The sequence below is a fragment of the Cricetulus griseus genome, assembly GCF_003668045.3.
Source record: "Cricetulus griseus strain 17A/GY chromosome 1 unlocalized genomic scaffold, alternate assembly CriGri-PICRH-1.0 chr1_0, whole genome shotgun sequence".
Taxonomy (NCBI): Eukaryota; Metazoa; Chordata; class Mammalia; order Rodentia; family Cricetidae; genus Cricetulus; species Cricetulus griseus.
In genome coordinates, this window is record NW_023276806.1 from 130,212,651 (window position 1) to 130,482,712 (window position 270,062).

Consider the following 270,062-nt stretch of genomic DNA (forward strand, 5'->3'; position numbering starts at 1 on the left):
AAGGCCAGCAAGATGCTTCCATGGATAGAGTTATGCAGGCCTGGTGACTTGAGTTTGATCTTGGAACCCATGGAAGAGTGAGCAAGAACCAGCTCCATAAAATTGTTCTCTGAGCCAGGCGGTGGTGGCACACACCTTTAATCCCAGCACTCGGGAGGCAGAGGCAGGTGGATCTCTGTGAGTTCGGGACCAGCCTGGTCTACAAGAGCTAATTCCAGGACAGCCTCCAAAGCCACAGGGAAACCCTGTCTCAAAGAACCAAAAAAAAATTTTTTTTTCTCTGACCTCCACATGTACACTTTGGCACACACAGTCAGGGGAGAGGGGCTAGAGTGAAGGAGGGTCAAGAAGCCAGTTTGCCAGACCCACCAGCCTCCAACAAACACTGCAGACATTCCTGGAGTTGACCAAGAAAAGACTTGTGCCTTCTAAGTTATTCCAGGTCTCCTTTGACCTCTCTCCTTTGAACCTCTTGCAGAAGGGTAGGTGGCTTTACATTGTCCAGGACTGGGGGAGGGTTGGAACCCTGTGCTCCCAACAATAGCAAACACAATGCCTCCCAAAGGAGCAGCCCCTCTTTTCATCACTGACCCTCACTGCCCAGGCCCCCCTGTCCCCCCCCCCCCCCCAGTGCACTGGGCATTTATCTCTAGCTGCCTCCCTTGGGAAAGTTTATGGATAGACACACATCCAGGAACATTTCTTTGCCTTTATCCTCAAGACTTCATCTCCAACTTTATCCCCAAAGCCTGAGATCTTCGTAGCTTCCTCAGACTCCCTAGGGTCCTGGGATGAGCAACCCTGCTGGGGAAGAAAAGGAGGAGGGGTGTCCTTGTTGATCCTCAAGTGATAGGCTTGTGGCAACTTCTGGCCACCAGATGGCATCTACACCGCTGTAGCACGGTTTATCCTAAAGCTCAACACGCTAATTATGCACCTGCTGAGGACCCTAGCCCAGCCTCTCACTTCCTTCCCTGAGGCTATTTTGTGCTGACCCTTCCACCCTCTGACAGCCATCTTCCTTCCCTCCTCCGGAGCTTGCTCATTGCGTCTGCCGCCCACCCCTACAGCAGTCCCACCCTCCCAGCCCCCTCCTTCTGCCAGCCTGCATCTGTAGCCCCCTGGGAGCCACTGATTCTCTGCCTGTCACCTCAAGATCCTGGGTAGAGCAAGATGGCCCCCAGCTGTGGCTTAGAAAGCATTCCCCTTGGGCTAGCACCCTCTCTCTCCTGGCCAGGGCCGGAAGGGTCCACCTGGAGCAATCTCCCAGCCAAATGGGAGGAGGGTATCTCAAGAACCAAAAGATAATGATCAGAAATATATAGACTGATGCAGATCAAATGAAAGACGGGAATTCACAGAGAGGTTTTCAGGAACAGAGGCCTAGACCCGGGGATGAGTAGCATGCTCATGTGTGTATATGGACATGCATTGTCATCTCCGAGAGAATCCATGTCCTGAGATTAGCCAAAATGGTGATAGGGTGGGTCTGGTCTCCTAAAGATGGAGACATTGGCCATGGGTTTCTGTCCTGGGCAACTAAGGCATGGGACTACCCTTTGCCTTCATCTAGTACTAAAGCAGGTCCCCTACTTGGGCTCAGCCCTGAATTCTGGTTGGGGTCATTTGGCCTTGTTCCTGACACTCTCTGTCCTGTCTTTCTTCTTTCAGCCCTGACTGCAGCGAAATCGCTGCTTCCTGGTTTTTGTCTCCTTGGGTGTCACTAAGTCAGTCTCATCCCCTCAGCATTCCTGTCCTTTACCTGACCCTCTCTTTTTGGTGTCTGTCACATCCAATATGTGTCTGTCCATTCTTTTCATATTCTCAGGCTTGTCTTTAGGAGTGCGTGCGTGTGTGTGTGTGTGTGTGTGTGTGTGTGTGTGTGTGTGTGTGTGTGTGTGTCCAGCTCCATGGATGCTTGCCTCTGTCAAGGCAAGAGTGTTTTGTGTGCCTACCCGTTTATGCATATCATTTTATGCTCCTGTGTATAAATCATGTGTATCCCTCCCGAGTGTGCTGTGTGCCTCTGTGTATGCTTTGCTTGGTCTGCGCTCACTGCTACAGTGTAGCAGGCTATGAATGTGGTATGTACTTGGAGACATATCTTGGGGTGTGGGCCTGTCTCTTCATTTCTTTGCTTGTTCCTATCTCTTGCTGTCTAGGTGTTGGTCATACCACCACCTCAGACTCAGCCACGGTGCATAGCAACAGCTGACAGTTGAAGACTCCCTGGGCAGGGAAGAGAGAGAGACCAGTGGGAGGAGGGAACAGATGAAGAAACAGCCCAGCGCCCAGCGGATGATGACAGAGACAGTGCTGGAGCTGGGGACAGAGACAAGGACAGAGATAGACAGTGAAGGGGACAGGATGAGAAGAGCCGGGAGTGGAAGATGGGACTGTGGGAGGGAAAGCACAGGGATTGTACCAAGAGGCTGGACAGACAGACGGAACTGAGGACTTCCTGACCAGCCCCCACATAAGGTGGCTCAGGGCTGGGCAAGGGTCAGCAATGCAGGTGGAGGGACAAACTTAAAAAGAGCCGGTCTAGCCAAGGGGTCCGAAGACCGCAGAGGTGCCGTGGGGCCGGGCGGGGCGGGGCAGGGTGGCGGGCACCGTTTGTCAGCCCTATTGACAGACGTGATGGGGTTTCCGTCCGTGATCAATGATTCTCATCTCCGGGCCGAATGAGCCGCGGGGCGCCCATCCATCCCCGTCAGCTCCGTGTGCCATGGTAGTCGCCTGAGGCCCCGCCAGCCCTCACACCTCAGCCCCTGTCCCGCTTTCTGCACGGGACCCGCCTCGGCCTGGGGCATAGAAGGGACCCCTCCGCGCCCCGATCGATTTTGCGGGATCCTGGTGCTGCCGCGCGCGCCGCCGAGGCTGGCGGGGCTCCTGTCCACGACGCCCCCTTCGTGCGCACAGTCCAGAGCCTAGAGCCCCACGCCCAGTCCTAGAGCTCATCCGCGCCCAGACCTGGCATCTTTGGGGTGCCGCCCCCCAAGCCCCTCGACCCTCTCTGGCTTCACACCTGAGCCAGGGGCGTGTCCGGGGCGTGTCGCGGTGAAAGTCACCTTCCGTGCCCCCAGCTGGGCGGGAGGGGGCGCGCGGGGCGCGGCCGGGATTGGAGCACCGCGGAGCCCCGCCCCTCCCGCCCGCTCGACTCAGACCCAACTTTCTCCCCCGCCGCGCCCCGCCCCCAGCGCCGCGCTCTCCGCTCCGCTCCGCTCCGCGCTCAGTCCGCGGGCCGAGCTGCCCGCTCCCGCCGCTCCCACCGCCGCCCTCAGCCCGGCTCCCCGCGCCCTGCCAGCGCCCAGTCCGGCCCACCCCGGGGACCCGCCCTGCCCGGCCGCTCGGCCGCCCGGGAAGATGCGGCTGCTCCCGGAATGGCTCCTCTTGCTCTTTGGGCCGTGGCTCCTTAGGAAGGTAAGGGTGACGGAACCAAGGCTCGGGGTCCCGGACGCGAAGAACCCTGAGTGCCAAGGGGCTCCGTGCGTCCGCCCCGCCCCCAGCACTAAGCATCCCAACTTTGTGCGTCGTGGGGGACGCGGACAGACAGACTGCCCGCTTTAGGACTGGCATGCGCCCAGCGCAAGTTGGCTAAGGGTTAGAAGGTGCGGGGTGGAGGCCAGGCTCCGATCCGCTTCAGGCGTGACGGGGGAGGGGACGAAGCGCGACCCGCGAGTGCGCCAGACAGGGAAGGAGTGCGAGACAGACAGACAAGCCAGAGGGTGTTAGCCTAGCCTTCTTTCCGCGCCTACTTTGCTTGCCTTCTTCTCTGTCTGGCCTTCCACCCCTCACCCTCTACCTTCCCATTTCTCTTCTCCTTACTTGTCACAATGCCAGGTAGGCTCTGAGATCCAAGCATACATGGCCCAGGCACACGCGCTTACACGGACCCACACCAGCAGGGCCGAACTTGGCTACAGTCTCCCATCACATTTCCCGCGGAGACACCATCTCCCCTGCACAACCTCACAGACACACCCCCCTTTCGCGCCGGGTGGGTAGGGGTTGTCTGGAAGGGGACCCTCTCCACCCACCTCCTCCCTACCCCCACCCTTCTTCACTGCCTCTCTTCCTGGGTTTTCGGGTGAAGACCCAAAGGCTAAAGAGGGCCCAGACCTCATCCGACCAGACTCCTTACTTGAAATCATCGTCAGCTCATATCCATACATGGTGTGCTCATCCATTCCCTTGTGGAGTGTGTGGTTTAACACCAGCCCCTGTATGCTAGCCTGTGTCCAGGGAACCCAGGCTTGGTGTTTGGCACTGGGGCCCACAGTGAATGTCTATGCTGGTGTGCCATGGAGACGCCAGCCCTCTTCGCATGGATGGCTGTGCCTGCTTCACAGTACAGCCATCTATCTGTGCCCTGGTATGTGATCCACGGGGTGATCTAGACCCTGACCCCCAACTTCTTCCATTCCCAACTATGACCTACCTAGTTTAAGGACGAGCAGGTGGCTTCATAGCCTTCACTCGTGGAACTCAGTCCCCAGCCCCTCAGAGAGTTTAGAAGTGGGAAATTATTCTGTGAAACCCCTGGACCCCCCAGTGTCCTCAAAAATTACAGTAGAGTAGAGACTGCCCCGGTGAGGTAGGAGAGTCCTCTGACTCCCCCAAGGCCACCTGCCTGGTGACCTTGATCGGGTGGAAGCTGGGGGGAGGAGTTCCACTGTGTGAACATTGCTACCTCTGGTGGGAGCTTCTTTTGAACCCCAGGCCAGGTTTTACCCCAGGAAGACTGCAGGAGAGGGTCAGGTTCAACACCACAGTGTGTGAAGGCCTGGGGTCAAAGAGGGAAGGATTCCATTGCCCTGACCGCCGCCCCCCTCCGCCTTCTCCACTCTCTCCCCCATCAAATTAACTCCCCCATGGACAGATCTGGTTTAATTTCCTTTGCCCCCTGGAGGGGAATGAAGCATCTGGTGGAGACTTGAGGGAGAATAAGCGGGAGGATATGAAAGATGGGATCTATCTGTCTGTGAGAAAGCTGCAAGCTGTGGGGTGTCTGTGTCAGAATCAGCAGGGAACTGCCTCCCTGCCATTTGGTCCAGCCTGTGGACATGTGAGAATCTATGTCTGTTGTGTGTGGCGTGTGAACGTGTGGAACTTTTGCACAGGGAATTGTGTGAAGAGATGTGTTCTCCTATGGACTGGTGAGTAGGATGTGTGCACATGTGTAGACGAATCCCCCCCCCCCAGGGTCTCTGATGTATTTGCATGCTGGGGCACATCTGTTTGCCTGCGAGTCTGGGTTTGTGAGTGTATATCTGTGTGCTCATGACGGGCTTTGAGTCCTGTTGAGTGTGAGCATGGATTGTGAGCCCTCAGAGATGTTCACACACCCGAATGTAAACATGTACATTCCTGAGTGCACAGGCCTTCAGGGATCCCTTGATGCCAGTGTTGGGAGTGGGCAAAAGGTGAGATTGATGACCCTGACCTGGTGAGCACAGTTTTCAAGACAACCCTTTGGGAAATCTTGACCATCAATACTACTAGCCCTACCTTCCCTGGGGAGTTCTCTGGTTTCTCCCTTTACTTCTGGGCTCATCAGACTCCTCTCAGGCTTGGCTTCCATTGCCCTGGGGGCTCTGGCTTCTTGGCGGGCCTGGCTTCTTTGGGGTCTTCCCAGTACAGTCTTCAACTCCTTTCTATCCATACCTCTGCCCCTAGCCAGAGCAGCTGCCTAGTGGGAGAAACAGCAGGCAATCAATAGTCACTAATCACTAATCACTAATTACTAATTAGCCGGGGGAGGGCAGGGGTGGGGATGCCTGTGGGACCCTTCAGCTCTATCCTGCCTCAGGGAAGGATTAGACCTATGCAAGGCTCTCAGTCTAGGCTAACCACAACCCTTGTGCCAACCACTGCCTCACAGCCTCCCACCTCCTTACCCTCCTCAGGCCCCCTAGCTAATCTCTGGCTGGGCCACTTAGGCACGTACGGCCTGGGCTTGGGCCCAGAGCTGCTGGCTGGGATTTGGGGGGGGGGGATCAGGGGCCGCAGCTGGGCCAGGGACACTGGAGGAGGGGGTCTACAGTGACAGTTCCCTTGGGCCAGAGCTTGCAGCCAAGCCTCACATCCTGGATGGGAGGGGCACTGTTGGAAAGGAGAATTTACAGAGGGTCACCGTTGGGCTGGGTGAGGAGCTAGATAAGAGATCCAGGAGGAGGTAACCACAGTGAAGAGATTTGGTCATGAAGCAGAGAGAAGGCAAAGTAGAGTCATTGGGGTCAGGGACCCACACTTGGATTGTGGCAAGATAACCCTTGAAAGACAGCAGGTAAGGGGGTGGGGGTCAGTGATGAAATAATTGCCAAGGAGCTAGAGAACTTTGGATAGAGAGCTCCCCTATAACTCAGTTTAAGCTCGGGCAAGGGGACAATATTAACGTGGGGGGGGGTCAGGTCGCAATGGAGAGGTCTTCTGACTTAAGCTCAAAGGGGATCCCAGGATATTCAGTAGGAGGAAGAGCACACCGGGATAGGGAGCCAGAGTGCGGCCTTGAGCACTGGAAATTGGCGAGTCTCCCCTTCTCCCCACGCCTGCCCCTCCTCCACCTCTACCCCGCCCACTCCCCCTCCGGCTCAGGCTTCGGGAAATTACATCCCCGCTCCGCGGCTCCCCCCACCCCCACCGCGCCCTGGAGCCGGCGCCTTTATAGGCACATTTATTGCAATAATAAAGTGAGGCGCGGGGCGGGGGGCCAGGGGGGGCGGCTGTTCCCGGGGGGACCGCGCCGGCTCTAGGAAGCAGGGAAATAAAATAAAATAAAATCAAAATTCAGATAACGGTGAGCCTTGCGCAGCAGGCCGCGGGCAGGCGAACGGGTGGGGCTGTGGGGGAGAGGACGATTGGCCCAAGGACAGAGCCCACCTCACCAGCAGGTCCTCACCCCTGCTCTGTTGTAGTGTCTGAAGAGATCCCTTTGCCTCCACTGGCCTGGCCCCCTCCCAAACTTGGCCGGCCTTCTGCCTTTTTCCTCATCTGAATACCTGTCCTCAGGCTCTTGTCTCTGTCCATATTGCCCATCACTTCCCCTTTCCCCTGTTTCCCATTTCAGTCCCCAATGGCTGCCCCCACCCCATCTCCTAGGTCTCTCTCCTTCAGCAACCTTGTCTCTACCTAACAACCGTCCTCTTCCTCCCTTTCTGTTCTGCCCCAGCCTGTCCCCATCACTGTCACCCTGTCCCATCCGCTTGCCAGCCAGTGTCCAGTGCCCATTTGTCATTGCCCATGCCTGTCCCCGTTTAGCTGTTGTCCTCTCCCACACCCTATCCTCATTCTTCTGGTCCCTCGACCATCAGCATCTAAGTCTCCACATCTCCAATCTCGTCACTCTTGCCCCCATGTCTACCCTTGTACCCCACGCTTCCACCCAGTACCCAATTCTACTCCCAGTCCATCTCCGCCCTAGTACTCACCTCAGCCTGTCCTGTCCACTCCCTCTCCCCTCACGCACTGTCTTTATCCCAGCTCCCAGACAGCCTTCACCTCTTCACCCTTCCCTGACCTGAGCAGTGATGGCTCTTTGCTTCCAAGGACTCAGTGTGCTATTTGCTTGCTTCCCCAACCCAGGCCTAAACTGTTCCTTCCCCAAACACAGGGTGCCGTCGCCTCCCCTGATGTATCTCAAGCTCATTCTGACCCAAAGGGAAGAGAGAAGCAGTGGACTAGTCTGGAGGCCCAAGGGAGGTGCACCCTGCAATGCGGCTGAGGGGGCCCCCGACAGCCTTATTATCCTCCCTCCCAATTCCCAGCAGTCCTGTCCCCAAAGAGCCCCTGCCTTCCGCCTTGGTGGAGTTTGTTTAGCATCAGGAGGTGGCCTCAACTCCCCCTCAGGTGCGTGGGCCTGCTGCCTTGGGGCAAAGTGTTCCTGGCTGAGTTCCTCCCGAACAGGCCTGAAGGAGTCAACCACCACACACCTCCACCTCCCACCCCAGCTGACAGCCAGCCGGCTAGCCTCTCCCCTCTGCAAATGTCACCGAGCCCAATTAGTTTAATTAAACTAGCTTTCAAGTTAGAGGGGGTTCCATCCTTGGACAGCACCCCCACTCAGGCCCTTAGTCATTAGGGGGATGGACTCAGGCAAGGGGCTCCCTTACCACACCTTGTCTCCCTCCCCCCCATCCTGTGCTCCCAATCCACCGCAGGAGACTGAGTGGGCCACAGAAAAGTCACAGGGTGGGGGCACTCCCCAAACTGGAAATTAGAGACAGAGATTGAGAAAAGAGTGGGGGGAGAGAGAGAGAGATGGAAAAACAGCGAAAGAGGGAGAGCAGGAGAGGGAGAGAGAGCCTGAGCGATCAAGGAAGCCAGAGGGAGGATTTTATTTTATTTTATTCCATGTTCCCATTTCTCGGCTCGTTTCCTCTCAGACTCTCGCCCCTCCCGGTCGGCCCAAGCTCCCCACCCCCAAGGTCGCTTCAGCTGCCTCCCCCCGCAGCTCTTCTCTCTTATCCTAGCAGTCTCCAGCAGTGGGGTGGGGGCTGTGTTACCAAAGCCCAGGGATTTGCCAGGATCACAGAAGCAGACAGCAATTTGTCTGGGATCAGAGGTGGGGGGGACATCCTGGCACCTTTCTCTGCCCTGCCAAACCTCATTTCCACCCCATCCCTTCCTCTTAGGAGACTGAACCTACCAGCCCTGAGCAATCCCAGGCTAGGTGCAGGACACAGAGTGCTAGGATGTCCTGGGAAGTATAGCTGGAGGCATTTGGCATCCTAGCATTGAGCCAGCCGCTTTGGGGGGAGAAGGCTGGGAGAGCTGGAAATAAGACTTAACTGGAAATAGGAGAGGTTTGGTCCAGAGGGGGAGAAATTGGGGTTAAGACTTCAACAACAAACACACCCTTTGCTTCCCTTGAAGCCTCACCCACTCCTACCTCCAACCCCAGCTCTACCTGGGGTTCAATCCTACCTCCTGGGGCTTCTTCCCTGCCCCCACCCCTATGCTAAGCCTCTTTCCCCAGCCCTACTCAGGTGTACCCTCCGGGTGTCAGATGCCAGCTCAAGCTTGTCTGTCTGAGTCAATCACTGTTGCCACCTCCACCCGCCTCACCTGGGCTGGGAGGAGGGCTGGATGGGAGACGGAATAAGGGGGGCGATAAATATGTATGACGTGCGGGTGGCGGCAGCATTAATAACCTGGGATAGCAGTGCTGCGGGGACGGAGACCAGGCAGTAGAGTGTAGCCCAGCTCTGCCATTCTGTCTCCTGCGGACACAGGGGTGTATGCAAACAGGGGGTCACCCATGCTTCTCCTCAGTCTCTTTACCCCTCTATTCTCAGTATGCGTGCCCTAGCATTCATATGCAATGTGTGCATGCTTGTTGGAACACACACTCATCTCTGTGGTATGAACACAGACCACTGTCGCTGTGGAGATACCCCCTTAGAAAGACCCTGACACATGAACAAGTAACAGGGATTTACAGGAAAAATGACCCCTTTAGACAATCACACAGCCACCCTGCACACAGGCACACAACTACCACAGCTATACACACACAACCACAAATTGACACACAGCTTCACACACACAGATTGGGGCATATGCATACCCCACCCCCAAGCCCCAGGTAATCCAAGCACAAATACACAATGGATGGGCAGCCACAAGTAGATGGGAAAACACACACACACACCCCCCACACACACCGCCTCCTCTTGCTGGCATACAGACAGACACATACACACAGGGAATCAACGCAGCCACACGCACAGCCTTCACAGACCGAAACTACCCCAGACAGAACACATGGACACATATACACAACCATTTCAGGATAACAACCACCCCAGGCACACACAGAACTGCCTTTCCCAAGGGATTTGCTTGCAGAGCCCCACTACTGGTGGTGTCTAGCACTGGCTGACTGACACTCTGACATGCTCTACTCCTCTCCCTCCCCTTCTCGTGCCTGCCTGCCTGCCTGCCTGAGCAGCCTCTCCATATTTCTTCTTCTCACTCTCCCATCGCTCTCCTCCAGCTCCTTCACTCCCGGCCACCCCCTCCACACACACCCCAAGATAATTGATGGCCCGGGCCTGGCCCTGTCGCTCCCGCCTCTCGATCCATCTTGTACTTGCATCAGTGCTGTCTCCTACATCCCTGCCACCAGAGACAGGCCAGCACGGTGGGCTGGCAGGGTGACTCCTCCACACTAAGGAGTAGGGACATGAGGAGTGCCCTTTTTATTTCCCAGCTTCAACCTGTGGTCTGGGATTCTTTCTAGTCTGTTCATTTGGTCCTTAGAGGCCCCTCCCTGTAGGAAGGCGCTGGTCTTTGCAAAAGCCAACCCTTTCCTGATGCTGGGTGTTGAGGGTGCCACAGTCAGGCCCATCACAGGCCGGACTACCCAGAAAGGGTCTCCCCTATTTCTCACCCACACCAAAACTGTCTTTGTCTTTGTGCCCACACTGGAGCTCTATGACAACCCAGGGATCGTCAGGTCATTTTCACAGGTGCAGAAGTTAGGGTCCAGACACATGGAGTGACTTGGCCAAGATCACAGAGCTCGAAAGGGCTACAGATCTAACCCAAAACACTCCTGAGCCACCGACCGCTGTGGTCTGCCTAGTCCAGCGTCTCTCTCCTTTCTTCCCACACAGGCGGTCAGTGGCCAGATCGCAGAGTCGGGAAGGCCGCAGTATCATCTGGAACTGCGACCCGCCATGGCCGGAGGGGGCGCCCGCAGCCAACACCTCCCGGCGCCCGGGTCTTCCGAGGGCCTGGGCACTGCGCGCTCCTGGAGCTGGGCCTGGCCCTCTAACCACACCGGGGCGCTGGCCAAGCCCGGGGCCGCCGGCGGCCTGCCCGCGCCGCGCACCAAGAGGAAGCCATCCATTAAAGCGGCCCGCGCCAAGAAGATCTTCGGCTGGGGGGACTTTTACTTTCGCGTGCATACCCTCAAGTTCTCGCTGCTGGTGACCGGCAAGATCGTGGACCATGTGAACGGCACCTTTAGTGTGTACTTCCGCCACAATTCGTCCAGCTTGGGTAACCTGAGTGTGAGCATCGTGCCGCCCTCCAAGCGCGTGGAGTTCGGGGGCGTCTGGCTGCCTGGGCCTGCCCCCCATCCTCTGCAGTCTACGCTGGCGCTGGAAGGGGTGCTTCCTGGACTGGGGCCCCCTCTGGGGATGACGGGGCAGGGGCTGGGGGGCAACCTTGGGAGCGCACTGGCCGGCCCACTCGGAGGCGCGCTGGGAGTGCCGGGGGCCAAGGAGTCACGCGCTTTCAATTGCCACGTGGAATACGAGAAGACAAACCGCGCTCGCAAGCACCGCCCGTGCCTGTACGACCCGTCGCAGGTGTGCTTCACCGAGCACACGCAAAGCCAGGCCGCCTGGCTCTGTGCCAAGCCCTTCAAAGTCATCTGCATCTTCGTCTCCTTCCTCAGTTTTGACTACAAACTGGTGCAGAAGGTGTGCCCAGACTATAACTTCCAGAGTGAGCACCCCTACTTTGGGTAGCGCCCCTGTCCCGGGCCTTGAGCTTCCCACTAGATCGCAGCCACGCTAGGTGGGACCCTTCCCTCTACCCCATGCTCCTGTGACTGCCCCCCCCACTTCTTCCACTGTGGGTCGGGTGGAGGAAAACAACCTTCCCCCGGGACTATCAGCCAGCGTGGTTCTCCATTTCCTTTTGGCCCTGAGTGTCCCCGAGGCTGGCTGGGGTAGTCTCAAACGGTAAATTGGAGGGGCAAGAGCACAGCCCCAGAGTGGGCGGGCTTGGAGGCTTTCCTTAGGGTTCCCCACGAAAACGTATTGGTTCCCCTTTTGCCCATCCCGCAGCTTTAATGACGCCTGGCCTGGCCCTCTTTCTTACCCCAAGCGCTGGTCCTGCCCACCCCGCAAGACTGTAAAAGTCTACAAGCCCCAGCCCACCTCGCCCCTTCCCTTTTGGCGTGCCCTGCGTCAGTCCTCTGTCCTGCCAACCTTACTGAAGCAAAAGTCCTGAGCAGGGGGCTCTGGCCGCCCCCTGTGTTCTGCCCCTTCCCCCCCTTCCCTCGCCCGCCCGCCTGCAGTCCGGCTCCACCTGCCCTCTCTGGCTGCTCGGTGACTTTTCTTTTCTACGCCAAAACAGACGGGAAAGGGAACAAAATAAAGCGAAATCCAATACTAGCCTGTGTGAGACCTTTGTAGAAAAGGGGGCCCGGGCAGGTGTGGGTTTTTGTCTGGCAGAGGCTGAGCCCAGGCCTCCTTCCTTGGCTGCTGTTGGGAAAACCGAGGCAAAGACTGACAGACTTAGCACTTTGTGACTATTTGAGACCTCATCAAGGAGTGATCGATCGACCAACGGGTAAAAGTCAGCCCAGGTGGGGCTTATCATTCACTCTAAGGAGAGTGAGTGGTAGTGGAGGCAGATAGAGTGGGGATTAAACCAAAGTGGGACTTCCGGCGGTGTATTTGGGAGACCCAGGGGGAAGGAGAAGCAGGGACAGTGTAGGCCGAGCGCGGAAAACCGACTAAGCTCCAGTGGCTGGAGGGAAGCGGCAGGTTGGGAGGGAAGGGGGACGGTGTTTGCGGCATCTGGAGTCATCGATCTTCCTTTTCCTTCCTAATTTCGTGGGCGCTGAGTGTGCAGACGGATGAGGGAGGGAGGAGAGCTTTGGGATGAGGTGATGGGGGAAGGGACGAGTGCAGGTTTGCAGGGCGGGGCAGAGCCGCTGCTGGTAGCCGCTAGCAAACAGCCCCCTTCAGCCAGCTGCCCACCTCTCCACCTCCGCCTTCGGCTCCCTCCTGCAGCCTTGGCTGCTAATTTTATCCGCCCCCAACCCTGGCCCGGGCGTTAATTGGCTGCAGCTTCATTAGCAGTTCTCAGCTTAGCAGCCCCCCTCCCCTGGGGACCCCTGACTCGGGCTTGGGGTGGGGGTGCAGACAAGCTGAGGCATAGTCTCTCTTCCTCTTCAGCCAGACTTCACTGGAGTCCCCGGTAAAGGTGCCCACAGAGAAGAGAGCAGTGCCCTCCACAGGATGACCCACAGCTCAGTCAGATACTGAATATAGAGGCGGTTCTGACCCCGACATGCCTGAGAGTGAAAAAAATCATGGGCAGAAAATAAATACAGGGAGCTGGGGATGTAGCTCTTACCCAGCATGCACAAGGCCCTGGGTTCACTACACAAGCAAATGAAGGAAGGATAAGTGGTTGGGGTGGGAGGAGAAGGAAGATGGGAGTGGTTTTACCTATTCAGGGCCTGCGGCGGGAATCACCTGAGAGAATTGAAGCTATGGAGAGACAGCAGTCAGCTCTGAAAGATACTGAGCCCTCCTGTGAGACCCAGGTGGGAACGAACGCCTAGGGTGTCGATGGCCGGGAACCAGCAGGCTTGGGCCTCAGACTCCTCGCCTGCAACTCCACAATAAAATAGCATATGTTAGTATGTGAGACTCTAGATTCTGTCTGTCTCACTAAGAGGAAAACAAAACAAAACCAAGCTCACAGTGGTGATTGTGAGTCCTTCCTTTCATGGTCCTCTTTCTGTCACTCACAAACATTCCTCCTCCAAGGCTCTGTCCTCCCACACTCTGTACATGTGAGAACAAAGTGAGGTGTTGGAAGTTGTCACTGTTTACCTCTTCCCATCAATCGGTGAGCCCTGTCTCTCCGGGGCTGAGGCATGCCTCGCATGGCTCAGTGTCTATAAAATGGCAGTGTAGGGCAGTGAGTCCCCAAGAACTGTTTGGCTGTGCATCTTTGATTACTGTCTTTAAGAGCCATTGAACTAGAGGTTTTTTTTTTTTTTTAAGATTTATTTATTGTGTGTACAGTGTTTGGCACCAAATCTCATTACAGATAGTTGTGAACCACCATGTGGTTGCTGGGAATTGAACTCAGGACCTTTGGAACAGCAAGCAGTGCTCTTAACCACTGAGCCATCTCTCCAGCCGGAACTAAGTAACTAAGATGTCCCCAACTCACGTAGACTCTTCCCCTGAAGAGTATGACAAGAGGAGGAATGGCTCACGCTGCTCTCAGCTGATGGTGGACCATGGCTGTGAAGGGTTGTGAGTTAGGAGGACAATCCACAGGGGAGCTTGTTCTGAAAAATTGCATTTAATCCTCACCATAAACTCTTTTATTATGTTTGGGGGGGCGGGGTTGACAGGCTCACATGTGGTTCACTGGCCTCCAGCTTCATGTGTAGCTAGTTGAGGCTAGCCTTGAACTCCTAATCATCCTGCCTCCACTTCCCCTTTGTGCTGGAATGACAAGCATGGGCCATCACGACTATTTTACCACGGTGAAACCGAGGACCAGCGAGGCTATTTTGCTGTAATCCTAAAGCAGGGATTTGGGTCTTTTACCTTTCAAAGTGTATTGGCTTCCACTGTGTCAAAGTTCTTTACCGTGTGTGTGTGTGTGTGTGTGTGTGTGTGTGTGTGTGTGTGTGTGTGTGTGTGTACCTCCCTTATAGTGCTGGCTACTTGGTAGGCTCAAACCAAACAAACAAACAAAAAACCCGAACAAGGGCCGGGCGTTGGTGGCGCACGCCTTTAATCCCAGCACTCAGGAGGCAGAGGCAGGTGGATCTCTGTGAGTTCGAGCCAGCCTGGTCTCCAGAGCGAGTGCCAGGATAGGCTGCAAAGCTACACAGAGAAACCCTGTCTAGAAGAACACAGAGAAACCCTGTCTAGAAGAACAAACAAACAAAAAATAACAACCCTGAGGTTCAAGACCTTTTCAGGCAACCTGACGGTACAGATGAGGCGTAAGGATGAAGAAAAACTACATTTCCCAGAAGGCCATTTTCTAGAGACGGCAATGCGCCTGCGCCGGCCCCTCCCCTTTAGCTCCGGCTTCGTGGGGGTATTTTTCTCGCGCCTGCGCCCTGAGACCAGTCGGCTTCCGACCCCTCTGTTACTACTCCGGACCAGAGTTGGTGACTGGTCCTGCTGTGACCTCTGGTAGCGATGGTACCCTTCTCTTTGCTTTGGACCACTCGGGTAAGGACAGCGGTATGGATGTTGGATGGCCAATGGAAAGGCCCACCCCACTTTAGTTCCTTTTCACAAAGTGGGGTTCCCCTGGCTCCTTCACCGCACGTGTTCCGGGGCCTCGGGGAGCGGATGCTTAAGCAGGAAATCCCTGAGCCTCCTGGGTGCACGTGCGGTGCCTGGGCCCAGTCCTGGTTCCTAGTCCTGGCGATCGATGATCGCCCCTTTCCCATGCTTCAGGTAAAGTTCCGCAGACCCTGTGTTAGCAATGTCCCAGCGAACAAGTGGGGTTCCCGGCTCCGATGTGCTAGTTTTAATTTTTCCCGCCAGCTCTGAGCTGTGGAGATGATGCAACCGGGCCTCCGTGCTTTCATCAGGCAGGGGTCCCGCTGCAGCGTGGGCGGAAGGAAGTAGGGAGGTGCTCAGTGTGTGTGTGTGTGAGAGAGAGATAAAATTTAAGATTTTGGCTTCTCTCTGGACAAACACCTTCCCTCTACCCCCACTCCCGCCAGTACACAACTCTTCCCAAGAACTGCTTAAAAGTCTATTCTACTTTGGTTGCTTTGGAAACTACCCTACAGCCTGTGGCATTAAGCCCTGTTAATTTACTGTCTTCTCTCTGAAGTAGTCTCTTATGGAGGCCCTGCTCGAGGTCCCCCCCCTTTATGTTCATGAACATTTTGCCTGCCTGTATGTATGTGCATCTCATGCGTGTCCAGGTACCCACAGAGTTCAGAAGAGGGCATCATTTTCCCCTGGAAGAGTTACAGATGGTTGTGAGCTGCCATATGGGTGCTGGGAGCTGAACCTCTGTCCTTTGTCCTGTACAAGAGCAACAAGTGTCCTTAACCACTGAACCATCTCTCCAGGCTCAGGAAGGCCCTTCTGGGTAGACCCTGGAATCTAGTCTCTCTAGTGAATTTGGGGGACATGGGTTTGGGGGGGCACAAGCTTTGTTGTGTGACCTTGCAGGGTAACTCACATGGTGAGCTGGAGATCTGGATGGGGGGTTGAGTAGAGCTGATCAAAACTGCCCTTTGGATACTGATCTGAACCTTGACTCTAGAACTTGCTTTTCAAGGTGAAGGTGGGGGTGGTGAGAACTGAATTGGCTAGCTGGACCAGGCTGCCTGCTTAGCCAGAGGGCTGTCTGTACCCATAGTGAAGGGTGATTGGGAGAGGTCTGGACAATTTTTAATCAAATCCTGGCTCTTCTGCTCTAAGCCTCTGCAGAGATGTGGTCAGCTGGTCTGGATGGCTGCTCGGGCTCAGCACAGTAAGGTGGCCCGGACACAGGCTGGGGAAGCAGCTGGAGGCTGGACAGGCCAGGAGACTTTGGCAGATAGTGACCCTGAGATGTGGGAGCTACTGCAGAGAGAGAAGGACAGGCAGTGTCGTGGCCTGGAGCTCATCGCCTCAGAGGTAGGGAATGAGGATATGGGCCAAGAAGTAAAATACCAGGAAATAACACATCATCTTACTGACATTTCTCCTGGGCCTTCTCCCTCTTTGTACTATCCCCTGAAACATTAAGCAGGGCCAATCCAGTGTATGGGGCTGGGGCGTTAGGGAGCTTCTGGAGCCCCTACAGTTTCATCTCTTCCTTACCTCCTCTTGTCAGAAGAAAGAGGAAACATGGGTTGAGTGGACAGGTGGCTTTCCTGGGGCCACCCATCATGGCTGTTGAGTTTTTGAGAATGCTGCTTCTGGTCCTGCCTCATGCCTGGCAAAGAACCCAGAGTGTACAGAGCTTTTTATGCATCCTGTCTCCACCCCATCCAGCCTGTGGGCTCTGGCAGGGATGGGACTGTGGGAGTCCAGGGCAAGGGGCTCATTGTCTTCTGACATTAACCCCCACCACTCCAGAACTTCTGCAGCCGAGCTGCGCTGGAGGCCCTGGGGTCCTGTCTGAACAACAAGTACTCGGAAGGTTACCCTGGCAAGAGGTGAGGGCTAGATCAAAGGGCTGGAGGGCAGCATCAGGGATGGCGCTCCTAGTGGTGGAACCCGCTTAAACCCCATTGATTCTTATGGAGCAGTGGCTTTCCCAGCCCTTGGCTTTTTCTCTGTGCCCTTATGTACCCTCTCCATGGTAGATATTATGGAGGAGCAGAAGTTGTGGATGAAATCGAGTTGCTCTGCCAGCGCCGGGCCTTGGAAGCCTTTGACCTGGACCCTGCACAATGGGGAGTCAATGTGCAGCCATACTCTGGGTCTCCAGCCAATCTGGCTGCTTACACAGCTCTTCTTCAGCCCCATGATCGAATCATGGGGTTGGACCTACCTGATGGGGGCCAGTGAGTATGAATAAATGATGGGTTTGATGGGCAGTAATGACATGGGCCAAGTGTTATTTTTTTTTTTAAGTAAAACCTTTTTATTTAAACTAGAAACAAGATTGTTTTACATGTCAGTCCCAGTTCCCTCCCCAACCCCCCAACCCCCATAACATTCCCTTTCTGCTCTCCAAGGAGGGTGAGGCCTTCCATGGGGGGGAATCTTCAAAGTCTGTTATATCATTTGGAGCAGGGTAGACCCTTTCCCGTGTGTCTAGGCTGAGACAGCATCTCTCTTTGGGAGTGGGCTCCCAAAGTCCATTCGTGTGCTAGGGATAAATACTGATCCACTACCAGAGGCCCCATAGATTTCCCAGGCCTCCTCACTGACATCCACATTCATGGGGTCTGGATCAGTCCCGTGCTGGTTTCCCAGCTAATGGGGTCCATGAGCTCCCCCTTGCTCAGGTCAGCTGTTTCTGTGGGTCTCTCCATCCTAGTCTTAACTCCTTTGCTCATCACTCCTCCCTTGAGCCAAGAGTTATTAATACCTATCAGGTCCTGGTCCTGTGAAGATGGACCGCGCCTGTCCCGTGTTGCAGCCCAGGAGGCAGGACCCTAGTACCCAGCACGGGGTGGACAGAGCTGGAACAGTGTTCCGGGGATAGACGGGCCTGTGGACGTGGGAGGGAAGTGGCTGGGTCAGTCGGTTGTTTCACTTGGAGATCCCTTTTCCTTCTAGCCTCACTCATGGCTACATGTCTGATGTCAGACGGATCTCTGCCACATCCATCTTCTTTGAATCTATGCCCTATAAACTCAACGTAAGTGTCCTAGGGTCTGGGCACTTGGCCCTTAAGGTTTGTTCTTGGCCAGTGGGAGGTCCTGGAGGTCTGGGCAGCCTTCAGCGTGAGCTCCACCTGCTGCCACCTCCCGAGTTTTAGCTGGTTGTCTGTCTATCCAGCCCCAAACTGGCCTCATTGACTACGACCAGCTGGCGTTGACTGCTCGGCTTTTCCGACCACGGCTCATCATAGCTGGTACTAGTGCCTACGCCCGTCTCATTGACTATGCCCGCATGAGAGAGGTTGGTGAGGGGCTGGAGATCAGGGTTGGTGGGACTGGGAAGGACAGCTCTCCTGTGTACACCTGTTGGGTCTTCCCCGGGCTGAGGCATGCCTCTCTACCTGCCCAGGTGTGTGATGAGGTCAAGGCACACCTCCTGGCAGACATGGCCCATATCAGTGGCCTTGTGGCTGCCAAGGTGATCCCGTCACCTTTCAAGTATGCGGACATTGTCACCACCACCACTCACAAGACTCTTCGAGGAGCCAGGTCAGAATTCCCCCAGGTTAAGACCTTGCTAGTAAACTTGGATGGAGTGAGGTTGACCACTTTAACCACTGGGACCCAGTGCACCAAGCACAGTTGAGGGGATTCGGAGCCTCTGAGTGTCTAAATCGGCTGTCTCCCCTCTCCCCATCACTTGTCCTTTATTGGCTTAGATCCTGACCACTTGTCTTCCACGTAGGTCAGGACTCATCTTTTATCGGAAGGGAGTGCGGACCATAGACCCCAAGACTGGCCAAGAGATCCCTTACACATTTGAGGACCGAATCAACTTTGCTGTGTTCCCATCCTTACAGGGGGGCCCCCACAACCATGCCATTGCTGCAGTAGCTGTGGCCCTCAAGCAGGTTGGGGGGCCTTCCCTTGTGTTGGGGTGCATTGTTCCCGAGGCTTTGCCTCCTTACCTTTTGTGACTGAGACTGATGGAAAGGGAAGTAGCTAAGGCGGGAGGCAGCAAGGCTTGCTGAGTACAAGTCCTAGGCAGGGCACCTACTCAGCCCTGGGGTGACAGAGACTACTGTCTTACCTGTAGGCCTGCACCCCCATGTTCCGGGAGTATGCCCTACAGGTGCTGAGGAATGCTCAGGCCATGGCTGATGCCCTGCTAAAGAGAGGCTACTCACTGGTGTCTGGTAAGCCAGTGCAGTGGGTGGGTGAAGGCCAAGGCCCCAGGCTCCCCAACACCTGATAACTGTCTCCCTCAGGTGGCACTGACACCCACCTGGTGCTGGTGGACCTGCGACCCAAGGGCCTGGATGGAGCCCGAGCTGAGCGGGTGTTGGAGCTTGTGTCCATCACGGCCAACAAGAACACCTGTCCTGGAGACCGGAGTGCCATTACTCCCGGAGGCCTGAGGCTTGGTGAGATCTGGGGTCTGAGTAGGGAAAGGTTTTCACACTGGGTAGTTTCCTCATGGTGATCCTGATTGTGCTAATGATGTCTCTGCTCTCTCTCCCAGGTGCCCCAGCACTGACTTCTCGGCAGTTCCGTGAGGATGACTTCCGTAGGGTTGTTGATTTTATCGATGAAGGAGTCAACATTGGCTTGGAGGTGAAGCGCAAGACTGGTGAGAGACCACAAAGGCCCCCAGCCAAGCAGTTTTCACCCACTGTCTGTCCGCCCTAGCCCACGGCCCTGCCTAGAGCTCTGACCATCTTTTCACACCTGTTTCTGTTTTCAGCCAAGCTCCAGGATTTCAAATCCTTCCTGCTCAAAGATGCAGAAACAAGTCAACGTTTGGCCAACCTCAGGCAACAAGTGGAGCAGTTTGCCAGGGCCTTCCCCATGCCTGGGTTTGATGAACGCTGAGGGCCCCCTGGAACCAAGGCCCACAGACTGGAAGTTAACTCTTTTTTCTGCCTTCCTGGACCACAAAAATGACATCACTGATCTTTCTAGGTTTCAGTGGAGGGAGGTAGGGAGGGAGAGAGGCCTTCCGTTTAGGGCAAGAGCCAGGCATAAGCTCCTTTCTAGAATTTGTAGCTGAGATTCTGTTTTGTAGCCGTTTCTAGAAGCACCCAGCACTCACCCAGCTTGTTTGTGAGACAGGGTCTCACTTAGCTGAGGCTGGCCTTGAACTGACCTCCATTTCCCAAGTGCTGGGGTTGTAGGTATGCACCATCACAGCCAACTTCACCCTCCCGCCCCAACCCTCTGCCATATCTCAGTGTTACAAGACTCTTGCTCTTTCTTGGGGAGGGGGAGCTGCGTGCTGAGCCGGGGGAAGGGGTGGGTAGGTGCCCTCCTTCCTGTTTTTATCTAATAAAATGCTAACCTGCCCAGAGTTCCTATTACTGTGGGAGGGGGTCCCCTGGGCAAACATGTATTTCTCCTTCCCTCCCGCCACCACAAGGACCCCCGGGGCTGTAGCCTCCTCTCTCTGTCTCTGATCAGAGCCGACACCAGACGTGATTAGCAGGCGCAGCAAATTCAATTTGTTAAATGAAATTGTATTTTGCCCACGGCTGCTTCTGTTTGATCCCCAGGGACTGAGGAGCAAGGGAAGGGAGGGGTGGGGAAAAGCAGGGAAAGGCCCAGGTGCAAGGTGGGAGGGGGTGTAGTTGATGGTAGGCACAGGCTTGGGCAGGAGAGCATCACACCTCATGGTAGAGGCTCCCCATCCTAGGCAGGCTTGGGAACACAGGACGAGCCCAGTCGAGCCTGGGCGGCCTCTTCCCCTTAAACCTTGCTCAAAACTTGCACTAACGTGGGGCCTGCCACGTCGCTTGGCACTCAGGCTCCTGCCTGCTGTTGGCACACGTCGGACACGCTCAGCACGTAGCCTGTGCCACACCCAGTTAGCCGGAGGGGGGTAGGAGGAGAGGGGCTGCCTCGGCCTTTTGGGTCATCCCAGCTTCTGCCTTGAAGTCTTGGCTCCCCCCTCCCCCCCCCCGTGGGACTCAAGCTGAGGGTCAGAGGTTCTTCCTCTACTGGGAGCAAGGGCGGGGTGTGGGGGTGGAGCCACCTCCCCTCTGCGTGGGAATCCAGCCCAAGGAAGGAAAGGCTGGACATTGTTGCTAAACTGACGCCCTTAGGGTCTGGGGCAAGGAACGGAAGAAAAGCCTGTGATGCATGGGCCTCTTGCTCTGCCTTAGAAGTCTGGCCGATCCTTCTTCAGCTTCTTATAGTCAGTGGAAACAGCAAGGAACTATGGAGAGGGAAGGAGAGTTGGAGTCTCTTGCCTCCCCCCCATTTTTTTTGTTGTGTGGGATACAGATCTAGGGCCTAGGAAGGAGGTGGGGAGGGGAGCACTCTAGATCCAGTTACCTTGTACTGGTCGTTGGGACTCATGCGGTTCCAGGGCTCCGGGTTGTTCTTTCTGTCCCAGCTGTAAAGGGGACAGAAAGGTTAAGGTCTCTCCTGGGACCTGGACACTGGCATTAAACAAACCCTCACCATCATCACCCCTGGTTTCCTACCCCGGGGAGGGCAGTGACAGAAAAGGGGGCACGCTAGCAGGTGCTGGCAAGAAGCATGGTGGCTGGTGACAGAAAGACAGTCTAGCTCATAGATTCCCCAGGGTTCCTGCCTCCCCTGGGTTAACCGCTCAGAGCAGAGGCCTGGGAACCAGGAGAAACCCTGAAGAGCAGGCAGGGCTTAAGTTATGTGCCTCAGACTCCAGGGTCAGAGTGGGTAGGTGTTTTGGCCATTTGCTTCTCAAAGGACGGCTTGATGGCCCTGGCAGGACACGAACTCTCAGTGCTACCAAAGACCCTCGGTAGCCCCACACTGCCAGACCTCCAGCACTTCTGGGCAGGCATAGAGGTACCTAAAAGCCAGACGTGGCCAGTAGAGCCGTGTCGCCATAGCAACACTGTGGCGAGCAGGGCTGGGAATTCCAGATGCCCCACGTGGCTAGCCACTGACAAGTGAGCCACCAGGTGATCCAGACGGGGTGGGGGTGCGGGTGTCTTTCCTGTCAGGCATTCCAACTCTCCAAAACGCTGGGTAGTACGGCCGAGATATAAGGACATAGTCCAAGCACCGCATCCCCTCCTTCTGGGGTCACCCATTACCATTATTCCTAAGCAGTCCCGTTTGGCTCCGCCCAGTACCCTTGCTTTCCTCCCAAACCCCGTAGTTACCAGACATCCGGGCTACGCAGTGCGAGTCGCAGCAAATAGAGCCCAGCACTGCCCATGCCCAAGCAGATGAAGCCAATCATTGGGATGAGCTGCAGGAAGAACCAAATGCCCTGAGAGTCTGAACTCTGCCCAGTTCCCACTCACCCCGTGCCAGCGTCTCCATCCCTTTTATCTTCACGAAGGGTCTGGTGCCACCCTCGTTTTTTGGGAGCGAGACCTGAAACCTACAGCCACATTTTCACCATACTCTCCCTTGCCCTGAGGTGATCCTGCCCAAGGACATGGGATATATTGCAGAGATAGAATGTGGGATGTCCCTGGGAGGATTTCGGAGCATTAAGGAAACTAGACAGGAGTCAGGGTTTGGGGGTTCTTGAGAGGCGGGGTGGCAAGAGGGAAGTTAAGAGTCTGGGGACTGAACTCACCCCGGGGTGTCTTTTTATCTGCCGGTAGAAGCGGGCCCCTGCACTGGTTCCTGCCATCTTTCTCCAGTGTCTGGGCTCCGGTGAATCTGGTCTATTCCTCCCCCTGGGGTCCCGCCCCCCATCAGGGAGGGGTCAGCCAGCCCCACCCAGCTTGTTTCTTCCCAGCAGTTCCAGGTCCAAACAAGGCTGGAGGTAGTTGGAGGAGTCTTGAAGTTTCTCCTTCCCAACTCTCTCCTACTGATGGGGGAAACCCCGGCCCACCGGTCACCGTTATACTTGGGTCTTTGGGTATCTGAAGGAGGAGCCTCTCTGGCATCCAGAGACTGAAGGGAGATCCACATGGGGGACTGGCAAGCAGACAGCCCTCTAACGAAATGGGGACGTGGCGTGTCCACTGGAGGGACCAAGGAACAGTGACGGCATCTACAGCACTTTTTCTGCACTCAGACCCAGAGCTAGCAGGCCTTGAGAACAAAGTTCTACCTCAGCATCATGCTTCGGAGAAGGGGGGCAAGTGAACATTGCTAGTGCTTGCCAGCCCCTCTTGTTCTGGGTAGGGAGCAGTTAGGGGTGCAGGATGTAGGTCTGTGAATCTCTGAACTGCTCCAAATGTAAGACAGTGGTTGGGGCAGTTTAGGGACTTGAGACACTGAAGCTGGAGCTCTCTCCAAGGAGGCCACCACACTCATCTCTGGCTTTGGGATTAGCGCTCTGAATGAAGGAAGCAGACTTAGAAAGAAATAGAGAACAGCCAACTCGGGTATATGCTCTATTGCCAGGGCAGGAAGTTTCCCCCACCCTCCATCTTCGGAGGACTGGTTTTGGGGACTCAGGAGGTGAGTCTCATCTCCTTCTCACTCCCATGTTAATTCCCATCGCCCCCTCCTGCTAGATCCTGCGAAGCTCCCCCATCCCTCCCCTAAAGAACTTGTCCTATGGTGGGCACCCACTGGGATGAGCTGTGTGCCCACCACTGCCTCCCTACGACCCTTCCTGAGGGGCCCCTCCCTTTCTTACACACCGATACCTCGCCCGCCCCTTGAGCTGACAAGCTCAGCTGTAATTAGGCTGCGGGGTCCGGGCTCTCCGCCTCCCTCCGGCGGATAATGAGATAAAGTGTCAGAGACATGGCGAGAACAAAGAGACAGAGACTCGCTGAGGTAGGGGTGGGGGTGGGGTGGAGGAGGGGGGCTGATGGGATGTCAGAGCCTGTAGCAGAGCCGGGCCCATCAGCACCTCTAGGGCTGAGCCAGGGAAGATGTGACCTGTCATCAGTACCCCCACCCCCAGCCTGGGCCGCTGGGGGGTTGGGGTGGGGTGGCGCTAAATACCAATCTTGAAGCTCTAACTCCAGCAGCTGCCCAGCTGGGCTGCACATCTGGTACTCCGTGGTACAGTTGGGGAGCTAGGGCTCCGGGAGGAACGTCTGGCCTTTGCTTTACGCCCCTTTGCTCTTGGGCCCTCGCTTGTTTAGTTCTGGTGACCTAGGTCTGGGGACTCCCAGAGCCTGTCCTGGTACCTCCACTATTCCTCCTCCCTTGGGTCTCCAGGCCGCTCTTGAGCTCAGTTATTATTACATTGTCACTTCTGCTCTGGCCTCTCCGCGATTTCTCGACGCTTCATCTGCTCCTGATCCGGGTCTCTGTGGGCCTATCTCTGAGCCCCCTCCCCTCCTGTGTTCCCATATCTGGATCGTGGTCCTTGGGGTTTCAGATCTGTCCCCATCTCCTTCCCTTCACTGTCCCTTCCCTACAATAACTCAGGCCGTGCTGGCCCAGCAGGTGAGGGACAGCAGGAGTCGTTAGCCGAGGATTAGGCACAACCCGCGGTCCCAAGGGGACCAGACTCTTCAACTCTAAACCGCTCCAGGATACTAATCCGTATGGCTGGCGGCGCAGCAAGTCAAATGCAGCTGGGCTCTCCAGAAAGAGCAGATTGCAGGGGTCCGTGGGTGCGGGCGCCCTCTGGAGGCCGAGCGGCTCTCAAGCTCAGGGAAGAAGTCTCGGGCTCCCCCTGTCGGGCAGCGCCTGCTCTGCACTCCCAGGGTTTGCTCGTTAAGTCTGCGCCTGCAGTGTGCATACACAGGTCTGTGCCTGGGGGCTTACTCGTTCGTGCAACCAAGGTAGTGGGGCTTCTCAGCCTCCGCTCTTGTGGCGTAGTCAGAGGACACAGATGGGACGAGGACTCTGTCTCGCCAGGTGTGGACAGCAGGATTCAGGCTGGATTCTCTCTCCAGGCTGGCCTCACACACTCGGGGCTTCATCTGACTTCGCCTTCCCTAGGCCCCAGGTCGACCTTTTTTCTGCTTCCTTCTTCAGACTGTCTCTAGCTCTATGTTTTAGGGTATGTCTGCTCTCGACCTAGCTTTGTCCTTCCGTGTCTGTTTCTCTGTGTCTCTCTGTCCCTTTACACCTTGCGGTGGTCTCTTGGTCTCTCTCTCTCTCGGTCTCTCTCTCTCTCGGTCTCTCTCTCTCTCTCTCTCTCTCTCTCTCTCTCTCTCTCTCTCTCTCCCCTCTCTCCACCCATCCATTCTTTAGCTCTATTTCTATTCTGTGGTTTAGTACCCGTCCCTGGGGAGTTGCAGCAACCCAATGGAACAGCTCTCGGACACCTTGGGGACACTGTTCAGGGTCCCCTCCCCATCACTTCCACGTTCCTGTCACCTCGCAGCGGCCTCTGTCTTCCCGCTGCAGTTGAGGTACTGGAGAGGGCGCCCGAGAGGGAAGCCACAATGCCCTGCTTATGCTCAGGAGTCCCGGGGGCCCTTGACCCCCGCTGCCACTATTAAGGGCGCTGGGTCCTGAGGCTCTGAGATGATCATGATTGCGGCAGCCAGACAGAAGTGGAGCCAGGAGCCTGGCGGCAAGCAGGCTAGCAAGCGAGACAAAGACGCCTGTGCCATCTGTTTATGCAAAGCGCTCACCGCTAGGGACCCTGGTGTCCCAGTGCCTTGCTTAGACCCGGGGCACAGGGTCATGAACCCACTTCTGCCCAGGGCTCCCTCTATGCCTGTGCATCCCCTCCTCCCTGACAGCCAGAGGGGCCACGGGGAGAGCAGATCGGGGAGGGGGCGGGGTGTTGATGTGATTGGAGAGGACGCGGCTGTTTCTTCAATAATGGATGGAGATGATGCGGACGGCGAGCCGGCCGGGAAAGGAGAGAGGAATAGAAATGGGAAGAGAAAGAAGCGGGGGTGGGAGACTCAATCAGAGGCTCTCATGCACGGGGACGCGCGCACACGCGGGCGCGGGCGTCACACTGTCATTCGGGTACATGCTGCCGCGCAGCTCACACCCAGGCACACGCCCACGCACTGTCACCGAGACACACACCTGCAAGCAGAGACGCCAGAGCAGCGCGCGCGCGCGCGCACACACACACACACACACACACACACACACACACACACACACACACACGGCAGTGACTCTTGAATTTCACACATACAATCCTGGAGGCACTTGCACACCGGGATACATCCAGACTTAAACAGCTCACAGACACAGACACGCCGACATGTCAAAGCACGTTTGAAAGAATGCTCAACACACCTAGCCATCCTGGGACTTATAGACAGAAACACAGAAATGAGGGTAGACAAACCAAACCGGGCAGTATAGACACACAGGCACTGACAAAATCGGAACATATACAGGAACACACGCATTTGGGGATAGGATATAGACACACATTACATCCCCAGACACGCATACATACGCCGTGCACCAGGGGCACAGAGAGAAAGAGACCCTTCCACATGCATTCAAGGGGCTGCACCTAGGCAAAAGCAGACGCTGCCATTTGTGCCCTGAGGGGTTGAGTATGTGAGAGAGGTCGCTGGGGCCGGCCTTGTTAGCCCCAATTAGCCTAGCAATGTAATGAGGAAGTGGTGACAGGAGGTGCCTGGGGCTGTTGACTCAGAGGCCTAGCACCCCCACCCCCTCCCCACCCCTCCCCACCCCCTTGTGGCCCACATCTTCCTTCTCAGGCCCTCAGGTATAGAGACCTCCAGCTGTCCCTGTTGCAGCAATTCCAGCAGACCCTGCCATCCCCAACTTAGAGGGAGAGCAATGGTTGGTGAGACACAAACACCAACCCTAGAGGATCCCCCAGGACCTCCAGCTGGGGTGAGGTGAGGGTTGGAGACAGGGTCAGTCCTATCTCACCTCCAGGCATCATGCTGCCTGATAAATCTAAGAAAACTCTCTCTCTCTCTCTCTCTCTCTCTCTCTCTCTCTCTCTCTCTCTCTCTCTCTCTCTCTCTCTCTCTCAGTAATTAGAATCTGGAGAGGGGTGGATGGATGTACCTTGTGTCCTGGACCCCCTATATACCCTGGTCCTTCCTCTGCTTTATTTTCAATTCAGTCTGCTCCTTGGCCCAGACTTATGACCTTTGCATTGTGTGGCAGCGCCATCCATCACCCAGGCAGCTGGCTTGTGGGAGTGGGAGGCACTGGGGGCCAAACAGTGTCCCTGTCATACTTCCTGCCCTCTCCTGGGATTGGCCAGGGCTCAACTCAGCCCCTCAGTACCGAGAAGGGTATGATCACCGGGTTCAATCAAGACACTATTCTCCACCCCTGGGGCCCCGGTACCCCTCCTTCCAGTTGAGCGCAGCCTGTCTCCCGGCTCCTCCCGCCCCCCTTCTCTCGGGCCCTTTGCTTAATTTCCTATTAACTGCTGATAAATCCAATTAAACCGCCGCTCTAATTAGGGACAGCTGCCGGCTCGGTAAGGCGAGGGAGAAGGGGGGGCACCCTGCGAGTATAGGGAGAGAACAGCCGCTCTCCCTGCTCTTCGACACCCCTACACCAACACTGCCGCCCAATGAGCCAGTAAATTGGTTTTGCTTCAGCATTTTTGGGGGGCTCTTGACAGTCCCGGGAGGGCTCAGTTTTTGAGTACCTCAGACCGTTTGATGAATACCCTCGTCCTTCTAGTTACTTGTGTAAGGGGACTGTCCGGGTGTCCCTCTAAGGCCCTGGCCTTTACACCGCCGGGCTTTCAGAAGTGACAGCCAAGGGCAAAGGGAGCAAGAAACTGAACCCGGTTTTGCAAACGAGTTTTGTGTGCTTCCCTACCCCCCCCCCACAACTCATCTTTCTGTACGGAAGGGGAGGGGGTGCCTGTCCCGGGCCCTCCTCTTCCCAGCCCAGCTGAGCCTCTGCCCTCCCCCTCCTCCAGCAGCAGATGGTGCCCGGGCTCCTGCTGCCAACCTTGCTAGGCAGTGCCAACCTCAGTCCTGGCAGACAACCCATAGACTACAAGAGGAGCTTCTGCTGGCCAGGCCGACCCTCCCCCACCCGCTAGCAAACCCAAGACCCTCCGCCTGCCCGACTCCAGCGACCACCCCAAGCTGCTCCTCCACAGTCAGCTCCTAGGTCCCCAAACTCCTCATCTCCTTCTGCTCCCTTCTGCACACCTTCCCGCTCCTCGCCACCTGCCGCCCTGACCAGGGCCGGCACATTTACATATTTGCATATGCAAATAATAACATTTGCATACGGCGCGCCGCAGGGGGGGTCTCCGCTAGAACCGGTTAGCTGTCTGCCAGGCGTCCTCTCACTCGTACCTGTCGGGAGAGGGCTGGGGGGCCGCGCGGGAGGGGTGAGGCCCCCCGGCCTCGCCAGCTCCATTCCCGGAGGACTGGAGGAAGTGTTGCCATGGAGACGGCACGCACCCCACCCCCTCCCAGGCCTAGGGTCTCTGGCTCTGTGTTTCTGGTTCTCTCCCCTTAGCCACCCCCGGCCCTCCCCATCCCTCTCTCCAACTGAGATCTTACATCGCCCCCTGGCGGCCACAACGGACTCTGAGCCAGGTTCTGAACCTCAAAGATCTGAAGGAGGAACCTAGCCTTGCGCGCTCTTTTCCCAGGCTTTTCAGTCCTCCACTCCCCTCCACCAGCAGAAGCCTAAGCGAGTGAGTGCAAGTCTGCCCACTCCCACCAGCCGTGGGTTTCCACATCCCGACGGCATGAGGTGGAGCATTCTTCCCCCCTCATCCATAGGCCAAAAAGACCAACTTCTCTAACTTCTGTCAAAACTTTAATAAATTCGCAGCATGTGAAGTTCGGCCCTCGGCGCCTCTTTATGGATACGCACCCCACCCCCATCCCTTGAAGGTGGGATGGGCCTGGAGTGTGGGTCAGCGCCCCGGGTATCTGAAGCCCTAGGCAGGGGGAGAGGTGGGAGGGAGCCAGAGCCTCCCGAGACTCATCCTCACGCCCCATCCCAGTAGCCTCTCCAACCCTCCCCATTCAGGAGTCCAGTCGACCCTTCCCTCCCCAGCCCGCACTGGGCCCGCCCAGGACCAGGCGTAGGTGTCTCCCGCCAGCAGGTGCCAACACCTAAATCTCCTCCAGGAAGTCGGCGGGAAACAGCCCCACCTTGCGGCCGGTATAGACCTTGACGTAGCCGCCAGCTTCGTCTCCTTTCTGCACCACGATCTAAGGAGTTAGAGAATTGGGGAGCAGGGGCTGGATTAAGGACGGAGGGGCCGATTGCACGAAGGGTTACTTACATCTCCCACGAGTGTGGATGGCGTTAGGTTAGGGTACCCAAGCTACCTGATCTTTCTTCAGTGTGATCTGCCCGATCTCGCGGTTCCCCACAAAGGATCTGGTTACACGGTGCACACGTTCTCCAGCCCGGACCCGGATGATAAAGTTTGGAGGGAAGAATCCCACCTTCTCTCCGATTTTCCCCTAGAGAAGGGAGCAGGCAGGCTGACATCTCAGGTTCTAGACCCTCCCCATAGCCCTAGCCCACCTTGGCTCTAGCCGTTTGTCTCACCCGCCACCACTCCTCATTGGAGTCGTCAATGACTGTGATCTTCTCCCCCGGCCTGGGTCAGGAAGGAGAGCGCTCTGTGATTTACATTCGCATAGCAGTTTCTGGTTGTGCTGCAGGCACGGCTCCAAAACAGCAGCCGAGGGCACCCGCCCTTCTCCATTCCCATAGAGAGCTCATCTCTTTCTCCTCCGTGCCCCCCTTCCCCCCCCAAGGCTTCTCACGGGAAATCCAGATCATCCTTCTCCAAGGCTTTGAACCGATAGAGAGCCACGAAGTAATGAGACTGCTGGAAGCCGGGCTGCTTGTGCTGGGGGGTGGGAAGGGAGTAGGGTGGGAAGTAAGTTTCCCGACCCTTAACCAATTCTTCGGGAGAGGAGTTTACTGGTTTTTGTGTGTCGGTCTCAGTGTGGAGAGCGGGTGGAGGGTGATGTGAGCAGCTGAGGAAGCCATAAACGATGCCAAACCTTGACTCGGAAGAGGACCAGGGTTCTACAGGTAGACAAGACTCTTACTTTGTCATCCGGTGTTTTCTTCTCAGCCTTCTTGTCCCTTTCTGCATTGTTTCCTTGGATGGGAAATATGGACAACTTGCTTCTGCCTCCAGGAGGGCATCCATCATCCCTTCCTCTTGTGTTGGAGGACTTTTTCACCCTGGCCCAAACTTTCCCTCTCAACCTGCTATACAGCAGACAGGCCCTTGACTACACTGACCCCAATGCTGTCTCTGTGGATGGAGATGGGTGGCACTCACCATCCTGGGGCTTCCCTTCTTCTGGCCTGGCTGACTCTGGCTCCTCCTCCATCATGGCTGCTAGAGGCTGGAGGGGACACCAGAGTTAGAATCTGTCCCAGGAACCCATGTTTTCCCTGCCTCTCCAGGCAGGCCAGAGAGTTGTAGAACAATAATAGCATCTAAGCATTGGAAAGACACTTGGAGAAAATATTAGTCCAACCACCTGCCCGATGTGGGTATTTCTTCTAAAATATGCTGGCAGGCAGACTACCTGCATTGGGTCTAAATACAGTAACGACAGGGAGTTCACTACCTTACAATATAATATAACCCCAATGTGATTTTCTTTTTCAAATTTCTTTTGTTAAGCCTATTTCAGCTTCCCTGTTATCTGTAGTTATTTGTCTTGATTTGCCTTCTTGGGCAAGACGTGTAACAAACACAGTCTCTAAATTTCTTTTCTTTTTTTTCCAGTCTCTAAATTTCTAAGGACAGCAGACATATCTTTTCTGGCTTCTCTTCCCCATTAATTTTTAGTCCCTGCAAATCACCCTATAATTGAGATTTCAGGTTCTTCTTTGTCCTGTCTGCTTAAAAATTCTCTGGTGTGTAAGACAGGGTTGTGTGGCGGGGCACAGAAGTCCCCCCCCCTGTTTTTGGTTATTCTGAGGCAGAGTCTCATGCAGCCCAGCTGTCCTCAAATGCCTTATGTGGCCAGAATGACCTTGCATTCCTGATCCTCTGGCCTCCAGCTTCGCCATGCTAGGACTTCCAGCGTGCATCACTTTACCTATCTGGCATAGTTTCCACGGTTCCCTCTTAAGAACTAAACTGAAAAGCATGAATGTTTTTCCTGAACCAGCCTTGTCACTCTTAGTTCAACTGACTGAAATGTGTCATCTGTGCCCAAGCTGTGGATCAACTACTTGGAGATTAGATCTCCAGGAAGTTTCTGTTGCTTTTACCACATGAGATGTAAATTTCTCTTATGAACTTTCAAATTATTATTATTATTTTCAAAACAGAGTTTTTCTGTGTAACAGCCCTGGCTGTCATGGAACTCATTCTGTAGACCAGGCGGGTCTCAAGTTCACAGAGATCTGCCTGCCTCTGCCTCCCGAGTGCTGGGATTTTTTTTTTTTTAAGATTTATTTATTTATTTATCATGTATACAGTGCGTGCCAGAAGGGGGCACCAGATCACATTACAGATGGTTGTGAGCCACCATGTGGTTGCTGGGAATTGAACTCAGAACTTCTGGAAGAACAGTCAGTGCTCTTAACCCCTGAGCCATCTCTCCAGCCCACCCCCCCCCCCCAGTACTGGGATTTAAGGTGTGCACCACCACCACCATCCAGATCAACTTTCAAGTTATTAAAGCCAGGCAAGGCTGTGCATGCCTCTAGTTCCAGCACCAGGTTGCAGAGGTAGGATTGTGAATTCAAGGGCAGACTGGGCTATAAAGCCAGGGCTACATAGCAAGACCCTTAGGGGCTGGGCGGTGGTGGTGCACACCTTTGATGCTAGCATTTGGGAGGCAGAGGCAGGCAGATCTCTGTGAGTTCGAGACCAGCCTGGTCTACAGAGTGAGTTCCAGGACAGGTTCCAAAGCTACAGAGAAACCCTGTCTTGGAAAACAAAAATAAAAACAACAACAACAAAAAGACCCTTAGAACAGAATACGTGTTAGAGATATAGTTTAGTTAGTGGATTGCTTGCCTAGCAAGCAAGAAGCCCTGGTTTTAATCCCTCCCATCACATACAGCAGGTGTGATGGCACCTATCTGTAACCCCAGTACCTGGGAATCGATGGCAGGAGGATCCAGATTGTCTTTAGCTAAAGGAGACTCTGATGCTGATTTAGGGGGTGGGCTTGCTGGAGAGTAGTAGTAGTAAAGAATGCTTGCTGCTTTCTTTCTTTCTCTCTCTCTCTCTCTCTCTCTCTCTCTCTCTCTCTCCTCTCTCTCTCAGGTTTTTATGTACTGTTATTTATTGTATGAGTTATTTTATGCATTGTTATTTACTGTATGAGTGCTTTGATTGTACATGTGCCTGGTGCTCACAGAGACCCCAGAACTGGAATTGCTTTAACTAACACCATTTATATTGGTTCATAAGGTTGTCCAGGGAGAAATTAATCATTTGCCCAGGCAAACACATTTCTGGCATTACCAAGTTTGTAACTCTATTGTAAAAGGCAAGAAGACTGCCCTTGACTAGTAGTAGCTTTGTGCCTGTTTCATCTACAATATGACAGGTCACACCATATGATCTTCATGGACACCTGCTAGCTTTAGAATTCTTTAGTTACTTGGAATGACAAATTCTCTTCCCTAAATGCAAAACACAGATCTTGCCTGTTACCTGAAGTGCCCAGGTCAGGGACTTAGCCTTCTATGGTACCTAGTCATCAATTTTAGAAGGACTTGAGGTTGGAGTGAGTTTGTTCTTCAATGTTGGGCATTAAACCAGGCTGCCTTACACATACACACTAAGCAAACATTCCACCACAGAACTATATTCTCAGCCCTGTGGCAGGAATTCTTTTTCTTTTTCTTTCTGGTGAGGTACATAAAGTACCGAAAAAAAAAAAATCTAAAATTTCCCACAGGAATGTTTCTGCTTGGTAATGCTGCACCGTTTGGGGGCAGCAGATCCACTGCTTCTATCATCTTTCCCAAGGGGGAAATGACCTGTCCCATGGAGCTTCTGCAACGGGCCTCTGTGGGGACATATGGCGCTCACATTTTTCTTATCTGCCTGTCCTTTCTTCCGTTCCTTGTTTGCCATGATCACCCCTACGCGCAGGGTCTCAAACACAGGGTCATTGCGATTGGCAGCAGCTAGTAGGATGGGAGAAGAAAGAATACGTTACTGGGAAGGCAGAGGAGGCCTGGAGGAGAGACCTCTCAAAGGGACATCAACAAGTCAGTGGACACTCACAGGGACTTATTGGGGATTGGAGATGAAGAGAACAGGGCAGGGCCAGCTGCGCTAATACCTAGGTCACCAATCTATAAAGGGCTCTAAAACACCATGGGGAAATGCCTTGTGATGGGGCTGCTTCCAGGAGAACATCACACTGTGGGCTTTTGTTCTGCTGAGTGGCACGTGTACAAGCCAGGGTGCTGCCACCAGCATAGGCTTTTGAACCCATGCTATTCATGCTCTTCTCTGCCAAATGCATTTGAGTAATTTTCAGTGAATACATGTACTTTCTTTTCCGAGACAGTCTCACTATGTAGCCCTGGCTACATGTGGGAATCGGGAAGATCCACCTGCCTCTGCCTCATGAATACTGGAATTAAAGGCATGTACCATCACTGCAACCTCAATGAATCTACTTGTAAGGGTGCCAAATTAGGAACTTGTCCAGGGGGATATCCATAGCTCATGGGCTAGCCCTGAGTGTGGTATCACCCTGTAACAGGATGAAAACAGGCTAGAATCCTTGTTCTTGCGTAGCATTGGTTTGAAAGGAACAGACTATGGTTTCATTCTTATCTCTACCTCTGGCTATTTGTAGTCCTTGCTCACTCATGTGTCTCTCTCAGCTGTAAGTCAGTGCATCCAAAAACAGCTGTGAAAATGCTAGACTAACGGAGACTCCATTGTAGAATTTACTTTCCAGAGAGGTGGTGTGAAACCATCTCTGAGACTTGCCCACTCCCTCAGGTCCTATATGGGCACTTACAGAGATCTTTGACACAAGCATACTGTTGGTTGCTGTAGAGTGGGGAGCTATAGGCGCGACGGAAACCAGGTGGCTGTAGGATGGGATGGGGAAATCCATTAGAGGTAGCGAGGTAGGGCCCAGAATCCCCTCCCCCATGAGTGCTCAGCCCTTCTCAGAGGAAGAGATGGGCTGAGAGAGAGAAAGCAGGGAAATGTATGGGATGGCTTCAGGGGCCAGCAAACAGGCGATGGCCTGGGCCTCCTCTTCCACGGTCCTGCTCCCCAGAGCCTAGTTACTCACGATCTTGCCGAAGCACCTCTGCATCTCCACATAGGATTGGCAATGTTCATGGATGTTGGTTTTGCAGTTCTTACAGCGGAGCCCAAACTTGTTATTGACTTGCGGGGGGCGGGGGGGGGAGAATATTTGAGTAAAGTCTGGATCCCCTTTCCCTTGGTGACACTCTAGCTATTTCAGCTTTGACTGGCCTGCCCTCTTCTGGTACCTACACTACCAATGTCAGTATTTCCCTAGGGTGATTCCCACCACAGTGTGTCCGTTACAGACGCCTACATGGCTTTACTAAGTCCTCTCCCACCCCATAAGCCTTCCATCTTACTGTTTCTACTCCCCTTCAAGACTCACGCACAATCATCCGGGCACAGACATCACAAAACTTGGGCTTCTTGAAGAAGTGATCTTTGAATTTGTGGGGCTTGTCGTTGACAAGCTGAGGGGGTTCTGGGGGTGGTTCCTCCTCCTCCTCCTCTTCCTCTTCTTCCTCATAGATATAGTAGATGGGCCCACCCCCAGCCCCCACTGCCTCTCCATTGGCCTGGGGCTCTGGGGGAGGCTCCATCTCAGTTGTCTCTGGAGAGCCCTTCTTGAATATCTGCTTCAGTCGTTGCAGCTGAGGGAGGGGGTGAAGGAAACTCAATGTTAAATGATGGTCACTTTCTTATTTTTCTGTCACAGGAAGGCAATGTCCCTGGCTAGTGGATTGTGGCTGCCAGTGTTGGCTAGCCCAACAACAAATAAGCCGTACACAAGTGGGGTCTAGTCAAGCAGTTTTCATCACATGATGTCAAGGCTGCCCAGCCCCTCCAACACCTCTGCCCAGTGACCAAAAGTGCAGACTCACCCCACTTTGCGGAGTCTCTGCTGGGAAGGGGGGCTTAGGGGACTCCAGTACCTCCTTTTCTGTCATCCTGCAAGAGGTTGGAGCCCCGCTATGAGATCTAATCCCTGACTGCCTGTTCTACTCCTGTATTCCTGCAGCACACAGTGGGGTGGCCCTCCAAGGGGAGGCTTTGGAAGAAACCTGGTTAAACAGCTTTTGGTAGAACTTATGAACAGACTCTATGGAGGCTCAGAAAAAAGCATCCAACAGACAGAAGACTTCCCAACCAGTCCTTAAACTCATACCTGTCTTTCCATGTCAAGGGGCAGCCCCAGTCTACAAACCTAGTATGCTGTTCAAGGCTGTCACTTCTGGGTTCTCCTAAACCAGCGGTTCTCACCCTTCCTACTACTGCGACCCTTGAACACAGTTCCTCAGGTTGTGATGACCCCCAACCGTAAAACGATTTTGTTGCTACTTTATAACTGTAATTTTGCTGTTTTGAATTATAATGTGAATGTCTGATCTGAAGAAGACCTGACATGCGACCACTCACACATTCGACAGCCACTGTCCTACACATCCTTGTGATTGATGCAATACGCACATCTCATGGCTTCAGGCTTAATCCGTGTCCTTGGCTACATGTATGAAGGTGTGTCCTGAGAGCTGCCCTCCCCTGCCTCTCTCCTGAGCCTTGGGGGCCTTGTGCCTAGTTCTATCCTGGCCTGCCTCAGGCCTCTGCTATTTTGGTTTTCGGAGTAATATGAGCCTTTCCTTCCCTTACTGCTCCATTCTCTGGACCCCACCACAGCTTACCCCACCTCCAATCTTTACTCCTCAAGTACAACAATTACACTTGGAAAATTCAAACTACTCACAGATAAGGACAGAAACGAAGAAACCGAACACTCAGGAAATGAAAAGATGAAGAGACAACTTACTTTTGAGACTTCCTAAGTCAGTTCAGTGTGGGAAGAGGGAGTCCCTAAGACCTTGATGGTATTGCTGGGGGAGGGCTAGTCCTCTTCCTCTGGGGCTAAGCCCCCAGTACCTTTTGGGCTCACACCAGCTACTCAGACAGTGCTGGTAGGCCTCCTAGCCTCTCACCATGGTGGCAGAGCTGAAATGACAGGGCTGGAGGACAGTGGACAGCTGGGAGCACAGCTGACAGGCAGAAATTGGAACCAGGAGGTCCGGGGCAGGGCTGGACCCTGACTCCTCCCATTCCTCCCATCCCCCCAGAGCTGTTCTTCCCAGTGAGCAGGTCAGCTCTGGCTCTTCAGGAAGGGGCATTTTCTACTCAACACTACAGCACCCTAACATACTCCAAGCACCAGGGACTGAAGCCAGGGTTTGCCATACTGACTATGTGTTTGATTACCAAGCTATGATCCCGGCAGGAAAGGGGCTTCTGTCCCTATACCTGCTCACGTGATTTAGATGAAGTCAGGGCTGCTGCTCTGTATTTTCCCCTTAACCTTCAAATAACCTTTCCAATTCTACCCTCCCTGGGCTCACTTCAGTCACTTTCTTGGGTTGTTTCCTTTATTTTTTATTTTTTTGAGACAGTGTTTTCTCTTTCTAGCCTTGACTGTCCCAGAACTTGCTCTTGTAGACCAGGCTGGCCGAGAACTCTGAAATCTACCTGCCTCTGCCTCCCAAGTGCTGGGATTAAAGGTGTGCGCCACCATACCTGGCTAACCCCAAAACTTTAAGCCAGGAAAGGGCTGAGAGCTGAGGATGGTATGTTAGTCAGAAGTCAGTCAACCATGCAAGACTACCTTCCTCTACAGCTGAGCAGGTGTGTGGTACTACCTGACTCATCCTCAAGTGCACAGAGCATCTTTCTCCTTTCTCCACTAAAATTTGTCCTCAAGAAGAGAATATAGGAGTTACCCAAAAAGATGGTGGCAAAACCCAAAAGCTATGGGGCTGGAGAGATGGCACAGCTTCTCTCCCAGAGGATTCGAGTTGGTTCCCAGCACCCACACATTGGCTGCAACTCTAGTTCCAGAGGCTCTACACCCTCTTCTGGCCTCTGTAGGCATCAGGCACACACTCAGTGCACATATACACATGTAGGCAAACCACCTGTATACATAAAATAAATACAAATCTTAGCTGGGGATCTCTGAGTTTGAGGCCAGCCTGGTCTACAGAGGAAACCCTGTCTCAAAAAACAAAACCACAAAAACAAATAAACAAAAAGCAAGCTGACACCAGAGGTCTAAGGGGTAGATGAAAGTTTAGTGACCTTGGAAAGGTTACAGTTGCCTGTGGTCTTTTTTCTTTCTGAATGTATGCATTAGAGCAGGTGTGTACAATCTGAGAACAACTCTTACAGACAGTGCTTTCCTTTGGATATGTGGGATCAAGGGATTGATGTCTACTAGGCTCGCAAACAAGCCCCTCTACTGCTATTAACCAACCTCACCAGCTCACAACTACCTTCTATAGTGAGATTTATTTATTTAATTTTATTATTTAGTATGTATACAGTACTCTGCCTGCATGTGTCTCTTCATGCCAGAAGAGGGCACCAGATCTCATTACAGATAGTTGTGAGCCACCATGTAGTTGCTGGGAATTGAATGCAGGACCTTTGGAACAACAGCCAGTGCTCTTAACCTCTGAGCCATCTCTCTAGCCCGAGATTTATTTTTAAAAATACATTTAAACACATTAACTTCATGCATGTCCCCTAATGTGAGTAGTGACCAAAGGACAACTTACCAGCCAGCTTTCCCCTTGTTGTGGGATCAAACTCTGGTTGCCAGGCTCAGCAGCCAGCATTTACCCACTGAGCCACTCTGAGGGCCATAGAGTGAGAGTTTTTATCATTTGTAAATAATGTTCCCTTCCCTCATGAGACCTGTATCCTCTAGAAGTTAAAGCCAGACAAGCCTTACAGCCTTAACCTCATTTATTTGTTTGTTTGTTTTTTCGAGACAGGGTTTCCTCAGTGTAGCCTAGGCTGCCCTAGAACCCACTCTGTAGACCAGGCTAGCCTCAAACTCACAGAGATCCACCTCCTCTGCCTCTAGAGTGCTGGGGTTAAAGGCGTGCGCCATCACAGCCACTACCACCTAGCAGCTTTTATCATTTTAATTGCAATTTTACCTCTCAACCCTGATAGCCCAGTACAGGCCGATGGGATGGCTGCATTCTCAGGGGTGCAGCTTTTTCTATCTGTGGGTTATCACACGAAGGACAGCCAAGGCAAGGTTGTAACTGGGTGTGGATTTTGTTTGTTTTTAAGAAAGTCTCACTATGTAGTCCTGGGTGTTCTGGAACCTGCTATGTTCATGCTGGTCTAGAGTTCTGCTTGTCTGCTTCCTAAGTACTGTGATTAAAGAAAGGCACCATGCTCACATCCAGAGACCTGTCTCAAAACAACACAGACACAGACACAGACACACACACCACACACACACACCACACACACACACACACACACACACACACACACACACCACACACACACACACACACACACCACACACACACACACACACACACACACACCACACACACACACACACACACACACACATCCACCCACCCACCCCCAGAAGAGGGAGTGCAGGATGGCTGAGGGCTCTTTACTGTCCCTGCTGTGTCAGGCTGTAGCATTGAAATGGCCTGAAGACTCTCCAGTCCACTCCACCTTGCAAGTGGGAAAAGGACAGGTAAGTGTGCTACACTGACACAGCTGGGCACCAGTTGGTTTTATGGAAGCAACATCCACATGTGTTTGTGCCAAGAACCTGACACTCTGCTTTTAGGGTTTTATAAAGGTGCAATTTCCACACCCTGAAGGGTGTGTCAGAAGACTAGAGGGACAGAGAGGAGGCCAGCATCTTGACTCAATTCTGGACTTGTACTTGTCTAGCTCAATAGCAAGGCTATATTGAGTAGCAGAATTAATGGGCAAGAGGGAACCGCTGATACAGACACAAAGGATCACAGCTGAGGAGCAATGTGCTTGATGAAGAGCAGTTTGCAGTTTGAGAACCACAGACCATAGCTTCAGAGACCCAGCCAACCATGGAATTGTGTACAGGAAAGAGGAGTGGCCAGAAGGAAGACGTAGGAAAATCTATGTGCACACGCTAGGGAGATAACCCTAATCTACAGAAACCTCCCAGCAATTGTGGAAGTGGACCTGCTCAGAGCCTCTGACCCATCCACACCCACACCAATCGTCAACAGAGACAGTGATTGATGCCCAGTGACAGGGTTTTGCTTTTTTTATATTTATAAACAAAACCAACCTCCCCCCAGTAACTCCCGAACAAACAAAAAAACAGATTAAATAAAATGTACAGTGAATACACCCAGCAAACATCTGTGTGTGCAATTGAATACTGTGTCTGTTACTGTGGCACAAACCCCAAACAAACAATACACAGTGTTCTGGGGATGGGGGTCCCAAGTTTTAACTCTGTGGGGCTTGGGGAGACAAGATGGGGAAGTGAGAGAATGGGGAAATCAATTTACTTTTCTTAATTCTGTCCATATAAATATATTCATGAAGACCAGAGAGGAGGGAGACTGGATGGTGAGGAAATGGGAGAAGAGGAGAGTGTGGGACCCTTTCAATTCTACTTGACCAAAAAATATGACAGAAATTAATTCCATGGTGGGAGAAGATAAAAAATGGCAGAAGAGGGTGGGAAGGAGGGAAACAGAGGGGGACCAACAGGGAAAAAAGGGACCCATGGCAAGGGAGTGGAAAGGAGTTCCGTGCCGGTGTGAGAATTTGTTTCTCTCTTCAGCCATAAGGTGGTAGACTCCGGCCCAGCTCTGCCTCGGCCCCCACTCCTACTGTGCCAGCCCCCCTCCCCCATTTATTGGGAGCTGGCTCGCTCCAGGATCCTCAGGTCGTAGTTCTTTTTGGCCACTCGAAGTTTGAAGCGACTCACAGAGTTGTTGAGGCGAAGGGAGGCATTCTGGGCAGCCAAGGGGCTGGGGAACACGGCCACTATAGTGTACAAGGCAGCGAGGTCCGAGTGTCGGCCATTCTCAGCAGTCCCACTGTTGTCCCCGCCACCTGCACCAGGCAGCCCCTGAGCATCCTTGAGCCACTGGATCTTGGCACCAGACATGGCGAGCTGGGTGAAGAGTTTGTCTGCCTCTGTGCGAGTGATTCCTTCAGGGAGGTCTGTCACCTCCAGCACCCTCCCCAGCACTGGAAGGGGAGGAGAGATGAAGGGTGTGAGACACCAGGCACTATATGGTGGCCTGGCAGAGTCACTGACCAAGCCTGACAACAAAAGCCCTACCTCTCCCATTTAACCTCCCCAAATCAACCCAACTTATCCCCATAGAGACTGGGCGAGGGGGAGTGGGGGGGGGGGCAATCCAGAAAGATTTATATCTCTAGCCCAGAGATATAAATAAGAGGGACTGAGGATTAAAATTTTGAGTTTCTGATCTGGGTGTCTACAACTCCACTCCTTCACAGGATGTCAACAGCTGTATAAGGTGGAGTCCGGAAGACCTTGTATGCCTAGCATGGAAGGCCTGAGGGAGAAAGCTTCTCTCCCATGCTCTCCACCAACCCCCAAATCAGGTCTAGACCAAAAGGAGATGTCCTAGATTAGGAGACTGCTTACCAAGAGATGTAGCCACTCCCATCATGGTGCTATAACAAATGTCTATGATGGTCTACCTCAGGACCCTGGATGGCTTGCTCAGGGACAGATACGTCACTTCTCTACCTTCTGCTTGTTTATAAGCAAAGACAACTCCATTTCCCCCACTCCACCCCAGCTTCCCCACTACATTGGGATGGCAATGAAGGGCATTTCCTCCTGGGGTCGAGAGTCCAGCTACTCACCGACATCTGCTGTCCCCAGGTCAGTGGAGGCAGATTTGAGTGCCTGTCTCTTGGCTCGGTTTCCGTGCTTCAATCCACTCTGTCCCTTTAACATCCCAAGTGAATAACATTTACTGCCTTGTGTCCCAGTGTCTACCCTAGAAGCTGAGGTAGCTGCACTCCCCACTGAGAAACAGCACTCTACCCTGAGGGCCCTGCCTCACCACATAGTTAGATTTCCCTGGGAGTGGTAACTGAGACATAAAATCTCTCCAACTCCCACTGAGGTGGGAGTCATGAGCATAGGAATGGGGTAAAACTCTTTTTTTGCTGTGCCCATTCGGTGTTTTTTCCTGTGTCTACCCTGCTGGTTGAAGCAGATGGCTCATAGACAGGGGACCATATGAGAAGGGGAGTCTGGTGGCCCCAAGACTGATGGTGACATACTCACCTGGTGCACCGTGTAAGTCGACTGGCCATGGAGCAAGGGAGGGCAGATGGACAGATTGTACTGTAATGGCTGACCCAACAGGGAGTATCGCCCATCACCTAGGGGGAAGAACGGGTGTTTTAGGAGCTTGAGCTTCACAGTATGTCCATTATGAGACTTCCAGAGGCTTTGGAGAAAGCAACAATACACACTGCTCCTACCTTTTCTATGATGGGAGTATCTATACAACTAATTTAAGAGTTGTACTACTGCCAGGCAGTGGTGGTGGTGGCGGCGGCACATGTCTTTAATCCCAGTACTTGGGAGGCAGTGGCAGGTGGGTCTCTGTGAGTTCAAGGCCAGCCTAGTCTCAGAGCAAGTTACAGGATAGCCAGAGCTGTTACCCAGAGAAACCCTATCTTGAAAAACCAAAAGCTGTACTCCTATGTGTTGGCATACACCTTTAATCCCACCACTTGGTAGAGGCAGGCAGATCTCTGTGGGTTCATGGTCAGCCTGGTCTACATTGACAGTTCCAGGACAGTCATAGCTACATAGTAAGATCCTGCCTCAGAACAACAAAATAAAACAAAACATACAAAGAGCTGTGTCTCTTCCTAAACTCTTAGCAGGACTATTAGATCCCTCCACCTTGAGTTCTGCCCATTACAGACCCTATGTAAATGGCCAGGGAAGAGTTGTGTGTAATGGTAAATGCCTATTATTCCACCACTTGGGAGACGGGGGCCAGCCTGGCCTGAGAGTTGGTCTCAAGAAGAGGGAAATGACTGAGGAAGAACCCTGAGCTTTACAAGTGTCTTTCATCTCCTCTGTGGGTTTCTGACTCATGAGAGATGCAATGCAGAGTGGTGGACAATTGGATACACACTTAGAGCTTGATGCCAGGCTCTGTATACACTGACTCTATGACAAGAAATGCAATGCTGGGGAATTCCTCTCTTTGGCAATGTTGGACAGCTCACTGAACATGGTATGTAAAGCACTGTTGCAATGCCTGGGACATACTAAGTATTGTGTAGCTTACTATTCACAAAATGATTTATTTTAGAGCACTTTAAAAATTTTAAACATCTATCTCATTTTTAGATTACTTGTGATAGCCAAACCAAAAGCAACAAGACTATTTCCATCTTATACATGTTTACTCCATTTTACAGATGAGAAAATTAAGATCTATGTCTAAGTTTCAGAACTTGTTCAACATCACAAAGCTAGTTTGTACTGAAACTCGAACCAAATTGAAATTCAGTGTTCACATTCTTCTTGGAGCTGGAGAGACGGCTCACAGTTAGGAGCACTTACTGTTCCTGCAGGGGACCTGCGCTGATTCTCAGCACGTACATCATTTAAAGATTTCCCCTCTCCCAAGAGTTTCTCTGTGTAACAGCTCTGGCTGTCCTGGAACTCACTTTTCAGATCAGGCTGGCCTTGAGCTCACAGCTCTGCCTCCTGAGGCAAGCCCAGCTAAAAAAAATCTTAACTAGACAAACCCCACACTGTTCTGACACAGCCTCACACTCGTGGCTCTCTGGTCCAGTACTGATGCTGGTCTGAGCTCTGTTCAGTGGAAAGTTGAATGAGCTTCTTTCCTCTCTTTTTAGGGAACTTGATAGTAAACACCAAGTGTGTACAAGAGGCTGGAGCAAGCCACTCGGGTGTCAGAGGCAGTGCCAGAAGGAGGAGTCTGGGTGTCCTCTGCCTTAGCGGGTGTCAGAGGCAGTACCAACTCTACTCTCCCGCCCCTGCTACTATTGTCTAATCTCCCTCCTTGGAATGGAATGTGAATGCTGAGCTCCACAGCAGCCCACCTTGATCTAAGTCCCTACCCTGTGCAGGACCCCCAGGCCGGGGGAATGGCGTGAGGACAGGCAGGGGACCGAGTCCAGTGCAGACGTTGCTGAGGCTGGTGACAGGAGAGGGTGCTGGAGACTGGGTAGGAGATGTGACGGGGCTGCTGCCCATTTGTGCATTGGCCTGTGAAAGAGAAGAGCACGTGTCACCCTTGGTGTGTCCCATGACATCCAGTTCACCACTCTCAAGCAACAAGGAGTCTTGTGAGAACTGCCCTTGTCAGAGTGCTGCTCCAAACTGCCCTCTTGTTCCCTGATTTATGTTACTGTTTACTGTTCCTAACTCCAGCACTCTTGATCAAATGTAGGTCTTCACCTGTGCTAGGCAAGCACCTGCCTGACAGCCCACGTTTGTATTCTCTCTCTCTCTCTCTCTCTCTCTCTCTCTCTCTCTCTCTCTCTCTCTCTCTCTCTCTCTCTCTCTCTCTCTCTCTCCCTCTCTCCCTCTCTCTGTTTCCTGAGACAGGGTTTCTCTGTGGCTTTGGAGCCTATCCTGGAACTAACTCTTGTAGACCAGGCTGGTCTTGAACTCACAGAGAGCCTCTTGCCTCTGCCTCCCGAGTGCTGGGATTAAAAGCGTGTGCCACCAACGCCTGGCCCACGTTTATATTCTTAGTACCCCATTTTTGATAAACTATTTCCTTGTTTTGTCTGTGCAGGAGGCACTTGGAGAAACAAGACTTATTAAACATGAGCATGTTTCTTCAAAGGAAGAAAATGTCTGACGTTTGGTCACCTGAAAGGCTGGAGTGGATGCTGTCTGACGTCTTGGTGCCCCTTTGTATTCTATGGAGCCAGCTTCCTGGATGCCCCAGTATCTATCTTAGCACTGTTTAGGCCCTTATCCTGCACTCTGTCTCTCAGTGACAAGAACCCGTCCTCACACTCATTACAAATCTTTCCTCAAGTCCTTGCCCTGAGCAGCTCATCATCAGCCAACAGACCTCATTCTTACTGTAAAGGTCACAGGTACTTCGCTACTTTGCCAGGTAGTTTCTATGTAGCTATGCCTAAAGCTCTGTTGTGATAACTGTCATTCAGAAATCTTATCCCTAAGTTTTACTGTGGTTAAATGTGTAAAAAAAAATAAACCCTGTGGTCAAACTCTGGAACTTTTGACCTAGCGCTTGAAAAAGAGGTTCTGACTTGAGTTTCTTCACCTCGCTTAGACTGTTTCCTTGCAAGCTGTGAGGTGTCCCTGACATGTATGTACATGTTTGTATATGAACATGTATATATGGACATTTGTGAAGGCTAGAGGTCAATTTTGAGTATTCTTTTTTTTTTTTTTTTTTTTCTATGACAGGGTTTCTTTCTGTAGCCTTGGCTGTCCTGGAATTAACAGGGATCCACCTGCCTCTGTGCCCTGAGTGCTGTGATGGGATCAAAGGCCTGCACTACCATTGCCCAGCTTGGGTACTGTCCTTTAGATATTACCTACCCTAGCACAGAACTTTTTATGCACTAGGCACTGATCTACTACTGAGCAATGTTCACCCTTGGATCCTCCATTTTAAATATGCTCTAAGCATGGTCTGGTGTGTTCTATCTCCTCTCTTAGATAATTAGGCTCCTGGAAAGAGGATACACTTTGTTATTCTCATTCAGAGGCACCGTAAAGGTGGCTTCCTCCTGAGGGGAATCTGGGCCTTCCTTACAAGGGTTAGAGGACTTACCTGGGGGCCACCATCAGGATTGTACAGGTCTCCAGGCTTCTGACCTCGTTGGTCCACATTGTAGTATTTGCAGTGACTCCACTGGACCATGGATGGATTCTGAGGGGCCTGGGGCCCATTAGGGACATTCAGTTGCATGACCACCACACCTGGTCCAGAAGGTGACACTCCTGAGTGCATAAAGAAAACAGTTGTTGGGAATTCAAACTATTTAGAAGTAAAATTATCTTTGAATAGAAAAGCCAGCAACAAACCCACCCACTTGTTTCAGGGCCATTCTAACTGTGTCCTGCCAGGGAGCTGAGACAGCTGCTGATCTGGCCTTGAACTCTCTCTCCCCAACCAGTGAAATTTGAGTGGAAGAAAGACTAGTCCAGATGCCAATATTCTCCTCCCTTCATCTATCTGGTGGGGCATTTTGTTATGAGTGGCAGAAAAAAATACTCCATTCTGTCAAACTTGAGTATTACCGAATACCCAGGTCAGATTGCTAAAATGTCTGGGGCATGGGCCAGGGCTGCAGATATGTGCAGGTTTTCGGGTAAGGACTGGGGGTGAACCAGCAAAGTCTAACTGACTTGGAGAAGATGAAAGTTCATAGCTTCACCAAGCCAACTTACAAAGTACTTTTGGTCACCAGCTGGTGACGTAAGGGAACAGATCCAAGCATAGTTTGGAGGCATGAGGTGCTGCAGGAAAAAAAAACTACTAAGAAGCTTAGTCAACAAGCATTTATTGAACATTTGCTATATGTTAGTCCTTACACTGGACACTGAGCACACAAGGAACAAGTCTGGTCCCTGTCCTCCTAGAAAGAACAGTCTAATAGCAACTCAGACATTAAGCAAAGAGTGGAGAGCTGAGTCTGACATGCACTCTGGAAGGATACCTGGACTCTACCCTGGAGATGCTGGGAGAGGACCAATGAGTGCTTTGTAGAGCTCACCTCATACCTGCACTGGATAGGAGTGATGAAGGGTCTAGGATAGGAAAACTGAAACGGGAGGTTCTGAGTGAGAGCAGCCAGAAGGATGATGGCAGGGTCAGAACCTTATGAAGGCTACACTAGCAGACTCCAGGGCTCTAATGACAAGGTGGAGGAGGGAAAGGTCCAGTCTTCTTTGTGGTAAAAAGAAGGTAAAGAGTCAGGGGGAAGCAGCTTGATGGACAGTTCCCACTGGGAGGAATAGGTAGGGCTCTGGTTCTACACAGGGGATTATACAGTGTGACAGATTATTTTTGACCTTCCAGCTGTATTCTTGCTGGGGCTGAGCTGGCATGTATGATGGTAGAGAAATGGGATTACTGGGATTACTAGCTCAGAAGCTACAATGCTGATCTTTTCATGGTTTGGTACTTCAAGGCTGCTATTGCTACTATGATGGGAAATGCTATGGCCTCTGGGTACCAGCCATGCTGGGAGTACTTACTCAGGTAGTATTGGTCATAGGAAAGTAAAAGGAAAGACAGGAGGCCTCAGAGAGCAGTTCAGGAGACACAGAGGCTACTTGGTCCGATTCTCTGGCCCATGTGTGTACCCCACCCTCTAGGGTTTATTAAATCAGATAGCACAAACTTAGTTCAATAGGCTTGTATCTTCCTATTGTCTACACCAAAGGGGGCAGGGTATTCACGAATGTGGCTTGCAGAGGGCCATGTGAAAACCACACAGTTGTGGTGTGTTATGCATTCATAACCGCTCTCCCCTTACTACAGTTGCTCTGGGCACCTTGTTTCCCCATCCTATCAGCCCTATGCACTCCAACACCCTTCAGCAACAACACTGCAACTGACCTCATTCAAACTCCTCATGGCTTCTCGAGGGGCCAACACACACACACACACACACACACACACACACACACACACACACACACACACACACACAGAGCTTTTCTAGAAGGCAGCTCATAATCAGAGCCTAGCCCTGGGCTAGGAGAAGTGGGGCATAGGAAGGACAGAGGAAGCACCTCCTAATACCAACACACAGATATAAGGAGCTACTGGACTCAAGGTGAGGAAGAAAAAGAACAAAGTCCTTGTATTATTGTCTCTGGTTCCAGCAACAACAATGAAATAAACCCAGGAGTCTTAGTTTGCAGCCTGTGCTCTGAACTCTCCACACTCAATCCTCCCCCGCTGGCCTGGAGCACTGTTCCTTCACTCAACCGAGGACACCGAGCACTACTCAAGTGATGAGCTGGTTTTTATGCTTTTCTTCCTCGAGCCAAAAGCAGGTGGCATCTGTTAACTGCTGAACTGTCCCCACTTCTTAATGGACATGGCAAATAAAAAAAAAAAAAAAAAAATCACTGCTCAGTGATAGTACCTCCTTATCACCAGGCTAAGGAAGGAGCTGGGCTGAGAGCGGCTGGAGAGGGAAAAGGGGACTGAATAAGGAAATCAATTTCAGCTTGAGAGCTAAGGAAGGAGAGGGGACGTGTGAATGGCTTTTTAAGTGGCATCATTAAACCTGGGCAGAAAGGTCGATTGGGCAGAGCAAACCACATAAATACAAGCAAATGACATTTATGTCTGGCAGAATTGGTTTTCACTTTTTGTTTAGTTTTTTTTTTTTTTTTTTTTTTTTTGGATTACTGAGAGAAAACTGAAAACTGACAGGGCTTCTTCCGAATCTATGAAAAAGAAATGAAGCCAAAATTACTGGACAGAAATCAGTATTTTGGCTCCCCCACACCAACCCCCATTTTGGCAAGCAAGAGGGAGATCCTTCTGAAATGAGCACACTCTCAGCTTTGCAAACCCTTAGAAATGAGCCAGTGGGTATGGGAAGCTATTTCTGTGTGCACTCCAGTGTCCACGCTGTGGTGTCACTGGGAGTCGAGAGCCGTTTATCGGTATCACTGCTATTTCATGTTTGTGTGCATCTTCCCCAAACAAATCCCCATATAAACCTCAGGGGGGTCTGAGAGCCATCGTTTCAGTGGGAGACAAAGTGTTTCCTGGAGTTACAATCATATCTAGCATCACAGTGGCAGAATTAACGTTCAGGCCTGGAGGTGAACTGGGCAATTACAAAAAGGTATTAATAAACCTCAACAGTTGTTCCAGGAACAGCCAATCCTAATCCCTGCCTTTATTTTTGGAAAAGTGACCATGTTGCTACATGAGAGGAGGGCGGGTTGACAGTTGACTATCCTCTGAAGGTGAAAGGGTGGTTTTTGTAGACTATTCCTGTCCACTTAACAGTAACTGGAAAAGAAAGCATAAGAAACACTTGTTTCTTTTTAAAATTTCCATAATTCCCATGAGAAGGTATTAACAATTTTAAGTATTAATTGTTGAGTGAACATCGTCTCTTAGCAATAGCAGGACAGAGGGCTTCACCATCTGGGAAGGGTATAAGTATTGTCAGAAGTTTAGAATCAGTCTAGAGAAGAAATGAGCTACAACTAGGGAAATTCCAAAGCAGCCAGGAAAACAGGTGATGGAGACGGTTTCCTTTTTTCCCTAACTTGGAGAGTCCAGACTCCTTCCTTCTCCACCTGAGCCTAGATCTCCAATGTTGCTGGTCTCCAGAACAAGAGATGCTTTAGTTGGTTTGGCACTAGGTCAAGTGAGTAACACAAAATTATTTTCTATTTATTTTTTTATCCAAAGATACTTTATATTTGAACAACAGATACCAGAGACCAAAGAGATATACTGACATACCGTGAATGATGTCAACAACACACACACAAGCGTATTCTCACACACATACACACACTGGTCCTACTAATCATGAAGGAGAGAAAATTCCCTGTGGTACCCAGCACCAATATAGTAAACAGTACACGATAATTTTTGGAGCTAGTTTCTACAATTCCCACTGAGAATTTCAGACAGTAAGAAGCAGCTGGAGAACCCCGCTCAGGTAATTAAAGGGGATGAATTTAAAACCTTAGCTTTCAAGCCAGGCGTTGGTGGCACACGCCTTTAATCCCAGCACTCGGGAGGCAGAGGCAGGTGGATCTCTGTGAGTTCCAGGCCAGCCTGGTCTCCAGAGAGAATGCCAGGATAGGCTCCAAAGCTACACAGAGAAACCCTGTCTCGAAAAACAAAAAACAAAAAAACAAAACAACAACAACAACAAAAAAAACCCAAAAACAAAACAAAAAAAATTAGCTTTCAGGAGATCCATGTTTGGTCTGGATGATACCAGAGGTCATATCACTTTGAAGGTGACAAAGATCATGTCTTATGAGCAACAGTAATTCTGTAATTCTCCAAAACATCTAGCTGTGAGAATGCAAAAAACCTTAGGTGTGAGTACTTCATTTTAAGGGAAAATCAGCCAAATGGCTCACCCTCACCAGAAGAGGGTGCGCAGATGTCCCCAAGCTAAGTGGAATGGTGATGGCTGGAGGGTAAATCACAATTCAGAAATCCAGTATCAGAAACAGGGAGGAAAGAAAAAGATTCCTTCTCCAAAGCCCTGAAGTTTCTGTAGCTGTACTGTATAGAGGTGTTAGGAAAGGCTGAGAGGGAAGCAAACAAGGGCAATCATCACCCTTGGGATGCTGGAGGGCAGAAGGCAGACCTACAGCTGTTTAGCATAAAGCCCATTTAGTTCCTGGATAGAAAAGGATAGAGCACAAAGCCTCCTGGGAATCTGTTACTGAAGATGACGCTTATAGGGCACCACGTCAAAATGACCTATGTCCCAGTCCCAGGACTATGATGGCCTCTGGTAAGACATTCACCAGAGCCTTACATTTTCTTATAGATTGTGGTCAGAATAAGAACATCACAGTGGCCTGGCAGTGGTGGCCCATGCCTTTAAGCCCAGCTCTGGTTCTACAGAGAGATTTCCAGGACAGCCAGGGCTAAGCCTGCCTCAAAACACTAAACCAAACCAAACCAAGACAAACAAACAAAATCATATGTATGTGGATACACACCAAATCTGCTAAACACATCTATGATGTTTTAAAAAGCATTTCTCAATTTTTTTCACTTTCCCAAGAGAAAAAGCTATCTAAAGCTAAATGAGTGCAGGACAGGGAGGAGTTTACACAGCGATTGCATGGTGAAAGCTGCCACACATGTACATGTGCACTCAGACAACCGGAGAACAAAGGACCAGCATGTAGTCAGACCCATCATTTTTCTGTATTACCTTCTGAGTGTCAGGGTCGAGGCATGCATTCCACACTCACATCAAGACTTAGCTTTGTGATGAGGTCACAGCTCACCTCTGAATCCACTGCTGTACAATGTAAGCCTTCAGTAGTGTGTGAACCTGCCAGTGCCCAAGCCCTCCCCGGATGCCTTACCCTCTTACCTGAGTACTGCTGTGGTACCTGTGGTGGGCTGCAGGGAGACGGAGACTGAGGCATCTGGTACTGCTCAGAGCCAGGAGGCTGCAGAAACCCCACAGAAGGGCTGGGACATGAGAAGAAAGGAGGGTGAAGGGACGGAGGGAGAAACATGGCTGCTGGCAGACAGCTGCTGCTTCCTGGGCCTCCCCTGTGGGAAGCAGCAGCAGCTACAAGCCATTTCCCAGACCAATTTGCCATGCAATTTCTAAAATCACTCATCAGTTCAAACTTAATTATATATATTTGTACTTGATCATCTTTCAATTAGGAAGCTGCTAATCAATGTTAAATATAGGATGCTAGCAGCTCATGCTCTTCTCAACAGTATGGACCACCAAACACATACATGTGTGTACACACACAGAGGTCTTACAAATAAGTATGGAACATGAAACACATGTATGTGTGTACACACACAGAGGTTTTACAAACAAGCATGGAACATGAAACATACATGTGTGTACCCACACAGATGTTTTACAAACAAGTATGGAACATGAAACACATACATGTGTTTACACACGTCTTACAAACATGAGGTACTAAACAAGCCGGGGTCAGAACCACGTGTTGGGAAGAAAGGGGTAAAACAAGTCAGGGAGAATGACTGAGAGTGTACACACAGTGGTGAACACTGGGAGTCACCTGAAGACAAACAGGAGAAAGACAACATGGAGATAAACACATAAAAAGACAGATAAACACAGACTGGAGATAGACACACAGAAATACATGCAATTCTACTTCAGCTGCATATCTATCCAGCTGTGTGGCTTTGGGTAGGTTTGTTAAGATTCCTACTTGACTCTCATCTAGTTAATTAATTAATTAACTAATTTATTTTTGTTTTGTTGAGGCAGGGTTTCTCTGTGTAACAGTCCTGACTGTCCTGGGACTTTCTCTGTAGACGAGCCTGGCCTGGAACTCACTGAGATCCATTTGTGATCAACTAGAGATGGGAGGCAAAGGCAGGGGATCTCTGAGTTGGAGGCCAGCCTAGTCTACAGCATGAGACCTTGTCAGGAAAAACCAAAAGAACAAACAAAAAAGGAAACACAGAAAGAAAACAAATAAAGGTAGCAGACTAGATTATTTCTAAGATGTCCCTTCTAACTGCTCTGATCTGTCCTCTCAATACAATTATAAACAACTGTAAGTATGCTGTAACAGTGGCTCTTTTAACGATGACCAGTCCCTATCTCACAGCTCTGAGTCCGGCTGATCGAATAACAAGACAGGGGACATTCTAATCTGTGTCTGGGAAGCAGGCAGTCTCTGCTGCTGCTCTCTATAAATACCAAACCCATGAGGAGGAAAGGAGAGCCACCCTCCCACACATACTTCTGACACTGGATTCACCAGGTAGTCTAGGTTGGCTTTCAAGCTGTGACCCTAATGCTTCAGCCTCCCAAGGGCTGGACTGCATGTGTGCCATGTGCTAGGATACTGACAGCTGCTGAAGGTGAGCGGGAAAGGTGTCCCAGCTGTTCGGCAGTCCTCACCTCGTGCCATTCTGCTGAGCTGGTGTGATCATGCTGTAGTACACGGGTACACCTCCTGCTGGGAGGCCCCCTTGCACAGACTGGCTGGCAGGGACCAGCATGGGCTGCTGGAAAGGCGGCTGGACCACACTCTGTGAGTCACTGCCCACTGGGACCTGGGTGAACAAGAGCACGACTAGGGGTCAACTTACCGAGCTCACCCACAGGCTGCTCTTCACCAGCCCAACACAAGTCCCTTCTCATTTTCAGGAGTCTCTTTCAGTACTCCTCCTCTAACCAAAGCAAATGCTCATAGAGCCACTTCACACACCACCTCAGACATCAGACATGAGGAGAGAGCGCAGATCTCCTCTGGACTACTTCTTGCACACGCTCCTTATGTGACTATGAAAAGCACAGTTTAAAGACTATTCTCAACTCTTTGGGTTTGCTTTGAAAAGAAAACATCCCTAGAAGTTCTAGGGGAAAAGGTGTTATCTCAGTGTTGGAATCTTAAGTCTGATGACCCCGAGAGGCTGTCCTTTTCAGTTCACAAGGACTGGGTGACCTTTCCTAACACAGAGTACACCCACTTGGTATGAAGGCAGTGGAGTGTACTGAACCACGAGGCCTTGCATCTGGCCTCCCATGCTGCTCCTCTGGTTGCTGAGTAGGCCCTGGTTCTGAGGCTGCTGGACCCCAAGCATGCCTTGGTAAGCCGTCTGCTGCTGGTTAGGCATCATGGGCTGTAAACCTAAGAACGGATGAGGCACAAAAGACATCAGTTAAGTGTTTAGGAGGTCATCCCACAGATCTAACTGCCTTTCCTTCTATACTCTTACCTGACCTCTTCCTTAGAAATCTAGTTGTTCCTACTCCCCTCCTCCCTCCCGCTCTTGACTCCCTGGTCTGCTCTTCCGTTGGGCACCACTGTCTCACGCCAGCACTTCTACTTACCAGGCTGCTGAGATGGCTGAGGCAGCTGCTGACCACGCTGGGGGCTATAGGCCACCGGGTGAGAGAGAGGTCGATATTGCTGGTTGGAATTAGGATATTGTCCAGGGGGGTAGTAAGAAACCTGGATCTTTAAGGGTCAGAGGAAATAGATGTGAGAGATCTCCTTAAGTCAGCCATAACATCTGCAAATTACCAGGACTGATAACCAGAAATTTGGAAATGGAGGTATTTTGGGTTCACAACTATAGGGTGACTATACAAGTTTGAAATAAATCAAGTCTTGTACAGAAAGAAGATCTTCTGGCAGAACGGTAACTGTCCAAGTATACAATGGAGATAACATTCTTTCTGGTCTGTCTAAACTAGAGGAAGAAAGGGTTGTAATACTGGACAAACTGAAGCAGTGACGAAAAGCTAGGGAAAGGGGCTGCTTACCTGTTGAGGGGGTGGCATGTAGCCTTGGGGTGGTAGGACTTGCTGAGTAGGTGGTGCATGGCTAGAGGTGGAATAGTTGGAAGAAGGGAGGGGCTGTCCTGCAGAAGCCATGATGAAGCTAGTTTGCTGAGGATGCTGGGAAATAAGTGGGGGCTGGAACAGAGCTGAGGATGGGTCAGCTGCTTCCGTAGAACCTTGGCGGCTAAGGCTCATTTGTCCAAAGGGGTTGCTGAGGTCATCTGCCTATTGAGAGAGTAGGGAACTTAAGGACTGAAGTGGTGTCAGCCTCATGCATTTGGCTTCAATACAGAAAGACAGACAAGCCGAGTGTGGTGGCACATGCTTGTAATCTCAGCACTTAGGAATCAGAGGTTGGAGGCTCATCAGTTCAAAATTAGCTTCAGCTACATGCTAAGTTCTAGGCTAATCTCAGCAATACAGGCCTTGTCTCAAATATATTAGTAACTAAAACTGAGAACAGAAAGACAGAAATTGCATTATTATACAGCAGTGGTTCTCAACCTTCCTAACACTGTGGCCCTTTAGTACAGTTCCTTATGTTGTGGTGACCTCCAACCATAAAATTATTTCGTTGCTACTTCATAACTGTAATTTGCTACTGTTATGAATCACAATGCAAATATCTGTGTTTTCTGATGGTCTTCGGTGAAAGGGTCAATGGACCCATTTGTGACAGTCCTGCTTCGAGGAGTGACAGTTTTAAATGGAACAGCTGTGTAAACCTAAGTTCAGAAGCAGTTATCTCTACAGAATGATGACAAGGGCTTCCCTGATTACAACTGTCACTGAGGTTATTTCTCAGGAGATGGGGGCACAGGGCACAGCTTCTACCTACCTATAGGAATACAGGACAAACACAAGAACCTGTCTTGTTTCCTGTATAACTCATGCTTCTACCTTGCTATAAACCTTGTCTTTATAAAAGCATCTGAAACACCTGCACAGACTATGAGCGGGAAGGCTCCTGCGCCTCCCTCCACAGCCGAGAACTAACTGCTGGGCTCACACCTGCTGCTTGCCTCTGTGCTCCCTTCTGAGGTTATTCCCACCTTGGTTCTTTGACACTAGCCTAGAGTTCTCCTGCCCTTCAGAAACCACTTCCAATTCTCACCTCCGAAAGGAGGCCAGGGAGGGAAGGGAGGCTCAAGCAGAGGAGACTGACTGGCGGTGCTGTAATTGCCTTTCTCCCAGCTGTCTTCCCTACGGACAAGTGATGCTGTGCCATCTCTCACTGGCATGTGGCAAGATAGTTTCTTAGCTCTCTGGTCTGTTTTACTCTCTGAACAGTAACTCACATACAAACACATATACACACATAGAGCAGTTCTTTTGCAAAATACTGGAAACCAAAAGAAAATGCTGCCGTCTTGCTTCATTCAATTTTTAGGGAACTGTTGCTACCTTATTCGTCAGGAATAGATGACAAGAGACTAGACTGCAGATTAATTTGAGGCCCATATTCCAGCACTTTCAGAATGGAGGTAGAGGTAGGAGGAAAAGGGGTTCTAGTGAAAAAGCAGAGGTGTAAGCAACATAAGTAGAAAATGTTAGGGTTCAGCACCACCATCGAGTTATCAACTATGAGGCTAATCAGACTTGCAGAGGGTTTGTATTGAGGATGAAAGCAATTTATTTTATTTATTTTTGGTATTTTTGAAACAGGATATTTTTCTAGCCCAGGCTGGACTAGGATTCACTATGTAGCCTAGGCCAGCCTTGCACTCAGGGAAATCCTTCTGTCTTATAGTCTTAAGTGCTGAGATTGAAGGTCTGTGTACTACATTCACTTACAATGTAGATGGTGTGCACTGTGCATCTAACACAGTGAGATGGACAGAACTTAACCTTTTCACACCAAGTACATGAGAAGTCTGCAACGAAAGGAAGTCAGAGAGAGCAGCTCTGCATAGAATAAACTGGGAACAAATGAACTGAAGGGTACATATGATAGAGATGAGGGTGAGGGCAGTTATATTACTTCCTGGTGCTCAGAGGAGTTCAGCATCCCCGTCATACATTCACTTATCTTCTGGGACACTGTGATGAGGCCATCAGGTTGGAATTCAATCTGTTGGAGTTCAGCCTATGTTGGTCCCTCAAGAAACAGCTTTCAACATCTCTTCCAAAAGCACAACACATTTGCAAGACCACCAAAGACTGACCCAGACACTTCACAGACACAGACCACACAGGGACAAGACGAAAGGGGGAGTGGAATTTATACCATGTTGTACTGCTGGGGCGGAGAGACTGGCAGAAGGACCTGGGGACAGGAGCTTGGAGAGAACGGAGCAGGCTGCGGAGAGGGCTGTGGCCAGCACAGAAGCGTGTGGAAGGAAGAGAAAAGGGGAGAGAGTCGGAGGAGCAGAGATGGGGAGGGGAAAGGAGAGGAACAGCAAGGTTAATCATAGAAGACAGTTCATATGAGTCACATGACCACTGAGCAGGCCTGGCCCCTAAGCTGGGGATAGCTTGTGGCTTTTGCATCTCTCTCTCCTATCACAAGAGATCCAGTGTACTCTCTGCCCCATTAGCCACTCAAACTGTGCAGCTCTTGGAGTAATCTCAGGACTCTCAGGGCCAAGGTCTGTGACCTGATTCCAAACAAAACTTTCCTGAATGCCCACTTGAGGGATTCCTGTGCACAATGCTTTGGTAGGAAGGGTCATTCAAGGGCAGTTCTCTTGGAGGAAGTGCTCATCCACAAACACATCTTCCTCAAGAGGGAAGAAAAGGAATAAACACTCAGTAGATCCTGGACCCCAGCTACCTCATGATCCTTCCGGCTCTGAGAGCAATATGAAAAATGCCTTCATGAACAAATAGGATAAAATATAGCCAGATTAGTTGTGGTTTTTAATCCTTCAATCCCTTCACTAGCCTTAGGCAGGAGAATCTGTTTACCAATAACATGCAATGATCTAAATCAACTAATTATATTTTCCTCATTTGGATTATCTCATCAATTCTTTAGTTACAGCCACTGGTGGAGGAGGGAAGAGAGAGGGAGCAAGCGTAATGAAAAAGAGGGAAATAACATTTACAAACTGTGTCACAATGGCCTTACAAAAGTACCTAGAGACATGACAGTTTGTAATTCCAACAGTCAAAATAAGAGTCAACCTGGCAGTGCAGGGGTGTGAGGAGTGTCTTCCTGGCAGTGCAGGGATGTGAGGAGTGTCTGCCTAGCAGTGCAGGGGTGTGAGGAGTGTCTTCCTGGCAGTGCAGGGGTGTGAGGAGTGTCTGCCTGGCAGTGCAGGGGTGTGAGGAGTGTCTGCCTGGCAGTGCAGGGGTGTGAGGAGTGTCTGCCTGGCAGTGCAGGTGTGTGAGGAGTGTCTGCCTGGCAATGCAGGGGTGTGAGGAGTGTCTGCCTGGCAGTGCAGGTGTGTGAGGAGTGTCTGCCTGGCAATGCAGGGGTGTGAGGAGTGTCTGCCTGGCAGTGCAGAGGTGTGAGGAGTGTCTGCCTGGCAGTGCAGGGGTGTGAGGAGTGTCTGCCTGGCAGTGCAGGGGTGTGAGGAGTGTCTGCCTGGCAGTGCAGGTGTGTGAGGAGTGTCTGCCTGGCAATGCAGGGGTGTGAGGAATGTCTGTCTGGCAGTGCAGGGGTGTGAGAAGTGTCTGCCTGGCAGTGCAGGGGTGTGAGGAGTGTCTGCCTGGCAGTGCAGGGGTGTGAGGAGTGTCTGCCTGGCAGTGCAGGTGTGTGAGGAGTGTCTGCCTGGCAATGCAGGGGTGTGAGGAGTGTCTGCCTGGCAGTGCAGGTGTGTGAGGAGTGTCTGCCTGGCAATGCAGGGGTGTGAGGAGTGTCTGCCTGGCAGTGCAGAGGTGTGAGGAGTGTCTGCCTGGCAGTGCAGGGGTGTGAGGAGTGTCTGCCTGGCAGTGCAGGGGTGTGAGGAGTGTCTGCCTGGCAGTGCAGGTGTGTGAGGAGTGTCTGCCTGGCAATGCAGGGGTGTGAGGAATGTCTGTCTGGCAGTGCAGGGGTGTGAGAAGTGTCTGCCTGGCAGTGCAGGGGTGTGAGGAGTGTCTGCCTGGCAGTGCAGGGGTGTGAGGAGTGTCTGCCTGGCAGTGCAGGGGTGTGAGGAGTGTCTGCCTGGCAGTGCAGGTATGTGAGGAGTGTCTGCCTGGCAGTGCAGGGGTGTGAGGAGTGTCTGCCTGGCAGTGCAGGGGTCTGAGGAGTGTCTGTCTGGCAGTATAAGGCTCTTGTCCCACCCTAGGCAACATCCCCACCTGTAAAAATCAGGCTCAGAGTAACCAAATGTCTCACCTAAATGACAGAACATGGTTTGAAACCCCAGTTCTTTTTTTGTTTGTTTTTCATGATACAGTTCTTCTGTGTAGCTCTGGCTGCACTTGAACTCAGAGATCCACCTGCCTCTGCTTCCTAAGTGCTGAGATCAAGGCATGCACTACTATGTTGAAAGCCAGTTCTTCAGGACATGTGTTCATACCAGTTTATACTAGGAGTGTGGAGAAGGGTAAAGGAAAAGGGAATTAGAAGACTACTCAAAGGGGACTGGAGGTCTTAGCAGAGGATCTGACAACTAGATGTTTAAAGTTGCTGAGAATCCCAAATGACCTGGAGAGGAATGCTGCTATAGCCTGGAAAATTAATTCAGCCCTACTGGCAATCCTTGTTTCCTTTTTTTTTTTTTTTTTAAAGATTTTATTTATTTATTATGTATACAACATTATGCTTCCATGTATATCTGCACACCAGAAGAGGGCACCAGATCTCCTTACAGATGGTTGTGAGCCACCATGTGGTTGCTGGGAATTGAACTCAGGACCTCTGGAAGAGCAGCCAGTGTTCTTAACCTCTGAGCCATCTCTGCAGCCCACAATTCTTGTTTTCTATAAGCCAATGATATTTCAAATATAACTGCTGGCCAAGCTGTCAAACATTAGCTACAAATGCTGGTGGTTCCTATAACATTGTCTATCATCCTCACCTGTGGTTCAGGCCTTATGAACAGTGAAGTGGTAAAAACAACTATTGTTTTCCACACACTATTTTTTTTTTTTTTTTGGTTGTTCGAGGCAGGGTTTCCCTGTGGCTTTGGAGCCTGACCTGGAATTTGCTCTTGTAGACCAGGCTGGTCTCAAACTCACAGAGATCCGCCTGCCTCTGCCTCTGCCTCCTGAGTGCTGGGATTAAAGGCGTGTGCCACCAACGCCCAGCAGTTTTCCACACACTTATGAGCTTTAGATGGAGACTAAGCGGGCAGTGGTGGCCAACACCTTAATCCCAGCACTGGGGAGGCAGAGGCAGAGGCAGGTAGATCTCTGAGAGTTGGAGGTCAGCCGGTCTACAGAGGGAGTTCCAGAACAGTCGGGTTAAGGGGGAGAGAAGGGAGGTGGGGAGGATGGTGGTGCTCTTCTGGTTCCCTTAACTAGGAAGGGCCATAATAAAGGAAAGGCCTCAGCACTGGTATTTTAAGTGTGGGGATATTTTGCCTGCATACATGCCTGTGTACCACTTGTGTTCCTAATGCCCATGGGGACCAGAAGAGGGTACCTGTTCCCCTGGAACGAGAATTGCAGATGGTTATGAGCCACCATGTAGACTATAGGAGCGGAACCTGTAAGACCAGCCAGTGAGCCAGTGTCCTCTACTGCTGAACCATCTCTCCAGCCCTGCAAAGTTTTGGCTTTGGTTATTCTACTATTATCTTCTTCGATAGTCTCAGACCTCAGAACCAGGACATCTGCTGCCACCTACTGGTGATTCTGGGACACAAGAATAGCTCTAGCATGTCTTAAGACACACTAGCCACAGGGTTAAAGGGCTCCTTTCCAATATGCAGCCTAAATCAACTGAACAAAACATGGCCACTGAGCCTTTATACCCTTAGCCTCACTCCCTGGTGTCACCTGCTTAACTGACATATGTGATGCAGGTCTGCTTCGATAGAGGGAGCCTCCCAAGAGAGCCCCTGGGCCAGGGTTAAAGTTTTCTCAAAGGTTTATAACACAGTGGCATGGGCTGTCAGACCTTCTTCATTTCTTCACCATTACATTATCTGAGGAACCAAACAACTCCTCAGTCCCACAGTGCTGACAGCCATTAGGACGACACACAAAGGAAGGGAGGAAGGAAATAAGGAAGAAAAGGGCCTCAGGTGTGCAGTCTGGCACCACAGGAGAAAGGGAGAAAAACAGTAAGAGCGAGGAAGTGGGAAGAAAGGGACAGAAAGGGGGGGGGGCAAATGTTATATGGTGGTATACGTAAGTTTGGTAGCTACCACATATAATTATGGGACACTGCACCTTACCCAGGGTAAGATTCTCTTGGGACTATGTGATCACAATTACCCTCGAGAGTGTCTGCCTGAGAGAACAGAGGCTTCTGTACCAAGCAGTACAGATCTAACCGTAATCCACAGCACTGATCCACACTCTACACCAACAATTTATCCCCTGAACTGCAGAGTGCAGGAGCAGGGTAGGACTCTCGAGCCTATCACTTATATACTCCAAAATAATAGTCCCAAATGGTTACTCTTCTCTTTATGCCTCCTCCATTCTTTCTGTTTGTTTGTTTGTTTTTGTTTTTCGAGACAGGGTTTCTCTCTGGCTTTTGGAGGCTTTCCTGGAACTCACTCTTGTAGACCAGGCTGGTCTCTAACTCACAGAGATCTGCCTGCCTCTGCCTCCCGAGTGCTGGGATCAAAGGCATGAGCCACCACCACCCGGCCCCCCTTCTCTATTTTTAGGTGTGGATGGCAGGTAGAAGGAAAAGACAAAAGACTAAGAGGGAGAAAAAGGAGCTCCTTAGCGGAGCCTAGGCTAACATAAAGAGGATGAAATGGGGCAGATGGTGGGTCACCCTGGGGTCTTCCTTCCTGAGTTTCCTGCATGGTTACTAGGTTGGGAACTGACATTTGTATCTACAGAGGAGCTATATAACATATCTAAGGCCATGCTGAACTAAGCAGGGGAACAGAGGAGCCTGGCAGGTAAAATAACTTACAATGGTAGCAGAAGGGGGCTGGAGAGATGGCTCAGCGGTTAAGAGCACTGAATGCTCTTCCAGAGGACCCTGGTTCAATTTGCAGCACCCACATGGCAGCTCACAGCTGTCTGTAACCAACTCCAGTTCCTGGGGGCCCCGGCACCCATGGCAAAACACCAATGCACATAAAATAAAAATTAATAAAAGAAAATGGTAGCAGAAGAGTATAGACAAAAGGGCTACCGACTACTAGAGAGCATCTGAGGGTAAAACGTGAGGGTCTAGTCATGAAGAGCTCTACTTTATAACACAGCAAGTGGCTACTCAGAATTTTTTTTTTAATAGGTGAGAAGAATATTAAGATTCCAGCTCAGAGAGGACCTGGCTCTCAAGCTAATGGCTTTTCATAGTCTACATAGAAGCACAGTGCTTCTCAGACCCTGGTTAACACCAACATCAACCAGGGCTTCATTACGTCGTCACTTTGGCTGCCCTGGAACTCACTATGCAGAACAGGCTGGCTTTGAAAGCAAACAGATCTGACTGATTCTACCTGGGATGAAAGGTGTGAGCCACTACTCCCAGTGAAGAAGATATGACTCTTTTAATGGCCAGTCAAACAGACAAGTTTTGGGGTCTTTATGTCTTTAAGGAAGGTCTTACTCTGTAGCTCATGCTAGCCTCAAACTCACTATGTAGCCCTGTCTGTCTTCAAGCCTTGTTCCTACTACGTCAGCCTCCCCGGTACTGGAATTATAGCTAGCGTGTGGCATGCCAGCTGTCTGGTCTTCATCTTCTATGGTAATGCGTTGTGGGGTCTTGAGTGTTATTCCTGTGTTTATGGATCAACACATCCAGTCAGACTATGGGTGGGAGGACTGGGGCGGTGATTGTTTCTAGTTCCATACATAGGAACAGTGAGCAAAATCGCCTTGTTAATCACACAGGACTTAAAGGTACAGTAGAAACATGGTGTGGAGTGTAAGATTAACAATTCTCAGCAAAAACAGGGATAAACTGTCAGGCGCCAACCCATGGAATCTTAGCACTCGGGAGGCAGGGGCAGATGGACCTCATAAGAAAGAGGCAGAGATGTAAATGGAGTTCTCAGGCTAGCCAAGTGTGACAGCACAGCACACACCTGTCACTCCAACACCTAGCAAGTGGAGGATAACATGGAGCTGAGGCTGCCCCAGCCTTCAACTTTAAGGCTAGTGTAGGCTTCATGACAGTTGTTTCAACAGAACAAAACTTTGGCCAAACATTTGACCTTAATCCTTTCTCTCAACAACTAACAATAAATGGGCCAGGTGGTGGTGATCCAGGCCTTTAATCCCAACACTCAGGAGGCAGAGGCAGGTGAATCTCTGTGAGTTTCAGGACAGCCTGGTCTACAGAGCAAGTTCGAGAACAGCTAGGGCTACACAGAGGAAACCCTCTTTCAAAAAACCAAAAATAAAACAAGCAAGCAATAAATGGTAGACTACTTCCAAACAGATCCTTTCTCTGTCCATACAAGAAAGACAAGATGACCTCATTTCTAAAGCTTCCCTGAATCAGAGCAAACACTTGAGTAGTGACTCACCTGTGAAATCATGTGATTATTCAGGGGTGTCGGTTGTTGAGGAGTGGGTGGGAGAGCAGGAAGCTGCTGCTGCTGCTGCTGCTGCTGCTGCTGCTGGGCAGTACAAGGGAGAAGGCCGCGGACAGACTGGGGTGAGGTGGCCTGGTTGCACACTTCTGGGGCACCTAGTGCCATACCTAAGGCAAAGAGAAGACCCACCCAGAGTTGTAGGTACAAACCATGAATATAACTATTCCTGACGGGCCCAGCTGCAGGATTTTACTTTTTCCTTGCCCTTTATTGTCACTTCTTTCTGCTCACTCCTCTCACCCCCATTTATCCAACCATCTATGCAAGGGTACAGATGCAGTGCAGTTTCTCTGCTGATAGGAGCCCATCGCTTGGGAGGTTTCTGCTCCCTAGAGGCAGGAACCACCTTGAATGTCAATGTTTGGTTTGGGAATTGAACAAGATGTTCTACAGGGAGAGGCAGGCAGGTTTCTGAGAGTCTGAGGCTTGCCTAGTGTACACAGTAAGTTCCAGGACAGTCAGAGCTACATAGAGACCTGTCTCCACCCCCAAAACAAAAACAACAATGGCAACAAAAACATAAAAACAAAACTCCCTACAAATGTGAAGCTGTTGTGGCATCTCTCCTGACGTGCCTAAAATCAATCTGTGTATCGTAATAGGCAGATGAAAATCTGGAGCTTCCAAGATCCCCTGGTCCCTTACGGGACCAGACCTTGTGTTCTCCTCAACCTGTATAATACTATCTCTTACAAAGCTGATGAGAAAGCAACTTGCTTTTTCTAGCAACCATAGTCACACATATGTACAACCTTTACCCAACAGATTTTCCCATTTTCAGGCTCCTTAAGGCATTTTTATATTCACACACATTTTTTTTAAATAAAGAGAAAAAAAAGGTTTATTCTGGCTCAATATGCAACATACTTTACAGGATATACATTAAATATGAGGAATTATGGAATGAACTAATATATGGCCTTTTGAAAAGCACAGGACTTGCTGATGGGATAGCCATACATATCCAACTATTAAAATCTGGTAAGAGCCAGGCAGTGGTGGTCCAGGCCTTTAATCCCAGCACTCAGGAGGCAGGAACAGGTAGATCTCTGTGAGTTTGAGGCCAGCCTGGTCTACAGAGTGAGTTCCAGGACAGCCAGGGCCACACAGAGAAACCCCATCTCAGAAAACAAACAAATAAATAAATAAGATCTGGTAAGAAAAAAGAATGAGCCAGGCGTTGGTGGCACACACCTTTAGTCCCAGCTCTCGGGAGGCAGAGGCAGGCGGATCTCTGTGAGTTCAAGGCCAGCCTGGTCTCCAGAGTGAGTGCCAGGATAGGGCTCCAAAGCTACACAGAGAAACCCTGTCTCGAAAAACAAAAAAACAAAAAAACAAAAAAAAAAAAAAGAAAAAAAAAGAAAAGAAAGAAAAAAGAATGAATTGGTGGTACTGTCACCAAGGTTGAGTGACAGCAAAGATGAGGAACAAGGAAACAACAATTACTCAGAAGGTCAAGGAAGAGAAGGTGAGAGAAGAGAAAGCTAGTGTCATACTCATGAAACGGCTGGAGAGCTGGGGAAGGACAGACATTTGAAAATGAAGCTATGATGGCAAACTAGCAGATTATACTTATTAAATAGCTTGAGTTTAATCATCATTTTCTTCTTTTTGAAACAGTATCTCACTATGTACTTCTGGCTGGCCTGCACTCGTGTAAACTAGGTTGGCCTTGAACTCACAGAGATCCCCTGCCTCAGCCTCCCAGGCTGCCATCATGCCCTGCTTTTTGTGTAGGTGATGTAGCAACATAAGCTTTATGTGTGTCTGTGTCCAAGGTCATCAAAAGCGTTACTTTCAAGAGCCTCTCACCTTGTTGCAAGGATTTGTTGATTCAGCTAGGCTGGTTGGTCAGTGAGCCTGGGGAATCCTCCTGTCTCTGCCTTCCCAGTGCTGGGATTGTAAGCACACACCTTCATGCTTGGCTTTTTTGTTTTTTAGTTTGTTTTTTGAGTCAGGGTTTCTCTGTGTAGTGTCCTGGAACTCACTCTGTAGACCAGGTTGGCCTTGAACTCACAGAGATCTGCTTGCCTCTGCCTCCTAAGTGCTGGGATTAATGGCGTGCGCCACCACTGCCCGGCTATTGTGAACATTTTTAGAAGGGGACTGAAGTGGGTAGATCTGTATTTTAGATCAGTGCATTTGCTCTGAAAATGGGTGGGAACTAACCCTACAATGTAATAAAACGCAGGCCTAGCTGGGAGAGGCGGTGGCATTAGGAAAGGGCTAACAAAGAGGACAGGGAGGTCTAACAGAAGAACAGGCTTCACCACTACTCGAGTCTACTGAAGACAAGGCCTACTGGTCTTCTGGATGGGATTCAAGAAGTGCTTCCTAAGGACGAAGTCAACTGCACACGAGAGCTAACAGCCCTATTAAGACCATTTTTTTTTCCTAGTGACTAAATTCCAATTAAAGCAGCCGCAGCAGGGTTTTTCTAAGTTCTGCCATGTTGGCTACTACGAATTAGTTACAAACAGTTACACTTTATACTCTCAGGGGGGACAGAATCAAAGTACCTGTCATTTATATCTTACCATGTAACCTGGCCCTGAGCTAATAATCTTTCTCAGTTGTGCCACACTAAAATAAACCCCAAATAGCCTTTCTTCCCTCCTTTCTAAAAAACAACAGAAAATCTGAAAGAAAATCAAAGAGGCAACTAGATTTAAGAATGGGTAATGTAATGGATCCAAGAAATCAGGTTTCTCCAATTCTGGTAATGCCATAAATTTCCAGAAAACTATACTGAACCTGATGTTTCATCAATGTGAGTTATTAATGATACTGTGCAAAACACCAGCAACAAGGGCCAGGTGTGGCAAGGAAGAGAAGCTGTATTACCTGGCCGAGAGATCCTTCCTGCGCTGCCACCTTTACTGCTGTCACCTCGGGTGAGGATGGAGATGCCACTGAAGCTGCTGGCTTTGGTGACAGGAGGGCGCATACTCCGGACAGACCCATCTGAGTCTGTGCTGCTCCAAGGCCGTGGCTCCAGGGATCTGAGTTCACTGTCTGTGCTGCTCTGTCGGCTGCTTGAGGTGCGGCTCAACCCTTCACGGTTCCCCCTGCAGAAACCACAGTGGTCAGAGCACCCCCCACCCCCCACTTGAGCAGGAGAGCCAAGAGAGTTCATTTTTTATTCTTTTGCTAACAAAGGGAGAGGGGCGTGGACACTGACTGCTTGTTAGCTGGGTAGCCAACTAAGATTTGATGGGAGCAGACACAACAAGGTCCAGCCTAGTAACAAAGAGCACAGAGGCAAATCTGAAAGACAGCGCACTGACAGCTAATTGAACACTGTGGATCCAAGGCAGATGGGAGCCACATATATGATCCTGACACTGATTGTGGTGGCTTCTTTCACACGCCTGCAGGAATCTCACAGAACACAGGGCAGCAGTGGGGTAGTGTCGACTTCTGGGACTCCTAGAAGTTCTACTGTTAGTAGAAGGTAGGAGTGGCCAGGGACATGGGTAAATCCCATAAAGGATCTCCCACACAGCATGCACCTGAGCTAGCAGATGTACTTCATGAGAATATCTTCCAGGGGTTAGAAGATGACAGGGAATAGTCCTACTGTCCCAGTTATTTCCTCAAGTTCCATGCTGGTATTTGAGGACAACAGATTCCACAGCCACTAAGGACTGAAGTTGTCAGGATGATCAAATATATGCTTTGGACTTGGTAGAAAGGGGCAGAGGCTTGGCTGTGCCTAACTGCCCTGGGCAAGGCACAAAGCTACTGAGAAAAGGATCTTACTACTCTACAACATCAGGCTTATCCTGCCATAAAAGCATCACCTGTGATTAAAAACAGCAGTATGCCACAAGGTAGACATTTTTGGCCTAAAAACTTTTGTCTTGTCTTTTAAAAGATTATGTATTTAAACGTGTATGTTTTGCTTGTATAAATGCATGTGTATCACGTGTGTGACTGGTGTGCAGAAGGCCTGAAGAGGGCATCAGATCCCCTGGAACTGGAGTTATGTAAGTCAGTGCTCTTAACCACTCTCTCCAGCCCCTGTATCGTGTGTGTGTGTGTGTGTGTGTGTGTGTGTGTGTGTGTGTGTGTGTGTGTGTGTGTTGTGTGTGTGTGTGTGTGTGTGTGTGTGTCTATGTGTGCACAAAGGCCTGGAACTGGAGTTATGTAAGTCAGTGCTCTTAACCACTCTCTCCAGCCCCTGTATCTTGTGTGTGTGTGTGTGTGTGTGTGTGTGTGTGTGTGTGTGTGTGTGTGTGTGTGTCTATGTGTGCACAAAGGCCTGAGCAAAGGGCATATGTCCACAAGTGTATAGAAGCCAAGAACAGAAGAAAGAATCCCCTGGCAGGCGGTTGTGAACCAAAAGTATGGGTGCTTGGAATCTCAACTCCAGTCCTCTGGAAGAACATCTCTTCAGCCCCAATTTCACTCTTGAGTGTTAAAGGGTGTGTGTGCGCGTGTGCATACCAGAAGTAACATATCAGTTATCTTTTTGAAATGTTTTCATTTACACCCACCCCCCCACCCCCCCACCCCCGGGGCAGGGTTTCTCTGTGGCTGTCCTGGAACTCACTCTGTAGACCAGGCTGTTCTCTAACTCACAGAGATCAGCCTGCTTCTGCCTCCCTGGAATTAAAGGTGTGCGCCAACACAGCCCAGCCTCATTATTATATTTTATTCATTTATTTTGTGTACATGTATGTATGTAGGTCAGATGACAGCTTGCAGGTGTGGTTCTCTTCTTCCACCATGTGGATCCCAGGGATCAAACGCAAGTTGTCAGGCTTGGTGGCAGGCATCTTTACTTGCTGAGTCATCTCACCAGCCTTCCACCTTATTTTTTGGGGGAAGATGGGGGCAGCGGTTCTTACTGAATCAATTAGGCTGCTGGCCAATGAGCTCCATGGATGTTCCTGTCTCCCTTGCCCATCCAGTTCTTCCATGGGTACGGGGATCTGAACTCAGGTCTTTATGATGATACAGTAGAAAGTTACAGACTGAGCCAACCCCTCAGACCTTCTATGAGCACTTCTGCTTCTCATAAAAAGCATGAGTCTGAGATTCCCTTCATTCCACTTTCACCTAACATCTACAACATGAGGGGATTGAGCAACAACAGTAAGTGTGTGTGTGTGTGTGTGTGTGTGTGTGTGTGTGTGTGTGTGTGTAAGTAACTAGACAAAATATCACAGTAGTTTAGGTTCCCTTCTTTTTTACCATTATCCCACCAAAACCAAACAGAAAATGTTGCCCCAGTCACCTTAGCAGGAAAGGCCCTTTGGCTCAGTTATTCTGAGAAAACAAGCTTTCTTTTTCCCTTTCCCCCCCTTTCCTTCCTTCCCTCCCTCCCTTACTCTTTTCCCTTAGACAGTATCCCATCATCCTGCCCAGGCTGCCATGGAACTTGAAATACTTTTGCTTCTGTCTCACAAATGCTGGTACTGCAGGTATGTGCCATGAGTGGCTTAAGGACACCCTAACCCTAACCATGCCATCCATGGAGAACTAAGAACATACTGGCAAAACTTCTTCTTTTTCTTTTCCAAGGCAGGGTTTCTCTGTGTGGCTTTGGAGCCTATCCTGGCACTTGCTCTGTAGACCAGGCTGGCCTCCAACTCACAGAGATCTGCCTGCCTCTGCCTCCCAAGTGCTGGGACTAAAGGCGTGCACCACCAACACCCGGCCAATTCTTCTTTACTATCCTAAGTGTATATAATCTCATGCTTCTCTCTTTAGAATAAGGGATCATTTTCCCAAAACTTGACCTTTTTTCTTCAGATGCCAAGAGCAAAAAGGGAAACAAACATAAATCAGAGATTGTTCAAAAAAAGAGAACCAGGCTTGGAGCAAGAGCCAGCAGCTCTGTCTCAGCCAGGATATTGAAGACCATCAATGTGTGTCAGTGCATAGCAGCAGTGCCAATGGATAAGGCTGCACATTAGACACTGGAGCACGAATTTTGTTGGCCTTTTCCACCTAAAACACCTATTATGTATTATACTAACCCTGTCATTTATGTTCTCTTGATACCCTGACTAGACAGCAAATGAGGCAACCTTAAACTAAGTATCTTAGCAAGTTAGGGCTGGGACTTCGGTACTCGTGGTACCTAACCAGGTTCCCCAAGGCAGAGACAGTCAAATGCTCAAAATGTGGACTGTCTGTTAATATAGTATTCCCTTGAGAGAGAATCTAGAGAGAAAATACAGCAGTTTCCTTGTCCATAATCATCTCACTACAAACAGGGCAATTTGGGAGAGCCACTTCAATTCAATTCTGAGGGATGGACTGGGTTGTCTGCATGTTAGAGGGATGGGGTAGGGATAAAGAATGCTCGATCATATACCACGCTCTGAATAAAATCAGAGCTAAAGTAGACTAGTTTAGTTAGCCCTAACCTCTGTCACCGATTCAAGATGGGGTGTGTGTGGCCCAAGCTAGCCTCAAGCCTGGTATGTAGCCAAGGATGATTTTGAACTTCTGACCCTTCTGTCTCTACCTCCTCAGTGCTGGGTGTGCACGACACTACACCCAGCTCATGTGGTATCAAGGATCAAATTTAGGGCTTCCTAAATTTCAGGCAAGAAGTACCAACTGAGCTTCACCCCCAACTTCTCTTAGTTTTAAAGTAGATTTAATTTAGTTTTGTAGGAAGAAGTCCAGTTTCTTGGGTCTGAGAAGTCGGGGAGGTGTAGCAGAGGCAGCATTCAATAAAACACAATAAGCCTCACATGTAGCTTATTAATCAATGGAGTTAGAACTTCCAAAGAACTGGGAAGTTGCCATAGTTATTGCCAGTGTGGATGGTAAAATTTGGTACAGTATATATTTTCAAAAACTTGAACTGGGACAGAAATGTAGGTGGTAGTTACAATAGAAGGCTTTACCAGTAAGACTTGTGGACTATGCTCCAAAACAGGGTAATATGTTACCCCATGACCCAGCATTTCAAATTACATCCCTTTTTTTTTTCTTTTTTGAGACAAGGTATTATGTAGCCCAAGCTGGCCTCAAACTATCTATGTAGACAAGAATGCTCTTGAACTTTCATTCCTCTTGCCCCCAACTCCTACATGCTGGGATTAAATGTGTTAAAGGTGTGTGCTACTATTTCCTCCTTCATGTGGTGATGGTGACTGAACCCAGGTCCTCTATACACTAGGCAAGTTCTTTGTCAGGGAAGCCACATTCCTAGCACCTAACCTAGGATTTTTTTGTTGTTGTTGTTTTGTTTTGTTTTGTTTTTTGAGAGAAGGTTTCTCTGTAGCTTTGGAGTCTGTCCTGGAACTCACTCTGTAGACCAGGCTGGCCTTGAACTCATAGAGATTCGCCTGCCTTGGCCTCCCGAGTACTGGGATTAAAGGTATGCACCACCACTGCTGGGTCTAACCTAGGTTAAAAAAAAAATTCTCCGTTCTTAAACCTTTGCATCATCCTTTTAACTTATTTGTTTATTTATATGAGGCAGGGTCTCACTGTAGCCTTAGCTATCCTAGACTTGCTATGCAGACCATGCTGGCCTTGACCTTGTAAAGATCCTCCTGACTCTACCTCCGCCCAAGTGCTGGGATCAACAGTGTGTGCTCCCTTGCCCAGGCGTTTATTTGTATTTTGAAGTGGGTACATATGTGGGTGTCAGCACAGGGGTATGCACACACAATGCAGGTGCCCATTGAGGCCAGAAGCAGGTATCAGGTTCCCACAAAGTTAGAAACAGGCAGTTGTGAGCCACTTGATATCAGTGCTGGAAACTAAACTCAGGGTCCTCTCCAATATCAGTATGTGCTCGTAACTGCTGAGCTGTTTCTCTAGCCCTAATTTTATTTGTTAATTTTTACATTTATTTATTTGTGTGTGTATATAAATGTCGGAGGACAACCCACAGAAGCTGACTTTCTCCTTCTGCCAGGTGAATCCTGGGGGCTGAACTCAGGCCACCAGGGTGGGCAGCAGCTGCATTTACCAGCTGAGTCATCTCACTGGTCTTTACCTAGGAGTTTAATCAAAACTCAGTTTGAATTTTCAGCTTGAAGAAAAGATCTGCAGAGGTGAGGTCTGCACCTGCTCACCAGATTCACAAGCTATTATCTGCACAGTTTGATGCAGCCTGATGCTCACAGGAGAGCATCGTGAATGCCAGTTAGGGCTTCAAACAGACCACATGTTTGGGAGGAGGAAGAGATGTTAGGAAAGAGCTGGTGTAGGCAAGGAAAAGAACACTGAACAAAAATCAGCCTCAGTTTTGACACAGCCAAGTACATGAGGGCTGGCTATTTCCTTTCTATGCTTTTGTTTCCATTGATGTAAACCAGCTGCCCAGGACAAGAGAAACAGGTAAGATACATTTTGGCAACTACAAAGCACTGTCCACAAACAGGAGTAAGCTAAAACTACTTATTATAGGTAGTCTGGGATGATCACAACCGTAAAATATGGAGCAGAATTTTCATTTTTTTTTTTAATGTGAGAACTTTACATATCTTTGGTACCATCAACAATTCAAAGCTTCACTCTGCCTCTGGTTTTCAGATGGATCTCAGGGTGGCACTGTCTAGAAATAAAAAAGATCAGAGGGGCTGCAGAGATGCTCTGTGGGCTAAGAGCACCAGCTGCTCTCCCAAAGGACCTATATTTGATTCCCAGGACTCACATGGCGGCTCACAACTATCTGTAACTTGTTTCAGGGAAATCTGATGCTCTCTTCTGGCCTCTGTGGGCACTGCATGTACGTGGTACATAGATACACATGCATGCAAAATACCCATACACATAAAATAAATCTTAAAAAAAAAAAGTTCAGAAATGTGGAAACTCTTTATCTCAAGGGTGTTTTAATCTCTTTCTTCTTCCTTCTCTTCTTTTTAAGATTTATTTTTACTTTTGTGTATGTGTGTGTACTTTCTGTGTGGGAAGGTTCACACGAGTGAAAGTGGATGTAAGTACTTGTGGAGGTCAGAGGTCATCCAGTCCCTTGGAGATGGAGTTACAAGAGCTTGTCCGCCACCTGCTGTGAGTACTGAGAAGCAGTCTCAGGTCTTCTGAAAGAGTGCCACACACTGGTAACCACTGAGCATCTCAGTCTAACTAGCTTTAGAATGGGCAATAAGGAGAGGACAGCTAAAGCTTTAGAAATGAGACCTATGTCCTGAGTTTTCTATGATACTTAGTCTTTAAAAAGTGGAGAAACCCCTTTGGAAAGGGCTAGCCCTGAATCACAGGCTTAGCTTCTTATTCTTTCTAAAGTCATCTATACCTCATATTGTCTCAAAGTGAGACTTTGGGGAGACAGAGAGATTCATATATGTATCTGTATATGTACATATATTATCTTCCCTAGAGATAAAAATATTCCCTGTTCTAGGTTCAGATATCAGTTGTTCACACCTTTACACAGATGAGCAAAAGCAGTCAGCAGATACTCATTCTTTTACCTTACGATACGTCTATGTTTGAATCTTTTAAAAATGTCCAATTCCAGCCAATTTGTCTCAGACAAAACTAGTTGTTCCTCAACACCATCTATTCAGGACTCAATGAATCTGACAACAATAAAGTTACTAAGAAGGAGACTTTTCCCCCCCAAAGGGGAAAAAAAATCCAGCGAAGCAAAATCCACAAATTTAATTATTCCACAAGCAGCCATGCATGGAGCAAAATCATTCACTCCACTGAAAAGATTACAGCAAAACAAAACAAAAAGTAAAAAGAGATACAGATCACACACAGGTACCTAAAAATCTGCCTTCTCTTGTGAGAGCTAGAAGAAAAGGCTTCTTTGGAGAGTCTGTTGGTTAACATCAAAAACAAAACAAACAAAACAGAAATGGTATCATTATAGGGTTACAATAACCTCGCTGATAAAGCTGAATGGTAAGAGAGAACATGCAAATGGTACTAACCTGACGTCACTTAGATATCCATTCTGGCCAGTCTAGGTGAGGGAGAAAATGGAAAATAACTTATAAGAAAATAATAAGGCGTAACAGAAAAGGATGTCCATGATGCTATGAATACCCACGGTCTTCAAACCAAAGCTCTCACCCCACCAACAGGGAGAGAAGGAGCAAGGCTAGGGTAACCACTGCCTTACCCCCTGTCTGACTTCTCACTTTAATGTGAAAACACTTGGCATTTTTAGCTTTTCTGTAGTGTTTAAAATGAAGGTTGGTAAAGGGAGAATGGAGAGGAGGGAGAGAAAAGTCAGAGCCTCACTGTTTCTTTTTTTACCTCTACACGTATGAACTGTCATAACTGACATACATGTTCAAAGAAGGGAGACATGAAAAGGAAACGTCATGTTTTAGAAATTAATCTCAGTGGCTGTTCTCTTTCTGCCCTTTTCATTTGCCCAAATAAAAGGACCTAAGCCCCATTATGGGTGAGATATTGGGGAAGCAGATATTGTTTAGAGCCTAGAAAAAAATTAGGACATTAGAAGTCTGATGTAGTCCCACAGGGATCATTTTCTGACAAAGCCACTGAGCTGAGTGAAGTGAGCACTGTGGAGGACTCCCAAACCTTAGAAAAAGGCACCAAGAGCATACAGCTATTGAGCATGGTGGGCTCTGCACAGAGCAGAGACTCCATTGGGCAGCTTGCCCAAGACACAGCTCAGGCTCTAGAGAGGCTGCAGCAGCAGCATTTCCATCCGAACACCCTTCTTGGCACTTCCCATTCTGGGCCTGCCTCCTTGTCCTCACTCTACCCTCAATCATTCCCTCTGACTGGGTGGGCTCCTCTCCACATGGAATCTTTGAAGGATGGTGGGCTTTGGCCATTTCTCCTCATCTAGATCTTCTGAGATTCCCAAGGCCTCTACTACAAGAGCTAGGAAGTACTGAAAGGAAAGTGATAAATCCACAAGGATTTAACAAAGAATACATATATCAGTAGAGGCGTGAGAGACTACAAACCAGGAGGAAAAAGGAGAGAAGAGGTAACTTTGCCTTCATTATGTCTGTAGGCAGCTGTGTTCCACTGTGGTTGATAACTAGGCCCAATGTCCTAAATAAGCTTTCAGATTGCAGGGCCTGACACAGTGAGACAGTCATTTTTCCATGTGACAGTGAGGCAGAGGAGTATACAGACAGCTAGGCTGTCTGTCATTGCTGGCACTACCTAATCTGAAGAACCCAGAGCAGAGCAAGCAGAGGTAGCTTCCTTCCATCAGGTTATGGACATGGATTCTAGAGCCAGACTGTCTAACTATCAGTGTTTAGGAGGCTGTTAGCAATCTTCACTGTGTCTCATTCACAAAGAAAGAAAAGTATTTAAAACAACTTCACAGATCTGTTGTGAAGACATGACTTCACCTATATAAAATGCTAAGAACAGTGTCTAAAAGCTACTAAGTACCACATAAGCACTTCTAGTCACAATTTAGGGCCATCCTAGTCATAACCATGACATCTCTTCTCTCATCCTATCCCCCTGGTTTACGGGTGATGTACTGAACCCTGAGCAGGGATAGTTTCGAGGACAGACTTTTCTGACTCAGAATGGAAGTCTACATGATAGAAGGTAAGAAGACTGCTTCTTGAATTCTAGGCCAGAAGGCTTGTTGTGTGTCACTTTCCAGTAAGGATTCGTAAAATCACTTGGCTCTCTCTAGATAATGGAGCAGACACAGAGGAGCTCAGTCTTTAGTTGGAGACAATCAATACTTTTCTGGGTGAGGTGATGATGATAAGACACACATGTTGTTCTTTGTGTGTCTGTGTGTGATGAGAGAAGAAGAACAAGGGGTGGGGGTTGTGCATCCACATGACTTCACTTCCTTTGTTGCCAATCTGACAGACGTTTTCCTGTCTGGACCCACATGTTCTAGAGAATTCTTTATCTGTTGCCCATCTATACTCTTTCCTGAAATCCTACTATGCATCTTCTAGGCTAGTAGGCAAAGGTAACCTGGTACAGGGGTAATAAGTGCATTTGATATGGCCCACAGTTCTTAAAAATAAAGTTACCTAAACTGACCGATGCTGCCTTTTGGACCATGGAGCCATTTCTTTTCTAGGAGCAAGGTAAGAGATACAGGAAGAAGGAGACTCCCTGTTCAAGCAGTGGCTGAGGGATGGCAGCACCCTGTGCATGGGGATGAGGGACCTGCAGAGGATGACACCAGAGCAGCACTTTAACAAAGCATCCGAAACCCTAAAAACAAGCTGGCCAAACAAGATGAATGTCGAGCTTGTATGGATACCGACTCTTCTACTTAGAAGCAAAGATGTGTAGAACAGACAGTGGGAGTCTACAAGGCGAGCTGGAGGAGGGCTTGATAGGCAAGACTTAGGGCCCTTTCATCAGCTTTGCCAAAACCATTTCTTTTCAGTCTAGTCCTATTTACCAAATTCAGCCACTCCAAGTTTCGGTTCTCTTTGTATACCACACAGCAAAATGTATTTCAAAACACAAATAAAAACCAGTAGCTTCCCAATAAGCCACATTCAGGGTTAGAGGTCAAATCTGGGACTGACTGATGTTGGTTAAGAAAAAAAAAAAAGAAAAGAAAAAGAGCCAACAACATTTATGGCGGGTTCATTCCATTCACAGTTCCAAGGTTAGAGCTACGAGCTATTATCTGACAACTCTCAGGAGCTACACTTACCTCTCGGGCAAATATTCTCTCTCGGGCCCTTTGATATTCCTCCTCTCTCTCTTCTATTGACTTGCTCCTCCTTCCATCCTGCAATGGAACTCTGATCTAGATCGATGAGCAGAATTAAGCTAGTTAAGTTCTCCTCGTACTGCAAGCTCACTGCACACCAGCAAGGAAGAGAAACCGGGAAAGTTTATAGTTGCCATCAAAAAAATGGAAAATAAATAAAATTTCCAGTCCTGGACAGGTTTCACTGGGTACATCTGACCATGCAGTTTGGGAGATCAGCTTTTCTGGATGGTGGAGGACTTGCCATCCCCCCACCCCCAAATATCAAGAACAACAACTATTTATAAGGGTTGGGTTGCTTCCCTGGAGTAATCAGGCACTGTTCAGTCAGTAAAGATCAAGAAACAACAGTTCTTTAAAGGGCAAGTAAGGGGAAGAAGGAAGCTGAAGAGGGCAAAGAAAAAAAGTGTTTAGCAAAGCTGAATGTAGAGGAGCTTCCCAGAACTAGCACATGACAGGATCCCTTCTTTTGTCACTAATGCCATGTCCCAGCAACCCAAATAAAACATGGCTTAGCAAAGAGGGTCTTGGACATTTAAATCTCAGGGGTGAAGCTAAACTCAAAGACTAGGCATTTTTCTCACCTTAATTATAGCAATTGAAGGGAGTTGAGGAGCAGAAATTACAGAAATACAGAACAAAGAGAGAGCAACACAGAAGAGAACAAGAACAAAATAGAAAGAAACACACAATGAGTACAGTGGAAAGAGGAGAGGAAGACAGGAAGGGTAGAGAAGGGAATGGAGGAGACAGAATTTTATGTTCTCTGTCAGATAGTGAGGTGACCAATAGGATGTCTAATGGGCAGATGACCACTTATAGCTAGCTACCACCTCACTTTCCATCACTGTTTTTCCTCTTGAAATGCTATTGTGAACACTCTACTGGAAGGGTGTAACAGAGAACCTTTCAATACAGTGACTGCAAATGCCAAGCGTTCTGAGTGAGCTCACTGAGCCAACGTCACCATGCTACAGACAACTCCGACCTGCAGACAGATCTGAGCTCTACAGAACCCACTTCTCTAGGCTAACACAGTTTCCAAAGGCAACCCAAGACTTGAGGAGTCTCAACTCTAATTAGATACAGTCCTCACCATTCTTTAGGACCCATACCCTACTAACTACCTTTCATCACTTCTATTACAAGAAGATAGGAGACCCTCAACCAGCTGCTCAGCCTCTAGCACTGATAAGCCAATGGCAGAGTAGGAAGCATAATGGGGCATCAAGGTGAATCCCAGCTCTGGTGACTCCTGGTAAAGTGACTTCAGGCAAGTATGGTAAGGTCTCTGAGACTCAGCATTTTTATGTAAAGTGGGGTTCATAACCCCACTTACATTGGGTTGTGGAACGGATCAAAGATGTATGTTTAAAGCAAAGCCCAGCTCAGGGAAAAATAGCAACACCGTGTTTTACTAATACCACAGCCAGAAAGCACACACAGTAACGCTACTAGGGACCAAGCTTGAAGCTGTAAGATGAAAAGTTCCCAACAGAACAGATCACCTTCCATTCCAATATGCCTCTAGGCCTGAATCCTTCCCGATCCATGGAAAGGGGTTCTGGGAAAATGTAGAGAAGGGCATCAGGATGGAAAGGCTCTTTCTTGTTTTACAAAAATGTGTCTTTTTTTGTTTTCTTTGCTTTCAATCAGACCCAGCGTGTTTGTCCACAGTAGGTAACGGCACCTTTCTTAACAGACCTCCCTTTCATATTCCAGCAAGCCAAGAGCGGTTCTGGTCTCAAGACCACGTAATATTTCAAGAAAACTAATTGTGACTCTAGAAGTGAGATATTATTAGATAGTTACTATTCCTTACTAAGACTCATTTGGCTCCACCCAACATACTCTTCAACTCTAATCCCCTCTGGAGGCCAAGCAGATGCAGGGTAGCTCTAAACTTTCTATTTAGCTGGGAAAACTAATTCTCAATCATCTGCTAAAGGGGTAGAGGTCAGAGCAGCAGTCAGACCCACCATAAATCAAGGGATAGGACAGTTTGTTAATTTCTTAGTTTCACAGGAGTGTATCACAAAGGGACCTGAGTTCCCAGCACTGAAAGTCAAATAAACTCACCTTGGTAGAAGGAGGTGGGAAAAAGATTAAGGAGTTTGCCAAAAGGGATCAGAGATACCTTTATAACTGGTTAAATTAGATCATAATTTTGCCAGTTCAAGGCTAGTCCTCAGCTAGGATAAGAATGAAAATGGGATAAAGTAGCTTTTGATAGCTCTCAATGTAAATTCTATAGGTCAGGTGAGGTGTTGGGGGTGAGGGGAGACCACACTGAAATCAGCTATATCAAGGCTGACACAGGGATGGGCCTTGTTTTCTACAAATGAAATGTAGTTAGAAGTTAGTGGCAGACCATTCCCCAGCAGCCCTGAACACCATGTCTCTGGGGCTAGGAGGGCTGTGTCCAGCCCAGCAGCTGTAGTTAATCCTCAGAGAGCAAGCCAAAACCAACTCAGGATAGCAGCTCTACATTATTTTTCCATTCTAAGACATTTTCAATTTTCTCCACCCCCTCCCCCAATTCTTCTCCCTTCCCAGTTTCTCTTACTGCAATCTTTCTAAGCCCACCCTTTTACAGTCTTCACCTGGTTGTCCTCTCGGTCCATACTGGCATCATCTCTCTTGAGAATGAACCTCTGTTGAAATTCTGTGTTCTTCTCATCTTTTATGTGTTCTGAGAACCTCTGTTCAGGGCTGAGATGTGGAGAGAAATGTGGAAAGAAGGGAGGAAAAAGACCTTCATATCAGGGAGGAGGAGTTCTAGGCACAGCTCTCCCAAATCCCTCATCCTCTACTCAGGATTTTTTGTGTCAGGAATCCAAAAAGGTTTAAGTGAATCTTTTCGTGTAATCTCTTCTATCCCCCACCATCTTTTTGTGAGACAGCATCTCCTATAGTCTGGCTCTGAACTCACCTTTCTCAAGTGCTAAGACTGTAGCTCTACATCCTGCATGATGCCTGCACTTTGTGTAACAACCCTTCATTCAAAGTTGTGTCTGTCCTGTCTGAGGTGAGCAGAAGCCAGGGCCAGTGTGCTTAAGACGCCAGTTTCTCTAGTCAGGGTCTATCCTGTCTCTAAGACCTCACAGAAAGTAGGACTGATAGGTGCCCCTCCCCTCCCTGGAAGAGACATCTGGATTCAGTGTCCTCCTCTGCTATCACAGCAGGTCATCCCATGGACATGTTTCAAATCCATAAGTTTCCTTACATTCTCGTGTTGCTGGTTTTGTTGATGATGACGGCTTTCCCAGTTTGATCAACATTGTGGTCCATCCCAAAATAGGCAGCTACCCGGTGTAATAGCATCCGGTGATATGAGGTCATCTGAGGGAACTTCTTGAACTGGTTACTGAAGGGTTACCAGGGGTAAAAAGTAAGATGATAACAATAAAAGGCAACTAATTTTCCTTAACAGTGTCTACAGAATTTAAGAAGAATCAGACATACAAAAAATAGGTATTTACTCTGTGAGAACAAAAAGAGTTTCTCTCAGTATTTTGCCGATTAATTTGTCCCAGTCTCTAGTAATACTACCCGTTCCCACTCCATAACACCATTTCTTAAGGTCTTACTTCCAACCAGCCTGAATGTTGTTAGACAAAGGGAAATGGGAGAAGTAGAATACTATCTGGGACAATACCTAGCTGCTAAAAACAACATAATTTTTGGCTCAAGTTTATACAATTGATAAATACCTCACCTGCTTTTATATATATACTGTACAACCTATTCAGATTGCTTCTTCCCAGTGGCCCTGCCCGCCCATCTCTAAATGTGTATTTCATAAAAGCCGCTTACTTGTTGTCACTGATAAACTCCAGAATCTCCTGTTCCAATTTTAGCAGCATCATTCTGTCCCTGTTTAAAAAAATTCAAACAAACAAACAAACAGAAGCACAGCTCTCCTAGAGACATTAAAAGCAGGGACTGAAAACCAACTTGTTCATCACAAAAACTGAGGTCTATCCAAACACTAATAATGGCCATATCACAGAGGCTGGGGACCCTCCCTAACTGTCCTGTGTTCTGGAAACAAGAACTACTCTGCATAGCTTTCCTAATCATATACTTCCTTATCCATATTAACAGTCTAATTGTTAGCAGCATATTCATATAAACACATACTTCATGCTCACAAGTCTATGCACTACTCTATACCCCACCCAGTTATACAAAGGTTTTTAAAACAGTTATGATTTTGGTTATGTAAAAGTCAACTAGCTTGTTCCTTTGGGATTTTTAACTAGTTAACATTCAAGTCTTCAAATTTCTTAATCACTGTACTCTTCTCACACAAAAATTTTCAAAACTCTTCAAAACACAGTAATCGCAATGTGAGTAACTGAATCCCTCAAAATATAAAACTCTACTTTAGAAGAATTAAGAGATGGGCATTCTATAACCTAGTAATAGAGAAATGCTGAAAAGTTGTTTGGTTGAAAGGGTCCTGTAATCCTTACTCCATTCCTTCCCCTTCCCATTAATCAGGTTATATTACCTTGGGTTCTTTTTCAGTGTATTTACAAGAAATTCATGTAGGTCTATTCCAGTGGAGTCAGTATATTCTTGGCTGGAGTCTAGAACCACCACAGCAAAAGAAATGTAAAAGAAATGAAACTGCTTGCATGATATCTAATTTCAAATAAAAGCCAGTATCTAAACAGAAATTATGAAAACAGTAATCTAGAACAAAACTTCAAGCTGTCAGCATAAAATCTTGAATGGCATTTACTGCTAGCTCTGTGACAGTTCCTATCATGGACTGGGCTGCGATAAAGCATTTGTCTAGCATGTGTAAGGTCCTATGTTCAATTCCAAGAACTGCTAAAAGAGAGAGCAATCCTGGGCTGTGGAAACAGCTCAGTGGACACCCACATAAAAGCTGTCGCTGGGGACACAGAATGAGGACAGGTGGATCTGCGTAACTCACTGGCAGCCAGTTTGACTCAATCAGTTCTAGGGTCAGTGTAGACTATTAGAAAGGTGGAGTGGCTGGTCGGATGGCTCAGTGTAAAGGTGCCCACCGCTATAGCTGGTAACCTGGATTTGATTCCCAGAACTGACACACTGGAAGGAGAGGACTCACTCCTGACAGGTGTCAGGTGTCCCCTGACCTCCACATGCACATCACACACAATGAACAGAGATGTGTACAAAAGTTAAAACAAGGTAGAGGGCAACTGAGGGAGAAACCCGACTTCAACCTCTAGCCTCTCATGTACACATGCATATACCAACCTCTGCCCCAAAGCCCCAATTACAACAACAAGAAGAAGAATGGAAGAGTCTGGGCTAGAGGTTACATCAATATTACACTAAAATACTACTTAACATTAATAAATATTTGCTGAATGTCCTGATCAAAATAAAGCAGGTTTTATTCTATCTAATAAAAACAAATTACAGGTAAGAGCAGTCACAGGTAAATTTTCCAAAAAAAAATCTCAGGGACTTTGTCCAATGTAGATTACTTTTTTTAATTTCAAGGTTGCTTTATTTGTCAAATATAATTTTTCAAAAACTAAGAAACTCTATTGTATACGTGGTAGGTACAAGTGCCATGGCACAGGTCGGAGCACAACTTTGTAGAGTCCTTTCTTCCTTGCCCCTTAAGGTAGATTGCAGGGATACAACTCAGGTTGTCAGGCTTGCATTGTAAACACTTTTACCCAGAGAACCATTTTGCTGCATCTCAAATGTGGTAATTTTTATACACTCTGTCTTCTTGCTACCAGCCCAAAAGTTTAAAGCCAAAGTCTAAGAAGTAAAAGTATATCTATGTTATAAAACATAATATATCATGGCTGGAGGTGTAGTTCAGTTGGTAGAGGGTTTATTTTAACATATATGAAATGAAGCCCTGGGTTTGATCCCTGGGACCACTTAAACTGAGCATGGTAATCCCAGTACTCAGGTGATGGAGGTAGAAGGATTAGATGTTCAATACCAGTCCAAATTATTTAAGACCCTGCCTTTAAACATACAAATCATTGTAGCTATGCCTAATCCAAAATGCAAATGTCATCTGGAAAATATGCTATTGTGATTGTTCATACCACATCTATCCCAGAGCATAAACAAAATAACTGACTACCCTGTCTTATCCTGGGTAGTGTCAATGTTGACAGAGTGGTATGTAAGGCCTGAGGCAGGCTGATTAAAGAAGTACTTAATCTAGTTATTTGCTCCCTCAAGCAACCACTTCAGCAGGAACTGCTGGGCCAGTAAAACCAGTGGGTGCCAAAGTGTCAAGATGAAAAGAAAGAACACTGCAGATTTGTAATCCTGGCCACTTAAGAAGCTGAGACAGGAGAATTCAAGGCCTGCCTAAGTTCAAAGACAGCCTGGGAAACTTGGGGAGCTTTTGTCTCAGACTAAAAAGTAAAAGATGGCTGGCGTTTAGCGCAGCGGCAGAGTGCTTGCCCAGCATGTGCAGCGCCACATTTAAGGCAGGCACAGTGGCACACACCGTAATCCCAGGACCCAGGAGGTAAAGGCAGGAAGATCATAAATTCAAGGTCATCTTCATTCACAGAGCAAGTTATAGGCCAGGCCAGGCTACACAACAGCCACCTCAGAATTTAAGAGAAAAGGACAGCAGAACTGGCTCAGCAATTAAGGGCCATGCATGCTCACCCAGAGGACCAGGGTTTGATTTCTAGTGTCCACATGTTGGCTCACCACTGTCTGTAACTCCAGTCCCTGAAGAACTGGTATCCTCTTCTGGCCTACTTTGGCACTGGGCATGTACACGGGGCACAGACATACACGCAGGATAAAACATTCATTCATAAAATAAAAATAAATCTTGAGGGGCTGGAAAGATGGCTCAGTGGTTAAGAGCACTGCCTGCTCTTCCAAAGGTCCTGAGTTCAATTCCCAGCAACCCCATGGTGGCTCACAACCATCTGTAATGAGATCTGGTGCCTTCTTCTGGCCTGGGGGCATGCATGCAGGCAATGTGTACATAAAAAATAAATAAATCGTTAAAAATAAATAAATAAATCTTGAAAAAAAAATTGAGATGCTAGGTGTCTTGGTACATGCCCTTAGTCCCAGCTCTTGGGAGGCAGAGGCAGGTGAGTTCAAGGTTAGCCTGGTCTACAGAGCGAATTTCAGCCCAGCAAGGTCTATAGTCTCTCAAAACAAAAATAAAATACCTTCCCCTAAAAAGATGAGGTGTAGAGACAGACAGAGCATTGTGGCTCAAGCACTGAGCTGGATTACAGGCATGATCCTCACCTCTGGACAGCATCTTCCTGGGGACCTTTTCTTTGCTTTTGTCCTTGTCTTCCTTTTCAGAGACATCCTTTGTGGACTTTTCTTCCTCCTTGTCAGAGGGGCAGCTGATGTGCAACTGAATTATATCCTTAAATAAAAGGAAAGTGGCACATAATCAAAGAAGGGAAAAAGATTTAAACTTTTTGGTGAGTGTGGAGAAAATGGCTCAGCTTAATAAAAAGCACTTGTTGTGCTGGCAGAGGACATGAGTGCACTTCCCAGCACCCATATGGTGGCTCATAACTATCTGTAACTCCAGATTCAGGGGTTTGATGCCCTCTTCTGACGTCTGTGGACCTGCACATGATGCACAGACATATATTTAAGCAAAACATTCATTCATATAAAATAAATATTTGTTTGCTTTGTTTTTTGAGATAGGGTTCTCTGTATAAACAGCTCTGGCTGTCCTGGAACTCACTCTGTAGAGCAGGCTGGCCTCCAACTCAGAGATCCACCTGCCTCTGCCTCCCAAGTGTTGGGATTAAAGGTGTGAGCCACCACCTGGCTAATAAATCTTTTTTAAAATAATAAACTTTGTGTTTCCCTCAAAATTCCAATGAAAGCAAATCTTTTTTTTTTTTTTTTTTTTTTTTTTTTTTTTATTATGTACAACATTCTGCTTCCATGTATATCTGCACACCAGAAGAGGGCACCAGATCTCATAACAGATGGTTGTGAGCCACCATGTGGTTGCTGGGAATTGAACTCAAGACCTCTGGAAGAGCAGTCAGTGCTCTTAACCTCTGAGCCATCTCTCCAGCCCGAAAGCAAATCTTGAGATGGCTGCTTTATCTTTTCTTTCTTTTTGTGTATGTGTGCACAGAGTGTGTTTGTGTTTCAGTATGGCGTATGTGTGCCATAATATATTTATGGGAGGTCTTTTGTAGAATAATGTTTTTGGACACTGTGAAGATGTGTCACTCTGTTATTGATTAATAAAAGCTGAACAGCCAATAGATAGGCACAGAGGACACTGGGAAGAAGAAAGGCAGAGACACCTCTGCCACCAGATGCAGAGGAAACATGACATGTACAAGATGAGGTAACAAGCCACAAGCTTCATCTCAGCACATAAATAAATAGAAATGGGTTAAGTTATAAGAGCTAGTTAGAAACCAGCCTAAGCTATCGGCCAAGCTTTCATAATTAATAAGGCTGCATGTCATTTTTTGTGAGCTGGCAGCCCAAAAGAAAAGTCTGTCTTCAGAGGTCAGAGACCCTGGCTTGAGACAGGCTCTCTTGTGTGTTGTGGTGTGTCCTATGCTTCCTGGGTAGCACTGAGCTCCCAGAGATTCTTCAGTCTTTGCCTCTCATCTCACCCTAAGAACATTTATAATGGGCATATGAACTCAGGTCCTCATACTTGCATGGCAAGGTTTCAGCCACTATGGTGGTTTGAATAAAGACGGACACCATAGGCTTATATAATTGAGTATTTAGTCACTATGGAGTGACTCTATTTGAAAAGATTAGGTGTAACCTTGTTGGAAGAAGTATCTGGGGGTGGGCTCTGAGGTTTCAAAAGCCCAGGACAGGCCCAGAGGCTCTCTTCCTGCTGCCTATGGATCCAGATGTAAAACTCTTATTTTACATCTATACTCTCAGCTATACCATACTCCCTGCCATGATGACAATGGACTAACTCTCAGCTATACCATACTCCCTGCCATGATGACAATGGACTAATCCTGTAAACTGTAAGCCAGTCCCAATTAAATGTTTTCCTTATAAGAGCTGCTGTGGTCATGGTGTCTCTTCCCAGCAACAGACACTGATTGAGATATCCACTGAGTCATCCTCCCAGCCCCAAATTTATCTTATAGAAGAGTGCACGTTACTCAAGAGGAAGAGGCAGGTGGATCTCTGTGAGTTCGAGGCCAGTCTTGTCTACCGAGTGAGTTCCAGGACAGCCAGGGCTGCTACACAGAGTGACCCTGTCTCAAAACAAACAAAATACCCCAAAACAACAACAACAACAACAACAACAACAAATAAGAGTGTATGTTGTTAGTTACTTTGGGCAACCTTTCTCTGTCAGAAATCACAGCTGAAGCTACACTGGCTGTCCTTGTAAGAACTGGATGGTAATGGTACATCATGGTAGAAGGAAGTGGCTGGGAACAATTCAGCCCTGGATCCTCTGCCACATGCCACATGAGCAAGAAATTAAAACTCAAATCACCACTGTTAGCATGTAGTACCAGAGAGCTTTTCCTTTATGAGGTATCTACTTGCATTTTTATGCACACTGGTGTTTTGCCTGCATGCATGCCTGTGAGGGCATAGGAATCTCAGGAACTGGAGTTACAGGCAGTTGTGGATTGTCAGGTGGTTGCTGGTAACCGAAACAGGATCCTCTAGACAAACAGCCAGTGCTCTTATTCGCTGAGCCATCTCTCCAGCCCCTAAGAGCTTTTCTTTAAAGTGCCCTTTCATGCAAGTCTTGGTGATGCAGGTCTGTAATTCTAGCACCTGGGAGGTCGAGACTGGAGTATCAAAATCATCTCTGGCTACATAAAGAGTTTAAGGCTAACCCTGAAATACATAAGACCCTGTCTCAAAACAAAACAACATACTTTCTTCCTTGATTTCTAGGTCCGAAGTCCATGTTGTGATTGCTCTAATGCTTTACCCAACAATTGCCATGTTCAAAATGGCAACACTTAGGCTTGTAAAAGACCTACCTGGGTGTCTAGTGGCCCATCAGCAAATGGAGTGGAGGATTCCTCACACACCGCCAGACTGCGTACCAACTTGAGCTTGGAATTGGACTAAAATACAAAACAAACATCAAAAATACATCTCATATAGATTCCTTTGGTAAATATTTAGAAAATATCTTCTTAGACTCTGTCAGCTGAAGCTGCAGTTTTTATTAAGTAGTGTTGTTATTATTTTTTTTTTTAAATAGGTTATAATTTTGAAACTCTGGCTGTCCTGGAATTACTATATAGACAAGGCTGGCACGGGGAGAATTTGGTAAATATTAAAACTCATATAAACAGCCCAGTACATACACCCTCAGGCTCTGTGAGTCCTCTCAGGGGTCCTCTCAGGCACAAATACAGACTGGGGGAGGGACTGGAGCTGGACTTCCCAGGAGAAAATGTATGTAAGTGTGCATGCTACAGCCAAGCGGTGGCACACGCCTTCCCAGCATTTGGAAGACAGTGGCAGGAGGATCTCTGAGTTTGAGGCCAGCCTGGTCTACAGACCGAGTTCCAGGGCAGCCAGGGCTACACAGAGAAACCCTGTCTCAACAAACAAACAAAAAAGTACATGTGACTATGTTCACACAGTGTATGAAAGACATTCATTACTGAGATACAAAAGGCAGACAAGAAAGCTTTGCCTATATGTAATGTGAGTAACCTAGATACTATTGAAACACACTTATGAAATGTGAAACGAATGAAGTTACAAAGTAAGAGATGGAAGAAGAGCTCTCACCTTGGCTCTTTTCCTGGCATGACCATGGCTGGATGTCCGTCTCTGTTAGAAAAGAATTAAAAAATAGGAAAGGTGGGAGAACTCAATACTGTAAGATATGCACTTTATCAACAACACACTAATTATTGACTGGATTTAACTGCCATCACACTATGGTGAAAATCACTTGGTTTAGCTGTTGTATGATCTCAATTCCAGCAACTGGCACACAGAGGGATCTTGCAGTATCTACTCTCAGAGAACCATTCCCCATGAAACAAAGACTAAGAAGATAGATAACAATGTCCTGGATTATTCTGCATACTAAAAAAAGTCTCAGACAATCATGGAATCCTCTCCCGACTGTGTGCATTACCAAAGCATCAAGGATTTCTTCTCATAAGCTTGCTCACAGAAGTCTACTTAATCCATAGTGGAAATGAAGTATGATTCCTCATTTTCATTTCCTATCTCTCTCTCATTTTGAGAGAGTCTTGTGTATCCTGGCCTTGAACTACTGGCATCCATTATCACGCCTGGTTTATGTAGCCCTGGAGATTAAATTTAGGACTATACACATGTTAGTCAGGCCCTCTACTAAATGGCCTGACTAGTTCCTTCCCTTTGTTTCTTTTTTGACAGGGTCTCACTAAGTAGTCTAGGTTACCCCTGAATTTCAATCATCCTGCCTCAACCTTCCCAGCACAGGAATTATAGGTGTGTGCAACTATACCCAGGTATAACAACATTTTTATTTCTTAAAATGTTTTAATTTGTCGGACAGTGGTGGCGAATGCCTTCAAACCCAGCCCTTGGGAAGCAACAGCAGGTGGATCTATGTGAGTTCAAGGCCAGCCTGGTCTAGAGTTGAGTTCCAGAAAAGGCTCCAAAGCTACAGAGAAACACTGTCTCGAAACATGCCCCTCCCCAAAATGTTTTAATTTTATTTTTTATGCTTATAGGTATTTTTCCTCCATGTATGTCTGTGTGTCCCCTGTGCATGGGCACCAGGAGACCAGGAGAGAGCATCTGACCTCTTGGAACTGGAGTTGCAGACACTCATGAGCCACCATGTGGGTTCTGAAAATCAAACCTGGGACCTGGAAAGTCAACCAGTGCTCTTAAGTGCTAAGCTGTCTGTTTCTCCAGCTCCAATAACATTGTAAAAATTACATTTGTGTGTGATTTGTGGATTTCAGGGATCAAAATCAGGACATCAGGCTTGGCCATAAGTACCTTCACCAACAAGTACCTTACCTTTAGCCAGCTAAGCCATCTCCTGGCCCCTATAACATATTTATAAGACAACACATCTAGAGTTCTAATTTGATATGCCCAGCACATCTGTTCCTATAGCTGCAGAAATGGAATGGAGAGTCTTCCTTCCAAATGTATCTCCCTGCCCTGTTTTTGTTTTTATGCGACAGGGTCTCTACATGGCCCTGGCTGTCCTAGAACTCATCATGTAGACTAAGGAGGTGTTGTACTCAGAGACCCATCCCCGGCCCCCTGAGCAATGCTTCCCTTCTTAAAACAAGAGTGCTCTCCTAGCCCTATGCCTCCCAGCAGTGGTCTGATAGCCACTTTGGGTAAGAAACGTGGTATAAGACAGGATAAAAAGCAAAGAGCATGGGAGATAGGGATAAGTGCTCCAGAATAAGGAGGCTGTGGATGTGAGCATGGCATCAGCTGAAGAGGATGAAGGAGGATGTTGGAGGCAGGTGTGGCAAACAACTAGTCCATACTTGCTAAGATTCCTGAACATGGGAGTAGTCATTGCGAGGGCTCTGAGGAGGGGCTAGGGTAAAGGAAAAGCTGAGGCTGGAAGATGGGGAGGTTAGACAGGCAGAGGCAGATTATCAGCATGGTCTTGGTGAGGTTAGGGTTTCTCTTCTCTTTGTCCAATGTACAAGTTAAACAAACAACTATGCCACAGTACAACTGGAGAACTGGGGAGGTGGATGGAAAAGGGTAAGAAACAATGGTAGAACTGGTCAGTGGCAAGACCTGTAGCAACGAGGAAGGATGAGTAATCCAAAAATACAGCGCAGTATGTTTCACTGCCTTTTCAAACAGATAATGACACAAATGACACAAACATTCAAAAGGTATAACAGAGTTAAATATTGGGTACTTTCATATTTGTCCTACAAATACTTGACCAGGTTCCTTCCCAAATAGTCTATCAGTTCTGTTTTCCCCCCAAAGATTTATTTATTTATTTATTTATTTATTTATTTATTTATTTATTTATTATGTGTACAGTGTTTGGCACCAAATCTCATTATAGATGGTTATGAACCACCATGTGGTTGCTGGGAATTGAACTCAGGACCTTTAGAAGAGCAAGCAGTGCTCTTAACTGCTGAGCCATCTCTCCAGCCCCCAGTTCTGTTTCTTTTAAATTTATCTATAGACTTTTATGCATATAAGCTTGCCATAAATATATACACTGAAAAATCAATTATATACATGACTCTGAACTTTATGATTAAACTTATTTTCACAAATATCATTCCACAGAATGATATTTATATATATGTAATATATACATTATATATATATATATATAATATATATATATATCCATATCCCATTGCATGGCTATGCTACAGTTTATTTTTACCAATATCTACAATTATATATATAAAATATATATCATTTGAATATTTCATTCTTGGTTTTTCTGAGACAGGGTTTCTCTCTGTAATAGTTCTGGCTGTCCTGGAACTTACTTTGTGGACCAGGCTGGCCTTGAATTCACCAAGATCCACCTGAATCTGCCTCCCAAGCTCTGGGATTAAAGGTGTATGCCACCACAGCTTGGGTGATGCTTCTAATTTTTACTAGTATAAACAGTGACCATGTCACTGAGTCTATCCATTAATATAGGAGACCTATGGTCTATTTTACAATCTTTATAAAGTGTTGCTAAACTGCCCTTCAACGTGTGTAAATGTCTACCTCTACAATAATGTATGAATCTACATACTTCCCACGTTGATAATTTTCACTTAACAGCCAAACCAGGTTAAAGCCAACACATATCAAGTACCAGGCAGAGAAGGCATATACACAATCATGCTTTCCTCAAACTTGCAACTCTCATTTAAAATAGGGAGAAGTAAACAGATAATACTGAAGCACAAAATGCTAGAAGCAATGGCTGAAGTTAAAGGACTAAATCACGTGATGGAGAGTATGAGACCCAGACTCAGGCAGTAAGACACACAGAAAGCTTGAAGAGAATTAACATAATCAGTTCCTTATTTCACAGTCATTTTACTAAAGCAGCAGAACAGAGGAACCCAAGGAATTACTAATATGAAGGCAGGAAGTCTAATCAGGAGACCATACTCAGCTACTTATTAACACGGCACACTTGAGTTCAGTATGTGTTGACATGGTAACTTGCCCATTCCAAAAAAGAATCTTAGAGCCTGCATTTTGTGCCACTAAATCGCCCTGTAAAATCTGCTCTGAATCCCAATAATCAATTCCCAAAATGGTCCAAGCAAAAAAGTCGCCTCTCTTGCAAACTTTTTAGCTCCAACTCAGAACTGGGACTTCGTTGACAGCAGAAGTAAGAGGGAGAGAAGCTGCAGCAGAGAGGAAGATGAACAAGAGCTCCAACAGACGGCAGCAGCTTTACCTCCTCTGGGGGGGGAGCAATAGGAGCCAGGTGAGAGGGGGAGCAGGTCTTCTCCAACCCTACCTACAAACTATTTGTATGCTGAGACAGATATTTTTTTTAACCAGATGAATGCCTCATAGAAAATATAAAACCTAAAATGTTCTTTCTTTACTGTCTATCTTTAAGACATGCACACAAGAGTTCAAAAGATAACCGTCTCCTAAAAATGAGTATGTAGGGGAAGCTGTAGCCACGCCTACTTAGGGGCTGGCTACAGGTATGCCTGACCACGCTTGCGAGGGCGTGGTCAGGGTAACTTAGAGTGACTTCGTTTTCTCTTTCGGTTTCACTTTGGTACTTGCTGGACAGACTGCTGCCACGCTGGCTGGCTAGGTCGCTCTGTAAGTAAGGCTTTTCCCTATTAAATACCCTTATATTTCTACCTGACTCCGTATTGGTAATTTCCCACTATATGAGTAACTTGGATCTAAAAGTTCATTTAATTATTATCTTTCATGTAATCTTGACAACATATAATTAAACACTCATCATGAATCTGTCCAGAGTATTTAAAATTCACTCTTGGTATCAGTGGAGGCTGTAGTACATTTGGACTGTGGCCAACTGTCTCCACGTGCTCTGGAAGGAAGGTAGGCAGGGAGTGACAACTCATACAGACAGGAGATGGAGAGGAGGGCATCCACGACACAGATCTGGCAAACCAAAAGGGAAGACAGTAGAGGAGCAGACAGGTGGAGCTGTCTGCCTTTAACTCATCCCTTTATGTGTTGTTGCTTCAATCTTTAAAGGAGACAGGCCTATGTGAATTAAGTTGTCTTGAAGAATTATGCTTTGAGTTTCTAGACTTTGCAAATTGACATTGCTCCCAGTTCTATCTATCTGATTTTTGCTAGAGTTAATGTTCTCTCTCCCAGGCTTATAATAATAAAGACCAGTCTCACCCTTGGGCATGACATGAAGGACTTACAGAAACTGGGCTTGTGTAATAGAAAAAAGCTAGAGTAACCACAGAGAAAAAGAGCTCTCTAGCAGGCTAGCTGGACAAGGCTCAGAGTCTGGCCAAGTGGGGCATAGTGCCACACACCTTTAATTATAGGCAGGGGGGCAGGTGGATTGCTGTGAATTCAAGGCCAGTCTGGTCTGCAGTGAGTTCCAGGACAGCTAGCTACACACAAAAACTGTGTCTCGGAAAACTAAAAGGGGGCTGTGTGTGTGTGTGTGTGTGTGTGTGTGTGTGTGTGTGTTCACAACACACATGGACATGGACCTCAGAGTGTGGTGATATCTTGCTTGTAAATGGGCACCAAAGAACACCCTGTGGGTCCTGGGATTAAACACAAGCTTTGTGATAAATGCCTTTAACCAATGAACCATTTCACCAGCCTCTTACTACTTTTAGTAGTTGGTTTGAGACAGGGTCTCACTATGAGGGTCTCACAAGCCCTGCCTTGGTTAGATTTTAATACGTAGAGCAGGCAGGCCTTGAACTCTCAGAGATCTGCCTTCCTTGTTTCCTGAATGCTGTAATTAAAGGTATGTGCTACCATGGCAGTTTATTTTTTGATAGTTAAAAAATATCACTGGAAGGGGCTGGAGAGATGGCTCAGAAGTTAAGAGTACCAGCTGCTCTTCCAGAGCTCCTGAGTTCAATTCCCAGCAACCACATGGTGACTCACAACCACCTGTAATGATCTTTGGCGCCCTCTTCTGGCCTTCAGACATACATGCTGGTAGGACACTGTATACATAATGAATAAATCTTAAAAAAAAAAAAAATCACTGGAAGGGCTGGAGGCATGGCTCAGTGGTTAATTAGCACTGGCAGCTATTCCAAAAGACTGAATTCTATTCCCAGCACCCACATAGTAAGTGACTCACAACTGTCTGTAACCACAGGCACCGTACACACACATGGTACACGCAAGGTACACAGACATACATACACACAGGCAAAACACCCATACGTATAAACAAAATCTCAAATATTAAAAAAAAAAACTATCACTGGAGAGATTAAAGAGGTAGGTGTGTTGATGGTTAAAAGCACTGACTGACTGCTCTTATGGAGGGCCTAGGTTCAGTTTCCAGCACACACATGGAGGCTCAAAACTCCAGTCCTAGAGGAACCAATGACCTCTTCTGGCTTCTGTACACACCATGTACATGATGTGGTGCACAGGCGCGCACACACATACAAAACACTCATAGATCTAGCTATATTTGTATCTGTCTATCCATATATCTATCTATCAAGATAGTTCTAGGCATGGTAGCAGCACACTATAATCCTAGCACCTTGGGAGGTGGGGCTTCAAGCTCAGCCTTGACTACTTATCAAGTTTGAGGGTCGGCTTGAACTACATGAAATCCTGTCTTAAAAGCACTAAAAATAGGCCCAGCAGTAGTGGTATACACCTTTAATACCAGCATTCAGGAGGCAGAGGCAGGCAGATCTCGGAGTTCGAAGCCAGCCTGGTCTACAGAGTTTCAAGACAGCCTGGGCTACACAGAGAAACACTATCTCAAAAAAAAAAAAACCTAAAAAACAACACAAACAGTAAAAATAAATAGGCAAATAAATAAATACAAGAGCAGGTTGTCCCTTGTGCTCAGTGGAATACAGCCACCCCATCCATGGTCTAGCCCAGGACAGTGAGTGCAGTGTGTATCTCAGTGGTGGGCCTCCTTTTTAATTGCAAATCTGAGCTGCAGTGTAATAAACTGGTGGAGAAAACCCCCATATCTTCTCATTGCTTGGGGATGCAGCCAGAGATTCAGTAGAGCCCCTCCCTTTGGGGTAGAGCAGTGGTTCTCAACCTATGGGTCACAACTCCTTTGGGGTTGCCCATTAGATACTCACATTAGTATTCATAACAGTAGCAAATTTATGGTTATGAAATAGCAATGAAATAATTTTATGGCTGGGGAGGTCAGCACAGCCATAGGTTGTAACCTTAGGAAGGCTGAGAACCACAGAGGATGATGCCATGTTGATAAAAACAACCAGTGGTGTCTGGAGCTTCAGGACCACTGGCTCTGCCACCTTAAACCTACTATACTAATAAATAAAAGGGATGACAGACCCTCTCTCACATCCCCTTCCACACTTGCCCCTTCCTCCCACCAGGTTCCCAGCACTGAGCTCAGTGTGCCTCTGACAGAAGCAGCCAGGACCTCAGGCAGGCTTCCCGCAGCAGCAGAGGGCAGGAAAATGCTGACCAACTGCCCCAAGGCAGGCTGTGCTACCAACAACAAACACTGATGTGCTGTCTCCAGCAGCAAACAAACTAAATACTCTTAGTTGTAAGCACAGGAGCACAGGATGAGAGGAGGTTTCCTTTGGATCCTAAAAGAAGGAAGGCTGTGTTTGCCTGACTAGGCTCAGAAAACAGACTCTTTGTTCAAACACTTTGAAGCCTGTTTTGATGTAAGAGGATGCTATGCTGGCCATTTTTAATTTTTGTACCCACATAAAGTTCATGGTTGGTGATGTTTCTTTCTTAAAACATTTTAGAATTTATTCCTATTGTGCAAGGAAGCAATCCAAACTATATTAAAATGAGTATTGAATGATATGCCTCAAGAAAGTTGTGGAGCTTTCTCTTGTACAATAAAGGTACAGGCTAAAATTAGAGAAAAATGCAGCAAATATACTGAGAGCCAGTCAACTCAGGTCCAAACAGATTCGGGATTTCATTGTCTTCTTTTGCCTTCATCATGGACTCTGACTATATAGGGTGGTTTTTCTTTTCTTTCTGAGAGGCAGTTTCAGGTTGTCTGGCCTAAACTTGCTGTAAAGCCAAAGATGACCCTGAGGAGTTCCTGGTTTTCCTCAGGGACTGCAAACTGTCACAGTAGGCATAGCTGTCAACTTGACACAGACCTAGAGACTTGGGAAGAGGGACATCAACTGAAGAATTACTTTAATCAAATTGACCTGCGGCCATTGTCCATGGGGAATTTTCTTTTCTTCTTCTTTTTTGTTCATTTTGTTCTGTTTGTCTTTGTTTTTCTGTTTGTTTTTTTTTTTTCAAGACAGGATTTCTCTGTTTAGCCCAGGCTGTCCTAAAACTCTCTCTGTAGACTACACTGCCTCAAACTCAAGAGATCCACTTGACTCTGCCTCTGAATGCTGGGATTAAAGGCATGCTTGAGGCATTTTATTAATTGCTAACTAATGTAGGAGAGCCCAGCCCATTGTAGTTGATAGCTGAAAGAGCCAGCAAGCAGCCTTCTCTCACAATCCATGTTTCTGCTTCAGCTCCTGCTCTGGCCTCCCTCAACAATTAACTGTAACTTGTAAGCTGAAAGAAACCCTTTCCTCCCCAAATGCTTTTTGTCAAATGTTTAACACAGCAACAGAAAAGCAAACCAGAACACAAGAATGCATGACTATGGGTGGGTATTGGTGGCGTACGCCTTTAATCCCAGCACTTGGGAGGCAGAAGCAGGAGGATCTCTGTGAGTTTGAGAACAGCCTGGTCTACAGAATGAGTTCTAGGAGAAATAGGGCTGTTACGCAGAGAAACCCTGCCTCAAAAAAAGTTCCAGGACAGGTTCCAAAAGATTACAGAGAAACCCTGTCTGGAAAAAACAAAACAAAACAAAAAACAAACAAGGAAAAAAAAAAAGAGTGCATGACTATGCCTGGCTTTGGGTTAAGTTTCTGGAGAGCACCAGGTTGGGGAAGAGTTCATATCAGAAACCAACAGATTCTTATAATTTTCTGCTTCTTGTTAAGTTAAAAGACTGTGAACACAATACACTAAATCCTTACCTGTGTCTCCTGGCGCAAACCAGCATCTTCACCCTCTTTTTCAACTTCTTCCTTACTTGGAGTTTTAGTTATAAATTTGCTTTTGTTTACAGATTCTTCCACCAGTTTTTTTTCTGATTCTTTCATTATTTCCAGAGTCTCCTGAGTAGTGTTACTGTTAGACATGTTCTGCAGTGGAGACAGCCGTTTCTAGGGGTTCCTGAAAACACCAAAGGCAACAGATGAGAGGTACAGCTACACACACACACACACACACACACACACACACACACACACACACACACACACACTCTCTCTCTCTCTCTCTCTCTCTCTCTCTCTCTCTCTCTCTGCTAGCAGTTTCCCTACAACCTAGAAAAAGTCCTCTGGTAAATACTGCCCTTAGATTAATTCCTTTCTCTTTCTTCCTTCCTTTCTTTCTTTCTTTCTTTCTTCCTTCCTTTTTTTTTTTTTAAGATTTTATTTATTTATTATATATACAGTCTTCTGCCTGCATGCCAGCAGAGGGCACCAGATCTCATTCAAGATGGTTGTGAGCCACCATTTGGTTGCCGGGAATTGAACTCAGGACCTCTGGAAGAGCAGTCAGTGCTCTTAACCGCTGAGCCATCTCTCCAGCCATCTTTTATTTATCTATTTATTAATCCTATTTATTTATTTATTTATTTATCCATTTATTTATGGTTTTTGGAGACAGGGTTTCTCTATGAGGTCCTGGCTGTCCTAGAACTCACTCTGTAGACCTGGCTGGCCTCAAACTCACAAAGCTCTGCCTGCCTCTGTCTCTGTGCTGTGTTTAAAAGCAGGCACCACCACACCCAGCTTTCTTTTTAAACTTTACTGAAGTAAAAGTGTAATATATAATACATATCTAATTAATTACATTTGGTGTTTAGAGATAGGATCTTCTATGTAGTCCTGGTTACAAGTATATGCTATCATGTCTGGCTACCTACATAATTTGAAATGTATAATTTGATGACTTGTAATATTAGCATACCTGTGAAGCCATCGCTATTACTAAGCTAGTGAGTGCACTCACTATTCTTCATAGCTCTTCCTCTCTCTACCACCCCAGTTAGGTCTAGTCTGCTTTCTGTCTCTTCAAATTAATCTGTATTTTCTAGATACTGCTGATGGGGTGCTGTGGACCAAACCCAGACCTCACTAGTGTTAGGCAAATATCCCATTATTAAGCACAAACATTGTCTACAATTTCAGAGGTGAAATCACGCCATCTGGCAATCTCCCTCGGCATAACTATTTTGAGATTCACCCCGAGTTCAGCTCTAAAGGAGTTTAGGGTAAGTTCTGAGTTCTTTTGCAAGTTTATATACGGTCACTACAGAAACGTGCTTGTATTTTCAGCTATATTATTTGAACCACTACATTTTTTTTTCTCCAGAGAGGAAAAAACGTATCATAAAGCTCATTCATCACCAGAAACACCCTGCTTTAACAAAAGGGAAAACTTCCACAGCTACCACAAAACTGTTACCAGCTTCAAGCTTCACACTATCAAAAAGCAGTTAAATTATACAACAGAATAGCATCTTACATTCTTTGTTTGTTTTTTATTTTTTTCTTTACATTCTTTCTTTTAAGCAGTTGAAAGTACTCAAGAAGAGAAGAACTTTCTAGCTATCTGTCCTCCAAAAAGACTGAGTATCATCCAGGAGCAGGAGGAAATCTAAACTGTGCTATTCACTATTGTGTTCAGTCAATCTACTGCCTCCCAGCGACTTAGATGATATATGACTAAGGAGGCTTCTTGTCACTTACTGTCACTGCCTGGGCAATGTCGGGTCCCTGTAGATTCTCAAAGTTATCTAAGATGATGCTCCATATAGACAGATCTACATTTTTACCTGGGGAGGTCAAACTCAGCTCCAAAAATGCTACTTCTTGCAGGATTACTGAGTGTACCTCTATCCCAGATAGTTTCCTCTTTCCTTAATCCAATCACATTTATTCCCAGTTTGGTTGTACAATCTGAGCAAAATAAGGAAATGGTTATCAATGCTTCCAGAAAGTTTCTGTATTCTTTCAATCAACGTAAAGGGTCAGACCCAAAAGGCTCCTAAGAGGCACAGAAGGCCTCATCCAACACAAGCTGAACTGCCTGCAAGGTTACTGCTCTGCCTGGCAGCAGCTCCTGAGCAGCTGTTAGAGACCTGATTTGCCTAGGGACAAAAATATATATATATATATATATTATATATATATATATATATATATATCTTTCATGCTGAGCATAGTGGTGCATACCTATAATCCCAGCACTTGGCAGGCAGAGGCCAGCCTGGTCTACATAGTGAGTTCTAGGACAGCCAGGACTACATAGACAGACCTTGTCTCAAAAAAGAAGATAAATGGGTGACAGCTGAGCACTATGGTGGTGTTCCTGTATTCTCAGCATCTGGGAGGCTGGAGGCTGAAGGAGGAGGCCTACTTGAGCCTTTTAAATTTAAAGTGGCAAGTACTGTATATGATCATACCATCTTTGGATGTGCCCAATGTCATCTAGATGGGAGAAATAAAACGCACCACAGCATGTGAGGGAAGGTTAGAGGATAACTTGTAGAAGTTAGTTCTCTCCTTTTGCTCTGTAAACCAGACTGGCCTCAAACTCAGAGATCCATCCTGCCTCTGCCTCCAGAGGGCTGGGATCAAGGGTGTGAGCCACTACACCCAGCTCAAAATATCCTTTAATTAAGGTAATTTCTAGTCCTGTATCCTAGCAATAAATCTTGGGGGGAGGGAACAAAAGTGAAAGTTACAGCTAAGGGCAAGTCAATTTATTAACTTTAAAAAATACTAAAAGAGAAAGAATAGGCATGGATATGGCACGGTTTATCAAATGAGAGTACTTACTGTGTAAACAGGAGATCCTGATTTCAAATACTCAGAACCCGAATTAAAACAAACAACAACAAAAAACCCACAAGCATGAGCCAGGTGTTGGTGGCACACACCTTTAATCCCAGCACTCAGTGGATCTGTGTGCGTTTGACACCAGCATGCTCTACACATGAGTGCTAGGCCACTCAAGGCTGCACATGCTATTCTGGTGTTGATGGGTGGAGACAGGCATGGTCCCTGAGCTCACCAGGCTAGCCAGGTTCAATGAGAGACACCCTATCTTTTCTTTCCTCCCTTTTTGAGACAGGGTTTCACTTTGTAAATCTGGCTAGCTTGGAACTAACTATGCAGACCAGGCTGGCCTCAGATTCACAGAGATTGGCCTGCTTCTGCTTCCTGAATGCTGGGATTAAAGGTGTCCAGTACCATGGACTATGAGAAACCCTGTCTTACAAAGTATCAAGGCAGAGAATAGAGGAAGACACTTGATGTCTTCTGGCCTTCACGCCCCATGTGCACAGCACTTGTGCAATGCACGTGTGCTTAGTTGCTTGTATACACTAACACACCAAATTAAAAACATGTTTAAAGAGAGAATGGCTTTAGCCAACAGACGGCACAGAAGTATTTCCCCTTCCAATGGTTTAGCTGGCATAGAGAAGAAATTAAGGAGTTGGGAGATTTTATTTTTGGCAGGAGAAACAAAAAGAGACTATTTCATATGTAACAGTGACTAGAACAAAGCAAAGAAATGAAGCTCCCAGGAGGGCCCATATGAGTGCTTCCCTGTAAAGCATCTGCACATATTGTATATTGCATTCCAAGCCAGAGGACCTTCTGAGGACACTCACTGGCTCAGAGCTGCACAGAACAGACAGCTGGGAGTGTGAAGAAACATGGTAATACAGGTAGGTCTCTGGGCAACAAGACTCAACAACTTCTTTCGTGGAGAATACTACATATTCCCCATAAATTTTGACTTCCACATCAGTACCTTCCAGAACACAGTGAGATTATGTATTCTTCCATCAACTTTATAAGCAACTTCCAAGGCAATGGAGCAAAAGGAATACATTAAATAGGGGCACTCAGAGAGACAGACAGACTCTCTGCATTTGTAGTCTCTCTCCCAGCCTCTTTTTCTGAGGCAGGAGCCTGCTATGTATCTCAGACTAGCCTTGAACCTACAATACTCCTGCCATAGTATCCTAAGTGCAGCATTATAGGATACATCATCTCAGCTTTCATCTTCTCCTTTATAATTGATATCAGCTAGAGAGAATACAAATAAGACAATAATAGGTATTAAAAATACTAACTTACCCTGTGGCGAATTTCTTATAAAGTCTTCTAGTCCTTTCCTCATTCACATATGAAGAGCAAACTGCTCCAAAGCAATAGATTAAAAAAAAAAAATTGGGCCAGTGAGATGGCTCAGCAGGCTCTTGTCTCTCTACATAATTATATACAGTTTAAGAATAAAACCCAACTAAGCATATAACTATAATCTAAGCACAGTGTTTGATTGAATGTATGTATAGGCATGGCAAGTGTTCCTGGTGCCTGTGATGGCCAGAAGAGGTCACTGTATCCACTAGAAATGGAGTTATAGATGGTTGTGGGTAGCCATGCAGGATCCTGAGAACTGAATCTTCGTCGTCTGCAAGAGCAGCAGTGATCTTAAGTGCTAAGACATTTTTTCAGGCTCTGAAGAGTGGTTTTATAGGTGCAGTACACAATTGCCAAAACTCATTAAGTAAATATTTAAGAATATTTAAAATTTAAAATCTGTGTGTTTTATGTTATTTAACTATACACATACAACAGTAACAAAAAACCAAAACAAAAAAAAAAAAAAAACAAAAAAAAAACAACCTAGCCGGGCGTCAGTGGCACACACCTTTAATCCCAGCACTCAGGAGGCAGAGGCAGGCGGATCTCTGAGTTCGAGACCAGTCTGGTCTACAAGAGCTAGTTCTAGGACACCTCCAAAGACACAGGGAAACTCTGTCCCGAAAAACCAAAAAAATTAAAAATTAAAAAAAAAAAAAAACCCTTAGAGGTCAGCAAGACGGATCAATGGGTAAAGAAAGGTTCTTGCCACCAAGCCTGATGACCTGAGTTGGATTCCCAGAACGGGCATGACAGAGAGAGAACCAATTCCTACAAACTCTTCTCTGACATTCATAAACGCCTGCCCCCACTAACAACAACAACAACAAAAAATGCAAGAAAAAGAGAGAATTAAAAACAACAACAACAATAATAATAATAAAGCCAGGCATTGGTGGCGCACGCCTTTAATCCCAGTACTCTGGAGGCAGAGGCAGGAGGATCTCTGTGAGTTTGAGACCAGCCTCGTCTACAAGAGCTAGTTCCAGGGCAGCCTCCAAAGCCACAGAGAAACCCTGTCTTGAAAAACCAACCAACCAAACAAACAAACAAAAAACCCTCTCAGGAATTAACAACAGGAACAAAGGGTTAAAAAAAAATAACAAGGTACGGGAGTATACTGGGAATTAAAGACTTAGAGAAGTACTGTCACAGAGACGCACAAGACCAGTGGGATGAAGAAAGAAACCCTGGGGCTTGAGAACATTTTTCAGCTACTAAGAGCACTGGCTGCTCTTCAGAGGACCCTGGTTCAGTTCTTATCTCCCACCAAGTATAGTTAGCAACCTGATCACGGTCAAGTCATTAATTAAGCAGGAGAATGAGTTTTGCTAATTCTGAATGCAGTTTGGATATTGATCCCTCATGAGTGTTTGTCTTTGTCCCCAAACCCCTTTCACTAATCCATTAAAATATTTTCATCAAATTCAAGTTGCTTACTTTGTCATTGTGTCGCTAGTCTCTTTGGTCTCATATCTAAGAAATCACTGCCAAATCCATGGTCATGAAGCATCTGGTATATGCCCCATAGAGTTCTACAGTTTTACGTTTTATATATAACTTTTTTGGCCCACTTTGAAGTTATTTTTGTATTTGGTGTTAGGAAAGGGTATAGCTTCCCTTTTTTTTTTAACACATAAGAATATAAACTTATTCAGCATCATGTGTTGTAGTTAATACTGCCCTTTCCTAAATGATCTTAGTATCCTCAAAAAAAAAAAGAGAGAGAATTAAAAAAAAGAAAAGGATAGTATATTTAATGTATATCCTTTCTTTAAAAAAAAAAAAGGCAACTTATTTTTATGTTCATGGGTGTTTTGCCTCCATGTATATATGTGTACCACATGTGTGCCTAATGGCGGTCTCCTCAGATCTCCTGAGGATGACATTATGGACAGTTGTAAGCTACTACATGGGTGACAAGAACTGAACCAGGGTCCTCTGGAAAAGCAGCCAGTGCTCTTAATAGCTGAGTAATGTTCTCAAGCCCCAGGGTTTCTTTCTTTATTCCACTTGTCTTGTGTGTCTCTGTGATAATGCCAGTTTTTTGTTTGTTTATTTTTTAAGTTTTTTGAGACAGGGTTTCTCTGTATAGCCCTGGCTGGCCTCCCAAGTGCTGGGATTAAATGGCATTCCACACCACGGTCCTGCTAAATACCACAGTTTTATTTCTGCACTCCATGTAAGGCTTGACACAAAGGAGTGTGAGTCCTCCTTTTGTCATTTTTATTTCTGGATACTGGTCCTGCCTCAGCATCCTGAGTGCTGAGATTACAGGGGAGCCACCATGCCCAGCTTCCCCTCTCCATTTTTTTTTTTTTAAGACATTTTGGGTTTCCTTGAGATTCTATATGAATGTTGTTTCTTTTTCCTTTTTTTATATTTTTGAGACAGGGTAGTCTCAAACTCATTGATCCTCCTGACTCTACCTCCTAAGAGCTGAATTACAGGTATGTGACAGTATGGTTTCAAGTGGTGCTAAGGGCTTTGTGCATGCTAGGCAAACACTCAACTAACTGAGCTGTATCTTTAGACCCACTTCCTTACCTTGGGTGGGGGACGACACGGATGGACGGAAGCAGGAACTTGGTATGTGGCTCAGTCTGTCCTAGGATTATAGGATACGCTATATAAACGATCTGACAATAAGCTGTATCTGAAACCCTTTAAGCTTTACTTTGAAAGAAGCTCTCACTAAGTTTAGATAACGCAAACCTCAAACTTCGGATCTTGCCAAAGCATTCTTAAAATCTGGGAAGCAATGTGAATTTGATGACTTTGTGTTATTCATAATTTATAATCAGGGCATATTTTTAAATAAGTAAATAAATAAATTCAAGTAATTGAATTAAATATTTAAAACTGTAAATAGAAAAGCTAGAATTTAACCCAAGATGGTTATATAAGCTAGCCTGTGCTACAGAGAGAAACACTAGCTCATAGAATTAACAGAACAAATTGGCTACAAACTAACTTTTACACTTATTCTGGTATCAGTGTTTTCTCAAAATGACCTGCTGCTTCCTCAAACTGAGAGGTATGTTTTTCTATAGTTCTCACTCAAGGGATTAATGACACTCCTACTCAAAATTTGCTTCTTAAAAACTGTGAGCTAAATGACTTTTGTTTCATGTTTATTTTATACATATGGGTATCTCACTTGCACAAATGGCTGCACACCATGTGTGTGCCTGGTGCCTACAGAGAACAGAATAGGCTGTGCATGCTTTGGAACCGGTGTTATGGAGGTTCTAGGATGCCATGTGGGTGCTGGGTATCAAACCTGGGTCCTCTGAAAGAGCAGCAAGTACTCTTAACCACTGAACCATCTTTCCAGCCTCTCATGGTGTCCACCTTTAATTCCAGCTTGGGAGATGGTGCAGAAAGATTAGCCATCCAAGGGTAGCCTAAATTATATAGGTATTTGAGGCAAATCTGGGATACATGAAACCCTGATTTAAAGGTGAGGTTCAATCTCTAGGATCCATATGGTAGAAGGAGAAAATTGACTCCCAAAAGTTGTCCTCTGACTTCCACATGTGAGCCATGGCACACACCAACCCTCCCACACTATAAATAAAAAACAAATGAAAAAAAAACTATAGTAACTAAACTGGGTGGTGGTGGTGCACATCCCTTTTATCCCAGCACTGGGAGGCAGAGGCAGGCGGATCTCTGTGAGTTCAAGCCCAGCGTGGTCTACAAAGTGAGTGCCAGGACAACCAGGACTACACAGAGAAGCCCTGTCTCAAAGAACCAAAAACCAAATGTAAACAATCAATATTGTCACAAGCCCAGTCAGCTACAGTAGGGATACAATTTACAAATAGGCGGTAGGGGCTTCATATCTCCCAATCAAATCACACTGAAAATACACAATTATAGTATTCAGATTTAACAATTTTCAAGAAGAGCACATTTTATCATTCTTGAAATGTCCCATTTCATACCTCTACATTGTCAGCATTAATGTAATAAATCACCAAATAAAGGAATTCTGCAAGGTTAAGTGATGGTGTGTTTCTTGTTCTATCTGTTCATTGGCCCCTAGGTCAGCCAATCTGATTCAGGACTCCATGGCAACAGTCTCTATCACTAAGAGCTACAAAATGAGCTCACCCTCCCATCTTAAATGAAAACAGTTTCCACAGACATTGCTGCAAATGCTATGAGAAATGGTCTCTGCTGACATATAAGAAATATGCCCTTCTGGCATCCTAAAATTTCAGTTTGGGGCAGGAGCAGTAAATAGCAATGTCAGTGATCTATGGAAGTAACACTTAAGATTTTTTTGCCCTGATCAATTTCAGAAGAGAAGTCTAAGAATCTGAAGGATCAGAAAACCGACATGAGGCTCTCTAGTGAACAGTCAGTTCTTGTCCTAGGCTGAGATCTCAGCTTCCATCACTCAGAATACCAATGCTAAAGGTTTTAATTTAATCTTTTTTTTTAAAGTTTCTCCTTTTTTTTTCTGAAATGTTGTAACAGGTATGGAAACTGACATATCTAAGCCTTAAAGTTCATATTTTCAAACACAGTTCTTACAGTCCTTAGTATTCTATTACATCTGTCATTTTCTCTGCATATCCCTCCTACAGCACTCTTCACTACTTTCAGGGAAAAAAACAAAAACAAAAACAAACAAAACCCCAAAACTGCTGTTCCCAATGCCAAAGTATTTGGTCTTCACATTCCATATGATCCCAATCCTCCTCCTTTACCTGCAAACATCCCTGAAAAGAAAAAGAAAACCAAACCAACCAAAAAACCTACCCCACTGGCACACAGTTGTATTCACTGAATCACCTGCTGTGTTTCCTAAGGTTCTTCTGCTTCCTGGGTGCCGTCCACCAAAAACTGATGAAATATCTCAGAGTACAACAGCAACTCTGCTCTCTACTCTTTGCCTTTTGATGTTGAGAACTAAACAGAATCTAGTCAGGATTAAAATTAGTTGGAACCGGGGAGTGGTGGCACACAACTTTAGTCCCAACACTTGGAAAGCAGCAGCAGGAGGATCTCTGTGAGTTTGAGGCCAGCCTGGTCTACAGAGTGAGTTCTAGGACAGCCAGGGCTACATAGTGAGACTCTGTCTCAACAACAACAAATAAATAAATAAATGGAATTAGCTGCAAATTATGGGTTTTGTTGTGTTCACATTGCTCTTTATGTGTGTGGTTATTTGTTTTGTTTTGTTTTTGTTTGTTTTTTCAAGACGGGGTTTCTCTGTGGCTTTGAAGGCTGCCCCAGAACTAGCTCTTGTAGACAAAGCTGATCTTGAATTCACAGAGATGTCCGCCTGCCTCTGCCTCCAGAGTGCTGGAATCAAAGGCGTGTGCCACCACGGCCCGGCTCTTTATGTGTTTTTTAACTGTAGCAAAGTATATGAAACACTAATTTTTCCATTTTAACAATTTGTATGTACATGCATTTGTGTATAAACAAGTGGACATGCATACATGTGTATGTCGAGGGCAGAAGCTACAATAAGATGTATTCCTAATAGCTCTCCATCTTTTTTGGGTTTTTGTGTCAGTCTCTCTGAACCTGGAGCTCACCAATTCAATTCAGTCAGCCAATGAGCCCCATATACCCTCCTGCATCTGCCTCTCTGGCACTGGGATGATAGGGGTGGGTGTGGGTGTGGGTGTGGGGTGGGGGAGGTGTGTGTGTGTGTGTGTGTGTGTGTGTGTGTGTGTGTTTGTGTGTGTGTGTGTAACTAGAGCTGCAGGTGGCTGTGAGCTGCCACACATGGGTGATATGTTGAGAGCAGCAATAGATCTCCAGACCTGGTTTACAAATTTCTTAGCATATACTCCAATGATATTAAATACAGCAATGTAGTTATACTAAGATACTGTTGTCCAGGGTTTTGATCCTACTGTGACACTCAGAGACTGTTAATAAAGTTAACTTTCAATAAGGGGGCAGAGTCAACAACTAGATGACTGGAATTAGCCATAGAGATTTTGGAGGACCCAGGATATGTTATGATACAGAGGTACAGGAACCAGTAGGGAGGGGCTTAGAAATATTTAAGGGCCTTTTTGAGCCTGGAAGTATGGAGAAAGAGGGTTAGCTGGTTGCTCCTCTGCTGCTTTCTTGATCTATCAGGTTTTTACCCCAATATCTATCTGACTCCCAAGTTCTTATTAATAATAGAACAATTTAGATAAACACTTCATACTCTAGTTACTCTTCTGACTGACAGTTAATGAACATATAAAGATAGAGAGCTTACAATATAGTCACCCCCTAATAAGCTTACTCCAAGTTGAAAATACTAAATCAGGGCTGAGAGATGGCTCAGCAGTTAAGAACACTTGCTGCTCTTGCAGGGGACTTGGGTTTATGTTCCAGGACCTATATGACAACTCACAACAGAATGTAACTCCATTCCAGGGGGATCTAACACCTTCTTCTGGCCTTTGTGGTCACTGCATGCATTAGCACACTTAACATATATGTAGGCAAAACACTCACCCATAATTCAAAATGAAATAAATTTTAAAAAGGGGGATCAGTCCTTCAATCACCGTCATCCTGCAGCTGGCTGGGAACTCACTGCCACTGCCCAAATCTTCTCAGTACAGTATTACCCATTATTACTCCCCACTGGAGGGGGCACAAAAATAAAAATTCTACTGAGTATGTATAACTTTCAGAGGTGGAGGTCAGTACCAGGTGCAGCTTCTGAATTCAATCAATCACTAGCACCTTCTTTCCTCTCCCTCTCAAAATGAAGAACTCTGGTGGACATGGAAATAAAGAAATGTTACAAATGTTGAACATCAACTAGGGATATAAATCGGTGATGTGCTTCCTTAGCATGTTAGTATGTGCAAAGCCTGGGTTCAATTTCCCATGTCTAAAAAAGAAAAGTTTCTCAACATTATTGCCCAGAGAAAACAGTTACCAGCACCAGTGTGTGCAGTTAATACACCTGTCTCAATTGATCCCCATCTCTCTGTCAGCACCAAATGCCAAAGACAAACACAGACTGAGTAACATAAGAAAAAGCAGAATTTCAGAAATTGTTGAAACTGAGAAAACTTTTTGTTTTAAATTTCTGCAAGAATTTTTAATTTTATTCTTCTGTTTTTTGAGACTAGCCCAGTATTCCAGGCTAGTCTAGAGCTCATCACGTACCCCAGGGTGGCTTCACCCTCACAGCAATCCTTCTGTTTCAGATACCACGCTCAGCTAAAATGTCCCAAGAACTCATAAGAAGACAACCCCCCAAAAGGAGACAGACCCACTGTTGGTGGAGTCCTAAGAGGTACACACCTGTAGACCCAGCGCTCAAGAGGTAGAATAGAAGTAGGTGGATCTCTGTGAGCTGGAGGCCAGGAATGCCAGAGCTGTTACACAGAGAAACCCTATCTGGAAAAACATACAAACAAATTCCCAAAACCCAAGTTACGGCAAAGGTACTCATTATTAGTTCTCTCTCTACAATTAGTTCATAATCATCATAAAAGAAAACTAAACAGTTAACGCTATCCCTTTCTTCCTCACTCTATCCATTTATTTATTTATTTATTTGTTTGTTTGTTTGTTTGTTTGCTTAACAAGTAGCTCCTGCTGGCTTTTAAATTCCCTATGTTGGCAAGGATAACCTTGAACTTCCTATCCTCCCACCTCCACCTCTCAAGGGCTGGGAACAACGAAGGCAACGCTACCATGCCTGGTGTCCTTTTACTTATCATCATTGTGTGTACGTCTGAGTGGAGCACACCTGTGCCACTGCACACTTCTAAAGGTTAGAAGACAATCGTCAAGTGTCACTTCTCTCCTTCCAAACTCATGTTTCAGGCCAACAGACTTTGGCAGTCAACACTTTTAGCTTCTTTCACCTGATTGCTCTCTCTGAATCCTTTATTTTTCTCTTTTTAAAAGATCTTGAGGGCTAAAGAAATGGCTCACACACACGATAAATAAAATATAATAAAAGTTGTAAAGATCTTAAGCTGTTAAGTATACAAGTTCAGCATATATTTATTGCGTTGGAAAGATATTTCTGAATGACGCTATATCCCCATATGAGCCCCAAATTCTGATCACAGGAAGCTATTTTCCTAAAATAATAACAATGGCAGAAGTAGTAGGGGCCAGAGACATAGCTAAGTTAATACTCTGCTTGCCTAGCACACAGGAAGCCTTGTCCTCCATCTACTCCAGTATTCACAAACCTGGCAAAGGAGGACACCTGTAATCTTAACACTTGGGAGTTGTGGCAGGTGGCAGGAGGATCAGAATTTCCAGGTAAATTGAAGACCAGTCTAAAGTACATGAAAGCCGAAAGAAAAAAAGAAAGAAAGAAAGAGAGAGAGAGGAGAAAAAAAGAGATGTAGCTAGTGCTCTCAATATTATGTTCAGAATTTACATAGCATAGCATCTTTACCTCAATTTAACACTAAAACTTTATTTGCAGATTCTAACAGTCTGAAGCTCGCTGTACTCATGTGCACACACCCCCATCCTACCCTCACACATAAAAAGAACTATAATAAAAAACTATTTTTGTAAGAAAGTAAAGCAAGTCCTCCCAACCCTTTTCTTTTTTAGGCAGGTGATGGAACCTGGTATGCTGACTCCACCCCCTAACAATGGGTGGTACAGGCATAAGGCATTCAGGCAGATACTCAGGCAGCTCAAAAGGGCCCTGTGTTGTGTGGCCACATCATGGCAATGTCACACGTTACCAGGCTTCATACGGATTCAGTACGCATGTGCAAGCTTCCCCTTATAAGCGTGTACCTCTACATTCTCTCTTTCTCTTTGCTCGCTCTCTCTCTCTGTTTCTGGTGGTCGACCACTAATTCTCATCTCCCACTCTCATGCTCTCTCTCTTATCTTCCTGTCTCTTACTTTTACCCTCCCTCTGTCTCTCCCTCTCCCGCCTGGTAGTAAAACTCTATGGTTAATGTACTATATATACATTTCGTGTTCCATCTTGACGTTTCTTTTTCTTTTCTAATTTTTAAACTTTTAAAGAACAACAGCAGGGTCTCACTACACAGCTCAGGCTGATCTCAAATTTGCAGTTCTCCTGCTTTATCCTCTCAAACCTGCTATTACAGACAAGAGGTATCACACCCAGCTAAGGTTTCTTTATATTTTAAACACTAGTACAGAAAAGGCGACACAAATCAGCCGTAATCTGTAATTCAGTTACTGTTCCCATTACTAATAGCAACATATTGAAGTATATCTTGCTTTGATTCCCATATTTATATATAATTTACATCTATATTGGATGTTTTCATATCTAGCAATTCTTACGTAATTATATGATACAGTTAGACTATTTTTATCAGGTATTAAAATTGTAACAATTTTCCATGGGGGGGTGTTTCGAGACAGGGTTTCTCTGTGTAGCTTTGGAGCCTATCCTGGCATTCACTCTGGAGATCAGGCTGGTCTCGAACTCACAGAGATCCTCCTGCCTCTGCCTCCCGAGAGCTGGGATTAAAGGCGTGCACCACCAACGCCCAGCCCATTTTAAAATTTTAATTTAGCTTTCTGTTAGTATTCAGGCATCTGTACTGGCCTGTCCTTGGGGCTCTGACAGGATGTAGCCTCAGCTGCAGCCATTCATCACCTGTACACATTCACTACATTCCCTTCTAAAAGGGCCCTGCCCACCTCCCATCTTCCTCTCTGTCTGTCCCCCCACACACACCAAGTGCTGGGGTTACAGGCATACATATTCCATTAATTACATCATCCGGGCCTATTTTTCTGTTTGAGATTTTTGCTATGGTTTTGTTTGAGACAAGGTCTTATTCTGTATCCCAGACTGGCCTGGAACTCACTATGTATCTGTATCCCAGACTGGCCTGGAACTCACTATGTAAATCAGACTCTCCTCAGACTAACAGTGACCTTCTTGTCTTGGTTTTCTAACTGCTGGAATTACTGGCAAGAGCCGCTACACCTGCTTCTTTTAAATTTTAAAGTCAGGATCTTACATATTCAAGGCTGGCTATGGCCTCACTACACAGACAAGACTGGTCTTGAACTAGCAAAAGAAAGAAAGAAACATTCTAGTATCCAGGTGGTGGTAATACATGCCTTTAATCCCAGCACTTGGGAGGCAAAGGCAGGAGGATCTCAGCCTGGTCTACTGAGCAAATTCCAGGACAGCCTGTAAAGCTACAGAGAAGCGCTGCTTGAAAAACAAAATAAACAAACAATATGTATATGTGTATGTATATGTATATGTATGCATGTATTCTATTACATACATGAACTATAACTTATCTAGCCATTTCCTCATTATTGTCGGTTCAGGCAACTATCAATTTCACAGTAAAATATTCTGAGGAACACATTTGAATCTACATGTCTTTATTAAAAATTCTCATCGACTCCTCAGGATATATGTATTCTGGAATTTTAAAGATAAAATGTTTTTCCTTTACCCATTTAACAAGAAACAAAGCATGCACACTTATACTACTGTTAATATTTTCCAACTGTTCCATGCCATGTCCATTTCTCAGGTCTTACGGTGGGATCTTCAACTTTATATATATATATACATGGGTGGTACTTTCTCTAAATCAATCTTTCTTTTATATTTTATTTATTTGTTTACTTATTTTGTGTGTGTATGCAAGTGGACACATGAATGGCATGTGTGGCAGGCAGAGGACCACCGGCAGAAGCTGGTTCTCTCCTGACTCAGGTTGTCAGCAGCTGTATTTATGCAACCGAGTCATCTTCACTTGTCCATCGGTTCTTTTCAGAGACAGGGCTTGTCTGTATAGCCTTGGCTATCCTGGAACTTGCTCTGCAATCTGGTAGTTTAATGAGCGATTTAAAAGATACAAAAGAATAGCAAAGTTACAACATAGGGCTGGTGAGATGCTCAGACATTAAAGGCTAGGCTCACAATCCAAAATATGCTATAAAACTAGAAGGTAAAAGGAAACAGGGTGTTGGACAGTTTATTATTTTTGATTTGGTATTTGGTCTATTTGAAATCCCAGATTTCTTTTGGAGGTCAAGGTACCTTAATATTACAGCATATACTTAGCGTATACAAGGCCTCCAGCTCAATACCAGGCACCACCACCCTTTCCCAAATCAGCTCATTTAAAAAAAAATATTGTAGTAATTTTAAGGAATCTTCATACACAGTAGTTCATATAAACTGTACATTCTTACAGATGTATGAAGAAAGAGCCCCCGAGCACATCACCTCAATAGAGAAGTGTAAGGAATGGCTTTCCAAAGGTGGGTGACAAAGGCAAATGGCCAAAAGACAGACATGGGAGGAAGACAGAAGCCACCCCAGGAACAGAAGTGCTTTTCTGAGCTGGCAGTGAGCTCTGTGCAGGCGGAGGCTCTAGGGTGACCTCAGAAGAAACACCTGCAGTCCAGCAGCACCAGCTCCCAAACACCATAGTGAGCGCAGGCGCTAGCCCCAACTGCGGAGCTTGCTAAATTTACCTCCAAAGCTTCAAATTTAGCTTAGAAGCCCTCCTGCATGTAAATATTAGATTGGGCCTTGAGAGCAAAGAGTAGGTATAATAAAGTTCATTCTTTATAAATTTACATCAGAAGCTGTGAATTTATTTATTTATTTATTTATTTATTTATTTTTTTAAGACAGGGTCTCACTATGTAGACCTGGCCAGCCCTGGGGCTCACTATTGTAGACCAGTCTGGCCTCAAACTTGCCCAGATCTGCCTACTTCAGCTTAAGTGCTGGGATGTAAATGTATGCCAAAACACTATACACAAGCTGTGGATTTCAAAAGGCTCTGATACATCAATATAACAAGACCAGCAGCCTTTACTCTGGTAACAGCTGGCCATCAGCTCTCCTTGCTTCCTGGTTCTTCCCCCTCCTACAAACTTCTTAGCAGGATTTTCTCTGCTGGCTGGCACGTACTCTCTCGGACATGATCTCCTGCTCAATCACACTCCTCCACACCCACTCAATTCAGTCAAACACACGGCTCTCAGCACAATCACTAGTGCACCTATAGGCTTCAGCCAATCAGGCTCAAGTACTAGGTATAAAAAGGGCTCAGGCAGCCAGGCAGTGATGGTTTATACCCTTAGGCCCAGCACTCAGGAGGCAGAGGCTGGTAGATCTCTGTGAGTTCCAGGCCAGTCTGGTCGACGGAGTGAGTTCCAAGACAGCCAGAGCTATGCAGAAAAAAAAAAAAAAAAAAAAAAAAAAAAAAAAAAAAAAAAAAAAAAAAACTGTCTTGAAAAACAGAACAAAAAACAAACAAAACAAGAAAAAAAAGATACTTCCTCTGCCTCTGGAGTGCTGGGAGTAAAGTTAAGTGCCTCAAAACCTGGCTGTGTCAATGCATTTCACACGAAAAGAAACCATAGTTTGATTTTAGCAACTCACTATTGTATATGACTGAACAATTTGTTCTGGTTTCTTCAAACCTCACGTGTGAGGGGCTGGAATGTAGCTTGGTGGTACAGTGCTCACATAGCCCACATAAGGCATTAGGGTTGATCCTCATACCACCCCAAAAGGGAGGAAGGCTGGCAGGATGACTCAGCAGATAAAAGTGTTTGCCATGCAAGCCTGAGAGCCTAAATTCAATTGCCCCGAAATGGCAAAAAGTCACATGTGGTGGCTCCCATCTGAAATCCTGGTACTCTGGAGTCAATGAGAGGCAGAAGTTTGAGGGCCACCTGGCCTAAAATACAGTTCAGTAGAGATAGAGGCTGCCTCACACAAGGTGGAAGAAGGGAACCAACTCCTCCAAAGGAGGGTTACACCATTTATGTTTTCACATTACCAGTCTCTCTCTCTCTCTCTCTCTCTCTCTCTCTCTCTCTCTCTCTCTCTCTCTCTCTCTCTCCTCTGTGTGTGTGTGGTGTGTGTGTGTGTGTGTGTGTGTGTGTGTGTGTGTGTGTGTGCATGTGTCTGTGTGTGTGTGTTCAAGCAATGTGGAGATCAAAGGACAAATCTTGGAAGAAGTTGGTTCTCTTCTTCCACCATGTGGGTTCCAAAAATTACATTCAAGCCTTTAGACTTGGCTGTATCTTGACCTGCTAAGCCATCTTGTCAGTCCTCCAGGGCTATCTTAAATCTTTTATATACATTAACTTTATCTTTTTTATTTTTCTGGCCTCAGACTGACATTCGTGAACTGCCTCAGTCTCTGGTATGTGGTAGTTGAGTGTGTTCTCATTTATTTATATGTGTGTGTGTGTAGGTAGGCAGGTCAGAAGGAATTTGGGAGCCAGCTCTCCTCTCTGATCACATGGGTTCCAGCTTGGCAACAAGTGTCCTCCCTCACCTCCTGGACATGAGCCTCTGCATTTTCTGTATTCTTAATCCTCAAACAGACAGACAAAAAACCCTCAAAACCTCCCTTTAAAAAACACCTTGGAAGTGGGAACTACTATTATCCTCATTACATATGAAGAAACAGAAGAAAATCTAGTAATTTAGCCAACATAACAATCAGCAATTGGTAAGAAAGGCACTCAACCAGAATGCTTTTCTTTCCTTCTTTCCCTTATTTTATTTTGGTTTTTCAAGACAGTGTTTCTCTGTAGCTTTTTGGAGACTGTCCAGGAACTCACTTTGTAGACCAGGCTGGCCTCAAACTCACAGATATCCAACTGCCTCTGTCACCCAGTGCTGGGATTAAAGGTACTAGCTACCATGCTCAGAAGAATGCCTGCCTGCCTGCCTGCCTTCTTGTTTTATGCAATGTGCGTTGGTGTTTTGCACCCATGGGTGTTGGGTCCCCTGGAACTGAAGTTACAGATAGCTGTGAGTCGCCATGTGGGTGCTGGAAATTGAACCCAGGTACTCTAGAAGAGCAGTCAGTACTCTTAACCCCTAAGCCATCTCTCCAGCCTAAGAACACCTTTCTTAAAGAGAAGCTAGTGAGCCGGGCGTTGGTGGCACACGCCTTTAGTCCCAGCTCTCGGGAGGCAGAGGCAGGCGGATCTCTGTGAGTTCAAGGCCAGCCTGGTCTCCAGAGCGAGTGCCAGGATAGGCTCCAAAGCTACACAGAGAAACCCTGTCTCGAAAAACCAAAAAAGAAAAAAGAGAAAAGAAAGAGAAACTAGTAACAGACTATTAACAAAAGGGGGAGTTAGGAAAAGGAGAGATTAGAAAAATTAATTATATTATAACTTTAGGTTCAGAAATGGTCTCATATCAACAGAGGCTGATACAGTGGTCCGTTGCTATAGGTGGAGACAGAAGAATCAGAAACTCAAGGTCATTCTTGGCTATCTGGCAAGTCTGAGGACAGACCCAGCTATATAAGACCCTGTCTTAAGTAATTAAATAAGCAAATAAAATCATATAAAACAGTCAATGTTGCCAGAACATCCTTCCAATATATACATTTCTTCAATTATTAAGTTAAAACACCCTTTAGAAAAGCTGCCCTTGATCTCTCCCCAACCCCCCCAAAGGAAAGGGTGAAAGGAAATGAAGGATAAAAAGGAACTGTAATCTCACTTTTCTAACCCTCTAACAGCTTTTTCCTTGACCTTTCTAAGACCCTGATAATTAGAAAACAATGACTTGATTAAAAAGAAGGCACTTACAGTTGAAATAAAATCATCTTTTGATAATTTTTTTGCCTGGAATGGACTGAAACATTTAAGAAAGGCTTTAGCTATAGCTCACCCACCCCTAAGTCAAAGGAAACCATGTTTAACACAGCTGTCATCTTTTAATTCTCAGCAGTTCTTTCCCCCTCAAAGGCTATTCCTGCTCTAGTTGCAGACCGGGAACTGCTCCCAGTGACGTCAGAGCAGTCTCCCAGCAACAGCTAAGGAGGGCCGTCCACACAGGGGTTTCCTGAAAAGCTAATGAGAAATTACCCACATATTTGCTGCAATATCAAGATGCAAAGATGCGATGGAATTCAGCTTATTAACCTTAGAGCTCCTGTCTCTGTCTATAATAAATAGGTTATTCTTTTAGAATGCTCTTCATTTACTCACCCCCACCTCTTCTGTCTAAATAAAGTTAAATTGTTAGTTTGAAACATGGATATAATAAATTACTGGGATACCACAGAAAATAGAACTGCATAAACTAAGCTAAACAGTGACAACTATTTATTATTTTTTCACTTATTACAAAGAATTCAGAGTAAGTGGCAGTACAGAACAGAGAAATAAACCAAGGTAGAAAATAAACAGGCAGGGTTTTAAAGGCACAACCCACATATACCCATCTTTACAGAAAGGTGATGCTCAGATATCTCTAGGAGCTAGTCTACTGAGTTCTTCAAATTGACCTCTGCAGGTAACCCTCCAAAGACCAGCAGTATTAAAATCAAATACTAAATCCAAAATCAATGTTGCTGACATCTAGGCTCATACCTGTCAAGTCCTTCCTAAACTCTGTTTTAGCTCTATAGATTCAGATTGAATTCTACTCTGAACCACAGTGGCAAGGACTTTTATATAACTACCATTTTGAGCTCTGGAAAACATCACACAAAGTGATCAGGACCAGTATAAATAATACAGAAAAAAAAAACCAAATTTCAAGAATCAGTTTAAGTTCATGGTTCTGGGTTCTTAGCCCTCCCTCCGCATGAGCTCCTTCTCCTTCTATATTTATAAACAGCAATTAAGTAAAATCCATCAGCATCAGCACTCACAGGGTTAATTCAAGCACCTTGCTTCAGCAATCCGGACTTTGGGCTAAGCCTGTTGTAAAAGAAACAGACACAATGGTAGCCATCACTAAACATTCCTACTTTAGCATCAGCTCCATTCACTGGTACCCAATTATCATCATCAAGTCATAAAGGGAACGCACCCACCGCCGCTTCAGATCGGGTTTTCTTCTTCCTTCTCTCCGTCCCCTCCCTCTCAGAAGAAAAAGACTGCAAACAAAATAATACGTCACTGGAGGTAGAGGGAATCCCATCTCTGCACTCTTTAGAAACCAAAGCCAGCAAACAAAAACAAGCCAATTGTACGAAACAAACAAGTCATTCAAAATTAGAAGTGGCAAAACCAGAGAAACTCCCAACGACCCCCAACACATCAAACATCATTTGTAGGAAAACGGTTTAGCAAAATACCCCCAGATGTTTATAACCACAAAAGCTCCCTAGAAACGGAAAAGGCGACATTTTCTTCTTAACACATTCAAAGAGTAGGGGACAGTTACATAAAGACACAGGATACAGAGGCATATTCACCGGCAGGCATGGAGAGCTGGGTAATGACACAGTGAAGGATATTTATAGGGGATTCCCTGCTTCCTGCAATGTGCGTCAACAGCATCACCAAAGAGAACAGAAATCACTGTGGTTCTCATAAGCAAAATCTGAATGAAGCATTGCTGAAAAAATAATTATGGAAAAGGTAGGACCTGCATACAGTAGAAATTCTAGCAAACCTAATATTTAAAATTTTTAAAGATAAAAAAACAGCCTCTGAAAATGTCCAAAAAAATCCTCAAAAAATTTAATACTTGAAAAATGTAATTTCTATAGCGTGTACTATGCAGTTAAATCAACAATGGTATTTTTAAAATGCAAGTTTTTGTCACCTCATCCCTCCCAACCTGTGAAGTCTAAGGACTTTTATTTAAAGAAAGAAAATTATCCACAACTCACCCCAGATGGATCTCTGCACTCACGCCAGCAGCAAGCTCACATTATTAATGGAGACCTCATTGTAAGGAGCTGTTCTGCCGGAATTTTGCCGGAAGAAATTCCTTCTGGGAAACCTGTGCCTCTTCCCCGCCCACAGTCCCCAGCCACCCCCCTTCACCCTTGAATGAAATGCTACTGATCCTTGTTGCTGCTTCTCCAGCAAGCTAAGTGCTCTGACAGCAGATCTGAAGCTGACCACAGACCAGCTGTTTTAAGGGATGTCACCCAGAGCTCTGTCAACAGACAGACCGTGTACACACACACACACACACACATACACACACACATACTGCAAGTGCATCCCCTCCCACCTCTTCTTGCTTTCATTCAAGTACTTCAGTGGCATGCCTGCCTCCACACTGCTGAGGACCGCTTTTAAAGATACAGCAGCAGTTCTTTTTTGCTGCATATGTTCAGCTGCCAAAATAGGCTTTTTAGTGAAGAATAATGATTTAAGGATATGTAAAAGTTCACCTTTAAATTTACCCTGCCTTTTTCTCCCCTGCAAAATAACTGAGGTCAAAGAAATGATTTTCACCTAAAAGCTATCAGGCTCAACTTTAAAAATGTAAAACAATGACCAAACCCAGACACAGAGAATTTTCTTTCCAGTAAGCTATATTTAGTAAAATCATTTATCATTTGGGGGCAGAAGACAAGCAGCATGGAACACTAGTAGCTATCTGTTTCTCCTCCCATATTGGTCCCCAAAAAACCAAGCAGAAAACTCTAGCCATAAATGAGGAAATAAGGAAGGCACCATGCCTGGGGGGCTGGGGAGATGGAACATGAATGAGAAGGAATATTAGGGGATAAGGACAGGTACATTAAAATAAAGGAATTAATTCAAAGGAGAGCGTGGAGGAAAGCAATGACTATGGACAGGATAGTGTGCATTGTGAGCCAGCAACAGTAGCTCATACCATCAATCCCAGCATGAGGGAGGGGGACAGGTGTGCTTTGAGTTCAAGTACATCCTGGGCTACAGAAAAAGACGACTCTGTTGTTGCCGTTGGGACAGGGTCTCGACATGTAGCCTTGGCTGGCCTGGAACTCACAGATCTCACTCTGCCTCTACTTCCCACTGCTGGCATCAAAGGTGTGAGCCACCACACCCTTTGAAGGCTCCATCTTGGGAGTAAAAAAAGGCAGAAATCCCTGAGCCTCAACACTATTTCCATGAATCTACCCTGGAGGCAAGTCCAACATAGAGGCTCATACCCATAATCCCATTATTCTTGGAGACTGAAGCAGTTCAAGGTCAGCCTGGGCTACAGAGACCCTGTCTCAAATAAATAAACGAAAAAACAAACAAATAAATAAATAAATGGGTGGCTCTGGGGTAACAACTTAAATGTGCCTTTCAGATTCCTCCCCACTTCCCTCTTCTCTTCCTTCTGTGGGTCCCTTCCTTTTGTTCATAAGGACTGAACCCAGAACCTTGTGCATACTAAGACTGAATTCTGCCTCCAGCCCTGGGTCCTAATGTTTAACTGCCTAAAGAAAAGTGGTAATGATATCTAATGTTACAAGGGGCAGTGGACCTTAGAGGTAGTTCAAAATCTGTAATAACAACAACAACAAAAAAGCACTATGGCTAAAGCGAAGGCAACCTAAGGAAGGCAAGAGGCGCTGTTAAAAAAAAAAAAAAAAAAAAAAAAAAAAAAAAAAGACTTGTCCATGGGACTGGAGAGATGGGTCAGTGGTTAGAAACACAGCGTCAGCTGCCAGAGAAGGCCTGGACTTAATTCCTAGCAGCAGCCACATAGCACCTTATAGCCATCTGTAACTCCAGTCCTAGGGAACCCAACATACTCTCTTGGTCTCTGAAGGGCACCAGACATGCTTGGAACACAAGCATGCATGCACACCAAACGCCTACACATGTAAGATAAATAAATTCTTAAAAACTCGTGTATTCATTCAGACACATATTTGTTGTATGCACATGTTCTTACTATGGGTTCAGGCACTAAGATAAGCTCTATGGACATGACACAGATTCATTAAGCTTCATACTAAAAACAAAAGGCTCTTGTCTTTTATTCTGAATGACATGAAGCCATTAGACAGCTGGAAGACTTATAGTAAAACAGCCAGACAGATCACTGGAAGAAGTCCTGCTTCTATACTTTCTGAGATAAAAGGATACCGGGATACTGGTAGATTTATTTATTTATTTTTCAGGACAGGATTTCTCTGTATAGCTTTGGAGCCTATCCTGGCACTCGCTCTGGAGACCAGGCTGGCCTCGAACTCACAGAGATCCACCTGCCTCTGCCTCCCGAGTGCTGGGACTAAAGGCGTGCGCCACCAACACCCGGCCTGGGATACTAGTAGTTTTTTAAAGTAAGTGTGTGTGTGTGTGTGTATGTCAGTTCTTCCTACTACCATCACGTAGGTCACGTGGCTGAGCTGAGTGTCTCCTCATTAGCAAAGTTTAAACAGAGGAATGACATGTTCTGGGCCTACATTTCTTTGTGGCCTCCAATTTTTTGTTTAATAAGTTTATACTACAGAGAATCAAAAATTACCAAAATAATCACGTAGAGCCACACAAAAAGCATATTTCTATGTAAATATGTAACTTAAAATTTGAAATGTTATCATAGTAACTCATCATACTTCAGTATTTATTCCTAGCAGATACAATAAGGCATTCTGAACTATTTAAAAAAGCCACCAGCCGGGTGTTGGTGGTGCACGCCTTTAATGCCAGCACTTGGAAGGCAGAGGCAGTCGGATCTCTGTGAGTTTGAGGCCAGCCTGGTCTCCAGAGCGAGTGCCAGGATAGGCTCCAAAGCTACACAGAGAAACCCTGTCTCGAAAAACAAAACAAAACAAACAAACAATAAAAAAGCCACCAAAGCTGGGTGTAGTGACATAGGTCTTTAATCCCCTTTAATCCCAGCATTCAGAAGACAGAGGTAGGTGGATCTCTGTGAGTTTAAGGCCAACTAAGACTATATAGGAGGTTCTGGGACAGCCAGGGCTACATAGAAAGACCCTGTCTTGGAAGAAAAACAAGGGAAAAAAAAAAAAAAGGAAAGGAAAGGAATAGAAAAGAAAGAGAAAACTACCTAGGTGAGTTCTTGATGAATTACTGGGTAGCCAACATGAAAAGATCTAAAGAGTAAAAACATGAAATGACTTCTTTTGGCTGGGGGAGGGGCAGCAATCTGTTTTGGAGACAGTGTCTTTTTTTTTTTTTAAGATTTTATTTATTTAGTATACAACATTCTGCTTCCATGTATATCTGCACACCAGAAGAGGGCACCAGATCTCATAATGGATGGTTGTGAGCCACCATGTGGTTGCTAGGAATTGAACTCAGGACCTCTGGAAGAACAGCCGGTGCCCTTATCATCTGAGCCATCTCTCCAGCCCCGGAGACAGGGTCTTAAACCCACTATGAACCCAAGGCTAGCCTTGAACTCCTCCAGACTCCATCTTCTAAGTACTGGCATTACAGGCATGTGCTATCATGCCAGTTTCTGAAATGACTTTTAAGAAAGCTGAATAGAACCTCCAGGATCATTTTCAACGACATCAACTGTTCATTAAAAGTCAACAATGACTTGAATGATTTAAACAAAAATCCAGACCCTGATAATACAATTTCCCAAAATTCCAAGAAACAATCTAAAATTACATGAATATGTGAAGAATCAAGATTATTTCTATTTCAATTTGCATAAGACAAGACAAAACAATCAAAACATCAAAATGGACAGATACTGGCCAGACGTTGATGGCGCATGCCTTTAGTCCCAGCACTTGGAAGGCAGAGGCAAGGCGGATCTCTTTGAGTTCTAGGCCAGCCTGGTCTCCAGAGCGAGAGAAAACAGAGAAACCCTGCTACACAGAGAAACCCTGTCTCGAAAAAACAAAAAACAAAAAAGGACAGATACTGGAATTATTATCTGACAATAGGCAAATATTACAACAGACACTCTTAAATTGTTGAAAAGACAGCTTCGGCAAAGAAATAGAATATATACAGAAATAAAATTGGAAACTTTAGAATCAAAGTGTAATGACCAAAATACAGGTAATTACTGTATGGGTTTAACAAAAGACAGTAAAACAATATAATAAATTTGAAGGCCAATCAAAGATTAATGCATAATGTAAAGAAAAGACACACACACATATATTTGACAAAACTGGAAACCAATCTATAGTAAAAATGTTCATGAAGGAGACTGTGTTTAAAAGAAAAAGCCCCCCCCCAAAAAAAAAAGAAAAAACAAAATAAGCTCTCCCTATGTAGTTGAGCTGGTATGGGACTTTCTACGTAAACAATGCTAGTCATGGACTCACAGTGATCCTGTTTCTGCTTCCCCAATTTGGGATTACAAAGTGAGTCACTGTGCCTGGCTTAAACTGGCTTGCTTTAATATAGTCAAAGAAATCTAAAGAATGAATGTTTCTCTGCTTGGTGATGGTGGTGCACGCAGAGGCAGGCAGATCTCCGGGAGTTGGAGGCCAGCCTGGTCTACAAAGGAGAAACTCTGTCTCAAACCCTCCTCCCCCAAAAAGAGTCCACTGTCACTTCCATTCAAGATCACAGTGGAAGTTCTAATCAATGCAATAAGCCAGAAAAAGAAACAAGGCACACAGTCAGGAACAAAATACAATCGTTCCTATTTGCAGACAACAACTATATACACAGAAAGACCAAAAAGTCAAAAAACCAAAAAACTTCTCACACCAAGAAATGTCTTTAGTTAGATCATCACAGGACATTAACACTGACAGACCAGTCCATGTCTATATATTTGGTGTAAGCAATTAAAAAATAAAATACTAAAACTATGCTCCTCAAATTAAGTGCTCACATACTGAAAACCACAATGGAAGAAACCAGCAACCTAAACAAACCAGAGTGTGTGCACAGACAGAGATGACCAAAACACAGTACTGCTGCCCACTGGACTCAAGCTCATCTTCAGGGTTACAAATTCCACTCCATCCCAGCACAATTCTTGTAGATACAAACAAACAAACAAAAATTCTAATGTTTATATAGGAAGGAAAAGTCAAAACAAGTTTTTAAATTACACAGCACAAATGTCAAGTCAGGGACAACTTGAAGCAACTGTTCTCTTCCCAACACATGGATTCCCAGGATGGAACTCAAAGTGCCAAGATGGCAGTGAGAACCTTTACCCACTCACTGCCCAGCAAAAATAATTTCATAGAACAAAGTTTTAGGGATCAAAGTATACAACTTTAAGACTTACTATAAAATTTAAAAAAACAAACAAAAAAACGAAGAGAACACAGAATCAGTGAACGAAGGACATACAGGTCTATGGTTAACAAAGTCCAGAAATATAACACACAAATACATCCAACCAATTGTTTATAAAGGAGCAAAGGCAATTTAATAGGAAAGGAACAGTGTTTCCCACAAATGATGTAGAAAGTTACACACATTTTAAGAATTTTGATTCAAACATAAAAATTAACTCAAAATGTGTATTTATATACTGATGTACTGATATAAACATGAAATGTAAAGTCAGACATGGTAGTGTGTGTCTGGCATGCCAGCATGAAGGAGTGAGACAGGAACATTTAGAAAGAGCTTAAGGTAAGCCTGAGCTACAACAGCAAAACTCTGACTCAAAATACCAATGGAAAAATAAGATAGGGAAAAAAAAACACACAGAAAAAAAGGAAAACTTGAAACTTCAACACATTTGAAAGAAAATGGTACATCTTTATGAATGAGAATAGGAAAAGAGTATTTTTGTTATTTTCACTTTTTTTTAAAAAGACAAAGAATTTAACTCTGGCTGGCCTCAAACTTGTGACCAAGTACTGGGTTACAAGCATGCACTCTACCACTCAGAAAAGATAATTGAAGCCAGACGACAAAAGCACAACTCAGCCAGATGTGGTGACTCACAGCTTAATCCCAGCATTCAAAAATGCAGAAGCAAAGAGACCATTTCTAAACAATGTAGAAGCGGAGAACAAACTTCTGAGAAGTTGCTTTCTGACTTTCATGGGTGTGCCATGCACATTCATATAACTCCCACCCTCAATTTAAAACAAAGCAATGGGGGCTGGAATTACACATATACATGTGAATGCTCTGAACTACTCTAATAACTGAAAACAGACCTATTCAGTGAGTTCATAAATGGAACTTGCAGATTCATAAAATGGAACTTTACTCAGTGATGACAACGAATGAACTACTAAGATATGAAACAGTATATTAATCCTAAAGACATGCTCAATGAAAGACAGTAGTTTAAAATATAGCATACTATGTGATTATATTCACATGGCATTCTGGAAAAGCAAAAATTATACAAGCAATAGACACATAGTGATTGCCAAGACCTGGGAGAAGAGAGAGGACTGACAACCAGCCAGAACCATCAGAGGTGCTAAAAACCAATCTGGACTGTGGTGGTAGTTGCTGTATCAACATCTGTCATAATTTAGAGATCTAAAGACTAAAGGTATACTTCAGTGGCAGAGTGCTTGCTTAGTATGTTTGAAATCCAGGTTTTATCACCAGCACTGAAAAAATATTTTTAGAAAATAATTCATGCCAGGCGGTGGTGGCACATACCTTTAATCCCAGCACTCGGGAGGCAGAGGCAGGTGGATCTTGTGAGCTCGAGGCCAGCCTGGTCTACAGAGAGAGTTCCAGGACAGCCAGTGATACACAGAGAAATCTGTTCTGAAAAAAACCAAAGATCAAAACAAAACAAGAACAGTTCAAAGGAGATGAGAACCTCTGACTGACTGCATCTGCTCTCTTTGAGGCAGCGTTCACATGCAGCCCCAACCAACTCATCTGTGGACTGGAAAGGATACAACTGTGTGGAAGGCTGAGGCAGAAAGAGGGAGAGTTCAAGACTAGTCTATAAGTTTGTTGATGCATTCTGGGAAAGCCTGGGCTACAGTGTGAAACCTTGTCTCAAAACAATTACAGTGCTTCAGATTATGTAGGTTTTTGTCATTACTCCCTAAACAATGCAGTATACCAACTGTTTCCACAGCATTTATATTTTATTAGATATTCTAAGACTGTAGGCATATCTGAGTTTTGGTAGCTGAATTCCCCAAGGGTACACTAAGGGAAAACTACCCTGGCTTTATAAAGGGAAAATTGTGATGATTTAAACTTAATAGATTTAAAAGACAGAAAAGGGGGAGGGATCAGTGATAGCAATCATGAATACTTGTTTCAAAATATGTCCCTATAATGAGAGATGAGGTGGCTGCCAGAGACGAAACCAACCGCAATGCATTTGAATGGTGTGCTTTAAGAACCATTTCTGGGTCTATGAAGGACCTGGGTTCAGTTCCCAGAAGCACCACATGGAGGATCACCACATTCTTGGGAACCAAGCATACATGTGGTGCACAGATGTACATCTGTACATGCAGGCAAAACGCTCATACATATAAAACAGTAAGAAAGACCTGCAGGATTACATGATTTGAAAGCAAGTTGTGAAGTCAACAAGATGGCTCAACAGGCAGAGGTGGCTGCAGCCAAGCCTGAGTTCGAGCTCCAGAATAGACTCCAACAAGTTGTCCTCTAGCTTCAGACATGTACCATGGCATGTGCACAACCCATATACATACAAAGTAAATAAATGTTAAAACAAGCTGCATGGGCTGTTTATGAGGGTCTTCTGTAGTCTATACATGATTTTGTTTTTTGTTTTTTGAGACAGGCCTTGGCTAGCCTAGAACTCTCTATGTAGACCAGGCTGGTCTCAAACTCACAGAGATTCATCTATTTTTGCCTATCAAGTGCTGGGATTAAAGGTGTGCATCACCATTCCTGCTCCTATGCAGTATTTTAAACTCTTTGGAGTTTTTGTTTCGACAGAATCTCAGTCTCTGTCCAGGCTTACCTAGAACTCAATATGTATGTAGCTCAAGCTGATCTTTACCTGGCAATCCTGCCTTCATGTAGAGAGTGGTGAATTACAGGCACTTTAAATGGGTTTTGTTGTTGTGTTTTGGGGTGTTTTGTTTTTGTGGGCTTTGTTTTTTGAGATAAAGTCTCACTGTGCAACCCAGGCTGGCATAAAACTTAGCCTTTCCAGTGCTGAGATTAGCGGTGTGCACCAGTATGCCAACCTTAATTTTTTTTTTTTTTTTTTAAACTAGGATACTACTCTTTACCAAATCTGGTGGCACAGGCAGCAATCCTAGCTACTCAAAAAGTTGAGGCAACAGGATCACGGTGAGTTCAATGTCAGCCCAGGAGATTTAGTGAGACCCTGCCTCACACTTGCAAGTCAAGGAATGGTACAGTACTTGACTACCAAATGGTAGGACCTTAAGTTCAATTCCCAGTACCACCAAGAGAGAGAGAGAGAGAGAGAGAGAGAGAGAGAGAGAGAGAGAGACAGAGAGAGAGAGAGAGAGAGAGACAGAGAGAGAGAGACAGAGAGAGAGAGAGAGAACCTACTCTTCTATAATAATATAAACAAGCCATATACCTGTAGGGAAATGTTCATGAACATTATTTATAATGGGAATATCTGGAAATACCAAATAACTAACAATAGAAACAATAATAACCGATGTCACACTCATATAAAGAACTCAGAATGACAAGGAAGAATAAGACTCAACCTGTGGGTCACAACCCCTTTGGGGTCACATATCTCAATTCATAACAGTAGCAAAATTACAGTTATGAAGTAGTCACAAAATAATTCTATGGTTGGGGGTCACCATAAAATGAGGCACAGCATTAGGAAGAACCAGTGGTCTAGAGCAAACATTCAAAATTCTATGTTTATTAACTGTAAGAATTTTCAAAAAGATAGTGAGTTTAATATACAAAAGAGAGGTTGGGAAGATGGACCAGTAGAAACAGGGCTTGCCATGCAAACCTGAAGACTGGAGTTCAAATTCCCAGAAACCACATAAAAGCCAAGTAGGGAGGTGGCATGCCTACAATCCTAGCACTCAACAGGTAGAGACATGATTTCCAGGAGAAGCTGGCTCGATAGGCTAGAAAGAATTAGTGAGCTCCAGGCTCAGCAGCAGACCTGCATCAGTAAATAAAGTGGGAAACATTTGAGGAAGACACATGACATCAACTTTGAGCTTACACACACATGAACACACATATACATACACAGATACATTACATATACACACAAAAATAAATTTTCTTTTAAAGTAATAGATTTTCTTCATACACACACATATATGTATATATATATATGTGTGTGTGTATGTATGTGTATATGTGTGTATATATATATATATATATGCTATTGCCTAAAATGCCTTCAATAACCATAGGTTGATTCTTTTTTTAAAAAAGATTTTATTTATTTATTATGTATACAATATTCTGCTTCCATGTATATCTGCACACCAGAAGAGGGCACCAGGTCTCATAAGGGATGGTTGTGAGCCACCATGTGGTTGCTGGGAATTGAACTCAGGACCTCTGGAAGAGCAGTCAGTGCTCTTAACCTCTGAGCCATCTCTCCAGCCCATAGGTTGATTCTTTTATCAGATATTTTAAAACTAGCCATTCTCAGACTCAACTATACCAAATAATAAGCAAATGGGAATTTTTAGATTTTCTCATGTTTAAAGACATTAATGTAAGCTTTAAAACAAAACAGATTCCTCAGAATTGACTTTAGTGTTGCTAAGAATCTAGTTCCACTGCATGCAACCAGGGTGTGCTCAGACCTTCATAAACAGAAACAGCTCAGTCCTCAAGTCTTGAAATAGGCAGGACGAGAACTACGTTCAAAGCTCCTAGGATGCATCATGGGGACACTGCAGCATCCCCAATTACTTAGGATCTCTCTGATTCCCACAGTTCACTCAACTAATAAGTTTAAATTCACAGGCCATCTTTGAATCCATATGCACACAATGATAAGAAACGACATTATACACACAATGGGGGAAAAAAGCTAACCATGAGCTGAGTATCACATGACTCAAAATCAATTATTTTGTAAAATGATAATGAGATGGCACTTAGATTTTAAAATCCTTATGGGGGTTGGGATTCAGCTCCGTTGTAGATGCCCTGGCCTCAGTCCTCAGCTTCAGGGGGAAGAAAGACAAAATAAAATCTTTATGGTTATAGATACGGTGACACATGAAATTATTCCAACTCTGAGTCTGGAGGGATAGATGGTAAAGCACTTGTCATACATGTACACGTAACACACTCTGTAGTTTAAAACCCCAGGCATGGCTCCTGCGTCTCATCATGAGCTCCTCCTGTGAGTGGGGAGAGGACAGGAGAATCCCTGGAAGGTCACCAACCAGCACATATAGCAACAAGCAAACGAGACGGTCTTAAGCATGGTGGAAGGGAGAACAGACACTGCAGGCTGACCTATGACCTCCAAGTGCACACTGTGATATATTCAGGTACCTGGAAATGCACAGACATGATGCACATACACATCAACAGAGAGATTAGAAAAAGAGAAAAAACTTCCAACTTTCTTTTTCCAATTGTTTGACACTACACTGCTATCAGATGCCAGTGTTGTCTTTAGTTCTCAACACTTGAGTGAAAATCAGTAAGTAAAAATATTTCCATCCACAGCTAGTACAGACTCACCAGTGATAAACCACACACAAGAATCAACTGGTTACAAAAACTGCCAGCAAGAATACGCTGTTTACTTAAAAGAATGAAGAAATGATTAGAGACCTGGAATTGTGGCACTCTGAAATTATGTATTATCAGAAGGTCACTAAACTCACTGGGCTTCAGATTTACAATTGGTCCTTTGGTATCTACACCAAGAAATTGCTCAGACCTTCAAAACAGATTTATGCTTCCAAAGAACACTATACAGAGACCGCTGAGCACAGGGCAACAACAGGATATCCAAGACGTCCCAGTGAGGGCCCAGCATGAATAGTGTAGCAGAAACCAGCAGCCTTGAACCAGACCAATGACTCTGCAATGAAGAGTCGCACATGAAGTCATATGGATAAAAGGGTTTAGCATGTGACTCACTATGTCACACTACAGCTTCCATAATGGGACTTTCCCGCCTTTTTTTTTTTTTTTTCATTTTTTCTCATAAATTTTATTTTATTTTGGGGAAGAGGTTGCAAGGGCTGAGGGTAGATAAGAAGAGACAGGAAATGAATGGGATCGAGATACATGATGTGAAAGACACACAGAATAAATAAAAAGAAAGTTTAATAAGAAAAAAAGAGAGACCACTGAAATTTAGCTATCTTTTGTGAAGACTCCAACCTATGTGCTATATATGTTCTAATGTGGCAACTTGTGCCAAAAGACACGGAGTTATCATGTCAATATACAAGAGAACATGCTGGCACAGTTCTGTAATCCCAATGCTCAGGAAACTAAGGTTTTGAGTTTGAGGTCACCTGGGCTACACAGAAATACCTTGTCCTTTTTTTTTTCTTTTTCCTTTTTTTCCTTTTTTTTTTTTTTTTTTGGCAACAGACTACTTAATGCAATACATTGTCTTAAAAAGAAAAAAAAAAAACATTTTGATGAGAAACATTTTGAGATGGAGAGATGGCTACTAAAGGCTAGGCTCACAACCAAAAATATAAGAGAAACATTTCATTCCAAAGAAAATGAAAAAAGTCTCTTTCTGATGCCATTGCTGGTTCTATACACATTCTGTATTTCTTCCCATTGGGTCAAAGGGCACCTAAGTATGATTATAAGTAGAAAACTAAGGAACAGAAATCAAGCACTGGGAGTTTTTCTGGCAGAGTGCTGAGATCACAGCTGTGCCACTTAGGATGTCAGATCTGTGAAGTCTGTGCTTTCACCTGCTGAACCATCTCCTGGGTGTTTCTGTTAATATGTAAACACACAATTCCGTGTTTATTTCTATTTTGTTATTATTTCTTGGTTTTTGTTTTGTTATGAAACAGGGTCTCATGGAGCCCAGGTTGGCCTTGATCATCTGAAATCCCTGCCCCAGCCTCCTGATTGCCAGGATTGATTACAAACATGAAACACAATGCTCATATGATTTTCTCAGATTCTTGGGTCATCTGTCAACTTGCATCTGCTTTTTGCTAAAACAAAATAGATCTCATTATAAACCCAGGCTGGCATGAACTTGCTATGTAGTCCAGGCTAGCCTTAAGCCTATGATGCTCATGAATTAGCAGCATTCCAGACCACCATGTGCAGACTGATCTACACAGGTGTTTGCTGCTGTTGCTGTTTCTGTCTTTTGGCTATTTTGTGTTGTGGTGTTTTTTTGTGTTTTTTTTTTGGGGGGGGGGTTCAAGACAGGGTTTCTCTGTGGCTTTGGAGGCTGTCCTGGAACTAGCTCTTGTAGACCAGGCTGGTCTCAAACTCACAGAGATCCGCCTGCCTCTGCCTCCCGAGTGCTAGGATTAAAGGCATGCACCACCGTGTTGTGTTGTTTTTGACTTTCTGTATTTGCACAGCACAAAACAGTCTGTTCTTTTCCCTTCCTCTTAGTTGTGTCTAAGAATTCAACTAACACAGTACATAGTAAAGAACTCAACCTTGGGCCAAAGGGATGGCTCACTACATGTAAGTACTTGCCACCAAGCCTGGTGTCCTGAATTTCATCTCCAGAAAACATGGTAGAAGGCTCTCTGGAAGAACGGCAAGCACCTGAGTTTGTTTCTAGCATAGAGGCAGCAGCTCACAAGTGTCTGTAATTTGAATTTCAGGGGGTCTAGGACATTCTTCTGGCTCTGGCAGGCACCCACACACATGTGGAAGATACAACACACACATAAACAAAAGCAAATATTTTAAAAAAAGATTATAACACCTTGAATTGCAGTATGTTCAAGAAAGAAAGCTCAACAAATGAAAAAAAGAATAGTACATACAAACTAACAAGTGCTGAGTAGCTGGGACCATGGACCAAAAAATGTAATTCTGAGTCACATGGTAGCATATACCTATAAATACAGTATTGGGAAGGCTAAGGCAGGAGAAGATCGTAAGTTCAAACTACATAGCTCAAAAAATTATGTGATTCTGAACTGGGTTTTTAAAGAAGCCATGGGAATGTCTTAGCAAAGTGAAAGTGACGATTAACTTGGATGGGAACAAGAACACAAAAAAAAAAGATAAAAATAAGGTGAGTTCAACTTGTCTGACACGTCCAAAGAAATGGCGCTATATGTGAATGGCAGCAGAGCTATCCTCAAGCCCTGCAAGGAAATACTGGATGTCCACATCTGAGGGCCACCGTCACCATCCACCAGTGGGGAGCAGAATGGCAGTAACAACAGGAATCACAGGGCAGTAAGACAGCAGTGTCCTGGTCTCAGAACTGACTAGAAGCACAACAGAAGGTTCAGTAGATATAAAGTAATTCCCCACTGCCCAGGAGAACAGTTATAAGGGCACCCACACTCAGAGATGGCTAATGAAGGAGAGAGGCGGGAAGGCCTCACAGTTTAGTAACTGCCTGCCCCTCTGCTTACAATGCTGGAAAGGGTTATTTAAAGAAGCAAATAATACTCAACAGTAATATGCATACACCAAAGAGAAAAACAATGTTTTCTTAGGAAGAAGAGATATGGGGGGCACCCACACAATGAGGAGGAAAGGGGAGCAGCAGCTCTGAAGTTCTGAAAACAGAAAAGGGAAGAAACATCTCTCAGAATCACTGCCTCACTCTTAGGCTTTGCCATCTATCTTCCAAGCCCACAAAACAGCAAGAGAACAGCAATGAGAAACAAAAACCCACTCCCACACAAAACAAACCAATTATCCATAACCCATATCCCCACACCAGGGAATAGGTCACACTTGTAACTAAGAAGAATCTCAATTCCCTGCTGTGCTTTTCATATAGGTTTCTCTCCACTTCTCCTAAATAAACGACATCAAAGTAAGAACCACAAAAGCAAAGAACATCACCAGAAAAATTCAGCATAACACAATCTCTATGTCTGAGTCAGCCTAAGAGCAGACAGCTTTTGTCCCAAGTTCCTACAACAAAGTAACAATAAAAACTCTGATTTATCATATGCATCATATACTGTTGTCTATTCCCACAATACCTTGAGGCCTTCCCAGGATGGGCCAAGTAGGGTTTAACATGAACCAAACCTGTCAATCAGGTTGAAGGCAGACACACAGGTTCTAATGAGCAGTGAAGAAAGAAAGAAAGAAAGAAAGAAAGAAAGAAAGAAAGAAAGAAAGAAAGAAAGAAAGAAAGAGAGAGAGAAAGAAACACACACACACACACACACACACACACACACACACACACACACACACACACACACACACACACACACCCTTGCTGATCCCTTCAGCTACAAACAATGAAGACTAATTCAGGAGAACTGCTGGACTTAAACACAGACCAGAGGTGAAGAGACTGGAAAGAGCATCAGGAGTCACAGGAAGACGTTTGTCAACAAGTTCCAAAGCCCTGCAATAAAAGGAAGCTGCTCAAACTGCCACTCAGAACAAACAGCAGAATTCCAATGTTCTTTAAAAAAACCTTTTATAGGAACTTTAATAAACATAATACCTCTCTGCAATAATACTTTTGTTTGTTCTTGTTTTCTGAAACAGGGTTTTCCTCCTGGCTTAGCCTTTCCAGTGCTGGGATTACAGGTGTGTACTAAACCTGGGGAGCAACAGTATTTACAGAGAAAGCAAAACCCAATGACATAACAACACAGTTTTCAAGAAAACCAGAAAGTTTGTCTAGGCTAGGCGGTGCACGCCTTTGATCCCAGCACTCAGGAGGCAGAGGCAGGAGTTTCTCTGAGTTCCACGCCAGCCTGGTCTACAAGAGCTAGTTCCAGTACATCCTCCAAAGCCACAGAGAAACCCTGCCTCAAAAAACAAAACAAAACAAAACAAAACAAAACAAAACAAAAACCAAATAGTCCTAAGTCTTTAGAAGAAAACTTGACTGTATCTCTTCATAACTATGCCATTCACCTTACACTACACAAAGGAGGGTTGTACTCAGGCTAAGATGTGCTGACATTTTTTGTTTTGCTTTGTTTGCAATTTTTAAATTCTTTAGGTACTGAGAGGAAATGCTCGGGAAACAGCAGCTTCTTCCAAGGTAAAAACTGCGATTTTTACAATGTTCTATTTAGATCACTTTGGCATGGCATGATTCCATCAGCTGCCTTCATCTCTGCCCCACTCACCACACAGAGGAAACCACAGCTTTCTCGTTCTGTAACCCTTAGCTTTCTCACTAGTGATAAGTGGTAGTATGGTCAAATGGACCTGACTCGAGTCCTGGCATTAGTTCCGTTCTTGGTCAGAAGAAAAGAGGCCCTACTCTGCTCCTGAAGACAGTAGGTACCTGCCCATCCCACAGTCACCACAGACATGTGATGCACAGACACACACGAAGGAGAAAACACTCACAAAAAAGTAAAAATGGAAATAGAGAAAGAAATGAATTAGACGTCATAAAAATTCAAATCTTTTGTATCAAAAGGATATTGTCAAGTCTCTAATAACAACCCTCAACAATGGACGCCTGACATGTAGCCTAGGCAGCTTAATATTCAGGGCATCTTGCAAAACTTGCACTTACACACATGCACATGCACAAGTCAACTGTTCAGTTGTTCATGGCCAGTGTACCAGCCAAGTCCTCTACCACTGAGTTACATTCGAGCCCTGGGGTGGGGGGGTGGCTCAGTGGTTAAGAGCACTGGTAGTTCTTCCAGGAGACCAGGGTTCAATTCCCAGCATCCACATGGTGGCTCACAGCCAATTGTGATGCCAGTCCCAAAGGAGCTGGTATCCTCTTCTAACCTCTATGGGCACTGAATGCATGTGGCATGCATACATTAGCCAAACAGTCATACACATAAAATAAAACATGAAGCCTGACATGGTGGCAAACATCTATGATCCCAACATGTGGAAAGCTGACGCAAGAAGACCAGGAATTTGAGGCCAGTCTGGACTATAACTATGGAGACCCTACGTCTCAAAAAACCTAACTAATATGTGCAGGAAGAGTACTTACCTATCAAGCCTGCCTATCTGAGTTTACTCCCTAGAACCCACATGGTAGGAGAGAGCTGAGTATCCTAGGTGTCCTCTGACCTCCACATGCAGATGACGGGCACAGGTGTGCACACACATACCAAATACTCCCCCATACTAAATAAGTGGAAAAATAAACAAATACCTGAAATGACAGGTCACATTTTTACTATTCATTATGGACTTCAGAACATAATAAGAACAGGAAATTCAGGAAATAGACAATACCTTAAACACTCTCCAAAGGACATAAGTAAATGAACAAGCACATTAAAAACAAAACAAAAACAAACAAAACCACTCTATATCATTAGCCATGAAGGCAATATAAAACAAACATTACAGTGAGGTGCTGGGCTTCGTAGTGCAGACCTATAATCTAGCACTCAAAAGGAGCATGCAAGAGAGACCAAATTTATACTGTCTGGACTACAGAACAAGTCCCAGACTACCCTGGAATCCAGAGAAAAAAGCTTATTTCAAAACTCCAAAGGCTAAGGATCTAGCTCAATAGTAGAGTACCTGCCTACCATGTAAAAGCCACACACAGGTTTGTAATCAACCAATTTAAGTAACACTTTCCCATCAACAGGACCAAACTGAAAACTTGATAATAGTGAAGGGAGTAAGCACAGGGTTAGCTTAGCAACCCTTCTACCTCAGCTTCGGGATGCTGGGATCACAGGCATGTACTAACAAACCACCACCTTCAGCCTTTCCATTTAGGTAGAAGTAGTAGTTCCGGCAAGTAATTTAATTAGCTGGGCCCAACTATTCAGAACATGTGGAGCGTGGCCAAAGTCAGCCTGGCCAATTGTGCTGGCTAGTTTTATGTCAACTTGACACAAGCTAGAGTCATCCAAGATGAGGGAACCTCACTTGAGAAAATGTCTCCATAAGATCAGGCTGGTGCCATCCCTGGGCTGGTGGTCCTAGGTCTATAAGCAGGCTGAGCAAGCCATGGGGAGCAAGTAGCACCCTTATGGCCTCTGCATCAGTCCCTGCTTGCACCCTGCCTGGTTTGAGCTACTGCCTTGGCTTCCCTCAATGTAAGTCATACCCCTTCCTCCACAAGTTGCTTTTGGTCATGGTATTTCATCATAACAACAACCACCCTGACTAAGACAGCAATTTACTATGCTCAATCCCTGTTCCTTAAAGCTGTATTTCAAAAAAGGAAATCAACAAGAAACTGTACAAGAAATAATCCTTTATAAATATTTTCTTTTTTTAAAGACAGTTGTTGCTAGCTGGGCGTTGGTGGCGCACGCCTTTAATCCCAACACTCGGGAGGCAGAGGCAGGCGGATCTCTGTGACCTCGAGGCCAGCCTGGTCTATAGAGTGAGTTCCAGTTCTATAGGTTAGTTACAGAGAAACTCTGGGGTGGGGGGGGGTTGATATAATACCAGAAATCAATAGAGATTACCTTCGAAAGCCATTTATGCAAGAAATTAGAGCATTTCTCTTTGTCCTTTTTGTCTTTGTTATTATTATTGTTATTGTTCCTTTTTGCAACATGTACACCAGGCTAGCCTCAAACTCATGATCCCTTTATGTCTGCCTTGCAAATGATGGGACTACAGGCATACACCTTCATGCCCAAAAGTCTAGAGCACTTATGTGAAGTTCAGTAGCTTTATATCCAAAGAAAACTGTCTCAGCAACACTCATAACTGACTCAGTGGAAGCAGTGACTGTGTTCCAGTCTATCCAGTCTACAAACGAATGTACTACATTCAGTGCTACTGTAGGAAGCCACGCCAACCACTGCCTGCTCTAGGTAGTCAGTCTTCTATGCCTCCATGACCAAGTCAGTGTTTAACCTCAGCTTTTCCAACTGGCCTTGTTACCATCAAAAAGGCAAATATAAATGTACTATAATCTATGCAAGCAACACCTGGAAATATGCATACATAATTCATTGAAATCATTCAGTAATTTTTTTTTACACTGCTTAGCAAGGTGCTTTGTGATCTCACCCCAACTAACATTTTTTTCTCATCATGAGTTTGTAACCATGAGTTCAGAAATAAATTATGTGCCGTCAACTTTAAAACTATGCTTTTATGCCAGGCAGAGTGGCACACACCTTTAATCCCAGCACCTGAGAGGCAGAGGCAGAGGAAGGCAGATCTCTGATTTTTCACTCACCTTAATATCTCTGAATATACAACACAACCTCTATCTAGAACATTTGCCTAACCCTAACCCTAACCCCTGGGAAAAAATGAGGTCTTAGGACACCTAAGAGGTCAAACTAGTTTCATAGCAACACTAAGATGCTATCTGCATCCATTTTGTCTTGGTGGTATAGGAGATTGAAGCCAAGGCCTGAGCATGCTACATAAGCTCTTTACCACTTCAGCATTTTAGTTTTAGATTCATTTATTTTATTCATGTGTGTTTTGCCTTCATGTACTGTGTATGTCAGGTGTTGTTCTTAATTGCTGAACCATGTCTCCAGACCCTACTGAAATACTTCACCAGCTCTCTATTTTTAATTTTGACACAAGCTCTTAGCAAGCTGTCCAGGCTGGCCCTGACCTTGCCATCCTCGCACTTTAACCTCCCCAGTCACGGATTACAGGCCTACCTCTAAAGGCCTACCTGCCTTTTTCACACAGACCAATTTAACTGCATTCACAGAAGTTAAGGTAGGAACATTAATCAAAATGTAACAGTAGAGGCGGGGAAGTAGCTTAGTGGTGAACCATATACTAGCACTGCAAACAAAAAATAACAACAGCCATGGCCACATATCCCTGTAATCCAAGACCTGAGGCTGAAAGCAGGAGGATAGTTATCTCAAGGCTAGCCTGGGCTACATAACGAGGCCAATAACGAAGTCATGGAGGCTGGGGATGTAGCTCATTGGCAGAGTGCTTCTGTAGCACTAACAAAGCCTGGTGTGGTGGTGCATGTATGTCTGCACTTCCAACACTGGGACACAAAGGTGGAAGCGGGAAAATCAGAAGCCCAAGGTAGTCCTCAGAAATATATAATAAATTCAAAGCCAGTCTGGGCTACATGAGACTGGCTTTAAAAAAAAATTATTAGTGATATGTTCACTAATACTTTCAATTAAACTCTATACTTTCAATTAAAAAAAAAAACTGGAATGTCTCTGTAGTGATAATTTATTTATGACCTAACAAATAAAGCTTTAATCCCAGCAGAAGCAGAGGCAAACGGATCTCTGTGAGTTCAAGACCAGCCTGGTCTTCAAGAGATAGTTCCAGGACAGCCTCCAAAGCCACAGGGAAAAACCAAAAAAAAAAAAAAAAAAAAAAAAAAAAAAAAACTTACCTGAAGATCAGCGTGCAAAAACTAGCCACACTAGTTAGCCTTAGAGGTCAGGCAGTGGAGGCATACACCTTTAATCCCAGCACTCGGGAGACAGAGGCCACTATCTCTGTAAATTCAAGGCCACAAGATTGAATCTGTCCAAAAGAGAAACAGAGCTCACACCTTTAATCCCAGCACAAGGGAGGTGGAGACAGGAGTGATATGACTGGGCAGAGAGAGGAATTTAAGGTGGGAGAAGACAGAGCTCAGGGCAGTCTGAGGATTCAGTGCGAAGGCAGACTGAGGTTTCATAGTTACAAACCCACAGTCTAGGCAGTCAGTCTGAGGACAGGATCGCCCCTTTGGTCTAAGCATTGGCAGAGGTAAGAACTCTCTAGTGGCTGGTCACTTTGCTTCTCTGATCTTCCAGCATTAACCTCTATATCTGACTCAGAGTTTTTATTATTAAGACCATTTAGAATTTGTGCTCAACATCTCACTAAGAAATAAAACTGAAACAGGGATTGAGATGTATTTTGGTGGTATAGTACTTGAGAGCAATATGGAAGGCTCTCAGTTCAAGTCCTAGCACAACAGATAATAAAAAGAATATGTCCATAGTGAAGCAGTAAAATTAATAATCTTATAGTCACATCTCAAAATCCTCTAGCTCCTATAGATAACCAAAATGGTCCCCAAAGGGAGTGGCACTAATGGAGTGTGGCCTTGTTGGAGAAGTGTGTCACCGTGAAGGCAGGTTTTCAGGTCTCCTATGCTTAAGCTACACCCAGTGAGACAGATCACTTCCTGTTGCCTGCAGAATCAAGATGTAGCTCCTTTTCCACTCTCAGATTCTACTCTAGCACCACGTCTGCCTGCATACCGCCATGACTTGCCATGGGTTTAAATAGTGAACTAAACCTCTGAAACTGTGAGCCACCCCAATGAAATGTTTTCCTTCATAAGTGTTGCTATGAGCCCGGCGTTGGTGGTGCACGCCTTTAATCCCATCACTCGGGAGGCAGAGGCAGGCAGATCTCTGTGAGTTCGAGGCCAGCCTGGTCTCCAGAGCGAGTGCCAGGATAGGCTCCAAAGCTACACAGAGAAAACCTGTCTCGAAAAACCAAAAAAAAAAAAAAACCACAACAACAACAACAAAAGTGTTGCTATGGTGCTATGGTCATGGTGTCTCTTCACAGCAATAGAAAATAGAAACCCTAAGGCAGCTTCACATTCTCCTAAATGCTCGGTCTTGTAAATGCTGAGATGTGCACCACCACTAGGGCTCCATACATCATTAGTCATTTCTGTATTGTATCTAATATTCTGTAGATAGTTGTTATACTGTATGGATTACAAGATAATGAGGGGGAAACATCTCTACACAGTTGGTACAGCTGCAGTTGTTTTTCTGAATTCTTTTTCTTTCTTTTTTTTTTTTTTTTTAATGAACATCGTCTCATCAGTTAGCCTTGGTTGGCTTGAAACTCTGTATGTAGACCAGGCTGGCAAACTCACAGAGAGCCCCACCTGCCTCCTCTGCCTCCCAGTGCTGGGACTGCAGGTGTGCTCTACCATGCCTGGCCTCTTTCCTGAATATGTTTCACTGTATCTGCCTGAATTCACAAATGTGGAACTCACAGTTAAGGAAGTCTGACAATAATTTCTGACTTCAGTTCATGGGTTGTCTCTCCCCACTGCTCCCATTGCTTGAGACATGTCTCACTCTACAGCCCAAGCTGGCCTGGAACTCACAGCAATTCTCCTGCCTCAGCCGCCCAGAGGCTGGGATTACAGGAATAAACCATCAAATAACTTCAAACATGTTCATGCCTTAAAAAAAAAAAAGTTTTCTTTATTTAATGTACAAGTGTTCTGCTTATGTGCACATGTGAGTGTGCATACCTGGACCTTGTGTTCATGTCTGTGAGTGTGCATGTCTGGCACTTGTGTGCACATCTATGAGTGTGAATGCCTGGCACTTGTGTGCACATCTGTGAGTGTGCATGCCTGGCACTTGTGTGCACATCTGTGAGTGTGCATGCCTGGCACTTGTGTACACATCTGTGAGTGTGCATGCCTGGCACTTGTGTGCACATCTATGAGTGTGAATGCCTGGCACTTGTGTGCACATCTGTGAGTGTGCATGCCTGGCACTTGTGTGCACATCTGTGAGTGTGCATGCCTGGCACTTGTGTGCACATCTGTGAGTGAGCATGCCTGGCGCTTGTGTGGACATCTGTGAGTGTGCATGGCTGGCACTTGTGTGCCTGTCTGTGAGTGTGCATGCCTGGCACTTGTGTGCATGTCTGTGAATGTGCATTCCTGGTGCTTGCAGATATCAGCATTAGATGCCATGGAAGTGAAGTTATGGACAGTTGTGAACTTCTATGTGGGTGCTGAGAATGAAATCCAGATCTTCTGCAAGAACAAATGTTTTGTTGTTGTTCTTTTTAATTGTTTTTGTTTTGTTGGTTTTTCGAGACAGGGCTTCTCTGTGTAGCTTTGGAGCCTATCCTGGAACTCACTCTATAGACCAGGCTGGCCTCAAACTCACAGAGATCCACCTGTCTCTGTCTCCCGAATGCTGGGACTAAAGGTGTGCACCACCAATGCCCAGCTTATTCTTCTTCTTAGCAGAACAGTAAATATAAAATACTCCTGCTACAGACATGCACACGTGAACACCCACCCCACATACACACACTTCTACTGGGTCAAACATTTAGAAGGTCTGTTTCATTCAGTGAATCAATACTTGTCAATTTGGGTTTGCTGTGGTGGCACATACCTGTAATTCCAGTACTCGGGAGGCAGAGGCAGGCGGATCTCTGTGAGTCTGAAATCAGCCTGATCCACATATCGAATTCCAGGCCAGACAAGGATATACAGTGAAACTTTGTCTCCAAAAATAAAGTTGTCAGCTGATCAATCATAAAATTTCCAAATCATTCATGGGTAGAGAGCTAGTCTGTCTACAAGGTAGACAGCTATAGTACCTAGACTGAAGCTAGACTGTGTACCTACAGAATACATTCCCAGACACACAAATAAATGAATAAATGTGTCACCAAGAACAAAACTCCACTAATGTTTTCAGACTTAACAATGTACCCTCAGGCACATGTCCATAACCCCAACACTCCGAAAGTGAAAGGAAGAAAATCTTGAGCTGTACAGTGAGTCTAAGGCCAGCATGAACCAAACAGCATAACCTTCTCTCTCTCTCTCTCTCTCTCTCTCTCTCTCTCTCTCTCTCTCCACACACACACACACACACACACACACACACACACACACACCAGAAAAGAAGAGGGGAGGGGGAAAGACTGAGGGAAGAAAGTAAGAGAATTACCATTTATCCACTTATACTATACCGGGTATAGTATCAAAGAAGAATGTCATAATTAATGAAGGATATTGCTTTACTACTATATGTCTTTGGGGCTGAATTTTCTTCATATACTTCAACAAAAGAATCCAAATGTCTTCTAGTAAGCTCTGTATTATAGATTTGCAAAGTTAGGAGCACAGCTCTGTAGCAGAGTGCCTCCCCAGTGCATGTTAGTCCCTAAGTCTGATTCTTAGCACAACAGGAAAATATCAAATACATAAAATAATGCCTGCCTTTTGCAGTGAATTGTTTTCAAAGTTGCTTTTTTTTTTTTTTTTTTAAGGTATAGGAATCAGAAAGATATCTCAGCAGGTAAAATACCTACCATTCAGAGACAAGCAGACACTGGGCTTCCAGCTAAAATAGCTGGCCCCAAGCTCAGTGAGACACTAGCTCAAAATAAGGTGGAAAACAACAAAAATAAAATTCTAAGGATACACAGGGCGGAGGGAGTGGAGAGGTGGACCAGCCACTGAGAGCGTCCCTCACTCCTGCAGAGGCTCAGGTGTGGCTCTCAGCACCACATCAGGAGGCTCACAAGAGTATGTATGCTAGCTCCAGGAATCCAGCACCCTCTTCTGGTCTCTCCAGCACCTACACACGTGTTCATAAGCACATACAGACACATAACTAAAAAATCCAAAAAAAAAAAGTAAGGGGCTGTAAAGGGGCTTTTACCATTAAAAGCCCTGGCTGCTCTTCCAGAGGACCTGAGTTCAATTCCCAGCACCCACATGTGGCTTACAACCATTTGTAATAGGACCTGATGCCCTCTGTTGGCAAGCAGAGCACTCATACATAAAATATAAGTAAATAATTTTTTATAAAAAGTAGAATAGAGAACACTCCACGTTCATCTCTGGCTTCCTCTAGATGTACATGTACAGGTACACGTATCCTTATGCATACATGAATACATGAAGGTACACATATCATCAATATATAAGAAGTGTATTGTTACATTTGATGAATCATATTTATCTTGTTTTAATCCCTAATAAAGTTCAATATCGACAAATAGAATGCACATAAGCCAAAGTTCCTTACTGTCCATTATAGGTTTATTGGTTTTCTATTGGTACTTTTTATTTTCCAAAATAGTTGTTCTTTTTCATATACACATATGTTTTGCTTGCATGTGTGGCTGTACACCATGTCCATGCATTGCCTGCAGGAGGAGTCATATCCCCTGGAACTTGAGTTAACTACTGTGAGCAACCATTTGGGTGCTGGAATCAAAGCCAGATCTTCTGGAACAAAAGGCAGTTTTGCATGTCTGCATCTCTGCGAGAAGGTGTCTGGTCACCTGGAACTGGAGTTACAGACAGTTGTGAGCTACCAAGTAGGTTCCGGGAACTGAACCTGGATCTTCTGAAGAGCAGCCAATGCTCTCAGACACTGAGCTGTCTCTCCAACCCCATAATAACTTTTTTTTTTTTTTTTTTTTTTTTGGTTTTTCAAGACAGGGTTTCTCTGCGGCTTTGGAGGCTGTCCTGGAACTAGCTCTTGTAGACCAGGCTGGTCTCGAACTCAGAGATCCACCTGCCTCTGCCTCCCGAGTGCTGTGATTAAAGGCATGCGCCACCACCTCCCGGCCTCTATAATAACTTTTAAAAGAGTAAAACGAGGTAATTTTTTGTTTACATTTTACCATGTGTATAAACTTAGGATCTCAGTAACACAATATTGTACTTATATTAATTTTTCTCCTCAGTTTATGATGAATTTTTGCACTTTCAAATATCCCAGAATTTCTTCTCATTATAAACAGCATTACTTTCCCTACTACCAAATGATGTATTAAACATACGGACTATAAGTAAAAACTGTATTCTACTTTAAATTATATTTTTTTATTTGAATTAGAAACAAGATTGTTTTACATGTCAATCCCAGTTCCCGCTCCCTCCCCTCCTCCCCTGCCCTACCCAACTAAAACCCTACCTACCTAAATTATATTTAATTTGTTTATGCAAAGTGCTCACTCCTTATAGCTGCTTTTCTTATGTTGACACTGCACACACATGCACATCAGATCTCCACATTCATGGACAGCTGCGTGTACACAGTTAAATTTCTGCTTGCTCAAACTATTAACTCTAATGGGAACTCAGAAAACAATGCAAACATCATAAGAATTACCCATAAGGCCGCAGTGTGATGCTCACCTGATCTCTAGCTCATCCATCCAGGTGAAGTATTAGAACTGTATCAAGAATGACTTTGAGAGACACTGAGGAAGGACAGTGGTAGCCTCTGGCAGTTCACCTGAGAAGGAGAAAGAATCTTTCACTACACTGACACCAGACCCTAAGAAGCTTTCGGCAACATGGTAGTGAGATGGAATTCTCAGAACAATTCTGACTTTTGACTGGTCTCTGTGTCTTCATTAAGTGATGTGGGTGACAGTACAGAAATCATTTTGAAACCACCTATATCCTTCCTTACTCTGAAAAGCTGAGAACTGTATATTAACTATAAAATCCCCAGAGACTTCAATTTACAGAAGCCTATATAGTTCTAAATTTAGCCAAGCAGTAGAAATAGATGGAAGATGTGCAATTCACTTTAATATCTGTGTTTTTATGTTGCCAGGCAGCTAATTTCTTTAGTAATGTTAGAGCAGCCAATCACGTAAAAGGGCAGAAATACAAGAGTCATATAATAAACTGACAGGTTAGTAATTGTGTTAACTAAAATACTGAGCCAGGTGGTATGGCTCACACCCAAGATCCCAGCACTTGGGAGGCTGAGGCAAGATCAGGGGTTCAAGGCCAGTATAGGCTACATAAGACCCTCTCTCAAACAGAAACGTGAAAGGGGGCTGGAGAGATGCCTCAGATGTTAAGAGAACTGGCTGCTATTCCAGAGGACCCAGGTATGATTCCCAGAATCCACATGGCAGCTTATAACCACCTATAACTTTAGTTTCAGGGAATCTGATATTCTCTTCTGGCCACCATAAACACCAGGCAGTCAAGTAGTGCATAGACAGACATTTAGATGAAACACCCATACACATAAAATAAAAATCTTTTAAAAAGTGGTATCTGAGCCGGGCGTTGGTGGTGCACGCCTTTAATCCCAGCACTTGGAAGGCAGAGGCAGGTGGATCTCTGTGAGTTCGAGACCAACCTGGTCTACAAGAGCTAGTTCCAAAGCCACAGAGAAACCCTATCTCGAAAAACCAAAAAAAAAAAAAAAAAAAAAAAAAAAAAAAAGTGGTATCTGTGACTTCGAGAAATCATCACCTTTCCCACTTCCAAAAGGATATTCTGTCATTTTTCCCATAGAGGGTTTTAGAATATTTGAGCAAAACCAACACCACCACCTGGCTGACCTGTCACTTCTTGCAGGGATAAGAAATGAGTACATTCTGGAGCTGGTAGAATACTTGTGATTTTAGAGTACCAGATCCCAGTTCTAAGGCTAACCCTATTTTGGAATTTCTGGGACATTAGACCTCATAAGGAGCCATGTTCCAGGTCCCTGTGGTTCAGCACACCTTTAATCCCAGCACTCAGGAAGCAGAGGCAGATGGATCTCTGTGAGTTCAAAGCCAGCTGGTCTATAGAGCGAGTTCCAGGCCAGTCCAAGCTTTTTATATAGTGAGACCCTGTCTTCATCAACACAATTTTAAAGGCTAGGGAGCTAACTCTGTGGATAACATGATCAATTCCCAGAACACCAGTAAAACAGTTCAGCAGGTAGAACTTAACTGCCAAGCCTGATAATCTAAATCCAATCCCTATGCCCAGAATGGAGAGAATCAACTCCCAAATATGAACACACACACACACACACACGCACACGCACACGCACACGCACACGCACACTCCCCAAGGGCAGCCCTCTCATTTTCTCCTATGAAGTCATTTAGTTAGGATACTTCACTGCTTAAGTACATCTGGGAACATGCACAGCTCTGCAATTCATCCTCCCTCCCCCATCAAAAACTTGAGAAGTCAATGCAGGATGATCACAAGTTGAAAGTTATCCTTGGTTACACAGCAAGTTTGGAGTCAGTCTGAGCTACATGATAAGCTGTCTCAGAAATAATAATAATAATAATGGGGACCATCAAGATAACTTAGCAGTTAAATGTATCTGAGAGTCTGAATTGAATTCCCAGAACCCACATAGAGGAGGCTGGATAACCTCCCTGTTACTCTCTAACCTCCATACACAGCCACGGCATGTATACATTACTACAAATACACCCCATACGCATCCCTTACACACACAATAAAGTACTACCAAACTGCAGCAAGACAACATTATGTTATAGAACATACCAATATGTGGCACCACAAAAGCAGTTAATAAAGATAAAACAACTTAATTCTATGTATTATATGGCACTACACAGTACTGTAACCCCAGCACCCAGTAAGCCAAGGCAGAAGGATCAAGGCTAGCCAGAGCTACACAGAGAGAATGTCTCCTAACAACAAATCCGTGTACATTCTTATTTCCATAATTAACAGATTTTGCCTGACTTTCTTTAAGTGTAGGAGAAAATATGTCAAGAGAACTCAAATCAAAGACCAAATTAAGAACATTTTCATATCTGCTTATAAAAATAAAAGTGACATAGGGCTGGAGAGATGGCTCTGCGGTTAGGAGCACTGACTTCCAGAGGATCAGGGTTCCATATGGCAGCTAACAACTTTAACTCCAAGATCTGACACTCTCACACAGACATACATGCAGGTAAAATGTCAATGTACATAAAATAAAAACTATTTTTAAAATATTCAATTATAAAAATCAATATATAAATACATAAAGACACATATAATAGAGAAATGGACAGAATACCTTCAATGGAGAGACAGGGCGATAGGGAGAGTGCTATACTGCTAAAGCAGAAACCAGAGTGAAGTATTTTCTACAGAGGGTGAGAAGGATACAGCTCAAGGAAAATACTGAGGCCACGGGATATGAAGGTCTAAAATTAGATCCACCAACTGGATCCATGTACACATCTTTTTGTTGTTGTTGCTTTTGTTTTTCAAGACAGGGTTTCTCTGTAGCTTCGGAGGCTGTCCTGGAACTCTCTCTGTAGACCAGGCTGGCCTCCAATTCACAGAGATCCGCCTGCCTCTGCCTCCCAAGTGCTGGAATTAAAGGCATGCAACACCAACGCCTGGCCCATGTACACATCTTGAAGCCAGGAGTCTGGTTATGTTTCCTGCTTCTAAGGTAACAAACAATACATGCCATGGAAGGGCAAAGTTCTTTACAGATCCACTCCCCTTTCTCTCTTTTGTTTTTTTGAGACAGGGACTCAACAATGTACCCAGGATAGCTTCACGTCCCTGCTCTGCCTTCTGAGGGCTAGAAGGGCAGATGTGGGTTGCCCTCATGCCTGCCTTTTTAATTTGTCTTTAAAAAGCTGCACAGAAGGGGCTCACTACCCAAAGGGTAAAGGACAAGCTGACAACTGAGTTCCCAGCACCCGTTGTGGTGGCTCACAACCCCAGCCACAAGCAACTCCAGCTCCAGGGTACTGCATGTCCTCTCCCTGGCCACCACAGGACATAAACTTACACAAACACAATTTTGACATAAAATAAAGCCTCTGGCTCAGAGTGGTGGTGCATGTCTTTAATGTCAGCACTCAGGAGGCAGAGCCAGGCAGACCTCTGTGAATTCCAGGCCAGCATAAACTATATAGTATCAGGTTAGCCAGGGCAACATAGTCAAGAACTGTCTCAAAAATATAAAATCTTAAAAGGAAAATGAGATAATCCTACAACATTCTCTCCTTTGGACCTGCCAGGACAACATAACCAAAACACAACACTTTTCTTCCTTTCTCAAAAATCTACCTTTTCTGAGCAGTGGTGCCTTTAATCCCAGCACTCTGGAGGCAGAGGCAGGCAAATCTCTGTGAGTTCGAGGCCAGTCTGGTCTACAGAGCAAGTTCCATTATAGGCTCAAAAGCTGCGGAGAAACTCTGTCTTGGGGCGTGTGGAAGGAGGGGAACCTATCTTTTGCTGAGCCAGGGAGATGGCTCAAGAGACAAAGTTCCATCCCTGGAACCCATGTTAGGTAGGACAGAGCCCACTCCATAGAAAGTTGTTCTCTAACATCCAGCACACACATTCCTTGGCAAACACTCACTCTCTCTGTATACACACAGACACACAGACACACAGCACACACACACACACACACACACACACACACACACACACACACACAGGCACGCATATACAAACCTTTAAATTAAAAAATATTTTCTACTCCTGAAAATGCATGCATTCACAAGAGACCTGGCATAGTACATAGCGTGATCGCTCACAAGCGATAGGCACAGAAAGCACCTATTTATCTATGGCACAGAAACATTTAAGTCTGTGAGGCTGGAGAAAAACTAACTAGAAATGCTGTGCACAGCCCATGAGGGGAAAACAGAAGTTTGGTAGACACTATTATCCATTTGTCTAAGTTATTAGAAATTATTTATAAAACAAAATTACTAATAGGTTAGGTTGGTGGTGGTTAACAGATGTTATCCCAGCACCAAGGGAGTTGGAGGAAGGAAGAAGGCCAGTCTGAGCTACACAAAACAACAAAAACAAAAGGAAACAGGGTGGTAGAAGGCTCAAGAGATGCCCAGGTGGTAAGACCATATACTGATCTCTTGTTTTGTTTTGTTTTTGTTTTTTTCCAGATAGGGTTTCTCTGTGGCTTTGGAGACTGTCCTGGAACTAGCTCTTGTAGGCCAGGCTGGTCTCAAACTCACAGAGATCCACCTGTCTCTGTCTGAGCATGTACTTATCTTATAGACCTGAATTCAGCTCCCAGCATCCATGTTGAACAACTCAGGGCAGCTCACAACTACTGAGAGCCTCAACTCCAGGGAAAGCTGATGTCTCTGACCTCCACTCATATATACATACACAGACACAAAAGGAGACACACACACATAAAATATTTTTAAAAAACAGGGTCTTGGGGCTGGAGAGATGGCTCAGAGGTTAAGAGCACTGCCTGCTCTTGCAGAGTTCCTGAGTTCAATTCCCAGCAACCACATGGTGGTTCACAACCATCCATTATGGGATCTGATGCCCTCTTCTGGTGTGCAGATATACATGGAAGCAGAATGTTGTATACATAATAAATAAAATCTTAAAAAAAAAAAAAAAAAAAACCAGGGTCTCAGGTAACCCATGTTGGATTGGAACTAAGTAAAAATAACTTTGAATTTCTAGTTGTCTAGATATACACCACCAGATCTTTTATTACTTGTACATTAATATTAGAACCAGATCTAGTCAAATGCTTACTAGATCCCCAATTCTTTCTCCTCAAACAAGCTATCTCTCGTGGGCATGCCAGGTTTCAGTGTCCTGGAAAATATGTGAACCAAAACCTTTGCCACTACATTCCTACAAAGTGCTTTTAAAAATACACCTCATCCTTTGCCTTCCTGAACTGAAGAGTAGCCAAGAACAACCCGAGAGCAATCTCACCCAGAATACTCCAGCAAGGTTAGAGAAGGTAACCAAATAAGAAATAAATGGGGCACACCCCCACAGCACTGGAGGGCCTGCCTCTTTTACCCTCAAACTTAACGTAGATTTATTGAATTCAGGTAAAAATGCTACGGAAGGGAGCAAGTGTTCTATAATACCAAATCCCCACTGTTAGAGAGAAAGCAATTTTTACAGTTTTCAACTCAACTCTTATCTACAGAGATGGGAGGACTATTTCCTTCTGTGAGCAGAGATGTGCTTTTCTCAGCCAGCTCTGAATGAATCTCACAGCAGATCTAAGACCATCCACACAGGGCTGGAGAAGAAAAAGCACCTGTTGCTCTTGAAAAGGGCTGGGTTTGGGTCTCAGTACCCACACAGCAACTAGAAACTGTCTCAACTTCAGTTCCAGGTGATCCTATGTCCTCTCCTGGCCATTGCACACAAGCATAAAAGTGGCACATATAGGGCTGGAGAGATGGCTCAGTGGTTAAGAGCACTGGCTGTTCTTCCAGAGGTCCCGAGTTCAATTCCCAGCAACCACATGGTGGCTCACAACCATCTGTAATGAGATCTGGTGCCCTCTTCTAGGCTACAGGGATACATGCAGGCAGAATACTGTATATATAATAAATAAAAAATAATAATAAATCTTTAAAAAAAAAAAAGCGGTATATATAGGGCCAGGCAGTGGTAATGCACATGCCTTTGATACCAGCACTCAGGAAGTAGAGGAAGGCAGATTTCTGCGAGTTTGAGACCAGCTTGCTCTATAAGCGCTAGTTCCAGGACAGCCTCCAAAGCCACAAACACTGTCTAGGAAAAAAAAAAAAAAAAAAAAAAAGTGGTATATATACATACACATAAAATAAATCTTAAAAGACTAGCCACACAAAAGATCTCACATCCCTTCCTGTTCTCTTCCAAACAGAAAATACCCCAAGCGATGACAAGGGAAAAATGTTACCTTCTAATGAATACCTTACAAAATCTTTCCAGAAATTCACTACAAGGCACAGCTCAAGAATACAGCCAGGTAGAGTGGTCCTTGCCTGCAACCCCAGCTGTTTGGGATCAATGGAGCCTAAGAGTTCCTGGGCAAATCAGGCACCATCAGGCCCGCTAACCTCGTCAGTCAATAAGCAGTAAATCTGTTGAGCACTAACTGCATATCCAATGTTGAAAAGTGAAGAAAAACAGCAATTCACAAAAATAAATAAATAAATAAATAAATTCTGTCCTCCTGAAGCTTTCTGTTTTTTTTACAGGAGAGACTAAAACTTACAGAAAGTAACCAGTTGACAAGAGGTCAGTAGACAAAGAAGAATCATACACAAATCCTTTGCGATTCAGAGAGCTAAGGGAATGTGCCCTTTAGGGTTCCTTGGGTAACAACCTGATAGAAGTGAGAGACGGCTACACAGTGGCTAAAGCAGTTTTGGAAGGGAAAGATGACCCAAGAACAAGAAACAAGTGCAGACAGAGTCTCTGGGGCAGAAGTGTGCTACAGTGGCCTACCAACAACCAGGAGATCAGATCAGTGTGTAGGCAGGGGTAACTGGTGTTGCAGATCTATAGCGTTTAAAGCAAACAAAGTTTTTAGTGGGGCATAATGGTGCACACTATCCCAGAGCTCAAGAGGCTAAAACAGGAATTCTGCTGTTTGAGACCAACCTGGGCTACAGTGAGACTGTGTCTCCGTAAACAACCAGGAGAACCAGGTTTTACCCTGAAAGAGGAAGCCATCCCTCTTCAGATTCCCTTCCATGAAACAAAACAAAAATTCCTTTTTTGTTTTTGGAGACAGGGTCTCTTGTATCTCAGGCCGTCCTTAAACTGTGTATGTAGTGGAGGATGGTCTTGAACTTCTGATCCTCCTGCCTGCACCTCCAGAGAGCTGGTATCACAGGAGTGCATACCATACCCTCCTGGTTTTACACAATGCTGGGGGAATGATGCCCAAGGCTTTGTGCATGGTAGGCAAGCACTCCAACAACTCAGCCAAAACCTGAGCCCAAGGCATATTATTTTTATCACATTTATTTACTTTTACTGTTGCTGATTTATTTTTGAGACAGGGTTCTGTGAAAGAACCCAGGCTAGCTTTGAACTCAATCCTATACTCCTGGTTGGCCTCAAACTCAAGATCCCTAGGTGCTGGGATTACAGGTCTATACCATGTCTACCAGCTTTTATTAGGCAATTTTTTTGTCTTATTTTTGTTTTGTTTATTCAGACATGGTCTCCTGTAGCCCAGGCCAACCTCAAACTCTTTATGTAGAGTAGACTAGGCTAATTTTGAACTCTTGATCCTCCCCAACTAGACTTGGGGGGAGGGGGGGCTGGAACTGGCTTTGTAGACCAGGTTGGCCTCGAACTCAGGGATATTCCTGCCTCTAGCCTGCTGGAATTTCAACTCTTAGAAAGTTTAACTTTCGCTGACATTTCATCAGCCCTTCCATAAGGTTCTCTGTTGTAGAAATCACAGTGGAAAACAGCTGCCGGGTAAGCAAAAAATACATCTAATAATCGAGATGAAATAACTCACATCTACTTCAACCTTTATCTTGATGCCCCAATCCCGTGGGATGGAGCTTTACTGAGCTAAGGAAAAATGCATTTGGAAAGGGGGCCACAAATGACTAACATGTCAATTTAACTATCTAAAAACACAACAAAACGCTAGCAATCTGTGATGTTAAGTGGTGTGTGTCACACACACACACACACCCTCGAGCCTCTACATCAGGTCGCCTACAAACATCAGCTAGGACTGTTGAGTCCTCAAGTCCTTTGGGGGGGGGGGATACACACATCCAACTACGATCTGAATTTAAACTTTCCCACTTTTCTCCCTCCGGTTTTAGTGCAGCTCTCCGGGGAGGCGGGCGGGCGGGCGGGGGGTGGGGGGTCGGGCTGTGATTCGGTCGTTCCACACGATGCAAAACAATTCACTCGGGGCAAACAGCCCGTGCGGCTACCGGGCTCGCGGCGACCAGAGTGGAGAGAAAGCCTGAGTTGCGACCTCAGCGCAGGCCCAACTTGTCGGGGCTGCAGAGCATCTTTCCGGCGCGTGCCAACTCCCAACTCCGGGCGCCTCGAGGTCCCCCTCGCCGCAGGGCTCCGAGGCGAGCGGACGCGCCAGCCACAGTCGCTGGCCGCACTCGCTGCCCGGGGCCCCCGGCACAGGCCACAGGTGGCGCCGCCGCCCTCGCCCCCGCAGCCCGCGGCTCCGCTCGCTCCGCGCGCCCGCACTCTGGCTCGCGCCGGCCGACCCTTCCCGGGAGCTGCGGCCCGGCCCCGCCACCCCGGCTCGCCGCCTGCCCGCCCGCCACGCCCCCTGCCCGCGCGCCGCCCGCCTGCCCCCCGGCCGGAGGTGGCCTCACCTCACGAGGGCCAGAGCGGGGAGGGCGCCCGGTCTCCGCCGCCGCCCGGGCCCACGGCCGCTCGGCTGCGGCTCGGCCCCGACGGCCCGCGGCGGCGGCGGCGGGCGGCGGCGGCGGCGGTGGCGGCGGCGGCGGCGGCGGCGCGCTTCTGGGGGCGGGCTCTTCTCGGAGGGGGGTCTCCCCGGGCCCGGGGCGGGGAGGCAGGGGAGCGGGGCGGGGGAGGGGAAAGGGGCTCGGGAAGGAGGGGGAAGAGGGGAAGAGAAGGGGGCCCAAACCCGGAGAGGGAGAAAAGGGGGGAGGGGGAGAAGCAGAAGGGGAAGAAAGGCCCGGAGTCCGCCCCCCGCTGCGGCCTGCGCGCTACGTCACCACGTCCGGCGTGGTCGTCAGCGCGTCCTGCGCTGCTCGCGTCCCTGCTTCCTGTGTGCGCCTCTCCGGGGCCGGCGGGCGGGCGCTCGCACGCTCGCTCGCCCGCTCGCCGGCTGGCTCGCCCGCGCGCCCTCGCCTCGGTAGGGTGGCGCGCGCTCCCGCCGCGGGTGGCGGCCCCTGCAGCGCTCGCTCGCGGCGTTCGCCGAGGGGCCCGAGGTTAGAGCGCAGAGCGCTTACACGGACTTGGGGGGGGGGGAGTAGGTCCTCCTATGTAGCCCAGGCTGGCCTCACTTTGTAACCTGATGCTGACTTAACTGTGTTGTAGCCCAGGCTGGGCTCTGGCTCCACAGTCGTTTTTCTCCGTCTTCTTGGAGCTGGTATTAATGATACATACCAGAGCCATCTAGGGCTGCAACCCCTGCACCCAAAATGAAGCTTTTTTTTGTTTTGTTTTTTTGTTTTGTTTTTGTTGTTGTTGTTGTTTGCTATAGTTTGGTTCTTTTTAGACCGTCTGTATGTAGCCCTGAGTGTCTTGGAACTCACTCTGTAGACCACGCTGGCCTTGAACACACCGTGTCCTGCAACAGTCACATTCTTAGGTCTTCTGAAAGGTCCAGTTTTATATTGGAACAGTCCTCTTAAACAATCTAACCTCCCCTAAACCAAGTAGTAGTGGCACACGCCCTTAATCCCAGCGCTCAGGAGGCAGAGGCAGGGGGATCTCAGACTTTGAGGCCAGCCTGGTCTACAGAGTGAGTTCCAGGACAGCCAGGGCTACACAGAGAAACCCTGTCTGAGAAAAACAAAACAAAAAACCAACCTCCCCTATTTTGTCTACTCTAGGTAGGCTCAATCTACTTAGGACCCTCAAAGAAGCACTGTAGAGGCTGGAGGCGATGCTCAGCAGTTAAGAGCACTGTTGCTCATGAGAAGAGCGTGGGTTTGGTTACCTCAACCTCGTGGCAGCACACAACCATCTGTAACTCCAGTTGCAGGGGTCATTTTGCCTTAGCAGACAAAAGGCACTCAAACAATGCACATAGATGCATAGGAGGAGAACACTCAGACAGAATCTTTTTTTTTTTTTTTTAGGTAGTCTTAAACCAATGGGATTCTACCATTAAACAGTGACAAGAATGATGGTGGGGAAAAACTAATTACAGTCCATTGTAGTGGTCTTGGTGTGCTGTGGAAACAGAGCAATTAGTTCTTTTTTTTTTTCCCCAGAGACAGGGTTTCTCTGTGGCTTTGGAGGCTGTCCTGGAACTAGCTCTTGTAGACCAGGCTGGTCTCAAACTCACAGAGATCCACCTGCCTCTGCCTTTGCCTCCCGAGTGCTGGGATTAAAGGCATGCGCCACCATCACCCGGCTGAGCAATTAGTTCTTAAAAGCACTGACAAGCCCTCCGAGAAACTGCAGGTGAACTTTCAGCTAGCCTTAAAAAATAAGATAGGGCCAAACACGACTGGCAAATATATATACATACATACATATGAGTATTTTGTTTGTTGGACAGGGAGGAATGGAGGGGTGGGGGATGAAGATTCTTTGCAGATTACGTATGGAAATTTACACGTGCTGGATAAGGGCTCTACCATAGCACCATATCCCTAGCCCCTCAAAGAGGTGTGCAATTTATCTTTCCTTCAAAGCCCATCAGGTTCCAGATTTTCAAGTTGATGGCAGGAGCAATGATGGCCAGGATATGTTGAATGGGCATCTTTCTGTGTCTTAATATCTCTGCTGTCCTCAGGACAATAGTACAGTTATTACATCTGTCTTCCAGATGTGGAAACCCGAGGCATAGTAATTCAAACCAAGTCCAAGATAGCAAACTGAGTTTGTCTTCACTAGCAAAACTGACACTGGCACACACTTGTAATCCCCATACTCAAAAGACAGGCAGAGCTGGGTGGTAGTGGTGCAGGCCTTTAAACACCTCCCACCCCCGCACTCCAGGACAGCCTGGACTACCCAGCCAGGAATGGGGGGGTGAGACAGAGGCACAAGAACCCATGCAAGTCTGAAGTCGGCCTGGTGGACAAAGTAAATTCCAGTACAGTCAGATCTATAAGAAGAGGCCCTGTCTCAAGAATGAACAAATGGAGATGTAACTGGAAGGCTAGGCATAGTAGCAGGCACCATAGGCTTAACTATTGAGGAAGCTGCAGACACAAGTACTGCTAAAGACCAGAAGTCCAATGGTGGTGTGATCAACATAGAAATACCTATAAAGGGAGTTCTTAAGAGAAGCTTAGGAGCCAGGCGTTGGTGGCGCACACCTTTAATCCCAGCACTCAGGAGGCAGAGACAGGCGGATCTCTGTGAGTTCCAGGCCTGCCTGGTCTACAGAGCGAGTTCCAGGATAGGCTCCAATACAGAGAAACCCTGTCTCAAAAAACCAAAAAGGAGAGAAGAGAGAGATGCTTAGGAGGTAAGGTGTGCTGTGTTTTGCTCCTTCTCTCTGATCTCTCAACATTTCCCTCTATATCTGACTCCGGCCTTTTAGTACCTAGTCCAATTAAGAACTCCTTTTACAAATACCTTATGTGTTTTAGAAATAAAAGCCAGGTGTAGCGGTACAGGCCTGTAATCTCAGCACTTCAGAGGTGGAGGTAGCAGGACCCAGATCACAGTCATTCTCAGTTACACCGTGAGTTTGAGGCCAGGAAGTAATAGCTAAGGTTTGGATAATGCACAGAATGGAGTCTGAGTAGCATTCTAAGCCCATTATCTATGCCTCAGGACAATAGGCACTGTCATATATCTATTTATAGATGGGGACATCTAAGGCACAGTAATCCAACCAAAGTACCAGATGTGCAACTAAAGAAAAAGAAACTGTAGGTGGGGTGGGGCAGGGGGGAGGCCGGGGAGTGAGAAGGAAAAGGAGGCACTCTTGAGTTTGAGGCCAGGCAAGGCTACACAGCAAGACCTCATCTCACAAAAGCCAAAATTAAGAAAACAAACAAAAAAAAATGATGTCAGACACTGTGTCTCACACCTGTAATCCCAGCACTCAGGATTTAGAATTCAAGGCCAGCCCTGGCTACAGAGCAAGACCCTGCTCTGTATCATCCCAAGAAAGTGCTTTGCCTAGCATGTGCCTGGTGTCAATCCCCAGCATCATAAAAATTAAAGTAAGAATGTTAGACATCAATCTCTGCCGGCTGGTTGACAGGAGTGCCGGCAGTGATTGCTAATGGATACAGGTTTTCTCTTCCGGATAATAAAACTGTCCTTGGGCAGGAGGTAGCTAAGAGAGCACGAACCTAGCACCCACAAAAAAAGAAAATGTTAAGTAGCAGCTGTGGTTGCACAGCTGTTATTACAAAAACCCACCTTTTATATTGTAAGAGTCAATTTTGTGGTGTATCTTCATAAAACTTGTTTTTATTTGTTTGGGAGTTTTGGTGGGAGGGAGGGTTGAGGCAGGGTATCACCATATGGCCAAGTGGAGTCTGCCACTTACACCCTTCCCCCTGAACCTCTCATGGACTGAAGCATGCCAGTATGCCGACATCTGCTACCACTTCTGGATTAGGGTTAGGGGCTTTGTTATTTTTTTGGAGGGGGATGGTGTTACTAAGAATTGGACTTGCATAGCAGGCAAGTGCTTTTACCACAGAGTTCTATCCAAAACCCCTTTAAACTTTGTCTTTTGGAGAGAAAAGAGAGAGACAGTCTCACTATTAGCTCTGGCTGGCCTTGAACTCACTGTGTACACCAGGTCCGCCTGTAACTCTGCCTGCCTCTGCCTCCTGAGTGCTTTGATTAAAGGTGTGCACCCATAGTCCATCTTAGATCTTTACTTTTTTAATGAATAAAGTTATAAATTATGTGCAGTTGTGCTGGGTGGTAGCGGCACACACCTTTAATCCCACTGCTCAGGAGGCAGAGGGAGGTGGATCTCTGTAAATTTGAGGCCAGCCTGGTCTACAGAGCAGGTACCAGGACAGCCGGGGCTGTTACATAGAGAAACCCTGTCTTGAAAAACCAAGAAAATCAAATTATGTGCAGTTGTTCTTGCCCATTGTGGTTCTTTCAATGAGAATGGCCCCATAGGCTCATGTATTTGAAAGCTTGGTTTCCAACATTGTGATTAAAACACTATGACCAAGGCAACTTATAAAAGAAAGTGTTTAATTGGGGGTGGGGGCTTGCCATTTCAGAGGGACAGAGTCCATCACCACCATGGTGGGAAGCTGTAGCTGAGAGCTTACATCTTTTTTTTTTTTCGAGACAGGGTTTCTCTGTATTGCTTTGGAGGTTTATCCTGGCATTCGCTCTGGAGACCAGGCTGGCCTCGAACTCACAGAGATCCACCTGCCTCTGCCTCCCGAGTGCTGGGATTAAAGGCATGCACCACCAACGTCTGGCTGAGAGCTTACATCTTGATCCACAAGCACATGACGCAGAGAGAGAGAGAGAGAGAGAGAGAGAGAGAGAGAGAGAGAGGAGGGTGTGAGCCAGCATGCCACCATATATATCCTACAGGAAGAGAGTTGGATTTTAGCCAAAGCCTCCTGGTTTAAAAAACGCTACTCACCTCCCTCCAACCTCCAGCCTCCCCAGGTAAATTCCCCATGTAGAAATAGAATTCCTTCCTCAGGGACTCATTACTTGGGACTATCAGAGGACAGAGGTAAGAATTCTGAGAAACCTCAAAAGTTATTTTCCTAGGTAGAACTGATGGCAAAAGGTGAGAAAATCTAGACCTCGGGTCCCTTCCCCACTGTCAGTCTTGCCACTGAGGATGTAGGAAGTCGGTGTGTCTCCCAAGCTGTGCCCCGCTCTGAGTTGCTGTCCTGGTCCAGCTGTGTGAAATAGTGGCTTTCAGGCCATGTCTTGTCCTGGGGGACACCATTTTACACAGCAGCAGTTCATGTAAGCACTATGTCACCTGTCCTACACAAACCAAGAGGCACAGACTGATAAATTACTCCTACAAGTAAAACAGACACCCCCGCATCCCCATGGAAATAGGGGATATTAAAATATTAAAACCATTAGAAGGGGGCTGGAAAGATGGCTCAGCGGTTAAAAGCTGTAGTCAGAAGTTTCTCTGAAGACCAGGCTGGCCTGGAACTTACAGATCCACCTGCCTCTGCCTCCTGAGTGCTGGGATCAAAGGAAATGATGTGGCATAATGCTCTTGTACACTGTAAAGATTTGTCACTTGTGGGCTGGAGAGATGGCTCAGAGATTAAGAGCACTGACTGCTCTTCCAGAGGTCTTGAGTTCAATTCCCAGCAACCACATGGTGGCTCACAACCATCTGTAAGGAGATCTGGTGCCCTCTTCTGGTGTGCAAATATACATGGAAGCAGAATGTTGTACACATAATAAATAAATAAAAATCTTTAAAAAAAATTTGTCACTTGTATTGGTTTAATAAAACGCTGATTGGCCAGTAGCCAAGCAGGAAGTATAAGTGGGGCTACCAGACTAGGTCGGAAGAGGAAGGCAAAGATGCAGTCGCCAGGCTAGACACAGAGGAAGCAAGATGAGAATGCCTTATTGAGAAAAGGTACCAAGCCATAGATAAGAATTATGGGTTAATTTAAGTCATAAGAACTAGTTAGTAATAAGCTTGAGCAATAGGCCAAACAGTTTATAATTAATATAAGCCTTTGTGTGTTTATTTGGGACTAAACAGCTGTGGGACCAGGTGGGACAAACTTCTATCTACAAAAAGCACTGACTGGCCGAGCATTGGTGGTGCACATCTTTAATCCCAGCACTCGGGAGGCAGAGGCAGGCAGATCTCTGAGTTTCAGGCCAGCCTGGTCTACAGAGCAAGTGCCAGGATAGGCTCCAAAGCCACAGAGAAACCCTGTTTGAAAAGAAAACAAAAAGCACTGGCTGCTCTTTCAGAAGATCCAAGTTTGGTTCCCAGAACCTACATGGCAGCTCACAACTAGCTGTAACTCAAGAGGAATCTGACACCATCTCTGGCCTCCACAGGTACCGCAACATGTGGTGCACAGACATACATGTAAACAAAACACAGAGACATAAAAAATGAAAAGCAAGTCAGGCGTGGTGGCACACACCTTTAATACCATCTACATAGTGAATTCCAGGGAAGCCAGGGCTACATAGTGAGACCCTGTCTCAAAACAAAACCATTAGCGGGTCAGCAGGTAGAGGTACTTGTTCCCAAGCCGAATGAATGGGCAGCATTGGGTCCCTGACACCCACATGGTAGATGGAGAGAAACAACTTCTGCAAGTTGCTCACAGATCTCTACAGAATTCATGTGGCACCGTGTGCACAAGACACACACACAAGCACACACTAGACAAACTGTTTCAGATAGAAAGATCAGGCTCATAAACTTAATGAGTATACCAGACTAAGGAAGAAGAGTACAATCTCCACACACCCACACCCCAACTCACACACACACACCCATAAGAGGAAGGACCACCTAACACTGTGACGAAGCCTCAATGGCTGGTCACCTGACCACCAGGTACATGCATCAAGGGACCAATAGTCAGAGAATGTCAGCTCAGCACAGTCCCCGTTAGTTACTGGAGCCCACTTTCTTGGCCATCCGTCTGTCTATATTTCCTTCCATCCATCCACTTTTCCAGATAGTCCTACACCTCCACTTCCCTTCCCTGTGATCCGGTGTCTTCTAGCTCACCCCTGAGGCTCTGCTAGTCTCCAGCAGCTCTTCAGCTGAGTTATTAATATCTAACCACTTACAGTGACTCTTGGTATCTATGTCAGCTCTTGGCCTCCGTGCTCAATAAGGCTCTACAAAAGAAACTATTGACTGCCGACAACAGCCACGGGTGCTATCAAGGGAAACTGGGATTTCTTGGTAAATTACAAGCAATGAAACTGACAAAGCTTGCAAATTTATTGTTTTTTAATGATTCTGACACTCCGATCTATGTTTTTTCCAACATAGCAAAGGAGCGCACATCTTTTTTGGACATTTCTTTTCTCTCCCATTTCCTTAACTTTCAGATGATAACTTCGAGTCGGTGGGCAAAATCCAACCAGAACTAACAAAGAAGATTGGGCTGGGAGCACCAGCGAGGAAAGATGGGGGCCAGTGTACTTCAAGAGACAGAGAAGAGCTGGGGCGGAGTGGTCCTCGCCTTGGGAAGCAGAGGCAGCCTGGTCTACAGAGCTGGTTCCAGGGCAACAAAGGGAAGAAGAGGAGGAGGAAGATGAATCTCTGAAGCACTTCTGCTTTATTTTTATTTTAGCCAGGCATGGTGACACTTATCTTTACTCTCAGCACTTAAGAGGTCGAGGCAGGAAGATCATTGTGAGTTCAGGGCCAGCCTGGTCTACATAGCCAGTTCCAGGCCAGCCAGGGCTCTATCATGAGATCCTGTCTCAAAAACAAAGAAGCAAAAAGTGTCACCCTTTTAGGCTGGAGAGATGGCTCAGAAGTTAAGAGCACTGGCTGCTCTTCCAGAGGACCCAGGTTCAATTCCCAGCACCCACAAGGTGGCTCACAACCAACTATAATTCTAGTTCCAGGTGATCTGATGCCCTTTCCTGGCCTCCACATGTACCAGGCACATACATGATGCAAGACATACAAGCAGGCAAAACATGCATGTAAAATACAATAATAACAAATTTTAAAAGAAAATTTTAGAGCTGGAGAGATGGCTCAGAGGTTAAGAGTACTGGCTGCTTTTCCAGAGGACCTGAGTTCAATTCCCACATCACCGAATCTCACAACTGCCTGCAATCCAGCTTCAAGTGATTTGACACCCTCACACAGACATACATGCAGGCAAAATACCAATATACATAAAATAAATAAACAAATAAAATCATTAATAAATAAGTAAATAAAGGCAGGGTGGTGGTAGCACACACCTTTAATGCCAGCCCTCAGGAGGCAGAGGCAGGCAGGATCTCTGTGAGTTCGAGGCTAGCCTGGTCTACAGAGCAAGTTCCAGGACAGCCAGAGCTGTTAAACAGAGAAACCCCATCCTCAAAAACCTAAATAAATAATTAGATAAAATTATATTTAGTTATTAAAGAAAAATTTTTTTAAAAAAGTACCCTCTTAACCAAACATGGCTGTGAGACCAGGTTTGAGAAGAAAAGACAGGAGTTCAAAACCACCCTCCACTACATAGCAAGTCCAAAGCAAGCCTGAGCTACATGAGATTCTGACCCAACCACCCACCATGCACACACAAACATAGAGTCGCCATTTCCTTGTTTGTTTACTTATTTTGAGGCGTTATGGAAGCCTGAGCTCTAGTGATTGCCCTGCCTCAGTCGCTGAAGTAACTTTACCTTACAACATCTGCTTACAGCTTCCCAGCAAGGCTGTGCAGAGGAAGAATTCTAACCTTTGTCCCTAGGCCTGGCAGCTTGTCTGGTTAACGATCTCCTAACGATAGCAAAGGGACATACATCTCTCTCCAAACCACCAAGCCTCTCCTCACACCCCCACTCTGTACTGTCACTGTAGACACACTGGAGCATACTGCCAAGTTCCACCTGTACTGGGTTCATTTTTCTGGTCAGATATTTGGCTGCTCTATCTCTAGCAAAAAGGAGTCATGCCAGCCAGAGGTACACTCCTCCCAGGGTCCCCGGTGGCCAGGACAGAGTTGGGGCCACTAATGTCAAGAACCTGAACACTGCATTGTGTCCTCCAGGAGCACCTCCCCCAGCAATGACTTCCTCCTTGGTCCTGGTTTTTTTGTTACTGACTCCAGCCACAGTGGCCAACCTCCAAACTGTTGGTCCATGTCCAGCGTGTTGGGGAGCCACCTCCGACCTGGAGAGCCAGCGGGAGCTGCTTCTTGATTTGGCCAAGAAAAGTATCCTGAACAAGCTGCAGCTTAGCCAGCGCCCCACACTGAGTCGGCCTGTGTCCAGAGCTGCTCTGAAGACTGCACTGCAACGCCTCCGTGGGCCTCGTCAACAGGAAACCCTGATGGAGCATGACCAGACACAAGAATATGATGTCATCAGCTTTGCTGAGACAGGTAGGTCCATGGGCCTGCAGCTCTGACCCCAAACCTCACCCTGCAAAGAGAAAGTCTCCTCCCCAACTTTACTCTGATTGCCTCTCCCAAGTCATCCGGCTCCTGCCTCACACAGTTTGTGTCTGTATCCTGAGGCTTCTTCTGAAGCTGCTTGTCTTTATCCCCTCTTCTTTCTCTCTCTCTCTCTCTCTCTCTCTCTCTCTCTCTCTCTCTCTTTCTCTCTCTCTCTCTCTCTCTCTCTCTCTCTCTCTCTCTCTCTCTCTCCTTTCTGAGGCCATAACCCTCCCAGTGTAAACCTGCCCATTCCCCAAGCCAACGGCTGTGATTTCTCTGGCCCCAGGATCTATCACTTCTATCTCCTCTTCCCATTGATGTAAAAGGAGAAGCAAAACACCAAGATTACAATACCTCTCCATACCTGAGGTCCTCATGTTAGAACCAGGTCAAATAGCACCCAGAAAGAGGTGTGAACAATAAACACTAAAGAAACTCAGGCTTGGGCCAGGTGTGATGGCTCACAACTTTAATCCCAGCACTGGGGAGGTAGAGGCAGGTGGATCTCTGTGAGTTCTAGACCAGCTACACAGAGAAACCCCATCTCAAAAAAGAAAAAGCCGGGTGGTGGTGGCGCATGTCTTTAATCACAGCACTGGGGAGGCAGAAGCAGGCAAGATCTCTGAGTTTGAGTCCAGTCTGGTCTACAGAGTGAGTTCCAGGACAGCCAGGGCTACACAGAGAAGCCCCGTCTCAGAAAGAACAACAAAAGGATAAAAGGTAGAGGAAAGAAAGAATTGCTTCCACAGAGAAGAGCACGAGAGAGAAGATGAGGAAATCTTAGCACTTAGAAGCAAAATGCAAGGTGACTGCAAGTTCCCTTTTAGGTCTGGCCCCTTTCCCTTGGTAGCTGGTACCTACTCTCGGCCTGGAGACCCAGCACAAACTCTGCAGCCATGTAGCCTGGGCTCCCTGCAGAGACATTTCAGCTGAGTGACCTGGGTGGTTAGTTAATTGCCAGTTTTCTCATCAGTAAATGAGGATACTAAGAGCGTAGCTTAGAGATGTAAATGGGTTAATACATATATAAAGTCCTTAAGATGCGAAAAAGTAGGAAGGACGAGCATCCTATCTAGCAAGGATCTCCCCTCTCTGTATCTTCACATGAACGAAAGGAAATGCTCTGTCTGAACAGGACAGGAATAACCTCTCTGAGGCTCCACCCCCATGAACTAAGCTCCACCCCATGACCTAAGCTCCACCCCCATGACCTAATAACTCCCTGAAAGCTCCCCCTCCTAATACTCTCGCCTTGGGATCCAGATTTCAGCACGTTTGTTTTTTTCTTTTTTGAGACAGGGTCTCCTTATGTAGCCCAAGCTGGTTTGAAATTTACAGCATAGCTCAGATTGGCCTACCGCTCCTGACCTTTCTACCTTAGCATCTGAAATGCTGAGATTATCGACCTGTGCCCAGCTTCAACAAACGAATTTTGAGGGGGCAGAAGAAAAAAGAAACTATAACAGCTTTTCTCTGTGAAACTTCCGATCACTCTAGCCCAACCCTCTTTAAACACGGTGGCTGGCCTCCAAGAGGGCAATTGCAGTGTAAACGACTGTCCAGCCTCTGCATACACTTTGTTTACTTTTGTCCCGTGGACAAAGCATGTCACTGCGGCCAAATCCAGAAACTGGGAGGTGGAACTGGATAAAACCATGCAAACCGGCAGGTGTTCGTTGAGGGCTGCCAATATAGCAATCTGCCATAGTCTATCCTCTGGCCCTAATCAATCATTTCCTTCCCCTCGCACATCCAAACACAACCACCCCTCCTGATTCTCCGGTGTCATTTTCCATCCATTATAACCAGAAGTCCATGGTCTCATCACCTAAATGAAGAGTCTAAATCATGAGGCTGCTCAGGTACTTTTCTCCAGGTTCAGGGATCTTTAGTGTTGTCCTAAAACTGGCACATGCTGCCTTATGACAGCTGACGGTGACCATATCTGGGTTCGCATTAGAAGCTTAAAATTGGACCTCATGGAAGAATTTTTCTAGAGAAATTGTTGATCACTGCAAATCAGGGCTTTTAAGGATCCCCCTCCTGGGGACCAGTTGTTCCGTGTTTACTAACACACCACTGCCCATGTCCTAAAAATAAGTTGCATCTTCCCTCTACCCTCCAAACGCAATGTCGAGGCTAAGACAAAGACAGGGTAACCACTACGGACGTTCCCCTTCAGGAGGGTATGGGGGAATGGGTACAGAGCAGTCAGTAATTCGTAAGCACCTCTCTCTCTGATAGATCTTGCTGGCCCCCATCTCATAATCCTCTTTTTTTTTTTTTTCTTTTTTGGTATTTTTGAGACAGGGTTTCTCTGTGTGGCCCTGGCCTGCGTCTGCATTTCAGTGCTGGGACTAAAGGTATACACCACCACCACTGGCAAATAATAGGATCTTAATAACCACAGAGTCAAAGGAAAAGGAAGGAAAACTGATTTTATTTTTCAGTCTTTTGTAAAGTCCTTTTAGAAGTATTCTAAGTTCTGCTAGGAAACTGAGAAGGTAGGTGTGTGTGTGTGTGTGTGTGTGTGTGTTCTTTTGTTTCTTTGAAGCAGGGCCTCCCTCTGTAGTCCAGACTGTTCCACAACTAAGTGGTTGGCCTCCTACTCACAGCAATCCTCCTGCCTCAGTCTCCCAAATGCTACTAGAATTACAGGTGTGAGTCATTGCTCCTGGCTCTCTGGCTCCCCAACCCCCCTCCAACTCACGTCTCCTGAAATGCCTTATCACCGGAAGTTAAAATAGGATGATTGGCATTTTCAGCTTTCTACCAGGAAATCTCTCCAGCTGAAGTCACAACTTAGAAACGGCTTCTGGCTTCCAAGTTAGTACAGGTGACAGACAGCCCATAACTGGAGCTCCTCTTTCTCCAACTTGCACAGCAGCCTCCTCACTTCCATCTTTGCTAACAGTCTCTTCTCTGTCCTTCCAGACTTTGCCTGCCACTGAGTCCCAAAGTCAATGCTGCAAATTTTAGGTTTGGGTTACAGTGGTAGCACCCCACTTCTGATACACATTTCTTTTCCTGTCACTTGTTAGTATTATTTACCAACAAAAACGGTCTTGCTGCCGCTGCTGCCGCCGCTGCTGCTGCTGCTATGGAAGTTTTTGTTTGTTTGGTTCTGTCAATCACACATAATAGGCAGCTGCTCTATCACTTGAACTACACCTCAGCCCTAACTTAATTTTTTTATATTTTAAAAAATAATTTATTTAAGCCGGGCGTTGGTGGTGCACACCTTTAATCCAGCACTCGGGAGGCAGAGACAGGTGGATCTCTATGAGTTCAAGACCATCCTGGTCTACAAGAGCTAGTAACAGGACAGCCTCCAAAGCCACAGAGAAACCCTGTCTTGGGGCTGGAGAGATGGCTCAGAGGTTAAGAGCGCCAACTGCTTTTCCGGAGGTCCTGAATTCAATTCCCAGCAACTACATGGTGGCTCACAACCATCCATTATGAGATCTGGTGCCCTCTTCTGGTGTGCAGATATACACTGAAGCAGAATGTTGTATACATAATAAATAAATAAAATCTTTAAAAAAAAAAAAGGAAACCCTGTCTCGAAAAACCAATAATAATAATAATTTATTTAAATTTATTTCTGTGCATTGGTGTGAAGGTGTCAGATGCAGGGGAACTGGAGTTACAGACAGTTGTGAGCTGCTGTGTGGGTGCTGAGAATTGAACCCATGTTCCCTGGAAGAGCAGCCAGTGAGTGCTCTTAACCATGGAGCCATCTCACCAGCCCTACTCTTTTTATATTTTAAACACAGTTGTTTATTTGTTTTTGTCCTATCTTGATTTCTTCAGAGTCTCACTCTGTAGGTGAGGTGGACCTAAAATTTCCAGCAATCCTGGTCCAGCTTCCAAACTATGAGGAATATGTACGCGTGAGCCACCACACTGACGCAGCTTAACAAATTGTCTTAAAACAATTAGGCCATTCTTTGAAAGATTTTGTGTCTTAACTCAGTTTAACTGGGCAACTTTTGTGACCCAGGTGGTATAATTGAGGTCACTCAAGCCACTGTATTTAGCTGAGAGCTAAATGGAACCCAAATGTTTCTGATGGGCTCTCATTCTCCAGATCTCTGTCTCTCCCTCTGCTCTCCGTCCCCTCTCTCCCTCTCCAGGATTTCTCGTCATTTAAAAGTGTCTGGTTCCTAAGAGCACAAGATTTCAGTGTGTGTAAATCATTATCAAACTGCTTGGTAATGTCTCACTGACTAAACCATTGCAAGTCCAGAATCTATATGAGAGTAATGCATAAAATATGAATATTGAAAGGTGCTGGTTATTGGGAACCAATGGTGTAGTAGCCTTTTGTTGTTCTTGGGTTTTGCTTGTTAGATTTCATTTCTATTGTTTTTCTTAATTATATATGGTGTGATGGTGTGTGTCTGTGTGTGGGTATGCACACGTAATTACGTGCAGGTGCACACAGAGGCCATAAGAGTCAGATTCTCTTGGAGCTAGAGTTCCAGATGGTTGTGAGCCACCCAGTGTGGGTGCCAGGATTTGAATGTGAGTCCAGCGGAAGAAGAGTAAATGCTCTTAACCACTGAGCTATTTCTCCAGCACTTGTTTTTGTTTGTTTGTTTGTTTGTTTGTTTAATAGGGTCTCACATGGCCCATGCGGGCCTTGAATTCCCGGGACTCCTGCTTCTACCACCTCTTAGCACTGTGATTTTATGGGTGTGCAACACCACATACTGTTTTATTCAGGCTGGGAATGGAATCCAGGCTCCATGCATGCTGGGCAGGCACTCTCTCAACAGAACTTAGGGATCAATTTCCAGCACTACAAAAATGAAAGGAAAGCTAAACATGGTGGCACTCATCTGTAACACCAGCACTAGGGAGGCAGGGGTTCCTTAGAAAAAGATACCTCCCCAGGTTAGTACCTCGCCGGGTGGCAGTGGCACACACCTTTAATCCCAGCATTCAGGAGGCAGAGACAGGCAGATTTCTGTGAGTTTGAGACCAGCCTGGTCTACAGAGTGAGTTCTAGGAAAACCAGGGCTACACAGAGAAACCCTGTCTTGAAAAGCCAAAAAAGAAGAAAAGAAAAAGGAGGAGGAAGAGGAGAGAGAGAGAGAGAGAGAGAGAGAGAGAGAGAGAGAGAGAGAGAGAGAGAGAAAGGAAAGAAAGAAGAAAGAAAGAAAGAAAGAAAGAAAGAAAGAAAGAAAGGAGAGAAGATACTTCAGTAGGGAAGATGAGAGATGATGGTGAAAGGCTAGTTTGGACTACATGAGCCATGGTCTCAGAAAAGGGAGGAAAAAAAGTATGCTGAGAGCAGAAAGGTAGAAGGCTGCAATTACTTGACTAGGGTTTTTTATGTTCACAGGCCTCTCCAGCGTCAACCAGACTCGTCTTGATTTCCACTTCTCTGACAGAATGGCTGGTGGCATTGAGGTCCGACAGGCCCACCTTATGTTCTTTGTGCAACTCCCTTCCAATGCCACCCAGGCCATGAATATTCGAGTCCTTGTGCTAAGACCATATGATACCAACCTCACCTTGACAAGTCAGTACCCGCTGCAGGTGGACGCAAGTGGCTGGTACCAGCTTCTCCTGGGGCCTGAAGCTCAGGCTGCTTGCAGTCAGGGGCACCTGACTCTGGAACTGGTAACTGAAAGTCAGGCGGCCCACCGTTCAGTCATCCTGGGTGGGTTTTCACACAGGCCCTTCGTGGCAGCCCGGGTAAGAGCCGGGCACAAGCATCGGGTTCACCGACGAGGTATCGACTGCCAGAGAGGGTCCAGGATGTGCTGTCGACAAGAGTTCTTTGTAGACTTCCGGGAGATTGGCTGGCATGACTGGATCATCCAGCCTGAAGGCTATGCCATGAACTTCTGTACTGGGCAGTGCCCACTACATGTGGCAGGCATGCCTGGCATCTCTGCCTCCTTTCACACCGCAGTGCTTAATCTACTCAAAGCCAACACAGCTGCTGGCACCACCGGAGGGGGCTCATGCTGTGTGCCCACAGCTCGGCGTCCTCTGTCTTTGCTCTACTATGACAGGGACAGCAACATTGTCAAAACGGACATACCTGACATGGTGGTAGAGGCCTGTGGGTGCAGTTAGTGTGATATAGGCAGCCTGAGGTAGAGCAGGCAAATATAATCTTACCTGGCCTTCCTCAGAAGGAGAGAGTGACTACATTCCTGCTTCTGTTCACAATGTAACCACCTTCTTTCTAAGCATGCAGACTGCTCTCTGTTGACTCCAAGAGATCTACATCTAAAGAGAGTCACCCATAGCCACCAGCCTCTCTCTCTCCTGGGACATAGTTGACCCAGAACAGCCTCATTCTGAACCCTCGTCCAGGGGCTAATCCACTGCCAACCACAAGCAACATCGTTTTGTTCCCAGCAAAGTCACCCCTCGCTCACCCTTAACCAATGATGTTATCTACTCTGCTTCCTGCCCTGCCAACTGATGGCTCCCACTTCAAGATGACATGCCCTAGCATCTTCCCTTGAGTTCTCTGGTGCTCCAAAGAACCACTTCTTTGGGTTGACCAGATGGCTGTTTTCCAAAGCAAGACCCTTGCCCAAATATCCTACTAATACTGTTTGTGTGGCCTCCAGTGTTCTCTGTCTTCCTCTGCCCATGAGGGCTGTCACACCAGGGCCACATCATCCGAGCTATCCTATCCTCTAACTTCCAGCTGAATTTGACCAAAGGGAGACTCAGGTTGGAGACTAAAGGCTGGGGAGTTACAAGGTCAGAAATCGCCATCAGGCACAAGGTCTCACACCTATAATCACAGAAATTAAGGAAGGTGCTTTCTACAGGTTGAGGTCAGCTAGTTCCAGCCTGGGCTGTACTGCTAAGACCTTGTTGTCACACGAATAAAAAAAAAAAAAAAAAACCAGAGAAAGATATTGAGGTTCAAGCTGAAGATCAGAGAAGCAAAGCGGCCAGCCAACTAGCTCTTACCTCTACCTCAGACTTTGGGGGTGGGGTGATCCTGACTCCATAAATCCTTAGCATGGCTGGAGACTGAATCTCCTAAGACTGAATGCCACATGAGACCCTTTGCTTCTTCCTAATATACCTCTCTAGTGCTGGGATTAAAGGCATGAGCTCTGTTACTCTTTTATGCTGATTCACTCTCGTGTAGCCCAGGGTGGTCTTGTACTCACAGAGATCCATCTGCCTCTGTCTCTTGAGTCCTGGGATTAAAGGTGTGTTCCACCACTTCCCAGCTTCTATGGCTGTGGCTGGCTTTGCATTCTGATCTTCAGTGGCTTTATTAGATCATAAATCACCACACTTTATCACAAAAGGAGAGGAAAGGAAAGGAGAAAAAAATTTTCCTACACCTACTCCCAGCTTGTTTGCAGATTGTGGCTCTGTGTATCCATGGTTGTGCTATGTTCACATGGCTCCAGGTTTTGGGGCTCCGATATCATTATTTCCACATAAAGAATCCAGATGGCTTGCCCCTTTTCTAGTCCCCAGAGTTTGAAGATCCCCCCCCCCACCTTTTTATTTCAACTCACTATGTAGAGCAGGCTTGCCTGGAACTCACAGAAATCCTTCACCACCATGTCCAGTCTTGAACATTATTTTTGGTTGGGCCCCTTATCCCTGCCTATGACCCTGTAACTCCTTCACTAAGTCCTCTTGAGGCAGCTCAAAATGTCCTCTGTCTCCTATTGGGATTCTCCCTGACACCCAAGACAATGGGATCCTTCCTCTGCCTTCCCATGATACCCTCCAGCTTGGTTGTTTCAGCCATCTCATACTCCATGCCTCATCCTCCTCCAGGCTGCCTTTCCTTCCGTAATCTTCCTCCATCCTTCCAGAACTATCTTCCAGTGGTGTCATGGCTAATAATGAACTAGCTGTTGCCTGACTCTCATCTCACTCTGTACTCCAAGAGATGAGACAGATCAATAATCAATTACCAAGAAAGCCAACACTGGCCACACAGGGTGGGAGGCAGAGGCATTCTCAGAGCTTGTTTTTGAACTTTGGTTCCCCTCCCTTTCACCCACTCCTAGAGCTTCAACCATGAATCCCACCCGGAAGCTTGAGTCAGGCAAGAAGAGGAGAGCCTAGGATAAAGAGAGGCTAGCGTTTGCTCTAACATCTGGTCCTCTTTAGACCTTTGCCCTTCTTTCGTCACTGTCCCCTCCCTTTGGCTGGACAGCCCTGAACCATGGGGTCGATACTGTCTGCAGCCCAAGGCCAGGTTTGCGCAAAAACCCATGTGTCCTTTGGGTAATGTGATGTCTGTGTTTGCTCAGCATATAATCTCTTCCTACCAGGGTAAGAGGTCCCTGCCATGGAAACGCAGAAGAGAAAACCTGCAAAGGACCTTTTGGGGGGCTGCAAGCCTGAGCTGTGGGGTTTCCTAAGCAGCCTGTGGAAGTCTTCCATATTTACTTGGGAAGACTAAAGAGGTTTCAGAGTGTCTCTTCCTCTCCCTCTTGTCAGTGTGCCCCACTTTTATCCCTCTCTCAGCTCTATTTTCTTCCCTTATAGTGACAGTTTCAGTGCCCAGGACCAAGACCAAGGTAGGGTACAGTGAAGCATTCACCTGGATGGGCAAAATTTTAAGGTGAAGGCAAACAATTCATCAATGGAGAAAACCATCATTTTAATGAAAGATTTTTCAAACATAGTGAACGCTGAAAATCCACGATGAACAAAACAGCATATTTAAAAATAAACACGGGCTCCATGCTATTCACTTTCTTTTTTCGCTCTGCTTTTTGTTTAAAAGAAGGGGGAGGGGTTAAATGGAAGAACCTGTTATCATCTACACATTTTCTTCCTGAGCCCCCTGCCCCCTGGCTCTAGACTCCTTCAGGCTGTTCTCATTTGGGCAAATAAGTGGCCCTGCTTCTTCTATTTCCTTCCCCACTGTCAAGCCTGTCGCTACCCCCAGCCCCCAGCCAGCTTGGTGGCAAGGCGGGCAGTGCGGCAGATGCCTGGGTATTTATAACCTGGAAGCACTTCTTGGGAAAGTGACTAAGATGCTAAGAGCGTATTTATAGCTAAGCTCTGATGTAAGTGTCAGTGGGGAGGTAGGGCCAGGCCAGGCTCAACAGCAAAGGGGTGGGAAAAACGTGAAATCATGGGCACCTGACGAGGAGGGTTCCGGAAAGGTGGCATCAGTGGCTCCTACAGCCACTTCTTCTTGCTACTTCCCCTGAGCCTGATTCCTGGCACAAACAAGTAAGCCCTCCTAGGCACCGCCAGAAATGGGAACTTGCAGTCTCATGATCCAGATCCCCCAGGGGCTATCAGGCTGTCACTCATCTGCAGTGACCAACAGAGAGGGACCGAAAGCTATAGAAAGCAGTGGCCAAAAGTCTTCAATGTGTTTCCGGGCCTGGGGAGAAATGCAGGTGGATATAACTGTCTCCTACTCCTTTCTCCTCCCTCTCCACTCCATGGCACCCTGGATTTCTAGGAAGTCTGGCCTCTATCATCGGGCTCCATCGCCATGTGTCAAAGGTGGCCGGGATGTGGTGCAGAGGTCTTCCTCTGCTGTCTGGCAGTTGTGGAGCAGAGGAACCAGCCCCTTTCCATGGTCTGGGAGGGAAGCAGGATGGTAGGGGAGAACAGGAGGCATTTTCCACGTCTGTCCCCAGGAATCGTGGCTGCTGTGTAGTGGCTGCTGTCCAGTGGCAAGGCACTGCCACATGGTGGACACTGGTGGTACTGAGGCTTGGCTTTCAAAGAACATCCTTTTCCCCTGGCCCAGATCTGGAACACTCCAGGCAGCCCCACCAGCTGAAGAAGAGGAAGATGGGGAGTAGGTGGGGTACTCTAAGTCACACCTCTTTTGTTCTCAGCTTTCTCACTGATGCCTCCCAGCTTCTTAAAGAAACTGTGACCCAAGGAGAAAATCTAGCCAGATGTCACCTGCTTGTATCAGAGGTACAGGGTCACTCCCATTTAAAGTCATGCACCTTAGGGCTGGCTATGTAGCTCAGTGGTAGGATACTAGCCTAGCATGTGCAAAGCCCTGGTTTCAATTCTCAGCACGGAATAAAAGCCAGGTATGGTGGGCAGTTCTTGCCTTTAATCCCAGCATTCAAGAATAGAAGTAGAAGGTCACCCTTATCAACGTAGGGAATTGAAGGTCATCCTTGGCTACGGAGGGAGTTCAAAATCAGCCTGGAATATAGGGGAGCCTGGCTCAAACAACATCAACAACAAAGTAAAGCAACTCACTATAGTCTTGCCACTAAGGAGACTGAGACAGGAGGCTCACCTACTTATTCCTAGGAGTATTAGCCAGCCTGGCCAACATAGAAACAGTTCATCTCAAAAGACAAAAAATTAAAACAAAACAAAGAAATATTAACAACAATAATAAACCAGTCTGACTGGCATGAAAAAAATCTGGGCAGTATTGGCACACGGCTTTAATACCAATACTCAGGAGGCAGAGTCAAGCAGATCTGAGCCTGAGGCCAACCTGGTCTACAGAATGAGTTCCAGGACAGCTAGGGCTACACAGAGAAACTGTGGGGGGGGGGCGGTGGTTAGGGATTGGTGGGGGCAGGGGAGAATGGAGTCAAAGATTGGGGGATGACTCACAAGGCCTGCATTACAGTCTCCAGAGCCCAGGTAGAAATGGGAGCATGAGCTCATGACCCCAGGTTGGGGAGGCACAAAGAGAAGGCAATTCCTGGGATTCGATGGCCAGCCAGCCAAATGAGTTCCAGGCCAATGAGAGACTCTGTCTCAAAAGAGATGAGTCATATTCCTGAGGGTGGCGCCCAGGGCTATCCTCCAGCCTCCACATACATGCTCAAACACACACACACACACACACACACACACACACACACACACACACACACACACAGAGCCAGTGAAGAGTGGCTGAACAGCTGGATGAGGAGGAGCTAAGGCTGCTGTGCCTTTCCTAAACTTCCCATTTTCCAACCTTAAACTTCCCATTTTCCAACCACCCTAACAGAGGCCTGGGATGCCTCAGATTTTGCCAACTCCTACAGTTGGCCCTAAAGACAAGTGGTCACTGGGCACAGGCTCTACAGAATGCATGCCCCTCTGCCAGCCTCAATGGACTCTGCCCCGCTGCGCTGTCAGGTTGCATCACTGCCACCCCCACCTCTCTGGGTTTCCCAGACACCACAGAAGCACGTCCTCACCCCTTGCTCTGGCCCTCTCCCAGTTGGACTCTGGGCAGCCAGCACAGGCAGGGTCAAAAGGTAACTTCTATGCCCCGTGGCACTGCCACCTTGGCCTGAGCAAGAGGACTCTAATTTTCCTCTCACCCTATCCCAGGTGCAAAGCTAGAAATGGAGACCAGAATTATTCTGTCCTGGAGATCCCCGGAGAACTGGCACCCATGGCTGCCTCATAAAACTGTTACAGAAGTCATGGGCAAACTGGGAAGACAGGATGTGTTAGGGAGCTGCCCATCCCCACCTGACTCCTATGGAGTCCTTCGTCTGCGTCCCAGACCTTGGGAACTGAGCATATGAAATCTCCCTCTTTCTTGCATCATGTATGTCCACATTGTACTACCCCTCCCCATACCCCACCTCAAGCCATCACCGCCAGATGGTGAAACTTGAGCCCCAGGGGAGACCTCCACGCTCGTGATGGGCAGCACAGCTGGCCAATCCTAAGGTTCAGAGGTTGGGTCTGCTGGCTGACCGCTAGGTGAGGGAGCCCAAGCAGTTGGCTCTAAAGAGGCCCTGCTCAGTGGTCAGTCATGAGCGGTGAGGGTCAAACACAGCTTCCCATGAGATGAACTACTCTCAGGCATCCTGAGACCCAGGCCATCGAGACACGTAGCTCTGCCCTTTTTATCAAGAGTAGCTGTGACACTGCCGCTGCTGCTGCACCCTCTTTGGCTCATTCAATTGCCATTGGAGGCTCTCAGTTCAGGACCATCTACCCGGAGCATGGGGCTTTCAGATGTCCAGCTCTGGCCGGTGCTATTGTGGGCATTGGCATGGTTGCAGAGTACAAGATCTGCATGCCCGTCCTGTGGGGGCCCGACCCTGGCACCCCAAGGAGAACGCGCTCTGGTTCTAGAGCTAGCCAAGAAGCAAATCCTGGAGGGGCTGCACCTGACCAGCCGTCCCAGAATAACTCGCCCTCTGCCCCAGGCAGCACTAACCAGAGCCCTCCGGAGACTGCAGCCCCGGAACCTGGCTCCTGGCAACCGAGAGGAAGTCATCAGCTTTGCCACCACTGTAGGTGGGTGAGGGGAAGAGACAGGGAAGTGAAGGAAGGAGGAGAGTCCTGCAAGGGAGGCAGGAGGAATGGGGTGTGACAGGAGAAGGAGGAGCTGAGGGCAAGAATGTTTGTGAGCCAGGACAGGCTCTTCCCAGAGATCTGAGTGAGGGACGGACGGTGCTGGGCAGGGTACTGAGCAGAGTGGCAGAAGTGTCCAAGGGAAGCTTTGTCTCTGTTCACATTTTTCTTTTCTTTTCTTTTCTTTTCTTTTCTTTTCTTTTCTTTTGTTTGAGCAGACAAATCCACTTCAACCTACCGCTGCATGCTCACCTTCCAGCTGTCCCCTCTCCGGTCCCACCACCTGTACCATGCCCGCCTCTGGCTGCATGTGCCCCCGTCCTTCCCTGGCACGCTCTACCTGAGGATCTTCCGTTGCGGCACTAAGAGCTGCCGGGGATACCGCACCTTCCTAGCCGAGCACAGAACGACTTCCTCGGGCTGGCACGCCCTGACTCTGCCCTCTAGCGGCCTGCGGAGTGATGATTCTGGAGTCGTGAAACTCCAGCTGGACTACAGACCCCTGGACCCTAACAGCACGGTCATTCCACTGCCACGCAGACTCTTGGACACAGAGGGACAGCAGCATCCCTTCTTGGAACTTAAGATCCGAGCTAATGAACCCGGAGCAGGCCGGGCTAGGAGGAGGACCCCCACCTGTGCTCCTGAGACCCCCCTATGTTGTAGGAGAGACCACTATGTAGACTTCCAGGAGCTGGGGTGGCGGGACTGGATCCTGCAGCCCGAAGGATACCATCTGAATTATTGCAGCGGGCAGTGCCCGCCACACCTAGCTGGCAGCCCTGGCATTGCTGCCTCCTTCCATTCCGCTGTCTTCAGCCTCCTCAAAGCCAACAACCCCTGGCCTGTGGGTTCTTCCTGCTGTGTCCCCACTGCCCGAAGACCTCTCTCACTCCTCTACCTCGACCATAATGGCAATGTGGTCAAGACCGATGTGCCAGACATGGTAGTCGAGGCCTGTGGCTGCAGCTAGCAAGAGGACCTGGAGGTTTAAGGTTCAAATTGGAGGTTCCCTGGCAAAAGACTCCTGTGTCTGGAAGCTTGAGATTTGCTGACCCACGCAGACATCCTCCAGGCTACCTGGCGGTGTGACTGGGTTTGATTCCCGTGGAAATCAAATGGGCATTTTCTTGCCCTAGATTCCCGTCTATTTCAGGTTGCTGCAAATGTGGACAGATGGGTAAACTGTTTCCTCTCAAGGGGACTGCTTTGGCCAGCACCGTTTTCTACATTGAGCCCTGTTCCAGGACAGCAGGGAATGTCGTGGGAGGGAAAGGAGGAGGCAGGGGAAAATTACTTAGTCTCTTCCCCAGAAAAGAAATCTCTCAAGTGATGGAGCAGGAAGTAGAGGCGCCAGCAGGCTGGGAAAAGACTAAGAAGCGGGCTAAGAACAGGGTCCATTGCCTGATTTGAAGTGAAGTCAAGAGAAAGATGAGCAAGGTGTGCGTGAGTGTGGGAAGGGAGTCGGGGTTAGGAGGGCCTGGAGTTGGGGGTTAGTAAGAAGGGATGCTGGGCTCATGACATCCCCTAGCTTTCCCTCGAGGACAAGATCCAAGTGGAAGACATAATTTATATTTTCTTAATAAAAACGAGAAAGAAAGGCAACAGTGAGTCATGATAGGAGTTGATGTGATGGGCCATAATGAAAGGGTGGTCTGGGTACCTCTGGCAGTTCCCCAAAGCCTCTCAGAGGTTTAGAAACCACTTTCGTAATAATACTAAGATGCTATTTGCCTCTTATTATTTCTACGTTGTACAGTGGGGCCAGGGTGTGGTGCTTTGTACTTATAATTAAAGCATTCATGAGGCTGAGGCAGGAGGATCACCATGAGGCTGAGGCAGGAGGATCACCATGAGTTCAAGATCACCAGAATTCAAGACCATGAATTCTAGGCCAGCCTGGGCTCCTGAGAACCTGCCTTAAAGCAAAAAAACACATTCAGTGGAGTTTTCCAGAGTATGCTAGGTCATACAGCTGATTACATTACTGCAGAGAGGTTAGGAACTTGTCTATTCTTTCCTTCCTCTCCTTTAAAAAATTTTATTTATAGTCTGGACGTGGTGGTGCACACTTTTAATCCCAGCACTTGGGAGGCAGAGGCAGGCAGATCTCTGTGGTTTTGAGGCCAGTTTGATCTACAAAGTGAGTTCCAGGACAGCCAGGGCTGTTATACAGAGAAACTGTATCTCAGAAAACCAAAAAAAGAAGTTTTATTTATTTTTCTTTTATGTGAGTATTTTGCCTGCATATAGTGCAGTGCCCGTGGAGGTCAGGAGAGGGCGCTAGATTCCCTGGAACTGGAGTTACAGACACCGTGTGAGTTGCTGGGTGAATGCTGGGAGCAGAACTCAGGTCCTGAGTAAGAGAAACAAGTGTGTCTCATGGCTGAGCCATCACTCCACCTGCCCCACACACCTTGTTATTGTTGTTTGTTTTTGAAACAGCCCATGCTAGCCTGGACTCTCAATCCTCCTGTCTCAGTGATGAATTTAAAGGTATAAATCATCATACCTGGCAACATGTTCTTTTGTTACCATACTTTTTTGCCTTTATTTTATTTATTTATTTTTGGTTTTTCAAGACAGGGGTTTCTCTGTATTGTTTTGGAGCCTGTCCTGGAACTAGCTCTTGTGGACCAGGCTGGTCTCGAACTCACAGAGATCCGCCTGCCTCTGCCTCCAGAGTGCTGGGATTAAAGGTGTGTGCCACCAACGCCCTGCTATTTGCCTTTAAATGTTAACACAATGCCGACACAAGGAAGTCACACATAAAAGGGCATCAATTATTTTTCTTAAATATTAGAGAAAAGGTACTGGAGACTTGGTTCAGTACCTATGGGACTTGATTTCAACTCCTAGCTCCCATGTCAGGTGGCTCACAAACTACCTGTAACTCCAGCCCTGGAGGATCCAGTGCCTCTGACCTCCAAGGGCACCCACACTCACATTTACATATCCCACAATTAAAAATAAAAATGAGCCGGGTAGTGGTGGCGCACACCTGTAATCCCATCACTCGGGAGGCAGAGGCAGGCGGATCTCTGTGAGTTCGAGGCCAGCCTGGTCTCCTGAGCGAGTACCAGGATAGGCTCCAAAGCTACACAGAGAAACCCTGTCTTGAAAACAAACAAACAAACAAAAAAATTAAGGTAAAGTGTTGATGAGGTGTCTCTGCACATAAAGGCAACTGCTACCAAGCCTGAATACCTGGCTAAACCACAGGTTGGATGGAGAGAACCAATTCCCACAAGCTGTTGTGTGGTTTGAGTGTTGGTTTGAGTGAGATGGCCCCCAGTGGCTTATCTATTTGAATACTTAGTCCCAGTTTGTAGAACTCTTTGGGAAGGATTAGAAGCTGTGTCCTGATGCATTTACCTTAATTGTTCTAGTATTAAAAAACAAAACAAAACAACAACAAGAAACAAAACCAACAACACAAAAATGGGGGAGTCAGAAATTAAGATAAAAACCTGTTAATTCCAAAGAACAGTGGGGGAAGCCATCAGCTGAGCCTGCTCTGTTTCCCAAATGGAAAACCATCGGAATCTCTCCAAGCCCCTTTTATTTCTTCCTGTCCCTCTCTCTCCTTTGGTCCTCCAACATATCTGTGGCTAATTCCAGTCAGCCATTCACTGGCTCTGCCTTCTTATTTAACATTTAACTTTATTAAAAGTCCTGATGGGGGCTGGAGAGATGGCTCAGAGGTTAAGAGCACTTCCAGAGGTCCTGAGTTCAATTCCCACAACCACATGGTGGCTCACAACCATCTGTAATGAGATCTGGTGCCCTCTTCTGGTGTGCAAGCATGCATGCAGATAACTGTATACATAATAAATAAATAAAATCTTTAAAAAGAAAAAGAAATATCTTTTTAAAAAAGTCCTGATGGGGGCTGGAGAGATGGCTCAGAGGTTAAGAGCCCTGGTTGACCTTCCAGAGGTCCTGAGTTCAATTTCCAGCAACCCTATGATGGCTCACAACCATCTGTAATGAGATCTGGTGCCCTCTTCTGGCCTGCAGGTATATACGCAGGCAGAAGATTGTATACATAATAAATAAATATTAAAAGAAAAAAGTCCTGGGGTGCCAGCGGGAACAAATATTACACAATAGTGTCCTTGTGAAAGGAGATGCATCTCTGTGGCAGGCTTTGAGGTTTCAGAAGTGCTTGTCGTTTCCTTTCCCAGTTTGCTCTCTCCTCTCTCCTCTTTGCCTCCTGGTTGTATCTCAAGATGTAATCTCTCAACGACTGCTCCTGCAGCATGCCTGCCTGCCTGCCTGTTCCCATGCTGCCCACCAGGACGGTCATGGGCTCATTCTCTGAAGCTGAGCCCCAAATAAACACTTCCTGTTGTAAGTAGCCTTGGTCTTGCAACAGACAGTATCTAAGCTGGTTGTCTAACAGAACTGAGTCCTCCAAGTTGCCTCCTGACCTGGTGCCCTCTTCTGGCCTGCAGGGGTACATGCAGGCAGAACACCATATATACTACTACCAATAATAATAATAATAATAATAATAATAATAATAATAATAATAGAATGGTTCCCTCAGCCACTATAGGTCTGAGAAGAGATCTGGAACCAGGGAGATCTCCAGAGACCTACAAGGATGACACGATCTGACAATCCAGGCAATGGTGGAGAGGATAACCTAAAAGCCCTTCCCCTAAAATGAGATTGATGACTTCTCTTTATGCCATCCTAGAGCCCTCATCCAGTGGCTGATGGAAACAGAGACAGACATCCACAGATATACACTGAGCTGAAATCGGGAATTTAGTTGAAGAGAGGGAGGAATGAAGAACGAAGGGGTCTGTACCACGTTGGAGATACCCACAGGAACAGTTGGCCTGAACAAGGGAGAGCACATCGACCCCAGATGCTGTCAGGGAGGCCAGTACAAGACTGATCCAGACCCCTGAACATGGATGTCAATAAGGAGGCCTCTGCACTCCAGGGAGCCTCTGGTGGTGGATTAGTATTTTTCCCTGATGCAAGAAGGGGCTTTGAGAGCCCATCCCACGTGAAGGGTTACACTCTGGCCCTGGACACATGGGGAAGGGCCCAGGACCAGCACAGGAAGATTTGGTGGACTTTGCAGAGCCCCCATTGAGGGACCTACCCTGCCTGGGGAGTGGTGGGTGGATGGAGTGGGGGTAGGCTGGGAGTGGGGGAGGAGGGATGGGGGTGAGGGGAGAGAGAGAGAGAAGGGACTTACATGTGAAACAAGCTTGTTCCCTAACTAGAACTAATAAATAAATTAAAAAAAAAAAGAATGGTTCCCTCAGACTCATAGCTGGATGCTTTGTCACCAGGGAGTGGCACTATTTGAAAGGATTAAAAGGATTAAGGAGGTGTGGGGCCCTGTTGGAGGAAGGGTGTCACTAACAGTAGACTTTGAGTTTTCTTTCTTTCTTTCTTTCTTTCTTTCTTTCTTTTTTTTTGGTTCTTCAAGACAGGGGTTCTTTGTAGCTTTGGAAGCTGTTCTGGAACTCTCTCAGTAGAACAGGCTAGCCTACAAACTCACAGAGATCCTTCTGCCTCTGCTCCTGAGTGCTGGGATTAAAGGCTTCACCAGTGAGCTTTCAGTTTTCAAAAGCCCATGCTAAGCAAAGTGTCTCTCTGCCAGAGGATCAGGATGTAGCTCTCAGCTACTTCTCTAGCACTACGCCTGGCCCCAGGCTCCCTGCCATGATGATAACGGATTAAACCTCTGAAACTATAAGCCAGCCCTAATTAAATGCTTTCTCTTATAAGAGTTGCATTGGTCATGGTGTCTCTTCATAACAGTAAACAGTGACTAAAACAGCTCTCAAGTGCACCCTCTGCTACAGATACACAAAATAAAGGAAGATGCAATACAGATACACAAAATAAAGGAAGATGCAAAATAAGTAAAAATTAAAAAAAAATAAGGTAGAAACCTGTGCATGGTAGCACAGACTTTTTTTTTTTTTTGATATAGAGTTTCTCTGTGAGTTCAAGGCCAGGTCTACATAGAAAGAGCCAAGGCTAATATGGAAGAACTCTGTCTCAAAATCAATCAATCATCGGACTGGAGCAATTGTTCAGCGATTAAGAGTACTGACTTCTTCCACAGGACCTGAATTCAATTTCCAGCACCCACTTGGCCCCTCACCACCTTTCTTAACTCCAGATGCAGAGGACCTGACATTCTTGCTGACCTCCCCAGGCACCAGAAATGCAGTACACAAATATGCAGGCAGGCAAAACACTCATACACACTTAAATAAGTAAACATTAAAAACTAATATAAAAAATTAAATAAGCCGGGTGGTGGTGGCACACACCTTTAATCCCAGCACTTGGGAGGCAGAGGCAGGTGGATCTCAGTGACTTTAAGGCCAACCTGGTCTACAGAGTGAGTTCCAGGACAGCCAGGGCTACACAGAGAAACCCTGTCTCGAAAAACAAAACAAACAAATAAATTAAATAAAATAATTTTAAAAATAAGTCTGGAGGAAACTGGATGTCTTAGGGTTTCCTTTGCTGTGACAAGACACACCACAACCATAAAGCAAGTTGGGAGGAAAGGGTTAACCTGGCTTACCCTTCAGCATTGCTGTTTATCACTGAAGGACAGGAACTCAAACAGGGCAGGATCCTAGAGGCTGATGCAGAGGCCACTGAGGGGTCCTGTTACTGGTTTGCTCAGCCTGCTTTCTTATAGAACCCAGGACCACCAGCCCAGAGATGGCACCACCCACCATGGGCTGGGTCCTCCCCATCCATCACTAATTGAGAAAATGCCTTACAGCTGGATATCACCTGAGGCCCCTTCCTCTCTGTGGACTCCAACTTCTATCAAGTTGACACATAAAAGCAGCCAGGACACTGGGGGTGCTGGTTTGTGCTTGTTATCCCAGCACTTGGGAAGTTGAGGCAGAGTCCTAGGTCAGCAAGAGCTACAGAGTAAGAGCCTGACTCCAAAACACGGGAACAATTCCCTTCCAACAGAATTCAGAAGGCCGTAGAGTGGTCTTGAAACCAAGAGGTTCCATAACTGTCCAGCTACAGAAGGTGGGTCACATGACATACACAGTTCTGTCTTTCTCTGTGGTCACCGGCCTACCCAGACGACCAGTCCCTTGTACCGTCTATGGAATGAACCTGTCAGTCATGTGGAATGGCAGGTTGGCTCCTTATCTGTTCCCATCCCCACAATTGTAAAGTCTCAGACCTGTCCCTACCTTCACCGTGCTTGTTGGCTTTTTAATCACACTTGCCTTGCAGGCGCGAGAAGGTGGCTTGGGCACGAGAGATAGGAAGAAACTGCTCTCTCCACCATGCATTAGCTTCTCTCCCAGGTGAGAAACGTAACTGGCTGCCCTCTCCCTGGTGTCCAGTCACCAAGGCCACACAAATCCAAAGAGACAGGCACTCTCTTGAGGGACTATCAATCTCCCCTGGTGTACCCTTCTGTTTCTTTGGGCTCACGCAGCTCCCTCCCTGGGCTTTTAACTGGGCCTGGAAGGGAACCTGTCAAATGTCCTTAAATTCTCCAGTTCAATCAACTCGACTGCGCACATGCGAGTGCCATGTGCGAGTACGACCTGCAGAGGGCGCAGGAAGCCTTAAAGAGAGCGTCGTGAAGGTGGGCTCAGTCTCCAGAATCTGGAGATGGAGAAGTAGGGTTCCCTGCAGAGATCCTTTAGACAGAGGACGCTTCGGTGATCTGTGAACATACACCCAGCACTTACAGCTTCAGCCCATGCTCCTCTCTCAAGTTCCTTAGGCCGCACCCCCCCCCCCAAAAAAAAAACTTTCTACCGCAGCCAACCCAACTCCTTTTGCCCAAACCCCAACTCTCCCAAATCCTCCACGTTCCATCCTAAGAATGAGGCTGGCCTGTAGACCACAGCATGGAGAAGGCTCAATTAAGACCAATCAGAGCCGACGGCAGTACCTGCAAAGTTAACTTTCTGGGGTGAGCTCCCCCCTTCTCGCTCCCCCTCCCCCCGCCCCCCGCCGGCCGCGCAATATTTTCCCCAATGTTTTCCTGGCTCTGGTTCAGGTCCTCTTCGTGGACAGCCGGTCCAGGGATCCGCGCCGGGATTTACCGTGCACCAAGAGCAGCGTGTTCGGGAGGGGGGGTAGTAGGCAGTATAGGGTCCCTCAAGGGAGGGGGAGGATCCTGGGGGTCCTGGGGGTGCCATAAGCCCGGCACCCCCTCTCTAACTTCTAGCCACCCCGCCTCATCTTCCTTCTAGAGCGGCCTGGAGGAAGGATATTGGAGGGGAGTGAGCGGGAAGAGCGGCGGCGCGCCGGTGGCAGGAGCGAGAAAAAGTTTTTGCAAAAGGAGAAAAAAAAAAAAAAAAAAGTTTGCGCTTCTCGCGGGTGGTCCCGGCTCGCGGCCCGGCGGGCTGGGCCGGCGGAGGGCTGGGGGCCAGGTTGGGGGGGGGGTGGCACTGAAGCTGCGCTGCAGTGGCCCTGTCGCCCCCCTCCCCGCAGCACCCCCCCAGCCCAGTTTCCAACCCTGGACCGCGCATCCCGAGCACTGCGCCCCGACTGAGGTGAGAGGGGGGGCAGGAGGGGAGACCACCTGGGAGCGATGGGGGAGGGGGCCGAGGAGATGCTCGGATGCCCAGGACTCTCCCCATCCCACAAGGAGACCTGGGGCACAGCAGAGGCAATAACGGGGTGGAAGAGATTGGGATGAGCTATTAGGAAGTTTGGATGTTTTTCTCGTTTTTGTGCCTTAATCCGTGCCTACTTTTCCTCCCTAGCTCCTTTTTCTTCTGGCAGTCTGTCTGTCCCTGGTCTCTTTGTCTGCGCTCTCCCACCTATTAGACATATCTCCCTTTCTTGAAGTTGGCATGAAGAGGCTGTTGGGACGGCCAGCAGGAGGTCTGCGTGGTAGAGGGAACTCCAGGTGCGTGTCTGGGCGCCGCTGGAAAGCGCTCAGTGGGGTGGGAACAGGAGTGTTTGGAGGTAACACAATCACTGAGGGCCCGGCTGGGATTGGACTCTTGACCCGTGTTGTGACAGATGTCCAGATGAAGCCTTGAGTTTGGGGGCAAGAGGAGTGTTTTTGAACTAGGAAGGAAGCTGGGTGGGTTTCCAAACGTGTAGTGTAGGCCTTAGCGGGGAGGTGGGGAGAATCTGTGGGGAATTCGTGCTTCTCAGTCCCGAGGACTGCGGGCCAGGCCCCAAGGAAGAGCGAGCGCTGGGGAGACCTTGTCTTGACCCCCTGACCTCGGGACCACCGGGGCAGCTGAAGCCAGGCGGCAGGAGACCCCTGCTGGAGCAAAGCGGGACCACCGGCCACTGCCAGCTTGTGTATCCCCGCTGGCCCCCCGCCCAAACGGGAGCTGGGGACCGAGGCCCCTCCTCTGGCTTAGACCACCCTGCCTGCCCTTGCTCCCCGCTCTGAATCCTCTTTCAGGCCCCATGACCCTGAAACAATCAACCCGGGAGGGACAGTTAGCTTTGGGGACAGGACGAAGGAAGGGGACTCCATAGAGACCGAGGGTTCTGGGCGCCTGGAGAAGCGGGACTTGACGGTATAGGTCTCTCCCTCCAGTGCACGGAGAGGGACGGGCAGTTTTCTGGGAGAAAAGTTCTTGAACGCGGGTGATTTTCTTCCCCCTAGGGGGCGGGGTTCGGAAGGACCCCCCACCCCATTATCTCCCTGGGCATCCCCGCCGGACCGACGTCTCCGACTCGCCCTTGACGTCACTAGGGGGTTCCCGGGGGTCTATAGGGGTTAACCCTTAGGAGGCCGGCTGAGATACTCAGAAGTCTAAGGTGTCCTCTCCTAGCGCACTGTGTGGACTCGGGCACTTCTTTCTGTAGGCTCTGGGTTCTTCCTTCCCGCTCCACCACAGGGACCCCACTTTCCAATAGTGCCCCCCACCCCGGGCGCCACCGCCTGCTTTCAGGATGCGTTGAGAGAGGGAGAGAGGAGAGAGAAGGGAAGAATGTTCCACCCGTCACCCCCCCCCCCGCTTTTCTGGGCTCCCCGGGCGGGCGGGGGAAGCTGAGCCGTCTGCAGCCGGAGCCTGCGGCGGCGACTTGGGTGGGCCGAGAAGGCACGGGGGCGGGGAAGGCGGGACCGGGAGAAGGGGGTGGGGCCGGCTCTTGGGAGTTGGGGAGAAGGGGTACGCACAGAACTCTGGAAAATAGACACTGAAGATGATTCGGGTCTCTGGCAGGGTAATTCCGAGTGCTCCCTGTCCCATCCCGCCCCGAAAAACCTCCTCCAGGGAAACTGGAAAAGCTAGCTGGAGACCTCTTTACTAGGATGAAGGGGAGGCGTGCGTGTAGACTGTGGCACGCGTGGGCGAGGAGGGCCGTCGCCCCCCTTTTCACCGTGTCTCCTGGGGTGGTCCGGCAGTGGGACAGGAAGATAATAAGAGTGACATCTATCTCTGAGAGGGCATCTAGTGTCTGGGGGTCGTTTACAGGTCTTCCCTCTTGCCTTGAGTGAGTCACAGCGGAGGAGGCAGGAGACATGCCCCCTCATCCAGCTGCCAGCCAGCTGTGCCCCCCACCCCCAACGTGAGTGCCAGGGTCGAGCTGGGAGGTCTTGGATGCGGGATCCGGGTCTCAGCTGGAAAAGGAGGAGTTAGCATAGGTACAGCCCGGCTGCAGCACTTGGGCTGGGTCGTAGGGTCCGGGTTCCGTTCCCCACTTTGCCCCGCCCTCACCCTAAATCCCAGCATCCCGGGATCACCCACCGCGCAGGCCGGCCCGCTCCCGGTGGTTCTCCACCCCACCCCGCCCCACCCCACCCTCCACTCCCGGAGGACGGAAAAACGTGGAGTGGAGTGCAAGCTGGCTGAGAGAAGGAAAACTGGACCTCGCACCCTCGCCCTGCTGTCTTGATCCTTTCCAATAGAGGACTTGGTTTTCTCATCCTCATTAAGCTCCTCCCCAAAGTTCCTATCCACTCCCCCGTCCACAGACCAAAAGGGTTAGGTAGGTCCAGACTCAAACCGCCGCAGAATGACTTTAGCCTCTATCCTTTTTACTCAACAGACGGGAGACACTCTGCTGCGAAGCCCTTTTCCCTCCCACACAGAGTTCTCTCGGCTAAGAGGACAGATCAGTTGTGTGTTCTCTTCTGGCCCCACCAGCCAATCTGCACTGAAGCGAGGTCTCCCTCTACTGGACACTGGGGAGTTTGCATATGCGTTCTTGGGCTGGGGCTCAGAGCGAGCAAGCAGCCCTGGGCATGATGAAGTCAGTGTTCCTCCATCACTCTTCAAAGCTAGCCATGGTCAGAACGAGAAGTAATGGAGGGATCAAGGCATTAAAACCACTTGGAATTTATGTTGGATCAATTAGTCCATAACTTCCCCTTGTGCATACACAGACCACGAGGCCCTTAACCTGTTCCCCCAAAAGATTCCCAAGACGGACAGGCTGCTTCTGCCTGCCCTTGGGGCTGTTTCTTCCTATTTTAACGCCGCTGAATGATATTATTTTCAACTTGATTTCCATGACCAGTCTCTGAGAGAGAGGTTCGGGGCACGAGGGACATGCTGGCCTGAGATTGCCATATATCTAGTTTCTCACCATGGTTATAACTTTGCAAATCTGCATTCCTTTCTGCAGTGCCCCTCATCCGCCTCTGAGACACCATGTTCAACTCAATGACTCCACCACAAGCCAATAGCTATGGTGAGCCGTGCTGCCTCCGACCCCTCCCCAGCCAAGGGGTCCCCAGCCTGGGGACAGAAGGTGAGTGTGTTTACCAGTCCCTGGGCCTTGAGGGCTTGGCGGATCTCTCACCTAGGATCCCTCTCAGCCTCATTCCTCCCCCACAATAGTTTCCTATCTACAGGAGGATTTGAGACCCCATGCCATGCATGCTTGGAGCTGGGGGTCATATCTCACGTGGGGTCTCAAGGTAAGCCCTGTGTGTCCCCATCCAAATGCCCCATTCCAGCTGTCTCTCTTTTCTAGGATTTTCTGGTTTGCCCTTTTGCCACCAAGCCAACTTTATATCAGGGTCCCAGGGTTATGGGTCTGCCAGAGAGACCAACGGCTGTTCTGAGGGTGAGGACTCAGGCGATCTCTGTCCCCTCTCTGCCCCTCTGGGACTTGTTCGGAAGGAGGAAGTGGGAAGGCAAGGACGAAGATCAATGGAAGAAGTGTCCAGAGATGACAGGGATCAGAGAGCCATCAAGAAGTCCTAGGTTGAGCAAGGCAAAAAAAATAAATAAATAAAAATTAAAAAATTAATTAATAATAAAATAAATAATTCTTTATTAATAATAAAATAAAAATTAAAAAATTAATTAATAATAAAATAAAAAAATTCTTGGTGGCACACGCCTTTAATCCCAGCACTCGGGAGGCAGAGGCAGGCGGATCTCTGTGAGTTCAAGGCCAGTCAGAGTGCCAGCATAGGCTCCAAAGCTACACAGGGAAACCCTGTCTCGAAAAACCAATAAATAAATAAATAAATAAATAAATAAATTTTTGAGTCAGGCCCCACATACTGAGTGCATGTACCTTTACTGCATCTTTCTTTTCTTTCTGAAAATTTTTAAAATTTATTATGTATATAGTGTTTTGCCTGCGTGTCTGCCTGCACACCAAAAGAGGGCACCAGATCTCATTACAGACAGTTGTGAGCCACCACGTGGTTGCTGGGAATTGAACTCAGGACCTCTGGAAGAGCAGCCAGTGTTCTTAACCTCTGAGCCATCTCTCCAGGCCCCTAAATTTTATTTTTTTAAATAATGTATGTGTTTGTGTCTGTGTGGGTTTGCACATGTGATTGCAAAGGTGCGGGGCATCCTTGGAGCTGGAGTTATAGGTGGTTGTGCTGGTGTGGGTGCTGGGAACCAAACTCAAGTCCTTTGGAAGAGCAGCTAGTGCTCTTAACCACTGAGCTGCCTCTCCAGCCCCCTTTGCTGTTTCTTGACTCCTATCTCCTGCCCTAGGGCCACTCTTTCCTCCTCCCCGGAGTTCAGTCAAATTGACAAAGAAGCGGGCACTGTCCATCTCACCTCTGTCCGATGCCAGCCTGGATCTACAGACTGTCATCCGTACCTCACCCAGCTCTCTTGTGGCTTTCATCAACTCACGCTGCACATCTCCAGGAGGCTCCTATGGCCATCTCTCCATTGGCACCATGAGGTGCTGGCACCTCAAACTAAGAGACCCCTAAAATATGTACTGAAACCCATTAGAAGACTCGGACCCTTCAAACCTCCAGCCCAACTTGAACCCCTAACCCTCCCAAAGGGGAACCCTTTTCAGAATCTCCCTGGGCTTACTCAACCAAGCCTTCCAGAAACCCACAAAATAGAGCAAGGATTCCGATGACTGATAGTCTTAAATAACAGCCTCCTCTTCATCTAGCCCATCTCTAGGATTCCCACCCCAGATGAGTCACCAAAAAGGGACTTCGCCTTCCTATGGAGTCCAGCCCTGTGTTCCACAAGACTCTACTCGGGGTGCAATGATGCTGCATCCTCAGTCCCGGAGACCACGTCAGACCTGCCAGGTGGGACTCTCCACATTGCCATCTTACTTGGCTTCCCCGACTCAGGATAGGTGGGTAGTAGACTTAGCAGCAGCGGGGCAGGTGAAGGAAGCCAGTACACATAAAAGCCTTTGGTACTGGGAAGGTAGAGGTATAGATGGCAGCCCCACCCCTTCCCTCAGCAGGGTTGACTCAGACTTTCTCAGATGAGAGCACACCTGTCCATCCCATTCGCCAGTGCGGGCTGTGGAGGAAGTCCTTCCACACTCACAGGAGTCCTGCTATTGGGTGGGGGCCCATAGGGCAGAAAAACCTGGCACGCTTTCCCTTCTGACTACTCCATCCTCACTACCCTCACCTCTTTCCCTGGAGAAGCTGAAGTCAGAGCTGGACATGCTGGTAGGCAAATGCCCAGAGGAGCCGTTGGAAGGGGACATGTCTAGCCCCAACTCCACAGGCACACAGGTAAGGGAAAGGGCAGGGTGCTCTCTGTGGGACCTGAGCAAAACAAAACTTGCCACCCATGACCCTAAGAGTGTGTCCTTTGCCCTAGGATCCCCTGCTTGGGATGCTTGATGGGCGGGAGGACCTGGAGGAGAAACCTGAGCCTGAATCTGTGTATGAGACTGACTGCCGCTGGGATGGCTGCAGCCAGGAGTTTGACTCCCAGGAGCAGCTGGTGCATGTGAGCCCCAGGGGATGACAGATGGTTGGTGGGAGCCTGTAGGAGACTGAGTGGGTCATTATGGTCTGCTCAAGGGCAGAGCAGGTGGTTCAAGGATCCTGGGGTCAGAGATGGCATGCTCAATCCTGCAACCCAAAGCTTGGAGTAGCTTTTCTATAGAAGGCTAAAAGACCCCAAGTGTGGGATATGCTGCCTTCCTGACCTTTAACTCCCCCAGGAGGCAGTGCTGAGGAGGATGAATGGGGGGCTGAACGAAAGGGATATGTCCCGGGTTTGGGTGGCATCGGGAACCCCAGAAAGCCTCGTCTTCTCCCTCCTCAGCATATCAACAGTGAACATATCCATGGGGAGCGGAAGGAGTTCGTGTGCCATTGGGGGGGCTGCTCCAGGGAGCTGAGACCCTTCAAAGCCCAGTACATGCTGGTGGTGCACATGCGTAGACACACGGGCGAGAAGCCGCACAAGTGCACGGTGAGGCACCCATCCCTCCCCATATTGGTGCCAAATCAAGGTAGGGTCCAAGGTAGACATTTGCCTTCAAAGTCCCTTCCTTCATAAGCAGATGTTTAAACATCTTGCTGAAGACTGTATTGATAGAAAGATGAGCACATTGATATCTATTAAAATGTTTTCAGTTACATTTTATGGGGTGGTGGAGTCTTGCATTCCAGGGTGTCTGTGTGGAGGTCAGAGGGCAATTTGCAGGACTTGGTTCTCTTCTTCCACCATGTGGGTCCTGGGGAATCAAACTCAGGTTGGCAGGCTTGGTGGCACACTCCTCTACTCACTGAGCCATCTTGCTGGCCCTAAAATATGTTCTTGGTATGGTGGTATATGCCTGTAACCCTAGCACTTGGAAAGCTGAGGCAAGAGGATCAAGCGTTTGAGGCCAGGTCTCAAAAGAAAAACAAAACAAACCAGGCCTAATGGCACATACCCTTAATCCTAGCACTTAGGCAGCAAAGGCAGGCAGATCTCTGTGAGTTCAAGGCCAGTATGGTCTACATGATGAGTTCCAGGCTAGTCAGGACTACACAATGACACTATCATCTCATAGATGAATAAATAGCAAACAAAAACAAAACAAAATTAAGTTTTGGATCAAACAAACTTTTTCCCTTTGATTTTAAAAGAAATGAAAATATGTGCTGGGCATGGTGGCACATGCCTTTAATCTCAGCCCTTGGGAGGCAGAGGAAAGCAGATCCCTGTGAGATGGAGGTCAGCCTGGTCTACTCTGGAGTGAGTTCCAGGATAGCCAGGGCTACACAGAGAAACCTTGTCTCAAAAAAACAAAATAATAACATAAATGAAAACATACTTATAAATCCCTTATGTGGGCCCCTTAGTACTCTTGCTACTACCTTGCCTGGTGGATAGGCCCTACGTCATTGCTCTAGGACACTCATGATTTCAATTTAGGACAGTCTGAACTCTATACAGGGGGACCTGCTCCAAGATGTTCCCTACTTAACAGCCATCCCCTACCCTGAGCGTTTCCACCTTTCTCTGCCCTTGTGCCCAACCAACTCCTGGGATTCTCTGGGGTTCCTGTGTCTCCCCATTTTTAGTTATATTCTCTGGTGTAAACCCTTAAATCTCTGTGTCCTGTCTGAGAAATGTTACTTGACTCCTTTCCTGTCCCCCAGTTTGAAGGTTGTCGGAAGTCATATTCCCGCCTTGAAAACCTTAAGACGCACCTTCGGTCACACACCGGTGAAAAGCCTTACATGTGTGAGCATGAAGGCTGCAGCAAGGCCTTCAGCAATGCCAGTGACCGCGCCAAGCACCAGAATCGGACGCACTCCAATGAGGTGAATGCCCAAACTATACTCTTCCCATTTGAGACGCTACCTTCTATGTGATTCCCCTGGTAAAGAGCTCCTTAACTCCAGTGGCAAGTTCCCCTACAATGTAATTTACACCAGGAACACTTGAGAGAAGTGCTGCTCTTTGGTCTAGCCAGCCAAAGGGTCAGTGTACAGTAGACCCCTGACCCTTCAACTTCTGAATTTATGTGATCTCACAGCCTTAGGGGGGAGGGTGTCACCTCTTTTTTCTTTAGCCCACACCATCTATTTTCTTAACTCTTCTGTAAGCCTCTCCTGATTTACTCTACCGGGGGCTCACAATACTCTTTCTTGCTCGAAGGCTGTGTGTCCTCCCTCACTTACCCCATTCTATTTGTGTTCTGCCCTTCGTCCCTTGACTTTCTGGCTCGGCAATGCTACTACTCGACAGAAGCCGTATGTATGCAAGCTGCCTGGCTGCACCAAGCGCTACACGGATCCCAGCTCACTCCGCAAACATGTCAAGACGGTGCATGGTCCTGATGCCCACGTGACCAAGAGGCATCGAGGGGACGGCCCTTTGCCACGGGCACCGTCCCTTTCCACGGTGGAGCCCAAGCGGGAAAGGGAAGGAGGGCCCATCAGGGAAGAGAGCAGATTGACTGTGCCCGAGGGTGCCATGGTGAGCCAGCCTAGGAAGTCTTGCCTCCATATCCCATCATGCCTTCCTTCCCCTCTTTCCAGCCTGTCCTAGAAGCATCCCCTTCTATATGCAGTCTTCTGCGGCCAGCCTGCCTGTCTCTAGTTTTAGTGTTGCTCCATGGCACAGACACCAGATCTAAGAATGCTGTTACAATTGTCAATTCTTTAATTGGTCGGACATATTCACTTTTTTTGGGGGGGGTGCTTCTGGGAATATGAACACATGCAAGCAAATTCTCCACCACTAAGCAAGTCCTCAGCCCCCCTATGGACTCGATCTTAAGTAGCACTTAACTATGTAGTTCCAAGCCTTAGGTGCACATATTTCATGTTTTCTTCAAAAGAGCAAACAGGCAAAGATAAGTTGTCAGGGTCAGGGTCATAGAACTAAGGGGGAATGGAGCCCTGGGTCTCTTTACTGCAGCAGGGGCCCATCCCATTTTCTTCCAGCTCACCCTAACCTCCCGCCTGCTCAGTCCTCTCTACCCTTGCATGACTGCCCTCAGCTCTTGCAAACCACTGGGACACAGGCTTCCGCCACTCCCCAAGGGGAAGTGGTAGGGGGTGGGTACCACCCTCTGCTCTCAACCTTCTCACAGAAACCACAGCAGAGCCCCGGAGCACAGTCCTCCTGCAGCAGTGACCACTCCCCAGCAGGCAGTGCAGCCAATACCGACAGCGGTGTGGAGATGACTGGCAACGCAGGGGGCAGCACTGAGGACCTGTCCAGCTTGGATGAAGGACCTTGTGTTGCTGGCACTGGACTTTCCACACTTCACCGCCTGGAGAACCTCAGGCTGGATCAGCTGCATCAGCTCCGGCCATTAGGGTCCCGGGGTCTCAAACTGCCCAGTTTAACCCATGCTGGTGAGACCTGGGTGTGGGAGGTGTTGCTGAGCTGAGCTGTGGACCTGTCCTGAAGCTGAAGTGATAAGGTCACCCTTTGAGTTGCCACATGGCATCTTTTTATCATCTGAAAAATATTCCCCCTTCCTTGAAGATACTTTTCCTTCCATTGACCAGAGAATTATAATATATATCTAGGCATGGTGGTTGTGCACCTGTAGTTCCACCACTATGGAGACCGGGGCAGCAAGAGTGTTCAAGGCCGCCGGGTGTTGGTGGTGCACGCCTTTAATCCCAGCCCTCGGGAGGCAGGCGGATCTCTGTGTTCGAGGCCAGGCTGGTCTCCAGAGCAAGTGACAGTATAGGCTCCAAAGCTACACAGAGAAACCCTGTCTTGAAAAACCAAAAAAAAAAAAAAAAAAAAAAAAAAAAGTGTTCAATGCATCTGTGGTACATTATCTCTATAACTGCAGCCGTGTACAAGATAATAACTGCCCGGAATCCTTGCTGAAAGGAGACAAACAGCATGGTTAGGGCGAAGAAGCCTAGGACTCTTTTACCTTGGGGCTCCAGGTCAAGGCTAACCTGTGGGATAGGCAGGGTGGGAACCACAGGGGTTCCCTACCACCTGCCTTTTCTCTTGTCATTTGCAGGCACACCGGTGTCTCGCCGGCTGGGTCCCCCGGGCTCCCTCGACCACCGCAGCAGCAGTTCTAGCAGCATCAGTTCCGCTTACACGGTCAGCCGCCGCTCCTCCCTGGCCTCCCCTTTCCCACCTGGATCCCCACCAGAGAATGGGGTGTCCTCCCTACCTGGCCTCACGCCTGCCCAGCACTACATGCTCCGTGCCAGATACGCTTCAGCCAGGGGGAGTGGTACCCCACCCACTGCGGCACACAGCCTGGATCGGATGGGGCATCTTCCTGTACCTTCTTGGAGAAGCCGAGCTGAGTACCCAGGATACAACCCCAATGCAGGGGTCACCCGGAGGGCCAGTGACCCAGCCGGGGCTGCTGACCACCCAGCTCCAGCCAGAGTCCAGCGGTTTAAGAGCTTGGGATGTGTCCACACGCCCCCTAGCGCGGCAACGGGAAGGAACTTCGACCCCCACCTTCCTACCTCTGTCTATTCACCACAGCCTCCCAGTATCACTGAGAATGTTGCTATGGACACTAGAGGGCTTCAGGAGGAGCCAGAGGTTGGGGCGTCTGTGATGGGCAATGGTCTGAACCAGTACATGGGTTTTCCATCTGCTGACTCGCTGGGATACGGGGGACCTGAGGGAGCGGCGGCTGAGCCCTATGAGGCTAGGGGTCCCGGGTCCCTGGCTCTTGGGCCTGGTCCACTGACCAGCTATGGCCCTAGCCACTGTCCCCAGCAGGTCTCCTATCCTGATCCTACCCCAGAAACATGGAGTGAGTTTCCTTCCCATTCTGGGATGTATCCTGGCACTAAGGCTCCAACTGGAGCCTATATCCAGTGTCCTCGACTTGAACATTATGGACAAGTGCAGGTAAAACCAGAACAAGGGTGCCTGGTGGGGTCTAACTCCACCGGACTGGCACCCTGCCTCAATGCCCACCCCACAGAGGGGTCCCCAGGCCCGCAACCTTCATTTTCCCATTACTCCCAACCCCCTCCTCCCCAGTATCCCCAGTCAGGTCCCTACCCTCGGCCTCCCCATGATTATCTCCCGTCAGAACACAGGCCTGGCCTTGATTTTGACTCCCCTTCTCATTCTGAAGGACAGCTCAAAGCTCAGCTTGTGTGTAATTACGTTCAGTCGCAGCAGGAGTTGCTGTGGGAGGGCAAGGGCCGGGGAGGGCTCCCCAACCAGGAACTTCCATATCAGAGCTCCAAGTTTCTGGGGGGTTCCCAAGCTAATCAGAGCCCTGTCAAGGGTCCAGCAGCTGCCTACGGATCTGGCTTTGCACCTGCTCTGGCCAGTCACAAGCCCGGCTCCTTTCCGGCCCCTTCGCCATGCCATGAGACTTTTACAGTGGGTATAAACAGGCCTTCCCATAGGCCAGCAGCAGTGCCACCCAGGCTTCTGCCCCCATTGCCTTCTTGCTATGGACCTCTCAAGGTAGGGGGCGCCAACCCCAGCTGTGGCCATCCTGAAGTGGGCAGATTGGGAGCAGGCCCTGCCTTGTACCCTCCCCCTGAAGGGCAGGTGTCCAACCCTCTGGATTCTCTTGACCTGGACAGCACTCAGCTGGACTTCGTGGCTATTCTGGATGAGGCCCAGGGGTTGAGTCCTCCTCCTTCCCACGAGCAAGGGGACAGCTCTAAAAATACCCCACCTCCCTCTGGGACCCCCAACATGGCAGTGGGTAACATGAGTGTCTTACTGGGGTCTCTGCCGGGAGAGACACAATTCCTCAACTCTAGTACCTAAAAGGATAAGGAGTCCCAACCGGATCATGTTTCCTAGACGGCCACATGAGGTGCCCGGGAATGGGAGGATTGGGCTGGGGAACTCTATTTAGTCTATGTATGTTCCAGGAGAAAACTTTAATAATAATGACAGTTTCCTGACAATAAAGGAATGCTGAGAACAAGTACCTTATGGGTCATCTTGGGGAGAGTGGACATGGGGCTCACGTGCCTTCCTCTCCAGAAAACTCCCACGGCTCAGACAGGACTCGGGAAGTGGGAGAGTGTCCTTTGGGAGAGGGCTTACAAGATGTCTTCAAAGCAGAAGACCTGCCATCCCTCTCCGAAGACCAGATGACAGATGGCAGGAGATGTCCTTTTCCTCATCCTTGCCTGCCCGGGTCAGGTGAAGAGGCTATGGAAGTCTCCGAAGGAAGACCAGCTGACAGATCGAGGGAGATGTCCTGTCCCTCACCCATGCCTGGGTCAGGTGAAGAGGTTTCCAAGTCTCTGAAGACTGGCTGACAGATAGAGGGGGGTGTCCTTTCCCTTGCTCTCACCCGCCCTGGTCAGGGGAAGAGGCTGTCGAAGTCTCTGAAGACTGTCTAACAGATGGGAGGAGATGTCCTCGCCCTCGCCCACCCCGGTCAGGGGAAGAGGCTGTCAAAGTTGTTAAGCATCAGCTGGATCAGCTGCCCGGGGTAGAACACGTGGGCTGTCATGTCAGAGGTCTCCTGCTCTGGGCGGAACAGCGTTGGTCCAAACACAATTCCCAGGTTGTGGGCGGTCATTCGGTTCTCATCTGAGTGTGCGATCACCCTGAGGACAAAGCCAAGGAACGGGAAATGGGCAGTAGCTACTACCCACTACAAACCAGTTCAGCCCCATTAGGTATGGGCAGGGCAGGGATCGCTCTGGGATCCCTCCACATGCTGACTGAAGGAACAAGTACAGACCTAAAGAGGAGCAGAGATGGGCCAGGAGAGAGCTTCAGGACACAAGCTGGAGGCACAGGTCAGGTAGAACTGCTAGGTTCTCAGTTCCAGGGACAACCCCAGAATCCTCTCTGCTCACAACCTGAGAGGCTTTCGTTCAACTAAATAAGTCACCCTGCCCCAGTGGGAGACTAAAGCCAGGGAAGGAAGAGAGAATTCCCGTGTTTCTCTCATAGTATCCCCGGTCTTATCGTGTACTTGGGCACATGTCAGTGTGCCCCTATCTCCACGCTCTCTGATCAGACAGAGCCCCCACTGAAGGCCCACTCCACCTTCCCCAGCATGAACAAGGCCGTTCAGTTCCTGACCTGCATAAATGCTCCAGAATGTACTGCAGTGTGTCACGGTTGGGCTTCGGCAACAAGTCCACTAACTTTTTCATTTCAGAGAGACACTGATCTGGCTCAGAAAGTTCTAGAGAGAGCAACAGGAAGGATAGGGGAGTGAGGTTAGGGAGAGTGATACAACAGGGTGGGTAAATTCACTCTTTCCCATGTCCATGAACAATATCACTTGACTAACACCGCGCCCCCCCCCACACTTTGGTACAAGAGATTCAATCCACCACGGCCTTACATATGATAAACACAAAATTTACTGCTAAGCTATAACCCTCCACTCTTTCACGTGGCTCAAGTGTGACTTTCAGAATTGTCTTCAGCTCAGCCCTCTAAACATTCACACACATTTCTCCCCCTCTGCCTCCAAAAAAACTAGAGTTGGCATGTAAACTATTTCCCATCCTTGTAAGCAGAGATAGAAGGGACCCTCTGTTCTGTTCTTTGCTACACAAGTCATCCCATGTCAGGCAAGCTGCCCTAAGTTCTTGACTCTTACCGAGGGCATCACGAAAATGTGGCAGCAATGGAGTAGGCACCAGAGGCTGTGGCAGCTCCCGGAAAAAAAGCTTCAAGGCCCCGGTGACCACATGGATATCATCCCATTCGGCACTGTCTAAATCTAATTTGCCTTCTAGAAGGACAAAGAGGTTCCTTAGTTTGCAGGCTCAGAGGAGCCAGGAAAACCCAGTCTCAAAGGTAGGATTCAGGGGGAATCCAATTGAGACAGGTCACAACAATGTGTCGATAGCCCATAGTAGGGCACCATAACAAAGGAGAGGATGGGGCAGCTTTTGTAGGGGCAGGACATGGGAGGGTTCCATGGAGGACAAAGAGGGCGTATAAGTTAGTTTCTTTGAGTGTGAGGGGCTTCCCACGAAAGTACCTTGTCCAGGTTGTTCGGGGAACATGTATCTCCCATCGGAGGTTACTGCCCGTTCTGTAACACACACAAGAAGAGACCAGCAGCTGAGACGTGCAGTTCCCACTCCCTCCCTCAGAACCAATCTCGGTTCTGAGGTACCAGGCTCTTAAATCCACTACTGCCTCACCTCTGTCTACTAGGAAACGAAGTTTCTGGACTACCGCCAGGTTCCCGCTCACCCGGTAAATGCCATCCACATCTAGACCTAGGAGGAGAGGCATAGGGAAAATGAGGACTCGTGAGAGAGAGAGAGAGAGAGAGAGAGAGAGAGAGAGAGAGAGAGAGAGAGAGATCTGAGGGAGAAAAGGGTTGGTAGGAAGGCAGAGATGAGGGGGTATCTCCTGGGCTTGAAAGGGGAGATTTTTGGAGTCTTTGGAAAAAACAACCTTTTTTATCCACAGCCTCAACACAAAGCCGGACAAAGCTGGGCACGGTGTCCCCTTCCCTTTGGCACAGCGACTCCAACTGGCAACCAAACACCTGGTCTGCAGAGGATTGGGGGAGACATCAGTAAAGGTCTTCAATGGGTGACCCTGGGGCTGCTGCCACGTAGGGGGCAAGGGCACCCTCCCTCTGCTCCTCAAATAATGAGGAAGAGGAGGAAAGCAGGGATGTCTGGAAGTCCTACTTTACATCTCACTAGAGTTTCAGTTAATGTTAAGATTGGGAATACAAAATTCTGAAAACACACTTTATCAGGGTTGGCATGGCGCTTCTTTTCATTTATTTATTTATTCCAGAGAGGGTTTCTCTGTGTAGCCCTGAGCGTCCCAGAACTCGCTCTGTAGACCAGGCTGGCCTCGAACTCTGAGCTCCACCTGAGTGCTGGGATTACAGGATTAGAGGCGCCACCACCCAGTTTGGTGCCCAAGTTTGAGGAAGACCCTGGGATTAAATACTGAGAGGCTGTTTTAACAATAATAAAACCAGAAACCCAAAATCTACACAAAACAGAAACCCTAGTAAAGCCTGCACGAAGAGCGCAGTGCCCCAGCGGTCCCAGCCCGGCCTACCTCGGAACAGGCCCCGCTCCTGAAGGCTCTGCAAGGTTGGTCTCTTGGCGATCAGCCGCTTTAACTTGTTGCGCACACGGTTCTTCTGCTCAGTGCCCTCTGCACTCCGACCTGCCGCACCAAGGAGCGTGAGCTCCAACCGGACGACCCCTCCTTCCCTGCACCCCAGCCCACCCAGCTCAGCTCCACTTCGTACTGGAGACTCTGCGGCTGCTGAGCCGGATCAGTGGCTTGGACACAGGCTCTGACTCCAGTTCGTCATCCTCGCCGGCGCTCAGCTCCGCCAGCTCTGCGGGTCCCGAGCCGGACAGACGCAGCTCCAGGGGGTTCTCCCGGTCCTAGACACCCGCGGCCGGGGTGGGAGGTTGGAAGGCAGAGAGCATCGGCACCCCCACATTCCAGCCTGAGTCCAGCTCAGGGCTCCACCCCAAGACCGCCTTCCCTTTGCCCCTCCCCATCAGGGGTCTGCACCCTTCTAACCAGCCGGTCGATGACCGCCCGCAGCGCGCGATGCCAGGCTCGCAGCTCAGGCTCCTCGTCCGACTGCAGCAGGAACTCATGGCCGGGGACCGTCCGGATCTGGGGGTCGGGCAGGGAAAGGCTTGAGTCGGCGAGGAGAGCCTGGAACACTGCGAGGACGAGCGCCCTCGGGTCACCCCGCCCACTCGGTCCCCCAAGTCCTTGGGGACGCGCGCGAGAAGGCGCTCACGTGTAGGACGTTGCGGCGGCTGGACAGGTGGCGCCCGTTGGCCAGGGCAGCCCCACGCAGGTCCACGCTGCTTTCCGGCCGGCTTCCAGCTGGCGCCTGGCAACGATGGGAGAAACTGAGGCTAACAGTTTGTTTCTTCACCGCTTCCCTATTAGGGCGGGGCGGGCGTGGGGGAGGTGAGCTGCTTCCTCCTTCCTTTACCTTCCTCTCCATTTCCTTCCTCGCCCCCTCCCCGCCCATCTCAGTCGGCCTGAGTCTCAAACCAGTAACCCCCAAACCCCTTGCTGCTCCCCAGGCCGATGCTCACCCAGCCTTGGGAGGGCGCACACTGCGGTGGCCGCTCTCGGTAGAACACAAGGCTGTTGCCAGTTAACACCACCCAAGCCGGGCCCCAGTTCTTCCTGTGGGGGAGGGGAGGAGGAGTAGAGGTAGTTAAAAGGTCATTTTAGAATTTCACCTGGAGTGCCTGAGCTTCCCAGCACCGTTACCCTTGCCTTCTACCCTGTGAAATCCGAGAACCCAGACCTCTGGCGTTTTGCTCTAGCAAACTAAGCCCTGCCACTTGTCTCCAATCCTCACCTGAGTTTGCGCCCTCCTTGAGCAATCTTGGTCATGTTGATCAGGCCTGACATTTCCTCCTGGGAAAGGTATGGGGTATTGTCTGCAAGCCACCCTGAGCCACCCACAGCCGCCAAGGGTTCTGTCCAAGGGGTCCGTTAAAGTTTGGGGGTGGGGGAGACTGGCGAAGAGGAAGCATCCAGAAAAGAAGAACGTGTCTTGGAGGGGCAGGAGTCAGGGTGACATTTCGGAGAGGATCCTGGCATTCAGAGACAGGAAACACTTACATGGGGGTCATCCAGGTGTGGCAGAGCCGGACAGGACTGCAGGGCTGCCCGATGGTCTGACAGGTCTCCCCAGGCAGAGCTTCGGCTGAGGCTTGATAAACCCTAAGGATGGGGAATTGAGACATGTAGAGGGACCTTCAATCTGGAGGTCCTAGGCTGCAAGAGGAAGAAGCATGTGGCTAACGTTATAGTGGGTAATGAATGAAGAACGCCTTGCATAAAAGGGGAATGTCATAGAAAGTTAACGCGGAGGTGTTCTCACCTGTGGATCGAGCCATTCCTGAGGTTGTAGGGCCCCACTGCCCCTAATCAGAGTCTCTGTCTGTTCCATGGAGCCAGGTTTCTGGGTTTGGGGATGGGGGGGAGGGCGGGAGAGACAAAACAACATCCGATGGTACCTCAGCAAGTCAACACTTCTCATGGTTTTTTTTTTTTTCTCTTTCTCCTGACCTTCTGAGAGCCCCAGAGAGAAATGGGGGAAAGGAGATTGAAGGGACAATGGGACAAGCAGGAGGGACAGTGTCTTGAATATGACTGTGGCACAGGGACAGCATCCAGAGGTGAGGTCCAGGTGTTACTAGAGGTTGTTAGTTAAGGCTGTGTCCTGGCACAATCTAAGCTCTGCCACTTGTCCCCAATAATCAATCGAAGAGACAATGCCAAAGGGCAGAGAATGACTTATCTGGGACTGGAGAGACGGCTCAGTGGTTAAGAACACCAGCTGCCTTCTGGAGGGCAGGGAGGGGATGTGCAGCTGGATTTTCAGCATCCTCATTAGGGCTAAAAACTAACTCCAGTCCCAGGGGATCTGACGCCCTCTTCTGGTCTCTGCAGGCACTGCATGCATGGTGATACACAGGCATACATGCTGGCAAAACAGCCACACATATATTTATTTAGTCAAAGTCAATGTGGCCACATTGAGAAGTGGATCGGTCATAAAAATAAATCCAATCATCCCCAATGCTGCTTTTGGGGTCTAACATGAGGTTTAGGTTTGAATAGAGGGCAAGAGATAACCATAAAGTCAGCCATGGGGCTGCACACGTTAATCTCAGCACTCAAGCATTCACTTGGGAGCAGGATAGAGGATCCCTGTGAGTTTGAGGCCCACTTTGTCTACAGAGCGAGTTCCAGGACAGGACCACACAGTGAGACCCTGTCTGGGGCGGGGTGGTGGTGGTGGGGGTGGTGGTGGTGGTTTGTAATGGTAAGGTCCTTGCCCATCTGTGTCTCAGCTCCATTCTCTGATGTATGAGGACCTGACAAGTTGTAAGAACTGTCCTTCTAGAAGACAAATTCCTTCTCTGGCTGGTATCAGGACCACAGCCTTTTACTTCCCCAGCGTAAGGCTCCTGGGGCAATTCTAATTCCTTGGGGTCCGTGCCTCAGAGGTCTGGTAGCTGAAGAGACACAGCCTTTCTCTTTAGAATTGTGTCCTGTTGAGAGCTGCTCCCAGGCACCCAGCCTTGGGGGGGGGGGGCGGGAGGGGATGCAAGGTCTTTGGGACAGGGACCCTGGATTTAGGAAAAGGCCAACCAGATTACAATTCACAGGGGGCTCTGACGGGAGGGGAGGGGATCGTGTCTGTCGGGGAAGTGGGGAAGGAGGTGGTGGTTACTTTGCCCCTGTCCCTCCCAGTCTCTCTCCCGTTTACTCACCGGCAGCTCAGCTCCCGGCCAGGGCGACCCTGGGACAGGGGTACAAACCCCAGTTCCCAGCTGCTTTTTTAAAATTCTCCCCTCACAGCCGCCTTTGCTCTTCTCCTCACTTCCTGTTGCCAACTTCCCTCCTCCCCCACGCAACCCCGCCCCAGGGCTGCAGGAAAGGGGAACAGGCTTTTTTTTTGGGGGGGGGGTAGGGGGTGGGGAGGAGAGAGTGCCCCTTCCTCACATCTTTCAGGGTAAAAGACACCAAGACGTGAGAGGCCACGCTAGGGAGGAGAGAGAGCTGGCCCTTATCCACAGGAGACAGGGAGGGGGAGGAGCCAGGCTGGCTTGTAAACCCAGCACTTGGGAGGCTGAGGCAGGAGGATTACAGGAGTTTGAGGTCAGTCTGGCCTACCTAAGGAGTCCAACTCAGCTGGGCCTACTACATACAGAGTGAGACCCTGGCTCAAAATTGCAACTGACAAAGGAGAGGGAGGGGGAGGGGAGGGGGAGGGGGAGGGGGAGGACTCAACAAGAGACATAACTTTAGAAGAAACTTGCTGGTGTCCTGACTTGAAGACTACCGGACAGAGGACAAACCTTGCCCTGGGCTAGAAGTCAGAACCAGAGAAAAAAGCAGTCCTGTTGGCTTTCCTCCTGTTACACTGGACTCCCTATCCCCTCAGGGCCTGTGTTACTTGCTCTCCTCTGGAATCCCCTGCTTTGATTGTGGTCATTCTTCCTGTATGTGCAGGAGGTCTTCTCAGCCTCTATCAGCTTTATTTAATGTCACCCTCTCCTGCCCTTCGTCCTTTAAGGGATGGAAGCTTTCTGTCCCCCTTACCAGTGTGGCTAGAACAGGGCCCTGCTGTAGTGTGGCTGACAGACCACGCTCTGATGAAGATCTATAACTCACCATGACAGCACTGGCCTCTGTCACCGAGCCTTCCTGGGAGGGAGATCTTTCTCTCAGCCCTTTCTTGAGGGGTTTCAGGAAGCAGGGCTTCAAACTGGCCATGCTGACACTTCTGCACATAGTGTGTTCAGAAGAAACCCGGGGTTCCTGAGACAGGTGGACTTCCTCCAGGGAGCTGTGAACTAGCTTTGTCCCTGGAGAGAGAGACAGGGAGGAGTGGCAGGTGATGACAGATTAGGGCCTTGGCTGAGTTGTCAAGGAATGCAGAGGGAAGCTGCCGGAAATGACGAGACCTAGACAACTTGGAGCTAAAGGGGGCAAAGGGGGTTACCGGGTGGTGTGTGTGTGTGTGTGTGTGTGTGTGTGTGTGTGGACCCTGGGGCTTATCGAAGGAAAGCAAGACAAGGGGCTCTGCAGAAGTTAGAAGCAAATGCACTCAGTAACTCAAGCCAGGGAGATAGGAAGGCGAAAGGAAAGCTTACCAGGACTCCAGAGGGATGCATTGTGGGAAGCGTCTACTGGTCTTGGGCAGGAGAGCGATTCCTCTGTCATGTATGCAGCTGGGACAAAGATGGGCCGGGAGCTGGGGGACGCTCCCAGGCGCCTCACCAACCACCAGTCTGAGTTGGTCTTTCGAAGCAGTAGGAACCTGTCACCTTCAGCCAGAGACACCTGCCGTCCATCTGCCCCAATATAAGTGAAGGGGTAGAGGGCACAGAGCTGGGGCCCCTGAGAAGGGTTTTGTAGACTCAGTCCTAGATTTCCCCAAATACTTGGCCACCACCGGCCCGAGAGCATTGTGGTCAGCGCTGTCACCTGTGGGAAAAAGGGGTGTTGAAGTTGCAGAAGGAAATAGGAGTGGGTACCTCCATGCAGAGGGTCATAGTTCTAAGAGAGAGAGAGTGTTGGGTGAGTGAGGACAGGACCCCTGGAGTGAAAAGAAAGGAGTAAGTGGAAGCCCTGGAAGGAGAGGCCAGCATGGGTTTGGGGCTGAGAACTCCTGTGTGATCAATGTGTCTGATGAGGAAGTGTATAAATGAGGTAGGAGAGGATGTGGTCAGTAGGGCCTACATGGCTGGGAAGGGCAGGAAATCAGAAAAATGACCGAGCTTGTTAATTTTTTTTCTCTAAATACCTTGTGGAGGTCACCTGAAGTTCCAGGGGCAGAAAGAGTCAGTCTCAGGCACGGGTAGGAGTTCTGAGCTGGACACGGAGAGACCATGAGGAGGAGGAATCAGGCCTACAGGGGAACACAGACAAAAGTACAAGAGATAATGACTAATGAAAGGTTATGACTTGCCGGGCCTTGGTGGTGCACGCCTTTAATTCCAGCACACTGGAGGCAGAGGCAGAAGGATCTCTGAGTTCAAGACCAGCCTAGTTACAGGGCAGCCTCCAAAGCCAGAGAGAAACCCAGTCTCAAAAACAACAAAAAAAAAAAGGTTATGACTTATGGCCCTTCATTAAGTCTAGTCAGGCCTCTGTTTCCTGACCGACCACCTCAGACTTAAACCTTGGTGTTTCCTGTGCTGGCAGGCAGGCAGACAGAAAAACAGAACAAGTGAGAGGTAAACAGATGGGCAAAGAGAAAGAGTGGTTCATATCACCTTCAATCCTATCTAGGACACATTTTGTGGGTACGGTCCTCTGCCTCAGTGTTTTGGAGGGGTCCCTAGGTTTATTGTGGGGCTCTATTCATTTGTATTCTTGTGTTACGTGCGTGAGTGTTTTGTCTGCATGTCTGTCTGCACCGTCCAAATGTCTGGTGCTTGAGGAGTCCAGAAGATAGTGTTAAATCCCCTGGATCTAGAGTTTCAGATAGTTGTGAGCTGCCATGAAGGTGCTGGGAACTGAACCCAGGTCCTCTGGAAGAGCATCCAGCGCCTTTATGTGCTGAGCAATCTTCCTAGCTGTTTTATTTCCATTCTTAAGAACTGGCTGGCACCTCTTGTGTGGAAGGAGCAGTCAGGAACTGCAAATGACAGCAGGGAATGAGCCCATCAGTAGCTTAAGGAGAGATAGGCCTTATGACACAGTGCATTTTTTAATTACGATTGAATTGTGGATGTGCAGTTGTGGGCCAAGATGTCACAACAGGGGCTGGGTGTGGTGGCACATGCCTTTAATCCTGGCAATCAGGAGGCAGAGGCAGGCGGATCTGAGGCCGGCCTGGTCTACACGGAGTTGCAGGACAGCCAGGGCTACATAGTGAGACCCTATTTCCGAAAAAAAGGCATGACAGACAGGTTGGGGACTGACATACTGACATCAACTTCCCCCTAGGGGACAGTGGGACTGAGTTGTTTGGAATTGCCAACAGTTAAAACCTACACTGCTAATTATTTTTCCCCAAGACAAGGTTTCCCTGTGTATCTCTGGCTGTCCTAGAACATGCTCTGTAGACCAGGCTATCCTGGAACTCACAGAAATTGTCCTGCCTCTGCCTCCTGAGTGCTGGGATTAAAGGTGTGCACCACCATCGCCTGGCACAGCACTTAACCACTGGCTTTTGCCCAATTTGAAACTTTTCCAAGTCTGTATAAAAATTTACTTCTACTAAGGCTCTCAAGTTACCAGTGACCTATAAAGAGTGTGGATTCATACTTGTAAATGCCAGCATTTGAGAGGTTGAGAGGAACAGAGCAGTCTAAGCTGTTTAGTCAAAGTCTAAAGGCTCAAAAAGCAAAGCAAAACCACACAAACCTGTCTCTCCTGCCCTCCCTTTAGCTCCTTTCCTCTCCCCCCTCCCTCAAACTTCTTGAAGTTGACTGCACAAAGCGGTCTTCACATCCCCTCCCCTCCCTTCTTCCCTCTTCCAAGGATACCCCACTCCCTGAGGACACGAGGACACTTCCTGATCCTTAAGTTGTCTGACATTTCCGTGGCAGGAGGCCCAACTGCCCTTTCCCCTGCGCGCCCGTCCTTCCCTGTTCCCCTTCTGGCAGTTGCTCCTCTGCCTGTTCCTTAAACCGCAGAACCCCATCTGAGCTGTGTCCTTTACACTTTGCACATGATCACTCCCTCAGTGGTTGATTGGACTCTCTCAAACGGCCTCTGCATCCTGCTAAGCACTGTATCGCCAGTCCAGATCTTTCTCTGGAGCTCTGGTCTTATCCACTGTCCACCCACAAACTCCCAAAGTCTTACACAGGTATACTACAAAGTATGTACCCAAGTGAGCATGCTAACCTTCAAATCTTTCAGAACCAGCATCCAGCTGCTAGACGAGTATCTGTTGAACCCTTGATAACACTTAGGCTCCATCATGCCGACTATGATAATAAATACATGCCGATGCCCCCTCTTATACAATTAAAAATGCACCATGATAAGAATCACTGTGGTAGAGGAAGTACAGCATCTGCTGGAGAAGCATGTGCCCAACTGTGCATGCCTGAAGCCCCTCAGCTTCATGTCTGTTTCCTTGCCATTCATATGGACTAACCTGATTATCCTCCCCAGCTTTGCTGGGTTGAACCCAGGGCCTTCTGTATAGCAGACAAGATTTTTACTGAGCTACATTCCAGTCCTCATATTTTATTTGTTTAAAGACAGGGTCTCACTGTGTAGCCCTGGCTAGCCTGGAGCTCACTATTGTAGACTAGGCTGGCCTCAAACGTACAGAAATTTTCCAGCCTCTGCCTCCCGAGTGCTGGGATTAAAGCCATGACCACAGCTGTTTGAAAGGGGTCTGGCTCTGTGGCTGATGGTTGAAGTGCAACTCACTTTGTAGCTGGTCTAAAGCTCTGGAACTTGTCTGGTGGTGGTGGTGTATGGCAGATCTTTGTGAGTTTGAGGCCAGCCTGGTCTACAGAGTGAGTTCCAGGGCAGCCAGAACTGTTACACAGAGAAACCCTGTCTTGAAAAACAAAACAAATTGTTTTGGGGCTCTCAGCAGGTAAGAGCAGTGGCTGTTCAGCTCATACAAGGCAGCTTATCTCCCTTTGTAACTCCCGTTCTAAGGAATTCAACCCTCTCCTGGGCTCTGTGGGTAATTCAACCCTCTCCTGGGCTCTGTGGGGTACCAGTTATCCATGCACAGATACACATGCAAGCAAAACACCTATACACATGAATCATTTTAAGGAGAAAAGAGTTATTTTGGGGCAGGGTCTCATGTAGCACAGGCTGGCCTTGAACTGACCACATAGGTGATGATGACTTTGAACTCTCAATTCCTTTGCCCTCCAAGTTTGGAATCATGGGTATATATCATAATGCCTGGCTCTTTTTTTTTTTTTTTTTTTTTTTTGAGACAGGGTTTCTCTGTGGCTTTGGAGGCTGCCCTGGAACTAGCTCTTGCTAGACCAGGCTGGTCTCGAACTCACAGAGATCTCCCTGCCTCTGCCTCCCGAGTGCTGGGATCAAAGGCATGCGCCACCACCGCTGGCCTAATGCCTGGCTCTTGTACTTTTTTAGATTTATATATATATATGTGTGTGTGCTGGGAACCAAACTCTGACCCTCTGCAAGCACAAGTGCTCTTAACCAGTGAGCCATGGCTCCAGCCAGCCCCCCCCCCCCCCCCCCCCGTTTGAAACAGGATCTTGCTTGATATCTCTAGATGGCCTAGCAGTCTCTGTTTCGCCCAAGGCTGCCCCTGAACTCACTTCCATCCTTCTGTGCGCTAGGATTACAGGCCTGCCCATTCCTCCCAACAAGGCTATCCTCTTGCATAAAAACGTGTAGAATCTTGAAAAAAATGTGTGTGTATGTCTGTTAAGATATGTGCATTTGCATGTAGGTGCCTGTGGAGTCTAGAAGAGGGCATCAGATTCCATGGGGCTAGAATTAGAGGCAGCTGTGAGTAGCTCAGTATTAATGTTGGGGACCCTGGTCCTCTGCAAGGGGACCTCTGCAGTCCACACTCCTAACCACTGAGACATCTCTCCAGTTCTTTTATTTTTTGTATATTTATTTACTTTGTTTTCATGTGTGTGCGTGCATGTGTGTGTGTGTGTGTGTGTGTGTGTGTGTGTGAGAGAGAGAGAGAGAGAGAGAGAGAGAGAGAGAGAGAGAGAAGAGAGAAAGAGAGAGAGAGTTAACAGTGTGGGTAGGTCAGAGGAAAGTCTTAGGCATTCTGGCTCTAATCTGTGGGCCCTGGGGATTGAATTCAAGCCATTAGGCTTGGTGGCAGGCACCTTTTATTAATATTTTGGTTGTATTTGCTCTGTTGAGACAGTGTTTCACCTTGTATCACAGATTAGCCTTTAGGCTCATTACATATCTTAAACTGGTCTCAAACTTCAGTCTGGGCCTTCTTAATGCTGGGATTATAGGTGTGAGAGACATGTCCATACTATATTATTTATTTTATTTTTTTTTGAGACCTGGTTTCTCTGTAGCTTTTAAGCCTTTCCTGGACTGGAACTCACTACCTAGACCAGGCTGGCCTTGAACTCACAGAGATCTACCTGCTTCTGCCTCCTGAGGGGTGGGATTAAAGGTGTCTGTTCCTATACCTGGCCACCCTATATTATTTTAAAGGTGATACAAAGATGAATAAGGAGCCAACAAGAAGGTAAAGGTGCTTGCAGTGGAAGCCTGAAGACACGAGTAAAGATGGAAGATGATCGCGGTGGTGCTCACCTTTGATCCCAGCTCTTGGACGCAGAGGCAAGTGGACTTATGTTAGTTCCAGGCCAGCCTGATTTGAATAACGAGTTTCAGGATATATAATATAGAGACCCTGTCTCAAACAAAAATAAATAAATGGTAGATAGTGAGAACCAACTCCACAAAGTTGTCTTCTGACTACCATGTGTGCCTCACCTCATGAATACATACTGAGTTTTGTTTTGTTTTTTTAAAGATTTATGTATATAGTGTTTTCATGTGCTCTTTTTTTGTTTGATTTTTGAGACAGGGTTTCTCCGTGGCTTTGGAGCCTGTCCTGGAACTAGCTCTTGTAGACCAGGCTGGTTCGCTAACTCAGAGATCTGCCCACCTCTGCCTCCCAAGTGCTGGGATTAAAAGAGTCTACCACCACTGCCCGGCCAAGAATTTATTATTTAGGGGCTGGGAATGTAGTCTAATTAGAGTGCTTGCCTAGCTTGTATGAACGAATCCCTGGGTTCACTCCATAGCACCGTGGTGACACACTCATTCCTGTAATCCCAGCACCAGGGAGGTGGAGACAAAAGGATCGGAACTTCAGGGTTTAACCTCTATTGCAAGCTAAGCTACGAGAGATCTATCCAAAAAATAAATGAGGAGGCCTGGAAAGACGGGCTCAGTAGTGAAGATCAGGGGCCTTTCTTCCAGAGGACTGAGCTTTGATTCCCAGCGTTTGGGGATCAGACTCCCTCTTCTGGCCTCCATGAGCACTGCATACAATAAAAATTAAAAGATGGGAGAAAAAGGAGCAGTGGGGGCCTGGATGTGGTGGGGGCACTCCCTTAATTCCAGTACTCAGAAGGCAAAGGCAGTTGGATCTCCTTGAGATCAAAACTAGTCTGGTTTTAATAGACCCAGTCTCAAAAGACGTGGTTTTGGTTTGTTTTTAATTAAAAAACAAAAACAAAAACAAAAACAAAAAGCCACACGGGGCTGGAGAGAGAACTCAGAGGTTAAGGAGCACTTTTCGTTCATGCAGAGGACCCAGGATCTGGTTCCAGGCGAACACACAACAGGCAGCGCACAGCCTTTGTAACACTAGTTCCAGGTGACAGACTCTCCTGTCTTCAAAAATACATAAAAATAACGTAACACTAGCCCGAAGTTTATGTAGAACGAGACAATCACAGCAAAGGTAGCTGAGGAAAAGGTCAGACTGTGGGGAAGTGAGAGGTTTCAAAAGTATAAGATAAGAGGTATCTTAATGTGGGCGTTGGTGGCGTACGTAAAGTTGGAGTGCTCCTTTAGTCCCAGCACTCAGGAGTTAGAAGCAGGCGGATCTCTGTGAGTTCGAGGCCAGCCTGGTCTACAGCGAGAAACCCTGTCTGGATAAACCAAACCAACCAACCAACCAACAAAAAACCTCCAAACTAAAACAACAAAAATCCCAACCAAACACTGGTTAGCGGCTTCAAGCAGGCTCGGGGGCTTAAGTGCCTCGCCGTGGAGCCCGACGACCGCTCGGTGGACAGACTTCAGGACTCCCGAAAGACGTTCTCCGCCCCAAAAGCACGCACGCTGAACCACGCTCCCACCTCCCGGGACACACACAAATTAAAAAGGAAAACTTATATCTTTTTGTTGTTTTTCGAGGCAGGGAGGTTCTCTGTGGCTTTGGAGCCTGTCCTGGAACTAGCTCTTGTAGACCAGGCTGGTCTCGAACTCACAGAGATCTACCTGCCTCTGCCTCCCGAGTGCTGGGAATAAAGGCGTGCGCCACCAACGCCCGGCTAAAAAAACATCTTATTTCTAATAACTTGAATTGGCGAATGTGAGTAGCAGCAATCGCGACCGCCACTTTATCGACCGCCACAAGACTAGGTAAAACCACCACTCGGCCCCCGCCCTCGGCTCGCTCTAGAGCGGCGGCTTCAACCGAGCGGCCAACCCGAGGAGCCACCCTAGCCCCTCCCACCGTTGGCTTCCGGGTCTCGTTGGTAACCATTTCCTGTTTCGACATGGTGCATGATGGGATATGTAGTCTACTCCCCGGGAGCCGGACGCGAGCGTCGGGCCGACGCAGAACTCCATTTCCCGAGATGCCTAGCAGCGGCGGCTTAATCCAGCGGCGGGAGGCCGGTTCCGGTTGCATCAGCGTGGGCTCCGAGGCGATATGAGACTGTTCGTGAGCGAGGGCTCCCCGGGGAGCCTGCCAGTGCTGGCTGCGGCCGCGAGGGCCCGGGGCCGAGCGGAGCTGCTCATCAGCACCGTAGGCCCCGAAGGTACTCGAGTTGGTACTGGTGGGCGGAGGGTGAGGGCGGTTTTCATCTCACACATGTCCGCCAAGCTCCGGTGCCCGTCTCCGAATCACGCTCTGTTATTTTTGGTCACTCCATCCCCCTTTGTTCCCTCGATCCCTCTTTCATAAGTTACTTCCCTTAATTATCCTCAAATACTCTTCCCAGGATCCCGCCACACTCTGCGGTCTTCTTAACCTTCCCTCCCTCCTGTCATGCAACTCCCTCCGACCCGTTCGCTCGTGAGAACCTCCACCCATCTCTTTGTCGTCGTCCCCTTCCCCCCCACCCCGACCCCTCCCTCCTCTTGTGGGACCTCAATACAGACATATGCACACCCGGCCCTTTGCGTTTACCTGTTCTTACTCCCAGCCAATTATTTGGGTGGCTTTTAAAGAGTTGTCTTGTCAGAGCCTCTCTAAATGCTGTTCTCCCACTGTGACCTCAGGTCAGTCCCGGTTCTTGACCGAAGCACTACTCTATACACCACCTCCTCTCTATTGTCTACACCTGTTGTTTCCAGTTGGCAGTCTCAACTGAACACTTGCTGGCTTCGCTAGCATACTCCAGACCCACCCCCTTTTAATGTTGCTATCTTGGAAAGTGCCACACACACCCCCGAAAATGTAACGTTTTTCAAATAATTTCCTTTTTTACCCCGTTTTCACTTATTTTCCTCTGTCTCAAGAGTGTGTGGTACCATTCCTGACCCGACCTAAGGTCCCCGTCTTGCAGCTGGATAGTGGCAACTACCTCTTCTCTACCAGTGCAATCTGCCGGTCAGTATAGTTTCTTGGTGTGGGGAGGTGGCTGGATCCTAGCAGGCCTCATTGACCTTTTGGTGACCTTATTTGCAAACACTGTTTCATCGAGGGTTCATACTTGAACTACACAAAGGAACCCTTCAGTTTTAACTTCTGTTCTCTCCCTGGACAGATATTTTTTTCTGTTATCTGGCTGGGAGCAAGATGACCTTACCAACCAGTGGCTAGAGTGGGAAGCCACAGAGCTCCAGGTGGGATTCTTGAGCCGGGGAGGGAGGGCAGGTTGCCCTTCCTTTGTATGAACATCCTGATCCTTGTTCCCTGCATTTTAGCCAGTTTTGTCTGCTGCCTTACACTGTTTAGTGGTTCAAGGCAAGAAAGGGGAAGACATACTTGGCCCACTTCGGGAAGCCCTAACTCACATTGATCACAGCTTGAGTCGGCAACACTGTCCGTTCCTGGTTGGGGTGAGTAGGTCTTGGTATGTGGTTTGTGGAAGGCTTATCATGTAGGACTTAAGAGGGAACGTGGTATTCAGACACCAATGACCAATTATTAGCAGTGTAACCTTGACACATCACTTAACTTTATATCCCCCCCCCCAACCTGGAACTCAGAGATTCCCCTGCCTCTGGCTCCCAAGTGTTAAGATTAAAGGCACAACTAATTCTTGATTTTTTTTCTTCATTTATGAATTTGAAGTAATACTTCTTGCCTTAGAGTTATTGTGAGGGTTATGTTAGAAAACATACATTGTCTCACCTAGTACTTGCACATAGAAAGTCAACACTGGATGTGGTGGCACACATCTGTATTCCTAGCCCTTGGGAAGCAGAAGCAGGAGGACCAGAAGTTCAAACCTTTGGCTACATAGGTTCAAGACCTGCTACAGCTATGTGAAACTTTACTTTAAAAAAAAAAAAAAATTGGGGGGCTGGAGAGATGGCTCAGAGTTTAAGAGCACTGCCTGCTCTTCCAAAGGTCCTGAGTTCAATTCCCAGCAACCACATGGTGGCTTACAACCATCTGTAATGAGATCTGGTGCCGGACACTGTACACATAATAAACAAATCTTTTAAAAAAAAATTCACTATTACCACTGGGAAATGCATGAGTGCTTCAGCTGTGTACTTTTCTCTTTCTCCAACCAGGACACAGAATCTCTAGCTGACATTGTTTTGTGGGGAGCGCTATATCCGTTACTGCATGACCCAACTTACCTCCCTGGTAAGAATTATACATGCCACTTCATCCCCAACCCCAGGAGCTCTGTACAGGGCTGTAGAGCAATAGAAATTGAGTATCCACTTGCAGGTACAATTTGATAGGAAAACTAGCAGAGTATGGCCAAGGAAGCTGGGGACAGCGCCTGAAGAAACCACCAAAGGAGAGGCACTCCTGCCTGCTCAATCTCAAGTTTGTCCTTTCTTTTTGCTATGCCTACAGAGGAATTGGGTGCCCTGCAGAGCTGGTTCCAGACACTGAGTACCCAGGAGCCATGTCAGAGAGCTGCAGAGACTGTGCTGAAACAGCAGGGTGTCCTGGCTCTGCGCCCCTACCTCCAAAAACAGCCCCAGCCCCGCCCTCCTGAGGGGAGAGCTGTCAGCAATGAACCTGAGGTTTGGAACGGGGGAGCTAAGAGGTGGCTAGGAGGCCTGTGTTGATTGTGGCTACCTTCTTAGTAGTTAGAGAGCAGGAGGTGAATTTCTTACCTTGGGGCCCCCTTGTGTGTTCCTCATAGGAGGAGGAGCTGGCTACCCTGTCAGAGGAGGACATCCTCATGGCTGTGACTGCTTGGGAAAAGGGCATGGGAAGCTTGCCCCCACTTCAGCCACAGCAGCATCCAGTGTGAGTAGACAGCAAGAATGGGGTTTGGTTTCAGAACTGGAAATGGTTGCTGGAGTAGCAGCAGGCACCTTTGCTCATGGAATGTTGATTCCAGCAGGGTAGAAAGGTATTCCCCAAATTGCCGAACAGTTGTGTACTTATGAATTTTAAGTAAGTCCTATGAAGGAAAAGAATAGGACACTGTGAGGGGAAAAAAAAAAATCATGAAACCAAAGACCTCTCTCTTTTTGTTTGTTTGTTTTGGGGGGATTGTTTGTTTGTTTTTGTTTTTTCTGAGACAGGGTTCTCTGTGAAGCTTTTGAGCCTATCCTGGAACTTGCTCTGTAGACTAGGCTGGTCTCGAATTTACAGAAATCCACTTGCCTCTGCCTCCCAAGTGCTGGGACTAAAGGCGTGTGCCACCACCACCCAGCTGACCCCTCTATTTTAAAATATGTTTTTAGCCTAGTCTGGCCTCAAATGAAAATGACCTTGAACTCTTTATTCTCTTGCCTCTCTCATGAGTGCAGGGACAACAGAAATGCACCACCTTACCAAGCTAGGCCTCTCTTCTCCCATCCAAGTATTAGCCAGGTCCGACCCTGCTTAGCTTCTGAGATCAGACAAGATCTGGCGCGTTCAGGGTGGTATGGCCATAGACAACTAGGCATCTCTTAAAGAGTGTTACTAGTTGAGGAACCAGCGGGATGGCTTGGTGGGTAAATCACTCTTTGCATAGGCGTGATGTCCCACGTTTGACTCCCAGAACCTAGGTAAAGGTGGAAAGAGAAGATGAACCTTACACAGTTGTCCTCTGACTTCCATATGTGTGCTATGGCATTCCTGCCCCACTCCAAAAATAGTTTCTTCTTTCAGATTTATCTATTTTATGTGTCTGAGTGTTTTGGCTTTATGTATACCAAATGCATATGTGGTTCCTGTGGAGGTCAGAAGAGGCATCTGATGTCCTTGAACTGGAGTTACAGATGGTTATGAGCCACCCTGTGGGTGCTGGGAGTTAAACCTAGGTCCTCTGAAAGAGCAACACTCTTAACCACTCACCTATCTCTCCACCCTCCATCCCCTTTGAGACAAGGTTTAACCTTGGCTGGCCTGGGACTCAGGTGTAGACCACACTGGTTGGGAACTCACAGAGCTCTATCTCTGCCTCCAAGTGCTAGGATTAGAGACGTGTGCCACCATGTGTGCTGAGACATCAACTTTTTTTACATGTTTGTACTGGATGACATGGTCAACTGCCTGAACAGAAGAGGAGTCAACTGGCGTTGGCCTGACCTCAAATCCTAGCTACTTGGGAGGCTGAGGTAGGAGGATTTCAAGCTCAAGACTAGCTTGGGCAACTTAGAGACCTTCCTTTAAAAGGTAAAATGAGGGCTGGGAGCCAAGTGTGGTATCATATGCAGATTAGTCCCAGCAGGCAAGGGGACCAGGAGGTTAGGCCAGCCTTGGCTGTATAGTGAACCTGTCGTTAAAAAACGTCCACTAATGAAACAGAAAGGTCAATGGTAGAGTTCTCGCTTAGCACGCATGAGGGTCTAGGTTCAGCCTTTGATAATGCACAAATAGATTTCATAAGCAAATTAAGTTGTCTTACTACTGTATGTTATGTGTGAGGGAGACTGCAGACATGAACGAACGTACCGCAGTGCATGTATGCCCTTTGCTTGTTTTCTCTCAAACCCCTGTTGTGTTCTGTACACTATACTAACCCAGTTACACACCAAACTCCTTCTCTGTAGTTTTGTCTGCCAACGTTTTGCCCTTTTCTGAAAATTTTAAATGGAAAAGCTCCAGAAATAATCCATCCACAATTAGCCCTGGCTGTCTTGGAACTCTCTTTTGACTTCAGAGGTCCTCTGGCCTCTGTCTCCTCCCAAATACTGAAATTAAAGGCAGACACCACCACCTCCTGGCCATGAATTTTAAATAACTTTTATTATGGCATGTTGTTAGGACTGTTACAGTGTTGCTGTTTAATGACACTGTGTATAAGCTGTGCCTAGTTTGCTATCATAGGTGAAACTAGTAGCTGTAGGGTTTGGTATTGTCTGATGTCAGTAGTGCACTTGATCTTGGGAGTATCCCTTGGAGTAGGGGGGATGACTGGATGATAGTCAGAACCCAGGGCACACTTGTCTGTCTGTCATGGTAGCTGGCACGCCTATGAGAAGAGAGAAGTTTAAAGGTGATGCAGAAGGACTTCTACACAATCTAGTGCAGAACTCAAGAGGACTTGGGTTGCAGCAAAGACAGCAGGGTCAGTTGTTAGGGAAAGGTTCCTGCAGATTTTGTAAGGTGAACTTCAACAGTTAATGGGAAGAAAGGCCAAGAAATGCACGAGAGATTACTGATTCTGTGCAGGAAGTCAGCTGTGCAGTGTGCCTTGCAGGAGACAGACCGTCTGCCATTAGCTGGGAAGAACAAGTAAGGGAATTGGAGCCTGTGATTATAATAAAAGTGGTTGGAAAGTTGAGAGGAGCTTTGGTGAAATGTTTGCCCTGGGGAGGTAGAAGTGGGAATGTGTGCAGATAGCTGTCAAGGGTGGTGAAGCATTAAAAGGTTGATGAGTGACTTCAGTCAGCGGATTGAGGAGTGTGACTAGAAATGGTTTTGGAGAAGAGATAGTGTCTGAAGACAGTGTTGGTTGTGCAGGCACCAGTGTGTGTGTGTGTGTGTGTGTGTGTGTGTGTGTGTGTGTGTGTGTATGTGTATGTGTGTGTGTGTGAGAGAGAGAGAGAGAGAGAGAGAGAGAATGTTTTCCTTGATCACTCTTGATTCTGTTTCTGAGATCTCAGGGTCTGATGCTGACCCTGATGCTGGAGTTCTCTGGTTCTGGCCAATCTGTCTAGTCAGCTTGTCCCAGGATCCCCTGTCTCTACCTCTGTGTGGGGATAACAAGCTGTAGTGGTTTCAGGTAATGACTGAGGGTCCTAGTGACACAGAACTTGGTAAGAAGAGAACAGTACTGGGAAGTTACTTGGGAACAGTGAGTGATGGGCAGACACATCCTGAGAGAATTGTGTTGGGAAGTTTAAGCCTGAAAATGAGCTAAGGTCATGAGTGAAAGATAGGAAGCTGTTGGTATGTGCACTACTGAAGCAGGACATAAAGCTTACTGAGTAGGCAACTCTAGGATTATAGCTCTGTGGATCCCTGAGAGGACAGACTTGCATCTGAGGCACCAGGACTTAGTTTCTTGGTGTTCTAGATTTAGTGTTTTGTTTCTGTGACACTTGCACCTCTGCAGTAGACGATTCTGTCTTTTCTTTTTTGCCAGGTTGCCTGTGGCTGGAGAGAGGAATGTGCTCATCACGAGTGCCCTCCCTTACGTCAACAATGTCCCTCATCTTGGAAACATCATTGGCTGTGTGCTCAGTGCTGATGTCTTTGCAAGGTGGGGCCAGTGAGAGAGGAGTGGGCCCCAGGGAACTGGAGGGGGGGCATGGAGGGGGCTGGAGGAATCCTCCCATAACTACCGTATCTCCTTCTAGGTACTCCCGCCTCCGCCAGTGGAATACCCTCTATCTATGTGGTACAGATGAGTATGGTACAGCGACAGAGACCAAGGCTATGGAAGAGGGTCTCACCCCACAGGAAATCTGTGACAAATACCATGCCATTCACGCTGACGTCTACCGCTGGTTTAATATCTCATTTGATACTTTTGGTCGCACCACCACTCCACACCAGACCAAGTAGGTTCCCGATAATGAGGCAGGAACAGACTGAAAGCTGAGACTAGGATAATGAGAAAACTGGAAACAGGACTGGGGTGGCAGGCTAGGGACTGATTCCTAAGTGTGGGTTCTGAACATTGGCCTGAAATGTACCCTGGGTGGTTCTCAGGCCAGAGAAAGCTTGTTTACAGAGGTCCGAACAATGCTGGGGCCTGGAGGAACACCCGAGGAAGAGAAGAGAAAGGATGTCCCTGCCATCCACCTAGTGCTCTCCCTTCTCTGGCTGCCTAGGACTCTTGTAAGGCAGGGTCTCTCTCACTGTGCAGCCTCAGCTGGTCTCAAACTTGTGCGACTCCTCTTGCCCAAGATTTACGAAGGTTGGGATTGTAGGTGTTTGCCACCAAGCCCAGCTTGTAGTTGAAAACAGTCCCTGCCTATGTATATTTTTAGCACATAGTTCATTCTTCCTCTGCCTGGTGAATTCCTCATGGAGGCTGCAGACACATGGACAGTGCATGATGCTGAATACAGACATGAAAGACTAAGCTGGGTATGGTCACCTGCTTGTAATCGTAGCATTGGAGAGGTGGAGGCAGTGTCAGCTATGTGAGACCTACCTCAAAACCAAAACACGTAACTATAGAGTCAGCAAGTGAACTAGTGTAAAGCGAGGAGGGAAGAACCATGAGAACTCTGGCTCATCCAGGAGTCTCTAATTAGGAATAGTTAGCCTATCTCCTAGGAGGTCTTCTGCCTGGCCAGTTTGGATATCTGGTTAGAGCAGCAAAGGAAGGGGGAGGGGTCCACGCCCCTGGCTCTTCTTTCTCATCCCTTGCTTGCTGACCTTGCTAGAATCACCCAGGACATCTTCCAAAGGTTGCTGACACGGGGTTTTGTGCTGCAAGATACTGTTGAGCAGCTGCGGTGTGAGCAGTGTGCGCGCTTCCTTGCTGACCGCTTTGTGGAGGGCGTGTGTCCCTTCTGTGGCTATGAAGAGGCCCGAGGTGACCAGTGTGACAAGTGTGGCAAGCTCATCAATGCCATTGAACTTAAGGTAAGAAAGAGGAAGAGCCCAAGGGATCCCAAAAACTGTGTATCTCTTCAGTGGGAGCTGAGGGCTCTGATGGGCAGGAGCCCTCTCACTGTGCCATTGGAGCCGTGGGCTCTGATGTGCACACCATTTTTAAAGGGCACTGTCCATTCAAAATTTTTATTTTTATTTATTTATTTTGAATCAGGATTTCATTGTGTAGCCTGGCTGGCATGGAACTCTCATCGAATATTAGGCTGGTCTGGAACTTAGAGATCTACATGCTTCTGCCTCCTGAGTGCTGGGATTAAAAGTGTGTGTCAGCATGTCTGCCAGGGTTTTAATATGTCATACCTAAGATCTTATGTTAATTTCTAAGTAGGCAGTCACTCTGTGGCTACTTGGTACTGGGATAGAGACAGATTGGCTTGAGCTTTAGGCTCTCTGGTAGTGCTAATTTAGATGGCTCTTATTTTCTCTCTTTTTTTCTTTTTGAGACAGGGTCTCTATGTAGCTCTGGCTATCCTAGAACTCACTGTGTAGTCCAGGCTGGCCTCCAGAAATTCTCCTGCCTTTGGCTCCCAAGTGCTGGGATTAAAGGCATGTGTCTCCACACCTGGCAGATTGTTCTTTTTCTCATAAATACTTTTGACTTCTAGTCTGTTTGCTCATTTGTTGATTTACTTACTATTCTGTTATTTAACAAGTGTTGTTGAGTTCTTTTAATAGGCTGGTTATAGACTGAGACTGAGAGAATGGACAACATAGGCGTTTATTTCATATGGGGACATTGGGAAGTTCAGATAATACTCTAGCTTACTGGGAAGCTGTTGTGTAAAAAACTGATGGGACAGATAAAAGAGGAGTGAGGAGAAAGCTCTGGAGGCTGGAATACAAAAAGATGGTGTTAAACTAGATTATTTAGGTCACTAGTACAAAGAAATGGGGAAATAATGGCTTGAGGTCCTGGGCTTGTGTTGGAGGTGTAGATCGGTGGTAGAATACTTGGCTAACACGAGTGAGATCCTGGTTTGAGCCCTAGTAACAGGCGATGGGAAGACGGAGAGTGGGTAGATGGTAGTGTCGTGTGTGGACAACGGCAAGATTAAGAGGATGAGACATGGGGCTCAAGGTGACAGAACTCTTTGCTTCTGCTAAGCTGAGGTGCCTGTAGATGTCTTAGGAAGTGGTTGGAGTAGAGCGGGCATCAGAAGAGATGCCTCATCTTCAGAGCCTCAGGTTAGGATTGGCAGGATGACTGAGCAGGTAAAAGCATTTAATGCTGCCAAGCCTACATGGTGGGAGGGAAAACAGAATTTTTCGAGAAGTTGTCCTCTGACCTTCATGTGCTCACACTCACACACAAGATAAATACATCAAAACAGAACAAACCCCCTTAGATCAGCCACACAGGAACACCTGCAGTCCCAGCCCTCAGGAGGTAGGTATGAGGGGATCTGGAGTTTGAGGTCATCCTCAGGCTTTTGGGACCCTGTCTCATAAACAATTAAGAGCTGGACATGCCTTTAGTCCAGGCACTGGGGAGGCAGAGGCCAGTGAGTCTCTGTGGACATAGACCAGATGCAGCCTGGTCTAATATCCTGAGTTCTGGGACAGCCAGGGCTACCTAGAGAGATCCTGTCTCAAAAAACCAACCCAGACCAAAGAACCTTGGATCAGAGCTCACCTGGAAGCTCTCACTCATTGGCTTCACCTGCTAATTCCTTCTGCTGTCATTTCTCAGTGTCTGTGCCTTTATTTATACTACAGAGTTAAGTAGTAACTTAACTCTTGCCATTTGGCTTTATAAAGTCTGTTCTTGTGGGACTGGAGAGATGACCCAGGGGTTAAGAGCACTGGCTGCTCTTCCAGAGCACCGGGGTTTGATTCCCAGCACCCACATGGCAGCTCACAGCTGTCTGTAACAACAGTTCCAGGGGACCATTATCCTCACACAGACATATATGCAGGAAAAACACCAATGTGCATAAATAAATAAATCTTAAAAAAAAAAAAAAAAGTCGGTGCTTGTGTCCCAGGCACACCACTTTCCCTTAGCCTCAAGGATTGAGAGGGGCTGTGTGTCTTTCACTTTTTCCTTGCACAGCTGAGTACACTACGGTGCTCTGTAGCCAACCTGTACTGAGAATGGAGTGACCACAGAGACCTGAGTCTCCAGAACAGATAGATGTTGCTACAGTGTGCAGACACAGGTCTCTGTGTTGGAAGGAGGCTGCCCATTGGGGGGATGGGCTCATGGTGAGCTGTGATGCTAATCTAGAGGGAGGCCGCATGACCCATCCCTCCATGCCCATCAGCATGCCCTCACCTCAGTCCTGCCAGCTCCCACCAGGACTCCACCCCCTCTCTGGGATTTCCCTTTACAGAAGCCGCAATGCAAAGTCTGCCGGTCACGCCCTGTGGTGAGGTCCTCTCAGCACCTGTTTCTGGACTTACCTAAGGTAAGTTAGGTTTTTTTGTTTGTTTGTTTCTGGTTTGTGTCTGTGTCTGTGTAGGTGCCCAAGGAAGACAGAAGAGGGCATCAGATATCCTGGAGCTGCAGTTGTAGGTAGTGTGGGTGCTGAGAACTAAACTTGGTCCTCTGAAGAGTATTCTTATTTCTAGTAAACATTTAAACAGCTGGGGAACAAGGCTGGAGAGATGGCTCAGAGGTTAAGAGCACTGGCTGCTCTTCCAAAGGTCCTAAATTCAATTTCCAGCAACCACATGGTAGCTCACAACCATCTGTAATTAGATCTGGAGCCCTCTACTGGCCTGCAGGAATACATGCAGGCAGAACACTATACATTATAAATAAATAAATCTTAAAAAAAAAATTAGCTGGGGAACAAAGTGTATGGTGGAGCTCTTGCCTGGTACGTTCAAGTCATATTCAATAGCTGGTATGCTAGGTGACTACATGCTGTCAATCCCAGCACCCTTAGCTCTGAGGAGGCTGAAGTAGGCCATCTGGAGAGTAAGGGATTTAAGGCCAGCCTGAGGTACATCATAGTAAGATAATAAAATAAACAAGCACATTGTTGTGATGAAACCCTGTCTTGAAGCTTCTTGTACTCACTTACCTTGGTGCTGGCCCTGTTTGAGACCATCCTGTCTCACCCCTGTTTCTGTCATCTCAGTTGGAAAAGCGACTGGAAGACTGGCTAGGGAAGACATTGCCTGGCAGTGACTGGACACCCAACGCTCGGTTTATTACTCGTTCTTGGCTTCGAGATGGCCTCAAGCCACGATGCATAACCAGAGACCTCAAATGGGGAACACCTGTGCCCTTGGAAGGTTTCAAGGACAAGGTAAATACCCTTTATCCCTTAGTCATGGCGTAGAGTGCTCAGCCTTAGGACTGCCACGGGCTAGCTGGTTACAAGGTCCATGGTCTTCCCCTCAGCCTGAGACTTTGGACTCATTCCTGTTTGTTTCCTTCCAGGTATTTTATGTCTGGTTTGATGCCACCATTGGCTACCTGTCCATCACAGCCAACTATACAGACCAGTGGGAGAGATGGTGGAAGAATCCAGAACAAGTAAGCAGGCCTTAGCCTGTCAGTGGGGACAGGGTGTGTAAGAGGTGAAGAGTTAGAAGGTTTCAGACGGTCTCATCCAATGTATTCTCCTAGGTGGACCTTTACCAGTTCATGGCGAAAGACAATGTTCCCTTCCATGGTATAGTCTTTCCTTGTTCGGCTCTAGGAGCTGAGGACAATTACACCTTAGTGAAGAACCTCATTGCTACAGGTAGGTACCGGGACAGTGCACACAGGAGAATCAGGCCTGAGGCAGTACTGGCAAGAGCCTGGGGAGGTCTTAGGTTAGGATCTGAGCTGAAATAGGAAGTCATTAAAGTGTGAGAGTTCCATCCAAAAGAGGAAAGCAAGAACTTAAAAGCAAAAATCTAACGCTAAAACTATTATAAGCAAAGTAAGAGAGTCCAGAATGGGGGCATGGAGCTCAGTGACCTGTGTAAGCGATTCAAGGAAAGGTGTTCTTGGACATTCCCCATTGAGAGAAAGGGGAAGATACAGGGGTGAAGAAGGGAAGGATGGGATTTGGACCCTTCTCTTCTGTGCAGAGTACCTGAATTATGAGGATGGGAAATTCTCTAAGAGCCGGGGGATAGGAGTGTTTGGAGACATGGCCCAGGATACAGGGATCCCTGCTGACATCTGGCGCTTTTATCTGCTGTACATTCGGCCTGAGGGCCAGGACAGTGCCTTCTCCTGGACAGACATGATGATTAAAAACAATTCTGAGCTGCTCAACAACCTGGGCAACTTCATCAACAGGTAGGACCTGGTGGAAAGGTCCACAGAGTATGGAAAGAACTAAGTGGGAGGAGGCTGATAGGAAGGGAAATGGGGAAAGTTGTTTCTGTGGATTGGGATTGGCTGCCTGCCAGGCCAGCACACACTGAACTGTATTTTTTTTTTTTTCTTCCTTTTTTTTTTGGTTTTTCGAGACAGGGTTTCTCTGTGTAGCTTTGGAACCTATCCTTGCACTCGCTCTGGACACCAGGCTGGCCTCTGCCTCCCGAGTGCTGGGATTAAAGGCATGCGCCACCACAGCCCGGCCTGAACTGTATTCTTGAGGCAGCTTAGCTGTAGATAGCTGGTTAGCCAGAGTTGGTCACCGTGCATATCTTTGTGTATTGCATTGCTTGTCTTGAAAATTCAAAGCTCAACACACACATGCTGGTGCACAAGCACATACACGCATACAGACACACAACACACATTCATGCATGCATGCACAGACATGCATGTGTGCCCTGTAGACTTAACAATCTTAAGTCAGAGTGCCGGACCTTTAACTCAACCCTTAACCACATTTAGCAGCCTTCATTAGAATATACTTCAACTTGGTAATTCTGAGTATGTACTTCTAAAAATGAATTATTTATTTGTAGAATCACGTTTTTTAGGAGAGAGAGAATGCAGGATTTAAGTTTTATTTCTAGTTTGAGGGGTCAATAATAGTCGGGCTTGCACAGGAATGCCACAAGGATGAAGTTTCTTTTTTTTTTTTTTTTGACATCTATTTACTGTTCTCGGGGTGCTACTGACACACTGTGCAGTGAAAACCAGCATACAACCTCTGAGTCAGTTCTTCCTTCCACCCTGTGGATTCCAGGGACTGAACTCATCATGTTATTGGACTTGGAGGCACCCTTTATCTGCTGAGCCATCTGGCTTGCCAGAGTTTGAAGAGTTATGGAAGTGGGATGAAATTTCTCTAAGTAAACTGGGCAATAACTTTGTCTTTTCTACCCCCACTCCAAGAGCTGGCATGTTTGTGTCTAAGTTTTTTGGGGGCTGCGTGCCTGAGATGGTGCTTACCCAGGATGACAGACGTCTGCTGGCCCATATCTCCTGGGAACTCCAGCACTATCACCAGCTGCTGGAAAAGGTTCGGTAAGTAACTTCCAGCACAGTCATGATAGTGGTGGGCTACTATGGTTGGCAGTCCTATGTACTTTTCCTCCTCTCTTCCCAGGATCCGAGATGCCTTGCGCAGTATCCTTACCATATCTCGACATGGCAACCAATACATTCAAGTGAATGAGCCCTGGAAACGGATTAAAGGAAGTGAGGTGGACAGGTGTGTTCAGGAGCTATGGCTGGCTATAGGAATTACCTGACATGCTATGTCTTCTTGGTGGCTTTGACTTCTCTCTCTTTTTCCTCAGGCAGCGGGCAGGCACAGTGACAGGTGTGGCAGTAAACATAGCTGCCTTGCTGTCTGTCATGCTCCAGCCTTACATGCCAACAGTTAGCGCCACCATCCAGACCCAGCTACAGCTTCCACTGCTAGCCTGCCGCGTCCTTGTCACAAACTTCATTTGTACCTTACCAGCAGGTCATCAGATTGGCACAGTAGGTGTCAGTAATATCCACGGAGCTAGCCAATTAAAGTTGGGGTTTTTTGTTTGTTGTTTTGTTTTGTTTGGTTTTGGAGGCTGTCTTGGACCTAGCTCTGTAGACCAGGCTGGTCTGGAACTCAGAGATCCACCTGCTTCTGCCTCCCCGAGTGCTGGGATTAAAGGCATGCGCCACCACTGCCTGCCCGCCAATGAAAATTCTTAATTTTACAGTGCTGCCTTTGACATCAACATTTCTGGCTTTGAGGTAGCTGTTCTAAAATCCTTCCCCAGCTCTGCACTCGGGCTTCTTATGAAAGAAAGGTTCTTGGTATGGGCTTGTGAGTACAGAACTGCCCATGTGTTCTTACTGCCGTTCATGCCAGAAGCCAGGAAGTGGCACATACACAAACGGTTGAAAATGACCGTGATGACCTGGTCTCTCGGTGTTATAGCCACTTTCTTTGACACTAGATGACAAATGTATACACTAACCCTTTGTCTCCTCCATATCCATTTACTTTCCACTCCACGGAAGAGTCCTGGCTTTCCATGTGACTTATTGAAGTTGCCGGGCATTGCTCAGTGTTCCACTCCTATTTCTTGTAAAGCATCTGGGATCTCTAAGTGTCAGGAAGGGTGGGGTCTCTGGTGTGGTAGAGTTATTGGTGATTGATTCTGGCACGTGTTTCTCCAGGTCAGTCCTTTGTTCCAAAAATTGGAAAATGACCAGATTGAAAATTTGAGGCAGCGCTTTGGAGGGGGCCAGGTAAGCAAGCTAAACTGTGCCTTGCCCTGAAAGCACATCAGCGCCGCCTTAATCTCCCCAAGTCACCCCCACTCATCCCCTCCTACCTTTGGCCTCACTCCTCCTAATCTCCCCAAGTCACCCCCACTCATCTCTTCCCACCTTTGGCCTCAATCCTTCCTCACTTAGGTTTTTCTTTCATGTCTTAGCTAGAAGAGTCCTTGGAGTTAAAGGTAACCTAACCATTTTCTCTGAGCCCTTGTATGAAACTGGATGCCAGAGGATTTACGGTAACAAGTAGTAATTCTACTGCTCTTCTCCAGACTAAAGGATCCCCCAAGCCAGCAGTTGTGGAGGAAGTTACAACAGCTGGGCCACAGCAGATACAAATGCTGATGGATGAAGTGACCAAACAGGTATGAAGCTTATGGCCTGAGGGGACTAGAGATGTTGGATCCTACACACTGTGGTGCCCTCACCTCCCATTCCTCTTTCAGGGCAACATTGTCCGAGAACTGAAAGCACAAAAGGCAGACAAAAACCAGGTTGCTGCACAGGTGACTAAACTCTTGGAGCTAAAGAAACAGTTGGCTTTGGCTGAAGGGAAACCCATTGAAACTCCTAAAGGCAAGAAGAAAAAATGAGAGGACCTGTTTATATAAAGTCACTTTACTGGGTATGGACAATAATAAAGAATGTACAATATACATACACACAAGCTGAGACCTAGATTCTCCCTACCCAGCATCCTTGGCATTGGCATGATGGTTCAGGAGAGATGGGAGGTCACTTGAGTTGGGGAATGATGGTCCCAATTGTTCATACTTGTTGCAGATTTACCATGCGGTCAATCAGAGCCCGGCGAGTGGCCTCTACCTCCCTGGTCAGGCGCTCGATTTCCTGCTTGAGCCGTTCGTTCTCTTCAGCTAGCTGTGCTACTTTCCTCTCGTTCTCCTGTTCTTTCTCCTTCATGCGTTGCTTCCCAGCCCGGGCTGGGCACTGACCACTCTGTTTCCGTTTCCTAGTTCTTCCTTGATCTTCCTCTTCCTCCTGAGCCATAGAGCTCTGACTGGAATCTGGAGATTGGGGGCTCTGGGAGCTGCTTGTGACCTCTGCTGGCCCTGGCTCCTCAGTCAGCCAAGCTAGGGATGCGGAGTCTAGGGTAGTGAAGGTTTTTGACTCCCCCTTTAAGGAAGTGGAGAAAGGGCAATGGATATTAGTTGTGGAGAGGTGAACATACTCCCCAGTTTTGTGGGGTTTATTTTTGCTTGTGCTTGAAACAGGCTAGACTCAAATTCATAAGCTAAGGCTGGCCGTGAACTGAGCCTCCTTGCCCATTTTAAGACTAGCACTCTCACTCACCTCTTCATTTCCAAGGGATGAGATATAGGGACCCCCATTTTCATCTGAGGACAGCACCTCCTGCAGATCCTCATACCAGGCTTCCAGCTCCCAGCTGGACACCGTCTCCAAGGCAAAAGGCAGGGACTCAGCTGCCATGTCTGTAGTTGGACTGGGTTCTGGAAAAGAACATACAGGGTAAAGGTTTTCTATTCGTCATGGTTGGCGAACCAATCTCATGCCTGTTTTAAAACTCTGGATTTAAAATTTACTAGACTTGTGGGTCAGGTAGGGGCATGGGCTGTCAATCCTTGGAAGCCACATTGGCAGGTGATGGGTGTGGGTGGAAAACGAACTCCCACAAGGTGTTCTCTGACCTCCACATACACACCATTGCACACAGGCAGCATAGTAAATGAATGTAGGGATGGGAAACAGCTGAGTAACTACAAGTGCCTGCCGCCAACCAAGCCTAGCAATGGGGGCTTGAGTCCACCAGAGTCACCTAGTAGGAAAAAGAACTGACTCCCAGAAACAGTCCAGACCTTCACATGCACACCATGGCTAGCACCCCACAGCACAAAACAAATGTAATTAAAAACAACAACAACCCCCCCTCCCGCCCCCCAAAACTGGAACTGCCAGGCAGGGGTGTTTAATCCCAGCACTCGGGAGGCAGAGGCAGCAGGATCGCTGAGTTTGAGGTCAGCCTGGTCTACATAGTGAGGTCGTATAGCCAGGGCTACACAGGGAAAGGAAAACCAAACTAATAAAACACCCCTAAAATCAGTAAGTATAAATAAAATATTACATAGTAATCTTTCTACAACTTTGTCTCCACAAGAAACCTGTTTTATGTATATGCATATGCTCACATGAGTGCAGTGTCAGTGGGGCCAGAGGCACTCCGGGGTCTCCTGGAGCTGGGTGGAGTTCAGCAGTTGTGAGCCACCTCATGTGGATACTGGAAACCCAGTTCAGGTCCACTGGAAAAGCAAGTGTGCTTCACTCATGAGTTTTCTCTCTAGCCTCTACTTCCATTTTTGTTTTATCATTATTTGTTGTGCTAGGAATTGAACCACAGCCTTGTATATATGCTAATATACCACATTACCAGAACTGAAGAAAACACAAAATACATTGTGTGTGATCTTGGGGATCAATCAAACCTACTGCCTCATCCACAAATACTGAACTATACCACTAGTCCAGCCTAAACATACATTCTTTCTTCAAAGATGCATTTATTTTATTGTGTATTTGTATGTGTGAGTGCCTGCATGTATGTCTGTGCTGTGTGTATTCCTGGTACACAGGGAGGCCAGAAGAGGGGATGGGTTCCCTGGGAACTAGAGTCATAAATAGTTTTAAGCTGCCATGTGGGTGCTGGGAATTGAACCTGGGTCCTCTAAAAGAGTAGTCAGTACTCTTAACCACCGAGCCAACTCTCCAGCTTCCAAGAACATACATTTTATTGAGATAGGATCTTACTATAGATAGCTCAGGCTGGCCTTCAACTTTATGAACCTCCTGCCTCTGCCTCTCAAGTTCTTAGATTATAGGAATGAGCCATTATGCTTGGCTATGCATATATATTCTTACGGGATTATAGTAAAAGTATTCAACTCACTTGGGAACACTGCTGGTGAATTCCAGGAGCAATTACCAAGCCATTTGTGTTCCTTTCTCTTGTGTGGGAAGCTTGGGCAAAAGGTCCTTGGGGTTTGTCTAACCTTGGTGTGGACTGAATCGGAAAGACAAGCCAATTGCCACTGTTGAGGCTGGCTGTGAGAGCCAGCTTTCATTTGGGAAGTGCTCTAAAAATAATGTTATGGTGTCAGAGAAAGACACAGTCTGACAGCAAAAGCTTGTTGAAATCAAATTCTCTCTAACTACTGTCCCAGCAAAGTGACCCTAAGCAGCATTGGGAGTTAACTTTGAGAAGGGGTTGGTGAAGTTTACCTGCTTTCAGGTATGGTGATGTATGAAGATACTCTTCCTTCTGGAACACTGTGGAGAACAGAGATACATGTTTACTGTCTGAAGGGAAAGAAACAGGGTCTTTACCTCTAGCCTTTTATCCTTTGGTCCTTCTCTATTCCCCTCTCGCCCCTTCACAGAGTTTCTCTGTGTAACTCTGGCTATCCTAAAACTAGTTCTGTAGACCAGGCTGATTCTCTCTCTCTCTCTCTCTCTCTCTCTCTCTCTCTCTCTCTCTCTCTCTCTCTCTCACATACACACACACACACACACACACACACACACACACACACACACACACACACACGTGCGCCAATTCCAAGGACAGAGGCAAGCTTGATTTTATTTTTAGTTACTGACATTTGTCCTGATTACATAATAGCAACATCCTAGCCAACTAAGCTTTCTCTAAATTCCAGATAGACCTCAAATCTGCCAGAGTGAGGGCTGCACTACAGGGAAGAGAAAAATATGTGGGTGGCACTTGCTACATATACTCCAATATCATATTGGCCGCTTCTGGTCTAGACCTGTCCTGGGACCTCCAACTCTGTTGTCTACTTGCTATATCACCTTTTGAATGTCTATCAGGCATTTACAACAATCTCCTGCTGGCCTTTCCTTTCCTAGGTTGTATTATTCTAAGTGGCAACTCTACTTGCTTAAATCAAAAAAAAAAAAAAAAAAAAAAAAAAGGTATCCTTGCTTCCTCCTCTCACATCCCCACAACTCAGTATAAAGCAGCACAGGCAGCTTTAATACATTCTTTTTAAGTACCTAAAGCCTGAGTATTTTCTTTCTTTTTTTTTCAAGACAAGGTCCTAGAACTTGCTCTATAGACCAGGCTGGTCTTGAACTCACAGAGATCCACCTGCCTCTGCCTTCCAAGTGCTGGGATTAAAGGTGTGGGTTACTGCCATCCAGCAAGCCTAAGTATTTCTGTTCCCATTATTTCCAAATGGAAATCAATTTACCTCACTTCCCGAAGATTACTGTGGAAGACTCATTCAAGAAATCTCCCATTTCTTTTTTTCTAGACAGAGTCTCACGATGTAGCCATGGCAGTCCTGGAACTCATTATGTAGACCAAATTGGCCTCAAATACACACAGATTTTATTACCTCTGCTTCCTGAGTGCTGGGATTAAGGTGTATGTCACCATGCTCTATCAAGATCTACCATTTCTATTCCTGTCTTTTATTAGTTTAGTTTCATAGTTGGGGGTTGACCATAGGTCCTCTATAAGCTAGGCAAGCAGTCTACCATTGAGCTACATTCCCATCCTTTTATTTTTGTATTCATTTGAGTCAAGGTCTCACTATGTAGTCCTGGCTCCTGAACTCAGAGATTTGCCTGCCCCTGCCTGAGTGTTGGAATCAAATACATATGCCATGACACTGGGCCTTATTTCATTCCTCTACCCAGATCCCTCCAGTGGCTTCCTGTTTACCCCACCCTCTCTCATATTCACTCCCATCCAGCCACTGCCCTATTTTACCAGACATGCTTTATCTTAACCCTTCTGCTCCCACAGTTCCTTCTGGAAAGCTCGTTTACTCTATCTGCATGGCTCACAGGCTTGCCTTCTCTGGATCTTTCACTAAAAACCCCAGTGAGGCAATTCCTAACACCCACAATCCTGAGCACTCTTATTTGTCAGCTCTTGCTTTCTGCAGAAATACAGGCCCAGGCCGAATTGAGATCAGTTTTATCTTTTGCTCCTCATATACTCTGGGTTCTCAAATGCTTGGCACATAGTTGATGTTTATTAAGCATTTGTTAGGAATGAATAGGGAAAAAGCCACTCCCCCAATTTCCCCTACAGAGAATGGAGGGCTAAGCCCAGAGGCAGAGCCGGTGCTGCCTATCTCTGGGGACTGGAGATGCAATATTGCCCTGAGTGTTTCTCTGCAGGGCTGTCCTCTGGGGGAAACTCCCTCGGTTTTCCAGTGTGTGGGGCCTGGCTTTCATCAGCAGTGGAGCCCCAGGCCAGAGGGCGCAGAGATAAACAGTGGGCCGGCCTGACGCAATGGTTACAGAGATTAGTGAGGAGTGGACTGGGGAAAGAGACAGAACTCAATCCTAGGAGCAGCACAAGACCCTGGAGAGAGCCCAAATAATGTCCCACGGTTACAGATCCAGGCTGCTCTCTTGTACAGAAGCCTCCGGGGAAAAGGGGAAAACCCATCTGTGCTCCTCCCACCAGCACCCCGCTAGCAAAGGTCTGTCAGTCTTACGATTCTCTTGAACTTTAGGGTCAGCGACTAAGGTGGCCATGCTGGCCCCCGAGGAGCTTGGGAGAGCCGGGGATAACGAAGCTGTTGGATAAGAGGGGGAAAAGCCAGAGTCCTTTATATGGGGGTGTGTCCTGCTGCCCCGCCTTTCACCGGACAGGCCTAGGATGGCCCGCAGTTCGCCGTACAGAGGAGGAGGATGGATCTCCCGGGGACAACCAGAGTCCCTCTGCCTAACGGCACAGTCTAACTAGGCAGGGGAACGGTGATGCAATCGCCCGTAGGAAGAGGGGTCATGTGAGCGCCACTCCAGGGTCAGGGACTCCCGCCTCCATCCCTCCCTCCGACTACAGGGCCACTTTGGAAGGGGTGGGGCTACATCCTCCAGAGCAGTCGCCCCCAACTTTATGGACTAGCCATGCTGGCGAGAATGGGGAAAGAAGGGGTAGACGGCGTCGGTACTCGCCTCGCTCCTCAGGTCCCGGCTTTTATTTTGGCTCTGTCGCTGCCACCCGTTCATCTTCAACATGATATGACCGAAGTGTGAGACTCAGGCTACTGACCTCTGCAGCGCCGAGAGAAGATATTTTATGCGGGCCCGTCCCCTCTTTTGGGGGCGGGACCCAGGAGCCTGCCAATCAGAAAGCGGCACGCTGGCACTGACTCCGCCCCACCCCTCACATCCGCCACTCAGGAGCCCCCTCGGCCCCGCCTCCGCCCCGCCCTCTGGTTGGAGAGCTACGTTGTCTCGGACCCGGAAGTGGCTTTGGGTCACGAGGCTCCGCGGAGGAGGTGAGTGAGTCATGCACGCGCGCGCGCGCGCGCGCGCGCGGGCGGGCGAAGGAGAGTGCGGCGAGGGAGGGATGACGGGGGGCGGGGATGATGCAATGTTTGGCAACCGGTGTCTGCGCGCGCGCACGCGCAGGGGCCGCCGACGGTGGTGGGAGGCGCGGGTGGGGGGGTGAGAGGGAAGAGGGCGGAGCGCCAGCTCCCAGTATCCAACGGCCCCAACGGCTGTCCTTCCTGAACTTGTCTGCCCAGGAGCTGCGGCTCTGCCCACCCACCTCCCATCACCTCCAACTTGCTCCTCCATCCAGACTCCCAGCTTCCCGGCCCCTCCCAGCTCATGCGCGCCGAGGCCCTGGAACCGCGATAAAGTTTCCATTAGTCCTACCTGGACTGACATCTTCTCCAGCCCTTTAGAAGGGATCTCATCTCTTTTAACCTCCTAACGCTTCCCAGAGGCTGAGGTCCTGGCATTTCCATGGTAGTCCACCCGCTTGTCTCGGGGGAGCACCTTTGGCGTTTGTTTCTGAGTCGCCCACTGCACGCCAGAATTCCTGTTCTTTGTAGCGTGCACCCGAGTCCCACCCCCTACTTATCGCACCCCTGCTCGGCGCCCACCCTTTCTCTTCTCCCTGACCGCAAGTCCTGTGACTCCCTGCTGAGCAGCGGGCCTGTAGGAGTCTGGGGTCATGACCTACAGTAAGGACTGGGACGTGCATGCAGTTGAGCGTATGCCTGCCCTGGACTGCGTTACCGGAGGGAACACAGATTCTACCTTAATTTGTAAATGAAAGAACGAGATTTGGAAGGAAAGACCACTGTGAGGGGGGCAACTTGAACTAAAGTAAAAAACACCTTGCGAAACGTATTTTTTTGTGCCATGAAAACAGAGGCCATGTGGTGGCCTAGCACACACAGTCTGTCATGCACTCAAGAGAGGCAAGCCAGAGTTTCTCTGAGCAGAAACTGCACCAGGACCGGTTGCTATTGGAAGGTGCGACAGTGACAGGTCCTTGGCCAGCCAGACTGCTCCTTTGCTGCAGACCCTCGTCTCCCCTTCTGTTGGCCGGGGTGGGGGTGGGTTGAACCAGATGGTCTCTCCTGGCCTCGAGACGGACCAGGTTGTCAGTGACAGGCAGGGGTCATGTGACTTGACAGGCAGAGGTCGTGTTGTGACATGTTGACCTGGAGAGGCGGGTCAAGTCTCGGCACACTACCCGGGAAGCCTCTGGGGCGGGGCAGGGCAAGTCGCGACTTTCATCTTTTAGGGTTGGCCCCTCCCGGACCTGACATTCCTGGCTCCCCCAACAGATTGTGGCTTCGGAAGGGGCCCCTCCCCAGGGAGGACCGGGATTGGCCACCAGTGGCCTGGGAAGAGGCCCAGATCCTTCCGCGGAGGGCGGGGGGGGGGCGGCGGCCGCGTGGGGTGTTTGTTCTCTGGGGATTAATGGGGGGTTGTGGGGAGGGGTAGGCGCGCTCCCCGCATGCGCACTGCGTCCCTCCTGTTGGCTCGCTGCTGTCCGCTGGGCGGGGGCCCGGCCCCGCCCCTCCCGTCCGGCAGCGGCGGCAGCGGCGGTGCGGCGGGTGGGGGGCGGCGACGACGGGCGGCGGCGGCGGCGGGCGGTAGCAGCCTGCGCGTGCCTTCTGGGGAACGGAATCCCCAGGGCTGCCCCTGGCCCTATGGCGCATGCGCGGGAGGCCGCTCGGTGATCCGCGGCGGCGGCGCGCGGCGGCGGCGGCGCGGCTTCTGCTAAGACCGGCCGGGGCCGTACCGGAGCTCGGGGCTCCCGACCCTCCACCCCCCCCACTCACCCTCGGCCGCGACTGCGCGGGGGGCAGCCGAACGATGGGCGCGGTGAGTGCGGGGCCCGGCCCCCCCCTCCCCTCCCGCTCTCTCCTCCCTTCTGTCCCTACCCTCTGCCCCCTCCGCGTCCGCCCGTCCTCCCGGCCCCTTCCCTCGGCCCCATCCACGGCCCCCCACCCTCACCTGCCCCCGCCGTTTCTCCCTCTCGGTGCCTGACTTGTGCCTTCCTGACCTCCCTCCCTCCGGTGCTTCGCCCACCCTCCACCCGCCCTCTCCCCAAGTTCCTTCCTACTTCGTGCGCCTGCCTTCCCCTCCTCCCCAAGCTGAAGGAAGCAGTCTGGGTGACAGGGCGCCTTGTTATGAGAGGGAAAGTTTGGAAGCCGTCAGTGTGCGATGGGAGCGATGGTGAGGTTGGTGAGGACGCTTGCAGGTCTGAGGGTCGTCCCTGCGTGTCAGAGAATACTTCTTGTTGCTCATTGGAAGCCAGAGGTTGATTATGGATCCCCTTTTCTTCGGCTTGAGGGAGGACCAGGAGCTTCTCGGGATCCTGGAGGAAGGCAGGGCTTTGGTTCCAGCCTCTCTAGAGCTCCAAATGAATTAGATCTGAGATTGTCTGACGGAGTGGTCACGGAAGGAGGGGGGTGTCCGCTGGTACCACCCTGCCAGGCAGTTGGGCAATTGTTTGGTGACCTGTGGGGCAATCTGTACTTTTTATATGATCTTCCTGGGGGAGGGGACAGCAGTGGCCAGACACTGGGAAACTTCCTAGTGGCCTGGCATTATGGGAATTAGCCCACACTACTGTTGAAGTCTTCTGTCCCCTAGACAAAGGGAACTAGTCCTTCATATGTCAAGAAATTAGGGTATGATTTGGTGGTCCTTGGGAGTTGAGGCGCTGAACTCCTTTAGTCCCTAGGGAACTGAGCTTGGAGAGGACATTTGTGGACATGGCCAGCAGACCCCTGAGGTCCTTACAGGCACACGTCATGTTATTTATGGACCTTTCTTGCGTGTTCTGGGCTGTGGTGCTTTCTTGAGTTAGGTGGATTCTTGAGAGGCCCTTCTCTTTCCTTGTGTTGCAGGTGTGGGCTAAGCTGGTGGCCCCGGCTTTAGACTGGATCCCACAATGTTTGCAGAGATGTTCAGGTAGCCATAGTGGTGTGGCAGAGGGTCCTTCTTCCCAGCTCTCTGAGGGGGCTCCCTTTGTCACCCAGGAAGCCTGAATTTTCTTGGGTCTCCCACCACCTTTGCTCCCTGGAATTCTCAGGTACCCAGCCCGGTTTAATCACCCTAGTGCTCACATGGATGTCTGTGTTATCAGGCGCACGGGAGCTGATTACACACAATGAATGGGGGCAATGAGAGCAGTGGAGCAGACAGAGCTGGGGGCCCTGTGGCCACATCTGTCCCCATCGGTTGGCAGCGCTGTGTGCGAGAAGGTGCTGTGTTCTATATCAGGTATGGCTTCTCAGGGACCCCTGAGTTGCCCTAGCCTAGTTATCCTTTTGTTGCATGACTTTTCCTGCCCTCACCCCTCCTCTCAAAACTTGAGTTTCTGGGACCTTGTTGCTCTCCTCCGTCTCCCTCAGCCTTTTTGCTCTTTCTCTCTGGGTCTTTGAAGCCATTCACTCTTTGTTTCTTCTCACATCACTTATGTCTTTGCGCTTCCCGGAAAAGCATTTAACGGTCCTGTAGGAAGTACCTCCAAACTGGCTAACAGTTAACCCCATACCCGTGACCCTGTTCTTTCCCAGCCCAAGTGGCACAGAGCTGTCTTCCTTGGAGCAAACCCGGAGCTACCTCCTCAGCGATGGGACCTGCAAGTGCGGTCTGGAGTGTCCACTCAATGTCCCCAAGGTCAGAGTCCTGGCCTCCATCCCTATAGACATAAGCCAGGAGACTTAATCCAAATTACTGACCATGGTACCTTAATATTCCACCCCCTCAGTGTCCCTGTCCATGCCTTTTACCTTACAGGTTTTCAACTTTGACCCCTTGGCCCCGGTGACCCCGGGTGGGGCTGGGGTGGGGCCCGCATCAGAGGAGGACATGACCAAGCTGTGCAACCACAGGCGGAAAGCTGTTGCCATGGCAACTCTGTACCGCAGCATGGAGACCACCTGCTCACACTCTTCTCCTGGTGAGTTTTTCTGCCACTTTAGAGTAGAATGAGGAAAACCTGAGGGCCTGGAAGTGGCTGGTGGATGAGCTCTACGGGAGAGCACACAGATGGAGCTGGTGGGGAGCTGCCTGGTGAGACAGACAGGCTTGGGAACCTGGGGAGTTGGGGCTGGAGAACATTCATGGAAGGGGCCCACAAGCTGACCCTTCCCTTCTCATTTATTGCAGGAGAGGGAGCAAGCCCCCAAATGTTCCACACTGTGTCCCCAGGGCCCCCCTCTGTCCGCCCTCCTTGTCGAGTTCCTCTTACAACTCCTCTTAATGGGGGTCCTGGCTCCCTGCCCCAAGAACCACCTTCAGCTCCGCAGTCCTTCCCCCCTCTAACAGGCCCTGCAGGGCTCTTCCCACCACCACGATTTCCTGATCCAGTTCCCTCTGGGGGCAGCAGCAGCCCTTGTTTCCTCCCAAGAGGCAATGCTCCCTCTCCAGCCCCACCTCCTCCACCTGCTATCAGCCTCAATGCTCCCTCATACAACTGGAGAGCCTCTCTCCGATCCAACCTGGTGCCCTCTGACCTGGGCTCTCCTCCAGCCCCTCATGCCTCCTCCTCGCCACCTTCAGACCCTCCTCTCTTCCACTGTAGTGATGCCTTAACACCGCCTCCCCTGCCCCCAAGCAATAATCTCCCTGCTCCCCCTGGTCCCTCTGGTTCTGCCACTCAGCCACCAGTGTCTTCAGCCACTATGCACCTGCCCTTGGTCCTGGGATCCTTGGGAGGGGCCCCCACAGTGGAGGGGCCTGGGGCACCCCCATTCCTTGCTAGCAGCCTACTCTCTGCAGCGGCCAAGGCACAGCACCCCCCGCTGCCCCCTCCCAGCACTTTACAGGGCCGAAGGCCCCGTGCCCAGGCACCCTCAGCTTCCCACTCATCACCCCGGCCCTCTCAGCGGCGTCCTCGCCGGCCCCCAACTGTCTTGCGATTGCTAGAAGGGGGAGGCCCTCAGACCCCTAGACGGAGCCGTCCTCGGGCCCCTGCTCCTGTTCCCCAGGCCTTTCCTCTCCCAGAGCCGTCCCAACCTATTCTCCCTTCTGTGCTGTCCCTGCTGGGACTCCCCACCCCTGACCCTTCCCACTCTGATGGAAGCTTTAACCTTTTGGGGTCAGATGCACACCTTCCTCCTCCCCCAACCCTCTCCTCAGGGAGCCCTACCCAGCCCAGGCACCCCATTCAGCCCTCTCTGCCTGGGACCACCAGTGGCAGCCTCAGCAGTGTGCCAGGTATGAGTGCTGTGGGGGTTTCTGAGCATGGGTGTCAGTCATCCGGGGCACTGGGTGAAGTTTAGCGTGCTCTTGGGGGGGTGGGGGTGGTTTGTGTCAGGAAGAGGCTTCCCTGGAGCTGGATTTTTCTTTTCTTTTACAGGTGCCCCTGCCCCACCAGCTGCCTCCAAAGCCCCTGTAGTCCCCAGTCCTGTGCTTCAAAGCCCATCTGATGGGCTGGGGATGGGGGCAGGCCCAGCCTGCCCTCTGCCTCCCTTGGCTGGTGGGGAGGCTTTCCCTTTCCCCAGTCCTGAGCAGGGACTGGCACTCAGTGGCGCTGGCTTCCCAGGGATGCTGGGGGCCTTGCCTCTTCCTCTGGGTCTGGGACAGCCTCCACCTTCTCCATTACTTAGCCACAGTTTATTTGGTGTGCTGGCTGGGGGAGGACAGCCTCCCCCTGAGCCCCTGCTGCCCCCACCAGGGGGACCTGGCCCTCCCTTAGCCCCAGGCGAGCCCGAAGGGCCTTCGCTTTTGGTGGCTTCTTTGCTTTCACCATCCCCTTCAGACCTCCTCCCCGCTCCTTCTGCACCCCCTAGCAATCTTCTTGCTTCTTTTCTGCCCCTGTTGGCCCTGGGCCCCACAGCTGGGGACGGGGAAGGATCTGCAGAGGGGGCCGGGGGTCCAAGTGGGGAGCCATTTTCAGGTTTGGGAGACCTGCCGCCCCTTCTATTCCCCCCACTTTCAGCCCCCCCTACCCTCATAGCTTTAAATTCTGCGCTGCTGGCTGCCAGCCTGGATCCCCCTTCGGGGACACCCCCCCAGGTAAGGCCTAGGGTATGAATTGGTGGGGCAGAAGGAGGGGTAAATGAGGATGGGAGGTCTTCTTTGAGACCCCTAGGGAAGATTTTGTCTAGGCTGGGGACAGGTGGGTACAAGAGGGAGTCTGTATTTATTAAGCCTGGCCTGCCTCACTCAAGGCTTCAGTCAAACACTCTACCACATGCTGTAACTCTTCTTCTTAGCCCTGTGTCCTGAGTGCCCCCCAACCTGGACCACCTACCTCCAGTGTCACCACGGCAACTACTGACCCGGGGGCCTCCACTCTGGGCAAGGCCCCCTCCAACTCAGGGAGACCCCCCCAACTTCTCAGCCCTCTGCTGAGTGCCAGCCTGCTGGGTGAGTGGTGAGAAAGAAAGAGCAGTCAAAACTGGGACGAAACTCTGACCATGGGGTGAAACCCAGCTCGGTCTGTCTAGGGAGAGCCTCTGACCACAGCCTCTCAACAGGTGATCTGTCTTCACTGACCAGCAGCCCTGGACCCCTCCCCAGCCTGCTGCAGCCTCCTGGCCCTCTTCTTTCCAGCCAGTTAGGATTGCAGCTCCTCCCTGGGGGGGGAGCGCCTCCCTCTTTGTCAGAGACTTCTAGTCCCCTAGCCTGCCTGCTACAGAGTCTCCAGGTGAGCAGATGTGGGTGGGTCTGTCAGAAGAAAATGTTCTTAAAGCTGGGAAGGTTTTCTGAGACAGAAAACTTTGGTTGAAATGGATATGTTTTTTCCAGCAGATCCCTCCAGAGCAGCCAGATGCCCCCTGTCTGCCCCCCGAGAGCCCCGCCTCAGCCCTCGAACCGGAGCCTGCCCGGCCTCCCCTCAGTGCCTTAGCCCCACCCCATGGTTCTCCTGACCCCCCAGTCCCTGAGCTGCTCACTGGGAGGGGGTCAGGGAAACGGGGCCGGAGGGGAGGAGGGGGACTTAGGGGCATTAATGGTGAGACCAGGCCAGGCAGAGGCCGAAAGCCTGGCAGCCGCCGAGAGCCTGGCCGACTGGCCCTCAAGTGGGGGACTCGTGGTGGCTTCAATGGACAAATGGAACGGTCCCCAAGAAGGACCCACCACTGGCAGCATAATGGGGAGCTAGCTGAAGGGGGTGCTGAGCCCAAGGATCCACCCCTTCCTGGGACCCATTCTGAGGACCTTAAGGTACGTGTGACAATGTAAGGTTCAGGCTCTGGGCTCTAGTGCACGGTTCTCACTTTCCCATGTACACTGTCCCATCTTTCCTCAGGTGGCCCCGGGGACAGTCAGAAAGTCTCGTCGTGGCCGGAGGAGAAAATACAAGTGAGTGTGAGGCCCACCCCTGTGCCATCTCTTTTGGGACTATAGAAATGTCCACATAGTGGCTTGGTGGCATTTTATTTTTGTGGTGTTGGGGATCAAACCCAGGGTTTCATGCATGTTAGGCCAAGTGTTCTACCTTTGAGCTATACCCCCAGCCCCAAATAGTGGCTTGGTTTTCAAAAATGGCAGATATTTGAATATGAATAAGGATATTATGCCTTTACTATCCAAATGTAGACAGTTTCTCACCCAGCCTTCTGAAATTCACCTGGTGCTTGGGAGCTGTTCCTGATCATCTGTGCCCTTATTGCAGCCCTGCCCGGAACAGCAGTAGCTCCCGCCAGGACGTTACCTTGGAACCCAGCCCTACAACCAGAGTAAGTGTGGGCTGGGGGTGGATGTGTGGTTAGAGGCATGAGGAGGTGAGCCAAGAGGAAGATGGTGTGAGGAAGAAGACTCCTGTTACCTTAGCTAATGGTCACTTCTCTTAACTTCTCTTGTCCAGGCGGCTGTCCCTCTGCCTCCCCGGGCCCGCCCTGGACGTCCTGCCAAAAATAAGAGGAGGAAACTGGCCCCATAGCAGCCATACCTGGAGCTGGATCTGACCCTGACTGGGGAGAGCTGAGTGCTGAGCCTTGGGAGTCCCTGCCAGCCACGTGCACCTGTGGACAGTGGGTGGGGGCACTACTCCCCACTCAGAGCACAAATGCAACCCCTTCCCCTACAAATCCCATCCTGAGCCATTGCAGGGGGTAGGGAAGCTCACCCCCTCCCCCCCAAAGCCATGTCACTGAAGAGGCCTGGGGGGGGTGGTATATGGCCCTCTCCCCATCAGGCGCTAAGGGGAACACCCCTTCCCCAGGTCTTTTATTTGTTTAAGTTATTTTTGCACAAATGACTCTTTTATATTTAATTCGACTTCATTGCCTCCCTTCTTAAAGCCAGCAGGCTCAGTTTACAAACCTTTGAGCTACTGTTGGCTGCTGCCTCCTTCCCAGTGAAAGGTACAAAGCAATAAGCACCATGCATCTTCCCGCACCCTCTAGCACCCTCTAGCACCCCTCTGCCTCTGGCTCAGGTTGCTCAAAGCACAGACCCCTCTGACCCTGACCCTTGACCCCAGGATTGAAACACACAGCCTCATTTCAAAGTGTAGCCAGGTTCCCTCCGCTTTCCTCTGGGATGTAGGAAGGGGTAAGGGGGCACGGAGGACCTTTTGGATCTCTCCTCCCATACACACTACACTGCCCCTTCTCCCCATCAAAACGCTCAGAGACGTGGTGATGATGATGCGACTGACGATTATGCAACGTGGTCCAACCGGAGCGGCCAGCACGACCAGCTGTCCAGGGGCTGCCTCCTGCCTTTTTTTGTAAAGACAAGACCCTTGGGAGTTTTAATTCTGTTTTGTACTTGCCCTGTGGGGCCTCCACTGCTTTTCTATGGGAGACACTCTTAATTTAACAGATGAGAATATTTTGAAACTCTGGTTCTGGCTCTGTACTCATTTTTATTTAGTTCTTTGGTAAGAACAGATTACAGCTGAAACTGTTGAATAGTGTGGCTTAGACTGTTGTGCTCTGCATGTCTGTCTCAGTGCTACCTCTTGGAAACCCAGGAAACACAGCAGAGGCTACACAGTACAACAGCATTTAATGGTCAGAAACAGTTGTACAGTATTAACAGCCAACCACAGAAGCTGTGCTAGAGGACGGGGCCCAGGCCTCCCCCACACCAGGCAAAGCAGTTATTGGACATGAGCTGGCATGTGGCTGGGCCCACACCCTCATCCACTGGGCCTGAGGACAGGCTCCCATCAAGAGCTCCCAGCTACCACTCTATTCGTCAGGGCAGGGGAGGGTCTACACCCACATGCAACAAGAACCCTTGCCCTTTGTGCAGTGGGATGGGGCTGTGAGCTCGAAGGGCAGCCCTGTGGAAGCTTCTCACTGAGCTCCGGTAAGGGTTACCCCATTTGTTCTCCAGCTCCCCAAGTGCTCACTTCCCCAGCTGCTTCATTCGCTCGTCAATGCTGGCAAAGTTCCCCTCAACTGTGGTCAAGTTCTCGCGCATAGTTGTCTGCACCTACAAAGGGGGAAAAGAAGTCTTTTTTGTTTGGTCTAGGTGTCCACTGGCAATAAAGGGTGTCCAGAAGAAATTCTCTTTAACAGAAAAAGAAATGGGAGCAGCTAAGATTATATATACACATCTCAGTTGGTGGAGTGTTTGCCTAGCAAGCATAAACCAGGCATGGTGGTACAAGTCTGTAAGCCCAATACTAGGGAGGCAGAGGCAGGGGCAGGAGAATCTCTGGGAGTTTGAGGCCAGCCTGGTCTACAGAGCAAGTTCCAGGATACAATAAAAGAAAGAAATGGAAGCTACAAATTTGGGTCTCTGGTTGTGAGAGGGAGGTTGGGGGCGGGGGTGTGGGTGGGTGGAAGGAGGGAATGTTTATAGCAGCAGTTCCAAACAAACCTCAGAGTACTATTGACTTAGGTCAGGGTCTGCATGACTAAGAATTCCTATTCATTCTGCCTTCAGAACTGTTAACTTATTTTATGAAATGATAATGAACAAATAAGACGAAGTTTTCATTGGTTCAGAATTTTAGAAACCCAGAGGAAAAATATATACATATTCATATACATGCATACATATGTGTACATACACACACACAGAGCCCTTGCAGTCCTGTAAATAGCCACAGAGAGCAGGCTGGCCTCAAACTCAAGAGACCTCCTTCCTTTGCCTGGGATTAAAGGTGTGCAACACTATACCTGGCTTTTTCTTTTCCCCGTTTTGTTTATCTATTTTGAGACTGGGAATCATGTAACTGTCTTGGAACTCACTACGGTGACCAGGCTGGCCTCAAACTCAAGAAGTCTGCCTGGCTCTGCTTTGGAAGTATACTGGGATTAAAGGAAGGCTGAGCCACCATACTGCTCCTGTTTGTTTTGAGGTGCCTTGTGATACTGATCTCCCTACAGCAGGCAGAATAGTCTGTCCAATAGGAACTGAGCACTAGCTATGTGCTGAGCATTGCCTGGTGGCTGGAGAATGCAGCAGTTAAGAGTACTGGCTGTGGGCTGGAGAGATGGCTCAGAGGTTAAGAGCACTGACTGTTCGTCCAGAGGTCCTGAGTTCAATTCCCAGCAACCACATGGTGGCTCACAACCACCTTGAATGAGATCTGGTGCTCTCTGCTGGCATGCAGACAGAAGACTGTATACATAATAAATAAAATCTTAAAAAAAAAAAAAAGAGTACTGGCTGTTCTTAGAGGACCTAGATTCATATCTCAGCACCCACATGGTGGCTCATAACCTTCTATAACTTCAGTTGTGGGGGGAATCTGACACTTCTGACTTCCACAGCACCGGCACACACATGATGCATCTATGTGTGTGGAGAAAAAACACTCCTACATATAAAATCCAGCAATCTCAAAAGAAGAAACACACATTGAATGTGTTTACCGTGCAAACATCAGGACCTGAGTTCAGATCCCCAGCACCTGTGTGAAAACGGCACAGGGCTGGAGAGATAGCTCAGAGGTTAAGAGCATTGGCTGCTCTTTCAGAGGACCTGGGTTTAATTCCCAGCACCCACATGGTGGCTCACAGCTGTTTATAGTAAGCCCTTCTGGCTTCTCTGGGCACTAGGCACACATATGGTACACAGACGTACAAGCAGAAAAAACACCTATACAGATAAATAAAAGTTGGCACAACAGTATTTAACTCCATGCCCCCATGTGTATGTGCATGTACTGGAGTCTGGGGACCTAGAGTGCTCTAAGCCTAGTTAGAGCAATGAGTTCCAGACATTTCTGTAAGAGACTGTTTCAAAAATAAGGTGGAAGGGTTGGAGAGATGGCTCAGGATCAAGAGCACACACCGCTCTGCAGAGGGCTCAGATCACTTTCCAGCACCCACACTGGGCAGCTCACAAAAAACTGCCTGAAGCTCAGCTCCTAAAGGTCTGTCTCTCTCTGTCTCTGTCTCTCTCTCTCTCTCACACATACACACACACACACCCCTTGCAGTCCTGGAACTAGCTATGTAGACCAGGCTGGCCTCAAACTCAGAGACCTCCTTGCCTCCAGTGTGCTCACACCTTTAATCCTAGCACTTGAGAGGTAGAGGCAGGAAGATCTCTGTGAGTTTGAGGACAGTCTGGTCTACGGAGTAAGTTCCAGGACAGCCAGGGCTACACAGAGAAACCCTGTCTCAAAAAGCCAAAAAAAAAAAAAAAAAAAAACAAAAAACAAAAAAGCCACTAGAAACCAAAAGATGAATAAAGAAGGTGAAATTAAAGCAGGATGTGCTCAGGCCTAATTCCAGCACCTGGGAGTCTAAAGCAGCAAGGGTTGTTTAGTTGTGATTTTGAGGCTAGCTAGGGGTAGATAGCAAGACCTGTCTCAAACAGTCAAGCCTGGTAGGCAGCACATTCCTGTAATCCCAGCACTTGGGAGGAAATGAGGATTGTCACAAATTTGGGGCCAGCCTGGTCTACAAAAAGTTTCAAGCCAGCCAGAATGAGACATCCCCACCTTCTGCCAAAACAAAGTCCAAGGCTAGAGAGAACTAGATTGGGCACAAAGATCCTATGACTATGAAAACAGAATGGACATTCAAAGGCTTAAAACAGAGCCCTCTGAGGCAGGGCTGGAGAACCTCTGAGGTCTTCGATGGAACAAAAGATTGGCACACCTGGGTCAGCAGAGTGGCGTTGTCCTTCAGGGAACTGGCGATCATCTGCTGAGTGGTGTCCAAGTGTGTCAGGAGCTGACCAAACTGCATAGCTATAAGAGAAGCGAAGAGGGGCACGGCTGAGAGCAGAGGCCACTGCTGAGTGAGGGACACAAAGGACCCCATGCCTAGGGAGCAGCCTCACACCTTGCTCATGCAGCTGCTTGATGGTGACTAGTCTCTGTACCAGCTCGGGGAGGGCGGAGGCAATGGGACTCCAGCGCTGTGTGGTTTCATAAAGCTGGTGCACCTGGAAGAACATGACAAGGCCCAGAAAGGATGCTGAGATCATGGTCTGACCAGGAATAGAAATACTGCCTTGACTTTCTCTTATACTGATAAGACCCGAGTCTGTAGGCTGATGTTAGCACTCAGAGGAGGCCCTTGGGGGGAGCAGGGTTTGCATAGAGCTGGGAGGGTCTCTCTGACCTTGCTCTGTGTGTCTGCATCCTCCACAGAAGCTTTGTGCTTGGCAATCTCATTCACCTTTCCCAGGACACTCTGAAAGCACAGGTGTTAAGGGTGAGAAGACACCTAGGGCTTCCAAAGTCCCAGCTACTTGGGACCCAGGTGGTACTCCATTCCATACCTGCAGCCGAGCCTCTACTTGGTCCAGAACTGCAAGGTCCAGGGCGTTCACCTTGGCCTGCAACAGTTCTACAGTTTCCTAGAGAGTGGGGGAAGGTTTTGCACAAGTGTCACCAGGAAAAGAATCAGACTAGGAAAAGGTCTTAAATATTTCACGGGATCCCGGCGTTGGTGGTGCACGCCTTTAATCCCAGCCCTCAGGAGGCAGAGGCAGGTGGATCTCTGTGAGTTCGAGGCCAGCCTGGTCTCCAGATCGAGTGCCAGGATAGGCTCCAAAGCTACACAGAGAAACCCTGACTCGAAAAACCAAAAAAAAAAAAAAAAAAATTCATGGGAGCTAATTAATATAGCACTATAAACCCCAAAGTACTTCTAAGTAATTCATTCCCATCGCCCCTATAATCCAAACACTCCAGCTTCTTGCACACTCACCATAAGGCAGGCTCCCTGTAGACCTGCAGAAAGGGGATTCTGATGGGAAACAGAGGACAGAAATCAGTCTTCATACCTCACAGAATTAACTACCTTCTTCCATCACTCCTGGTTCCAGCTGGCACCTCCTAGCTGACCCCTCCCAGATTCTGGGGAGCACTGGACCTGAGGGGCAGCCCCTGACCTGAGCATCCTGGTCACAGCGGACAGTGGCCTCCAGCTCTGTCAGGCGCTTTTCAAGTTCTGCAACCTATGGAGAAGGAGGAGGTGAGGTTCCCAACCCCCACCCTCTGCTTTCCTGCTCTGAGGGACTCCTTTCTTGAAACACATGCCTAGGCACAGTTTTAAATTTAAATTTGAATTAGATGTACCACTTGGGAGGTACTGAGTTCAAGTTAGCCTAGGCTATGTGAGACCCTGCCTCAAAAAACAGATATGCAAGGGAGACAGGAGAGTGCAACTTCAAGGGGAATCAAAGGCATCCCCAGAACTATCCCCAGGCCTGATCCTCCAAAGGGATACTTACTTTGGCAGCTTGCAAAAACTTGTCCTGCTCAGGCCGAGAATGTAGTTCGTAAGTGACAAGGCTGCTGTCTGGAGGGGTCCCACCTGTGGCCCTTCCCCCTAAAGTCCCTTTGCTGTTCTTTGTTGCTTCCAGCTGCAGCAGTAAGCGCCTGGGTCAGGAGAACATTAACAGCATGACCTGGGGCTGAGGACTACTTCTGTCTCCTTTGCCTCCTAACTCCTCCCGCCTCCTGCTGTCTGTGTCTGGCTGAGGTCCTCCACAGTTCCCCTCAGCAATGATTCTCCACAAGGAAGGCACTCACTTAGCCAAAGCTCCGTCTGGGTCAGTGAGGTTGATGGCAGCATCTGGTCCCAGCAACTTCTCCAGGTGGGAAGCCACCAGCTGCTGCTTCAGAGCTACCAGCTGTTTGGCCAGCACCACAGGGGTCAGCTTCTCCTCGATGGCTGACTCCTTCACAGTTGTCTGACAGGAAAAGAGGTGGGATAGTGAGGGTGGCAGAAATGAAGCAGGAAAAAATGGCTATCCCCTCAAAGAGAGCTACAGCCAGGTGGTTTTATTTATTTGTTTATTTGCTTGTTTGTTTATTTATATGTATGTATGGGTGTTGCGACTGTATGTGTGTCCCTGTACCATGTTCATGCAGTGACCATGGGGCTAGAAGGGGGCATCAGGTCCCCTGGGACTGGAGTTACACCAGTTTGTGAGGACCCATGTGGGTGCTGGGAATTGAACCTGCGTCCTCTGGAGGAGCAGCCAGTGATCTTCCCTACCCTATCCCCCCTCCCAGGTGCCCCAGGAAGCTGAGCTTGAGTCTGGCACCTTAGACCACTTGGCTATCCTGATGCAATCAGTACTCTTAATCCTTCCAGCCCCCTACCATACCCCCAGTGTGGAGTTTACAACCGAAGACTGAAAAAATTATTTTTAAATTTTATGCACATTGGTGTTTTGTCTGAATGTATGTCTATGTGAGGGTGTCCGATCCTCTAGAACTCCAGGTGCAGTCAGTTATCAGCTGCCATGTGGGTGCTGGGATTGAACTCAGGACCTCTGGAAGAGCAGCCAGTGCTCTTAACCTCTGAGTCGTCTCTTCTGCCCCCAGCAGACTGAATTGAACAGCATTAAATATAGATTTGTAGCCCCAAACTCTGAAAACCCACAGCTTAGGGAATCAGGGCATGCATAGTTACCCTGATCTTCTCCACTTCAGTTGTCAGCTCTTGGACTTCATGCAGGAGTCGCTGATACTTCTGCTGTGGCGTCTCCTTCACGCCCACACCTTCTCCAAGCTACAGAGCAAGCACACAAGATGCTATGTCTCCCATTAGACAGAGTCTTGAGAACTAATCCAAATCTTAGACCTACATCATAAGGCATCCTGTCAATTCCTGAATCCTTGGTGCCCTAGCAGAGGGAAGGGGGATGGCCAGAGGAGGGGGATAGAAAACCCTCAACTGTACCCTGCTCGGTTCCTCAGGAACTCAGCACAAGACTATCTCCCCTAAGCTCAGCAATTGAGAGAGCACCGGATGCTCTCACAGAAAGCCAGAGTTCAGTCTAGCACCCACATGGCAGCTCACAACCATCTGTAACCCTATTTCTAGGGAATCCCATGCTCTCTTCTGGTCTCTCCAGACATCAGGCTCACACATGGTGCACATACATATATGCAAACACTTACATGTACAGAATAAAAATAAACCTTAAAAAAACACAAAACAAAACTTAACCTTCCTCACTTCCCAGCTCACCACCCCACATCCATCAACATAGACAACAAACCATCTCATAGTCTCCAGATTCATATCCTGTCCTCTTGGTTTTCCCAATTCGATCTGAGAAATCTGCCAAGAAAAGAAGCCTGGCCTGAGTGCCTGGCCTAGGCCCACTGCAGTTAGAGACCTAGACTCTTACCAGGGGGAACCCTTCCCCAGGGCACACTCACTGAGTGCCAAGGACAGGAAACCACTTATGCTTGTTCTCTAGGATTCCCACCCAACGTCGGCCCAGGCTCACCGAGACCTTTTGTCCCCACTCTCTTGTCCTTGAACTTGTCATAGGCGGCATTGGGGTTGACAATGATGTGTTCCACACTGGTGCTGGTCAGCTCCTCCTGAGGGGACAGGGGGTTCAGGTTAGGGGAGCCCCATTCCTACCTCAGCACTGCACTGTCCCATAATGACCCCAAACTATAAAGACACAGGTGCCTATTTTCCAAGGGGAAAGAAGGGTGGTTCCATTCCAGGCTGCCCACACAGGGTGGGCTTCCTGATGAAGCTGGGGCCTCAGCAGTATAAATATTAACACCCTGGTTTAGCTAGGAAAGAGGCAGTGAAACCTCCCCCACCCACTCTGTATATATGCCTCCCTCCTTCCCTTCCCCCACCCCTCCCAGTTATCTAGCACACACCATGCACTCAGGGCAAGAAACGATCCTGACCTCCCTTAACCACACCCTCCCAAGAGTAAGCCTCCTTTAATGGCCGAGCAAGTCCACAGAAAGCTGACTCCCCATCCTTGCTGTAAGGGAGGAAGGAAGGCTGCCAGCAAGGCCAACACTCTGGGTGTAAAACAGCAGGCTTTACTCTTGCTGAAGGTAAGACACCAGCTCTCAGATGTAAAAGGAGGTTGGCAGAGGGTGTGCCTAGAAGCCTGGTTTCTGGCTACTGTGGGTCAGATGGCTCAGGGAGAAGCTCAAGGGCTCATCGGGTTGTGTTTTAAGAACCACCTTACAATTAATGAGCAGAAGCGGATGCTCCCCTGGAGCACCTTGGGCAATGGAAAGAGCACAGCCCCCATCCCAGATCACTATGGCATCTGTTCTTTTCCCTGACTCTGCTGCACCCAAGCACTCAAGTAGGGGAGAAGTGGCAGAGTGGGGGAAATTGGTACCCTAGACCTGAGGCAGAGGCTCCCTCCTTACACAGCAGCTTGCTTCCCAATACCTGCATCAAGATGACACTCAGGATAAGTGTCCCTTTTCCAACTAGGGAAGGCCACTAGGATGCTGAAGGGAGGACCTAGGAGTGCTATTTTGTTAGTGGTTAACACCTCCCTATTCCACAGGAGGAAAGCAAGGCCAGACCTCTTTCCTGAATCTGGGCAAAAGACTCTCCACTCCAGATACACATTGGAGTTCCTTAAAAAAAGCTTTCCGTTGTTCTTTCTTGGAGGAAAAAAAAGGCCAGGCCCATCTCTTAGGTGCTGACTTAAACTAATTGTTCTGGGGTAACGCTAGCTACCCAGGCACTGCTATCTGCATTCAAGACAGAACCTTTGCCTGTGTGGGGGTATGTGGGGAGCAGGGCGGAGGAGAAACAGGACTGGAGAGAAAGCTACTGCGTGAGGGAGGCTGTATTCTTCACCTCTGCTGAGTCACAGGAGGAATCAGGAGTGGAGTGGGTGGCAGATCTAAAGACTGGGGACAGGGAGAAGGGTGATAAGGAAGCAGCAGCTCCCTTCTTTACCTTTTCTTCAGGCAACTGCTAGGCAGAGGGGAGGGGAGGAGTCTTACAGCAAGGGAAAACAAAAGGACTCAGTGGCCCCCACACAAGTCCTAGGGGAGAGACCTGTGAATTCCAGCCACCCTCTTTCCCTCTCAAGTCCTCATCTGCCAAGTAACTGAGTGGTTTCTGAAGTCTAAATTGTCCGGTGGTGCCGGATCAAGGAAGACAAGCGCCTCCTATGACTCCGACTCCTGGAAACATGTCATTTCCATAAAAGCCAACGAGGTAGAAATTTCCTTTTTACACAAGCATAGTGGCACATGCTTGTGATCCCAGCACCCAGGAGGATAACATTCTCCAGCTGGACTAGAGAATGGTATAGCAAGACCCTGTACTGTACACCTTTAATCCCAGCACTTGGGAGGCAGAGGCAGGTGGACTTCTGTGAGTTCCAGGACAAAAAAAAAAAAAAAAAAGAATTAATAAAATAAGTTATATATAATAAAAATACAAGCTGTGCCGGGCGGTGGTGGCACTCGCCTTTAATCTCAGCACTCGGGAGGGCAGAGGTAGGCAGATCTCTGATCTCTGAGTTCAAGACCAGCCTGGTCTACAAGAAACGGATCACACTGTAATCCCAGTACTTGGAAGTCTCAAGTAGGGGGGTGAGTTGCAGGCCACTTAGGGTCACAAAACAAGACTCTGCTAAAAAAACCCGAAAACCAGACAAAAAAAAAATTCTTAAAAAGATGGCCAAATGTGGTGGTGCATGCCTTTAATCCCAGAACCCAGGAGGCAGAGGCAGGTGGATCTTTTTGAGTTCCAGGTCAGGCTGTTCTACTCTATCTTAAATAAAAAGAAGAAGAATAAAGGGCTGGATGTAACTAAGTGGTAGAGTGTCAAGCTACCATGCTCAAGCCCCCAAGTTTGACCTCTGGCATCACATACACATAAAAGAAAACAGAAAAGAAAGAAAAAGGCAGGGGAGCCAAAACCTGAAGAATAAGGAGAGTCAAATCATAGCCCACACCCCCTCCGCCCTTGCAGAAGGATGCTCTGCCAGTGAGAACCTACTCTCTGGTTTCTGCTCTTAAGCAGGGAAGACAGGAGCAACAAAGGATCAGTACTAAGAAGGAAAGTCTCAGTGGTTCTGAGTGCTGTCCTGAGCAAGGAAGGCACCCAACGCTGCGTCTTCTCAACATCTCTCTGAGCAGTGGCCCCAGGAGGGCCGCTGGATGCACATGCTGGTCTTCAGGTGGCACCTAGTCCACCAGTGTCTCAAACATCTGCCACGCCACCACAGAGACTTGTGAGACAGAACAGGGTGCGGAGTGTGGTGGGACAGACTAAGGAATCCAAAGATTCAGGGGAGAAAAAAGGACAGAGGACAACTGCCCATCACAGCACACCCCGTTAGAAAGCAGACGGAAGGCAGGGCTTCTTACCAGCTCCTTGTGGGTTCCCCAGAGGTGAGAAAATCAAGGGTTAAAAAGGAAAGGGTGTGGGGAACAGGGATGAGGGAGGGGGAAAAAAAAGACAAAATTGTTATTAGCAATTGTCACATGCACTACATGACAGTCTTCAAACACTGTGCCATAGGGCCCCAGGGGAGCCTAGCAAAATTTGGGGGCCAAGAATTTTCGCTGAGGTCAGAATATGCCCCAAGAGAGAGAAGACCATGAGACCCTTTCCTCTCTGGAGGTGAAGATGTCATGAGGCTTTGCCACTTGGCAGTGGTTGTGTAGGAGTGTTGGGGCACAAGCAGTTAGATGTTACAGGCTGGTGCAGAACAGGAAAAGTGCAGGAAGAGAAGCTGTAGAAATGGCAGAACGTGAAGCCTCTAACAGCCTGTCACCAACTGGGGGCCTGTAATTGTCGGGGGGGGGGGGGGGGGGTTCCCTTACTAGTTCATAGGGTTGAAGCCTGCCTTCTCTGGTTGAATGGCTGGCAATTCACCCAGCTACAGCTCTGAATGATGCAGGGTGATTCTGCCACTCTTCCACAGCACAAGAGCCCAGAAGAGCCCAAGATCCATAGCTGCCAATCCTGATAACAGACTCAGGAGCTGGACATGGGGAAGGATGAGAGCACTTCAAAACATTCTTACTTCAGTCCAGGCCACAGAGACAAGGCTCTATGAGCAGCAAGACGGATGGGTTCCGTATTGCCAGGAAGGAAACTCCTACAGTGTGCTCTGCCTTTCTAACTCTGTTGATGGGTGGGTGGACAGGTAGAGGACTGACCACCATTATCCAAATAGAAAACTGATGGTGAAGGATAGAGGTGCTTTTCTAATAGTTCATTTAGATACACTGGACAAACCCAGAATACAACCCAAGCATAACTCCTCTTTTATTTTAGCCCACATGTGAAGTGACTCCAGGCCCTAAGATGTCACTGTACACAAGTGGGCATGAGTACCCACAGGTGACATGTGCAAAACCACAAGAGAACCTGGTATTACACCTGTGTCTGACTTGGTCTCAGCAAGCTCAGAGCAGCAAGGGAGAAACTCAGAGGGAGGAAGACAATGGGCCATGAAGTTAAATTCAAACTACAAGGGAATGGCACAACAGGGACAGACAAAAACTGAAACAAGGATGAATAGTGGTAGCTACAGTATATATCAAGTCTATGAGTAGGTTGAGGGATGGTGAGGCTTAGGGCATAATTCCTGTAATATGGAATAGTAAGTTACCATAGAAATTTAATATACCACCAAAATTAGAAAATTCTAGGTGCTCTGAGCCTGGGTACCAGCTGACCTGGTAGACAGTTGTTAGTGGCTGTGCCTCAGAGAACAAGACCTGAGGTTCTAAATCAGACAGGGAAGGTGACCACCTCTGAGTTTGCTCAGGATCTATGCCAATATTTCAGCCAGGGGGACTTCAGAACCATGGTGACAAGAAACATGGAGAGAGCTGTAGAGTAAAACTGTTCAGGATGGGCCAAGGCAATGCTGACCACCCATCATTTTAAAGAGGGAGACAGACACAAAGGCTCAGAAAGCACAAGTAACCCAAAACTGCATGTGTCACCGCTCACCCTGCTTCTCTCAAGGTTTGGCACAAGGGAATATTAAAACGAGTGCTTTCTCTTCCATTTATCAACAAACAACTACAAAGTGGGGTTGGATTTGGCTTTCCCCTTTGTTCACCACCTTTGTCTAAAATGGCGGAAGGCAAGTTCATAAAAATCTTTTCTTGCAACCCCTTTGAAGTCTACACCCTCATGTCTAAAGGTCTCCATGTTTCTACTCCCTCCTTCATTCCAGTTTTATTCTGCAGATCTCACAAGGCGAAAGACAATGATTCACAATGATTCGTGCATCATAGTTGTGTTTCTACTTGGATTAATAAATGATCTCTAGACACAACGCCAGCGAGGCCCACAGAGGGACTCACTGGAATTAGAAACAATTAGCTACAATGATTGCAAAGTGGCAGAGCATCGCATGCAGGAGGGCAGATGAACACAGCATGCAGAGAAGAAGCGAGTGGCCTTACTTGTGCAAACTAGTGTCCAGGCAGGGTGGTGAGGAGGGAGGAAGGGGAAGCATTAGGAAAAACTCGGGTAAGTTCAAGTGCACCAACAGTCAATGAACACAATCAAGCATGTTCTATGATACTCTGACAGTCAGTCGGGGCCCCATCAAGGAGACTCAGGAACTCCTCCTTCCTATTACACAGGGAAAGCTGGGTTCTGCGCTGCTGTGGCCCTTCTGCATTTTCTCTGCTTTAGCCATGAGCGGAATACTATATGAAGGACAGACCCAAGGCAGGCTGTGGGCCCAGGGGAGGGCATTCCATTTGGGAAGTAACTTTCCAAACATTGTTTTAACCAACCCAGGAGTGGCTGAAATGCAGATCCCCATACTATGAAGGGAAGGGCTGCTAGCCTCTGCTGTTTTCCGGCCTGTTCCTGTGGTAAAGTAGTTTGCTTCCTGCTAAAATTGTTTTAAAGGAATAGAAGAAAAATTGGGATCCTCTGGAGAAAAATAAACAAACCAAATCTCCTACTTCTTTCCTGCCCCACCCTTCCCACTATGGGAATCTAATACTGTAATGTCAAAGTTAAACTAGCAATCAAGGTCTAAAGAACATTATTTCCTTCCACAGTAATTTTTTTGGCAGTAGAGAAATCAGAGGAAGGTTAAAGACACTGAAGGGCCATTCTACTTGATATTCCTTTAAATTAACACCGGAAGCTGGGAGTGGTGGCAAATATCTTTAATCCCAGTACTTGGGAAGCAGAGAAAAACACAGGTGGATCTCTGAATTCTAGGCCAAGGAGTTCTAGGCCACAGAGGGTGAGATAACGAGACCCTGGCTCAAAAAATAAAATAAAAAGTAAATTAACATTTGCAGATCTCCCAAATTATTTACAACTTGGCTATATTGGTTGTCCTCAGAGACTAATGAATGACAGGCAGAGGTGGGAGATTTTTTCACTACACGGCCTTAAATGTTCTTTTTTTTTATTCCATGCATGACTTAATAAATACAAATAAAATTAAAGCTGAAAACAATCTGGAGACCCCAGTAGAGGCTGAGATGAGAAATGTGCATGCTTCCAGCCAGCACCCAGACCTCATAGTCACAGTCCCAGGTAGGTGGAGCATCCAGCTGCAGCGCTCATGTTGTACGTTTACATCAGTGTTGTGAGCAGCAGCAGAGCCATTATGCAGCTCACTTCCCGAAAGCTGCCTTCCTAAGGCCCATAGGGACATGGGGGGTGGGGGGGGGGGGGGCAGAGACATTAGCTGACATCAGGAAATAACTTGGCTCTCCGGGCTCCTGAAGGGCTGAAGGTCTCCACATACACTCCTCTCTGACCCCTGAGCTGAGCCATGGTGATGAGAGCAGCTTCAAATCACCGGTGTTCACTATCCGGCTCCCAGGCCCTTCCATAGACCCTTGCTTCCTGGTAATATGCTGAAGGAAACAAACTTTGGATGTCCTCCCTCTACAGTCATTAACTGCTACAGCAATAGGCTGCTCAGGCTCAGTGAGGAAAAGGAGCCAATTGGAGCTTTATATTCAGGTCCCATCATGCCTATAATGGGCACAGTCTTCTTATGATTAAGAGCTACCTCTCTACCTCCAAAAAGAAAATAATGATGCCATCTGTTTGTTTGGAGACAGGGTTGCTGTGGTACCACTGTGCACTTGTATCACAGTAAGCGAAAGGGACAGTCCCCTACAGGGGCTTGTTATTTTATAGGCAGGTTTTGGGCCATCTTTCATTGATGTAGTACAGGAATTCCTCATTACATACTTTGCTACTCTATGAGGACAGGGTAACTAAGACACCTCTCGGAGGGACAGGTTTTCATTTAAGTACCCGGCTATGACATCATCTGCATTACCTCCAGATACTTAAGCTGGGGGGAGGAGGGAGAAGTGGACTGACATGCCAGCAAATACAGAAGCCACAAGGAACACACTGCCGAGAGAAGGGACAGAGAAGCTATTCCCCACAATGTAGGAGACACTCCCACAGGGGAGAACAAAACAAGGAATAAGTGAGTATGCCAAGCCATATCATTATAAAAGCCAGCAACCAACAATCCCCACAACTAATCAGCCCCACAGACACAGCCACAGGACTAACAGACACACATACTGGGCCTGCTGAGATGTCTCCACACCTTCACTGAGGTCTCACAGCATCCATGTGGGCCCAGCTCAACTTTCTTTGGAAATAATAAAACATGATCTATACAAGCCATTGCTGGGCCTTTGTCCCCATAGCACTATACTCATTTCTGTTCATTCCTTTTAGGCTTCTTCTTATGTTACCTACATGTATCCTAACTCCTCTCCTTATTTCCTGTATGCATCCTGATGGTCACATTAGTCAAGGGCTCCTTAGCGGCAAGGACGCCTCTTCCTCTGCACAGAATGAATCAAAACAGAATGATATATTCTGTTAAACGATACAAAATAATTCCTTTCCTGCATCCACATCGACTCCTCAGAGTTCATTGTGTATTTTCCCCAAAATTACTTTGGTCTAACCAGGCCTCTTACTTGTCTGAAGTCTCCAAGTCATTTGTTTACACCTTGCCTAATGGCTACTAGTACTTGAAATTCAAGTTCTTGGTAAGTACTAATCAGAATGCACTGAGTGAAATATATTATAAAACAAAAAGGCCTACTCCAACTGTAAACAATTTATTAAAGTCCAAGCATGGATTAGAACCCAGGGGCCTAATTAATCACTAACCCAGAATGTAACTGTTTTGAGATATTTCAATTGTATTTAGAAAACCTAAGACTTGGATTTTACTAGCAGGTCTAGTTAGCCGTAGTCCCACTGGCATGACCCTCCTTTCTGGCATTGTTCACTGATGGCTGCCAGCTCAGCAAGGCCTTTCAAGGCCCTGAGACCTACATATCACCCAGGCTGGGGTTGGCATACTCACTTATTGCTGTGGCTTGCCAGAGAAGGAAAAGACCTATCTGGGGGAGAGGGGTCCTGAGGCAGCACAGAGTCTTACCGCATCAAACTCTGCTTGATCATCTTCAGGTAGGTCGCTGGTTTCATAAACATCGGGCTCGTTCCTGGCCTGCAGGTAGAAGCAGTGACCACCCAATCTCACTATCCCAGCGTTCACCTCTTGTCCCCATTTCCTATGAACAAGCTAATGCAAAACCCGGACTGTGATTCAAGGATTCTACCGGTTTTCCACTTCCACTGTCAACAGGGTGTCAGCTCCCACACCTCAGTGGGACAACCACAGGGACAAACTGGGACCTGGGGCAAATGACCAATGTGAAAAGAAAGATGCTACCCTGGGCCCAGCTGAGAGGCCAGTCCTAGGTAACTATCCTGCCCTGCATACCACTCCACTGTTACAAGGGTTGAGTGACTCAGGTACTTAGTTCTCAAGGTCCTATGGGCCAGTCTCCCAACCCTGAGAATGCAAATGGACAGGGCCAACACCACCGAAGCGTAAATGCCTCCTTGGACATGAGGAGCAGGCACGGGTGCTCCCAAGGGACAGAGCTCCCAATTGGCACAAGGTTTTCTGCGACAGTAACCTCTTCCCTGGAGAGATGAAGGCCATCATCAAGTGGCCTAGTGAGTATGGCTGGAGCAAGGATGCGGGGGCGGGCAATCGGGACATTTGGGGCGACCAGGACAGTGTTGACATGGATGATACAAACACTCGGGCACAAGTGGCGGGCGCCCGGAGGCGATTCCTGGGCGGAGAAACTGGCTACTGCAGGAAAAAGGGGGCCAGACGCGGAGTCCAAAAGCCCGGCCCAGTCGAGTCGGCAGTCCGGAAGGTGCTGCAGCCGTCGATGGGCGAGCGGCGGTAACCGCTAGGGCGGAGAAGGGGGTGCCAGCGGGAGGGGTCGCGGGCTGGTTTCTGTTGGGGGTCCTTGGGAGATCGGGGGCGCGGTCTGGGGAGCCGGGCCCGGCCCTGTACTCACAATGCCGGGGAGGTCGGCGTATTTAGGGTCCGCCATGGCGGCGGCGAGGCGGGGCTGGGGGACCGAGGCCTCGGTGGAGCCGGGGCCGGTGACCGGGTGGGGGAAGAGGCTGGGTCCGGGTTCCCGGCAAAGGCGACGGTAAAGGGAGCGGCAGAGGAGCAGGAAGTCTCGCGACAGGAGTCACCCGGCGGAAGGGTACCGCAAAAGTCGCGAGGACGGCCGGCTACCACACCCCTGAAGAGCCTGGGATTGGTGCGAGCGACGGGGAATGAGGTAATGGCGAGGAGACGCCGTGTGGCATTGTGGGATATGTAGTTTCGGGCCTCTGGGGCTGGGGCTGGGAACGACGATAACACACCTTAGGGAGAGAGTTAGTTCGTACAGCTTATTTTTTTTCCATCATTTTTAATAGTCTACGAAAAGGATTGCATAAGTCCTACTTCCGAACATCTAGAGGTGGGCTCGAAATCACACAGCTCGTCGCTTTGTGAACAACAACAGTATGATTTAGTAAAAAATGTAAGGGACGAAAAAGTGAAGCAGTCTTTTCAGATGAGGGCTGCAGGACAAAACTCAGGGTCCCTCAGTTAAATTTTAATTTCAGGAGCTGGAGAAATGTCTCAGCGGTTAGGAGCACTGGATGCTCTTGCAGGACCTGGGTTTGATTCCCAGCACCCACATGGTGGCTCACAGCCATTTATAACTCCGGTTCCAGGTGGTCCCATGCCCTCTTCAGACACACATGTGGTACACAGACATACATGTAGGCAAGGCATCCGTATACATTAAATACATAAAACTAATAAGAATTTTTTTAAAAATTGAATTTCAGGGCCAGGCAGTGCTGGTGCACACCTTTAATCCCAACACTCAGAAGGGAGAAACAGGCAGATCTCTGTGAGTTTGAGGCCAGCCTGGTCTACAGAGTTCCAGGACAGCCAGGTCTACACAGAGAAACCCTGTCTCGAAAAAACAAAAATAACAACAAAAAAGCATGTGTCTTATTATATTTGTGATATGCATATAATAATCTGAAATTCAAATTTGTCTGGGTATGCTGATTATGGGTTTTTTTTTTAAATTTGGAAATCTAAATGGAAAAATGATAGCTGCAACTCTGACTGAACACTCCATGGTGGTCACCACTTCATTAATAGTCTCCAGAAATTAGGAAGAAGGAATTAACATGGTCTCACTCTTTAGCCCAGGGTATCCTGAAACTCACTTTTCAGGGCTGGGTATTGTACTGGGGACCTTGTACATAGTAGCTTTGTGTCCAGGCTGACAACAGATCTTTCTGGAGAATAGACATAATATAGGTACTCTTTTCATTTTGCCAAGTATATACATGACAAAGAAACACTATTTAATTGAATTGATTTAACATTTATTTATTTATCGTGTGTGTATGTGCTCGAGCACTTGTCTTTACGTAAGTTTGGAGTTCACAGAACAACTGTTATTTGTCTGTTTTTTCTTCCCACCATGGGGGACCTGGGGATCAAACTCAGGTCATGGTTTGTTGGCAAACCCCTTTCCCTGCTGAGCCATCTCACTGACCTATTTTTAAAACAGAAGGGAAGGCCAGGCAGGCATAGTGGTGCTCACCTTTAGTTCCAGCACTTTGAGTCAGAGACAGGCAGATCGCTGAGTCGCAATACAGCCTGGTCTACAGAGCCAGTTCCAGGACAGTCAGAGCTACATAGAGAAACCCTGTCTTGAAACAACAATGGACAAGGAGGAGGGGAAAACAAATATAAAACTTATTATGTGATATTGCCATCATTATCTAGTAGAGAAATAAAAAGACATACTCAGGGTAAAAGGAAGTTCTCAAGCCAGTCATGGTGATGCCCACATATACACATATACTCCCAGCACTTCGGAGACTGAGGCAAGGACATTCCGGACTACATACAAAGTTTCAGGCTAGCCTGAGCTATATAGAGAGGACCCCCTCATCTCAAAAATTAAAACAAAGCTCTTTGAAGATTGACTAACACAGCTGTATAAAAACTTGTCATGTGTGTGTGTGTGTGCACGCGTGAACTCACACCCACTGTGAGTGTTCTATAGACGGCATTTCGAAGCCACTTCACTAAGAATGCCACTGTTTTTGCCTCTAGAGGCTGTTGGTATATTTCCGGAGCTTGCAAGATGCTGCAACCCTCAGAAACAGTGCCAGACAGCTGATTGTAGAGCTCCTGAGTTAGGAACTCATTGTCATTCTCGTTCCTGGCTTGTGCCCAAGCCTCTGCCTCCATTGCCACGATCCTGGACTCTTGTTTACAGTTTTCAACTCCTTTCTCCTTCAGTTCCCTTAAGAGTCAAGGTGTGTGAGTGTCAGAAGCCTGGCTCAGCTGGTTCCTAGTGGACGAGGGCTCCTTTGTTTAGGCCACCATTGTCTCACCCTTGCCCCATAGTGCCTAACTGACCCTAGACACTGGCCAATTTCTGAGCATAGGCCACCACCCCCTCCTGCCTTCTCCCTGTCATCACCCCTGCTCCTCCTCCTCTTGGCTAAAACCTCAAGTCCTTGCAGCCCAGTTCTCTATTGGCTAGCAGAGGCCGTGACATTGAGCAAAATCAATTTGTCCAGCTCTTGATGTTTCTACTTAGGGGCTGCAGTGGGGAGCCTGACCCATGGGAAGGACAAGAATTCTCTGGGTTTGGCTTTTTCTTTTCTTTTCTTTTTTTTTTCTGACCAGGAAACTGGGAGAAGAAAAGAATGGCTTGAGAAAGGGACTGGGGCATTGGGACTCTATCCAAAGGTAACCGAGACAGTAAACACACACAGATATCTAAGCCTGTCTGAGACTCAGATGCAGCTGTTTGTCCTAAAAGATCCTCACACAGTACCTCTGGCCTTTGTTCCCATCGTTGCCCTTTCTTCAGACTTTTAGATGCCCATTCTCTTGCAAAAGCTGCCCCTTGTTTATCTCCAGCCTCAGAGGCACCATGGAGGACCCCATCTGCCTGTGAATACTGATGACCCAGAAGATAGTTTGGCTTCACTCTATTTGGGGACCTGATTATCACCAGATGGTAGCACTTTCTGTGAAGAAAGGAAGGGAGTAAGCTAGATTTTACTGCCACTTCAAGGCATGGGACCTGGATACCACTTCCATAGATGCACATTCATGAAGGCTTACTGACTCGGGAGTACATCTGGGCAGGGGAAAGAGGCTGGGTCGGGAGGGATGGCAAGTGTGATTCAAATATGGAAAGAGGGTTGTAATGGTTTTGAGGGATGTTCTGGACTAAAGGGGATGGCAGGCCTGTTGGGGCTGTTGCCCAGGTAGGCCACAGGCCCACCTTAGTCCCCTTATCCGTCCCTGGAGGTGGAGCCTGAGAAAGAACAGACGGGTCGCGTGGAGCGGAGTGAGTCGTGTGGGGAAGGGGTGAGGACTTGGTTATCCGCGAGTCCTTAAGGATCGAGGAGGAACCAGGTGAGCGAAACTCCACCTCTGAGTGGTCGCGGTCCAGTGTGGCTCACCCCCTGCGAAGAAAACCCCGCCCCCGCTGCTCCTGCGCGCCCCGCCCAGGCCCGCAGCGCGGCTGCAGCGCGAGGGGCGGAGAGGCAGAGCGCGGCGAGAGGACCAGACGCCCAGGTCGCCCGCATCCAGTGCCGCAGGAGACTCAAAGCGCGCCTTCGCCCGGGCGTCCCAGCTGCTGCCTTGGCCCCAGCGACAGATCACCTGTCCTCCGCCTCGACCCCAGGTCGGCGCTCCCTGGCTCTCGAGCACACGCTACCCCGTGCAGCCAGAGACTCGCCCCAGCCCCTCGTCGGCGACCACCATGGCGGACACCAACAACGAATGCAGCATCAAGGTGCTTTGCCGATTTCGGCCCCTGAACCAGGCGGAGATTCTGCGGGGGGACAAGTTCATCCCCATTTTCCAAGGGGACGACAGCGTCATTATTGGGGTGAGTGTCTCATCCGAAGGAAATTAGAGGAGGGGGCGGCATGCAAACATCTTTTCATCTCTAAGACTTAAGCCTCTACGCCTGTCATTCTGCAGCGGCTCCGGGCTGCTGGCCCTCCATCCACCGCAGCCCCTCCTCTCCCCTGCATCAGGATGGCTGGGTGTGGCCTGCCTAGGCCTACAGCCAAGTCTCTGCAGAGTGGGAGGGGGCACCTTCCTCGTCATCGGGAGCCCCAACTTGTCTTTGCCATTCTCTGGGAATGTTCCCACCCCTTAGAGCCAGTCCCCCGCTTTGGGGATGTTTCTGCCCCCCTCCGCCCCCCCCCCCGCGAGAGAAAGCGCGTTTTCCCTTTGTTATTGGCTTGCATCTCTACCCCAACCTCCAGGAAGGGAGGGGAAGACCGGTGGATGGGATAGATCAGAAATGCGAAGTCTAGGGTCTCTATGGAGGAATTCTAGGACCAACCTTTCATCACCTGAAGTAGTTGTTGCTTGGACTTGGGGTGGGGGAGGGGATGCAGGTCTAATGAAAGGTTTCCTGGGAAAGAAATCATCGATGCCACACCCAATTGAGGAGGCAGCCTCCAGAACCCTAAGGGAGAGTCTGCCTTCCCATCCCAAGTATAGTATCAAGAGGACTGCAGACTCCCAAACCCTCCCAAGTCAAAATGCCCAAGCCCGGAGCATCATCTACCCGGGCATCTTCATCTCAGTCTTGAAGATCCAATAAAATGTAGCAGTTGACTGCTACCTCTTCGTGGCAGCCCTTCACCATGGAGGTCTTGGGGAGCACTGATAACTCACCGTGTACTTGATAGTCTGTGTTTAATACCGACTTCTCAAAACTGCAGTCTTCAGGTAGTGCTCACGTTTCCATTTTACAGATTAGGAGAGTGAGGCCCAAGCAGGTTGAATGACTTTCTCAAGGTCACGCTGAGAATCCGTAGATCTCTTCGGTCTACACAACTGTACTCAAGTCTGTGATTCCAGAACTCACGAGATTGCCTTTGTGTCACCTTGCCTCTCCAGATTTCTGTTCCAGACCATTATCTGTGATGGCCCAAAGGGACTTCAGGCTGTGAGGGGTGAGAGGAGCTGGGGTTGAGTTCTGCAGGGTTTTGGGGGTACTGGGCCAGTTTGGGAAGGGAGGGGCACCTGTGAGGGCAATCCTCAAGGTCAGGGCGATTCTTCTGTATCTTAGTCTACAGTGCTTGGCATAAAGCAATGAGAAAGGAGACCGGGATCTCCTGAGTTAGGGAAAATAGGACCTTTTTGTGAACATGTCTCCAAGAAAGCCCCAAGCTCCTACCCTACCCTGTCACACTCACTCACAGAGTGAACTCAGCTGGGCACTTTTGCTACACGGAGGGAGGGCATCTTTGTTTTGCCTTAGTGACCCTAGACTTTGCTGTTTGGTCTGAGTGGCCAACTTAAAAGAAAGCCCTGATCAACCCTGGGGACCCCCCCACACACACCCAGGTAACCTGGCTGGCTTTACGTGGGGAGATTTGCACTTTGAGGGCCTTTAAGTTGGAAAGACTGAAAAGCAGGTGGGGTGGTTGTGGGAAGCAAGCACACTAAGGGTTTCCACTTTTAAAGCTCACTTTATTGTTCAGGTCTATCCACTATGTGAAGATGGACTCCTTAGTCTCTCAGGGCCTTCCTGGTGTGGGGTGGGTCCTGCTAAACAGGGAAGGCACCAGGGGAGATGGGGAGACAGTGCTGGTGAAAAGAAACCCATGGCCCCCTGATAACGCAGATCCTATCCAGCTTGGTAGTTGGTCTCCTTTTACCTGTCCTGCCAGGACTGGTGGGGCTGTACCTTTGTCTACTTCTGACTCTCCCTTTGCTCAAGTCTGTCAATCTCTCACTCAAGATGTAAGCTCTTACAGGGGCCATTTTGTCTCAGGCAGCATCCTCAGAGCTGTTTGCCTCCTGGACTTTCATTCCTCATCAGCCAAAGGATGGCTTAGAAGGGAGAGGACTGTGAGGAGGTCCTTGAAGGATCCCTTAAGACAGTGGCAACTCCTGCTTCTTGTTTCCTCTTCTGGCTCTCTCTGGGAGCTGGTGTGTGGGGAATTACCTGGTCACCAGTGGAAGAACCCACTTCAGAATGTCTGGGAAGCTGAGGGAAGACAAGCTGGGGTTGAGGGGAGATGATCACCCACTAGAGCCAGAGGCCTCTGCTTCCTCCTGTGCTGCTGGCCGGCCGGCTCTCCCTTCCCTGGGCCACATCAGCTTGCAGAGCTGGAGTCAGTTCTGTAGGTCTTTGCCCTGTCTCTGACTTCTCTCAGGAACCTAGCGGGTGGGATTCGACAAAGTCAACAGCCTGAGTCATAGTAGAAGGGTGCCTGAGGTGCGGCTCGTGTGTGGTGTACTGTCTTGATTTGTTCTTTTTACACTTAGAATCCAGTCGACTCTTCACTTAACTCGTTTAGTTGTCTCTCTGGCTTTTCTCATCTTTGTCCCAGCCTGGGTGGCTGCGTCTGTGCCAGATGTGAGGGAGGGGTGGCAGCAAGGAATCAGTTAATTTCCATCAAAGTCTCTCTCTCTCTCTCTCTCTCTCTCTCTCTATCTCTCTCTCTTTTTCAGCTGTCCAAAGCTTCTTTCCTCAAGCCTCCCAGAGTTAAGCAAATTATGTTTTTGGTTTTGGAGACAAGGTTTTCTCTGTGTAACCTCGACTCTCCTGGAACTTACTCTTATAGACCAGGCTGACCTGGAACTCACAGAGATCCTCCTGCCTCTGCCTCCCAAGTACTGTATCAAAGGTGTGTGCCACCACCACTCGGCATGTTTTTGGTTGTTGCTGTAATGTTATTACATTTATTTATTTTGAGGGTAAGCTGTGGGTAGTGGCCATGTGCATGCCACAGCACATGTCAGGGTTAGAGGATAGTTTTTAGAAGTTTGTCTCATCCTGGGGATGGAACTCACACCAGGCTTGGTGGCACCTTCACCCACTGGACTATCTCCCTGGCCCAGTTTTGTTTTTTGTTTTTGTTTTTTGTTTTTGTTTTTTTTTTTGAGACAGGCCTTTATATGTGTCTTGGGATAGTCTGAAACTCTAGGTATTCCAGTCTGGACTCAGACTTTCTGTCCTGTCTCAGCCTCCCAAGTGCTGGGATTGCAGGCGTGTGCCGCCATCATGACTTGGAGGGTCCTGTGATTTCTGAAGGGAAAGGAAGGATCTCTTCAGCGTTGAGGGGAGGGTCCTAAAGGGAAATGGAGAGCTGAGGCAATGTTCATTGTGGCTAGTGTCTCTCAAGCATTGGCATGGCAACAATACCCATGGGTGTCACCGTAGAATAGGGCCTGTCGCTTGAAGTTTGGGTTCTACCAAGAGTTTTCTTGACAACTGAACAGGTCTTTGAACCCCTGATCTTATGCTCCTCCCCATTGGCATCAAGCCATACATTCGATGGAAAACCATTGTGAGGTTCTGGGACCTCTCCTGTGCTAGCTGAGGAAGGGAGGTTCAGAGTGAGTTCCCAGACAGCATGGAGCCCTGGCTGTGGGACTCTGTAGGGAGAGCCTCTGGGGATGACTGGGAGGAGCGTGGAGCTTGTAGGGCTGGGAGAGAGCTGCTCAGAGGTGGAGACTTCTGTGGGGCTTTCTCTAATAGAGCAGGTCATTCAGCTTCGGAGGCTTTGTCATTAGCTGGGTGTGACGTTACCTGGAGGAGGAAAGAGTGGAAAGGGACCTCTGAAAGCTTTTGGGGGGACCACTTCTAAAATGTGGTTGATGAAAGGGCTTTAGTTCTACTTGAAAACACTTCGAGAAATACAGAAATACATGAAGAAGCAAGAGCAAAGCCCACGAGAAGGCTCTGATGCGGGGGCTGATGTTTGCGGTTCCTTGGTCACTTTGGGTATGGGTTTGCAGTCAGAACTACATGGGTTTGGAGCCATGCTTACTATTTCATAGCTGTGTGACTGTGGGCAAACTACTAGACCTCTCTGAGTCTCATTTTTCTCATTTATAAAATGAGGATAATAATACTTACATCCTGGGATTATCGTATCCATTATTTTTTGTTTTTAATTTTTATCTGGGGAATGGGGGTGTATGTGAAAATATGTGTGTGAGGGTGCTCCCTTGCACATATGTCCACATACAGAGGCCAAGGGAGGACTCCCTGTGTCTTCTTCCTCTGTTTCTGGCCACCTATTCCCTTGAGACAGTCTCTTCCTGAAACTGAGGCTCACCGTGGAGGCTAGGCTGGTGACCAGTGATGCCCTGGGATCTACCTGCTTCTGCCTCTCAATACAAAGGTCACAGGCGTACACAGCCATGCCCAGGTTTTCTGTGGGTGCTGGAGATATGAACTCAGCTCCTCATGTCTTCACAGCCAGTGATGGTACTGAGTCACCTCTGCAGCCTCTGTTCCCATCTTACTTTAAACTTACATTTATTTATTTGTGGGGTGGGGCACATATGCCATAGCACACCAGTGCAGGTCAGAGGTCATAGGACGGTTGGCAGGAATGAGCTCTTTCTTTCCACCAGGTGAGGCCTGCGAATGGAACGCAGACTCGGCAGCAGATACCTTTATCCGATGAGCCATCTCGCCAGCCCTGTTCGCTATTTTTTGAGACAGGTTTTTGCTGTGTGTCCCTGGCCAGCTTATAACTCACTGTGTAGTTCAGGGTGGTCCAGGTTCAGATCTGAGGTAACCTTCATGTCATAGCCTCTTGAGTAGGGATTACAGCTGTGTGCCCCTCTGCCCCAAATAAACTCCTGATAACAGTTAAAAAGTTAGCTGAGGGCCAGGCAATAGTGGCACATGCCTTTAATCCCAGCACTCGGGAGGCAGAGGCAGGCGGATCTCTGTGAGTTCCAGAGTTCCAGGCCAGCCTGGTCTTCAGAGCGAGTGCCAGGATAGGCTCCAAAGCTACACAGAGAAACCCTGTCTCGAAAAACCAAAAAAAAAAAAAAAAAAAAAAAAAAGAAAAAGAAAAAGAAAAAAAAAGAAAGAAAAGTTAGCTGAGACCACCCTGTAAGAGGCTGAGGCAGGAGGATTGAAAGTTTGAGGCCAGCTTGGACTCCACAGAGAGACCATGTCTTTAAAAAAAAAAAAAATGTGGGGAAGGGGATTGCTGGAGAGATGGCTCAGAAGTTAAGAGCACTGGCTCCAGTTCTAGGGAATTGGCTGCCTTCTTCTGGTCTTCACACACTTGCATGTGGTACACATACATACAAGCAAACACACACTCATACACATAAAATAAAGATGTTATTTTTATATATTTTCTCTGCACAAGTAAAATTTGCAAGTGCTAAGCACATTGCCCTCTTATTAATGGTTTCACCCAAACCACTAAGCTTCTAGTATCTGTTTATTCAACAAACATGAAGAGTAAATTGTATTCCAGAGACTCTGCTTGGTGTTGGGTACTTGGAAGGGGACTTTGTTTTCAGGGAAATTCTAGATCTGGGGGGTAATATGCAACTTAAAGGAGAAGCCTGGACAGAGGCAGCGGTGGACCACCAGAAATGAGATTTTCTAGGAGGAGCTTGGTTGCCATGGTTCTATTTGCAGTACTTGGAAGACTGGAGGCTGAAAGGAGGACTGTGCATCCCAGGCTAGCCTGGGATACCTAGCAAGATCCTGTCAGAAACAAAGGGCTCTGAACTAATTTCCTTACTTTCCAATAAAGATCCTTTATTACACAATGTAGGGTAGGGTGTGGTGCACACTCTTTTAATCCCAGCGCTGAGGAGCAGATACAGGCAAAGCTCTGTGAGTTCCAGGACAGTCAGGGCTAAACAGTGAAACCCTGCCTCAAGACCAAAAACAAAACAAAATCCCACAACATACAAACAAAACAAAACAAAAATGATATGTAGCTCAGATTGACAGCTGCCAAGGTGCTGAGATTATAGACATGTCTACCATGGCTAGCTGATGAAAATCTTAGGATACAACTTTTAGAAGATGCATTTCAGGAAGACTGACAATTTGAGGCCAGGCAGAGCTACCAGGCTACAGGAAACCCCAAAACAACAAAAAAAGAGCTAGAGATTGGAGTTGAGGGCCCAGACAAGAATAAGGAGTAGGGAAATCATAACATATGTCATGGCTCATCACAAGAGTGGTAAATGCACCCATTTCTTAGCTCCTGAATATCTTATTCCAAGGGCCCCGTTCCTTCTTTCCAACCTGGACTAGAGAGGTTCCCAGACACACCTTAACATCAGCACTTGGAGAGCGCCCTCCATTTTATCCATCCCGAGCGGGCAAGGTTTTGATTAAATGAGAGAGAGAGAGAGAGAGAGAGAGAGAGAGAGAGAGAGAGAGAGAGAGAGAGAGAGAGTCAGTTTGTGTGTGTGTGTGAAGATTTGAGAGTGTTGGTGCCCGTGTTCCCCGGAGGGGAGGCGGGAGGGGCCAGGCTGGCTGGAGAGTTATATTTAACCCCCTTTGGCTGGGTGCCTGGCTCCAGGCAGCACGACTGGAGATCATTGGTGGAGAAGAGAGGGATATCATTGGTCTGAGATAGACATGCTTTGTTTCTGTTTCTGGCCGCTGGGTGGGAGAAACGTGGAGGGGCATTACAGCTAAAGAATTAAGGTAGATTTTTCTTTAATAACATCGGAAAGGTATATAGTTATAAACCTAATACTCTTTAACTATTGGCAAAGTTACCATTCTAAGAATAGTTATTTGTTTCTATTTTTGTTGTTGTTCTTTGGTTGGTTTGTTTTTTATTTTGTTGGCTCTTTTCTCTCTCTCTCTCTCTCTCTCTCTCTCTCTCTCTCTCTCTCTCTCTCAGCTCTGCTTCCCAAATGCTGGGGTTAAACCAGCTTTTTTTGGGGGGAGGGAGTTGATCTTTCAGCTCTTTATCAAACCAATCAGAGTAATATATCTTCACACAGTGTATAAATATCCCATAACATCGTCTGTACTCTTTATTTTATTTATTTATTTATTTGGTTTTTCGAGACAGGGTTTCTCTGTGGCTTTGGAGGCTGTCCTGGAACTAGCTCTTGTAGACCAGGCTGGTCTCGAACTCACAGAGATCCACCTGCCTCTGCCTCCCGAGTGCTGGGATTAAAGGCGTGCACCACCAACGCCTGGCTTTTTTTTTTTTTTTTTAAGGATTTTATTTATTTATTATGTATACAGTCTTTTGCCTGCACACCAGCAGGGGGCACCAGATCTCATTCAAGGTGGTTGTGAGCTACCATGTGGTTGCTGGGAATTGAACTCAGGACCTCTGGAAGAATAGTCAGTGCTCTTAACCTCTGAGCCATCTCTCCAGCCCCCACCCCCATACTCATATAATTTAATTTAACCTGAATAGTTAATCAGTAACATTTCCATTTTCTTCCTGCCTTCTTTCCTTCCTTTCTTTTTAAAAGATTTTATTTATTTATTATGTATACAACATTCTGCTTCCATGTATATCTGCACACCAGAAGAGGGCACAAGATCTCATAATGGATGGTTGTGAGCCACCATGTGGTTGCTGGGAATTGAACTCAGGACCTCTGGAAGAGCAGTCAGTGCTCTTAACCTCTGAGCCATCTCTCCAGCCTCTTTTCTTTTCTTTTCTTTTTTTTTTTTTCTTTTTTTTTGAGCCGGGTTTCTCTGTAGCTTTGTAAATGTGGCCTCGAACTTACAGAGATCTATCTGCCTCTGCTTCCCAAGTGCTGGGACTAAAGGTGTGCGCCACCACTACCCAGCATCATTTTAAATTTTTCAGTTAATCAGTTTTGGACATGTCAATGTATAGAAACCGACCTCACTTTTGTTTTTTGATTCTAGACAGGATCTCACAATGTATCTTTAATCACGTCAGTGTTTTCCCGAATTGTATTCCTAGTACCGGAATCTTGGTATAGCGTATCAATATTTAAGTACTTAGTGGGATATAATGACTTGCTAAAATCAGTTTACCACACTCCATTAAGAAGGTTCCTTCCTCGGCCCCTTTCCTTTGTGAATTCCGTTTCCTGGCTTTATTCTTTTTAAGTGTAACTTAATATTTCAGTGATTGGATCAGACCCAGGGCCTTGCCTGTGCTCCAGCAGGTGCTCTGCTATGAGCTCCACTCTTCATCCCAGCTGTTTGGGCTTTGGATGGATTGATGATAGATAGAGCAAATAAATATTTCCAGCTGGTTTTAATCAAATGACAGATTTAATTAAAAAAATTTTTCAGTCCAGGGTCTTTGGCCTTGAAGTCTTTATACAGCTGAGGTGACCGTGAGTTTCTGATTCTCCAGTATCCATCTCCCTGGTACTGGGAGCACAGGCAGGGGTTCCCACAACTAGATCCTTCTGTGCTGGGGATCAAACCCAGGACTTTGAACATGATAGGCAAGCATTCTATTAACCTACACTTCCAACTCTAATTTAAAAACTAATTTTATTATTCTTTAATGTGTGTGTTTTACTTGCATGTATGTCTGTGTGCCATGTGCATGCCTTGTGTCAGCTACCATATGGGTGTTGGAAAATGAACACAGTAGTGAATGCTACCACTGACTGAACCATTTCTCCAGCCCCGAAGATTATAAATGTGTGTGCGTGCGTGTGTGCGTGTATATATATATATATATATATATATATATTTTTTTTTTTTTTTGAGGCATGATCTTACTATATAGCTCTGACTGGTCTGGAATTCACTATGTAGACAAGGCTAGCCTCAAATCTCCAAAGATCCTGCTACCTTCTGTTGGGATTAAGGTATGCACTGCCATGTTCAGCCTGTAGTTTTGTTTTGTTTTTTGGTTTTTTGAGACAGGGTTTCTCTGTGGCTTTGGAGACTGTCTTGGAACTAGCTCTTGTAGACCAGGCTGGCCTTGAACTCACAGAGGTCCGACTGCCTCTGCCTCCCAAGTGTTGGGATTAAAGGTGTGTGCCACCAACGCCCAGCACCTATAGTTTTTAATAATTAAAAATATAAATGTTTCTTCCTTTGTGCAAAGAAATATAAGGAAAAAGGTACATTATTGTGTTCATCTTTGAAAGTCATTTTTTAAAAGATTTTATTTATTTATTATGTATACAACATTCTGCTTCCTGTATATCTGCACACCAGAAGAGGGCACCGGGTCTCATAACGGATGGTTGTGAGCCACCATGTCGTTGCTGGGAATTGAACTCAGGACCTCTGGAAGAGCAGTCAGTGCTCTTAACCTCTGGGCCATCTCTCCAGCCCTGAAAGTCATTTTTATAAATTTTATTTCTTGAGAAATAACATGTGCACAGTTCAATATAATCATGTCTATACCCCATTTCCCTCCTCCAACTTCCCCATCTGCCCCCCACTATGTTTCCCTCACAACATCTTTTTGTGGGTGGTGGTGGTAAGTTCAATTAGTCCTGGCCCAGTGAAGCTTTGAAAGACCTGTCACTGGGAAGCCAGCAGCTCCTCAGTAAAGGCTGGGGCCTGCAGCGCCTCCCCCATCTATGCCAGAATAGCTGGCTTGAGCTTACACGGGTCGTGTGGTGGTAACTAAAGCTATGAGTTCATGAGTGAGACATGTCATATCCAGAAAACAGCATTTCACAGCACTCCTCCCTATCTTCCAGCCTGTATGCCTTCTGTCTCCTCTTCCTCAAGGTTCTCTAAGACTGGAGTGTGTGTGTGATAAAAATGTCCCATTAGGGGCTGGGATATATGTGGTGGAGCAGGTGTTAGTATTCAGGCATCTGTACTAGCCAGTCCTTGGGGTTCTGACAGGATATGTACGCCCTCAGCTGCAGCCACTAAGCACCACCTGTGCACATTCGCTACGTTCCCTTTTAGAAGGGCCCTGCCTGCCTCCCATCCCCCCACCCCCACTTCTCTGCCTGTCTCTCTGGGTTTGAGGTCAGCTTGGTCTACAGAGCTAGTTCCAAGACAGCTAGGGCTGTTATACAGAGAAATCTTGTCTCAAAGGAGAGAAAAAAGTGCCCTCTCTCCCTGTTTCTCTTTCTAAGGTAACTCCTGTCAACATTTTTGTAATTCTTCCTATAAAGTAAAACCATGTACCCAGTGCTGAATTGTAGAATCGTGCTTACAGCTGTCAGTCTAACCCCAGCCAAGTTGCCTTCCTTTTGGTGGAGGTGGTGGGACTTTCTTTAATTTGTTAAAGTTAACCTCCCAAACTCTGCCACGGGTGGACCTAGAGGCTCACATTTCAGTTGGACACAATTATACTCTAGTAAAAACAATTCAACAGATGTGTCTGATTGGCAATGAAGACATAGCTGAGGGATTTGTCACTTGTGGCAGCAGCGAGCAGACCCTAAATATGATTTGAGATTCTTTGCTTAGCTCCCTGAATTTTATGCAGTTTGCAGCACATTACCTGGGCTAGGCCAAGTACTTGTGGGTTTGATGACCTGCTTCAGTTTGTCCTATTGTCATTCCTGGGCTTGGCTTCCTACATGGTAGACAAGTGCTCTCCCACCGAGCCATGTTCCTTAAAGGGGCCTCCCTGTTGCTGGATTTTCTTGTCTTGCCTGGTCCCGCCGCTGTTTCAGCCCCAAATAAGCACACAAAGACTTGATTATTAAACTATTGGCCTGTAGTTAGGGCTTCTTACTGGCTAGCTCTGTCTTAATTATTAACCCATTTCTATTAATCTGTGTATTTCCACGTGATCTTATCTTACGGGTGAACACCTGGTGTGTTCTCTCTTCACAGTCCTTACATGGTGACTCTCTGGCTGACTCCCTCTACCTACCTTTCCCAGAATTCTCCTAGTCCCACCTATCTTCCCTCCTCATTGGCCAAACAGTGTTTTATTCATCGACCAATCAGAGAAACATATATACAGAAGGACATCCCCCATCACATCCCACTTCTGATTTGGTGTATTTCTTTCAAAGCGAGGGAACTGTCCCAGTGTCTGCACAGAGGTCCTCCATGCATCTTCCCCTCACACCCCAGGGAACGGTCTACACCTGTGTCACCAATTGCATCTTTCACTTAATACATCATTAAAAATTGTTTTTATGTGTATGTGTGTTTTGCCTACATGTATATAAGTGTACTGCATGTGTGCCTGGTGCTGGGAGAGGCCAGAAGAGACCACCAGATTCCCTGGAATTGGAGTTAAGGACGCTTGTGAGCTGCTGTGTGGGTGCTGGACCTGAACTCGGGCCCCCTGCACGAGCAGTATGTGCTCTTGGCTGCTGGGTTCTCTCTGCAGCCGTCTTCCTGAAAAAGATTTATACCAGACTTACAGCCCTGGAGGGGAAGATATTTTTAAACTTTGAGGTTCTTTTCACTGGTAATGAATAATTCCTCACTTTCCATTTTTCTTTTGTCTTTTTCTGTCTGGTTTCCCAGGAAGGTGTTTGGGGTTAGTGGGGTGCTAGAATCTCACATCCAGACGAGGACCCCCTTACACTGCGACTCTCTGTAATGACACTCTAGCACTCCTCCTGCTGTCAGAAGTAAACTGCTTCTCTCGCCAGGTTCTCTCATCTACCAAACATCCCGTGTGTTGTCGGGGCTATAAAATGGGATGCTTCTGCAGACTGGTAGAAAGCTCTTCAGTGTTCCTCTTCTGTCTCACAGTCCCTGCTGATGTCTGTCTGTCCTGTTTTATTTCCCCTCCAGGGAAAGCCATATGTCTTTGACCGTGTGTTCCCCCCAAATACGACTCAGGAGCAAGTTTATCATGCGTGTGCTATGCAGATCGTTAAAGGTAAGAGACTTGTCTCCTGGATGTACCCCCCCACACACACACACAAACGATTGCCGCCCCCCTCCCCCACCAGATCTCTTTCACTGCCTTCTCTTCCAGACGTCCTTGCTGGCTACAACGGCACAATTTTTGCTTATGGACAGACATCCTCAGGGAAAACACATACCATGGAGGTGAGGATTCTGACTTGGGGGTTGAGGAATTCGAGGAAGGCCCGAAGAAGATCAAGAATCCTTTACTGGGGACGATGCAGGAATGGAGGGCTGGCTGAGTCACAGGCAGATGGGTCCAGAGGATGAATGACAAGCAGTGTGGTGGGGGAGACTTAGAGGGATCCCTTTAGCCTGCCCACTTTCCCTCCCTCCGTGACCCCAGCTGTCTTTTTCTGACCCTGAAAAGCGGAAGTGGGGTCCAAATGGAAGCTCAGTTACCAGCTTCCATTCGGAGGCGGACATGGCAGTGACCATCTTCCTGTGACTCCTTGCCTCCGTGTCCCCTGCCTGCCTCTGAGTTGTCTCAGCGCCAGCCTTACTCTGGTATGCCTTTCCCCTCTCAGGGAAAGCTGCATGACCCCCAGCTAATGGGAATCATCCCTCGGATTGCTCGAGACATCTTCAACCACATCTACTCCATGGACGAGAACCTTGAATTCCATATTAAGGTGATCAGCAGATGACCTCTGGGGGCCCCAGATGGAGACTGGGATGGAAAAGCCTAGAATGAGCCAGCTAAAGCTCTACTCTCCCCTCTGGTTACCTCAACTTCTCACCAAGGTGCCCTCTCCTCACTGTGCTAGCCACCACACTTCTTGAGCCAGTCACATTGGTTTGGGATTCCTGTGTTAGATTTAAGATCACCCTCTTGGAGCTGGAGAGATGGCTCAGAGGTTAAGAGCATTGGTTGTTCTTCCAGAGAACCTGGGTTCAATTCCCAGCGCCCACATGGTGACTCACAACCATCTCTAACTCCAGTTCCCAGGGATCTGATGGGCTCTTCTCAAACCATGCATGCACATGATATACAGACATACAAACACACAAAACATTCATAAAATTAAAATAACAGGACATCTCACATTGTCCCCTTTCTTCCCAACCAGGTTTCTTATTTTGAGATTTACCTGGATAAGATCCGAGACCTTTTGGATGGTGAGTACCTGGGCTCAGTGGGTAAAGGTATACGAGGAGGCTGAGGGCAGAGAGACCACCTTTATCCAGAGTTTGGTTGCAGGTGGGCATCCAGGACATGCCTCTTCACACCAGAGTCCTCTGGCTCTGTCCCTCCACAGACTTTCAGTCAGGGATGGTGGCGCTTGCCTGGAAGCCTAGGCTGAGGCAGGAGGGTTGTGGTTTTTGAGGCCACTCTGGGCAACTTAGCAAGATTGTGTCTCAAAAGGAAAAAATAAAAATAGGTGGGAGGAGGTGAGTGGTGGAGCCTACGACGTAGCAGGAGTGGTGCCTTATGTTCAAACCCTAATTAATAGGGCAAAACAGAGACAGGAAGTGGAAGAGGGGTGGGGATACAGGGCAGGAGGCAAAGTGTTTTTCTAGCACGAGTGAGGTTCTGCATTCAACCCCCTGTACTACAGAAGTAAAAAAAATTCCCCAAAGCCTGGGAGAGTTGGGGGATGAGCTTAAGGCTCAGCCCTTACACATACAGAGCCTGTGAGGAGGGAAGGAATAGAATCTCCCCTTGCTCGTGGCCTTTGGGTTTCCCTGGGGAATCTTCCTGCAGGGTACCTAGGGGTGGGTGGGAACTGGTCTCTCTCACCCTGCTGTATCTTGATTCAGTGACCAAGACAAACCTGTCTGTGCACGAGGACAAAAACCGGGTGCCCTTTGTCAAGGTGAGAGCAGGCTGGGTTCTCGTGTGCAACTCGGGTGTCAAGAGCCTGGGAGGAGGGGTCAGTGACCAGACGATGGGTGAGTGAGATCAAAATGTACAGTCCCTGCTATTTGCCTCCTACAGGGTTGTACCGAGCGCTTTGTGTCCAGCCCAGAAGAGATTTTGGATGTGATTGATGAAGGGAAGTCGAACCGTCATGTAGCTGTCACCAGTGAGTGGGGAGATAAAGAGCTCTTGGGTTTGGAGGTCTTCTCGAGTCTCTCCTGTGTCTACTGGGGGCAAGCAAGCAGGGGGGAGGGGCCTCCTGCCTGTGTAGCCTGCTGCCTAGGAGATGGCACAGTAGGTCCTGGTTCTCCCTCGGTGGGTGGAGTGGCAGCTCATGGGCACTGTGGCTGGGGGCTGCAGCCCTGCAGGGGTGGGTGGGGAGGCTGGGGGCTGCAGCCCTGCAGGGGTGGGTGGGGAGGGGACCCATGTTTCCCGCCCCTGCAGATATGAACGAGCACAGTTCTCGGAGCCATAGCATCCTCCTTATCAACATCAAGCAGGAGAACACAGAGACTGAGCAGAAGCTCAGTGGGAAGCTGTACCTGGTGGACCTGGCCGGGAGCGAGAAGGTTGGGAATTTGGAGGAAGGTGGGGTGAGGGGTTGAAAAGGAATCCTCCAGGGGAAGCTTTGCCTTTTTAAATTTTGGGGCTGGAGAGATGGCTCAGCAGTTAAGAGTACTGACTGTTCTTCCAGAGGACCCCGGTTCAATTCCCAGCACCCATATGGCAGCTCACAACTGTCTGCAATTCTAGTTCTAGGGGGTCTGATACCTTCACCCCAATGCCCATAAAATAAAGGTTAAATTTTTAAAAAGTTAAATATTTAAAAAGTTAAATTTTGAGAACAGGCGGTGATGGCACATACCTTTAATCCCAGCACTTGGGAGGCAGAGGCAAGTGGATCCCTCTGAGTTCGAGGCCAACCTGGTCTACAGAACTTGTTCCAGGACAGCCAGGGCAACACAGAGAAACCCTGTCTTAAGAAGCCAGAAAACAACAACAACAAAACAAAAATTAAAGTCGAAAGAAAACTAAATTTGGCCATGTGTGGTGGTACTACAACTTTCATGCCAGCACCTGGGAAGAACAGGCAGATAGTACGAACCCTCCCCAGGAATAAGCAAATATTTCACCATTGAACTATACCACAGGAAATTGGCTCAGTAGGTACAATTACAACACTTGCTGTGCAAGCCTGAGGACCTGAGTTCAGATCTCCAAAAGTCATAAAGCCAGGCATGGTGATTCAGGTCTGCAATTCTAGGGCCCCTACAGTTAGAGGAGGTGGTGTAAGCAGCAGCAGTGAACAACCTTAAGATAGAACCAACACCTGAGGTTGTCCCCTGATCACACACATGCTGTGGCATGCTCACACTGTCCCCTACCCTGTCCCACATCACACACACACACACACACACACACACACACACACACACACACACACACACGCTTATAATCCAAGGCTGGGAACATAGCTCCTTTGGTAGAGGGATGAAACCTTGGATTTGGTCTCTCTAGCACTGCATAAGTACGGCATACTGGTACACCCCTGTCATCCCAGCCACTTGAAAGATGGAGGTAGGAGGATCCGAAGCCCATCATTGACAACATAGGAGTTTGACTAGTCTGGATGAGTCACCTTGTCTCAAACAAAACAAAACATGGGGCTTGGGAGATGCTTAGTTGGTAAACTGCTTGCTTTACTAGCATAAGGACCCAAGCATGGTGGTGCATGCCTGCAATTCTAGCATCAGGGAGGTGGAGACAGGCAGATCCTTGGGACTCACTGGCCAGCTAGCATAGCTTAATCAGAAAGTTTCCCTTCCCAGTGAGAGTCCTTTGCAAAAAACAAAACAAAACAAACAAACAAACAAACAAAAAACCAATGTGTCAATTTCTGAGGAACAACACCCAAGTTGACCTGTGGCTCTATACATATGTGCACCTGCAAAAACACAGAACACACAAAACAATTCTGGGTCAGGAGTGGTGGTCTACATTTGTAATCCCTGCAGCCGGCTGAACAAGATTGGGCTACATGAGTATGAAGACAGACTGGGCTACACAGTGAGACCCCCACCCACCCTCACCCCCAAACAATCCAGTCAGATTCTCCTCAAAATCATATACTGTCGATACTGTCAAGTTCTAGAACATTTTCCTTACCCAACAGTTACTGCCCATTCTCCCCACTACCCATCCATTCCCTGGAAACCACAGATTTACCTTCTGGCTTTGAGTTTGCCAATCCTGAATATTTCATATAAATAAATGATAATGTATAACTTATATACACTGTCATGGTAAGAGGCATCCACAAGAGAGTTCAGGGGAAGGGAGGAGGAGAGTCTCCCTGATCCTGGCTGAGCATCTCTCTACCTCTTCTCCATTCCCTCCCTCTTTTTGGGCTTGGCCCTTCTAAGTGGAAAGACGTGATGACAGTGTGTGAACTCTCCCTGACACACTTGTCCTGTAACCCTCTGACAGGTCAGCAAGACTGGGGCGGAGGGGGCTGTGCTGGATGAGGCCAAGAATATCAACAAGTCACTGTCAGCCCTGGGGAACGTCATCTCCGCCCTGGCTGAGGGCACTGTAAGTGTTCCCTAGGTCACTGCTGTCCCCCCTCAATCTCTTCCCTGTCTCCCCCGTTTCTCGTCATGCCCCAATCTGTGGGCTGTTCAATCCTCAGTGAGCACCACTTTCCCTCATTACCCCGTTGAAATGATTTTTCTCATTCATGTCTGCCGCCTGCTCTAGAAAAGCTACGTGCCGTACCGTGACAGCAAAATGACGCGGATTCTCCAGGACTCTCTGGGAGGGAACTGCAGGACCACCATGTTCATCTGCTGCTCACCGTCCAGCTACAATGATGCCGAGACCAAGTCCACTCTGATGTTCGGGCAGCGGTCAGTGTCAGGGCCCCCAGAAGGGGTCCCAGGTGCCCTGCCCCGTCTCATCCCTTGCTACCCCCACTCCACCACCAAAGACCAATGTGAGACTCATCTTCACTCAGGGCAAAGACCATTAAGAACACCGCCTCCGTCAATCTGGAGTTGACTGCTGAGCAATGGAAGAAGAAATATGAGAAGGAGAAGGAGAAGACCAAGGCCCAGAAGGAGACGATTGCAAAGCTGGAGGCCGAGCTAAGCCGGTGGCGCAATGGTTAGAGAGGGAGCCCCCCATGGGAGTAAGAGGCGAGGCCTAGGGACAGCCCCACCTGGGAGTGTTTAAGGCCAGCAACAATCTCTAGGAAGCAAGGCTG

General features: G+C 47.9%; 13 protein-coding genes and 1 long non-coding RNA gene across 49 annotated transcripts in view; 8 read left to right on the top strand and 6 right to left on the bottom strand.

Annotated features, from left to right (window-relative positions):
- The first annotated feature begins 3,366 nt into the window (after window positions 1-3,366).
- On the top strand, window positions 3,367-11,480 carry LOC113832924 (neurexophilin-4). The gene is made up of 2 exons (XM_027391871.2): window positions 3,367-3,423; window positions 10,620-11,480. Exons 1-2 carry the CDS (start codon window positions 3,367-3,369, stop codon window positions 11,478-11,480), a joined length of 918 nt encoding a protein of 305 aa, XP_027247672.1.
- Window positions 11,481-14,804: 3,324 nt separating this feature from the next.
- Shmt2 (serine hydroxymethyltransferase 2) lies at window positions 14,805-20,352 on the top strand. The gene is made up of 12 exons (XM_027392206.2): window positions 14,805-14,957; window positions 16,173-16,370; window positions 16,815-16,894; window positions 17,045-17,245; window positions 17,967-18,048; window positions 18,189-18,311; window positions 18,420-18,559; window positions 18,756-18,921; window positions 19,107-19,206; window positions 19,279-19,434; window positions 19,533-19,640; window positions 19,755-20,352. Exons 1-12 carry the CDS (start codon window positions 14,925-14,927, stop codon window positions 19,880-19,882), a joined length of 1,515 nt encoding a protein of 504 aa, XP_027248007.1. The 5' UTR covers window positions 14,805-14,924; the 3' UTR covers window positions 19,883-20,352.
- A 150-nt stretch (window positions 20,353-20,502) lies between these two features.
- On the bottom strand, window positions 20,503-25,912 carry Ndufa4l2 (NDUFA4 mitochondrial complex associated like 2). Its single transcript, XM_027392207.2, has 4 exons — window positions 22,584-25,912; window positions 22,159-22,247; window positions 21,341-21,401; window positions 20,503-21,221 (listed from the first exon to the last, which is right to left on the bottom strand). Exons 1-4 carry the CDS (start codon window positions 22,638-22,640, stop codon window positions 21,165-21,167), a joined length of 264 nt encoding a protein of 87 aa, XP_027248008.1. The 5' UTR covers window positions 22,641-25,912; the 3' UTR covers window positions 20,503-21,164.
- A 2,702-nt stretch (window positions 25,913-28,614) lies between these two features.
- LOC100755585 (SH3 and cysteine-rich domain-containing protein 3) lies at window positions 28,615-147,930 on the bottom strand. 8 transcript variants are annotated; one of them, XM_035451276.1, is made up of 35 exons: window positions 147,797-147,930; window positions 139,092-139,191; window positions 93,335-93,533; window positions 84,924-84,965; window positions 84,158-84,244; window positions 81,432-81,558; window positions 78,688-78,766; window positions 77,988-78,047; window positions 77,398-77,538; window positions 76,775-76,883; window positions 74,112-74,207; window positions 71,404-71,435; window positions 71,235-71,288; window positions 64,367-64,590; window positions 61,454-61,629; window positions 52,902-53,144; window positions 52,467-52,593; window positions 52,103-52,263; window positions 51,531-51,685; window positions 49,992-50,092; window positions 44,705-44,874; window positions 42,987-43,152; window positions 41,179-41,276; window positions 40,749-40,833; window positions 39,832-40,097; window positions 34,429-34,693; window positions 34,084-34,181; window positions 33,802-33,874; window positions 32,853-32,950; window positions 30,126-30,192; window positions 29,887-29,939; window positions 29,596-29,681; window positions 29,375-29,426; window positions 29,149-29,286; window positions 28,615-29,028 (listed from the first exon to the last, which is right to left on the bottom strand). In XM_035451276.1, exons 3-35 carry the CDS (start codon window positions 93,497-93,499, stop codon window positions 28,930-28,932), a joined length of 3,993 nt encoding a protein of 1,330 aa, XP_035307167.1. In that variant the 5' UTR covers window positions 93,500-93,533; window positions 139,092-139,191; window positions 147,797-147,930; the 3' UTR covers window positions 28,615-28,929. The 8 variants fall into 8 exon arrangements, 7 of the variants coding, with proteins under 7 accessions (XP_035307167.1, XP_035307166.1, XP_027248003.1 ...); XM_035451275.1 differs by lacking the exon at window positions 29,887-29,939 and having other exon boundaries at window positions 29,596-29,863; XR_004771945.1 differs by lacking the exons at window positions 28,615-29,028; window positions 29,149-29,286; window positions 29,375-29,426; window positions 29,596-29,681 and having other exon boundaries at window positions 29,929-29,939; window positions 34,433-34,693.
- An 8,859-nt stretch (window positions 147,931-156,789) lies between these two features.
- Inhbc (inhibin subunit beta C) lies at window positions 156,790-163,535 on the top strand. The gene is made up of 2 exons (XM_027392210.2): window positions 156,790-157,150; window positions 162,555-163,535. Exons 1-2 carry the CDS (start codon window positions 156,835-156,837, stop codon window positions 163,295-163,297), a joined length of 1,059 nt encoding a protein of 352 aa, XP_027248011.1. The 5' UTR covers window positions 156,790-156,834; the 3' UTR covers window positions 163,298-163,535.
- Window positions 163,536-165,803: 2,268 nt separating this feature from the next.
- LOC113832960 lies at window positions 165,804-169,903 on the bottom strand. The gene is made up of 2 exons (XR_003480471.1): window positions 169,815-169,903; window positions 165,804-166,966 (listed from the first exon to the last, which is right to left on the bottom strand). It is a non-coding gene; the product is annotated as an uncharacterized LOC113832960 (long non-coding RNA).
- On the top strand, window positions 168,934-171,273 carry Inhbe (inhibin subunit beta E). The gene is made up of 2 exons (XM_027392211.2): window positions 168,934-169,417; window positions 169,693-171,273. Exons 1-2 carry the CDS (start codon window positions 169,120-169,122, stop codon window positions 170,445-170,447), a joined length of 1,053 nt encoding a protein of 350 aa, XP_027248012.1. The 5' UTR covers window positions 168,934-169,119; the 3' UTR covers window positions 170,448-171,273.
- A 6,318-nt stretch (window positions 171,274-177,591) lies between these two features.
- Window positions 177,592-189,521, top strand: Gli1 (GLI family zinc finger 1). 14 transcript variants are annotated; one of them, XM_035450913.1, is made up of 15 exons: window positions 177,869-178,008; window positions 178,222-178,367; window positions 179,902-179,995; window positions 180,476-180,716; window positions 181,055-181,180; window positions 181,406-181,498; window positions 182,392-182,587; window positions 182,813-182,957; window positions 183,309-183,401; window positions 183,490-183,621; window positions 183,943-184,092; window positions 185,271-185,435; window positions 185,863-186,093; window positions 186,713-186,980; window positions 187,613-189,521. In XM_035450913.1, the coding sequence occupies exons 5-15, from the start codon at window positions 181,081-181,083 to the stop codon at window positions 189,355-189,357; spliced, it is 3,318 nt and encodes a 1,105-aa protein (XP_035306804.1). In that variant the 5' UTR covers window positions 177,869-178,008; window positions 178,222-178,367; window positions 179,902-179,995; window positions 180,476-180,716; window positions 181,055-181,080; the 3' UTR covers window positions 189,358-189,521. The 14 variants fall into 14 exon arrangements, with proteins under 14 accessions (XP_035306807.1, XP_035306804.1, XP_027248015.1 ...); XM_027392214.2 differs by having other exon boundaries at window positions 180,476-180,679; XM_027392213.2 differs by having other exon boundaries at window positions 180,476-180,615.
- Window positions 189,522-189,632: 111 nt separating this feature from the next.
- Window positions 189,633-197,967, bottom strand: Arhgap9 (Rho GTPase activating protein 9). 2 transcript variants are annotated; one of them, XM_027392222.2, is made up of 17 exons: window positions 197,861-197,967; window positions 197,208-197,541; window positions 196,726-196,919; window positions 194,423-194,503; window positions 194,161-194,262; window positions 193,895-193,953; window positions 193,623-193,716; window positions 193,316-193,411; window positions 193,087-193,185; window positions 192,803-192,944; window positions 192,607-192,717; window positions 191,980-192,078; window positions 191,721-191,798; window positions 191,555-191,608; window positions 191,168-191,302; window positions 190,639-190,744; window positions 189,633-190,154 (listed from the first exon to the last, which is right to left on the bottom strand). In XM_027392222.2, exons 1-17 carry the CDS (start codon window positions 197,945-197,947, stop codon window positions 189,983-189,985), a joined length of 2,043 nt encoding a protein of 680 aa, XP_027248023.1. In that variant the 5' UTR covers window positions 197,948-197,967; the 3' UTR covers window positions 189,633-189,982. The 2 variants fall into 2 exon arrangements, with proteins under 2 accessions (XP_027248023.1, XP_027248024.1); XM_027392223.2 differs by lacking the exons at window positions 196,726-196,919; window positions 197,208-197,541; window positions 197,861-197,967 and adding an exon at window positions 195,822-196,110.
- A 6,431-nt stretch (window positions 197,968-204,398) lies between these two features.
- On the top strand, window positions 204,399-219,234 carry Mars1 (methionyl-tRNA synthetase 1). Of its 4 annotated transcripts, XM_027392224.2 has the most exons (22): window positions 204,399-204,563; window positions 205,267-205,357; window positions 205,515-205,593; window positions 205,675-205,809; window positions 206,494-206,569; window positions 206,789-206,961; window positions 207,084-207,190; window positions 210,468-210,584; window positions 210,682-210,885; window positions 211,720-211,921; window positions 214,285-214,359; window positions 215,038-215,208; window positions 215,343-215,438; window positions 215,532-215,649; window positions 215,984-216,197; window positions 217,191-217,322; window positions 217,405-217,509; window positions 217,598-217,784; window positions 218,466-218,537; window positions 218,726-218,749; window positions 218,840-218,932; window positions 219,014-219,234. In XM_027392224.2, the coding sequence occupies exons 1-22, from the start codon at window positions 204,455-204,457 to the stop codon at window positions 219,158-219,160; spliced, it is 2,727 nt and encodes a 908-aa protein (XP_027248025.1). In that variant the 5' UTR covers window positions 204,399-204,454; the 3' UTR covers window positions 219,161-219,234. The 4 variants fall into 4 exon arrangements, 3 of the variants coding, with proteins under 3 accessions (XP_027248025.1, XP_035306969.1, XP_027248026.1); XM_027392225.2 differs by lacking the exon at window positions 218,726-218,749 and having other exon boundaries at window positions 204,400-204,563; XR_004771822.1 differs by lacking the exons at window positions 217,598-217,784; window positions 218,726-218,749 and having other exon boundaries at window positions 219,014-219,062.
- Ddit3 (DNA damage inducible transcript 3) lies at window positions 219,170-224,636 on the bottom strand. 4 transcript variants are annotated; one of them, XM_027392226.1, is made up of 4 exons: window positions 224,538-224,636; window positions 221,820-221,867; window positions 219,879-220,036; window positions 219,170-219,701 (listed from the first exon to the last, which is right to left on the bottom strand). In XM_027392226.1, exons 3-4 carry the CDS (start codon window positions 220,014-220,016, stop codon window positions 219,336-219,338), a joined length of 504 nt encoding a protein of 167 aa, XP_027248027.1. In that variant the 5' UTR covers window positions 220,017-220,036; window positions 221,820-221,867; window positions 224,538-224,636; the 3' UTR covers window positions 219,170-219,335. The 4 variants fall into 4 exon arrangements, with proteins under 4 accessions (XP_027248027.1, XP_035306970.1, XP_027248028.1 ...); XM_035451079.1 differs by lacking the exon at window positions 224,538-224,636 and adding an exon at window positions 224,075-224,329; XM_027392227.2 differs by lacking the exon at window positions 224,538-224,636 and adding an exon at window positions 220,733-220,843.
- A 2,165-nt stretch (window positions 224,637-226,801) lies between these two features.
- On the top strand, window positions 226,802-233,640 carry Mbd6 (methyl-CpG binding domain protein 6). Of its 6 annotated transcripts, none has more exons than XR_004771821.1 (13): window positions 226,802-227,071; window positions 227,744-227,807; window positions 227,983-228,119; window positions 228,416-228,518; window positions 228,639-228,801; window positions 229,011-230,060; window positions 230,203-230,861; window positions 231,062-231,215; window positions 231,326-231,495; window positions 231,597-232,013; window positions 232,099-232,151; window positions 232,389-232,528; window positions 232,657-232,743. XR_004771821.1 is itself a non-coding variant. In XM_027392229.2 (13 exons), the coding sequence occupies exons 3-13, from the start codon at window positions 228,007-228,009 to the stop codon at window positions 232,729-232,731; spliced, it is 3,021 nt and encodes a 1,006-aa protein (XP_027248030.1). In that variant the 5' UTR covers window positions 226,804-227,091; window positions 227,744-227,807; window positions 227,983-228,006; the 3' UTR covers window positions 232,732-233,640. The 6 variants fall into 6 exon arrangements, 5 of the variants coding, with proteins under 5 accessions (XP_027248030.1, XP_035306967.1, XP_027248031.1 ...); XM_027392229.2 differs by having other exon boundaries at window positions 226,804-227,091; window positions 232,465-232,528; window positions 232,657-233,640; XM_035451076.1 differs by having other exon boundaries at window positions 226,804-227,075; window positions 232,465-232,528; window positions 232,657-233,640.
- A 145-nt stretch (window positions 233,641-233,785) lies between these two features.
- Window positions 233,786-249,569, bottom strand: Dctn2 (dynactin subunit 2). 4 transcript variants are annotated; one of them, XM_027392235.2, is made up of 15 exons: window positions 249,337-249,569; window positions 248,397-248,465; window positions 243,340-243,345; window positions 240,471-240,561; window positions 240,231-240,292; window positions 239,639-239,737; window positions 238,750-238,910; window positions 238,449-238,596; window positions 238,107-238,172; window positions 237,923-237,961; window positions 237,492-237,569; window positions 237,332-237,403; window positions 237,050-237,152; window positions 236,864-236,955; window positions 233,786-234,236 (listed from the first exon to the last, which is right to left on the bottom strand). In XM_027392235.2, the coding sequence occupies exons 1-15, from the start codon at window positions 249,370-249,372 to the stop codon at window positions 234,150-234,152; spliced, it is 1,209 nt and encodes a 402-aa protein (XP_027248036.1). In that variant the 5' UTR covers window positions 249,373-249,569; the 3' UTR covers window positions 233,786-234,149. The 4 variants fall into 4 exon arrangements, with proteins under 4 accessions (XP_027248036.1, XP_027248034.1, XP_027248037.1 ...); XM_027392233.2 differs by having other exon boundaries at window positions 240,465-240,561; window positions 249,337-249,567; XM_027392236.1 differs by lacking the exon at window positions 243,340-243,345 and having other exon boundaries at window positions 249,337-249,567.
- Window positions 249,570-252,818: 3,249 nt separating this feature from the next.
- The window catches only part of Kif5a (kinesin family member 5A), a 32,756-nt gene continuing 15,512 nt past the window's right edge, over window positions 252,819-270,062 (top strand). The window contains exons 1-11 of the mRNA XM_035451739.1: window positions 252,819-253,263; window positions 264,823-264,910; window positions 265,010-265,083; window positions 265,467-265,571; window positions 266,010-266,058; window positions 266,701-266,756; window positions 266,879-266,966; window positions 267,245-267,369; window positions 269,288-269,392; window positions 269,558-269,706; window positions 269,814-269,962. Of these exons, the coding sequence (XP_035307630.1) occupies window positions 253,135-253,263; window positions 264,823-264,910; window positions 265,010-265,083; window positions 265,467-265,571; window positions 266,010-266,058; window positions 266,701-266,756; window positions 266,879-266,966; window positions 267,245-267,369; window positions 269,288-269,392; window positions 269,558-269,706; window positions 269,814-269,962 (1,117 nt within the window). The 5' untranslated portion in view covers window positions 252,819-253,134. The remainder of the gene's footprint in view (window positions 253,264-264,822; window positions 264,911-265,009; window positions 265,084-265,466; window positions 265,572-266,009; window positions 266,059-266,700; window positions 266,757-266,878; window positions 266,967-267,244; window positions 267,370-269,287; window positions 269,393-269,557; window positions 269,707-269,813; window positions 269,963-270,062) is intronic.

Coding starts and splice junctions, on each gene's coding strand:
- LOC113832924 (XM_027391871.2), top strand. CDS start 3,367: ATGCGGCTGCTCCCGGAATGGCTCCTCTTGCTCTTTGGGCCGTGGCTC. Junction 3,424..10,619: donor GGCCGTGGCTCCTTAGGAAG/GTAAGGGTGACG, acceptor CTTCCCACACAG/GCGGTCAGTGGCCAGATCGC.
- Shmt2 (XM_027392206.2), top strand. CDS start 14,925: ATGGTACCCTTCTCTTTGCTTTGGACCACTCGG. Junction 18,560..18,755: donor AAGACTCTTCGAGGAGCCAG/GTCAGAATTCCC, acceptor TCTTCCACGTAG/GTCAGGACTCATCTTTTATC. Junction 19,207..19,278: donor AGGCTACTCACTGGTGTCTG/GTAAGCCAGTGC, acceptor TGTCTCCCTCAG/GTGGCACTGACACCCACCTG.
- Ndufa4l2 (XM_027392207.2), bottom strand. CDS start 22,640: ATGGCAGGAACCAGTGCAGGGGCCCGCTTCTACCGGCAGATAAAAAGA. Junction 21,402..22,158: donor CTGCGTAGCCCGGATGTCTG/GTAACTACGGGG, acceptor TCCCCTTTACAG/CTGGGACAGAAAGAACAACC. Junction 21,222..21,340: donor GTCCCAACGACCAGTACAAG/GTAACTGGATCT, acceptor CCCTCTCCATAG/TTCCTTGCTGTTTCCACTGA.
- LOC100755585 (XM_035451275.1), bottom strand. CDS start 93,499: ATGTCTAACAGTAACACTACTCAGGAGACTCTGGAAATAATGAAAGAA. Junction 32,951..33,801: donor TGCTTGTGTCAAAGATCTCT/GTAAGTGCCCAT, acceptor CCATCCTACTAG/CTGCTGCCAATCGCAATGAC. Junction 29,427..29,595: donor AAGGATGATCTGGATTTCCC/GTGAGAAGCCTT, acceptor TTCCTGACCCAG/GCCGGGGGAGAAGATCACAG.
- Inhbc (XM_027392210.2), top strand. CDS start 156,835: ATGACTTCCTCCTTGGTCCTGGTTTTTTTGTTACTGACTCCAGCCACA. Junction 157,151..162,554: donor CATCAGCTTTGCTGAGACAG/GTAGGTCCATGG, acceptor TTATGTTCACAG/GCCTCTCCAGCGTCAACCAG.
- Inhbe (XM_027392211.2), top strand. CDS start 169,120: ATGGGGCTTTCAGATGTCCAGCTCTGGCCGGTGCTATTGTGGGCATTG. Junction 169,418..169,692: donor CAGCTTTGCCACCACTGTAG/GTGGGTGAGGGG, acceptor TTGTTTGAGCAG/ACAAATCCACTTCAACCTAC.
- Gli1 (XM_035450913.1), top strand. CDS start 181,081: ATGTTCAACTCAATGACTCCACCACAAGCCAATAGCTATGGTGAGCCG. Junction 181,499..182,391: donor GACCAACGGCTGTTCTGAGG/GTGAGGACTCAG, acceptor CTCCTGCCCTAG/GGCCACTCTTTCCTCCTCCC. Junction 184,093..185,270: donor AGAAGCCGCACAAGTGCACG/GTGAGGCACCCA, acceptor CCTGTCCCCCAG/TTTGAAGGTTGTCGGAAGTC.
- Arhgap9 (XM_027392222.2), bottom strand. CDS start 197,947: ATGGTCTCTCCGTGTCCAGCTCAGAACTCCTACCCGTGCCTGAGACTG. Junction 197,542..197,860: donor CTTCAGGTGACCTCCACAAG/GTATTTAGAGAA, acceptor TTTTTCCCACAG/GTGACAGCGCTGACCACAAT. Junction 192,718..192,802: donor CAGCAGCCGCAGAGTCTCCA/GTACGAAGTGGA, acceptor TTGGTGCGGCAG/GTCGGAGTGCAGAGGGCACT.
- Mars1 (XM_027392224.2), top strand. CDS start 204,455: ATGAGACTGTTCGTGAGCGAGGGCTCCCCGGGGAGCCTGCCAGTGCTG. Junction 216,198..217,190: donor CTGGGCAACTTCATCAACAG/GTAGGACCTGGT, acceptor CCCCACTCCAAG/AGCTGGCATGTTTGTGTCTA. Junction 218,750..218,839: donor AAGAGTCCTTGGAGTTAAAG/GTAACCTAACCA, acceptor GCTCTTCTCCAG/ACTAAAGGATCCCCCAAGCC.
- Ddit3 (XM_035451079.1), bottom strand. CDS start 224,114: ATGGCCACCTTAGTCGCTGACCCTAAAGTTCAAGAGAATC. Junction 221,868..224,074: donor CCCTAAAGTTCAAGAGAATC/GTAAGACTGACA, acceptor TGTTCTCCACAG/TGTTCCAGAAGGAAGAGTAT. Junction 219,702..219,878: donor CATCCCTTGGAAATGAAGAG/GTGAGTGAGAGT, acceptor ACTTCCTTAAAG/GGGGAGTCAAAAACCTTCAC.
- Mbd6 (XM_027392229.2), top strand. CDS start 228,007: ATGAATGGGGGCAATGAGAGCAGTGGAGCAGACAGAGCTGGGGGCCCT. Junction 228,802..229,010: donor CTGCTCACACTCTTCTCCTG/GTGAGTTTTTCT, acceptor CATTTATTGCAG/GAGAGGGAGCAAGCCCCCAA. Junction 232,014..232,098: donor CCCATTCTGAGGACCTTAAG/GTACGTGTGACA, acceptor ATCTTTCCTCAG/GTGGCCCCGGGGACAGTCAG.
- Dctn2 (XM_027392233.2), bottom strand. CDS start 249,372: ATGGCGGACCCTAAATACGCCGACCTCCCCGGCATT. Junction 238,173..238,448: donor AGTTTTTGCAAGCTGCCAAA/GTAAGTATCCCT, acceptor CCTTCTCCATAG/GTTGCAGAACTTGAAAAGCG. Junction 237,570..237,922: donor TACAGGGAGCCTGCCTTATG/GTGAGTGTGCAA, acceptor CCCACTCTCTAG/GAAACTGTAGAACTGTTGCA.